Source organism: Mus caroli, unplaced genomic scaffold (assembly GCF_978045245.1).
Source record: "Mus caroli unplaced genomic scaffold, Mus_caroli_1 scaffold_2, whole genome shotgun sequence".
NCBI classification, from domain to species: domain Eukaryota; kingdom Metazoa; phylum Chordata; class Mammalia; order Rodentia; family Muridae; genus Mus; species Mus caroli.
Genome location: NW_028227257.1, coordinates 154,422,579 through 154,664,490, shown reverse-complemented (window position 1 = coordinate 154,664,490; position 241,912 = coordinate 154,422,579). Strand labels below are relative to the sequence as shown.

General features: G+C 51.6%; 9 protein-coding genes and 1 long non-coding RNA gene across 30 annotated transcripts; 3 read left to right on the top strand and 7 right to left on the bottom strand.

The window, feature by feature from the left end:
- Window positions 1–18,197: 18,197 nt before the first annotated feature.
- On the top strand, window positions 18,198–46,413 carry Gpsm1 (G protein signaling modulator 1). Of its 4 annotated transcripts, XM_021149577.2 has the most exons (14): window positions 18,198–18,418; window positions 25,272–25,493; window positions 26,361–26,496; window positions 26,753–26,895; window positions 27,277–27,400; window positions 27,661–27,776; window positions 28,200–28,355; window positions 29,079–29,187; window positions 30,165–30,288; window positions 37,716–37,786; window positions 38,483–38,662; window positions 42,667–42,823; window positions 43,290–43,498; window positions 44,954–46,413. In XM_021149577.2, the coding sequence occupies exons 1-14, from the start codon at window positions 18,351–18,353 to the stop codon at window positions 45,158–45,160; spliced, it is 2,022 nt and encodes a 673-aa protein (XP_021005236.1). In that variant the 5' UTR covers window positions 18,198–18,350; the 3' UTR covers window positions 45,161–46,413. The 4 variants fall into 4 exon arrangements, with proteins under 4 accessions (XP_021005236.1, XP_021005243.1, XP_029329813.1 ...); XM_021149584.3 differs by lacking the exon at window positions 38,483–38,662; XM_029473953.2 differs by lacking the exons at window positions 18,198–18,418; window positions 25,272–25,493; window positions 26,361–26,496; ... (4 more) ...; window positions 29,079–29,187; window positions 30,165–30,288 and adding an exon at window positions 33,638–33,745.
- Window positions 46,414–48,407: 1,994 nt separating this feature from the next.
- Dnlz (DNL-type zinc finger) lies at window positions 48,408–50,280 on the bottom strand. Of its 2 annotated transcripts, none has more exons than XM_021156030.3 (3): window positions 49,914–50,280; window positions 49,452–49,595; window positions 48,408–48,672 (listed from the first exon to the last, which is right to left on the bottom strand). In XM_021156030.3, exons 1-2 carry the CDS (start codon window positions 50,142–50,144, stop codon window positions 49,467–49,469), a joined length of 360 nt encoding a protein of 119 aa, XP_021011689.1. In that variant the 5' UTR covers window positions 50,145–50,280; the 3' UTR covers window positions 48,408–48,672; window positions 49,452–49,466. The 2 variants fall into 2 exon arrangements, with proteins under 2 accessions (XP_021011689.1, XP_021011688.1); XM_021156029.3 differs by having other exon boundaries at window positions 49,452–49,591.
- Window positions 50,281–50,404: 124 nt separating this feature from the next.
- Card9 (caspase recruitment domain family member 9) lies at window positions 50,405–61,171 on the bottom strand. 2 transcript variants are annotated; one of them, XM_021156719.3, is made up of 12 exons: window positions 57,715–61,171; window positions 57,161–57,298; window positions 55,849–56,153; window positions 55,602–55,781; window positions 55,322–55,465; window positions 54,813–54,938; window positions 53,446–53,637; window positions 52,938–52,979; window positions 52,472–52,520; window positions 51,036–51,109; window positions 50,599–50,675; window positions 50,405–50,525 (listed from the first exon to the last, which is right to left on the bottom strand). In XM_021156719.3, exons 1-12 carry the CDS (start codon window positions 57,896–57,898, stop codon window positions 50,426–50,428), a joined length of 1,611 nt encoding a protein of 536 aa, XP_021012378.1. In that variant the 5' UTR covers window positions 57,899–61,171; the 3' UTR covers window positions 50,405–50,425. The 2 variants fall into 2 exon arrangements, with proteins under 2 accessions (XP_021012378.1, XP_085691222.1); XM_085835096.1 differs by having other exon boundaries at window positions 50,496–50,675; window positions 57,715–57,910; window positions 59,141–61,171.
- A 107-nt stretch (window positions 61,172–61,278) lies between these two features.
- Window positions 61,279–78,711, bottom strand: Snapc4 (small nuclear RNA activating complex polypeptide 4). Of its 3 annotated transcripts, none has more exons than XM_029474415.2 (23): window positions 78,609–78,711; window positions 76,723–76,861; window positions 76,259–76,305; window positions 75,100–75,267; window positions 74,855–74,980; window positions 74,427–74,505; window positions 73,884–73,965; window positions 73,058–73,162; window positions 72,897–72,969; window positions 72,425–72,589; window positions 71,759–71,906; window positions 71,415–71,521; window positions 71,172–71,266; window positions 69,204–69,298; window positions 68,427–68,506; window positions 67,651–68,127; window positions 66,652–66,916; window positions 66,242–66,312; window positions 65,704–65,814; window positions 64,921–64,948; window positions 63,132–64,552; window positions 62,150–62,304; window positions 61,279–61,529 (listed from the first exon to the last, which is right to left on the bottom strand). In XM_029474415.2, the coding sequence occupies exons 2-22, from the start codon at window positions 76,850–76,852 to the stop codon at window positions 62,170–62,172; spliced, it is 4,008 nt and encodes a 1,335-aa protein (XP_029330275.1). In that variant the 5' UTR covers window positions 76,853–76,861; window positions 78,609–78,711; the 3' UTR covers window positions 61,279–61,529; window positions 62,150–62,169. The 3 variants fall into 3 exon arrangements, with proteins under 3 accessions (XP_029330275.1, XP_029330274.1, XP_021005060.1); XM_029474414.2 differs by having other exon boundaries at window positions 76,723–76,865; window positions 78,609–78,708; XM_021149401.3 differs by having other exon boundaries at window positions 62,150–62,280; window positions 76,723–76,865; window positions 78,609–78,708.
- A 2,368-nt stretch (window positions 78,712–81,079) lies between these two features.
- On the bottom strand, window positions 81,080–87,626 carry Entr1 (endosome associated trafficking regulator 1). Of its 7 annotated transcripts, XM_021156214.3 has the most exons (10): window positions 87,462–87,626; window positions 87,229–87,378; window positions 86,809–86,877; window positions 85,841–85,956; window positions 85,190–85,597; window positions 84,286–84,359; window positions 83,794–83,905; window positions 83,393–83,455; window positions 82,989–83,128; window positions 81,082–81,977 (listed from the first exon to the last, which is right to left on the bottom strand). In XM_021156214.3, exons 1-10 carry the CDS (start codon window positions 87,529–87,531, stop codon window positions 81,881–81,883), a joined length of 1,299 nt encoding a protein of 432 aa, XP_021011873.1. In that variant the 5' UTR covers window positions 87,532–87,626; the 3' UTR covers window positions 81,082–81,880. The 7 variants fall into 7 exon arrangements, with proteins under 7 accessions (XP_085691221.1, XP_029330369.1, XP_021011873.1 ...); XM_029474509.2 differs by lacking the exon at window positions 83,393–83,455 and having other exon boundaries at window positions 81,081–81,977; XM_021156215.3 differs by lacking the exon at window positions 86,809–86,877.
- Window positions 87,627–87,660: 34 nt separating this feature from the next.
- Window positions 87,661–95,409, top strand: Pmpca (peptidase, mitochondrial processing subunit alpha). Its single transcript, XM_021182332.2, has 13 exons — window positions 87,661–87,745; window positions 88,245–88,447; window positions 88,540–88,619; window positions 88,804–88,886; window positions 89,387–89,481; window positions 90,156–90,256; window positions 90,697–90,960; window positions 91,195–91,287; window positions 91,375–91,493; window positions 91,586–91,676; window positions 91,822–91,884; window positions 93,893–94,037; window positions 95,105–95,409. Exons 1-13 carry the CDS (start codon window positions 87,678–87,680, stop codon window positions 95,272–95,274), a joined length of 1,575 nt encoding a protein of 524 aa, XP_021037991.1. The 5' UTR covers window positions 87,661–87,677; the 3' UTR covers window positions 95,275–95,409.
- Window positions 95,410–96,415: 1,006 nt separating this feature from the next.
- Window positions 96,416–108,898, bottom strand: Inpp5e (inositol polyphosphate-5-phosphatase E). Of its 2 annotated transcripts, none has more exons than XM_029473827.2 (11): window positions 108,709–108,898; window positions 107,473–108,516; window positions 101,754–101,877; window positions 101,257–101,354; window positions 100,541–100,665; window positions 100,024–100,143; window positions 99,685–99,792; window positions 99,068–99,229; window positions 98,888–99,003; window positions 98,238–98,374; window positions 96,416–97,654 (listed from the first exon to the last, which is right to left on the bottom strand). In XM_029473827.2, the coding sequence occupies exons 2-11, from the start codon at window positions 108,294–108,296 to the stop codon at window positions 97,522–97,524; spliced, it is 1,947 nt and encodes a 648-aa protein (XP_029329687.1). In that variant the 5' UTR covers window positions 108,297–108,516; window positions 108,709–108,898; the 3' UTR covers window positions 96,416–97,521. The 2 variants fall into 2 exon arrangements, with proteins under 2 accessions (XP_029329687.1, XP_021037970.1); XM_021182311.3 differs by having other exon boundaries at window positions 108,795–108,898.
- A 234-nt stretch (window positions 108,899–109,132) lies between these two features.
- Sec16a (SEC16 homolog A, endoplasmic reticulum export factor) lies at window positions 109,133–146,802 on the bottom strand. 6 transcript variants are annotated; one of them, XM_029471572.1, is made up of 32 exons: window positions 146,179–146,322; window positions 140,053–142,611; window positions 138,925–139,359; window positions 136,638–136,774; window positions 134,019–134,116; window positions 131,473–131,596; window positions 130,748–130,946; window positions 130,431–130,605; window positions 129,748–129,890; window positions 129,436–129,497; window positions 129,189–129,327; window positions 128,516–128,761; window positions 126,841–126,938; window positions 126,470–126,551; window positions 126,156–126,273; window positions 125,867–125,978; window positions 125,584–125,689; window positions 124,800–124,940; window positions 124,267–124,380; window positions 123,838–124,021; window positions 122,401–122,646; window positions 121,751–121,833; window positions 120,157–120,306; window positions 116,333–116,410; window positions 116,068–116,124; window positions 115,810–115,921; window positions 115,308–115,445; window positions 114,981–115,075; window positions 114,046–114,120; window positions 113,357–113,416; window positions 112,511–112,588; window positions 109,133–110,654 (listed from the first exon to the last, which is right to left on the bottom strand). In XM_029471572.1, the coding sequence occupies exons 2-32, from the start codon at window positions 142,540–142,542 to the stop codon at window positions 110,586–110,588; spliced, it is 6,444 nt and encodes a 2,147-aa protein (XP_029327432.1). In that variant the 5' UTR covers window positions 142,543–142,611; window positions 146,179–146,322; the 3' UTR covers window positions 109,133–110,585. The 6 variants fall into 6 exon arrangements, with proteins under 6 accessions (XP_029327432.1, XP_021036751.1, XP_021036730.1 ...); XM_021181092.2 differs by having other exon boundaries at window positions 138,925–139,356; XM_021181071.3 differs by lacking the exon at window positions 146,179–146,322 and adding an exon at window positions 146,704–146,802 and having other exon boundaries at window positions 138,925–142,611.
- Window positions 146,803–147,019: 217 nt separating this feature from the next.
- On the top strand, window positions 147,020–159,591 carry LOC110308693 (uncharacterized). Of its 2 annotated transcripts, XR_015046559.1 has the most exons (5): window positions 147,020–147,310; window positions 148,286–148,398; window positions 149,017–149,068; window positions 158,717–158,824; window positions 159,459–159,591. It is a non-coding gene; the product is annotated as an uncharacterized LOC110308693 (long non-coding RNA). The 2 variants fall into 2 exon arrangements; XR_015046560.1 differs by lacking the exon at window positions 149,017–149,068.
- Notch1 (notch receptor 1) lies at window positions 158,867–204,937 on the bottom strand. The gene is made up of 34 exons (XM_021181098.2): window positions 204,645–204,937; window positions 203,032–203,110; window positions 186,302–186,564; window positions 185,387–185,725; window positions 182,710–182,832; window positions 181,990–182,223; window positions 181,280–181,435; window positions 180,927–181,112; window positions 180,502–180,615; window positions 179,663–179,776; window positions 179,126–179,359; window positions 178,936–179,046; window positions 177,980–178,172; window positions 177,379–177,524; window positions 177,105–177,218; window positions 175,127–175,246; window positions 174,697–174,849; window positions 173,797–174,025; window positions 173,084–173,285; window positions 172,163–172,316; window positions 171,832–172,016; window positions 171,288–171,420; window positions 170,815–171,072; window positions 170,619–170,731; window positions 169,243–169,814; window positions 168,640–169,041; window positions 167,492–167,640; window positions 166,368–166,584; window positions 166,081–166,168; window positions 165,825–165,990; window positions 164,757–165,052; window positions 163,380–163,527; window positions 163,186–163,283; window positions 158,867–162,021 (listed from the first exon to the last, which is right to left on the bottom strand). Exons 1-34 carry the CDS (start codon window positions 204,703–204,705, stop codon window positions 160,576–160,578), a joined length of 7,596 nt encoding a protein of 2,531 aa, XP_021036757.1. The 5' UTR covers window positions 204,706–204,937; the 3' UTR covers window positions 158,867–160,575.
- Between the last annotated feature and the right edge of the window lie 36,975 nt (window positions 204,938–241,912).

The following is a 241,912-nucleotide window of genomic DNA, read 5'->3' as shown; positions in this document are numbered from 1 at the left end:
TAGCATTCACAGAGACCCCTGAAAGGCTGGGGACTGTGTTAGCCACTGATGGCTCTGACCTTGACAGCTCTATAATGCCCACTGACCAGAGGAACCAAGTCACATGTCTAAGGTCCTGGCGGGTCATATCCAGAATACCAAATCCTCTCTACAATTCACCATACCCCTGCAGCCAGCAGCAGCAGCAGCAGCCACCTGAGGGTCCTTGGGACCATGTAGAATTTCACCTAAGGGACAGCTTGTTATCAGGAAAAGGATAGGAGGAAAATCCAGCAGAATAGTCACACGCCGTCTGTCCAGCAGAAAGAGGTCTCTGGTCAGTGGCCTCAGGCAAGTTCATTTAGAGCCCTGGGCCTTAGTCTGCTCCTTAGTAGAGTGGGCAGAGTCTTAGCAGGGCTCCTGGGAGGTCAGCATTGCATAGATTACAAGGTGCTCACCTGGCTGGACTTAGAATTTTTTGTCTGTCTGTCTGTCTGTCTATGCATGCCAGAACCCAGACCACTGTCCAGTTCCTCTATGGACCACCTAGGTACAGCTATGAGTGACAGTTACCCGGCAGCATAGCCAGTAGGCACCTCCCCTCAGCCCCATGCAGGCTTCAGCCAACAGCATATGCTATATTTAGGCTACAGTCTGGGTGGGCAGTGGCAGCGTGGGGAGGGGCTTCCTTCTGAAGCCTGCAATGACTCTAATTAGCCCCATTGTTTATTTCTCACCGCCTCCTCCCTGGAAAAGCAAATCCCAGAGCACTCTAGGGCAGTCAGCAAACCGTGAGGGGAGCAGGGCACCACGCCCATCACAGTAGCATGGTATCTCAGTGTATTCCACAGCAACAGTGACTCAGGTCTGGCGTCCTCACGTTGACATGGCACCCAACCGCCAACAAGACCGCCCAGACTGCAGCCTGATCAGCATCCCCAGCTGCCACAGTCCTGCCCTGAACACACCATAATACTGACAAGCCAGGAAAAGGAGCAGAGTCTCTGTCTTCTAACAAAAGCATCCTGGTCTCCCCGGACCAAAGCAGGTCACAGCTGGGAATAACCAGCAGATGGCAGGTACACCCTGGTATAAAGCACCAATCTCTTCCATGACACACAATATACACACCATACACATAGCACACAGAAACACACACACACACACCCCTGCTACGCAGGTCCAGCCAGCTCTGTGGCTACAGGTTTTGATTTGGGTGCCCATCTTTTATCCCCACAGCCGATTCCAACTGTCTGCTCTCCAGGGAAGCTAACTGATGCCTCAGGCTGATCTGAGCCCCAGGAAACAATGGCCTCGCGGAGGTGGCAGATGCAAGCATGCCCAACACAATAGAAGCGATTTGGGAATGATGGTACCATGCAGGGAGGCAGATGCAAATGCTGAAAGGATGGAGATGAAGCAGAGAAGTGGACCGGACAAATGCCTGTCTTCTCCTCAGAGGAGGTGGCAGCAAATGCAGGCACAGATGCAAGGAGTGCCCCTCCAACCCACTCCTACAGTTCAGTTCCTGCAAAGTTCCTCCCTCTGCTAAGAACCAAAAACTGTGACACAACAACCCAATAAACCTTGGGAGACACTGTCCTTGCCCCACTAAGGTCCCCAGCAGGACCAGGGACCCATGCTGTCAGAGTGAAGGCAACAAGAAGAAACCCCCATTACTAGTGCAAGCCTCAACAGGAGGCAAAGGCCTGCCAGCCCTTTCTATTGTCCCTCAGCCCCACCTTCCATAGCCAACAACAGCAATCCCTGCTGAATAGGCTCTGGTAGTCCTGTTTCTGTGGACACCAGTTCTTAATAGGCCACCACCTGGGGCATTCAGACCCTTGCCAGCATACCACTAAGCTCTGGCTCCTTGCCGAAAGCCATGAGAGAACCCCTGTCACCATAGCCATAAAAGGAAGAGCAGAGATCCACCTCCGTACAACCTCCTGGCACCTGAAGCCCTCAGAGCTCTGCTCCTAGGGGCTTGCAATATGCCAGCTCCTGGCTAGGGAACATCCATCCGAAAGGAGCCCGTGGGCACCCCTCTCTGAAGGGTTCAGAACGGGGATCTAATAAGCACCAGCTCTGGGTTTCCACAGCTGTCTTAGCCCTTAACACAGAGGCAAGAGGGATTCCAGCAGGACTATCAGCCAAGTGGCAGTGCCTACAGCCCTCCAAAGGACACCACAATCTAGTGCAGGGGACTCCTAACAGTGGGCCCTGAGGCCAGTGGAGGGCAACCTGCAGGACGGAGGCCAAGATGGCTCCAACTCCAACAAAGCTAAGAAGCCTAACTCTTCTCCTGTCCACCTCTCCAGTGCCACCCTCTCCCTTACTGTGCTGCTGGATCTTGCCCCTTCCCCTATAGAATTGCAGGAGACTGGGCAAGGATCTGGTACCACCCTCTCCCAGGTACTCACTCACTGGAAGGGCAGCTGGGAAGGGCAAGAGCCTGGGAGCAGGAGTGTGGGTGGGTATCTGAGAACCCAGGGCTGGAGTCAGTGAGGGAGGCAGACTTGTGCAAGGGTTGCCAGAGAAACCCTGGCTCCTCCCCCCAATCCCTGCTTAGCACCTGGGAGGCTGAGTGCCAGGGGCCTTATCTGTGCAGCTGCCCCATGTGGGCTTATAGGCAGAGTACAGCAGGGTAAACCTGGCCCCTGAAGGTGAGCAAAGACTGAAAGGTTGAACTAAGCAAGGAAGGGTTTGTGCACACCACTGAGGCACCTCCACCCTCTCGGCTCCCCTGGTCCAGACCTCTCCCCAGGTCCTGGCGCTGACTCAGCTCATGGCTGCTTCATGCTGCCTGCTGCAGGCATACTCCTAGCTCTTGACTCCGCAGCAGCAGAGCCACTTGAAAACCTGCAGGATCCCAGAATGCCAACAGGCAGCTTCTGAAACACGGACTCAGGCAGACTGGGCAGAAGAGTCAAGCCCTGGAGAGAAGCCAGGGAACTTTTTATGTGGGTAAACAGTTAGATATGGCACAAGGTCCCTCTGGTAATACCAAATTCAAAGCCTGCAGAGCCGCTATTGTAGCTGGAGCGGGTGACCTTGGGACGGTGACAGGAGGCTGTTGGGATTGCAGGATGCTGGGCTCAGGCCCTGCCCAAACCCTGCCACTTTAAGCCACACATGCTGTGACACTTGACCTTTCCACTGGGGCGCTAATGTGCAAGACAACGCCGTTAGTCTGATTTCCTTTCCCTGTTCCTTGGACACCAGACAGCAGCCTGGTGAAGGTTCTCTCCACCTGCAACTTCCAGTGATGCCAGCAGGTGGTGCCCTCTCCCCAAACTGTTTGTGGAGTTATCCAATTGCAGATGCCGCCAAAGGACACGGCACCCCTCCCACCCAAAAAGCACTTCAGAAAAAAATTTTTTTATCAGGAAATTCCTCAGCCGGGAGCAGGGTGGTGGTGGCCATAATTCCAGCACTTGGGAGAGAGAGGCAGGTGGATCTCTGGGTTCGAGGCCACCCTGATCTACAAAGTGAGTTCCAGGACAGCCAGGGCTACACAGAGAAACCCTGTTTCAAAATAAAGAAAAAGAAAAAGAAAGAAAAGAAAAAAGAAAAGAAAAGGAAAGGAAAGGAAAGGAAAGGAAAGGAAAGGAAAGGAAAGGAAAGGAAAGGAAAGGAAAGGAAAGGAAAGGAAAGGAAAGGAAAGGAAAGGAAGAAAGAAACTAAGAAAAAAGAAAGAAATTCCCTTAGATATTCAAGGAAATATGGTTTGGGGCAAAGGTTGGAAGATAGCCTTGCTCCTGGGATGCACAGGGCACTCCTTGTCCCTTAGTAGAACCACGGCAGTGAGGCAGGTAAGGACTCATCCCTGGGCCCTTGGGTAGAGAACTCAATGCTGTCCTAGGCATAGCCCCTCCATCTGCTGCAAGACCACACTCAAGGTGGCTCCTGCCCTAGGCAGGTAATCCTGGGAGGGTGGCTTCTGTAGTCTGGAGTTCTGGGGACCTGCAAAGGGTCACCCCAGTCATCACCTATATTCTCAGTGGGGGCCAAGACTTGGATGCAACATCTAGCACCAGCTAGCATCTGACCCAAAGGCTAAGCACAGAGGCTGAGCTGGAGGTTTTTATGTCAATTTGACACACGTTAGAGTCCTCTAGCTTGTGGGAGGGTCCAGTGTAACCCCTGGGAAAGTGGTCCTGGGTCTAAAAGAAAGCAAAGTGAGCAAATCATGGGAAGCAGCAAGCCAGCAAGCAGCAAGCCAGCAAGTAGAACTTCCACAGCCTCTGCACCAGCTCCTGCCTCCAGGTTCCTACCCAGTTTGAGTTCCTGCCTTGGCTTCCCTTAAAGGACTGTGATTCAGGATATTCGAGCCAAATAAACCCTTTTCTCCCCAAGTTGCTTTTGGTCATGGTGTTTCATCACAGCAATAGAAACCCCGGCCGGGAGTGGTGGCGCACGCCTTTAATCCCAGCACTCGGGAGGCAGAGGCAGGCGGATTTCTGAGTTCGAGGCCAGCCTGGTCTACAAAGTGAGTGCCAGGACAGCCAGGGCTACACAGAAAAACCCTGTCTCGAAAAACCAAAAAAAAAAAAAAAAAAAAAAAATAGAAACCCCAACTAAGACAAAGGCCAATCTGTGAGGTACCAAAATTCCTGAGAGAGACCCTGGGTCATACCCCACCAGCAGCAACATCCTCACCCTTGGTGAAGTCCCAAGTCAGCAAAACAAGATGGAGGTACTTCTCAAGGGGTTGTCTGGGTTCACTGAGGCTCATCTGCAGTGCGGCCTTGGCCCTGGCCTCACTTCCAGAAAGTGACGGCCTTTATACCATGAGAGTGACAAAACGTTCCCTGGAGTGGAAAGATGAAACACACATGTCCCATGTCAGACCAAAGTGCAGACATCACCAAAGTCCAGCTTAGGGAACAATGGGTTTTATTCATTGTTAATTACATGAGGGGTTATTTATAGGCGCAGAAATGACTCAAAGACAGCTGTATCACCAAGGCCCACCGCACCACTCGTGACTGCTCACAAAGCTGGGAAACCTTAGAGTCTGCAGGCAGCTCAACAGGTTGGAAAGTGACTCAGTTTACACCTCTTCCAAGAAGCTGCACAGGCCTCAAGTTTTTTCAGCTTGGGTCCTCTGAGAGAGCTTGTTGGCTTTTGTTGCTTTCTCTAGCAGGAAGAGGGCCTAGTGAATCTGGTTAGTTTCAGGGACTTCCTGAAGCTATTTTGAGTTGTTTACCTTCATGTTTAAGGTGATTCCTACAGGATGGAATGTTTCAATCTAGGAGGAAACTGTTGTACAATGTGCCAGCTTTGCAACTGGGTTGCTGAATACTTGAGTACAATGCTGGAGTTGTCCGATGGGTGTTTCCATGTCACAGGCATTGGACAGGTGAGGAGTGAGACCATACAGATCTTTGCCAAAGTCAGAGGGCTTCACGTTCAAAAGAAAAACAAGAGGTTTTTTTTTTAAGATTTATTTTTTGTTTAAGCATATGAAATTTTTACATCCATACATGTATGTAAACCACATGTATGCCTGTTGGACTGCTTAAAACTGGAGTTATGAATGAATGGTTGTGAATCATTGGGAATAGAACTCAGGTCCTCTGCTAGAGCAACAGTGCTCCTAACCAACTGAGCTATGTGTCCAGCCCCACAAAAGTTATTTCTTTTCATTGACAGGTAATATATCCAAACTAGTTGGTCTCCTAAGCTTTAAAAGAACTCCCCATCGTATGGCTCTGGAGACTCTAGCCAGACTCTTCCACTCTGCTTCCTGGCAGTTTCTTCTTGGCCTAGCCACCTGTCTCTGCTGTCTTGTCTCTGATTGGCAGCTCCAGGAACATGGCTGTCCCTGTGGGGAATAAGAAGCCAGGCTGGAGCAGACATGAGCCTGACTCTCTACACAACAGTCAATACCTTCTTCTCCTAAACAGAAAGAGTCAAGAGACTCCAGGCATCTTCTCTGATGATGTTTTGATTCCAGGGCAGTTCACGTGCTTATATGACTTTAAGGCTTCAACAGATCAAAGAAAGATCCCAGAAAGTTCAGTTTGGAAACAAATGAATTTACTGAGCTTAATTTTAGACGTGTGAGTGATTTGTGAGCAGGTGTACCTCCAAGGAGGCCCATCTTGAGTTATCCTAACCTACAAGACCATGTGCAGCCTCAGAGGGAGGGAGTGGTAGCCTGAGTCTGAGGTGAAGGCCTTGTGGCCCTCCTCTGTCCTGATCACCATAGACCTACTAACTAACTATACTGTTTAGTTCATTTCTGTGACTGGGTCAAAGTCTCCTATGGGTCACAGCATTACTGCTTTATATGATGATGGTCACTGAGCGTCAAGGAAAGAGCACCTACCCAGTTACCCATTTCCATAATGGTTGTCCTTAACTGTCTTCCCCAAGTCTGCTTTTGCTCTCCCATCCCTACACTCACCTGCTCTAAGGACAGAAGGGACAGGTTCCAAAGTCCCCAGGGTGTTGGGCTCATAGGGCTTCTAATACCACAGAATCGTCTGATTTGCTCCACACTGAATTGCAGTCCTCTACCCCAGACATAGCACCTCCAGATCTTATTGTCCTACTTGTCCTGGAAGTCCCCATATACTTCCCAGAAAGAGCCTGTTACTTCCTTTTTGCCTTCTCTTCTTTCTAGTTGGCCTCTTTAGGATTAGTGGAACATATTCCACTAGTGGCTTCCTTCATGAGAACAGAAACTCTTCTGAGGTCTTTGTCCCATTCTCCATTAGAGCATTAGAGAAGTTATTTTGGCTAGGTATAGAATTCTGAAAAGTGAAGGCATCTCATGTGGTCTTCCAGCACCTAGGATGTTTTTGAGAAGTCTAAAGCATATATAGATCCAAAGTCCAGGAAAGCTGGACTTTGTGCTACACACTTGTAATCCCAGCACTTGGGAAACAAAGCAAGAAGATTGCTGCAAGCTCAAGGCCATGCCTGATCTGCATAGCAGATTCTAGCCCAAAATGTAAGACCCTGTCTCAAAAAAAGGTTTGGGGGAAGCCTGTGTAAAATTTATAGAGGTCACATGGGAGGCAATCATCAGGACCTTAGCATTTCTAACAAGTGTGTACATTCAGTGGTGAAGATGAGAGGACCCTAACATAACAAAGGAGATACTTTTCTGCCAAAAGCCATGTTGTAAATGTCATACTAAGAGCAGGGACCAAAAGATCTAACCATGAAGTCATGGAGATGGCTAATCCCTCCCTGGGCATCCTTGGCACTTGGCTTACTCATAGTGTAAGTACTCTATAGTGTAGTTGCTCTTTGAGGTAGGAATCATGGCATGACTGCGGCGAGGGCTTAGAGGGAGTCTACAGAGGCAAATCCCACTGTGGTGGTTTAAATAAAAATGGCCCTCTTAAGCCCATAGGGAGTGATACTATTAGGAGGTGTGGCCTTGTTGGAGTAGGTGTGGTCTTATTGGAGAAAGTTTGTCGCCCAGTGAGGCATTGAGGCCTCAGATGCTCAAGCTACACCCACTGTGGTATTCTCTTCCTGTTGCCTGCTGGTCTGAATGTAGGGCTCACACATCTTCTAGCACCATGTCTGTCTGTGCTGCCATGCTTCTCATTATAATGGACTAAACCTCTGAACCTGTAAGGCAGCCCCAATTAAATGTTTGCCTTTACAGCATTAGAGACCCTAACTAAGACACCTACCCAGCCAAAATATTGAAACAGCCAACCTGTGTTGTTGGGCTGGGATGGTGAAGACTGTCTTCATCCTTGAGGACCTAAGGATGCGGGACATTATCTCCCCTCACCTCTAATCACCAGTGCTGGAGAGTGACAGTAATGCTGTCCAGCAGTCAGATCAGATCCTCCAGGCTCCCTTCACCTCTAATCACCAATGCTGCCCCGCTAGAGCAGGGCAGGCTGGAGAGTGACACTGATGCGGTCCAGCAGTCACATCAGATCCTCCAGGCTGAGGCCACTGTGGTGCTCAGGTTGACATGGCTCCAAGGCATCCTCCAAGCTATGATATGTGCTCGGTCCATCTAGCACACTGCATTCAAAACATGCCACTGCGTGCAGCTATGGTACACATGGTCCTGCCCAGAACTAAGTTTTGTTCTCGTGCCCTACCCCTATAGGCATTCTTCTAAGTCATAACCATTGGCTTCCACAGTGAGCAATGCTGCTGGACCAGTTGAGCATCAGGTGACAGATCCATGTCTGACACTTGTCCAGCTGTGATTCTGAGGCCCTGTCCTTAACAATTCCAGAACCAATGGTCAGAAGTCTTGCTGGGTGTCCCCTTTCCAGCAAAAGCCACCTGCCATGGTGACAGAGGAGATTGGAATCTGATGACCTCCTCAGGCTACAGAGGCAGCACAGTCCACACTAATGGCATGCTCTGATGATTAGCAGGGTGACTTAAAGCTTTGAGCATAACTTGGCACAGGAAAAGACTCATAGCAGGTCAGACTTTATATGAAGTGGCAGATGCATGTAGCAGGGATGGGTTCATTTCTAGCCCCAGACAGAGAATCATCATCATCATCATCATCATCATCATCATCATCATCATCCAGACTCGGGGCCCACATATGCAATGAGTGCTCATATACTGCAATGGTCTGAATGTATCCCATTGATGTTGCAAGAAAGCAATTAAAGTGTGGTGGCTCACGCCTTTAATCCCAGCACTCAGGAGGCAGAGGCAGGTGGATTTCTGAGTTCGAGGCCAGCCTGGTCTACAAAGTGAGTTCCAGAACAGCCAGGGCTACACAGAGAAACCCTGTCTCGAAAAACCAAAAAACCAAAAAAGCCATTAAAGAAATAGATAGGGGGCTGGCTAGATGGCTCAGTGGTTAAGAGCGCCGACTGCTTTTCCGAAGGTCCAGAGTTCAAATCCCAGCAACCACATGGTGGCTCACAACCATTCATAATGAAATCTGATGCCCTCTTCTGGAGTGTCTGAAGACAGCTACAGTGTACTTATATATAATAAATAAATTAATTTTAAAAAAGAAAGAAATAGATAGGGATGGGGTGAAGAAGTGACTCAGTGAGGCTGAGGGCCCCTTGCCTGCTTATTAATCTTTATTAAAAAGGTTTATTTATTTATTATGTATACAGCATTTTGCCTGCATGTATTCCTACATGCCAGAACAGGGCATGGGATCCCATTACACATGCTTGTGAGCATGGCTCACAAGAGCACTGGCTACTACTTTTCCAGAGAACCTGGGTTCAGTTCCCAGCCCCGACATGACAGCTCATACCTGTCTATAACTCCAAGTTCAGGGGATCTGGAACCTTCGGACAGACAGGAAGGCAAACCACAAAAGCACATAAAATAAAAATTAATAACTCTTTTTTTAAAAATTAGATGAGGTCCTAAGAGTAAGATCCCAGTCTGCCAGGCCAGGGCCCTTATAAGAAGAGGTAGATGCCAGGGGGCTGGGAGATAGCTCAGCCTGTGAGCTATTTGAGCTTCCCTACTTACAGGAGGGGGTCATTTTGTCTTCTGTCCCATTCTCTTTGGTCTTTGGAAGTGTATAATTTTAAAGGCAAACTGGACAACTTATGGGACATAAATTCAAGACTACCTTGTGCTACAGAGACCCTTTTGTGTCAAAAACAAAATCTGTGCTGGCAGGTGGTGCCATGGGAGAAGGGGCTTGCTGCCAAGCCTGATGTCCTGAGTTCAATACCCCGAATCCACATAGCAGAAGGGGAGAAACTATCCCCAAAAGTTGTCTTCTGACGAACACACACACGCATGCACACACACTCACACATACACACACACACACGCATGCACACACACTCACATATACACACACACACACACGCATGCACACACACTCAGGCTTACATGCACCATGCATGCACATGTAACATATAAATGAATGTGTAAATGAATGAAAGAATGAGTTTAATTTTTTCAAAAACCAACGATTTGCTTTTATTTTAACAATGCCTCCAGAGGGTCAAGTTCAATACTTGGGATCCAATCTGGCCTCCCAGAAAGGAAGTAAAGATTGATAAGTAGGGGGACTGGAGTGATGGCTCAGAGGTTAAGAACACTGTCTGCTCTTCCAGTCCTGAGTTCAATTCCCAGCAACCACATGGTGGCTCACAATCATCTGTAATGGGATCCCATGCCCTGTTCTGGCATGCAGGCACACATGCAGGCAAAATGCTGTATACATAATAAATAAATAAATAAATAAATAAATAAAATTTAAAAAGATTAATGAGCAGGTCAGGGGCCCTCAGCCTCATGGATCCCCACTTGGATCCACATTCTAATTGGCTCTAGGCCCTGGGGCATCTTCACCTGTGGTAAGAACAGGCAGCTCTCCTCAGTCACAGAATCCCACTCTTAAGCTTTGGTACCTTGGTCCTGTTGGGGGTTGATTCTAATGCTTTTAATTAATTCAGCTCCCCAAATTGGGAATCTGTGTGTCCAAACGTTGAAGGTCCTTGTCCCCAACTGGTTTTTGATCGATCAATTAAGAGCCAACGACCAATGGCTGGGCAGGAAGCCTGAGGAAGACTGAGGTGGGACCTTTAGATTGTACAGACTAGGAACTAGAGGAGAGGAAGGAAAGATCGCCATGACTGGGAAGAAGAAAGACCAGACTTAAAGACCCACCAACATGTGAGAATCAGGGAAAGTGGCCACATGGGACACTTCCCCAATTATGCCTGGGATTGCAGAGATGAAATATAGATTTTAAAAGATGTTAACTCAGAAGTACCAGAGGGGAGTGTTTGCTAGCAGCAGGAAGGATTAGAACTGCCTAGGCTTTGAGCTAGTCGAGGCATTTAAATTTTACTGGTGTGTGTATATGTGTGTGTGTGTGTGTGTGTGTCTGTCTGTCTTTCATTTGAGAAACCAGATAGCTCCTGGGTGAGTGCATGCCTGAGACCTGTTAGGAGCACAGAGCAGGTTAGCTAAACTCACTACAACTTGGTCCTGCAAGCATTTTTTTTTTTTTTTTTTTTTTTTTTTTTGGTTTTTTGAGACAGGGTTTCTCTGTGTAGCCTTGGCTGTTCTGGAACTCACTCTGTAGACCAGGCTGGCCTCAAACTCAGAAATCCGCCTGCCTCTGCCTCCGGAGTGCTGGGATTAAAAGCATGCGCCACCACGCCCGGCCACCTGCAAGCATATCTTAATTACTTTTTTAACATTGTGATAAAACATCAAGACCAAGGTGGTCTATAAAAGAAAGTGTTTAAACAAATTGGATTAGTTTGTTTGTTTGTTTGTTTGTTTGTTTCAGCAGGTTAGAATCCATGATGGCAGAGGGCTAAAGCAAAGGCAGGGCAGCAGCTACAAGTGAGAGGTCACATCTTTATCTGCAACCAGGATGCAGAAAGGACACTGGGAATGAATGACAGGACTCTTTTGAAATCCCCACCCCTCCCCCACAACACACCTCCTCCAACAAGGCCATACCTCCTAATCTTTCTCAGTTTCACCATCTAGAATCAACCACTCAAACACATGAGCCTGTGGGGTCAGGCCGTTCTCATTCAGACCAGCACAGTGAGGAAAATCTGAAGATCAAGTCAGTTGGCCAGCTTTGGCTTGTCCTTCGAGAGCAGGCTGAAAAAGAGCAGACAGGGGGCCACTGTGAAAGACCAGCCAGAAGCTGGTCACCAGGCCTCGGGGTTGGGAGAAGAGAATAAGAGACCCTCTGAAGGTGACATAGAGAACAAGTCCTTTTTCCTGAGGTTGGCTAGTCAGACAGACATTGCACGGGGACTTCACAAAGCATGTGCCGCCACTGAGGAATGTCCTGTCGCACATGACTAGGGACCAGTGTCCACAGCCAGTAGCACATTGAAGCTTGACTTTTGGAGCTTCAGGGGGATGTAAGGGACATCCCAGCTATGTCCTGAGAACCTTGTCTCTTCATCTCCTGCATCCTGGATCCCTACCTCTCTGCAAACTGACTGTCCTGCTCAGAGTCCTTCAGATGTCCCCACGGGTCTTCACCAACCTGAGCATGTCATCCTGCTCTCACCCATCCGAGATCCCATCCTGTGGCAAAGTGGCCCTTGTTCCCAAACAGCTGGGGCTAGGACCCGAATGAGATTAGATGGGCAGTTGTGGGAGGACCAAGGGTCACATGGCTTCCTTGTGTAGACAGAACTTTTCCAGGATCCTGGCTAAAAGACTCTTGCCTGGTAGCTCCAGAGGTGGCAGGTTCCCTGCGGTTTTTCCATCAAATGGAGCAGCTGATCCAGAGAAGGAAGTAACCCCTTAGCCTACAGATGGGGGTCTACGGATGCGGGGGCGGGGCTTCAGGGTGTGAATAGCTGAAGTGGGCGTGTCCCTTAGTGTGGCCTACTTTCTTCCCAGTACCACCCATTCTGAAGATAACCAGCCTGTTTTCACAGTGGCACAACCTAACGTTTCCAACATTCCGGCCAAAACGTCAGTGGGGCCAGGGGGCCTGGCCATTCTCATGCCCCAGCTGAAACGTGATCCCAGCTGTGGTACTCATGCTGAATTCAGGAATCTCGTTCCGCACAGCTTAGGGACGGCGGAAACAACTTTTTCTACATTCCATACAGGACACTGTCCAAACCGAAAAGAGACTGGCTCTGGACTCAGGCAGTGTTTGTATGTCAGCCCTAGGCTGGAAGCTGCTGTCGTCTGGAATGCACAGTTCTGCCTCCACAGAAGCAAGTGGAGCCAGCTTCAGATCCACCCTCAGCGCCTGGCTGGGCAGCCCCAGCAGGCGCCCACAGGAAGTGCACAAGACTGCCCTACTGTGTTTGTCCAGTCTGATGAGCTTTTTCCATTTCAGCTGCTATAACAAAATGCTTCAGACTGTACAAGCTACAAACAACAGGAATTTGCTTTCTGCTCTAGAGGCTGGGAAGTCCGAGTTTAAGATGCTTGCATATTAGGTGTCTGGCCAGAGCTGCTCTCTGCCCTCAACACGGCACTTTCTTGTGTTCACATGGTGAAGATCAATAAGCAAAGGACAAATGACAGCTGGCTCCTTTGAATACTTGGGTGGGGTGGCTCAATCCTATTGATGGGGAGGGGTCCCTCCTGATTCAAACTTATCCCATAAGCCCACTTTTTCCTTCATTTTATTTTATTTTTACTTTATTTCTTTATCTATTTATTTACTTATTTATTTTTGTTTTTTTGAGGCAGGGTTTCTCTATGTATCCCTGGCTATCCTAGAACTCACTCTGCAGACCAGGCTGAGCTCTAATCCAGGTTGGTCTCCTCTAGAGATCCTTTCTTGCATCTTCAAACACTATTGTCTCAGAGATCTGCCTGCGTCTGCCTCCTGATGGCTGGGATCACCACCACCTGGCATCACTTTCTGTATTTGTATGTGTTTGGGTGTTTTGCCTGTGTGTGTGTGTGTATGTGCATCATATATGAGCACTGATCATGCAGGCCAAAAGGAAACATTGGATACCCTGGGACTGAAGTTATAGGTGGTTGTGAGCATCTATGTGGATGCTAAGAATTGAGCTCAGGTCCTCTGAAAGAGGAACCAGTTAGTTCTCTTAACTGCTGAGCCAACTCTCCAGTTCTAGGTCCCACCTCTTAACACTATAAATCAGGTTGTACTGATTTGGCCCAATGTGGTGAAAATCACAGTATTGTGTAAGTGAAAAGGGGGGGGGGGCGTGATACATGCTAGCAGGCAGTCCATGATGGCCCACATTCTATAACAGTCAGTGTGGGTGAGTGAACTGGACAGAAGGTGCAGTGGCTGAGTAGTTACACCTCAGAGGCACCCCCTGCATATGTGAGTATCATACTATTTAGACAATAGTGTTTGAAGATGCAAGAAAGGATCTTCAGAGGAAACCAACCTGGATTAGGTTGACCCTAAAGGCAAAGACATGTGTCATTGTAAGACACGGGAAGGAGAGAAGGCTCCATGGAGGGCTGTGGTCACAAACCCAAGAATGTCTGCAGAGCCCAAAACTCTTTCTAATAAAGTTGACTGTTGCTCTGAGTCTCTGGAATGAGCACGCTCTGGGCAAGTACACTCTGTGGAGTGGGTTCTGCTGGCATCTAGACCGGGGGCATCTAGCCCTAGCATTGTGGAGTTCTAAGTGTCTGTTTGAAGCCACCCAGTTTGTGATGGTGCCAGCACTGGGGCAACCATATGGAGCATATGGCTCTCCCTGGTCACATTTAATGAGTACTTACCATCCATTTACAACCCTTCCTAGTGTGCTTCATCTCACGATTCTGGGAGGACAAAATAAGAACTGGGTGGTGCATTCGTGACAACACATCTAGGAGAGCTAGCAGGAATACAAAGATCCAGTCCACACTCCACTATCCCACTCCCAGCCTGGGGTATTTGGAGCCTGGAGAAGGAAGAACCTACTGGGCTCTGCGACTGTCCCAGAGTAGTGGCGCATCTTCCTGACTCTGTTGGGTTTAGGCACCTTTCAAGTCTTTCCCACCACACACCCTTATTTGAAGCAACACACATGAACCAGTGGACGATAGGTCCTAGTGAGTACACCCTTCTGTGTTACTCCCTGGCACTCTCTGGTAACTTGCCCGTGACACCACCTATTAGGGCACAGATGGGCGGGAAGTAGGACAAAGACAAGACTCACAAACCAGGAAGAAGTGTGTGGCCACTTCCTGCTTGGTCCACCTGCTCCAACACGCCCCAGGAACAACCTGGGTGACAAAGCCTGCAACAGCCAGTGAGTGTGCCTCAGGAATGCTACGCTGTCAGTGCCTCATGCTGACAGTGCATTCCATCTCACGTGGACTTAGAGCTATTTTCCTGTGTGTGTCTGTGTGCGTATGTCATCTTCGCGAGGCTCTCATGGGTGGGACAGACTGTTTCCATCTTGGCTCCTATGGGGATATGACATAGATCCATCTCTCTACTTGCTACTATATTCACCAATGTTTTGAAGCTCCCAAGGGAACAGCAGTGGATGATTCGGTCACAGGAGGGTGTGTCTGAGGAGGAGCTCACACCTACATTTAAGAAGCAAATTGCTGGGCAGTGGTGGCGCACGCCTTTAATCCCAGCACTTGGGAGGCAGAGGCAGGCGGATTTCTGACTTCGAGGCTAACCTGGTCTACAGAGTGAGTTCCAGGACAGCCAGGGCTGCACAGAGAAACCCTGTCTTGAAAAAACAACAAAAACAAAAAGGACAAAAAAACAAACAAAACAACAAAAGCAAAAAAGAAAAAAAACAAAACAAACAAAAGAAGGAGAAGCAGAAGCAAGTCTTTCTTCAGACCAGAGAACTTATTTAGAGACCAGGGTAAAACTGAGTACAGTTCCTTACAGGTGTATCTGGCTCTATTCCTGTCTGTCTTCCTGTCTCTCTTTCACAACAGTTTGGAATTCTTGGCACAGGCACAGGCTAGCCAGGTGCCCTTGTCCTCAGGTGTGGATTGGTACCATAGCCAATGATCTTTAGGATGTTTATAGCCACCCCCACCCCCAAAGCCGGACGGAATCAGCTCTGCTGGAAGAGGGGCCCTGAGGCATCAGGTAGAAGGCAGGGTCTAGACACCCATCACAGGGGTATTCTAATCCACTCCTGACCCAGGGTTACAGGTCCAGGACAAGGTGAAGTTTAGGCCTGTGAAACTTTTGCCTTGTGTTCCCACACCCAGGGAGATGACCTGGAGTTAGTGAGTCACTACTGCCACCTTGTGCAGGCCACAGACCATCAAGTGACCACAGCAGGCACAAGTCGGTGACTGCAGGAAGTCACCTGGTAATGTGGTGTGAAGATGACTGGAGCTGACATGAGCCCCTTGGCACTCACTCACCTGACATGGGGCGGTGGTGAAGTCACCTGCCTTCCACTCTTCCCCAGCATCAGTAACATAGCGAGTGGCTATTCCCACATGGAAAAGAATCCTCTTCTCTCAAATGTTCCATAGGGAGAAAACGACCACACAGCTGCTGCAGAGACTTTATAGGTAGAGGATAACCAGGTCCTCGCTGTATACACGGGGGGCAGGGGTGGGGGGTGGGAGGAGGCTCCTTCGAAGGATAAAAAGAGTCTCTCGGGCTGGTGAGATGGCTCAGTGGGTAAGAGCATTCGACTGCTCTTCCAGACTGCTCTTCCGAAGGTCCGGAGTTCAAATCCCAGCAACCACATGGTGGCTCACAACCATCCGTAACAAGATCTGACGCCCTCTTCTGGAGTGTCTGAAGACAGCTACAGTGAACTTACATATAAACAAATAAATCTTTAAAAAAAAAAGAGTCTCTCTCTCCCTTTCTCTGCCCCTCCCCCTCCCTTCTCCCTCTCCCTCTGTGTGTGTGTCTGTGTGTTCATATGTATCTGTGTGTTCATATGTGGGTGTGTGCATGTGTGTGTGTGCGTGTTCAGAGCTAGCAGGAGGCCCACAGAGATGTGGGTTGATATCCCAAGGGTCCCTCCTCTTCTAGGCCATCTTGCCCTTTCCCACAAGTGTCCCCGATGTTGGCCCTGCTTCTCCATGCCTACTCTTACTACATTCCACCTAAAGAGGCCTGTGATGGCAGAAGCTACCCTGGCTGTGTGGTAGAGTGTGTGCCAGGAGTGACTGTAGGTTTCCCCAGGATCAACTACAATTGTAATAGTCCTCTGATGCCAGAGGTACTCATTGTATGCCAGGAACCATAAGCACGACACAGGCCTCATCCTCACAGACCCTTTGTGGGTGACAGAACAGAAGCTCGGAGAAAGCAGTAGGGACAGTAGGTCAGTAGGAACAGAGATAGTTTTGAAGTTCATGTCTTTCTAACACAGAAACTGAATCCTCAGACAGCTTGCTTCAGAGCTGACTCACAACCTGTGGCCCTCTTCCTGACTCAAGGAAGAAGCAAATTTGTCCCCAGTAGAATGTTGTGGGCCTAACAACAGAACCCTGTAACATCACATATGGGGCTCATTGGTTTGGTCCTTGGCAAAGCTGGGGGCCTACAGGGGCTTGTATTGCTGCAGTATGTCTCTAAGGGCCTCCTAAAGCCAAGGCCTGGGAATATAAGCCCAGTCTGATACCAAGTGGGTCATAGCAGCCTCCATGTGTATGTTGTGTCCTTTGAAGGCAACCAGGAAGTGCCTGCATTCCAGAGCCAGGGTCTGCTAGGGACCAGGCCCGAGACTTCAGCAAACGTGGGTGGTGCCTGGCCAGCCATAACACACACTCTGCCTTAGCCAAGAGAGAGCAAGCCCTGGCTCCTGTGGTCTTAGGGGGAGGTGTGGGGACAGCAGCAAGCTTGCGCCTCGCCCCAGGCACAGATGGTTCTCATTGCTTGCTCCTGCTCCTTCCTAGGAAAACAAACTAGCTCAGGGCCAACAGCCCAGTTTTATCTTGTGTTTGTTTTTGTTGCCATTTCTCTCGGCCTGAAGCCACTGTACTGTGGGCTGTGTCTGCAGGGTCTGTCTGGGGTGACCTTGGCATGGTGTCCCTCTTCAGACCAGGGTCCAGGGGTGCAGAAAAACTGCCAAGGACACTGCCATAGTCTGCACCCTGACTTGTTCCTGTTCCACTAAGGGTCACAGCTACTTTTACAAGAAGATTTAGACTGGCCTGGAGAGAAGAGCAGAGACCTGGGTGAGTCCCAGTCGAGCTGGCTGTCCAGATGGTGCCCTGTGGCTGGCTGGAGGTTGGCTGAGGTGAAGGCTCCAAGGCTACTCATGGATGAAGAAAGATCACTCCGAGGTTCAGATCCTCAGGGTCCTGGGAGAACTCAGAGGAGGGTAGACAGATGAATGAGCAACGGCCAGCCTCCCACATGGGCTCCTGGTGTTCTTCCAGTATGTTTTCCAAACGCTTGCATTTCACAGGTGAAATTCAACAAGAAATCTGGTGGTGAAAGCCCTAGGAAGGTAGAGACTTGCCCAGGGCTGTACAGCATCCTCCCACCCTGACTCCATCCAGGAAGACCTGTTTTCTCCTTAGCCCCAGGAGCATCTGCATGGCCTGTACCCCACAAGAGGTGACAGGAAAGGAACAGGATGTGTGTGTGACAGCAAAGTCTCGTGTGTGTGTGTGTGTGTGTGTGTGTGTGTGTGTGTAAGAAAAAGCACTAAACTCCAGGCTTAGCGGGCTTTCCCCCCAAAGAAAAGGAAACCCAGCATTGTCCACCCTAGAGCAGGACTCTCCTTGCACTGGACCTCAAAGACAGAGCCCCGCCCACCCCACGGTAGGCGGGACCGCCGCAGTGGTGGCCGGTGGGCGCCTGCCCCTCCCCACCCTCCCTCCGCCTGGCGGCGGTGACATCACAGCTCTGGCGGGAGGGGCGGCGGCACCCCAGCACATCACTTCCTCGGCGTCTCCCGCGGACGCGCGGACAGGCGGACGGACGCGCGGACAGGCGGGCAGATCGGCAGGCGGACGGCCGCAGAGCGGGGCGGTGCTCCTGCTCGGCGCGTCCCCGACTCATGGCGAGCCCGGCCCCGCCCGTGGCCGAGGAGCTCCCGGGCCCGGCCTCCAGGCGCCTCTACTCCAGGTAGTTCAAGGACCGGGATGGGTACGGGGACCTGAGCGGCGGACGCGGGCGGGAGGCTGCCGGCCCAGAACAAAGGCTGCTGCGGCGACGCGCAACGTGGCCGGGGACGCGCCTCCCTGGATCTGCGTAGGGAGCGGTGGGGGCGCGGGGCCCAAAGATCTGTCCAGCGGCAGAAGGTTGGGACTGGGTTCTGCCTGCAACCCTGTCCCGATGCCAAAAGGGCTTACGGGGCGGGCACTCCACCACCCGGCTCTGCGGGACCCTGAGTAGCATGGATGCCAGTCTTCGTTATCTGGAGTTTTCTTCTCAAGCCTGATACTGCCATGACCCGGTGTTGGTGTAGCATGGCCACGACCCAGGCTGTCCTGATGGGGCCCTGCCTTCACTAGCTATCCCCAGCCCTAGGCCAGAAGGAGCTGGGCCTGAGCCAGGCAAGTGGGTGTGTGCCTCCCTACAAAGGCATTTGCCTTCCAGGCAGGTTCACAGGTGATCCAGCGGTCTGTGCTGTGTGCCCACGCCCACTGGGAATGACAGGATAGTCCTGCCCCTGGCTCCATGCCTCCCTGGTGACTCCCTCCTGATGGATGAGGGTGTTCCCCGGTGAGATGCTGATCCCAGAAGTGGACCAGTGCTGTCAGTTCACTCTGGCCTCAGGTTGAGCTGGACCTGAGTGCTGGGCAGGGGCTGTCATCAGCCCTAAAGGAAGGCCCAGCATCCTTCGGTTAGCTTCTGGCCCCCACCTCATCTAGCCCTTCCCCAAATCTGGGGTCTCCTGTTAGGGGTCAACCCTGAAGAAATCCACTCAAGTGGGGTGGTTCATCAGCTAGCCAAGCTCTGCCTAGTACCCCCAAAGAGCAAAATGAGGGCTTGGTGCCTGGCGAACAGATCCTTGCCCTCCCATTCTAATACAGTGTTCTAATACTGCAGCTCAGAGACAGTGTGCCCATTGTGTGGTGTTGAAGATCATGCCTGAGCCCCACACCCTCCTCCAAGTTCTAGTGTAAGGGTAAGAGGTTTGCTAGCAGCTTCTTCTTGGAGTCCCCTGGGAGCAGAGGCTCTGTGGGGTCACATTTAACTCAGGGCCAGCCACCCCTGTGAGAAGGAGGTGTCTACTAGGCAGACTGCAACGTGTGTGTGTGTGTGTGTGTGTGTGTGTGTGTGTGCGCGCGCGTGCTCGAATGTAAGAGAGGGAGGTGGACATTCAGAGCACAGGTCTGGAAGCTGTGTCAGTTGCTCCTAGTTCCCCCTTGAGGTGACGCACTAGGCAGAACTCCGGCTCCTGTGTAGCTCTCACTGGTTAGGAACAGTATTCAGGATACTGGTTGAGGCCCTGTGCTCAGCTTGGCATCCCTCCAAGCTGAAACCCAAGCTGAGCTCAGAGGGTTGAGCTGGGACCAGATTTAAGTTGTATAGCCAAGAGCCTTCCCACAGAGCCTTCCAGGAGGCCCGTGAGCTGTTTGGTCTCCACCTGTTGTGTCACAGCCAGGCTTCTCTGGGCTGATATGGGATGTCTTAGTGGGAGACACTCTCTGAATCGTCCACTGTCCCACGAGCATCCCCATTCTTACTGGTATCTGACTGAGAGGGTTTGATACTTAGAAAATGGGGCTGAAGAGCTGAGAAGAGCCACAGATATGTCCCTGAATGGCCAGCTCCTCATGGAGTGTAGCAAGGGGCTGGCTCAGGGAGGCAGGAACACTGAGAGGGGTGGGGCAGAATGGAGAGGGTCTCTGTTGAGAATCTCTGGTACACTGGAACTGAGGCCAGAACAGGGGGTTGGGATAGAAGGTTCCCAGAGACAAGTAGCCAGGAAGTCCTTATATGTCCTCTTCTGGACTCCCAGCCCCACGAAGAGGCTAAGGCTTGAGTGAAGCTGGGAAGGGAGGGTTAGCAGGGGAGCCCACTTTGGAGTGGCCTTACAAAAGGTACACCTAGGGTAGGGGCTACTGGTGCCCGGGCATGGCAAGGCCTCTGTGGCCACATGACCACACAATGCTGGTCCCCTACTTTAGTATCTCTTTCTGTGTTCTCTCCTCAGCACTGTCCCAGACAGCACAATTCCCCAGGTAGCCCTGCAACCCTGACCTTTTTAGGTCCTTTCCTGAAGCTAAGGTATCGCCTCCCTTCCGCAGCTTCTACTGCCCCTTACTCCCTCTCACCCCTTCCCTGGCTGCTGAGGGAAAGTCAGCGTAACTTCCTTCTGTGAGATGCTGGGCAGTGCGGAGCTGTGAGCAAGGGTCTCTCAAGCTTTTGGCCAGGGATCAGTCCCAGATGACTGCTCTGCAGAGAAGGGGGCAGGCGGAGATTCAGGTAGCTAGACAGCTCATTGTGGGTACTAGAGGACACCAGGAGACTTAAGGAGACACACAGATGAGATCAGGAGGCCACGAGCAGAGTGTGGAGTCAGCTGCTGCTACGGTGACTGAGATGTGGCAGACAGTGCCTGGGTCTTGGTTCTTGTGTTCTTGGCGTCTGTAAGGGGAGTGGCACAGAGCTGTGATCCTTTTAAAGTGGCTCCAGAGGTGACGTGGCTTGGGGTCAGGACCGCAGTGAGGAAACGGGTCAGCTGAGTGGGAAGTGCCCTCCTCTTTGAGGAGGTGAAGGGTCACTGTTTGTCTGTACATCTGTAGGTCTGTCTGGCCAGAAGCCAATGCCAGACAAGAGTTGCTCACTCCCAGAATTGGAGTGGCATGGCTAGTGGGAGACACTAAGCTCTAGACCCCAGGTGACTTTGATTTTGAGCCTCAAGAGTAGAATTTCAGGCAACCCTTGGAGTGAACAGGCCTTTCAGAGGCCTGAGATAACCCAGCATCTCTTTGTTCAAATGGCGGCACCCCTGGGCGTGTGATCACCTTGACAGGTGACAGGTGGACAACACCTTCTAGGCCTGCAGAGGTGGGAACAGAGGTTCCAAGAACTTGTCTGCTCAGCTGCATCAGACTGGCTGCCCCCAGAGGGCAGGAGAAGGTGGAAAGCTGTTGACGGGGAAGGTGGGCAGGCTCCAAAGAGCACCCCTGGGGGTTCCAGGCTGGTGTTCCAGAAGTGGTACCCCTGTGCCTCAGAACAGAAAGTAAGAGCCCCAAGTAGTCTCAGCACCTACCCCTGCTGTCCAGCTCCTGTGGCTGCAGCTGTACTCACCCTGTTCTTATCTCTGGGTTCCATAGCCCAAAGACATGTAGCCTGGCAAGGGAGGTTCCAGGGGGGCCTGGTCATTGGGGGGGTGAGGCCAAAATGGGGCAGTGGTCTAGGGAAAGGCCTCTGAGAAGCCACCAGTGCACTGCCCTCACGCACTGGATCAGGCCCTGACTCTGTGGTCCATCAGTGGACATTAGTAGCTCCTCTCTACTCTTGGGGTCTCTTCCTTTGCCCCAGAAAAGCTACAAAGGTGGTTGTGTCCTTAGAAGTTAGAGAAAGAGCCCAACTGTGTCGGGACCAGCCTCCATAGACCCTGTGTGGCCCCGCACCCTGGTTAGACCTGGAATCTGGAGCTTACCTTGAAGAGCTGGGTGGATGTGGCCGTGGGCAAGAGTCCCGTAAGCTGAAGAGGACTCTGTGTTCCGGCTCAGTTGAGTTGCCTATGCCAGGATGCAGGGCAGACCAAAAGGCACAGGCTGGAGAGAGGAAAGAGGCCAAGTAACAATGTTGTTTGGAATCCTAACTTTCCCCAGCCATAGGGCAGGCTCTCCTGACTGGCATTCCAAAAGGTGGGAGTCTCTGGCTTTCTGTCAGCGCCAGGTGAGGATCAGAACTGAACTGGGAGGTTCTCATGCCCAACTTTTTTCACCACGAATGTTGCCAGTCCTAGCACTCCCGAAGTCCCTGGGTTCTGGGTCTGAGCTGTATAAAAATGTGCTAAGGGATTGGTTCCCTGCTCCCTGCCCGGCCTCCAAGGAGGACAGAAGGGCAGCAGAGGATTACCTTAGGCTCCCCCCACCCCCGCCCCTCGCCATCAGTGTTCATCCATCCATCCTGAGCTGCCCTTGATCCCTTGATCCACATTATATCCTGGGAAGGACAGAGGAGCTGTTGGAGAGGCTCGGGGTCTCCTGTAGCCTAGCCTGAAGACCCTGAGCTTGGCGTGTCCCCTGGGACTTTTGCCAGAGCTCTGTGATGCTGGCTTCTGCCATGGAGGGCCAGCCTCTGGCCCTGAGCTTGGCAGAGAAGGCTGTGTGCAAGGTGGTATATGGTGCCCCTCGCCCCCGCCCATTGCTGCTGCCCGTGGGCCTGGAGCTGTGGCTGTATGTACAGAAGATGCGTAACCTCCAGAGAAAGAGGTGGGGACCAGGCAGGTATCGGGCGTCAAGGCCGGGTGCCTGGATGGGCCCAGGCATGATTTGGGAGTGTCTTGGAGTTGGAAGGAATAGGAACCTGCAGAGAAAGGGGTTGAGCAGGTGACAGGTGTCAGATGGGTGTCTGGCATGATTGAGGGCTGTCTTGTGGGGAAGGGCTCTTTATGTCATGACCTAAATCAGTTCCCCATCTAATACAGAGTAACCATCACATCGATGCCCCTTCTGGAATATTCCCCAGGCTTCTTCCCCACTCCTCTCCCCAACCTTTGCTCTTTGGGTGTCAACTCTCTAGCCTAGGAGGATGACAGGATGGGGAGGCAGTTCCCCCTAATCAGTAGTATCCCCCCCCCCCCGCCATGTAACAGGCACTCCTATGCAGTCATCTAGAAGGATGACGACGCTGAGCCATATCTGGCTGCTCAGCAACCACGGGGCAGGGACACATAGGCCTTAATTAAGAAGCCAGAACTTGGCATTGGTCACAAGAGAGATACCTTGTGGCTGGTTGCCACAGTAACCATGGCCCTTGTGGCCAACATGGCATCTGATGGCCTTTCCCAGAGGGCTTGGTAAGGTGGCCGTCCAAGACTCCAGCAGGTATGGGATGGGAGTTTCTGGCATAACAGCAAAAGTGGATAGTCCAGGGCCTGGCTTCCTTGCCTCAAGCCCTTGAGAGTTCTGCTGGTCTCTAGAGGAAAGAGGGAAATGGAGGGAATCCCTGAGCCCTAGTCCCTGATGCCAAATGTGTCTAATGTCCCGAACACCCTTCTCGATAACTGTGTTCTGTGTTTTCGACATCTGACCAAGGCCCCTTCAGATGCCATGCCTGGGTCTCAGCCCTGGGTAGAAATGTCTGGACTGTGTGTCTAGAAGGGGCAAGCCTTCACAGCCTCCTTATGGCAGACAGACAAGACAGACCCAGAGAGTGACACCCACACTAAAGCAGGGTCCCAACCAGGCACAGCATGGGGGGGGTGAGCTGACCCGGTGATAGCCAGAGATTCCCTAGCAAGGCAAGCGCAGGCTGCAGCATGATTGCAGGTACCAGAAGCCCTCAGAGAGGTGGGAGACAAGCTCCTGCCATCCGTTCTGAGAACTCGTGTTCCATTCCCTGGGCAGATCGAAGGCAGGCATCACTGCTTCTTGGCACCTGATCTTATGGTGTCAGAAGAGAAAGGTGGGGCAACCAGTGGTTGGCTTCTGGAAAATCAGGGACCTTTTGAGTGGCAGAAAAAAAGTTGGAGGTGCTGCAGGCTTGGATCCAAGGGGATTGGACGCCATGGCCTGGGGTGTTGGCTTGTGTGGGCACCTGGGACGTCCCCCAGCACAATGCTCTGAACCCAGGGATGCAGACACTTGAGCCAGCTTCTCAGGGGTCTGTTGACTCCACCATCTATTCACATGGTACTGTTATCTTGGGAAAGTTCAAAATGCTCCATTGATAACACAGAATACAGAGGGTGTGGCTTTGCAGTTTGTGTCAAAGAACCTTCCGTTAAAATGCTTAGCATCTCCATTCTTTTTTTATATATATATATTTTTTTATCTATTTATTATATGTAAGTACACTGTAGCTGTCTTCAGACACACCAGAAGAGGGCGTCAGATCTCATTTCGGGTGGTTGTGAGCCACCATGTGGTTGCTGGGATTTGAACTCTGGACCTTCGGAAGAGCAGCTGGGTGCTCCTACCCACTGAGCCATCTCACCAGCCCCCAGCATCTCCATTCTTGATTTTTACCCCTTCCCTGAATCACTCTGGAGAGTTGCCTGATCCTCAGACCACAGAGGCTGGGCCAGCATCTTGAATAACTAGGCGCTTGATGCTGACTTTAAAAATATTTAGTCAGAGCTGGGCCCAATGCTATGTCTGTTATTCTAGTTTCTGGGAAGGCCAAGGCAAGGGAATTGCTTGGGCCGGCAACCGAGAGACCCTGACTCAAACAGGGAAGAGAAAAAAGACAGGTTGGTCTGAAACTGGAGCAAACACTTGGGCCCTCAGGTCCCCAGGCCACGGGTGCAGGAGCAACCTAGGATGGGGACTTTGGGGATGGGGGTGGCACTGTTCAGGGTCTGAGGGAACTTCTCTGGCACAGCTTCCCACAGGATATTTCTACTTATCAACCCAGCCCAAAGAGCTTGTAATCTTACATATGAAACCTTCAGACCCAGGCTGTTCTGGGCACCTGGTGGTAAGGGCTAGACATTAAGGCAGGGATTGCTGGACAGTGGTGGCGCACGCCTTTAATCCCAGTACTTGGGAAGCAGAGGCATGTGAACCTCTGAGTTTGAGGCCAGCCTGGTCTACAGAGTGAGTTCCAGGGCTGCCAGAGTTACACAGAGAAACCCTGTTCAGAAACAATAAGAACAAAAGATAGGGGCCAAGAAGGCGAGCTACACCACTGGGGCACTGTTGGGTCCAGGATCTGCTCTGAGCATGAACTCCCAGCTGCCATATCTGTGAACAAAGCTGTGACGGGGCACAGCTGCTGAGGGACATCGTCTCTATTGCGACCACAGAGTGTGCCAAGGGGTGGCCCATGGTATTCCTTCTCTGCCCAGGATGGAGGCCTCCTGTCTGGAGCTGGCCCTGGAAGGGGAGCGGCTCTGCAAGGCGGGAGACTTCAAGGCAGGTGTGGCCTTCTTCGAGGCTGCTGTGCAGGTGGGCACTGAGGACCTGAAGACATTGAGTGCCATCTACAGCCAGCTGGGCAATGCCTATTTCTACCTGAAGGAGTATGCCCGGGCCCTGCAGTTCCACAAACATGACTTGCTGCTGGCACGGTAAGTACTGGTGGATTGTGGCCTGATGGCATTGTCCTGGTCCCCTGTGTGTGGAGTCCCCTACCCTTGGGGGAGGTTGGACAGAACAGGTGTATCTGCTCTTGGAGAGCCCAACAGGAGGGCCTGACCTGGGAAGGGGAATCTGTGAATCCCTTAGAGGTCAGCGTTCAAGTTAAAATATATGTATGTGCATGGATATGTGTGTGCTGTCTGCATGTGTATATGTATGCAAGTGTATGTATATGTTTGCCTGCATATATGTGTGTGTGCCTGTGTGTGTGTGTGTATGAACATGTGTCTATCTCTGTGTTATCTCTGGCTTGGTGTGCCCTGAGATTGTATCTCTACCACCCATAGCTATTCCTTTTCTGTGGTCTTGGGCTCCAGTTATTCTTGTCATCTTCTCTGTAATGTATGGTCTTACTCCAGAGGACCCCCCTGTTCTCCCTGTGAACTCTGACCCCTTGGAGGTTTATGGTCTCCCTTCTGCACATTTCCCACCATTTCCTAGTTTCTATCTTGATGCCTCCAGTCCTGTCTGGCTTTTGACTCTTGGTTCCTACTGTTTCCTACAGGGTCTCCCTCTCACTCCACATTTAACCCAGCTTCTACAGAGGCCTCAGAGCCACCCTGACTGCGTAGACAGGGCGCAGAATTCCCCCAGCCCTGGCATGTTGGCGACCCCCCACCAGCGATCCTCCCCACTTCTCTGTCCTCAGCACGCAGTATGGACCCGACTCAGCTGGTGGATCACTGATGCATGTGTAGAGCTAACTTTCCACTGCCTGTCTTTCCCCTCTGAGGCTTCTTGCTCGTCTCAGGGCCCAACTAGACCCAACTGACTCCTCACTCCTTCCTGCCCTCCAGGACCATTGGTGACCGCATGGGGGAGGCCAAGGCTAGTGGGAACCTGGGCAACACACTCAAGGTCCTAGGCCGATTTGATGAGGCAATCGTCTGCTGCCAACGACACTTGGACATTGCCCAGGAGCAGGGGGACAAGGTAAGTGGTCGGACCCCTGGGTCCTCTACTCTTTCCATCCCTGCTGGGGCTCTTACCCTCAAACGTCATTAGGCAAAGCAGTAGGCCCAGCCACCTCTGCCACCTATGTTGCAGAGGAGAGAGGAGGAGAGGGTGGAACTGGATCTGCCCTTCCTCGGGACTCAGCAGGCCATGGGACTAGAACACAGCTCCTGCAAGCGCACCTTGGTGTGAGTTCCCGGGGGCTGTCGAGCCTCTACCTCACTGCTGCCCACAGGTCGGGGAGGCGAGAGCACTCTACAACATTGGAAATGTGTACCACGCCAAGGGCAAACAGCTTTCCTGGAATGCTGCACAGGACCCCGGGCACCTGCCACCTGATGTCCGTGAGACACTGCACAGGGCCTCTGAGTTTTATGAGTGAGTGAGTGTGGTGGGCTGGCACCATAGGGTGAGGGCTGATGGGGCTGGGCTTGTCTGAATGCCCCTGCGTTCCATAAATACTTCTTGAGCCAGCGTGTGCCTGGTAAGGGGCTGGGCAGGATTCCCAGACACAAAACACCCTCACATTTAGATAGCCCTACTGCTCTGTGGGCACTTCCCCTCACACACACCTCTCATGCATGGTAGGCTTTGACCAATCTTCCAGCCCCAAGGCTCCAGTGTCATTTGAGGCAAGGATCCCATTCCCTCCACGTGCTCCTGGGAGAGCCACTCAGTACTGTCCAGCTTCAGGAGGAAGCTATGTAGCCACTTCCTGGTGCTAGGAAGGACATAGCTCTCAAAGACTTGGCCCCCTAGGAGGAACCTGTCTTTGGTGAAGGAACTAGGCGACCGGGCGGCCCAGGGCAGGGCCTATGGCAACCTGGGTAACACCCACTACCTGCTGGGAAACTTCACGGAGGCCACAACCTTCCACAAAGAGGTGAGTGAGCTGGGCCTGGGTACCGGGGCAGGGATGCTGCAGTAGGAAGGCTTCAGGTTCCCCTCACAGTCCTCAACGGCATGGGGCTGGAGCGTCACTGAGCCCCCTGCTCCTGTTGTATTTGGTCCTGTGGTCCCAGTCTACTCCCCTGGACACTTAGACATTAAGCTAGCACCTTGGGTGGAGAGGCATCCCTCCCTGACTGTGTTCCTAGGGTTGCAGGGCTATGTGATGACCTCGGGGTTTGGATCTATCTGCAGCGCCTGGCCATCGCCAAGGAATTTGGAGACAAGGCAGCTGAGCGGAGGGCCTACAGCAACCTGGGCAATGCTCACATCTTCTTGGGGCGCTTTGATGTGGCTGCTGAACATTACAAGTGAGCAGGGAAGACAGTCCTGGGGTATACTGAGCACCATGCTACAGAGATGCCGCTCCCATGGTGCAGTCCCAGGAGCCAAAAAGGCCCCTGCATGAAGCTCCTGGGTGTCCCTGACCTGTGTCACAGCTCTTAGTCAGCTGCTTCCTGGGTAGAGGGGTGGCCACTAGATGGAGCAGGTACTTCATGCTCATCTCAGTTCCGAGATGCGGACACTGAATCCCCGTAAATATCATCTGCTCAGAGCTGTTAGTGATATTAGCCAATGTCACAATTAGCTAACTCCTTAGCCAACGGGAACCCATGCACCCACACGCATCTGGTGCTGTGAATTGAGTGCAGTGGCCATGTCAAGATGAGCATTCCTGATGTAGAAGAGACATTGCTACCCCACTCAGGGACTGACTCTCCCATTCTGCACAGGAAGACGCTGCAGCTGTCTCGGCAGCTCCGGGACCAGGCAGTGGAGGCTCAGGCTTGCTACAGCCTGGGCAACACCTACACACTGCTACAGGACTACGAGCGTGCTGCTGAGTACCACCTGCGGCACCTAGTCATTGCCCAGGAGCTGGCTGATAGGTGTGTGAAAACAAGGCCTTGGCTGGGCCTGGCTTACAGTGACAGCCTGGGTTTGAGTTCACGCTCCCCTGCGGGCCACAGCATGCATGCTGGGAGCGACCTCCCACATAGACCCTCAGCCAATCCCTCAGTGGGAAACAGTTTAAGCAAATAGGTAGGTCCAAAGCTTGTAGGGGCCCGTGACTTCCCAGCTCTGGAATAGCCTTCTGTGCAGATCTGGATGTAGCAGGGTTTCAGAGCCACAGACCTGGGGGCAGCTATAACAGGAGGTATCCTCGAAGTGCTGCCCTGTCCCCAAGGCTTCTGTGGGAGGGACAGATAATGGAAGTGTCCTGGAGCTAAGTAGAGATAGTGGGAATAGCGACAGAAAATAGTGAACTGTCCCCTGAATGCATGGTTCACTTTGGACCTGGGTAAGGGAGCATGGAGCAGGCTACAGGGAGGCACTTGCTGGCCACTAGGGGGCAAACCAGGCCTTGCGCAACAGTACACAAGTGCTGGGCTCTGAGGGCCCAACTGGCCCCAGGGTAAGCTGGTAACATGCTTAGGTTTATCTCCCTCAAGGGGGTGGACCAGTGAGCACCGTGGCCAGGGCCAACCGGCTCCTTTGGCTGAGGAAACCCTGTGCTGTTGGTACATTGTGTACCAGGGTTGTGGGAGGATCAGGGACTTGGGGCAGTAGGCAGACCTGGGAGGCAGGTGTGATTGTCTAACTTTCCACAGGGTGGGAGAGGGCCGAGCGTGCTGGAGCCTGGGGAACGCCTATGTGTCCATGGGGAGCCCCGCACAGGCTTTGACCTTTGCCAAGAAACATCTGCAGATCTCCCAGGAGGTGAGCCAGGCCTACTCCCCTAGGTCTCTACTGGTGCCTCAGCAGCACCTTGTCTCCTTTCGTGTGCTTGTTCTCAACAACCCTTTCTGAACGCTGGATCCCTAAGAGGACAGTCCCCACTTGTGTGTACCAGGGCCCGTGGGTCAATGGGGGGGAGCAAGGATCTGTTTTCCGCTTAGAATGCTGCTGTCCCCTGTGTGGATTCCATTCTCCAATCCCTAGGGAACTGGGCCGTGTTAGGTATCAGGGATGGTGGGAGTAACCTCTTGGAGGTGGACCAGGGAGACAGGTTCTACTGCCCAGGAATACCCTGTGATACCTCTCTAGGAAGCTGAGTGGTCCCTTCTCTATGTTCAGTCCCCTCCTACTGTGGACAGTGCAGGGGCATCCGAGAGAAACCTAACCTTCCTAACTAAGGGTGGATCCCAAGCTCCTACAGCATCAAAAGGAACTTCTCAGGCACAAGAACAGGATGGTCCAGAGCGGAGGAGACTCTGTCTGAAGATTCCTCCGCAGGGGATTAGCCGCACTTCCCCCTGAGTGCAAACAGAGGTCTCCAAAGACTTCTGAGCTTCATGGTTCCCTGTGTTCTTCATGTTGGGTTTGTACTCAAGAGGATCCCCCTGATGGAGCCTCAGTATTGGGAACCTGAGGCTTGTGGGCCCTAGGAGAAGACAGCTCCCTATGGTTGAGACAGGCTTACTCCACGACAAGGCCAAGCTGGACCACTCACAGGAGGTTTCCCAAGACCCTAAGCATTCTGGGATGGACTAGAGGCTGTCTAGAACACCTAGGAATAGACTCAGAGTCAAGTTCTGGTAGAGAAGGACTGGCTTGCTCAGAAATCCAAGGGTCTGAGGTCAGCCCAGGCTGTCCAGCAGGCCAAGGATGGTGTGCAAGAACACTGTCACCAACACTCAGAGAGCACAGTCCCAAGTCTAACCTGCCACCTGTCTCCCCACTCCTGCTTGCTTCAGATTGGAGACCGAAATGGAGAACTGACAGCCCGCATGAATATTGCCCACCTGCAGCTGGCCCTGGGCCGGCTGACTAGCCCAGCAGCAGCGGAGAAGCCAGATCTGGCTGGCTATGAGGCACAAGGTGAGCTGTGGTTCGGGGGCTGGAATGTGCTTCCTCATGTCTCTAGTCTCAGCATGAGGTTCAGTAGTCAGGGCAGCTCTGAACAGGGATGTGGCAAGAGAGAAACTCGGGGGCGGGGGAGACAGTTCAGGACACAGAGTGGGTCTCCCAGAAAGGAAGCCATTAACAGCTACTGAGTAAGAGAAGAGGCTATACCCGACCTGGGCACCTACTCGTCCTTGTTTTGGGTCCAGGAGAGACCACACCACTCACTCACTGCCCAGGAAAGCTCATAGTGGGAGTAGAGAGTCAGGCGGACACAGAACTACATTGCAGTGTGATGTGAGGAGAGCCAGGGTGTCCAGAGTTCTGGGGCACAGATGGACTCTGCTGGGGCATACCAGGGATCAGGGGTGTTTTAGTTATTGTTCTATTGCTGTGAAGAGACACCATGACCAAGGCAACTCTTACGAAAAAAGCATTTAATTGGGAGTTTAGTAAAGTTTCAGTGGTTTGGCCTGTAATCATCACGGTGGGGAGTGTGGTGACAGGCAAGCAGGCATGGTACTGAGAAAGCACCTAAGAGTGCACATCTGATCCAAAAGTTACAGGAAGGAGGGGGGAAGGGCTTCCCATGGGCTTTTGAAACCTCACTCTCAGTGCCACACCTCCTCCAACAAGGCCACACCTCCTCTAACAAGGCCACACCTCCTCTAACAAGGCCACACACCTTCTCCAACAAGGCCACGCCTCTTTTTTTTCTTCCTCATTTGGTGTTCATTTTTAATGATAAAAAGGGGCACAGGAGAAAAAAACCCTGATATTTCACTTCTATTGCATAACGAACTAACCAAACTGGACACGGGGGATGAATTATAAAACATCATTTTACATATTTTTCTATGACTATTCTTTAATTAGACTTCTGTATTTCAAATAAGGTTGAGGTATAGTATACTGGCAAAAATATAAGAGGCAAATAAGAATAGTGCCAAAGAGCTGGGCAGTGGTGGCACACGCCTTTAATCCCAGTACTCAGGAGGCAGAGGCAGGTGGGTCTGAGTTCGAGACCAGCCTGGTCTACAAAGTGAGTTCCAGGACAGCCAGGGCTACACAGAGAAACCCTGTCTCAGAAAACCAAAAAAAAAAAAAAAAGAATAGTGCCAAAGTAACAGGTACCCAAAATCAAAACCCATGTCAGAAAACATCATCTAGTAACCAATTATGAGATCAGAGCAGCAGGAGGAAGGTACTTCTATGTCATCATCATTTGAGTGGCATTTGTCAGCTTCCCCATGGTAACTTTGTAGCATCATTCTCCATTTGTGAAGTAATAAAATTCCTGTCAAAAAAGTAAGGGATGGCAGGGAGCCAGTCAGTTCATTCCAATAAATTACCTCTCCACTTCTTTTTTTGTTTGTTTGTTTGTTTGTTTGTTTGTTTTTTCGAGACAGGGTTTCTCTGTGTAGCCCTGGCTGTCCTGGCACTCTGTAGACCAGGCTGGCCTTGAACTCAGAAATCCGCCTGCCTCTGCCTCCCCAGTGCTGGGATTAAAGGCATGCGCCACCACGCCCGGCTCTCTCCACTTCTTATAAGCATGCCTGTCAGCACAAAATTAGGAACTAATACAAAAGACTGGAAGAGACTTGGTTTAAGTTATGAAGCAAATAAAATGAAAAACAAACAAACAAACAAACAAACAAGAAAATAGAACCAACGGGGTTGAAAAAGCCCCTCACTGAAAATCTGTATTAAAAAATTAATAAAATAAAAATAGAAACAAAAGTCTGCTAGTACAAACTAGCCTGAGTGGTTTGATTGACAGAGTGATTGGGTCAACTGTCATTGTACTTCATAAATGGGTTTTCCTCACTCATGTGGCACATGGATGGAAGCAAGCTTTGTAAAGGACAGGGACTGTATTTTCATACAACCCAAATAGTTAACTGCATATCCTATAAATAAAAAATAGTTTACTTTGATAACTGACTGAAATATGTGAGAACTCCATGTATCCAACCACATGGTTAGGGTTAGGTGCAAATATAAAAAATTTTTTTTGCTATAAGAAAATTCCACTATCTGGGATTCAGCCGTGTCTATGAGGACCGTTCTTGTTCAAACCACCACAAAAGGCAACGGAAAGGCTGCCAGAATGATAGGTAGTAGCCAGGACCACCAATGGCAGAGGGCTGGTGGGTCCCTGAGAGACGAGACTCTTTGGTCTCCTAGAGCCCCTCCCTCCATGATCCTAGTGGTACCACAGGGCAAGAAGACAAGAAATGGCTGCTGGCTGCTTAGGAAGAGTACCCGGCATCCGTCACACTCTGTGGGTGGGGCCGCTGGGAGCCTGGAGGGAGCCAGTCAGGGACTGCCTGGAGTACTAATCAAGCGAAGGCACTTGAGTGACCTCATTCAGACTGCTGACTGTCCCTGTGCGGGTCAGACACGTGGTGAATAAGAGGACGGAATATTCCCCACAGAGCAAATGTCTTAATACGTACAAAGGAGGACTGCGTGGATGCGCTGCGTGGATGCGCTGCGTGGATGCGCTGCGTGGATGCGCTGCGTGGATGCGCTGCGTGGATGCGCTGCGTGGATGCGCTGCGTGGATGCGCTGCGTGGATGCGCTGCGTGGATGCGCTGCGTGGATGCAGGGTGTCCCACAGAGTTGGTTTCTTGGGGCCCATAAGGCCCTAAGAGGGAGGCGAAACCTCATGAGGGAGCCAGCTGCTCCCTGCCTATTGAGTTTGCCAGGAATGGAGCCCCAGCTCCTCATGAATGTTTTTTCCAGCAGCACCCACTGACTCCAGCCTCTCAGGCCATTCAGAAGGGATACTTGCTACCATGAGAACCGCTGGTTCCTCGAGCCTGGCATTTCTCAGTATGACCTGGCCTGGAAAATAAGGGTGGGGACAGAGGAGAGGAGCAAAGGCTTCTAGGACCCTCAGCCACCCCATGTGGCAAGAGCTACAGTGACTAATGGGTGGGATAGGGTTGCGCAGTGTGAGCCCCTGGCTGCCAGGTTCCCATGGTAGATAGCTCTGTACCGAGCTCCTAGAACAGCCCTCAGCCCATGTACCCAGAGCAGGGCTGGCTGGCTTCTGGAAAGATTCCCACAGAGGCGGCCAGCTCCTCATCCTAACTCTTCCTCCAAGCTAAGCGAAAGGCAGAGGCGGAGGGGGGGGGGGGGGAGAGTCACAAGTGAATGGCCAGGGACAAGGCAGCTCTGTCCTCCCCACATTGGCTCCTCTGCTCTGCCTTGCATGCCAGACCCTTCCCAGCTGGGGCCCCCAGAAGCCACCTCCCCACAGGGCTTCTTGCCGCCAACGGCTGGGCCCTGGATACTGGAGAATAGTCTATCCTCCAAGGAGGACATCAGAGAGGGCTCTGGTACCCTGAAGTTCTGGGATGCAGTTGCTGAAGGCAGGCCAGCACTCTGAGAGTCTGAGTGGTTCCGAGGGAGACTCCTACTCAGGTGAGCCAGGAATGCACAGGGTCAGAAAGCCAGGAGAGAACTGGACTGGGCCGAGGCAGGTGAGATGAGATGGGCTGGGCCTGCTTCCTGTAAACTGTCCAGGAGCTAAGTGGGTGCGTACCCAGAGTCAGTCGGAGTGGTTCTGGTGCAGAGGACTAGGTGGGTACCCCAAAGGGCACAGACCCAGAAGGATTGGGGATGGATGGCCTCCTGGGACGAGGGAATTCACTATTCCTGGGCTGGAGGGAAGTCACAGCAGGGGAGTGTTGGCATTCCGTTATTGAACTGAGTCTGGGACGGTATTTACATGTAGCTGTGGCCCGGGGGACTGCAGGACAAGGCACTCATTGATGGCTTGAAAGAGCGGGAGTGGTTTGAGTGGGCAGTGGGGAGAGCCAAGCATGTGGGCGTGGGCAGTGAGTGCTGGTGTGTATTTGGAGCATGTAGGTGTGATGGTGGCCATGGGCTTGAGGCAGGACAAAGGCTCAGTTTTGGTTTTTGTTTTTTTGTTTGCTTGTTTGTTTCCTGATTTGATTGGTATAAACAAGGGGCTCTTGTGCTGGAAGATAGACCCTGGCTCCCTGAGGCCTTACCTCCCCTTGGTGGTACATTCTCACCCAACGAAGCAGAAGCCAACTGTTCTACTAGTCAGTGGGGAACTACCCTGTCCTCTGCTTCCCCTGCCCAGTCTCTCTGGCTGTGTAGCTGTCTGAGATCCTTATATATAGCACACGTGCCTATGCCGACCACAGAGTGTAGCAGTATAGGAAGCAGGCAGGCAGTTTCTGTTTGTCCTTCTGCTGAATATGGCAAGGGAGAAGGGATGCTAGCCCTGGCTAGCCCTGCCAAACTTGATGGGCCTGGGCTAACACCCCCCTCCCTCTCTGCTCTTGATAGTCTGTAGTCCCTCTCTTCCTTTGGGCTCAGTATTTCGATATCAGCCTAGGGCAGCTCACTGGGGTCCTGTGTCTTAGAGGCCTTTCTGGGTCAGAGATATGCTTGCTGTGTTGTCTGAGGGGAAATGTAGGCTGTGGGCTCCAGCCCTGGCCCTGTCTGCCATTGTTCCCATACCTCAGTGTCCCATCCAGGAGGCAGGCCCACTAGTAGTGCTGAGGGTGACAGGCAGGCAAACGGCCTGAGTGCTGAGCCTGCTGTGCAGAAGTGTCTGTAGCAGTTGGGGCCGTGTGGAGGACCTGTGGACCTCCAGACCTCGTAGAGGGGGATTCCGTAGGTCTAACCAGGGGCTCACTGTATTTTCTGGCATGGAGAAGGGACTAAAAGGACAGGTGAGGGACTGACACAGGAAGAACGGGGCCAGGTTCTAGCTCTAGGTAGTTAAAACCACCAGCAAGAACCGCCACGGATTGTGGCTGCGTTGGAAGGAGGACGGGACAAGGATCATCCATGGGTTTGGATAGTCTCCTCTCAGACGTAAAGGACAGGGGCTTCCACAAGACAGTGACTGTCCACCTTAGATGGATAGGCATTCTGGAGAAGTTTCTAGACCTTGTACTGTAGGCGGGATGGGCAGGAAGCTGAAAGGAGGGGTCAGGGTCTGAGGCCTCAGTGGACGTGGCTCAGCCAAGGAGGTATGGCCATTTGCACTGGCCTGACCTGACTTTTTTTGACTCTAGACAGAGGATTGATTCATTTTGCTGGGCTCTGCGGGCCTCCTGCCCTCCCTGTGCACAAGGAGGTGCCCTCCCTGAGCCAGCTTGTAGGCTGTGATTCAGAAAGACTGTTTGGGCCCTCTCTGCTCTCCAGAGGATGCATCCTGGGAGGTCTGTTAGTACATGTCAGAGACCAGGAAGATGGCCCCACGCTCTGTGTGTCTTCATTATTTCTTTCTTAGAGTTGTCTTCTAAGCTGGGCATTAAGTGGCCTATGGCCCATGGCTGCTGCAGCTGCATCTGGGGCTGACTGGCTATGGGGAGCCTGTGTTGAGGGCAGGAGTGACAGCAGGCAGGATGCTTCTGGGTGTGTCCTCCCTGTTGGGTCCCTCTGTAGTCCCTGGATGCAGTCTTTACATCTCTCTGGGAGGCTTTTCCCACTGGGATGTTGTATTTCTGAACCACTCGAGGGCAGGACACAAGTCTGTCTCCCTCAAAAGTCCCAGCTTGGACAGGGGGTGGAGTCAGACATGCCCTTCTGGTGGCTTTTCCTGTCTCACTGGGTATTTTATGCTCTGTATTACTTTCACTCAGGGCTGGTCTAATGCCATCAGGCTAAAGGCCTGTGGGACCCTACTGGAGGCCTGGGCTTGCCTGGCACTAATACATTCCTCTCCGCAGTTTTCATTTTTTGAGAATATAGCTTCAAACTCACTACGTAGCCAAGGCTGACCTTGAATTTGCTACTCATGAGTGCAGTGCTGGCCAGTTTGTCCTGTAAGGCAACAATGGATAAGCCAGGGTATTAGCCAGTTCCTCACTGAGCATGGTGGGCATTGCAGATATGATGGTGACCAGTACCTGTCTGCCACTGGGAGTGTTCACTCACTAGGGGGTGAGCCCTGTAGGGCAGTGCCAGCATCCATCCAGTGTATGCCAGCACTAGGCTGTCTTTCCTCAGTGCACTTCCTTGCCCCACAAGCCTTGCCCTGGGTGTGTATACCCTGTATGGTATAGTCCTGAGCAGTAGGCATCCAGCACTTGCCTGGGGACTGGAGACCAAATGAGGGGTGGGGATGGTAGCAGCTGTTAAAAGAGATTCTGCTCGAGGGCAGGTCAGCAGTTCCTTAGAGAACTGGTGCATCAGGGACAGGGAAGAGGCTGGGTCTTTAATTGCCAAGCACACTCCACTCCCCACTCTTTTTTTTTTTTTTTTTGGTTTTTCGAGACAGGGTTTCTCTGTATAGACCTGGTTGTCCTGGAACTCACTCTGTAGACCAGGCTGGCCTCAAACTCAGAAATCCGCCTGCCTCTGCCTCCCGAGTGCTGGGATTAAAGGCGTGCGCCACCACGCCCGGCTCACTCCCCACTCTTGTCATGCCTCCTCAGAGCTGGGGACAGCATGCCCCTTCCTGAGGGCCCCCCCTTAATATCTCTTCACAGCTTGGTTCCATCCTGAATTGTCCATTTGTGGCTTGGCTGACCTGGCTCTGCTCTGTGTACAGACGGCCTGGCTGACTCTCCCAGGACCTGGGTCCTGCAGGTGGTCAAAGCAGCTGTCCGAGCCAGGCTCACTTCCCCAGTCTCTTTCCCATCCCTGCTGTGCTAGGAAGGGACCTGGGGACCAGGGTAGACTTACTTCCCAGGCCAGCTGAAAATGAAGGTCAGGGACCCTGGGACTGGTAGTGGCACTGAGCACTCGGTGGTCCTGGGATCAGGTAGTAGCTCCTTCCCACCCAACTGTGTTTGTGGACTTGGGGGCTGACAGTATGTCTCCTGTCAGAGCCCAGGGCTTGGTTCAAGCCATCTGCCAGGCTGGGCCCCACCCCAGGTTACTCAGTGTCCAGAATTCCCTGCAGCAGGACTGACCTGAGCCATGACCTGTGGCACTGCTACTTCAGCCCTGGTGGTCCACAGTGAGCCTCAGGGACCCAGAGGTTCCTCCCTACCCCCACCTCGTGTGGGTTCAGGAGGTAGAATGGGGAGATGAGGTGTGCTTCATGGAGAGGATCCTAGGAGTATGCTGGCTGCCTTCCAGGCAGAAGGACCTGTGCCAGCTAAGTTGATAGGAAGCAAGGGGCAGGGCTTGGCAGAGAATCCCATTGGAGGTGGGGGGCAACACCAAAGCTAGCTCTACTGCGCCCTTCTCGAGGTCAGATCTGCCCTCATTCCTTGCCTGGTTCATCTAGTGCTCTCAGTGACTCTGTGGACACTCAGGGGCTGCATTTTTCCCTTCACAAGAAGGGATGTGTGAACTCTGGCCCTGGGGTGTAGTACTGCTGAGTCCTTGGTCTCCCAGGTCCCTTGTTCGGCTAGTGGCCTCAAAGCTCGGGGTCAGCACTGGCTGTGATCTCTTCCAGGAGCAAGACCCAAACGGACACAGAGGCTGAGTGCCGAGACCTGGGACCTGCTGCGGCTCCCCCTGGACCGGGTGAGCTGGGGACCTGGGGACAGATGGCAGCAGAGACATAGTCAACATGTGGACTCGAGGTTAATGAGCCCAGTGTGCAGTATTTGCTGAGCTGTCAGCACACTCTTTGGTTCCTGTCCCCTGGGAGATAAATGTTCTTTCCCCCAGCAGCCTGGGGCCCCACAGGAACCTATTTGTTACCATTCCACCATGAGGTGGTCCGATTCTACTCTCTTGGTGTGAACCTTTCCCTGAGTGAGATGTCCTGGGTTCCTATTTGTTCCCTGCTGCTGGACTCTGTCTGGGGTGGTGGTGGGGTGCGGAGAACAGCTGTTGTTGTTGGAGTAGTTGGTAGGCTTTGGCAAACCCCAAATCGGGGGGAAGGAGGGAGACTAGTGTGGGTACTATGTGTCCCTAGGCAGTGTCTTAGACTCTCTGATCTTCTAGTTGTAAACAGGCTTTGGAGCATGAGTTCAAGGTCAGGGACACCTGTGGTCACCTGTGTAGCCTAGAACTGGAAGGCTGGCATTTAAGGAAGTTGGCACCACTCAAATGTCTGTCTGGCCTTGTTCTGTGTCCTCTGTACTTCGTATTCCTTCTGAGACTGAATGCCTTCTGTGTTGGGGCATGAAGTTGGAGCAGCTGGGCCAACTGCTAAGAGGGGACTTTGGTTTTAAATTGAGCTAGCCCATGTCCAACCTGCCTTTGCCTTTCCAGGAGCAGAATGGAGAGACCCACCACACAGGGGACTGGAGGGGTCCAGGCAGGGACTCGCTTCCCCTCCCCATGAGGAGCAGGAAGTACCAGGAAGGTCCAGATGCCATTGAGAGGAGACCCCGGGAGGGTAGTCACTCTCCACTGGACAGTGCTGATGTAAGGGTACAGGTGCCTCGTACGGTAGGTGCCTCCTGAGTTGAGGGGACATTTTGTGACCATGAACGAAGGCCTTTCTTCCCTCTCTGACTATCCAGCCTGGAAGCAAGGCAGGGTTGAGCTGGAGACCAAGGGAGGCAGAGCTGTAAACTGCTGGGCCTTCTACCTGGCCTTGTGCATCCAGGCACTCTGAGGGCACAGAGCTCATAACTGTTAGGTGCACCTCAGAGAGCCCTCATAGACACTCCCAAGTCAGCCTTGCTGCAGGTAGGTTCTGTCTCTTTGTGGGACTTGATTTCCACCTTTGTCACTAGTCTTCAGGCAACCTCTGTGTCCCAGGCCCCTTTGTTGCCTTACTGGGACCTTTGAGACCTGGCTGCCCAGACTGAGGAGCTGAGCTACACAGCTTACTCCAGGTACACTCTCCGCACCTCAGAGGGTGCTTTCGAGGCTCCAGAGTGGCTGGGTACAGGCCCAAACTCAAAGAACCCAGGCAGAGATGAGTTCCTCGGCCTCAAACCTAAGAAGCGGTACAGCCAGCAACCCCATAATGTACCTCAGAGTCTGAGAGGCCTCCTGGGGAGTCTCCTAAGTTGCAAAGTGGCGGCCCTGAGCTCAGGGATGTGAGGGATGGCTGGAGAAAGATGGGAAGGCCCCAAGTTTGCCCACAGGGCAGGTGGTAAGGGAAAAGAGGGGGCACATGCTCCACCCATGGGGAATGGCATCATGTGGAGGGCATGCTGGGTGGCAGTGCACACTGTTGACCCAGTATGGAAAGGACAGCAGAGAGCTAGCATCTGCCCAGTGTTCTGAAAGGTTTTTGCAGGGAGGTGCCACCTACTCTACCTGGGCATCCTGGTAGAAGCTAGACTGCAGACCTGGTAGGGGGTTGGTGTGGCCCAGCAGGGACCCATGGCATAGCCTGGAAGCTCAGAGTTCCTGGAGGCACTCAGCTTTCCTGAAATAGTAGGCTGAGTAGCTCAGTGGCCAGATAAAAGACTGGTAGCCAGTGGGTGGAGGGTGGGGCCTGCCAGAGATCCAGAGAAAGAGTCTGTATTTAGGCTTAAGAGTCTCTGTGTAGGACACTCAAGTCCTCAGGCTTTAGGAAGTAGCATGTAACACCCTCAAACTGCCACAGTCTCAGGTGGCCTGTGCTGCATAAGCCTTGGTTATTCTTAGTGCCTGGAGCCCACCCTTCCTGCCAGGGCGGCCGCCTCCAATTCCAGTCCAGCCCACTCTACTCCTATCACAAGGAGCTAGGAAGGGAACACATAGTCTCTTATCCCTGAGCTCAGGGGAAGGTTGTGGTAGAGCCAAGAGGCCACCCTGCCAATGTCAAGGGCTACCCAGGCCAGAATGGGAGTCAGTCTGGGGTGGCCTCAGAAGCAAAGCTTAGAGAAGAGACTGGTTCTCTAGGGGCCTAGCTTTAACTTTGGAAGGAAGCCCAGGGGCCCAGGGGTTGGGTGGGAAAGGGCTTTCAAATAAGCTGTCCACCCCCACAGCCTTTAGCATGCCCACCCACAGGCCTCAAGGGGTGTGCTCTGTTGAGCTGGGGGAAGCCAGCTCAGTGTTTACAGAGTGAGGGTGTGTGTGTGTGTGTCTATGTGCATGCGCGCGCATTCAAGTACTTGTGAGCTGCAGCAGCGAGGGCGGGTACTGGGAGAGCCCAGCCTTCTCCCTAGCTCCTATTTAAGCATCAGGCGAAGACCGTGGGTCCCAGGAACGGTGAGGAGGCACTTGGCACTTGGGACAGGTGGTAGCAGCTGTGCCTGACACCTTGGCATCCTGCCTGGGCTACACGTGGCCTAACACCCACACAGTTCCTGATTGCTGCGACTGGAGGGAACCTGTGATCCTGCGTGAGTGTGGGTCCTTGGACATACAGGGACTTAAGTCAGCCGAGGTAGGGGTGGGTCAGCCCAGGACTGTACACTCCTCTAGGAGCTGGGCTTAACTAAAATAGAAGAGATTGCAGTTAGACATCAAGAGGAACTCAAACCCATGGGAAAGAACCAGGACTTGAGGCAAAGGAGAGATTTAGGTGGTGGATGGTAGACAGGGAGACTTTTCACAGCCCTCACAGGAGCCTATGGTCTCAGACCTCGGCTCATGCTCCTGAGGGGGTATGAGAGGGAGGGGCAGGTCACGAAGCATAGGAAGTCCAAGTTCCCAGACTCCAGCCGGATGTGATTGCACTGGGAGCTCGGGAGTGAGGGCAAGAAGGGTCTCAGCAAATCCAGATCCTTCAAGAGCTTCTGTCAAGGCAGGAAGTCTGAAGCAGGGGGCGGGGGGGGGGGGAGGGAAGGGGGGGTCGGAGGGCGTGTGCATGGCTAAACAGACTCTTTCTATGGTGAAGCTTGGACCCTGCAGACACCAGGCAGCTTTCTTTGAGCAGGTGTCCAATCCTCCAGAGACACCTGTGCAGCCCCCACTGGCCTCAGGGAGTGCAGACTAGTCCCTGCTGGGCTTGCAGGTGCCACTCAGCCCAAGTGTTCACAGTCCTCTGGCTGGGGCTAGGGCTGTCAGTGTTCTTTTCTCTTGGCTCTGATGGTGTCGGGCTGCCAGCCTTATTTAAGTCACAGAAGGACAAAGGTCCTGAAAGCAGCAAGGTCAGCCTGGGGACCCGATCCAGAAGGGTCTTTCTCTTCTCTGCCATGTGACTGTCCATAGCTCCCACAGCTGGGTTCCTATTAACATCAGAATCCTGAACTCAGTCTTAAATTGGCATTGTTCACCAGGTCTGCTTGTATCTGGATCCCAGCTCTATTCTTACCTCTGTGTGACCTTGGGTAGGCTGTCAAACCTCTGTGCCTGTGCCTCTGTGCACAGGGACATCCCCGGCATGGGCCGGGCCATATGATGGAAATCTTCCTGTGCTCAGAAGAGCCAGACCCTTCCAGTCATTACTTTGTTGCTCTTTGTGTGGACTTTGGAGGGCTGGAGGCAGATCCCAGTTTCTCACATCAAGCGGTTCTGGAGCCCATCTCATCCCTTGCCAGTCCTGGACTCTAGACCAGGCTTCTGAGGCCCCAGCCTGCAGGGTAAGCCAAAGCCAAGGCCATTCCTCCAGGGATGTGTACAGTGAGTCTGGAGTGGCACAGCTTGCTCTAGGATGCTCGGGGTTCAGAAGTTTGCAAGCCTCCTCTCAGCCCCTGTGACTTGCCTAGACTTAGGACAGTCATCCCTGACCCAGGCTATACCCCCACTCACTTACCATACACTGAAGGACAGATCCTGACATTCAGATCTGCCATCCTAGGGTTCCAGAACCTAGTATACACTCCAGAAAGTCCTTGCTCTTCAGGAAGGAACTCTCAGCAGTAGACATCTGTATGCCCACCCTCCTATGCAGACCCAGCCCCGGCCCTTTCTGGACAAGGCTTCAGCCACCTGACCCCTCCCCTAGACAACAGAGCATTCAGGGGTGTTAGCATCTTCCCTCATACACCGGCCCCCACATAGCTGTGCCTTCTGAGCTTCATGCTGTCTAGGACCCATTGTGCAGCATAAACCCAGAAAGAGGGAAGAAGACCTTTACCCCCGACCTGGGTCTCCATGGGTGATCCTTCCATCATTGCCTCTTGACTGACTTGAGATCACGTACCTGGTGGCCATCCCAGCTCCGTGATTACAGAGGCTTGTTCACTGGGTGTTAAGAGGGAAACAGGATCAGGGCTTGGCACAGAATGGAGCTCTGCATGACTGACAGTGCCCTCCGGGATGGAGTACAGGAGGCTTCCTGAAGGTGGTGGCTTCTGATCAGGCTTGAAGCTGGCTAGAAAGGGCTTGGCCAGGCCAAGGTAGCAGCAAGGCAGGGAAGTAACTGAGTCTGGCTGCGGGCTAGCAGCCACAGAAGTGGAAACAGGAGATAGGACAGATTTGGAGGCATTCTGTTAGGGATGGTAGCACCTGGGAGGGTTCTGAGACCCTAGGTCTTAGAAATGTGTGTGGTCAGGGTGGGCAGTCCTGCCGAAAGTCTAGGAGGCTGAGGCACAGAGGGCTGAATTGATGTTTCCCTCCCCACCTAGGGTATTCCCAGGGCCCCGTCTTCTGACGAGGAGTGTTTCTTTGACTTGCTGAGTAAGTTCCAGAGCAGTCGTATGGATGACCAGCGCTGTCCCCTGGAGGAAGGCCAGGCTGGGGCTGCTGAGGCCACAGCTGCCCCATCCGTGGAGGATAGAGCAGGTGAGTACAGAGTCTGGGTGAGGTCCACCAGCCAGACCCAGCACTGCCTGGAAGCCCCCCCAACAAGCAGGCTAGGCTGGCTGCAAAGGGCCCCTGTCATCCAGAGCTCCCTCCCTGGAAGCCCCCCCAACAAGCAGGCTAGGCTGGCTGCAAAGGGCCCCTGTCATCCAGAGCTCCCTCCACACTTGTCCCTGAAGCTGCATCCTGGGAAGTATGTAATTACCCCACCCTGAAGAACACGAAATGTCTATGCATCCCAGCCTTTGAGTGTGTGGGAGGCCAAAGCTTTCTCCTTGTCAAAGTCCTGGGAGGCAGGGGTGGGAGGCAGGGCAGGGGCAAGATGGTTAGAGGCAAGCATCGAGATTTATTAGTGCCATATTCCTAATAAAGGGGAGGACTGGGCCAGTCCCAGATGCCAACACCACCAGTGGCCCCCTCTCCAGCTCTCACTTTCTGCCCTTTGCAGCTCAGTCCTCCGTGACAGCTTCACCACAGACGGAGGAGTTCTTTGACCTCATTGCCAGCTCCCAGAGCCGCCGGCTGGACGACCAGAGGGCTAGCATTGGCAGCCTGCCTGGGCTACGCATCACCCTCAACAATGTGGGGCACCTCCGAGGCGATGGGGACGCCCAGGAGCCGGGGGATGAGTTTTTCAACATGCTTATCAAATACCAGGTGGGTCTGCCCTCAGAAGGCAATGGGTGGGGCTTCATGCAGGCCCGCCTAGTGGCGGTCCTCTGCCAGCTGCAGAAGACACCTAGCTGGACCAGAGCAAGCCCTGTCTTTGCTGTCTCTGGCCTTATCTGATAAGGGATACCTGAGGAAGAAGCATAGTAACAAGTACAGCCAGAGTGAGGGACCATCCTCAGATGCACAGGCTTGAAGCCCTCCTTCTGCCAAGGGGCCAAGGACCTCCTGAGATAACAGTCTCAGCATACTCTGGGGTCGGAGTTCAGCTTGGGGCTGCCAGGTCCCCAAATCCAGGGATGTCTATTACAGGCTTCCACATCAGGGCAGAGAAAGCTGAGCATCAAGTGGAACCCTGGAGTTGGGAGGGAGGGCGGGAGGGAGGAAGAAAGACAGACAGAGGAAGGGACAGACGGAGGGAGATCTGGGATGTTAGTGCTGGCTGTAGGAATGGGAGCAGAAACGGCCCTGAAGAAGACCACACAGCATGGACTGACAGGTGAGATGGAGAGCCTAGGCCTGGGAAGACAGAACCAGGGCAGAGCTACCCATGGATGGGTTCCACTATATGGGATTGGGTGAGGCTGGGGTGCTGCGAGCTGAGCCACCTACCAAGGCCTGGCAGCAAAGGGGGTGGGTGGTACGTTCATCCTGCTGGCCAGCTGCCCTCCAGCGGGAGCAGGTACATGGTGGGGAATAAGCAGGGTCAGCATTCTGCCTCTGTATCAGGCTAAGTTTCCAGATCAATGTTCATTCTCACAGAGGAGACAGAACCACAGAATCGTCCAGACAGCCTCCTCTAAGCCAGCCCCTCCTGAGAAGCCTTGCCCACTCAAATACCTGGGCCATCAGCTGCACCGGCTCCACTCCCATCTGCTCCAGGCCCTGAAGAGAAGCCAACACCTTTCAGGCCCCCCAACCTCCACATCAGAACAGGCAGAGCCTGTGGTGTCAGCTGTTGATCCAAAGGCGACCCTTGGTGGGGTTGGGGTTGTAAAGTAGTGATGCTAATTTCTAAGCAACAAGCTCTGAGCTGCAGCCCCCAGGCCCTCCAGGGCAGTCCAGGACAGTGCCAGGGTTCAGGGTAGTTCTAGGGGTCTAGTATCTGGATCAACAAGTCCCAGAGTTGGGCCCAGTGGCTGCTGACTTGTTCTATGACCAGAATATATGACCCAGCCTTTTATATATGGTTGGCCAGCCACAGCTCTGGGCAAGTCGTCAGGCGATGCTGCCAAGGCAAGGCTTTTAGCATTACCCCAGAGCCAGGGGCAGGAGGTGGCTGAAATAGGTCCCACTTGGATTACATCATTCTTCCCAAGCCAGTGTTTGCTGTCTTCAGGTTTCCAATAAGCCCATCACCCACCCAGTGCCAGGATAGGTCCATAGGCCCTCTAAAGGCCCAAGAAATACAAGACCACCAACCTCCATTGTGTGTCTGCCCAGTCCTCCAGGATTGATGACCAGCGCTGCCCACCTCCTGATGTGCTGCCCCGTGGCCCTACCATGCCTGATGAGGATTTCTTCAGCCTTATCCAGAGGGTGCAGGCTAAGCGGATGGATGAGCAGCGTGTGGACCTTGCTGGGAGTCCAGAGCAAGAGGCCAGTGGGCTGCCTGATCCCCAGCAGCAGTGTCCACCGGGTGCCAGCTAAGGCCTCGCCCCTACAGCCAGCCATACCCTACTCTGGACTCTGTAGGCTCACGGTTGTCCACAGTGGCCATGATTCCCCAATAAGCCAAATCTTCCCAAGGCCATGATGGACAGCCAGCTCAGCCCCAGCCCCTTCCCACTGAGCCAGATGGTGGGCACACAGCCCTCAAGGCCCCCCATCCCAGGTGGTGGGTGCAGGCTAGAGCTGCTATCTGGAGGAGGGCATGCTTCTGTCCCCATGGATCTCCACAGCTTCCTGCAGGCCTGCCCTGCCCTGCCCTAGGCCGGGCCTTCAGCATGTTGGCCCCAAGCCCCGGTGCTGTCCAGTCTTTTCCCTCAAACCCCGCCCTGCCAAATGTGAAACTCTGCCAACTCTCCCAAGCCCCCCAGAGGGGCTTCAAGGACTTCTTCTGGTGGGGGCTACAGCGGTAAGGCATCTTCTGTCCCCCAGCTGGTCCTGGGATGGCTATGAAGGAGGTACACTCTGATCTGCCTCACCACCCCAGGGCAGGCACTATCCTGGCCTGGTTGTGCCCAACCCTGCTGAGGGAGATTGGCAGCTGCAAAGTCCAGACACCCTGACCTGGTAGTCCCCAGCCTTGCACTTGGCCTTTGAGGAAAGATGGAGCTTGCCTCTGGCAGAGGGGACAGGCAAGCCTCCAAGCATAGGGTCTTGTACTAGGAGTGCTGAGCGCTGGCTGGTCGTGGACGTTCATGAGGGATCCTCTCAACTAGATCCTTCAGTCCTCTTAGTGAGCATCTACCTTCTATTACTAGGGAGATGGTATCTTGGCTTTCTCCCCAAGGAGGGGTCCATATCTTAATTGGACACAGGGCACCGTAGTTGGGGTGGAGACTCAGCCAGAACTGCCGGGGCATCCATGAGACAGACCCTTCGGGACCATGGTCCTAGTTCTTGCCTACAAGTCCTATAGATAGCCCTACTGGAGGGCTCTGTACAACTGTCTAACCCAGGGCCTCTTACCCTGTAGCCTAGGAGAGGGCCAGGGCAAGGGAAACTGAGGACCCAATTTCTGAGAGGGAGAGGCAACATCACCCTGAGGGCAGAAACAGATACTAGAGCACAGGGTCTCGGGCGGGACATGGTGGCCGCCCCGCATACTTGAATGTACATGCGTATTTATTGCTTACATGTGTTTGCCATGTTGTTCATGGGTCCTTTCTGACCCAAGAGGTACATTTGTTTTGTTTTACCCAAAAAAATAAAAGTCTGCCAAGTGAGTGTGGCTTCTGTTGGAATTTGTGTCAGCCTTCCCAGGACATGGTATTGGCTTACCCAGTGCAGTGTACAAGGCCCCTGAGATCATGCGGCACGTCCTCGCAGCATGGGACAGTGAGAGGCGGGGCCAGTGCCGCTACTGCTGCTTTCTCTGCTGTTCTCCATTATGCTGACTTTCCAGAGACAGGAAACAGAAGCCAGGGATGTCACAGTACATTGGTGAACACTCAGGACTAGCCCTTCCAAGCAGCCTCCCCCTGACTGGATTGGACCCAGCCCCAGAGCTTCCTACGTTTTAGCAGTTCCCATTACAAGCGCTGGATTATGCCAGTCTAAGCCGCAGAGGAACTTGTCTTCGATGTTCATGTCGTGGGCAGCACCCCATGTAACTCGGATCCTGATTGGGCCCTTTGGGGAGTGTCCTGATGGGCCAAGGGTAGCAGAACATAGCTAAGACCAGTAAAATAGCCTAGCGAATTCTTTATTGTCTAGAGCACTGTGGTCGCTCTAGAGGCAGCCACGCTTCTGGGCAGGCCGAAATTGCTCAGGTGCTGGGAGGCCAGCTGCCAGAGATGGCTGCCATGGGAAGGGAATGTATTGAGAGCCAAGCCACCCGACAGGAATCAAGCTGGCCTGGTCAAGAGGTGCTATGATGTCGGGGTGGTACTTTACTTAGTCTCCACTGAAAGGGAGGAAGGGATGGAGAACTAAAGTAGTCAGAACAAGTCCAGGCTGTCAGGAACCTGGCTACATGATTGGGAACTGTGGCCCATGGTGAGTCTGCAGAACACGGTGAGGTATGGACTCTGCAAGAATGGACTATGTGGAAAGTGAAGCTTCAAGTGAAACCCTGATACACAGGAGACCCTGGGAAGGAGGCTCTGGAGCAGCAACATGCAGAAGGCACACACAGGAGGTAAGTCCAAATCATGGGCTTCCCATCCAGAGGAGGTACGCTAGATCCAGCTCTGTACCGTCAGGTCTAGCCAGTCCCAGGCCTCTGACAACTCTGGCCCAGACACCTGAGGACGAGGCAGCCCAGCCAGGCTCTACTGACTCCTGACTTGAAGACCCACAAGCAAGGCAATCCGCTCCTCTGACCTCGGTGTCCTCCACAGGGAGCAGACTGGAGTCAGAGGCTGGCTCTGCCTCCAGGATGTGACAGTTTGTACAAATGGCACAGGAGGCTCGGGTGGGGATAATAGCAGGGTGTTTGCTAAGGGAAGGACAGGGGGTAATCGAGGGAAGGCACAGACCGCAAGTGCACCCGGCCTCTCAGGGCCCAGAGTGAACTGCTAATCACTAGCTGGGGTCCTAGGAGCCAGGGAAGCATTGTGTCCGTGTCAACTGCCTTCTCCACCCCCTGTCCCAGGTTCCCCCCTGCCAGATGTTGAAGGTCACAGGGCCCGGAAACTCCCACAAAAAGCCTGTTTGTGCATCTTCTTGACTTCCTAAACACAAGACTATCCCAAAGGCATGTCAAACCAAGTTAGGAGATGAAGCACACACAAGGCAAGCATGATACGGCCCTCAGCACTTTCATGCATCTCCTCTTGGACCTCAAAACAGGAGGACTGAGAGGTGCAGGCAGCTCATGGTGTGTGTGTGTGTGTGGAGTGCCTCTGCCTGGATCACTCCCCTTAGTCTCTGAGCAGCGCTCTGCTCCTCGGTGGCCACCCAGAGCAGCCAGTTCTGCTACAGAAACCAAACCTCAGGGCTGGGCTGGATACTAGCTCAACAACGGAAGCCACCAGGGCTGGGGGTGGTGGTGGGGAGGCAGGTCATATAGGAGGAAGAAGTAAACAGCTCTGAGGAACAAAACACCGCCCAAGGCTTGAGTCTAACTCAAGACCAGATCCAGCCCTACTTAAGAAGGAGACCGACTGCACTGGGACAAAGCCACCCCCGAAGCCACCACTGTGGCCACCATGGGTGGGCATGAGGCTGGGCTCTGACAGTCCCAGAGTTGTTCTGACTTCACAAGAGAAAAACAGGAGCCCAGGCCCGGTCCCTGGAGGTGATGGCTTTTTACTGACAAGGAACAGCAGGCTTGTGAGGCTCCAAGTGAAGGGAGTGACTTTTGGGAAGACTGGAGTCCACAGCTATAGGAATGTACAGGTCAGCTCTGTTCCATCTTGCCAGGGTTGGGGGGATCCTCACCCCCTTCTGGGGTGTCAGGTGGTTCAGCAGCCTCCAGAATCAGTTCCAGGGCACCGTCACCAGACACTCGGCGCACCTCCTCTCCTCTGGCTGCTAGGATCTCTTCAATGTTCCTGCAAGACAGTAAGGGCAGCATCAGCCTTACTCTGGGCTCCCTCAAGGGCATCCCATGGTCATCTTGGGCCTGGAACACTTGTCCTAGCATCCGAGTGACACCAGTACCTTGTAGGCACCTAATGGCACCTTCACCAAATGTGTATGTTAACAAATCCTCAGAAGCCATCTCTCTCGTACAGTGTACCACCAAGGGCCATGGCCCTGCCTCTCACCAGGTAACGCCCATCCCTGCATTTCAGTCTTGTTCCTACATATATCAGAGCTGAGATTTCTCTGCAGCCCAGGACCAAGAGGCGAACCTTAGAGACCCAAGGCCTGCACACTTATCACAGGCTATCTCCTCTGTGGCTCTTCCCTTATTCCTGCCACTGATCCCTCCTCACAGAACATTAAGAAGGCATCAGGCACAGCCTCCAAACTGACTTCTGGCCCTCCCCACTGCTCTCCCAAAAGTGGGAACACCACTGAAGGCTGCCCCAGTCCATAATCTGACACATACCCTTCCATCTGCCCTGAGTTGGCAGAGGACAAAAAGCCTCCACTAGAAAGTGATAAGGCCTCTGGGAGAGATCAGAGGTCAGGCAGTGACAGAGGTAGAGCCACAGAACTAGTTTGCCATATTTGGGGCCATTCATAATTCATCTGAAGTTCAAATTCAACTGCTTCCAGGTCCACGTGGAAGCTGGGCTGTCCAGGTAGAGAGAGCCAGGCAATGGATCCAGGCTCACACAGGGACACAATCTTACTGTCTCCTACCCCTCCCAGCTGGCCTCACCTCTTCCCCTTCAGGTCAGAGAACCAGCTTAGGTTGTCTGCGATGATGTGGTGGTTCTGGCAACCAGGGCAAGTCACGATGACCACGCCCTGGTGATAGGCCAACTTTGAGATGCGCTTGGATGACCGAGTCCCACAGACCTAGCTGGGTTAGAGAGGTGGTCAGGCAAGGCATACATAGGAAAGTCCCTCCTCCCAAGGTCTAACTCCATCCTGAGGGACAGCCTCAACCCCTTCCCTGATGATCCCATTTAGGTGAGAGCGTCATTTCTAGACGCCTGTCTTCTGATAACCCAACCCATCTCCTAGAAGGCCCTGTCCCTCAGACATAACTTCATTCCCACCCAGCGCTTTTGTAAAGACTCCGCCTCCTCCCTGGTCCGAAGGATACTTCCACGTTTCTGCCAGGACCCTACGCCTACAGGAAACCAGCTAGCACCGGGGTGCTGCCGACCGCGCCCACCTTGCAGGTGTAGACGAGTTGATAGTGGTCCGCTTCCACGCGCCCCAGCGCCGCCGCACGCCCTGATGATCCCGGCGCGGAGCTCGAGCTCCGCCAGCCCCAGGCCCAGCCCCGAAGTCTCTCCGCGGTCTTTAGGCGAGTCCCCAAATCCCAAAGCCGCCGCGGTCCGGAATCCCGGGTCCGCACACTACGAAGTAGTGTCGGCATGCGGCTCAGCGCTGTCCGCAACATCCCGTCTGCGAATCCTTAGCCGCCTTTTCTTGCACCGCCCCGTGAAGCTGCGTCGACCATTTTGGCAACGGGCGCAGCGGCCGGAAGCGGCCCTCTTCGGCTTCCACCCGCCACCGGTGCACTGCATTCTGTTGCCCCCTGGTGTCGCCCCGCTTGCATATCCAATCAACAGGCTCAGCTCGGTGATTATTTTATTTAGCTGCATTTTCTAATTCTAATACAGTAAAAAAAACGCAGCATCCTTTCACAATTCCACAGATGCTCAGCCTCGGCGCGGTCCGCTAGGAGCCCTCGGTGTCGGTGTTGTCGCTGCCTGTCGTATTCCCGCGATCCCCTTCTCCCTGCCGCCAGCTATTCTGCATCTTGCGGAGTGCCCGCTTCCTGTGGGGCCCGCAGTGTGAGCAGGTAGGCGCACGTGTCCCACCCGCCAGCCGTCCTGCCCGCCGCCCCACACCTGCGGTAGTTCTCGAAGCTCTCCTTGAGGCGCCGCCGCTCCTTCTCCGGGGGCTCGCTGCTGCTGGGCCCCATGCCCTAGAGAAGGAACGGGGCCGGCAGCTGGACACCGTGGCCTTACCACAGCAGCCCTGGGACTCCAGGAGGTGTGGAGCATAGCTAGCTGGCCGTGGGGTCTGCTGGACTCCGAGATGACTGAGTGTGGGGGTGACTACCCCTTTGTAGCCAGGTGAGTGGAAGACTTCTTTGCAGTGAACAGCAGTATGGGTGTCCTTACATTGTCCCCTCCCCTATCCAACCACCCCACTATCCAAATGTTACATCCTACCCATACACTACCAGAGACCTTGTGATCCCCAGCTGTCCAGTGGCGTCACCCTCCTCCCCAGGATCAGCCATGTAGTAACCAGGGCTCTTGGGAACCCCAATCAGCCTTACATGGTTCAGTGAAAGATGCTCCTTGTTCAGAGCCATAAAGGGCTGCTCTGGGCTCTCCCTGTCTGCCAGTACACCTGAAAGGAAGATCTGTGCTTGTGGGGGCCCCATCTGGCATGGCCACCTCCCTCTGCTAACAGCCCAACTAGCATTAGCCTAGGCCAGCCTTACCGGCTGGGACCTTCACATGAGTCCAGTGGGGACTGCATTTCACAGAAACAGGCTGAACCCTTGACTGCTACATGAACAGGGTTCCTACCATCAGTCACCCATACCGCCCAAGCTGACTGCCACCAAACACAAGGACAGATGGCTAGGCAAGACTCCAGGTCCCCATGATTATTTGCGAATGCATGCCCCAGTCCATGTCCCTTTTAGCTTGGCAACATTTTTGTGCCTAGTTGTTCCCATGGGTGGTGTGGGGGTAGCCTCAGTGGAGAGCTCAGGGCCTTGGGGGCCTGGGTTAGAGCAAGTACACCATATTAATTAGAAGAATAATCATTCCAGGTGGCCAGAGCCAACATGCCCCAGGTTCTGGGCAAACCAAGGCTCAAGCCTCCAGGTAGAAGGTGTGCAGGGAAGGCTATGAACATCAAGAAACAGTTATATTCAAGGAGAGCTCAGGGTATGAGAACAACACCTTCCCAGCAGCCCTGCCCCCTTCCCCTCTCATTTTCATTGTGCCTAACTGCTGACATGCCTTCAAGGGAGCTGGCTGCTCTTGCATCCTTCTCCTTGTGTGCCCACATGGAGCTCAGTGGCTTCAGGTTGGGTCTTGGGGGCTGCAGTGGGTGACCCGTGCTTCTCCATCTACACCTCTTGTTCCCCTTTTGCCTTTGGTTAGAGCCTGGGGTAAGGCTAAGCTGAGGAAGTCTGTCTGACTTGTCACGAAAACTTCCTGGGCTCCTCCCTGCACCAGACCCTCTCGCCACCCACCCTCAGCTGCCCCAGCTGCCACCCCCCAGCTATCAGATCAGAGGAGAGTCCTGCCTGTCACCCTGCTACTGTGGGTAGCACAATCCCCAGCTCCTTGCTTGCGGCCCTGTCCGTAGCTCTATTCCTCCCCTCGTCATTGAGCACACCTGGGTACTGGCTAGTATCTCCCCCTGCAGGAGGAAGGCTAGTGGGGGAAGATGGACCTATGAAGGATGGGGCCTCCACAATCACTGTCCCCTGAGCCACAGACCCTGAGACCTAAGTCCCACGTTCAAATCAGATTCCTTATTCTCCGGGTGTGTTAGTCTAAGAGTTCTGCCCTTCACCATTGACTCTCCTTGCCTTGGGGAGGAGTGGTGTGAATTCTGAGACATCCTTGGCTGGAGTGGTGTGAATTCTGAGACAAAGTAAGTGACACAGCTTTATGTGCTGAGGATGGGCCAGGGTTAGGGAGGCCGGGAGACTGCAGCCTACACGCCTCTGATAGTACACAGTATCCTCACCTTTGTCTGAGAGCTGGGCATCCTCCTCCAGATCCTGAGGCAGTGAGAGCTTCCAAACAGAGACATGCCACCCAGTTAGACCATGCTACAAGCCACCATTGCCCTTCCGGGACTAAGTGTGGCCCAGCCCACTGCCCGCTTGACTCCAGCTCCTCAGTTGACACAGCCATCACTATTACCCCTCTGCACAGAGATTCTCAGGGACTCCGTCCCAGTCAGGCCAACAGGCAAAGGAAACCCTAGCATGAAGCTCTTGTCCTGAGAGGCCAGGATATGGGGCATTAGTCTATGACTCACTTCGCTCACAGTAACAGCTTAGAGTTTGGCCAGCACTCTTCCCTGAATCCAACCCAAAATGAGAGAAAAGGGACAGCCCAGTTTAAAGGGACAGGACCATGTGGGAGATGAGTGTGAGGTCAGGTAGAGGTTGAAGGCCAGGGGAGGACCACTCTATGTCCACACTCACCTCCTGGGAGTTCCTGGGTGAACTGTCTTCCAAGTCAGAGCTCTATGGCCACAGAAAAGGGAGTTGGTCAGTGGGCTGTAGGGGTTCCAAGCACCTGGGTATGGGGTGTGTAGGGCATGGTAAGAGCCCCATCCAGGCTCCATCCTCTAGGGAGGCCCTGCACATGTTTCTAGATATGCCCAGAATATGTCTTTCTTAGCACTACACTCCAAGCCACCTGAAGGTTACTCCTTGGTCAAGGCTGCTGTCATTGGAGTGGTGTGGATAACTGGGCCTTGAGTTACATCTGTGGCTGTCACTTTGCCATGAAGAGCTCTAATGAGGAAAACTGGGATTCAGGAAGGCCAGGCATTTTCCGAGGCCACAAGCAGGGCAGCAGTCATGCCAGGTCAGTGATAGGGCTGCTTCCAGGCTGATGGTTCCTCTTGGAATCCTGCCTTGACTTCACATCCTCCCCAGCTCTCTCACTGCCCAGCCTTCCCTGGCTACAGCAGACACAGAGGCCTACCAGGATGAGCATGTCCAATTGCTGCTGCTTGAGTCTGCCCTCAGCGGCCAGTAATCGGCCCTCAGTCTGGAACAGCTGTAGCTGCAGCTCGTCTGCCTTCTCACCCATTTCTCGAACCAGCTTTCGAAGCTTATCTTTGTCCTGAAAGCTTTGGGTACACTGTGCGTGCAGCTCTTCCCTGGAGGCCATAGCCTGTAGGAATAGCAGAGGGCACACCCTCAGCAAAGGACCTGGTTGATGCTCTTGGCTCTCATTTGGCAGTTCAGGTCCTGGCTGGACATCAGCCACCCTGTTGTACAGCTGGAACTGCTGAACTAGAGGGATTCTCAAAGCAGTCAGGGCTCTCTGTAAATGAACAAGCCCTGGGCGGAGTTGGAAATAACCAGATTCTTAGCACTGGGGAGGCAGAAGCAGGATCAATAGTTTAAGGCCATCTTTGGACAGATATTGAGTTGGAGACAAGATTGGATTACATGAGACACTGTCTCAGACAACAAAACAAAACACTTCAGAGAAGCAGCCAAAAATCTCTGTGATTTATGCTCAGTGGTTCATAGGAAGCCCAACTGAGAAGTCCTACATCCCCAGCAGATAGCCAGTGGGTGTTTCTGTCCCACCTATGTGACATATTTTATAAATTCTGGATGCAGCTTGACATAAAAAAAAAAACAAAAAACAGGATTCATGGCTGTTCTTAAATAAACACAAAGGTTTTTTTTTTCCCTTTTGTTTCTTGGAAGACAGTTTCATTATCCCAAGGTGGCCTCCTATTTACTGTTAGCTGAGGTTGGCCTTGAATCTATGATTGTCCTGTCTTTACCTCTAAATCCAGGGACCAGCATGCTGGGACTGACATGTACTACCAAACATGGCTCAGTTGCTACCACTTTTTGTTATTGTTAGTGGTGGCTTTTTGAGACAGGGTCTCACATTGGACCCCAAACTGGCTTGGAATTCATGGTAAATCAGGCTGCCCTTAAATTCACAGTAATTATTTTGTCTCAACCTCCAACTGCTGGGATTGCAGGGTGAGTTGCTACTACTGCTACTGCCTCTGCCCGGGAGCCACCACAGGTTCCTGTACCAAATGCTCCCTACCCACAGCCTATGCACCTAGCAGCTTCCTCTCCCTACTGAAGTCTCCCACCTCCTTTACACCCCCCCCCCCCCAGCACAGGGACTGCTGTGTTCTCCTCCTGCATAAGCTCCTCCTTTGAGTAAGGTAGACTTTGTACAAGCAGTCCCGGGTTCTATCTTCCAACACTGCCAAGTTACCCTGAGCATAAATAAATAAAAAATGCTTTGACCACTGCTCCAGTGTCTGCCGCACCAATACCCCAACACTCCTGGTTCTCCATTTCACCTACCTGGTCCCTCTCAATGGAGACCTCCTCCATCTGCTGCAGGATAGCCTCGATACGGTCCTTGTACATCTTGGCATCCTTGCGCAAGGCCAGGCACTGCAGCTCGAACATCTCCTTTTCCTCGGTGCACTACAGGAAGCACCACTCAGTCTCCCCCTCCCCTCCTTCCTCCTCCCCCTCCCCTCCTTCCTCCTCCCCCTCCCCTCCCTCCTCCTCCCCCTCCCCTCCCTCCTCCTCCCCCTGGGCTGGACTCAAAGCAACAGCTCCAGGGCACACAAGGTGGGACTAGCTGGGATAATGAGGAAGGCACTGGAGTTCCAGTCCAATCTAGTCCAAGGCTAACCTAGTCTAAGACCATGGCCTCAGTCACCATTGGTCACACTGTAAGCCCAAAGGGTGTCACGGCACTACTGTGTACTATACGAATTGATAAAGGGGAGACAGTGAGCTAGGTCCCAGACCCCACCATCCAGGATCCCAGTGGGCATTGCTTATCTGCCCTGGTCTCTCACCCGGGCCCGGAGGGTCTCAGCCTGGCGGAGGTCCTTGCGTAGGGAGAAGATGGTGCTGACCTGCTTCTGGTGTTCCTGCAGTGCTTGACGCCAGTCCTCCTCCAGCACTTGAATGTATGGACTATTCCTGTCTAGCTTACCCTCCTGGAGGTGTCAGAAGGCAACAAGCCTGGCTGAGGAGGCCCACAATGCCACAGCCACTGCAGTTGTACCATCTGGTGTGCCCAGCTTCAAGCCCCTGCAGGTATGAGGCCTGGTGTGCACTGGTGGGTCTCCCTACCTGCACAGAGACCTGAAGCTCCTGCACCCGGGCCTGCAGCAAGTCCTTTTCCTGCTGCAGTTCCCACAGCAGCTCCTGACTAGGCCGCTGCTCCATGGCGTGCCTGAGCTTCAGGGTGTGTTTGCGCTCCACCTTGCAGTCATCCTCGGCCTTCATGAGGCTGTGCCTGAGCCGGTCCACCTGTGGGTGGCCCAGTCAGCTGCAGCCTCCTCCAGGCCACCCTCCTGCAGTTGGAGAAAGTGATTACCTCAAGCTGCAGGTCCCGGTTCCGCATGAGTGCTGCGCCCTTCTCTTCACTCAGATGTGCCAGGCACATGGCCAGCTCATAGTTCTCGTCCTTGCAGCGCTTCAGCTCCGCACTGCTCAGCTCACACTCCTCCTTGAGCCGCTGCACCCGCTCCTGGTGCTTGCGCAGTAGGCTGTCTTTTACCCTCAGCTCCTTAATGAAGTCGTCCTTGGAGCTCAGAAGGGCCGTCAGGTCCTGAACCTTCTTCTGCAGCTTCATGACCTCTGTCATCAGCAGCTGCGTCAGGCCAGACTCCCCTGATGCATCTGGGGACCGTGCGGTGTCAGATGGAGCCTGAGGTTGTCACCTGCAGACCCCGTGCTGGTCCTTGTCTATAAGTGTGCATTTGAAGACTAGGAGGGGGCTGGTGAGATGGCTCAGCAGGTAAGAGCACCCGACTGCTCTTCCAAAGGTCCTTAGTTCAAATCCCAGCAACCACATGGTGGCTCACAACCATCTGTAACAAGATCTGACTCCCTCTTCTGGTGTGTCTGAAGACAGCTACAGTGTACTTATATGTAATAAATAAATAAATCTTAAAAAAAAAAAAAGACTAGGGGGGACAGAGGGAGCATTCCTGGCCTCCCACAGAGAAAGCTGGTAGGATGGGTCTCTCAAGACTGAGTGTGCTCAGTAGGCCCAGTTGGCTTTGCTGTCCCTCACATGTGAACTGAGATTCTGACTCATCACCCAGGGCCACTCACATGCCCTGGGTGAAGACTCCAGTTGGCCCTCTGTCTCCCCCTACCCCTGTTTTTTGAGACAGCGTCTTGCTATGTAGTCCAGTCTGGCCTCTCACTCAAGAGATCTGTTTGCCTCTGCCTCCAGACCACCAGGGCTAAAGGTATGTGCCATCACCCCTGCCCTGTTTATCTTACAGTGCTCTTTATGAGATGAATGAGAATTGATGGGGTTGTGGCTATTCCATCAGGAGAGGCCACCTCTGTCCCCTCTGGAAACTGTAGGATTCTGCTCTTGGCTGACAACTGGGCCCTGCAGAAATGGCACTTCAGAGGGGTCACTACTTCTCAGTGAAATTGCCAGGCTGTGAGTAGGAAAGGCAGAGAAGGGCTCCTCTTCTAGAGACCAGTAAGAGCTCAGCAATCCAGGAAGGCCCTGCCCCCTAGAGCCTGCGAGTATCATCAGGGACCACTACCCTGATCTACATCCTAAGGCTTGTATCAGACTTAGTCACTCCAACACCATCCTAGAAGCCAGGACTGAGTAGCAACCGAGTCCACCCACAGCAACAACCCACACCCGTGCCTCTCACCAATGATCATGGAGAAGACGCGTGCTGGCTCCTTGCCAGTGACTTTCCTGTATAATTGAGGGTAGTAGAGTTCCAGGCTCTCGAGGAAAGCCACGTAGCCCTTGTGGCCTGTCCGCTGCAGGATGTCCAGGAGCACACCTTCGGGTGGAAGACAGAGTCAAGGCCAAGGGCTGGCAGGTGGAGGCTCTTGGGGATGGGTAGGATGATTACTCTGGGTGGATATCCCAAGCTCTAGCAACCCCCTTCCTTCTGGGCCATTGAATAAGGCACCCTGCAGGTCTCAAGTCTAGGTGGGACAGGGTGCCTGCCGCCTTCCCTCTGGTGGCTGTCTCAGGCAGGGCCTGAACAGTGGTGGGGACTCCCCTTCCTCCACTGGGCAACAGCAGGTAGACATGACAAGAGGGGAGGAGTCTCTCACTCATATATCTTACACAGGGATGGAGCTGGGTGGGGACAAGGCCAGGGCAGCGAAGAGAGCGTGGAGCGGCCTCTGGCTGGGTGTCTTGTGGGGGTCACGCAGGGCTAGAGCCTGCTGGTGTGGGAGCAGCCCTCACCCACTTTCCGCTTGCGGATGACCAGGTTGGGGTCACTGAGCACCTGCTCCTCATCATCGGGGTTCAGGACTTTGCACTGGCGTAGATAGGGTGTGATCCGGGAGGGGTCAATGACAGAGATGAGCTTCACCCGGAAGCTCTCCAGGGTGCTCCAGCACTCGTCGTCATTCTCATAGTCTGACATCTCCTCTGTAGGCTGCGGTTATAATTGGGGAGAGCAGCTGAGGAAGTGCCCACCTTCTGTTCCCTGCTGGGCCTGGAGCAGTCAGCCTAGGATAGGACCCAGGCCTGAATGTCAGGGCAGGGCTTTGGGCAGGGTCAGGAGGGATTCGTTCTAGGGAAATTTGAGGGCTCAGCCTTATCTCCTCAGCCTCATGGACAGTTTCTGAGGGGAAGCAGAGGTCCATAGACAAGCCACCTCAGACCACCTGTCAAACTGACCACCCCCAAGCAGCTGCCCAGCCCCTGTCATCTCAGGCTTTCTCATATGGATATGCAGGGAAGGGACCGGTTGGGGTCTAAGAGAATACTCCTTGTACAACAGCCCTGCTCTAGCTTCTGCCCCTACCCAAAAGTGCTCTGGCATGCCCTGGAGGTAGGAGCTTTTGCCCCTAGTGGCCATCCTACATAGTACCTTCTTGGGTGGCATGGACCCTTGCTGGCCAGTCTCCAGATTGGGACTAAGAGGGTCAGGTTAGCTGGAGGCTTTCTCACTGTGCAGGGGGCCAAGCCTATGTCTGACTTCCTCCTTCCCTGACAGCCCCGTGCCCTTCAGGCCTTCCGTTGTAGCCAGCTGGTGATGCAACAGCCTGTGGCACGGGGGAGGGCTGGGAGGGTTGGCCGCAGGAGCATGTCTGCCTTCCTGCTAGGCTGGAGTATACTGGAAGGGCGGGCAATGTCATCCACAGTCTACAGACATCTGCTGTGGCTTCCCTCGTTTGCTTTTCTGCCACCAGATGAGCCCTGGCCTTTGGCCACATGATGGGAATCAACCAGGCCAGTTGTATGTAGGGGGTTACTCATATGGACAAGTGTAGCCTCAGTGAATGGCTTCAATGATTTTAGGGCTGAGTTAAGGTGGCCATAGAGTGCCCCTGGCTCAGTCCCTACCCCCAGCGGAGCTGCATCTCCAGTTAGAGACACGGCCATGGCAGGCCTCTTCTTCAGAGGCATCTCTCGGCTTCCTGCTGCTTTCTGGTTGACCCAGTGGACGGACATTTCTCTAAACCTTGGGCCTATGGCCTGCATTGCAGCTCCACAGCCACATGATCCAGCACTGGAGGACTATGCTGCAGTGTACAAGGATTAATCAAATGAAGGCGTGAGGATGGAGGAGGCCACCTGCCTGTAGGTACTTACACACTCCAGGATCCCCAGCAGTCACCACAGGCTTCCACCCACCTTCCTGGAAGGGTACTGAACTTACCTCAGGGTCTTGTGGGAGCTACCTGCCAGCTGATGCTGTCTGGGCTATGGGCACACCAGGAGCCTGGGTCTCTGGGAGTGTGGAAGGGCTCCCTAACTGGAGAAGGGTGGAGCCATGAAGGAGGCTGTGCACTTCCTGATTGAAGTGTTCTGGTTGATGCCACAAGCCAGCCGGTCCTCCCGCAGGGGGACAGTCTACCTTCTGATTGGCCCATCCAGGAACAGAACAGAGGGAAGTAGAAGTACTCTGGGAGCAGAGGAGCCCGCCCCGCCTGCTCATCTGGACTGGATGGGCGGTCCAAGGTCCTCCTGGATCCAGACTTCTGAAAGCTGCTTTTCTAACATGGCCCTGCCTCGTATCCTCATCTGCCGTCTAAGGACAGTGGTGCAGGGTAGGTGCAGTGGAACAAAGCTTGGTCAAAATCCACAAGCTGTAGGCAGCTATAGTCCTCTATGGACTGCGTGCCACAGCTTCTCCTTCAGGGTGGCCCTTCAAGAGTCAGACTGAGGTGGGCGTGGGGACCTGCTAGCTCTGCCCAGCCAGTGTAGCTGTTAGGCGCTGCTGCCTACAAGATGAGTCGAGGCAAAAGCTTCCAGCACTGTCTGGGAAGGAAGGGTGGGACTTATGCAGAGCCCCAGCTGGCCCCTTCTTCTGTAGCTTACTGGCCCTCTGCTTGCTCCTGTGGGGACAGTGGCCTTGCGGGGCCACACTGCTAGGGACTGTGCCTTGCTGGGTTTCCAGGACAGCAAGGGAGTCCATGGCTTTGCAGTCACTCCAGGATGGAGGTCACAAGGCCTCCACAGTGGTGGCTTCTTAAAAGTGTTAATAACATGAAACTTTTGCTCATAAAACTGAGGTGGAAGTCAATAGCACAGATAGCTGCAGAAACTCCAAGTTCTCCAGAATGGAGAAACCCAGTGCAGAGGTTAGAGGGAGCCACGACAAACATGCGTCCCTGGATGCGTGACAGCCATCAGCTGGAGTGACAACTGGTACAATCACTAGGACTAGGCTGGTCATACCATTTTACTATGAGCTGCAAGTTTCCCACAGAGGATGAACACATGTAAAAACTAAATCCTGGCCAGCCTGGTCTACAGAGTGAGTTCCAGGACAGCCAGGGCTACACAGAGAAACCCTGTCTCGGAAAAAACAAAAACAAAACAAAAATCAACCAACCAAACAAACAAAAATAACTAAATCCTGGAGAGCCAAGGGCCCAGGATGTATAGAGTCTGGTGTCATGGAAATAGTAACTAAGAAAAAGGAGAGACGGCTGGAGAGATCAATCGGCAGTTAAGAGCACTAACTGCTCTTCCAGAGGTCCTGAGTTCAATTCCCAGCAACCATCTGTAAGGGATCCAATTCCCTCTTCTGGTTTGTCTGAAGGGAGTGACAGTGTACTCACATACATAAAACATTTTTTTTTTTTAAAGATTTATTTATTATATGTAAGCACACTGTAGCTGTCTTCAGACACTCCAGAAGAGGGCGCCAGATCTCATTACGGATGGTTGTGAGCCACCATGTGGTTGCTGGGATTTGAACTCTGGACCTTCGGAAGAGCAGTCGGGTGCTCTTACCCACTGAGCCATCTCACCAGCCCCAAAACATTTTTTTTTTAAAGGGAGAGACAAGACCCAATGGGGTCTCGGCGCCATGCCAAACACAAGCCTCCCATCTAGTGAGAGCTGCTGCTGTGATAGATGCTGGTTCTGGGGACCTCCCTGAGAGGTTCAGGCCAGTTGGAGACCTCGCCTAGGGGTACAGGCTAGATGATATATCCCCCCCCCCCTTTTTCTTTTTTAAAGATTTATTTAGGTATGGGTGCTCTGTCTGCATGTACACTGTGTGCCAGAAGAAGGCATCAGATCCCATTATGATCTACCATGTTGGGGATTGAACTCAGGACCTCTGGAAGAGCAGTCAATGCTCTTAACCACTGAGCCAGCCCAACACATTTTCTTGAAATGGGAAGAAACGCTGATTCTCTATTCTCTCTGCTCTCTGGTAAAGTGCTGGGTCCAGGGGCTGCCTGGGCAGCAAAGGGTGTGAGAGGTTCCCAGAACTGGCAGACAATCACATCCCCAGTTGATGGTGGGCACCCAGCTCTAGACAAAACCACCAAAGGCTATACATTGCTTTTTAAGTGAAAATGAGGCATTTCCTTTATTCCTTCACACGGCCCCAAGTCTGTTAACAGTTAGCCTGTGATCACGTGGCCACTGCTATCACCACAGCCTGTAGGTTGCTACAGACAGCTCGGTCCTCAGCCTGTAGCTTTCTGGCCTCCCATCTTCTTGCTGAGGGTCGTGGCTGCTTCTGGGCAGGCTTGGGCCCTGCCTCTTGCCTGGTGAGAGCGGGACTCTGGACCCCCTGACACCTTGTCCTGAAACACAGGATACTCTTGATAGTGCCTGCCCCTCACCAGGCCCCAGACATCAGGACTGACCACACAGATGGGGCTGCTGAGCAGCAAGGACTGAGCTGGCACTGCACTGGGGACAGACAGCTCAGCTGATGGTGGTGGCTTCACAACTAGAATGCCCTGACCACCTCAGTCCCATCAGTTTCCTTGGTCACCTGCTGACCTGCACCCAGGGACCCAACAGTGAAAGCAACAAGGTAGAGCCTGGGATTTGTGGTCAGAGGAACTGCGGGTAATTATGCTCATGGGCTGCAAGTAGTGAACACCCCAAGACTCGCACTGAGCCAGCAGTGCCACCTCAGGAAAGCAGCCAGAGGGTGCTCTGAGAGCTGACAACCCAGGAAAGAAGGGGGAAAAAACCTCAGGCAAAGGGGAGGAGGGCCAAGGCCAAGAGGCACACTGGGCAACATGTCCTTCAGGTAGGGAAGGACAGAGGACAAGGAGCATCAAGTATCCTTATAGGCCCAGCCTTCAGACTTGGTGCCACATCCCTCAGGTGTTTCCAGAGCAGACTGAGGGAGCCCATATTCTAACCTCTGCCTCTCCCAGGTTGCATGGTGGCAGCCTCCCCAGGGACTCACCTTGCTGCTCAAAGCAACCTCTATCTCCGGGAATGCCGAGCACGTCGAGTCCTGAGCACGTCAAGGTCATCAAGGCCATCAGAAGCATTCAGGGGGGACAGAGCAGAAACCTCACCAGGACTTGGAGCTCTCTGACCAGGGGAGAAAAGGTGGCTCTAGCCAGGGTAGGGAATGGGAAAGGGAGGACTCAGAACAGCCCCCTCTATTGCCCCCACCCTAACATCAGGGACAGGCAGCTGCTAGGGTATGCTCCCCCAGGACAGAGCATGGGAGGAACCAGGTCCTAGCTTTCTGCAGTTTTGCCCTTTAGGTACGGTCTCCAACCATTAGTAATTCCATGATAGCCACCCTCTTACTCTCAAGTGCAGGCCAATGGAGGCTGAGACAAGAAAGTATCCTAGAGATTCCCAGGTCACCCTGGAACTAGGGCAGCACCACCAGGAAAGGAGTGACAGCTGTGGGAAGGCTCCACACACCTAATCTTTGCAAGGGAGGAGGCTTGGTAGGACTCCTTCGAAGTAGCCAGAGAAATGGGCCCACACATCTTGTCCCTAAGCTCCTATGGGAAACAGACTGGCTTGCCAGGCCAGCTCTCTGTGAACAAGAGATGTCTGAGAGGAACTCTGTACCCACAAGAGCAGGAACAAGGGCAACAGACCTACACTGTACCTACAGCCCACCCCAGGGTTATGTGTCAGGCCAGCCTCTCTACGTTGAGTTTAGGTGTGTGGTATGTGAGTAGGGTGGGGGTACGTCGTATTAGAAGGCTGCCTCCCTCTCCTGCTATATCCAGCCCAGGAGAGGCAACTTTTGCTAAGAAGCCCTTTCCCAACCAGGCAGATTGGACAAGCTTCCTCCTCCTTCAGGAACCCACAGCCTTCTCCCTTGTACAACTTCCACCTGCCCATCTCACCACTCCCAGCAGGCACTGCACGGACCTTTGCCTGTCACGGGAAGTGGGGCTGCAGTCCAGCATCCATACCTGTACAGGGTCTGGCGCTGCTGGGCTTGCTTGCACTCTGCAGGCCATGCAGTCCAGCTGTCTAGCCCTATCCTTGAGCTCCAGGTCACCAAGGTCTTCACTGTCACTCTCAGAAACCACAGCCACGTCTGGTGACAAGGTGGTGGGGACGCTGTTGGGGGGCAGTGTGGCCAGGAATGCAGGAAGGGAGAAGATAGCCAGGAAACGCGTCTTTAGCAGGAGGTAGGCTGGATTGTCCCGGAATCGCCTCTGTACCAGCTCCAGGGAAGCTTGTAGGGCTCCAGCCTTGGGATCAGGTTGGGCCCCAGCTGCCTGGCTGGCCACCAGAGAGGAAGCCTTCTGCTCTAAGTCCTGTTTATGGAGGAGGAGGCTGGACAATGCCCGCAAGCTGCACAGGGAAGGGGGATGATAGGGCATCCTGCTCCCCAGCGGGGGTACAAAAGCACCTTGGCACCCCTTCAGCCATGTGGCGATGGCTGCCTCACTTTCCTGGGAAAGGAGACTTAGGTCCAAAGCTGCCTTTTCAGGCCCAGGTGTGGGTGGTACTTCCTGGCCCTGAGGTCCCTTGGGTTCTGTGTCTAGACTGGCTGGAGGCTGTTCCAGAAAAGCAGGAGTCTTGGCAGGGGAAGGTAGCTGTTTTGCTTGTAGTCCTATGGTCTCAGGGGTCGTCACTGACTGGGGGAGGCCCACCACAGCTGGCACTTGGACAGAGAGCAACTTCTGAGTTGTGAGAACCCAGCTAATAGGCAGGCTGGACTTGGTTGCCAGGGGCTGTCCACTTGCTGGTGGCTGCACAGACAGCTGAGTGAGGCTGGGAGCGGCTCGAAGAATGGGCAGGACCTTAGGCAGGCTCTGCTTCTGGGATGTGGTAGAGGTCTGTCCTAGTGTACTCAGATGGCCGCCTGTGGGGACTTGCCCGGGGGCTAAGGCTAGGCTCCTAAAAGCAGCAGGGGCTGCAACCTGGGTCCCTTTGTGAGAAGGATTTAGGGAAATGGTTTGTAGGTTGGGGGGCTGCTTGTCTGTGGCTGAGATCCCACCCACCTGCCAGGAGCCAGAAGGACTTGAACTGACCATCACCGGCGCCACAGGTACAGAGAGTTCTACACTGGACGTTGCAGGGCCTACTACTGGGGAACCATGGGGGACTGGCAGCAGAGGGGGCTGGAGGATCACAGGTGAGGAGACCAGCAGCTGGCTGTTGAGACCAAGAGCCTGAGTGGCCTTCTTGGCATGGGACTCACGGAGCCGCTTCTCCCGAAGCAGCTCAGATACAGTCTTAGGCTTTGGCCGGAGGCCACGTGGGGCTGCTACAGGGACTTGGAAGGGGGTAGCCTCAGTCCTGCATGACCCCAGTCGTGGGCGCCCTTTGTGGCTGGCTCTCTTTGCAGTTTGCTCACCCGGCATGCTTGGAAGAAGGCAGCCTAAAGGAAGAGACAACCAGCTTGATGAGAGCTTCGGGTTCTGTGCCCAGGGACACCAGCACCCCTACATGTGAGGCTCCAGCTCACCTCATGGGCCCCCAACCCAAGGCACTCTGTTCACAGAGAGGGCAGCAATGCCAGAGCCAGCAACCCGACTATGAGAGACTGGCTTCTAAACCTCTAACATGCCTGGACCCTAATGTGACACAGCATAATCCCCTCAAACCCCCAGTGGCAGCCCAAAGGTAGCAGCCCAAGCAGGTTCAGGCCTTTCTAGCCTACTGTCAGGACCACTGGCTGTGTTGCTAAGGCTGTGGCTCAGATGCATGGCATGTCCCACCATGAGAGACAGAAGCGGCATATGGTACCTGTGCTGTTCTTGGCATTAGAGGATGCCTGTAAAGAGAAGAGTCAGACTATAGAACCTCTGCTGGATCTCACACTTCTTCCCACTCACCACCCAACTCTGGGGGCCTCCCCTCAGCTCAGGGGTCCTGGGAGAGGACAGCTGCTGCTCTAGGCTTTCTATACAGCCCCACTAAAGCTACCTGGCCACAGCTTATCAGGTCGTCACCAAACAGTGTGGGGTTGGGGCTATGGGAACCAGAGTTCTATTTTAGTTCACTGTCTCCCCAGGTGACAGGACTCCAAGGTGATGCCTCTCCCAAACTAAGCCCATGAGTTTGTTTTCTAGAACAGACGGTATTAGTGACTTGCAGAGACCAGGGCTTGTGCCAGCCAGCCCACCTGCCCACCCACAGCCTATCTTGCACCTGCCTCAGGTTCTAATCAGGCCTCCTCCCATGGGGCTGCTTACACAGCAGACTCTATGAGAAACTATGGCAGGGCTGTTCTCAGGGAGAGCCACACTTTTCTATGGAAATGTCTAAGAACTGCCTCCCCTGGCCCCCAAGGGAAAAGTTGAGATACTGAACCCGGGCCAGTCTGGGCCAGGGATGGGCAGTACTTATTTTTACTTCTTTTTTGAGGAAGGGGCTCATGTGGCTTTGGCTGGCTTGAAGCTTGCTATGTAGACTAGGTTGATTTTGAACTCATGGAGATCTGCCTGTTTCTGCCATCCAAGTACTGGGATTAAAAGCACATACTACCACACACAATTGTCCTCACTTCTTGTTGTCAGTGTATGTTACCTGCGGGAGATGCGGCTGGGTGTTCTGGGTGCCAGACTGGAGCAGTGCAGGTGGCTGGCTTTTCCTCTCTCGAACCACCTCCATGCAGCCCGCAGTATCAATCTGCAATAGCTGAGAGACCTGAGAATAAGTGCTTCCCTGCTCCAGCCTGCACTGGGCCAGGCCCGTCAAGCAGATGGAAAACAGCCCTGATAATGGAGCAGCTGTTTCAGGAGCAGACTCCTAAAGGGAGGTCATGACAGTTTCAGAGCCCACAGCCTGGACTTGGGTTCCATGTTGCTGTCCCTTCTTCCAATGAGGAAGACCCTGCTCCAAGCCTGCCTCCTCATCTTAGACCTGGGTCTGGGTGCTAACTTCTTTTCTAAGTCACTGTTTAACTCAAAAGATGGCAAATGCTGAAGAGCCAAAGGTCCCTTTCACGTCGTCAGCTGAACTGTAGGCTAGGAAGCCGAAGTGACTCTCATGTGTGAACCCACTGCGAGTCTCCTATTGTCACAGAAGACTAGAGCAAAGCAGGCAGCACTATGCGGGGGCTTACCTGAATGAGCAGTGTGAATACCGGAGTGCTGGCCAGGCGGGCACACTCTAACTGCATCCGGATGCTGTCAGCTAGAGGACAAGGGAAAAGGGGCTCGTTTTGAAGTTCCCCCTGAAAAGGAACCCCAAGAGAGAGGAAGGCAGAGCAGCCTTAGAGCTCCACACTACCTCAAAAAGCAGAAGGTATGACCCCAAATCTCACCATCACCCCAAATCTGGCTGCCCTTTGTTTCACAATGGCAGGTAGAGTGGCCTAACTGCTCATGCTCAAACTCTTCAGGGATAGTCCTGCCTGTCCCTCACAGACCTGCCCTCCCAAGGACCCCTTCAGGATACTCTGCTATGGATCAAGGAGTGGCACTTGCTCCCACCCTGGCTCCAGGAAGTTCTCCAAAGTGCTCTGGGCAGTACCTTTAGTCTGTTCGGTTGCAGGTCTCCGGGGAGCTTGTGTGCAGGCCAGGTTGATGTCACCCACCCAGGGTATCACAGCCAGCAAAAGCCTGTGCCTAAGGAGCCTGCGATGTAGAGCCTGTCTCTTGCGTCTCTGCTTATTCTGGTAAGTTCCATGCCATAGCTGCCGCAGATGGGGTCCAGCCGTATTGTTGCCAGGGTCAGCCCCTGAGCGTGAATTAGGGAGGAGTGGCTGCCTCGGTCTTCCCTTCATCAGTGTGTGGCTCTGGGTGGTTGGACGAGTCCTGATTAGCCTCGGCATGTTCTCTAGGGGCACCTTCAACACATGCTGTATATCAAGAGGATCTGGTACAGGCCTGCCACTGTGCAGCTTTAACGCCTCCTTGTAAGAACACCATTTGCTATTTGGGAAAGTTCTCTGTGGTAAGGCTAATGTGGCCTTAAAATAGGGCCCGTCTTAGCGCCCTCTCTAAAAGACAGATGCTCTGGCCCACATGGCAGGCAGTACCATGGCTGAGATGACTGCATTGTCCCTCCAGCAATACCCAGTGCAGAGCAGCAGAGCAGCCTGTACAGTCCAAAAGGCTGCTCCAGCCACTGCCAGAGCTACATCTGACTGGCCTCAGGCCCAGCTCTGAGGACAGAGGGGGACAGGTCAATGCACAGCCAGCCAAGTTGGATTGACACTACCCAAGGACACCTCCACAACGCATGGCAGTTGAGGGTGGGGAACTGCCCACTATCCAAGTGCCCTGGTGCAGAAGTCCTTACAATCTTTAAAGCAAATGACTTGGGGACAATGGAGGCTGCAGCTCCTATGAAGGCCACTGCTACCGCACAGCTCTGAAACCAGTCCTAAGCAACAATTCTAGTGAATAAAGGGACAAGGCTTTTGCCAGGTCAGAAACCAAACTGCCACACTGTCCAGAGTGACAGCCACAGTGACCACTAAGAGCACAGAGCACACACTATTCCCCTTGCTCACATTCTAGGACCTACCTTGCAGGCTGGATCCTTCAAACTTGCTGAGTGAGTGTCTGAGAAGTGTAGGAACCGGTCTCCTCTTGGAACAGTGCTGTGGGTCTCAGAGGGCACATGCAGCTGGTTTTTCTCAGCAGCAGAGACGGTGGTAGAACCTTCCTTGTGGTGATTTTGAGAGGCATCCTGAGTGCAGCAGGAGACAGCAGGGTGTTGTGGGTAGCACCCTGTCCCTTCTCTCTGTGACTGGCTGGTGATCAGCCTGGTAGGAACCCACAGGTCAATGTCTGGCACTCTGTACTGTTGAGAAGTCAGTGCTCTACTGCTCTCCAGAGACTCCTCCAGCTCCACATCTGAGTCTTCACTGTCGCTGCTGCTGCTGCTACCACTGCCGCTGCCACTGCCATAGTCTTCACTGGCGCTGCTGCTGTCGCTAGAGCTCCACTGGCTACTGTGACGGGGCCTCTGCCCTCTCTTCCTCTGCAGATGCTGTTTCTTCTGAGGGGAGGAATAGGCTGCCTCAGGTCTCAGATACCCAGGCATATAGGTAACAGAGAAACAGGACACCCTATGGAGAGGTCCCTAAGGAAGAACACTTCCAGGAACAGAGCACACTGGGGCTGAGGTATGCTTTCCCTCTGTCCTTGGCCTCCTGTTAAGGGCACGCAAGGGCCAGAATCTTTGCACTCTCTTCCCATCCCACAACACCTCATCTCGCCCAAGCACTCTTACAGGTTATGGGGTTTTTCGCTGAGCTCAAGGAAAGCATACACACAGAAAGCAAACAAATGTCTCACCCTGGCCAAGATCTTCCACTTGCTCAGACACTGGGAGCCTGACCGATGGGGCAATTCAGAAGCTATTCTTGCCCAGTGACCTGCAAAAACAGCCACAGTAGACCAGCCTCTAGGACAGAGGCTACGTCATCAGGAGGGGCTTCCCTCATGTGCTTGGTGAGAGGATCTGTGTTTGTCAGCATGCGAATCTCAAGGCTGACCAGGCCCTGAGGAAGGTCTGGCACATACAGGTCGGAAGAGAAAGTCACTGCAGGCCCTGTGCATCTGATGCACTTAGGCTCTAAAGAGACCTCACCAACTCTTTGTGCCTAGTGCTGCAGAGGGACACATGCACATTGCAGTTCTCGGGCAGTGTGACAACGGGTGAAAAACACTCTTGTGTTCTGCAAGTCAATACAGCAAATGCAAGTCACAAAAGATCTGACTGAAGCTGCACACAGTTATGCGTGCGAATGTGGGCTTGCATCGGCCTCCTGAGTGCCAGGAGTAAAGGCCCTGCACCACTTCATCTGGCTTCCCCATGTTCTGTTGTGAATATCTATTCATTTGTAATGAGAGCATGAGGTTGGGGCTTGGAGGCATGCTTGCCTAGCTGGAGTGAGGTCCTGAATTCCAGCCCCATGCCCACCCCTAAAAGAGAACAGCATTTGCAACTGGGAAGGCTGAGGATGAGGCAGAAACTGATTTGAGGACAGCCTGGAATCCAGAAGATGGGCTGCAAGAATTCCCAGTATGATCAGAGTCAGCAGCAGCAGGTAACACTGTCCGACAACTCACCAACGCCATATTTCTCTATTAGCTGGATCAGCTGTTGCTCTTCTTTTGCGTTCCACCGTCCCTTTTTCAAGCTGAAATGTAATCTTCTGATGTAGCTGGAAATGTGTGGGAACAGAGGGACACTTTAGGTGCTAAGACCCCTTCACTGCTCTCTGGCTTTCTCAGTGATTTCTTAGGACAATACCACAACAAGCAAAAGCAAAAGCAAAAACCAAACCAAAACAAGACAAGATGGAATTCATCAAATTTTAGCCCTGGCTGTCCTGGAACTCACTTTGTAGACCAGGCTGGCCTCGAACTCAGAAATCCGCCTGCCTCTGCCTCCCAAGTGCTGGGATTAAAGGTGTGCGCCACCACTGCCTGGCCAAAAATGATTTTGAGACAGGGTTTCTCTGTGTAGCTCTGTCTGTCCTGAAACTTGCTCTGTAGACCAGGGTGGCTTACAGAGATCCTCCTGCCTCTGCTTCCTAAATGCTGGGATTAGTCATGAGCCACTACTGCCCAGAACATTTTAAGAATTTTATGCTTTAAGGCAGTGGTTCTCAACCTTCCTAATGCCGTGACCCTTTAATACAGTTCTTCATGTTGTGGTGACTCCCAACCATAACGCTATTTTTATTGCTACTTCATAACTAATTTCGCTACTGTTATGAATTGTAATATAATTATCTGTGTTTCTGATGGTCTCAGGCAACCCCTATGAAAGGTTCATTCAACATCCTCCCTACCAAGGGTCTGAGACCCACACGTTGAGAACCCCTGCTTTAAGGCGCCTTGTGAAGAAGGGAGAGAAGAGCCATTGATTAGAGTGTTTGCAAATCCTGCATCTGACTAGGGACTTGCATTTTGAACATGTAAAAGCCAGTTATCCAAAGACAGGTAATTTAAACCTAGGAAGGGACTTGACAGATGATTTTCCAAAGAGATGCACACATGTAAGAAGCCAGCAGGTACAAGCAATTGTACACACAGCCATGAGGGGCTACTGTGAGACAGCTGTGTCAAAGTCCATTCCACAAACACGTGGAAGGCTTCAGCCACAAGCCTCACATGCTGCTTGTGGGAGCACAATATAGAGACATTTTGCACAGAGTCTGACAGTTCCTCCAAAGGCCAAGCACAAGAGTCACCGACCCAAAGACACTCTTGAGAGAAATGAGCATGTCTTGATAAATATTTGACCAAATGTTCAGAATGTTCTCAAGGCGCCAAATGTATCACACAGCACTTATCAGGACCTTCCCTGCAAATGCCAGACTCCGACTTTGTACCCACACTCCAACTTTGTACCCCACTCTCTGACTTTGTACCCCACACTTTCTTCCTGACAATGAAGGATGTTCTATCAACATTCTTGTCTAATATACAAGCTCCTGGGATGTTTGGGACATGTGAGTTTTGCAGGTACAGACTATACTGCCCCAGCACAATGCTGTTGCATGCTCTGGTTTTTCTGGAGGCTGTGATCTGTGCCCCAGGAATACTTGTTAGTGTGTGTGTTTTAAAACAATTCCCCTACATGTGCGAAATATTTCACTGTGGTTTTGATTTGCAGTCCTGAAATAAGTGACTGAGCATCTTCTCATGGGCCTTCTGGTTACTTTGTGCATCTCTGGAGACAAGTTTGTTGAAAACCTTTGCCTGTTTTGAATGGGATTCTGCAGGGCTGCTGAGTGTAGGTAAACTAAAATACATCTGAACAAACCACTGAAAGAAAATGGGGAGAAAAGGAGAGACCCTCTCTGCTGGGGACCTTCCCACCAGCAAGGTGGGAGGACATGTGCATGAGTCATCACTAGTACTTGACTACTTGTGGACAACAGAAATATCAAAGTACTGCTTCCTAACAGTGCCAACCCCAGTTTGAAAAGCCCCTGTGGGCATATAACTTTGGCCCACTGTCACCTAGCCTGCCTACAGAAGTGTGACCCAAGCAAGTCGCTCCTTCAGCCAGTGCGGGCAACTCACCGGTCTCTGCATTGGGCATCGCTCCTACCTGGCACCTCTTCCCGGATTTTAAACCAGTCCTGCGCCCCATACTTGGCAACAGCTTGAAGCAATTTCTGCAGGAAAGAAGCAAACAGAAAGAAGCTCCACGGGATAGCCACACCCTTCCCACCCTGGGGCCTCTCAGCTAAGGAGGGCATATGATTGCACCCAGGGAACCAGTCAAACTTCCTGGGAACAGTTTTCTCTGGGTGCCAAACTTACAGCATCTTCCTCTGGGGCCCAGAATCCCCTTTTCAGGCTGGGATCTAAGCTCTTGGTCCAACGGTAGATCAGCTGCATGGAGTCTCTCCCTTCCATGAAGTAGACGACTGGGGACAGAGAAGACTGGGATTTATCTGTCCTATCGAGGCAATAAGCAGGGACAGGGGTCCTCCCAGAAGCTACAGAGAAGAGTTACTCTGTCACTAGGGTCCCCTCCCACTTCTCCCTAGTATAACTGTAAACTCTTCTGCAAGTCTCTGCTTCCAGGCACCTAGGGCCTCAGGCCACTAGGGCTCGGAGCAGCTCAATGAACGGAAAGATGCTATTGGATGTGGTGGGCTTACTCTTGCGGTATGGGATATGGTTCCCAACTCGCATCTCTTGGACCAGCTGGGTGAGCATGTGGTCTTCCTCCTCTGTCCACTCCTTGCGTTTCAGGGTTTTATTGTACTGCTGGAATTTCTGCAGGCACTGAAAGGCACTGCGGCTTGTCTTCCCAAGGACAGAGAGAAACAAGCGGGCGTTATTGGGCTTCACCCTGCATGTGCAGAAATACCCAGCACAGCCTTGCAGGAGACCCAAGTGCTTCCAGAAGATAGGTGGGCCTGAGCCACAGGCAGCGAGCGCTCTATACAACAGAACTCTCCTGCCTCCTCCAGGCTCTTACCAGGTGATAGTTTGCTAGACCATGGTTGGGACCCAGGACAGGAGCAGCTAAGAGAGGACTCTATGGCTTATAGAAAGAAAACTTGGCCATAGACAGCTCTGGTGTTAATCCCAGCCCAATCCCAAAGCAGGAGAGGTGCCAAGAGTTTGAGGTAAATGGTGATATTTTCACAGACATAATGAAATTTAAAGTTAAAATGATGAAAGAGACAACTTTCTTTAAAAGCACAATTTACCAAACAATTCCTAATGCCTGCTGTGTGTACCACACTACACAGCATGAGACTGACCCAGCAGCCCATGTCCTCCCACCCTTCTAAGGTCTCCCAAGTCCTAGTCTTTACCCCAAGTTCCTCTGCAACCAAATGCCACTCCAGGTGGCCATGTGTGGCAGCGATGGCCTTCAGCCTCTCTACTTCTTCCGTGCTCCATTCCTGCTTACTGATGCTTGGATGCTCAGAACTCTGCCAGAACTTCCGGATCTCCTCTGCACTGCGGGCTCCTTCAAACTACACCCAGGAGAACAAAGCCTTCAGAGGGGCTGCTGATGCCAAGACAGAGCTCCTGGCCTGATTGTCACTGTCTGCCAGTGGCTTCAGTGGCCATGAAGACTGCCTATCTCAGGAGTGGGACCCTGGCAGCTGGGCAAGAGTCCCATGGAGTCCTTTGCCACCTCCAACTCCCAGGCATCTTTGGACTGGAGGCTTCACAGTGGGTTAAGGTACAAGGGACAGTGAGGCTTCCCCACCTAGATCCCATCACACTCGGCTTACAAGCACTACTATAGCAGTGGGCACCCAGGTCTTCCTCACTTACGTTAATATTGGAAATCTTCTCCCAGTCGTGGCTGTCTAGCCGGTTCCCCAACAACGCTTCCTCTGGGAGCTGGCTAAAGCAAAGGACAAGGAGCTGGTATCATGCAAGGCCTGCAGCTCTTCCCAGGCAGGACCAGGCAGGACCAGGCAGCCCCAGCTTACTTGATGTCCTGAATCTCCTTCTCTGCTTCCTTAATCTGCTTCTCCAGGGCCTGCCTTTCCAACTCACTGGAGACTCGGCTCTGTTTTCCGTGTAAGTACTCCAGCCTGCAAGGCGGGTAGAGTGGGGGAGAGTTGTGAGTGGGATGCACTGTGTAAGCGGAGGCTCTGCTCTCTGAGCTGCTCTTGTTCAAGCCTCACAGCTCAGTGTTGGAAAGCCTGCTCAGAAATGTGCTCTCTCTCCTGCTTTGATCCCTTACCACCAAGGAAGATCTGGCACAACCTCTGGGGTGCTCTTACCACCAGAATGGCAGCATCAGGGCAGGAGTTGCCAAGTTGTTTACACTGGCAGGTGGTAGCTGCTTGTATCTCAAAGAGTCTGGACCCACTGCCAATTCTTATCTTCCAGGATACAGTCATCTCAGGCAATCTCGACTTAGTTTTGCAGCTAAACAGAACTGTCTTGGAGGGAAGAACTGGCTCTCTTACACTTCAGGAAAACTGCCATTCCCACCATCAATATTGAGCACCAATGCTGTCAATACCAGAGCTAATGTGCTGGGCCTGAGGGTACTAGCCACCTCTGGTCTTGTGTGTTCAATATTGATGGTGGCAATCTATCAAAACAACAATGCTCCTCCCTGTGTACTCCCACTAGGCACCACATGATATCCTTTGGTCATGTGATATATACCCATCAATGGACACTGACATCACAGTGCTGACAGAGCAGCGAGAGGCAGAGCATGCCAGGATGAACCTCACCAGCCCCACAGCTGCCTGGCTTTTCACCACGGGGAAGGCTATGATGACCTGTTTCCAGACTCACTTCAGCAATTTGGGCTGAAGCAGACGTTGTAGGCGGTCACTCACTACAGACTTCCTGAGCAAGGCTTTCTCCCAGTGCTTCCCTGAGGAGGAAGAGATAGCAATGTGATGTCAGAAAGTTTTGCTTGCTTCACGGACATACATGTCCACTGAATCCTCTCTACAACTCGAGCCTACCTGCTGCCCCCTGCTGCGGAAAGGTAGTGGCTACGTCTCTGAATGCCAGTAGGGTGGCTAGCCAGAATCCCTTCCAGCCCAGGAATCCATCTTCCACCCAAAAGCTAGCTCAGGGTATCCTTTCAGGGTTAGGTGTTCTGAGAATAGCTAGAGCTGGGAAGGCTAGACTCAGCCTGAACCCACTCAACACTGAAGAGGGAAAGTATCAAGTGGACAGCCCCAGTGATAAAGTCCTGAAGGAGTCCATGACGCCATAAGGATAGGCGAGAATTACAGCATCTGCCTAGAAGAGGCCAGGCTATGGGGATGCCCTCTGTGGTTTCCATGGTTGGAGGACACCCATCCAAAGGCCTGCCTAGACTCTTACACTTGGTCACCAAGAGCTGTTCAAAGGCCTTGATTCCCTGGGTAGCCTTCTCCCGTGTTTCTTCGTTGGCAGGAGGCCCCTGTCAGAGTGTACAGTGTTATAACATGACACACCAACCACACTCACCCTCCAGGGTACCTATGGAGACTCAGAATCTTCCCTCCAGCCTCCTCATGTACTGCCCAGATGGAGGGCCAAGCCCAAGACTTCTGTACTACAAGCTTTCTACTGATTGAAAAGCTCTGGACATGACCCACCCAGTACAAGGAAGTGGCCTGAGACTCCAGGAAGATGCAGGCACACAAGGGCATCAGCAGTTTGAGATTTAGAATATTGACTTCCTAAATGCTGTGATTCTTTTAGGGAACACACCAGTACTCATGGAGAAGAGACACTCGACCAACCTGAGAGCCTTCATTACTACTCACCACTCCAGTAACCTTGTCCTTGAAGTATGGCTTCAGGAAGTGGCCTATGTACATGTATGAGGGCAGACTTCTGCCATCCTTCACCTTGGGGCATTTGGTCCCAGACAGATCAAACAGGATCTCCTCCTGGGACAAAAGCAAGGCCATCAGTGGGCCAGGTGGGTGAGCAGATTCACTCTGAACTTGATCCTGTGGGGCACTGAGTGTCATGAGGGGTTATACAGGTGTTGAGTAGGCCATCTTACCTGCTGCTCCTGGTTCTGGGCTAGCAACTGGCTAACCTCTGCTAGCTTTTCCCGGATCACCTCCTGGTAGACCATATTTAGCTGCAGACAGGTCTCGGGGTCTTCAGGGAGAGCTTTGTCCTTGGGGTCCTCCTCATCATTGCTGCCCTCACTCGACCCTTCCTCTTCCTAGTTAGGAGCCAGAAATGGAGCAGGAAGAACAAGACACAGGCAGCCCTCTCCTTGTTGCCACGCTCAAGCCTAAGCCCATGAGAGGGATCTGAGGAAGCCCTAGTATACACCCACTGAGTGTGGAACCACACTGGAAGGAGGGAGAAGTTATACAGAGCCCATCATCCTCAAGCTAGAGAGTGGGCACTTTCCAAACCAACATGAGATCTGCTTGTAAAATGTATGCTGGGGTTGGGAGTTGGTATACCATAGCAGGCAGCTTCCATTTTTTTTATAACAGACATCTCTTTGGAGCCTGAACTTCACAGCAAGTTTGTGTCCCCATCCTGAACACCTCAAGTGTCAGATCTCAGCAAGGAAATTCCCTGAATAGCAATCAGGGACAAACCCCCAAGAATGCCAAATGTCCAACGACCCCAGAGCTGTGTTAGTCTACTGAGCAGACACATGGTCTTTAAACGCTAACGGGACTCCGTACTTGCTTGTTTGGCGAGGAAGTAAGCAAAACGAACAAAGCATGGCTAGCAACACTGGCATGACTAACCTCTGCCAGATGCTTTCCTAAGCCATCCATGATGACTACCATCTAGAAAGGGAAACAGAGGCACAGAGGCTGAGCTGCGAAGCAGGTCCCAGGTAGGCTGCCTCTCACATCTGATGTTTTGACTGTGAGCTCAGGAAAAGCCAGCAGCTATAGTCACCAGTCTGTTAGAGTGGTTACTTCACTTCTATGGATAAACTTTAGTTTTGATAAGTGTTCAGGGGTATAGCTTAGTGGTAGAGTGTGAGCCTAGTGTGAATGAGACCCTGGGTTCCATCTCTAGCACCATAAAAAGAAGTAAACACTTTTGCGATGCCTTATTTTCACAGTAAGTAAGCATTAATTGTAGAAAATCCCACAGGCACGCAAAAAAATGTCCTCTTAGGCCAGTTTGGAAAGTAGTTAACAGGTATGACCCAGCAGCCCGGCCTGGTAAGTAACAATTACCAAGATGGGGGCACCAGCAGTTTCCAAGTCCTCATCAGGCAGGGAATCTGTAAGAAACACAAGCACACTCTATTGGAGTGGGAGCAAGAGTATGCTGTAGACAAAAAGGAACACTTTTAACAGGGTCTCACTGGAGTGCTCAGGGATGAAATTCTGTGTATCTGGGCCATGGAGACTATTCAAGTGGATAGGCTGAGCTCTGGGTCCTCTTCTCCCCACCAGGATTCGCCATTGCTTAGAGGGTCCCAGGCTAGATGGCAGCAGGGGTGGTTATACACAAATAGTCAGCAGCCCTGACAGCTAAGACTAAGAAACTGAAACAAACTTTCTTACTGAGGTGAAAGCAGAAGACAGTTTGGGCAAGAAACAGAGTCTGACCATGGAACAGTCCACAGCCTAATTTAGCTAAAGGGTGCACACAGCTGTTCCAGCCATGCCGTGCTAGGCCAGGTTCATGGGCACACCTGCTTCAGAGTCTGAACTGAGACTGGATTCAGAGACTTCAAAGTGGACGCTGGAGGATCCAGGATACAAAATCCTTTCAAGCTCCTGGATCTCCTGGGTTATTTTCTCTCGTTCGGCGTCTACGTCCATGGCTTCGGCCTGCCTTCAGAATGTTAGAAAACATGAGAAACTGAGTGTGCCTGGGTCTCGTTCTCTTTCACGCACACACTTGCTGGAGGTGGCAAGAGCCTGTTCAAATGCAGACAATAGACTATCCAGATGGCAATCAGCTTGGGGTTAAAGTCCCACAAGTTATGACACTCTTTTCACACCCAGGACTTCTGCTCTTGACTCAACACCTAGAAATGACCCTACTCTCCCTGAGGCCACCAGCACAGGTGCCACCAGCACAGGTAAAAACACTTGTCTCTGTGCCCCAAGGTGCCCAGTTGGTCACCAAGTACAGAAAGTGCAGAGCAACAGACATTCACCCCCTGTGATCCAAACCTATAAACAGAGGTGTAGGTGCCCCGCTCTACACAGTGCTGACTGGCTAGCCGTCAGAGTAAGGCTTAGCTTACTCCATGACCTATCTCTTCAGAACACTACCTGGCATGCGGTGTTGTCTGACACTGAACAAGTGCCTGCTAAAGTACAAAGGAGGCTTTTCTCTGGTACACTGTAAGCAAAGTCTGAGGGCAAAGGAAATTTGGAAGAGAAGTGTGAAAGATGATTCTAGAAAACACAAGCTCAGGTGGGTGAGATGGCGCACCATATAAAGGCACTTGCTACCAGGCCTAAGGACCTGAATTCAGGACCAGTAATCAATGGTGAAGAGACCCTACTCCAGCTTTCTCTCAGACCTCCCCCACTATGGCACACCTACCTACACACAAGGAAATTAACAAGTATAATAACTGTAAAAAGCTGGGTGTAGAAGTTGGGTATAGTGACACACGCCTTTAATCCCAGGAATCAGGAGGCAGAGGCAGGGGGATCTCTGAGTTTGAGGCCAGCTTGGTCTACAGAGTGAGTTCCAGGTCAGCCAGGGCTATACAGAGAAACCCTGTCTCGAACCCCCCCCCAAAAAAAAACCCCAAAAAACCAAAATAAAGAAACAAAGAGCTGAGTGTGGTGGCACATAATTTAAATCCCAGCACTTGGGGGGCATAACTAAGTGGATCTCTGCATTTCAGACCATTAGTGAGATACTGTTTCAAACAAAATTATCAAACACATTTTCACACCCAAAGCCAGAAATGAAGAAAAACATCCTGTTTGACTTCTTCCTACTAAGTTGTCGACAGCAGTCTTAACTGACTACAACACAACAAAACAAAGCAATCCCCTTCAACGATACTCCAATTACTTATACAGGGAACGTTTGTCAACCAACTTGGCTAGAAACAGCAGGATCTGCAGAAGTAGCAATAATCACTGCCACTGGATGCTTGGCTACCAACGAAAGAGTAAAGTGTGTTTTGAGGCAGCAGCAATTCCATCTCCTCCCACAGCATCACCCACATAAAGGAAGAAAAAGTCACGTTTTCAAGTCCTGAGCTGAGAGCCACGGCCCGCCTTTAATGACATCAGAGACACTTTGCTGCCTGTCCCTTCTAAGGCCTAACCGGGCAAGGCAGTTGGGGTCCAATGCACCCTTGGTGGCTGGATTGGATAAGCCAGGGGTGGCCGGTGGTGCTGCAGCGCATGCAACGGGTTAGAGCAGCGGTTCGGAGCACAGCACCGTTGCAAATCCGGTCCTGCATCTCACCAGCTAGGGGACCTCGGCTGGGCTCCGGACGCGGGCTCTCCACTCCAGCAATGTCGTGGCCACGCCACGCCTCGGTTTCCCCGTGCTGGCTGCCCTGCCCCTCCTGGACACAACGCCTGCTACCTGCCGCCTCACCTTCTAGGCCTCCCTTCCAAACTTCACAGCCGGCATCGTCGCCCGGGCGACCACACGCAGATCATGCTTCTAGCAGTCGCGGAAGTCAGTAGGCTTGCACCGGAAGTCCCACCCAGGCTGCGGCGCAGGGCATGCTAGGAGGTGTGCTGGGGGGGGCGGGGCCCTAGCGAGGCGTTCATCTTTCTCCAGGTTCCCTGGGTTATGTACTTAGTTCCTAGTGTTCTGGGTTTGGATGAATGATCAGTGTGTCGTTAAGTACTTTCCCGTGTGTGGCGTCCTCGGAGCCCACAACCTGGGACCGCCAGAAATGGACATTCATTCACTGAGGATTATTCTGCCTGGCCAACACATCACAGAGCTGCTGGCTAAGTAGGGGGTGGGGGTCGGTCTCACTCTTATGAAACAAAATACCAATAATTATCCATTATTAATTTTTTGTTTGCTTGTTTTTTCGAGACAGGGTTTCTCTGTATAGCCCAGGCTGACCTGGAACTCACTTTGTAGACCAGGCTGGCCTTGAACTCAGAAATCCTCCTGCCTCTGCCTCTCCAGTGCTGGGATTAAAGGCGTGTGCCACCATGCCCGGTTCATTATTAATTCTTTTTTTTTTTTTAAAGATTTATTTATTATATGTAAGTACACTGTAGCTGTCTTCAGACACTCCAGAAGAGGGCGCCAGATCTCGTTACGGATGGTTGTGAGCCACCATGTGGTTGCTGGGATTTGAACTCTGGACCTTCGGAAGAGCAGTCGGGTGCTCTTACCCACTGAGCCATCTCACCAGCCCCCCATTATTAATTCTTAACAGCTTCCTTAATTCTACTCTCCCTAGGCAGCTGGGTCCTCCTAGTGCCTAATAATGCTTGTGAGTAGGAGAAGCATGGCAGTGGCTTGAGGCTCAAGGCTGGTGAAAACCAAGCCTAGCGACTGGCCAGTTTGTGGGACCTGGGAAAGGCCTTGGTCTTATGGAGAACTGACTACAAGCTAGAAGTCACCTGCAACACTACTGGAGTGGGTACAGAGTCATGAAATCAAAGAGTGATAGTGCATCCCTTTAATCCAACATTCAGGAAGCAGAGGTAGGCATAACTCTGTGAGTTCAAATCCAGCCTGATAGACAACAAAGCAAGTTTCAGAACTATATAGACACTGTCTCAAAGAAGAAAATAAGAGTCATATCAAGTCTGGCCCAGAGTTGGGTTTGGCCAGAGTGAGTCTGGGGCATTAAAGGAAACCTGTAGGTTCCTGGTGTAGGACCTTTTTGTGTGGGGCAAGCCTGGTACAAACTATCAGGCAAATTTCCCAAGGGTACTGTTGTTTCTTGAGACAGAGTCTATGTAGAACAGACTGATTTAGAACTGTCTTTGTTCCATGGTACTTTGAATAAAGGCATGTACCACCATTCTCTATGGTGCTTGTACAACTTTAATTTAGGAACACTTCATAAGTAAATTAAGAGAGTAGTGTACAAACAGTTGTGCAGCTCTCATCCGGTTCACTTGCAGTGGTGGAGAAAGGCTGACAGTTCCTCTTGATGGCAGCTCTGACTCAAGCCTTGTGAGCAGAGGGAACACTAGCCTGGTCTTCCTATGTGTCCCACCACCTTGCACTGAGATCTGCTCTGGGGGTGGGGACAGCTTCTAAAAAGCTGTGAGTTAAAGGGCCCAGTAGTTTAGTTGCTAGGCATCCATCCACCCAGCCTCAGTGTGAAGCTAGGATGTGGCTCATCCGGCATATTGATGTAGTGACTCTTGTGATATGCCTGACTCCAAGGGTCAAGAACCTGAGGGTCTAATAAACCAGCAATGGCAGGAATATCCTCTTTTGTTGATTTTTTGAGAAAGTTTCTCTGTGTAGCCCTGGCTGTCCTGGAACTCACTTTGTAGACCAGGCTGGCCTCGAACTCAGAAATCCACCTGCCTCTGCCTCCCAAGTGCTGGGATTAAGGGCGTGCACCACCACTACCCTGCAGGAATATCTTTTTTCCCTTTTTTTATTAGGTATTTTCCTCAATTACATTTCCAATGCTATCCCAAAAGTCCCCCATACCCTCCCCCCACTCCCCTACCCACCTACTCCCACTTTTTGGCCCTGGCGTTCCCCTGAACTGGGGCATATAAAGTTTGCAAGTCCAATGGGCCTCTCTTTGCAGTGATGGCCGACTAGGCCATCTTTTGATACATATGCAGCTAGAGTCAAGAGCTCCGGGGTACTGGTTAGTACATCATGTTGTTCCAACAATAGGATTGCGGATCCCTTCAGCTCCTTGGGTACTTTCTCTAGCTCCTCCATTGGGGGCCCTGTGATCCATCCAATAGCTGACTGTGAGCATCCACTCTGTGTTTGCCAGGCCCCGGCCTAGCCTCACTAAGGATTACCTTCAGATGCAGACCTTGAAGTTAAAAGAGCAGGGTAGCTCTCAAGCATGAATCCCTGAGTAAGCCAGAATGACAAGACAGTAGAAATGATCTTCAGGATTTATTTAGATCAGAAAGCTGTTGATCTCAACAGGAGGGGAAAAGGGAAAAATAAATTAAAAAAAAAAAAAAAAAAAAAAACTATAGGAAAGTGTCCCCCAAACCTTGACCCCCCAGCACAGCACAGGGAGCTGCTTATGTCTTGCTTGTCCTTCAAAAACCAGCCAGCCAGCCAGCCAGCCAGCCCAAAGAGCTGGTGCTGACCCCCCAGGTGGGTGTGTGCTTTGATTCCAGTCTGAACTGCACTATACAAAAGGCACACAAACACATTAACGTGCATCAAAATCGACAGCCCCAAATGGCTTTCCAAAGCTGACAGCACACAGTAGAGGGTGTATGAAGCTTTGCACTGTGCACAGTGTGTGACCTTGGTCCTATGGTCCTGGTGGGAGGACGGCAGCACGTACCAAGTGGTGCTGCCTCAGTGAGGCACGCATCTCTGTACAGGCTGCTCACTTACACACTGGCTCACTTAGTGTTCCCCTTGACAAAACTGAGGCTGAGCCCGACCTCGTCCTAGAGAGGATAGTGAAAGCAGCTTGTTACAAAACTGTCGTTTCAGCTTTAGTGGTTTTATAAAAGTGTCTTCCAGTAAATCAGTGAGTCTATCGAACAGTGGGACTTCATGTAAACTGTTAGGTGCAACTGGTGGAAAGGAGCCCTGGACTGCAGATGGCCAGTCACGTGCTTAGGCCGTGAAATGCTTTGATGAGGACTGCATAGACAGAACACATTCGGAAGATGTGTGGTGCCTTCGGTGCAGAGGTGACGGGACCCGGTGGCAGGTAGAGCGTCTCAAGAGTCCACCTCATCTTTAACTTCAGTAATTCTGTCGATAGACTTGAGGATTTCAGCAACAAGGTTCAGTGTCTCTGCCCCAGACACCAGCTGCCTAAAGCAGAGAGAGACCAGGGCCATTATTTCAGCCGTGCAAAGGCAGCCAGAGACAGATCTAAAGGAGAGAGCCCAGAGATATCAACCAGGTTTGCCACACTGGATTCTGTGTGGCTGCCCTCTGGCCCATGTGCCTGTGCACAGGCCAGCCACCCTACAGTGAAGCTTAGGGAAGGCAACTGAAGATGGTAGGTTGCAAGCCAGATAAGTTCATCAGAAACTGATTCTGAATTTTGCTCTTTGCTTAGGCCAAGCTGATGGTGCAGTACTCTCAATGATGTGGGCAGCAGTCCCACTGCAAGTCCCATATCTAGTCATGAGATCTCTACCAGGGGGACTACTTTGCTTTCGTGTTTAATAGGTCAGATGAATTAACTACATCTTGACAAGTTTAACAAGCTGCAGCTTTGGTGAGTGTTTAATCACCATTATCATCACCAACTGACTAGCTCACAGTATGCTCACTGTGGCAGACTTCTCCCCTTCAGTTAGAGCTGCAACGTGCACAGGTAAAGAAGCTGGATTCAGAGGCATGGCATCATCCACACCTATTAGTGGGAAGGTTCTCTGGAACATCAAAAATAAAAACCCTAAAATGGGCATGATAATGCATACCTCAAGTTCCAGAACTTGGGAAACAGAAGCAGGAAATCTCGGAGTCTGAGGCTAACCTGGTCTACACATACTGTCAGAGAAGCCAGGGAGACTTTCTCTTAAAAATCCAAACAAAACAAAAATCCCTCAAAAAAACAAGCCAGGTGAGGGGGTGCATGCTTTTAACTCTAGCACTTGAGTGCAGAGGCAGAAGGACATGTGTGAGGTCAAGGTCAGCCTAGTGTACATAGCTCCAGGCCAGTCAGTGCTACAGAGTGAGACCCTGTCTCAAAACAAGAGACCACTCTTACTTGACTGACTATAGTATGACTGAGCCGGTCAGCACCTTTCCCTTGCTGGTCCAGCCAGACTGTCGAGCTACAGTATCTGGGAGCCAGGCCGTTCGGGGACTCACTTTATGGATGCGTGTGCACTGTTCATGACAAGGTGGAGGTTCTGCAAGGCCACATCGGTGTTCTGCTTCACTACAGAAAGGCTGGCACCCTGGCCTGACTGCAGGGCTTCATTTTCTCGCCTCAAGTTTGAGAGCTGTGCCTAGAGAGAAGGGCAAAGTTAGTGCTCCCGAGGCAATTCAGCCACACCTCTGTATCACAACAGGCACAGATCTGGACATGGGGATGAGCCTGGCCCTGGCCTATTCAAAACAGGTGCTTCTTGCCCTGTAGCCCAGGCTGGCCTTAAATGTACAACTATCCTTTCCTCAGCCTCCTGACTGCTCCGACCGCTGCGCTTGGCTCACACTATTTTCTCCCTCCCTGAACTCACATGTATGACAGCCAAACCTTTCTCTTTACTTACCTGAAGCAAATTTATTTCCTGTTTCAGCTTCAAGACATGATTTTCTGCTTTTACAGCCCGTTTCTGTGGCCCCCCAAAAAATAAATACAATGCATATCACCAAGGCTGTGTTAATACAGGACACCTACCCCAGCAGGCAGCAGTGCGCTATAACCTACCTTCCTGATTCCTCTGCCCATGGGTGCCCACCCCTGGGACCAGCATCAGGGACCACCCACCCCGAGAGAGAACCCTTTCACAGTGTCAGCGTATGCTGGCCTACCACAGTTCACACACTCAGCATGGTGAGAGCTGCCTGCTGAGCTCAGGGTCCAGCTGTGGACTCTGGCAACAGTAACAAGTGCTCTCTTGCAGCAGCAGCCCGGCCCTGCCCACTACCCCAGAGCGGAGCCCCTCCGTACGGTCATCAATTCGAGGTTCTGTTCGACTTGCTGGACTACTGACTCGAGGTCATGGAAGTCACTCTCCTCCTTGATCATCTTCTCCTCCAACTTCCGTTCGAGTGTCCTCACCCTCAGTAGAGGAAAAACTGAGGTAAGTTCTCCAGGCCACTGTCAAGAATGCTTCCAACAGCACTTTAGTCTGATTAGCTGGTGAAACCCACTAGAGCCTATGGATAGAGTAGCTGCTTCAGGCAGCCACAGGGTGCCAATGGCCTCCAGCCCAAGTAGCTTTATGCTCCCAATGGAAGGCCCAGATACCATTTTCTCAAGCTCTGCCAACCAATACAAAATCCAGCTGACTGTCTTAGAAAGACTAAAGCAGAACAAGAAAGTGTGTCTGCGGCTTTAGGTCTAGGGATGACAAGCAGCAAGGCTCCTGAGCCCTTGGAGCCAGGTTCCCTGAATGGTAGAGGAGGGTTTAAGGTGACGCCTAACTACAAGTTTACATACATTTCTGTTTGAGTTTCAGAGAAGCTCTGAACCTCATTTAGCTTTCTTCTGAGCTTAGAGTTTTCATCTTTCAGCTGTAGAAAAAAAAAATCCTCATTAGACACCCAGTATGTCTCCCTCACGAGTGGAACATACTTCTGCTCTGAAATATTCTTTTGTGGGTCTGGAGGTGGAACCTTATGCATTCAGGGCGGGGCAAGAGGTGTGAAGATGCATCCCATTTGTCCAGGAAATGTCTTTTTGAGACAGCATCTCCTGCAACCTAGTTTGCCCTTTACTTGTTCCCATGTAGCCAAGAATGGCCTTGAACTTCTGTTCCTCCCTTCACCTTCCAAGCGCTGGGATGACAGTTTCGTATTTCCATGCCCAGCTCTGGAACATAAACAGCCCAGGTCAGATGGAAACACCCTCAAGCCCTTAGTGGAGAAGATGGCCTGTGGCCACACACTTTACTTTTTCTAGGTGACTTATGGTTTTAAGGCCTTCCATCACGTGGGGCAGTCAGCAAGATGACTCTTAGCCAACACTTCCACTAGACCGTTTTTTCATGCTAGCTCTTGTCTGCCTGCCTGTGAGCTCACCGCAGTACTTCTCAGTCTGCTATACTAATTGCACAGCCAAAACCAACCCAAGGAAGAGCTCTCCATAGAGAAATTCCTTTTTCTCTCTTATTTTTCAGCATTCAGGATCTAACCCAGGACTTCCCAAGTGCTAGGAGAAAACTACCACTGAGCTATCTATATCTTTAGGCCCCTCTTCAGGGCAATTCTACATCAAGCCATTATATGACTAACTGCCTTGTCCGTGGCATTGAGCCCAGGCCACCCAGGAAGTAGATGAATGACTGCAGCTCCTCTCCACAACACAGCTCAGCTGTGTTGGGTGCCACACTGCCCTCACTTACTGCTTCATAACTTATCTGCAGCGTCCGCAGGTGTCTGTCCCCTAGGGAGTCTTCATGAGCTGTAAAGTCTGCATGAGGACTCCCAGCTGGAGACGCTGGGGAGATCCTGGAGTCAGTGTCACTCAGCGTCCATGGGGGCAAAGACTCGGGACCTGCCAGCTCTGATGCGTTGGAGAAAAAGGAAAGGTAGGTGTCACAGGGCGGCGAGTCCTGTGCGTCTCTAGAGGAATGAGTCTGATCCACAGCAGATGGCAAGTAGGTTATATTCCACCCATCATCTTCATCCTCCTCTAGGTTGCTGGCTCTTGTTGGGTCTTCAAAAAATGGCTGCTGAGATTCCAGGCCATATCCCATGAGCTGGGAGGCAGGGGAGCTGTGCTCTAGTCCCAGTGGGTGCCTTGAGGCTTCCTAAAAACAGTGGAGAGAAACACTGCAGACTGGAAGCCAATGCTCAGCCTTCTCTATGCTCCCACAAAGGCGGCCCATCTCGTCTACCAAAAGGGGCCAAGCAGCTGTTCCACCCACACACAGTCTCTCTGTCAGCAGCCATATCTGTCCTGCTTTGCTCCCCACACTCAAGTGTCTGCCTCCAAAGCTGTAAGGTACAAGAGATGTCCTTTAAGGCAACCACTGACAGCTTCCCAGATGTACCTTTGGGTAAATTCGGCTGGTGGTCGTGTCTTCTTTTGACAGGCTGAGGTTCTTGGTTTTCAAAAACTCTTTGAAGGAGAATGGATTGGCTTCTTCAAGGTCTTCAAGTTTGTCACCTGAAAAAAACGAACACCACAGAAGACTGTGAAAGGGCCCAACATCCTGTGTTACCATCACATTTCAAATGTGACTCAAAGAACACTACAGAACATGAGAGCTGCCCAAAGAGGTTAGAGAATAGGCAGGCACTCACCCTTTGGCCTCCCCGAGACAACCCTTGCCACTTTAAAAGAAACAAAAAATGCTGTGCCAAACAAAGATCAAGTCCAGGGGTCCACCCACATTCAGGTAACTGATCTACCTCGGAGTCATATGCCCAGTTCACCGGTAAAGCCTGTTGGTTGCTGAGGCTGACTTCACTCCGCCCCCCCCACCCCCCGTGCGCGCACACACATACACACACACACAAAACACACACAACACAGTGGGCTGAAGGCTACTGTAGGCGATTCAAAGCTGCTGAGATACCACAGTGCATCTCAGGAACTGCTCTATGCCATCCCTTCCTCTGACCTTTTCTCCAACTGCCCTAGTTGACCAGCCTCTACCTCCACAGCTATCAGACTCTGTTGCTCATGTGGGTCTCATAACATAACACCTACATCTTATGTCGATTTTTTCTTTTTTCTTTTTTTTTTGGGGGGGGGGTTCGAGACAGGGTTTCTCTGTATAGCCCTGGCTGTCCTGGAACTCACTCTGTAGACCAGGCTGGCCTCGAACTCAGAAATCCGCCTACCTCTGCCTCCCGAGTGCTGGGATTAAAGGCCTGCGCCACTGCGGGCTCCACTGCTCTTTTGGGCTCCAGGTATATACCCCTTAAACCCTGTCATCCTGAAAGCCCATGGCCAGACCCCTGCCAGGCACTGAGTCTGAGGAAGAGGGAAAGAAGATCCACTGAGCTACTCTACCTCCAAAGCGCGTCTCAGGGGCTCCCGAAGGACCTTGTTTAGTACATTTCCCCTTTCCATAGCCAAAACCTGCAAAAAGACATGGTCAGCTCACCGTGATCACAGCAAGCCTTATGACTGCAGCGTTTGTCCAGGGAGGTGAAGACCGCAGACGCCTGACTCCCACTGAGTCTGGGACTAGAAAGCTGTCTTCTGAGGCTGGATGCGGTAAACTACACATTCCTGCGCACTCTAAGAGCAGCTGCAGGTGGAACGCAGACCCGCTAGGTCCAGCCCCTGGCCTTGCCCAAGCCGGTGGGCTCAAGTGGCCTCCGAGCTCCACCAGGCACTACCTTCCTGCCTTGGGGCGGGCGCGCGGGCTGTGGGGAGGGCTCCCCGCGCTGCCCAGCTCCGCACTGTGGCCGGCGCCCCGACTCTCACCTGTGTCTCCTACCGAAGCCAGCACCGGGCTGGGCACATAGCACATAAACGTCGGCCGAAAGCCGAAGAGATGGGGGTGCAGGTCCCCGCCATGGGGGCGCTCACAGTCTAGCTGGGGGAGACAAGACCGGCGCTCATAGAACGCAGGAGCTGTAAGCGACAACGAGAGCGGCTTCACCGCGGGCCGCCGCCGCCCGCGCCCCCCGGCCCTGCCCCAGCCGCGCGCCGCTCACCGTCGGGAACCACAAGGCTCCGCGTCCGCGATAGTGGGGGCGCGCCCTGCCGCCGCGCGTAGCCCGACATCGCCGCGCCCTAACCCGGCCGCGGCCCCATGGCCCGCAACGCAGTCGCCGGCCCCTGCCTCATCCGGCTCGGCGGGCCGGAAGCCAGCGCCGAACGCCGCGGGGCGGGGTCGGAAGCGGAAGTGACCGCAGAAGCGCGGCGGCGCGATGGCGACGGCAGTGTGGGCGGCTGCGCGGCTGCTTCGGGGATCTGCGGTGCTGTGCGCGCGGCCCAGGTGAGCCGAGGCCTGTCTCGGTGCGAGGAAGGGAGGACTCGGGGGAGTTGGTACCGGGGGGGACTGGAAGAGAAGAATGGGCCCCTGGATCAGAGCACAGGCGCCTTGGGCCTGGAGAAGGAGCTGGGGACTGGAACCTGGTTGGGAGAGGTCGGCAGAGTCACTCGGCTAGAGCCTTTAGACCAAAGCGAAGCTCTGAGGGGCCGGGCTTGCCCAGGCCCATATGCACAGGAACTCGTTTCTCACGCAGCCTGCTGATCAGAGTGGGCAGTGAAGCCCCAAAGACCCGGGTTGAAGAGATGGTTCAGTAGTTAGGCCTACTGACTGCTTCCCCTGGGTTTGGCTACCAGCGCCCATTTGGTGGCTCACAACCATCTATAACTCCACTATCCAGGGGATCCAAAGCCCTCTTCTGACCTCCATGGACAACGGGCATGCCTGTGATGAACATACATCCGTGACATAAAATAAGACTAAATATTTTGCTGCTCTGCTGTAGGTTTGGATCTCCTGCACACAGACGGTTCAGCAGTGGTGCCACCTACCCCAACATCCCCCTCTCTTCTCCCTTGCCTGGTGTACCCAAGCCTATTTTTGCTACAGTTGATGGACAGGAAAAGTTTGAAACCAAAGTTACCACTCTGGACAATGGGCTTCGTGTGGCATCTCAAAATAAGTTTGGACAATTCTGTACCGTAGGAAGTAAGTTCTATTGGCCATTGTTTTGAAAACTTTCTGTTGATTAAATGTTTTGAATATTTGGCTTAACCTGTCCATTTTCTTTTTATTACCAGTTCTTATTAACTCAGGATCACGATATGAAGCGAAATATCTTAGTGGAATAGCTCATTTTTTGGAAAAATTGGCATTTTCGGTCAGTGTCAAATTTGTAATTTTTATAAGTTTTCAGCTTTCCTTTTTAAGAACTTGTATTAGTTAAGGATCTGAATATGAAGTTGGTGCTCACAAAAGACTTCTGACATGATTTTGTGTTTTTGAAAGCAAATGTACACTTAATGGATTTTGGGTTATTTACTTAAGCTTAATTATTTTTATAGTCCACTGCTCGATTTGACAGCAAAGATGAAATTCTGCTTACGCTGGAAAAACATGGTGGTATCTGTGACTGCCAGACCTCAAGGTATTTTATGTCCATCTGTAAATGTCCTCCTCATCCTTGGTCAGAGTCTCTTGGAGTCTCTCTAAAAATCAACGGCATGCCTGATGTTGGGGACAGAAAGCATTCCATACTAGTTTCTTCTCTGACATCCTTTGACCTTTAATTGTCCAGGCCTTTACCTGTGAAGAATGCTGAGCTAAACAGGCAGGCTGCTGCTGGCTCTCTGAAGCTGGGCATGTGTCCATGTGGAACCAGCCTTCATTTAGACCAGCTGGTTATTTGTCCAGGCCTAGGAAGCCCTGAGTGAGAGGCTTCCTCTGTGAAGAGAGGAGAACCATATGCCTCTGGTTCCAAAGTATCTTATGGAGAGCTTCACTGTGGGCAGTTGTGGCTCCTAGAAGGCCTTCACACCCAAGGAAGAGGTGTAGTGGTAGAGTCTTTGCTGGCATGAAGGGCCTCAGTGACTGAGTTGTTATCTGGTGTAAACCTTGCACCTGCTCTTGTGGCTTATCTCCTTTCAGAGACACCACCATGTATGCTGTGTCTGCTGACAGCAAAGGCTTGGACACTGTGGTGGATCTGCTGGCTGATGTGGTTCTGCACCCCCGACTGACAGGTGTGGCTCTGAGGCTGGGTGGTCAGGAGGAGCTTTGGAAGGGCTATAACTTCGTGTTAGAGCCGGGCACTCATGTGCCAATCATTGGAGAGTGCCAGTGCTGAAACACGCCTGCAGTGTTCTACACAATGTTTCATCCTTTCATATGTCTAAACGAGACCTTAAAGGGTTTACTAAAGTTCTGCTCAGAAATGTCCCTCATCCCGTGTGTAAGCATGAATGCCATGCCTACAGAAGTTTCTCTTGCCTGGTCTCCTTTATCCTCCAAGTCTTTGAGTCCTGTTAGGATGGGAGAGGGCGCAGCAGCTAGCCCTGCCAGCTGCTCTTTGCCCAGTTTCACAGCAGCCTGGCCGCATGTCTCCAGCTGAGGAATGGAGCCCTGACTCAGGTGGTGTCTGGTTCCTAAGTGTTACCACATCCACCTTGTGTCCTCACAGGTGTGTTTTGAAACAGACAGCAGGTGAAGCAGCAGAGCTTGGAGCAGGTCCAAAGGTCTGCAGAACAGAAAAAGACAAGAGGCCGGGGACCCTAATTTTCATCTGGCCTCCTCCCTTGCAGGTGCTCCAGAGCTTTTGCTAGCACGATAGCTAGCACCTGGCCAGGCCCGGCTGCTCAGGTCAGTGCTGTCTTCTTCCTTGCTGGTTCAGGCCAAACCCTTGTCTGGACTCTTGCAGATGAAGAAATTGAGATGACGAGGATGGCTGTGCAGTTTGAACTAGAGGACCTGAACATGAGACCTGACCCAGAGCCACTGCTCACCGAGATGATTCATGAAGTAAAACCTCTCCCTGCTGTTGGCCTTGCGGGTGGTTAGGGTTACAGAACAGGCTTAGCTTCCTGGGTTTTTTGTTTTGTTTTTGAGATAGTTGCTTTTGGTTCAGATTTGGTGTTGAATTCATAACCTCTCTGCCTTGGCTTCCTGTGTGCTAAGATTGTGGGCACATGCTCTCATAGCTGTATTCTTCTGAGCCTGCCATGTCTGCAGTGGTAGCTGTTCCCACTTAGGGTACCACAGTCATTACCATTCCGTCTGTGTGGCTCTTCTTGTGTTTTTCAAATCTTCTCTTTGGGGTAAACTTGCTGCTTCCAGGAACACAGACACGGAGCCAAACTGGAGATACTGCCCAGTCTTTTTGTTGCAGATGTGGTCATAGGCCATGGTGGGGACCTGATTGCTTTTCTCCCCTGGGTTTGTTCTCCTTCTGCCGGCTGCAGGCTGCTTTTAGGGAGAACACAGTGGGCCTGCACCGGTTCTGCCCTGTAGAGAACATAGCGAAGATTGATCGGGAAGTGCTGCACTCCTACCTAAAGAACTATTACACCCCTGACCGCATGGTGCTGGCTGGGGTGGGCGTGGAGCATGAGCACCTGGTAGAATGTGCCAGAAAGTTCCTCCTGGGAGCCGAGCCTGCCTGGGGAGCCCCTGGAACCGTGGACGTTGACAGATCAGTGGCACAGTACACTGGGGGGATCATCAAGGTAACTTGGCAGGAAAAGTCTCAGGACTTGTGCCATGTGTTCTCTGGGTATGTGTGTTGACGAATGTGTTTATGCTTCTCCTTAGTGTACAATCCAGCACTGTGACAGTATGAACACATCCCCTATTCAAAGCAAGAGGTGACAGGGCTGAGGTCACCTGGTGTCTGGTTGAGTGTGGCTGTTGTTGTAGTAGACGTTGGCTGGCTTTATTGACATGTGTCTGGTTGTTTGCAGGTGGAGAGAGACATGTCAAATGTCAGTCTTGGCCCAACCCCAATTCCAGAGCTCACACACATCATGGTGGGACTGGAGAGCTGTTCCTTCCTGGTGGGTCCAGGTATAGGTCGGGTGCACCAGTGGGATCAAGCAACTATAGCCAACTGACACTAACTGGTGTGGCTCTGCATTCCATAGGAGGACGACTTCATCCCCTTTGCTGTGCTGAATATGATGATGGGAGGAGGGGGCTCCTTCTCAGCCGGAGGGCCTGGCAAAGGCATGTTCTCCAGGCTCTACCTCAATGTGCTCAATCGGTGGGTACTAGGCTGCTGAGAGCATTGACTATGCTGACACCTTCCAGGTTTCCTGTCACCTTCACTGGACACCATATGTCTCCCCCTCACAGGCACCACTGGATGTACAATGCTACCTCCTACCACCATAGCTATGAAGATACAGGCCTCCTGTGCATTCATGCCAGCGCAGACCCAAGACAAGTGAGGACAGCACCCCTGTCTGTCTTGCCCACTTCAGTGTACACTCCTCAGTAGTACCGGAGTTCTGGGTGGGGAGCAGGGGTGTGCTTAAGGGGTCAGCAGGCCAGGGCTGCAGCTCACACCCTCATCTCATGTTCTTTTGTAGGTTCGAGAAATGGTAGAAATCATCACAAAGGAGTTTATCTTGATGGGCAGGACGGTGGATTTGGTAAGGCCTGGAGCATCCTGTGCACCTGATCTAGCAAGTCACTGGGCTGAAGGAGCCACAGGCTGAGCCTCCCTAGTGGCCTCCCCGAGGGCAGTGTCCCTCTCTGAGTTGTTCCTACAGAATGGCCATGCGCTAAAGCATCATTGTACAAGACAGACAATAATGCAGGGGTTTTTCCTAGGCCTTTCTTGGCTCCATTTTATGTTGGAACCCAAGTTTGTGTTGACTTTTTTTTTGGAAATGAAGTTTCTATGTGTAGGGCTGTCTGTCCTGGAACTTGCTCTGTAGACCAGGCTGGTCTTGAACTCAGAGCCACCTGATTGGCTTCCCAACTACTAGGATTAAAGGTGTACACTACCACTGCCTGGCTGTCTTTTAGTTAATATTTGGAAATGTTGTTACTTCCTGGGCCAGAGCTTATAAAAGCAAGGTGGCGAGCCGGGCGTGGTGGCGCACGCCTTTAATCCCAGCACTCGGGAGGCAGAGGCAGGTGGATTTCTTGAGTTCGAGGCCAGCCTGGTCTACAAAGTGAGTTCCAGGACAGCCAGGGCTATACAGAGAAACCCTGCCTCGAAAAACCTAAAAAAAAAAAAAAAAAAAAAAAAAAAGCAAGGTGGCTTGCTCGGGCATGCATTTTTGTCTTTCGGCATAGTGCAAGTTTTCTTCAGTGGTCAGATACCACATCCTGGCTTTTTAAGGAGGAAAAGGCAACATTATTGAAAAAAGAAAAATCTGCTTAAAAATGAAAATTACTGCAAAGCAAAGCAATTAATGCATGTCTCTGACCTCAGCTCTCAGGATGGAGAGGTAGGAGGTGATGAGTTCAAGGCCAGCCTAAAGTAATGTGTAATAAGACTGTCTAAAACAAACCAGGGTCTGGGTCTGGGAGTATGGCTCCGTGGTAAAAGTGTGCTCAAGACCCTGGGGTCCACCCCCAGCACAGCCAAAATTAATGCTCTATATTTCCACTAATATCTTGATAAAATACTTTCCACTAAAGTCAGATCTGTTGAGATAAATGTACAGTATTAAGTGTCTGCCTGAAATCGCATAAGTCTTAAATAACTTGTGTTGAGACAAAGACTCATGAGATAGCCAAGCTGGCCTCAAGCTTACAGTTCTCTTGCCCTGCCTCCTCCTGAGAGCTTGTGTATAGGCGAGCGCCTGCACAACCAGCTTGCTCTGTCCCTTGTGGTCCTGATTCTTTGGTGCCACATTTGAAGTTCACACCTGGCCAGAGGCTCAACTGTTGATTCTGCTGCCTCCTTGGTAGCACCAGGTGATAGTAGGCTGGGTCCTATGTTTAGGACACTGACCACCAGAATCTTTGCTTCATCAACAACTTCGGGTTTCCCATGCAGCCAGGTGTGGCTTCCTGATGCATGTTGCTCTCCTGTGATTCAGACAAGCAGCAGAGATTGGACATGTGTTCCTGTCCCGGTGTGATGAAGGCTTTTCCAATGTAGTTCCTCCCATGCTCGGAGTGTGCCAGACTGGAAACCAGACTGGGACAGCCCCTCCACTCTACTCATCTTTGGGCACATGGAGCTTTCTTTCTTTTTTTTTTTTTTTTTAAGATTTATTTTATTTATTATATGTAAGTACACTAGCTGTCCTCAGACACCAGTAGAGGGAATCAGGTCTTGTTACAGATGGTTGTGAGCCACCATGTGGTTGCTGGGATTTGAACTCAAGACCTCCAGAAGAGCAGTCAGTGCTCTTAACCACTGAGCCATCTCTCCAGCCCCCACATGGAGGTTTCTTTTTTTTTTTTTTTTGGTTTTTAGAGACAGGGTTTCTCTTTATAGCTCTGGCTGTCCTGGAGCTCACTTTGTAGACCAGGCTGGCCTCGAACTCAGAAATCCGCCTGCCTCTGCCTCCCGAGTGCTGGGATTAAAGGCGTGCGCCACCACGCCCGGCTACACATGGAGGTTTCTTTACTGAGACATATTTGGGTCAGCCCCTCTTGAGCCAGCTGTCGAGGTGACTTGTGGTGTTTGGTCCTCAGGTAGAGCTAGAGCGGGCCAAGACACAGCTGATGTCCATGCTCATGATGAACCTGGAGTCCAGGCCTGTGATTTTTGAGGATGTGGGGAGGCAGGTGTTGGCTACACATTCAAGAAAGCTGCCCCACGAGCTATGTACACTCATTCGTGAGTATGCCCAAAAGCTTGGCTTGGGATCACTTGAGACTGCCCTGATGCAGACAGACAGATGGGTCTCCTGTTGTCTGCCATACCACAAGCCCCGGCTTCCCCAAAGTCCTTTGCAAGCTCCATCCTGTACTAATAATTAGGCTACTCAGCCTTGGGAAGGAGGCATCTGGTCACTGGGGTGGGATAATGTAACTTGTTACAGGTTCTGTCCTGTGGCTCTAGCAGTGTGTCTTGTGGTTTGTGTTTCATCTTTGGGAATTGGGTGTGAGGCTTGGAACAGAACTGTAGGTAGGAGCAGCTTGGGTACTATCACCTGCTCTCTGAAGACAACTCAGTCCACCTGCCTGGGCTTGGGAATCCTGGTGGTCTGGGACAGGTGATTGCCCTGCCCTCATGAGAAGCCTCATCTCTAGAAAATGCCTCATTGGGGTTCTAGAGGATGGATTGCTGGGATCCCTTCTGAAGGCTATGCTTGCTGGGGGTGGGGGGTGCGTCCGTCTGTCTGTCTGCAATACTGAGAGGATTCTAGATTTTTTTCTTCAGACTGGAAAATAAAGTGAACTTATGACAACCCACTCTGTCTAAACATGAGCCTCCCGATGGGTTGCTATGCCCTCCAGTGTTGGGTTGCTTTTAAGTCTCATAGACTGGCCTTAAACTCTAGACCTTTCTGTTTAACTGTGAGTGTACATTACCCTGCTTGGCTGCCCTCGTGTTTGAAAATATTTGCTGCTACTGTTGCTTAGGGGATTTGAGACAGGGTCTACTGTAGTCCAGGCTGGTGTTGATCCTGAGCCTCGAGCCTCCTGCTTCTACTTCCCCAGTGCTTGGAGTACGGGCATACACTACTCATCTTGAAAATAATTTTAAGCCACTGTAGTTCCCCACCTAATGTAAACTTACTTTCCCCTTTGACATACCTTGGTCAGTCCCTCAGCAGCCCTTACCCATGCCCCCCAGTGGTGGGAATGATGCAGATCAGGGCTCCTTGGCCTGAGTGCACAGTTTGAGATGGAGTTGGAAACTCCACTCTTGCCCTCACTGTCTTTTACTCTCTGTTGTAGGCAACGTGAAGCCAGAAGATATCAAGAGGGTTGCTTCCAAGATGCTCCGTGGCAAGCCTGCTGTGGCTGCCCTGGGTGATTTGACTGACCTACCCACCTATGAGCACATCCAGGCAGCGTTGTCCAGCAGAGATGGGCACCTGCCCAGATCATACCGGCTGTTCCGGTAGAGTCCCTTAGAGCTGGCTGTAGAGTGTTTGTGTGCGTGTTACTGTTGGTATAGACACAGCAGGCTAGCTAGCTGTGTGAACAGTGCCAACAGTGAAACTCTGGAAATTTGAATGAAAGTGACTGTTGCCACTGCACCTTTGTGTCTTTCAAACACAAGTGGCTTATTTTTCATCTAACAAGTATTTTTCCTGAGTATCTGCCAAAGCAGGTACCGTCTGGCCACTAGATGTTTCTGGAGCAAGGAAGGCTGGGAAAGATTAGAAAGTCTTGGGGCTCTAGGGAGACAGAGCACCACACTCTGAGAGCACACAGGGCCTACCCATTGGTAGAGCCACTGGCATACATCATACTCACTTTTCCCCCTTCAAATAGGATCTCACAGTAAAACCCTGACTGGCTTGAGACTCGATATAAGATATACTCATCTCAAACTCAGAGACCCTCCTGCCTCTGCTTCCCAGGTGCTAAAATTATAGGCAAGTGCTATCACACCCAGCCTCATTTCTGAAAGCTTAAGTTCTTTAACAAGCCTGCAGGTATTTCACAATCTTCTCCTTCGTTTTTTGAGATAGAATACTAATTAGCCCTGGCTGGCCTCACAGTGAGCTTGTCTTTGCCTCAATTACTGGTCTTTCTAGTAAGAGTCACCATGCCAGTTGTATCTAACAATTATTTACAAGCCCAGTTTTAATTTCCCACTTCATCTGCACTAGTTTAAGTGTTAACTTTTCCAACTGAAAGCCCTCTAAATGTAAAGGCTATATAAATGTAAATCGCTATGGCTGCGCTTTGCCCCCGACCCCCAAGACTTTATGATCTTGATCTTGGGCCAAACTGGGAAGTTCCAGGATTACCTCAGTCTTTTCTAAGGTGCCAGAGAATGTCCACAAAGAAGCACCAAACTGCTGGGCAGTGGTAGCACACGCCTTTAATCCCAGCATTCAGGAGGCAGAAGCAGGTGGTTCTCCGAGTTCGAGGCCAGCCTGGTCTACAGAGAGTTCCAGGACAGCCAGAGCTACAGCGAAACCTGTCTGGAACTCTTACCACATCAAACCTTATTCAAGCCAGGAATAGTTGAGGCAGGATTATGAAGTCCAGGGCAGCCTGTCTGGGAGAGAAAAGGCTGTCTTCCCAGTAGAATTTGCAGTTCACAGTGGTTTATTGAAGCAGGTGACTTTCCATATTGGAGAAGCTGATGCTGTTGAGTTTCATCTCATTTGTTGGCTTATTATGGTTCACTGGAGTCCCAAGTCGTCACTTTTTCCAGCTATTGCTGCTTCTGGCTGTGAGCAGGGACAGCACCTAGCAGAAAGACCTGGGATGGGACTGAGTAGCAGATGACAGCTGAGACCAAATGTTTGGCCTTTGACTTCTATGTCCTTTTAAAACCCTGGGGTGTCCTGAGGCCCCAAGATGCATGCAGACTTCTTCCAAGGTTCACTCTTTGGCCAGAAAGAGTTTACAATTGAATATATCCTTATTTATTTAAAAATATAAATATGGAAAAATAAATGATTTAGAAGACTAGAGTGGATGGCCCTAGGTGTCTGTACATTCAAGGCTATGTCTCTGAAGGGATGGGGTAAGATTGAGAGCAATGATGGTCCTAAGCTTTCTTCAAGGAGTGAAACCCAGCAAGGTGCTGTCTGGTAACAATTTCTCATGCCTTTCTGGGACTAGCAGCACAAAAGCAAATGGTCTGAAGCTCCTAAAAACTGTGAGTTTAATATAGCTGGGCGTGGCCTGTAGAGTGGAGAGGTCCCTACTCAACTGGGGGTTGGAAGCCTGGGACCAGGATGTAGAACCTCAAAGCCTGTCAAAATGTCTGGAGGGAATATTCCAGAATTGTAGTCCTGGAAGGTTCTAGGCATTGAGCATCTAAGATACCAGAGGTTGCCTGATCCTCCCCTGGAGGAAAGGAGCTGCTAGGAAAATACAGATGGAGACCCTGGGCTCTAGCATGAGAACAGGAATAAATAAAAGGAGTTTGAAGAGACAGCAGTGCTCAAGGGCAAGAAGTCCAGACTACTCCTGAGGGCGAAACTGCTGCTTGGTGTCCACATGCCCTGCCATGTGCCTGTGGGAACATGATATAAATGTCCTGAGGGCTGGGTCTGTGGGGAAAGCGGGGAGCCCCTCGCCATGGTTGACTAGAATCCCAGCATTACAGGAGCAGCAGAGAACAAGCCCATCCTTTGCAGTGACCTTGGTCCCCCAGCTGCTGTGGCCAGTCCTGGTCTGGAATCTCAAGACACAGTGCAGACAGCACTGGAGCTCTGACTCTTCAGTGCTTCTTGTCTCTGAATCTCCTTTGAAATCCGTCTTTTAATTCCTATCAAGTACAATTCTCGGTCAAACTTGCCGGCAGCTAATGGGATGCTGTAAAAAAAAAAAAAGACCTTTAATAAGAGCTGGCCTTGCCAGGTGTGGTGGCGCATGCCTTTAATCCCAGCACTCAGGAGACAGAGGCAGGCGATTTTTGAGTTCGAGGCCAGCCTGGTCTACAGAGTGAGTTCCAGGACAGCCAGGGCTACACAGAGAAACCCTGTCTTGAAACACCCCCCCACCCCAAAAAAAAGAGCTGGCCTCAACTTCACTCAGCTGCACACCTGCTGAGCCCCATAGAAAATGGGCCACTGTCCAGAGGTTAGGGTTCTTCATCCCAGCTAGGTTGCTCTAGCCCCTGTAGTTCCCCACTGGGTATGGAAGTGCCAAAAGAAGGTGATGCTGATGCCTCCAGGAGCTTGCTCAACCCTAGAGAACCAGGTCACAGAACAAGCCGTTTCTTCATGCAACCACAAAGGTTAGTAACCTGGGAATTATACCCTAAGAACTGCTAGGACTGAGGCTCAGATGGAAGCAAATTCATAATAGCCTAGGGGCTGCATGAAACATTAGGCCTCACCCAAGCCTGCCATCCATCCCCGAAAAGTTACCCTATCCAAGAACTGGCAGAGCTTACTTGTCTCGTCCTGGCCTCACTTTCACCTGGAACAAGCCATACACAGGGCGGTGGTCTGAAGTCTTGATCCCAGGACAAGAGGAATACTTCATGGGACAGATGTCACCCTTGTGACGGCTTTTGTATAGGACTCGGTCCTTCGGAAGAGATGGTGAAACAGAGACTGTGTCATTCTGCTGTAGGTGTCCTGTGCAGCGTGGTGTAGGCTGCGGCCCTGGCCTAGCTGTTTCAGTTAGGGAGCCCTCCCTACTGAACATGAAAATTGTTAGGCATTTAAAGTCCTATGTGGATGCCATCTGTTCCTTTCCAGCCCTCTGAGAACAAGGAGCTGCTGGGCTCTCATGAGTGTTCAAGGATCCCTCAGGTGCCACTCAATACCAAAGAGTCGGTCTGGTGGAAAAGCCAGGTGAGCCTGCAGGTGCTTCCCACTTGTTCTTACCTAGTGCCAGGCAGATGGACTCCGGAGTGAATCTAACCATGGCTAGTAATGCATTCAGAGCACTATCCTCCACCCCCGGTAGCATGCAGTCACTGGCCTCAGGGCTGAGATGTTCTAGGCTGGCTGCTGTGTGCTGAGTGTCAGTCCTACATGCTTGACATGAGCTGTGGTTGGCAGGAGTCCTGAGGCCAGGCTGTAGTTACATACTCACTGTGTAGGAGGGTGTCCTTTGCTTGGAGGTGCTGTCGTAGGTGTCCTTCCCAATGTCAAACTTGTAGGATGGAAGAAAGTGAATCTCTGCCTCCTCAAAGCCCCTGAAGATGGACCCTGCAACACAGGAGAGTCAGGGAGGGCCGGCCATGCCTGAGGTGCTGCTCCCCAGGCCACTCACCTTTCTTCATCTCCCGGGTGAGCTGGTCGTGCTGCAGGAGTGCCAGCACATCCACCTCGGGTTTCTGCTTCAGGAAGGCCTCCACAGCCACTCGTCCACCACTCAGGCGGAAGTTGAAGTCCCCAAACCAGAAGACCTCATCAAACCGGGTAGTGACATCCCCTGGGCACATGGTAGAAGAATACATTGGTGCTGGCCTCCCCTCATCTGCTGTAATTTGCAGACAAATGGATGGGCTCTAGGACAGGATAGGGCCTCCCTTGTTTGGGTCCCCTTCCAGACAGAATCACAGCTGGGTAGCAGCTCCCCCCAGGAGACAGTGATAGGAGCAGCCAAGGTCAACAACTGCAGAGGATGGGAGGCTCTCTGCAGGTGCAAAGGCCAACTCTGATGCACAGAGCAGGTCTAGCCAACTCTCGGCTTCTCACAGCTCAGTGAGGGCCAGGAAGTGGTTGGCACGGAGGACTTGAGGACAAGCCAAGCCACTGGACCTTGTGAGCTCCCATCTGCCCTGCTGCAAACCCAGTGGCTATTTCAGTCATGAGGACTCCATGAATCTCCTAAGCCCTCCAACAGTCACATTGTTGGAGAGTGTCTTGTGCAGCTGTAGCCCTCACCTGCACTAGAGCGGTAGGGATTTGTGTCTGGCACATTCCGGGGCAGGGCTAGGGCTTGGATGGTTCTGCTGTAGTCCAGCAGCCGCTCTGCTACCTTCCCATCTCCAGCTATGGGACAAAAACAGAATAGACACTTGAGCTGCCCCATACCCTGACTGTCCCCAAATACTCCCCAGTTGTCTGTTGTGGGGCTCTGCCTCAGAGGGCTGTGGTTGACAACAGTGAATGTTCTGCGTATCAGACTCTACCCACCACTACTAGCGCAGAGCAACTGGCACCCCACCTGGACAGAGACTCACAAACCAGTTTCAGGACTATACAAGGCTTGCAAACACTTACAGGTGAAGTGAGATGTGATGAAGAGGAAAGAGGTGCCAAAAAAGGTGAAGCTGACGCCCAGGGCCCCCTTGGTCTTGATCTGAGACACGATGCGTGTAGTTACTGTGGAGTACTCGACCTCTGCAGGGCAAGGAACGGGTTCAGGGCCTGCACAGACACAGCTACACTAGTGTACTTGTGTGTGTCCTCAGACATAGGAACCTCAAAGGTTGGATCCCAAGCACAAAGTGCACATTTGCCAGAGAGGATGCAGGTTGCTGTGAGGGGACCCATATGTGGACAGGGTCCATATGTTATTAAAGCCTGTATATGCAGACACCTAGAGCCCTGGCAAGGGCCAGCAAGATGCTAAGCCTTAAGACAAGACCACAGTTGATCCTAGGACCCATACGGTGGAAGGAGAACTGACTTGCAGGTTGTCCTCTAACCTCCACATGTGCTCTGTGGTACAGGCACATGTCACAGACACAGAGACGGAGAGAGGAGGTGGGGGGAGAAGCCCCATGGTATTGCCTACCTGAGCAGAACCAGATGAGGTCCCTACGGATAAACAGGGACATGTACAGGACGCCATGTGCTGCTGATGACAGCAGTACATACTGTGGGCCCAGTGTCTCCTGCAGGCGTGTCTCCCACTCCCGCCTGTGGGGAAGGAGGCAGGTTAGATGGGGCCTTTCAGCTCCACCCTCTCCTGTGTTGCCCAGAGAACCCCTGGAAGCATTCTGAGGGGACACCACAACTGTGCCTCATCTTGTACTGAGAACGACCAGGTTAATGGCATCTTCATGCACCGTGAGAGCCTTCAGGTTGCTTCAGGCATGTGCAGTTCTCCAGTCCCACCTAGACTCATGTGAGTTATCAGAGAGCTATGGGCTAGCAGGGGTGGGCCCCACCTCTGACAGGCTCCTTTCCCCAGAGGTCTCCTGTGTTCTCCTCACAGGCCAGCAAACCCCATAAACTACAGTGAGGAGCACACAGCTGTGGAACCACTTTCCAGGGAAATCCGTCAGGGTGCCACCGGATATGTAACCAGACAGAGGCAGGCCAGAGCCTCTTAGCTGCCTCTGTGCTCCCTTGGACAACTGCTGACTTTTATGCTCATTTTAGTGAGGCATGGAGGTCCCTCATCTGGCCCACATTGCTTCAGTTTCACAAGGGTCTCAGGTCCCAGTGCACTGTCCATACAGGACTCTGGAGGTTCCAATCAATAGTGGAGGCTGAGTGGAGCCTCACCTGTCAGAGCAGCCCTCCTGAATTCCAATGACATACAGGTCCTGAGTGTAGTCAGCCTCGGTGGGGAGCAGAAACTCATCCAGGCTTGCTGGGAGCTCCTGTGGTGAAGACCACAAAACAGTCAAGACTCCTGGTTCCCTCAGGTTGGGAGCAGAGGTTCAAGAGCAACTGCACAGTCACCTGGAAATGGTCCCAGAAATAGCTTCTTTTCAAAGAGAAGTGTACACAGCTGTAGGTTTGGTCTTCCAGGGACCTTGACATGTCAGATACTTCAGTCTCCCTCTTGGAGCACAACCGCTCAGTTGCCACTTCCCAGCGGGCGCCCCTTCTTACCGGGCGGGCGCTTCAGTCTGTGCTGGCTGCCTGGGGGGTATGCCCATCCTCCCAGTGCAAGCCCAACCCCGATCCCTCACGGAGACTCACAGAGCCACTGTGCTGTGACAGTCAGGACATGGAGTCCAGCTGCCTCTGCCTTACCTCACTGTGACCCCTCTCACCTTCTGGCCCTGCATGTTCCAGGTAGCCACGAAGAGAGCCATGTTTCGGTCTGGGAAGTACCTGGCCAGCTCTTCTGCTCCTAGCAGGGCCCCACTGGCCAGAAGACTTCCCTCCAGATAGCTCCTACAAAAAAAAAAAGGCAAGTGAGCAGCCAGCTTCAATGATGCCAGAGTGACCCAGGAGTTCCTTCACTCAGGACAGGTACCTTTGGGGCCACACTCTCCAATGGTATCAGTTCTATAAGCCACAGGGCCTTTGTAAGCCATTTGGGCCTGAGGACAATCCTGTCCATACCAGCCATCAGTATTGCCCCTAGAGTTGAGATTTCCGTAGCCAGAGTACAGTACCACTTCATGGCAACACAGATGGCCCCCATCTCCCTCTGAATTCAGTCTGTCTCCAGATCTCAATGGAATGAGGCCACATCTGTCAAGGTGAAACACAGTCCTAAGTGTGATGAATCTGACCTACCCAGGACACATGTGTGCACCATGTGCTATAGGGGCTGCCCAACCAGCCTGCACAGAGATACTGAACATATACAGCCCTGTGGGTGACTATGTCTCTACCCTATCACTCAGCTCCATCACCACAGTATAGAAACACCAAAGTTCCAGGGAGAAATGATGGGTATGGTTGTTTGCCCAGAGAGCAATGCATTCTGGGGCAATGGAATCTGAACCTCAGGGCTAGAGAGATGGCTCAGCAATGAAAAGCACAGGCTACTTTTCCAGAGGACCTGGGCTCAACTCCCAGCACCCATATAGCAGCTCATAACTGTCTATGAAATATCAACAAATAAATCATCAAGAATTCCAAATCTCACATACTTTTCCATATACTGAGAAATACTAGATTTGTTTTCATTATTCTCCAGGCCTTTAAGAAATGGAAGTCCTAGAGCTGGAGAGATGGTTTAGACGTTGAAATCACTAGCTGCTCTTCCAGGACACAAGTTTGATTCCTAGTGTCTCAGATGGTGCCTCAAAATATCCCTAACTCCAGTTCCAGGAGATTTTGTTTTTATTTTATGTGTATGAGAGTTTTTGCCTGAATGTATGAGCATCACGTGTGTGCCTGGTACCTGTGGAGTCCAGAAGAGAACGTTAGATCCCATGAAACACTCACATATGCATAAAATGAATCTAAAGAAAGAAATTTAAGGTCCCTGTGAGCTTGTTGCATGTACACTCAGGCCATTGTCCCACTGGCTTCCTCTCAACGCTTCTGTGAAGCCACTCCTCCAAATGCCATTTCGGTGGAAGACTTCAGGCTCCCTGTTCTGGATCCTTGTCACTGTACTGTCCTCTGCACTTTCTCACAGGGCAGCGCTCTGCTTGGTCCACTGCCTTGTTCACCACTTGCTGCTGAAGCCTCTCTTTTCACCACCCACATGCCCTGGCTCTGCCTCAGGGTTAAGGCAGCTGTAACTGACCGAGGGAAGCCTAAGCTCACTATTTGTCACCTTCCTGCCAGCATTTCTGTCCCTGCCTGCAACAGCACTACCTGCCCCGTCCCGAGCTCACAGCTGATTCAGCAGGGCATCCTTTTCATCCCCACCTGCAGCGCCATGGGAGCCACCTATCTTCCAGAACCCCCGGCACCCTCTCCTGTTTCTTCCAAGGTAATTTCCCCCTAGTCCTCATGCCCACCCAACAACCAGTTCTACTTGACCAGAATGTGCCACACTACAAAGCAGGGTCTGAGACACAATGGAGCTGCCCTGTGGTGACAGAGGAGAGCTGGAATATGGGGACAATCCAGTGCAGGACCCTCCTCCCTCCCATCAGCCATCATTCCGTACCCCATCTCCACCTGCCGTTTACCAGGACTCAGGAAGGGACAGAGACACACAGCATCACTCTAACACCAGCTGAAAGGAACCCTGAATGCTTTTCACGTCTCTGACCTAATTAAAAACAAAAACCAGGGCTGGAGAGATGGCTCAGTGGGTAAGAGCACTGACTGCTCTTCTGAAGGTCCTGAGTTCAAATCCCAGCAATCACATGGTGTCTCACAACCATCCGTAATGAGATATGACGCCCTCTTCTGGTGCATCTGAAGATAGCTACAGTGTACTTAGATATAATAATAAAATAAATCTTTTTAAAAAACAAACAAACAAACAAACAAAAAACCGACTTATTTTATTAATGTAAGTGTTTTGCCTGACCCCTAGAACTGGAGTTACGATCGTGAGCCACCATGTGGTTGCTAGGAACCAAAGTCAGGTGCTCTGTAAACAGCCAGGGCTCTCAACTGCTGACCCATACACCCCTCACTCCTATTTTTGGTGATGCTAGATATTTTGGTAGAACCCAGGGCTTCATACATGCTAAGCCAAGCCCTCTACCACTGAACTATATCCTGTCTTTTCTTTTTTCTTCTCTTCTCTTCTCTTCTCTTCTCTTCTCTTCTCTTCTCTTCTCTTCTCTTCTCTTCTCTTCTCTTCTCTTCTCTTTTTTGAGACAAGGCCTTGCTGTGTCCAGGCTGATCTTCAACCTTCAACTGAAGATCTTCTGTTCTGTCTCTTGGTAGCTGGGTGAAGGTATGTGCCACACTGCTTACCCTATCCTTCCTTACTGTTTTTGGCCAAATCTGTTAAGAATGCATGAACAAAACAATGTTCCTCAAGTCTCTAAGAACAACAGCCAATTGGAGCCAGAACGCATGCTCCTGAACTTCATGGGGCAGAATGTCCTGAGGGTGCAGCTCTATAAGCCCTCAGGAGGGCCTGGTCTGCCTTAGGGAGGGACCTTCTTGACCTCACCTCCAAGCCAATGAGTGAAAGTCACTAATATACTAGTTGGGTCCACACACTAACCTGGTAGAGCAAAATCCTGAGTTATATCATTTAGGAAGGAGCCATTGAGCACAGGGGAGACAGACTAGTCCTTCAGACACCAGCCCAAAGCCCCACACCCTTCCTCGTAAGCTGTCCCTGCTTCCTCCAAACTAGGGAGTCACCCAATTTGTCCAGATGGCTACAGGACATGACTGGACAGCAGCGGGGTAAAAGCTCATTCCTGTGCCCAGCCTTAGGGAGCACAGCTTCCCAATCCATTGAGGGGAGGACGCTCCAGACCTTCTGAGTAAAGGGAGCATGGAAGCCTTTAATCCCAGGAAGCAGATATCTGTGAGTTCCAGGCCAGCCTAGTCTACACGGCAAGTTACAGGCTAGCCAAGGCTACATAGTGAGACCTCGTCACAAGAAAGGAAAAAAAAAAATGGAGGGTTTGGCTGATAAGATGATTCAGCCATCCCACATGGTATGAAAGGACCAACTCCCATATACTGTCCTGATTTATATATACATGCTCACTATGCATTCCCATGAGCATGTGCATGCATACACACATAAAAAATGCAATTGAGCCGGGCGTGGTGGCACACGCCTTTAATCCCAGCACTCCGGAGGCAGAGGCAGGCGGATTTCTGAGTTCGAGGCCAGCCTGGTCTACAAAGTGAGTGCCAGGACAGCCAGGGCTATACAGAGAAACCCTGTCTCGAAAAAACAAAAAAAAAAAAAAAAAAAAAAATGCAATTGTTTTTTCTTAAGCAGTAGGTCAGCTACTGCAACCTGGTGGCCTCTGGGGACAAGATGCCCTGGAAAAGAACCCAGGGCCTCTTCTGAAACAGCAGTGGGGACCTAGGCCTGATCCAGCCACTAAGAGTAGTTTTCGGGGGCTGGTGAGATGGCTCAGTGGGTAAGAGCACCCGACTGCTCTTCCAAAGGTCCAGAGTTCAAATCCCAGCAACCACATGGTGGCTCACAACCATCCGTAACGAGATCTGGCGCCCTCTTCTGGAGTGTCTGAAGACAGCTACAGTGTACTTACATAGAATAAATAAATAAATCTTTAAAAAAAAAAAAAAAAAAAAAGAGTAATTTTCACAGAGTTGGAGAGATACTGACTTGCAGTTAAAAGCACTGGCTGCTCTTCCGGAGGTCCTGGGTTCAGTTCCCAGCATCCACATATGGCATTTCATACCTGTCCCTAACTCTAGCCCCAGGGGATCCAATACTCTCAGACACACAATGCTCACCAGATAAGCAAGGGTTTCCATGCTTTTCTAATTGTGGAAAAAGAAAACAATAACACAATTTTATGATGTGTCCACCAGAGGCCTCTCAGTATGTGGCTCTCTTTGGAAGCGGTCTGTGCAGATATAAACACCCCAACATCTCCAGAAGAGGGTCCTGCAGTTAGCAGGGCTGGAGTCACTGACTGGGAAACTTAGAAACGACTACCTGGAGATACGGGCAGAAACTGTACTTCAAGAGACTACCTCACTCTCAGAGGAAAGGAAGGTCCTTTGCCTAGAGCAAGGCACTCTCACATCACTCTAGGTCTCTCGCATGAAACCTTCTAGCCTATAGTCACCTGTTTAGGTGGCTCCTGGAAATACCACGAGAGCCCTCCCCACTCTCACTGTCCCACCCACCGAATGTCCAGCAACATGGATGTAGGAGGCCTTAGGCAGGATATACCTTACAGGCCAAGAGCAAGACCACAGAAGGGGACCAGCTTGGGAAAGGAGGCTCCAGATCTGGATAGGCCATGCTTGGGTTCTGTGTCCCCCATAGTGGATGTGGCCCCAAGAAAGGGGAGCCAGCATAGGAAAGCCAAACAAGAAAGGGTTCACCTTGTGGTGGGCGGCTCCCAGGTTCTTTTCCGTGTAAGTCCATACAAGTTAATTACTGGAGTCAGAGAGGTTTGGTATAGTCTCAGGATGTTCATGGCAGGGGAGAGGACTCAGTGGACATCAGCAAGTACCCATCTCGGACACAGGGATCCTGTGACTCTCGACAGTGTGGAAGCTCTCCCAATGGCATAGGGTAAGCTAGTCAAGCCCGTTCCTTGGCCCTGTAAGTGGCCCCTGGACGTCTTGGTCCAGTGGGTTAACTGGTGTCTAAATGTCCTGGTAAAATGCTGACCTATGGCCCCAGTGTGATGGGACAGCACCCAGCGCTCCCTCAGGTATCAATCACCAGACATCCCTGAGTACTCCTCATGAGCAGTGGTTAAAAACAAGTACAGCGCCGGGCATAGTGGAGCATGCCTTTAATCCCAGCACTCGGGAAGCAGAGGCAGGTGGATTTCTGAGTTCGAGGCCAGCCTGGTCTACAGAGTGAGTTCCAGGACAGCCAAGGCTACACAGAGAAACCCTGTCTCGAAAAACCAAACCAACCAAACAAACAAACAAAAAGCCAAAAAACCAAGTACAGCTGAAGAAACCTGAGATCCTTCACACTGAGAAACCAAGGGGCCAACTCAGACACTCACTGAGATAGCTGCCCGGCAGGACGCATGAAAATACAAACTACCGGTACAGTGAGAGTGTGAGGGTGTGCTCTCATCTGCCTCCATAAAGAATGAGGTAGACAAGCAACTTCTACACGTGCAAAGTGTCTGTGGATGGCACTGAGCCCCAAAGAAAAGGATCTGGAAGGATATAGACAGAAAGAGAAAGGTATGATTTCTGAGAGAGGATGGGAGATCTGCCTTATTTTCCATTTCTAAGTCTTAGGCATTCTCTATTCGGATCCATTCACAAAGCCCCTTGAACCTGTGATGATCCAATCTCAAGTCTTTTAAGATCTGGGATTACTAGCAAGAGCCACCATGCCTGGTTCAGTTTTGCTCTTGTCCTGATGAGGGCCTCTGATGACAGCCCCAAAGCTCCCTCCCCTTCCCCCCCCCCCCAAAGCCCTACCTGCTTCTGATGTCCTTGGTGCGGATGGGGGCCAGAAGGCTGAAAGATCTGGCTGAGTGAATGGAGTGGTCGTCACCAGCCAAGGGGCTCCGGGGTCTGCTAGGGCCCAGGTTGCTGTGGGCCCTGACCAGTCTGGTCTGCATGCGGAGCTTGTAGTCCGTGTGCTCGGGGTCAACCTTGTTTGCTGTTCTCAGGGAGCTGGAGGCTATGTTGAGGTCCATAGCCGGTGGTGTGTGTGAGGCATGCAAACTTGCCAACCTGGAGGGGGGCCCACCTGAGGCAGCATCTCTGTGCAGGAGGTCCAAGGAGGTGCTGATCATTCCAGAAAGACAGTCACTCCACAAGGATGGGCTCCCTCCCTCACTGCCTGTGGCCCTTCGGGGCTTAGGTATCTCCTGCAAGGATGTGCTGAGGCAGGGCAGGGGCCGGCTGTAGGCAGGGGACTGGGCTACCGAGTCCTGCAAGGAGCCCCTGCAGGGACTGGCCCCATTCTGGACAGTCAGATCCTCTTGACTACCCCGGAAACGCCTCGTCCTCCAGCCCTTGTCATCGAGGGACAGGGTTCGCTCCAACTTGGGTCTAATAGGTGGCTGTGGGGTGATGAGATTTGCCTTAGTTTGTGGGTTCTGGTTGCTTGTTTTTGCTGGAATGCTGAAAGGAGGCATGGGGGGGTTTGTCTCTGAACCCTGAGAGTCAGTGGCTGGTAAGAAGCTTGGTGTTGGGATGAGCTTCTTTTCCGTGTTCGGAGGCTGTCCCTGGAGCATTCTGCCTTCCAGCTGCCCAGGTGCCTCCGTGTGACGCAGGCAAGCTGACTTGGATGGCATAGTCCGGACCTGGCCAGCCCTGACCCCCTCAGCCTGGCCCTCCTAAGGAAAGGGATCCTCCCTGGGAGGTTGACAAGCAACTCTTGTTGTCAAGGATGCACGTCAGAGTTCGCCAGCTGGATGCCATGAAAACTCGAGTGGCTCCCTTTGTGGCATGGGGCGGTCCTTTTGGAGGAGGGCCTGTAGCTGCATGGCTGGAGACTTGAGTTCTCCCCGATGCCTGAGGAAACGCAGAAAAATCCCTTAGCTCCCCGAAGTCAGCTCGCTAGTCTTAAAAGCGACCTCGTGAGAACAGGCGCCAGGGGGTCGGGGCTGCACTTCACGGAGCTGCACAAGTCTGTCCAGCACCCGCGGCCAGCCCTCCACCCCGCCGAGGCAGAGTAGGGCAGCGCGCTCAGCCTCCTAGGCTCACCTGCGCCCACCGTTCGGCAGCAAACCCGCCGCCGGACGCCCGAGGTCTGATTCAGCTGGGACCGGCGCTGGCGGAGGCGGACCTACCCCAGTCACGGTGGCAGCTGGAACAACGACTGCGGCCCCGTGCCCCGGCCCCCGCCCAGGGTTCGCCCCAGCTCAGTCTAGTGGTCAACCCTGGCTCAGGTTCCGTTCTGTAGTCTTCCGGAGAACTGCCCGGCCCAAGACCCTATCGCCGCCACAGCGCCCTCTCGCGACCGGAGGACTACAGCCCCGTGCCTGGAAGCCACGCCCCGATACGAGCTACCGCCCTGCCAAGCAGAGGCAGACCAGGCACAGGCAGTCACACCCAATAGCTGCCCAAGGCTCTACCAACACTAAAGATCTTGCTGGTCTGCCCCTCAAAACACAAAGGAAGCCATAAATGAAGTTACTTGAGAGCCCAAAATATTTTATTTAACAATGTGAGTTTTGGAAAAATAGCAGCTCCCTGGGAGGAAGCTTCTTGAATCCAAAGTGGTTGGCAGTCAACACAGAGCCTGGGCAGGGTTGAACCAGAGGCAAGGGTCCTGCCTGGTCCCAGCAAGGACACAAGTTGCTACTGACCCACAGGGACAGGCCTTTCTTAATGACAGGAACAGGAGGGTCCAAGTACACTCATCTATGGAACGTCCTGGAAGCCATTCTGTGAGTCTTTCCTAGATGATGCAGGGAACCAGAAAACTGGGAAGGGCTGTACTAATTCCATGTTCTACAATTTCTAAATTTAATACCAAACAAACCATTTATGTTTTCTACCTGCTGATTTTTATAAATATTTTAAATCTCTTTCCCTTCCTCTTTAGAGTGTAAGGATAGTTTTAGGAACAGTCAGTGAAGCCTTAAAGCTTTGAGTCTATGTGGTGGCAGCTCCTTGAAGTGATATGGGTGAGCCAGTGAGTCGCTGCTGAAGGTCCCTGGTGGGCTTTGGGGTAGAGATGCAAGGTTCCAGAGTGTGTGCTAGGACACCGTAAGCCACTCCAAGATACCACCAAGGCCTTAAGTGCTGTCTGCAGGTGGCACTGAGTCAGCTAGAGTGCTCCATACAGACTCCTGGCTAGGAGGGCAGTACGTTGCAGCACACAGCCAGTTTTTGACCTGGTTAATCAGATCAGCAGCTTCAGAATATCAGCTCCCTGGGGCTCTCCCCAGTGACTGAGCCGTGACGGAAAGCTCGGAGCAAAAAAATGCATCCAGCACTAATCAGGCCACAGAAAATGGAGTGAGGCTGGAAATTCTTGGAGAGACATGCCCTTGTAACCACTTCCTTCCCAGCCTGTGAGCCGCTGCCATCTGGTGACCCTTTGAGGAGTTGGCATGTACTCCCCAGTTCACAGGACAAGGCACAGTTGCCCAGTGCAGTTTGGGGCTCCTCTTAGGCCAGACATCCCAGCAGTCAGTCCTCTCCAGGTAAGCAGACACCCTTCTCAGTAGCCTACGGATCCCTGGTTGGTTTGCACCATTTCTCAGGTGAGAAAGGCCCTGGTTTCCAAGTAACTGCGCTCTCCTGTGGTGACTCCCTGCCTAGCCTCTGCAGGGACATTCTCAAGTGGCTCAAACCTTAATTTGTCTAAAGTGACTAAAAAAGAAACATTGTTCTTTTACATAAAAGACTTTGAATTAGATTCATTCTATCCAGCATTTGAAAGGAACCTTGAAATCAATTTTTCAATCATTCATATACATAGGCTGCAAGGAAGGAGACACACAGTATGACCGGCTCTGAGTTACTGCCATGTCCATCTGGGATCCATGAGACCTGAGGCAGCTAGTTGGTTCTTGGTGAAGAACAGTTTATCTAGTCATCTCAGGGTTCCAAATAAGAATCCAGCAGCAATCCTAGTTCAATGCCGCATATTTTCTTTGGCCAATCCTCCCTGGCCTTGAATTCCCCGAGGTGACAGAAGCCTGGAACAAAAGGAACAGCAATGACCTACATGTGTCCATGCCCAGAGGCTGTCCAGCGATGGAGCTACAGGATAACCCCACAGATCAATGACAAATGGGCAGACTCTGTGTTAGCTTTAAGTGTAAGTAAGACCTTCTGTATGTGCCAAGTTCCTGCTGCTCAGCATTTCCTAGCCCACAGCACTGCAGACATGATTTGTTTTTGTTCTGCCAATTCTGTCAAGGTCAAAAGAGCTGAGTTAGCACTACAGAGCAGGGGGGCCAGCTAAGGGTTCACTGAGTGCAAGGGTGGCCAGTGGCCTATAATTTTCTATTCCTGAAAGCATAGGGACGCTGCATGCCACGAGAGAACACTGCATATATTCTTCCTCCCTCACTAGACCTTACTGGGATCTAATCCAAGAAATCTGTCAGAACTATTCAACCACAAGCTCAAAAGAAAAATGAGATCTTGTAGTTGAAAATATGGACAAAAATGTTGATATCAGCAGCCTCTTAGCACAGGGCCCCAGGCCCCACAAGAGGACTAAACAGAGAGTGGCCAAGGCTGGGTCTAGCACAGCTGCGGGCAGGGTCCCTGTTAGAGTGGGCTGAGAACATCACATTCAGAATGTCAAGATACCCGCCCAGGTAACTCATTTTGAGCTCTTCCTGGTTGCAAAGAATTATTTAATTACTTCTCAATAGACTTTGTATGACATATGAAAAACAAAACAAAAAATTACTCCTCCTCCAGATCACCTGGGTTCACTTCCCAGCACCCACATAATGACTCAACCATCTGCAACTCCAGTTTCAGGGGACTCGATGCCTTCTTCTGGTCTCTGTAGGCACTAGGTATGCAAATAGTAGACAGCCATATATGCAGCAAAATACCCATACACATAAAATAAAAATTTAAATCAACTTTGCTTGCTTGTCCTTTGATTAAAAACAAAACCAAACACAACAACAAAAACCCCACACATGCTGCTTTCCCCAGGGCTGCATCTCATTTTTTAGAGTACTTGTGTAGCATGTTTAAGTACCTGGTTTAAGTCCCTTGTCCCCCAAAATAAAGATGCTTGCCTAGAGCTTGTCCCCTCCACAGAAGCCAGACTACACTTCTCCAAAAGATGGTGGAGGAGAGAAACTATATAGCACATTCCAGACTCTCCTGGGCAGAAGAACACAAGAGCCATGACTGAGGGAAGGGGTGTACAGATCCTCAAGGAAGATGCTATTCCAGCCTTCAGAGACAGAGAATGAAGACCCGGACTCTCTTACAGTGAGCACCAGAAAATGGTACTACCATTTTTGATCTAAAAACTGCACCCAGCAAACTCTCCACCCAGCACCTAGGGCAGACCCAAAGGATCTTCAAGAGTCAAGCAATTGAACAATGTGTCACTCAGACAGAGGAATTGAAGCAATGAAAAATCCCAAACCAGGGGTCTCCTTGGAAGAGCTGCTCTTAAGGAGAAGAGGAGGAGGCAGGAGGGAGAGGACTGGGCTTAGAGCCTGTGATCTATGGCTAACCTGGGAAAACCATGCATCCTGTGCAGGAATGGGAGGTTGGCAATAGTGGGAGCCAACCCTCAACCATGGCAAGTAACAAAAAAAAAAAACCAATCCCTGAACCTGAAGAGCCCAGAGCAGTGAGAGGAGCAGGAGACAAGCAGAGGATGCAGACTAAGTCAAGTAAGAGACCTACAGAGTGAGTTCTAGGACAGCCAGGGCTACACAGAGAAACCCTGTCTTAAAAAAAACAAGTAACAAAACAAAAATCCCCTCAAAGGACAGCCAGCCAGGGAACAAAGGAGACTCACTGAGCAGGCAAGTTGGGGCTGTGAGGGACAAAGGCAAGGGTCACTCACCTGCACCAACTGAGCAGGGTTGTAAAAGGGTACAGACCCACCAGGAGGGGCCCCTGCAGGACAATGGTCTCCAGGAGCCTGTGAAGCACAGAGAAGGACCTCAGCAAGTCAATGTAACACAGCAGTTGCTGTCCCAGCAGCAGACACAAGCCATACCTCAGAAAGAACCATTAATGCTCCAAATAGGCTCCAGAGAGAGACAGTTCTGGTAACACTTGCTTTCATTACGGGACGGGTTATGGAGCAGCCAAAGTCCAAGCACCATGCAGTAAAATAATTTCAACAGCATGCAGACAGTGAGTGCAGGACACTGACATTTCATTCGTGCTGCTCAGACAGTTCGGCGGCCTGGACAGCGTGCCCGCTCTACAGCCATGGGCAGTCAGAAATGCCCCCCTGAGACTTTCCACTGAAAGCTACTGACATGGCCTGGCTCCAAAACCGAGGATGAAAAGCATTCCTTGTCTCCTCTAGTTTGGCCACATGATGGCTATCATGTCCACATTTCTACTGGCTACAAACAGACTTCCTCAAGCCTCATCAGCGAGAAGAAATCTTTCTTTCCAAGTAGTGTCTTAACTCAGGAGATGATGGTAGGGAAGGGGTCAGGCCACTTCACAAGGAGCAGAGTTAGGACGCTCCCCTGAGCGTTCTGAACCCTGTGAGGCAAGTCCACCACCAGCATATCTAGACCCAGGCCATTGAAAGGGAAACTGCATCTTTGCCCACATGATGCTTGGTTAAGACAAGGGGTTAGTGACAAAGTAAAGAGGATGATAGACTCTCTAAGGGACATATGGGAGCTACATAGCCAGCCCCATGGAGGGAGCCACCAGCCACAGGTACCTGATGGAAATGCCGGCTCACTTCCTGTGAGAGCGAGCTCAGAGAGCTACAACGCGAGAGCTATGGAACAGCAAGAACACACAAGATACAGACATGAAGATCAGCATGCTCCATTGCTCCAAGCTGTCAGCTGGCTTTAAAAGCTTTATGATGCCATTAGAATCAATATCACTCAGATGAAGACAGCCAGAGGTAGCATCAAATGTCCCCCACAGTTTTGGTTGAGAAAACCATCATTACGCTGGGAGAAAGGAAAACAATCTGTCTAGCTCTTAGCTCATTCTTTGTGACAACTCAAAGTTCTGAAATTGCTAAGGATACTGTGAGGGAGACCTGGCTAGAAAGTGATGATGTCAGCCCCACCCCTGACTCAGAGCACCTGAGAAAAAGTGATCATACAAGTTAAAGTGTTACTGTTAATCAAACATACTGTGCTGCCATCTTGCACTTCCTTCTCCTACTCACTTGCACACTTCTAAAAAGTCACCACAGGGAAGTGCACTGAGCTGGCTGAACCACCATTCCAGGCCATAGTACCCCACCACACCCACACCCACACAGACATGCAACGTGCACACACCCATGCACATGCATGCCCTCACCTCCTCTCCTGCACACACATAATACACAAATGCACAGGTAACACACAACACACATACACACAGCACTCTTACTGGCAGGGTTCCTACCTCTCCTCCTTGGGAGCCATCTGGTTTGGAGGGTAAGAGCTCAGGTCCAGGGGCTGATACTGTAGAACTTCCCACCTATAAGGAAATATGAAATGTGAAGTGTGGTAACACTCCAATCCAAAGAGTCTAAGCTTTTACACCTGCTCCCGTAGCACAGCCTAAACACTACTCTGATATGCCTGGTACTTCTGATATGAAGGTGTTCTCCCCAGGACCCCACTGTCCTGCCTGGAGTGGCTCTTGATGCAGCAGCTATCAAATCATGCTAGGCACAGCCCACCCACAAGCCTGTGTGCACCACACATTACTGCCCTCCAACTCTGGAGGGCAGTGAGGAGCCATGGGTCCAGACAAGAACAGGCTTTCCTAGAAACACGGTGATTCAGCTGCTTTTGTTACCCTTCTTTACTTTTTGTACTCCTACCTAATTCTTTGTTTTCTAACTTTTTTCTGGTTTTAAAAACTTTGGTAAAATATGTTTAACATAGAATTACCACCCATACCACTTCAAAGCAAGAAACATTAATGGACTATACTGTTTTTTTTGGTTTTTGTTTTCGTTTTTTTCGAGACAGGGTTTCTCTGTGTAGCCCTGGCTGTCCTGGAACTCACTCTGTAGACCAGGCTGGCCTTGAACTCAGAAATCCGCCTGCCTCTGCCTCCCGAGTGCTGGGATAAAAGGCATGTGCCACCATGCCCGGCTGGACAATACTGCTAAAACAGCCATCAACCCCATTCACCTTTAGAGTTTTTCTTCTTTCCAAACTGAACCTTGAGTGCCCTCCTCAGGCCTTGCATTAACCTTCTAATGTCTCTACCAAACAAATATAGACAGTGTGACCAGAGTCATCACCTGACACACCTGACATAGGGGGCAAAGGAATCCTAAAGGATACAGGGAGCCCCTCACCTTCTTTCTACAGCACTGTATATACCTTGGGTTCCAGGGTGGACTCTGCCTTAGACTGAGTCCCAGCTGGTGCCTGTCCCCTACAGCCAGTCCCATCTGCAGGTTGTGGCTCCTCTGCATCTGTGAATGAGGGAGCATGAAGTCATCATCCCAGCCCAATGTCTGGGACAATCTGTCCAAACAGTCCAAATGTAAGGGTTCAACCAGGGAGGAAAGTCCAATTGCCAAAGAAGTATATACAAGCCTTTGGTCCTTTGCATCTTGGCCCAGTTATTCTTCTAAGGAAGACTAGGGCCACAGGCTCATAGATGGAAACTGATCAAGAAGCTGGGTGAATACATGGGCTGCCTACCTGGGTTTGGTACAAATAAGTTAGAAGGGATTGGCAGTGGGGCGAGAGGAGCAAAGAAATCTGCAGGAGCAAGAGCTGGTTCACTCCGCTGTGTTCCACTTGGGTTTAGAACATCCACATATCGAGCTCTGGACCCACCTATCAATGAGAGAGAGGGAGAGTCAAATTCAGTTGAGCGCTATGTGACCTCCAACATCCAACAAATTTGGTTCCCACTGAATCAGAAGAACTAATGAGGACACACAGCAAAATTGACTATTGGGCTTGGTTTCCATTCTACCCAGGCACACGGGCTGCATATATACTAACAGAAAACTCAGCTCTATGGGCCATCTCTTCAGATCCCATCATGTATTGGGTAACTGGGCTTTTCTCTCAAGGGTGGATAGAAATGCATTCTCCCTAGCACAGACAGCGTGAGCATCATGACAGCTGACTGAGCTCTGGATGCCAAAGGACAGTGTTCTACACAGACACCTCTGATTTCTGCTGTAGCTATTACCTGCTTTTCTAGAAAACACATTCACGGAGGCCGTGGGTGGTCCTGCAGGCCCAGTGGGAGCCACCTGGGGAACCCTGGGGAACGATGTTGGAGGTGGGGGTGGAGCCTTCTTCTGCAGAGGGAGAGACAGCTCAGCAATGCCTTTAACACGATTGGAGACCAGTGAGGACTCTCCAAAGGGAGGCCTTGCCTTGCCAGGTGACAAGAAATAAAGCAGGCAGCCTTCCCCTCAAACAGGGACCTAAGGACACTGCTTACCTCCTCCTCTGGTTCATTCAAATTCACCCACTGGTTTTTCTTTTCATCCCAAACAATCTGCCAAGATTTTTAAAAGAAAAAAAAAAATTCAGTACAATGAAACTAAAAAGAATTAGAATGTGATTTAGGCACTTCACAACTTCAGAGAATTTTAACTCTTTCAGGTCTGTTCCTAATCCTAATACATTGCATTATCAAGCAGTGACAGGCCACCATTACCTACCCATCCACCCGACTACGACTGCTACATCTGGACAATACTCACTGATTTGTTCTTGTCATCTGGTAGATAAGCTTCTGTCCTTTTTTTCCCAGGTAGCCAACGAGAGAACCAGGACTCAGTCTAAATAAAATCATCAGGCAAGCATGAGGACACTTCCCAGAGAGAGGAAGCCAGCACAAAAAGAAAAGCATTGCACAGCAGTCCCTGCACCCAGAGATGGAGTGAGTGCAGGACAAGGGCTGAGGAGGCAAGCATCACGGGGCAGAGGTTAGCCTGGACCGGGAGGATGAGCTCACCAGAGACGCTCTGACCATACAAGTCCAAGGGGTTTGGATGTGCAATCATGTGCACACTTTCACAGGGCTGGGCATGAGACCTGGGACCTCCCACATGCTAGGAAAGCACTTTACTATTGAATGACATCCCACAACCCTAAGTATATCCCAGCCCCACTCTCTCTGGCCATATTTACTTCATATATGTGAGTACACTGTCGCTGTCTTCAGACACACCAGGAGAGAGCATCGGATCCCATTACAGATGGCTGTGAGCCACTGTGTGGTTGCTGGGATTTGAACTCAGGGCCTCTGAGCAGCCCATGCTTTTATCCACTGAGCCATCTCTCCAGCCCAGCATATCTTTTTTTGAGACAGTGTCGCACTACATAGATGCGACTATCAGGAAACTCACAGGACGCCTCTCTGCCTCCTGAGTGCTGGATTAAAGGTGTGCACCACCATCATATCTGGCAGATAGTGTTATTTCTAACAAACAAGCTCAGGAGGCTAATATGCCACCTACAGAACATTTCACATCTGACAAACTGAGCATCAGGCTTTTCCCACTCTGGGGAAAAAGGAAGTTGGGCAGGATGGCCTCCACACACAGCCCCTCTTCCTCTACAGAAAGAATCTGTGTGATCAGAATTTATCATTTGACATTTGGGACAACTTTACTAAAAAAGAGAAGAGAGAAGCTGTACTATATAGAACCCACATTCTATTCCTCCTAGAATCATCAGCGGAAATGACCTGTCCTCAAAGTCTGCCATGGCCCAGTGATCCAGTGTTTACCCAGTATACATGGGCCCTGGATCCCAAGTACTGGAAAAATAAATAAATAAAAATAAATGGAACAGGAGTCTAGCTTATAATTTCCTTCCTTCCTTCCTTCCTTCCTTCCTTCCTTCCTTCCTCCCTCCCTCCCTCCCTCCCTCCCTCCCTCCCTTCCTTTCTTCCTTTCTGAGAAAAGATCTTACAATATAGTTCTGTCTGACCTGAAAATATATACACACCAGGCTTGTCTCAAACTCATTGAGATCCGCCTACCTCTGCCTCCCAAGTGCTAGGATTAAAGGCGTGTGCTATCACTACCTGGCTTACAGATATATACTTTTTAAAGATGTGTGTGTGTGTGTGTTGGGTATGTGCACCTGAGTAGGTGCCTGTGTAGGCCAGAGGCATTGGATCCCCTAGAACTAGGGTTATAGGTAGTTGCGAGCTGACTGCCATGTCAAGGGGCCCTAGGAGAGGAAGAGATGTCAGTTTGTCTACTTTATCTCCTACTTCCTGCCCCCTGGATGTCCTGAAAAACACACACACACACACACAATTTTTGGGTTTGTTTTTGTTTTGTTTGTTGGGTTTTTGTTTTTGTTTGTTTTTTTTTGTTTTTTGTTTTTCGAGACAGGGTTTCTCTGTATAGCCCTGGCTGTCCTGGAACTCACTCTGTAGACCAGGCTGGCCTTGAACTCACAGAGATCAGTCTGCATCTGCCTCCTGAGTGCTGGCGTTAAATTATACACCATCAGCTAGCCCCTTCCTAGGTGTTCTGGGTCCTGTATGGAAGAAGCAGGGGTCTTTATGGTAAGATTGGTAGAGGTGCGCCAAGAGCCAGCTTAGACGGGAAGCCTGGAGGTCACTCTTAGCTGGCCCCTGAACAGCACAGGTGATAAACAGTGACTGCGGAGGCAGGCTATGGTACCTATGACACTCATTCATTCAATCACCTTTGGCTCCTTTTTTATTTTTTAGACACGATCTTACTATGTAATCCTGGGAACTTTCTAGCAGAACATACTGGTCTCAAATATAGAGATCAGCTTGTCTCTGCCTCCAGAGTGCTTGGATTAAAGGCACACACCAGGCATGGCCTCCTTTTAAAAATGTCCTTGGTGTCAGAGCAGGAGAGCTCACCTAGCTCCTTGCCAGCTGCAGCTCTTGGGAGAGCAGGCTCCACACCTCAACTGGGCAGCACAGTGGAGCTGGCTGGCTCTGGAGGCGTGGGTGTGGGTGAGCTGGCCCCCAAGGGCATGAGAGTGGGAGAACTGACCGGCCTCCTGCGGATGGTGGTATTGGGTGGCCTAGCAGGAGCAGAGCTGGAGAGCTTGCCCTGGTGGTACGGATAAGGGAGAGCCAGTGGGCTGACTAGCTCATCTACCACTCAGGCCCAGATCCAGGGCTTTGAGTTGGCCCACCTCAAAATCTACAACTGTTGGGTTCAGTGAAAGGGTTAGTCCTGCTTACTGAAAACTGCAGGATCTCCAAGACCCAGGGCAACAACAGGATAACTGGGAGGAGTTCTGATGAGGAGTCAATATTGATGGTGTCACAGAAGCCAGACCAATGACTCATTTGATGAACATTCAAAAGTGAAGATATGTGGACAAAGGGGTTTACTGTGGGACACACTGTGACACAATACTGCTTCCATGACGACGAGATGCTTTCTACACTTTGTTCTGTTTATTTTGTTTGTGTGGTTTTTATGTTGGGGGAGGGGATTTCAAGGGCAGCAAGCAGGTATAAGTGGACTGGTAGACATGATGTGAACCTCACAAAGAATCAATCAAAGGACCGTACAATGTAGGACTGTTCTTACAGCCCTTACTATTAACTCCTGAACCGCCTCTAACCTCTAAAACTATCCTGGGCTTCTTTTTCATTTCCCCCTGTACTGACTAGGGACTGCACCCCAGGCATTGTGCTGTACCACTGAACTGTATCCTCAGCCTTCATACATTTTTAAAAATTAAACTTGTGTTTATTTTTAAAAACTTGTCATGAAGGGTATCTGATAAGCTGAACTTTCTTAGAATGCTAAAGCATGGGAGAGAGGTGGCGCAGGGAGTAGGAGCACACACTGCTGCTCTCCCGAGGGCCTGATTTAGTGCTCAGCACCGACTCTGGGCAGCTTACAACCTCCCATACCTCTGCTGTACTCATATGTACACCCGCCACACATATACATAGAATTTTTAGATTATATAATTTTTAAATTAAAGAACTATATTTTTTGTTAAGACATCCTAAGAACAAAAAGGTGGTCTGCAGATTTGAGAGAAGCTGTGCCCCACATACTCATTCAACAGAGGACCTGAACCTACCATGCAAGTACTCTCACAAGTCACTGAAAAAACACAACAGAGAAACATTACAAATACAAGACAAATGAGCACTAAGGGCTAAGCTTGTGCAAAGGTGCTCAGCTTGGCTGGTATCAGGAAACACATGTGTCCTACTCTGGCTACACTAGGGCTTGTTTGACATGGACTGGCTATGAGTGAATCTCTAGGAAGCCTGGGTATGCCCTCACCAATCTGGGTATACACACACGCACACGCACACACACACACACACACACACACACACACACAGAAAGAGAGAGAGACAAATAGACAGACAGACTTGTCTAGCTGTGACACGCTTAATTTCATGTATGTTACATCTTGGGAAAATAATTTATGAATTTTTGATTTAAAATAAACAGTCTTTTCTTTGCCTCCCTCTAACTCCCAAGGAACGCTTCTTCGGGTGTGGAGCCTCCCTCCAGCATTTGCCCCACCTCTCTGCAGGACTGGGTTATACCTTCTTGGGCTCCTTGGGCTCCTTTTTGACAGCCTGTGCAGGTTTCTTCCCTTCAGAATCAGGTGTTAAAGATGGTGCATGTGTCAAACTGGAGCTGCCAAGATCCCACACCGGGGAGGTTTCCAAGTCCTGTGCTGTTCTGGAAGAGCCCTGTTACAAAGCAAGATGAAAACCAGGTCTCCTGGAGCTCCTTGTGAGGAACTGAAGTGGGTAAGGAAGAACACCTGACTTGTGTCTCCCTAGTACGGCAAAGAACCGACGAGAGCAGAGAAGAGGGATTCATGCTTGCTGGCAGGCCGGACACTTTGAAACTTTCCCAGTCTGCTAAAGAAATGCCAAGCACAGCCAACAAACACCTAGCAAGGACTATCACACCACTCCAAGAGAAGAAGCACATGCATGCCCTGAGGGTGAGCTGTGCATGGTGCTGTTAGGACAATATCCCAATTTAAACTATCCTCTCCATGAGCTAACAGATGGCTTAGTGGTAAGGCACTTGCAATTCAGGCTTGCCAATGTGATTTTCATCTCTAGAACTCACATGAAAGTGAAAGAAGAGAACCAAACTCCACAGTTTCCTCGGACTACCACAGGCAAACTGTGGTACATACACCACCCCCACCACAATAATGTTAAAAAATAAAATAAAGGGGGTGGAGAGATGGGTGGCTTATTAGGAGTGTTACTGCTCTTGCAATCAGCTCTCAGCACTCACATGCAGTGGGTCCCAAATACCTGTGACTCAAGTACCAGGGGATTCAATGCCCTCCTCTGGCCTCTGTGGGAACCCATGCATGCATACACATGTGCATACACACACACACACACACACAAATAAAGTTTTTAAAGAAAAGTGATCCAGCCCTGGGTGAAGGCATGATCAGCACACCATGAAGCCCTCCCTGTTATTTCTCAGGAACAGGCTATCTGAAATGAGGAAGCATCTACTGATGGGACATCCATTTAGTCTAGGGTATCTGTAAAGAACCATCCGTCCGTCTGTCCCTCTTGGTTGAGAGCACACACAAGAGCATCTATACCAAACCTTGTGTGCTGCACTGACTACAATTTCAGGGAAACCAAAATGTCAGGTTTTGCCATACAGTGAGGGTAGAGATCAGGAGGTTCTCATCTTTGAAAATTCTGTCTGGAACTTCACTACAGGTGGGTCTTCCTTCTGCTTAAAGGAACTGCTTTTACAACACTTGATTCCCTTTTGTGCCTTTTTCCATCAACATTTTTACCAACTTTCACATGTGAAGAGTTAAAGTCATTTTTAAAATTAATCATCTGGATGTGTCTTGGGGGCAGGGGTGTTAGAATACGTGTGTACAAGTCAGAGAGTAACTTGTAGGAATTGGTTCTCTCCATCTCCCATGTGAGAATGAGCTTGGTGGCAAGCACCCTTAACAAATGACCCATCTCTCTGTCCTCAGCTACAATGATTTTATAACACTTTCTCTGTAAGAATTCAATTTAAGAATAATTTCCTTACCTTTATTACCTTCCTACTTCAGGCTAAGAACAAGGTGCCAAAGTATCTACTCAACAAACTCAGAGAGAGACGACGACAATTACAAGGTATGGGACGTACCGGGTCAGCGAAGCTCTCGCCAAACTCCTCTTGACTGAGCTCTGGAGGGGAGTGTCTGACAGGTGAGCCCCGGGGCACCATTTCTGTCAAAACAAAAGAGGATGACTAGGTCCTAGACCTGCTGCCATGGGGCAAGAGGGAAGCGGGCACTGTCAGGGCATAGACTGAGAACAAAGTGATTACCAGGCTCAGTCACCAATGTTTCTTTCCAATAGTGAAAAGGAAGATTTTTCCCAAGTGTGTGGCAGCTAACTACTTTGCTCTTTAAAAGCAACTGTATGTTTTTGTTTCGCTCAGATAGTCAGACAGGCACAGACAGGCACAGGATCCATCAAATTTGGCTTTCAGAGAAACATCTGCCACCCTCACCTGTGCAGCCCCCAAGGACTTTAGAACAGTACCAAGACAGACCCTGCAAATACCCCAGGACCATTCTTTTACACTCAAATGGACAGTTAGGCTTCAAATGATAGCACAAGGCCAAGTCACAATAGAAACTAGCATTACTGTTTCAAACTGTACTGAGACTCTTAGCAGTTTGCAATGCTAGAACTTTTAGTCCAGGCAATATCTTCTACCAGCCTCTTCCTTTAACAGCATGACCAATTAGCTCTGCTCTCAGGACAACATCTATCCCTCAGCAGACACACCTGGGTCTGGACTTTTGGCCTCCTGGAGTGGAGGCCCACTTTCCTGGAGACTTAGTGTAGTGGGTGGCAGGGCCTGCCCAGGATGCAGCACTGCAGGATCAGATCTGGAGGATTCTGGGAAGCCAAGTGCAGATCCTGGGGATCCATAGGCAGGACTCAGCTCCAGGGGCCCACGAGACATTGGCACTGGGAACATCGGCACCCTGGAAAGGTGAGCAGGCTGGCCATCAGGCAATGTCTGAGGAGCTGTAGGGCACAGTGGAGAAGAGGAACTAAGGTCACTGTGGGTGACTGCACCAGGCAAGCACTGATCAGCACATCACAAGCACAATGATTTTATAACACTTTCTGCTGCTTCACTTTAAGCTGCTCTGTACAGGCACGCTTCTTTTATAGTGAGGTAGTTGAAAAGCAGCACCCTTCAGTGGTCTAGGAAAAAGCAGAATGTTCATGTCCTAGGAGCTCAGAGTCAGAATGGGTGTGCCAATGAGCATCAAGTGACCCCTAGCTCAGTGCTGCTTTGGTAGTATACTCTGCTCATCGCTAGGTCAAACAGACCATTTATGCACACAGCCATCTACACAGCTCAACTGTCTAAGTGAGTCCTCTCTCCAGCTCAACACTGGACACAAAGGCACTACTGCTCAGGAGGCTTAGCTAATTTGTGAACCACAAGTCCAAGGCCAGCCTGAGCAACAGTGTGAGATCCCCATCTCCCAATACAAAACAAGAATCCTGATGCAGGGAATGAACCAGGAAGAAGGGGAACAGGCACAGAGGGACTTTATCCCAGGGTGATGCCAGGAAACATGTGAGGAATGGGTATTCAGTAGGGATGAGAGGCCACAGGTGGGCACCAGAAGCAGTCCGAGTCAAGAGTCTGGAATACCAGGTGGGCGGGGAGCTTTGGAACAGAGAGCAGGAGGCTGTCAGGGGATTGGGATGACCTCCTGTGTCAGGTCGGTTGAGGACACCTGCAGAGCAGGGGCAGAATGAGAGTGAGGACAACAGAAAAGATGCTTGCCTGGCCAGGAAAGAGGCTCAAGAAATGAGTGAGAGGTCTGGACCTTATCTCCTGGAGGGGTGGGTAACCCTTCCCAAGATGAGGAAGATAAGGAGAAGCAGCTGCAGGTGAGAAGTGGCAGTACTCGTTCTGACAGAGCTATGAGGCACCACAGGAAGCAAGCAGCTAAAGGGCAGCTGGAGTTTGTCAAGGGCCAGGGCCAGGGGCAAAGGCATTCATGGCATCACCAGGAGAGCATCTGAGGCTCTGCCACTTTATATGCTCACCACATGAGGAAGCCTAAGAGAAAGGAGGGGGGAGTCCAAAGATCACCAGTCACCATGGTGACACACAAGGCCTCAATTCTGGCAGCAACATACTCTCTTTTCAAAGAAGACATCAGTAAGCAAGTACATGGGTGCTGTGGGCCCCACCTGTGGGCAGCAGTTGCACGCCATGCATCAAAGGCTCAGTGCTTGGCATCAGTAGAGGGTTGTCGGCCCGTGGCCCTGCCTGCTGGTTGAATCCAGGGCCATCTGACTGCTCCACCTCAGAGCCCGATGTAATGCGACACTGCTGGGGTTCAGTTCCATCCTGGCTCCACAGCACAGTGCCCTCCTATAGGAAACAGGGTCAAGTTGCAGTCCACGCTCAACAGTCCATGTGAGCACGCGTGTACTCTCCACATCAAGAGATCCACACTGGTGCTCTCTTGGCGAGGAGGGAACTCTCAGTGTGTGCACTTCTGAAGTCACAGTGCCACCAACAGATGCTCCAGCATGGAAACAATACGGGCACAAACCCTCTCATCAAATGCTTCCAGGCCATGTTCTAGGACAAGGCTGTGCTGTCAAAAGGCGCACCTGGATCTGCCTCTCCACGTGCTGCAGCTGCACCAACCAGGCAGGCTCCACAAAGGACTCCTCTTCTGGCTTCTCCTTCAGTTGAGGATCGAAGAGGCGTAACTGGGAAGCCATCTAGACCCCAGAGAACAGAGGTCCTTGTTATTGCCAAATGGCACCAACAAAATTGTTCCCAAGTGTTCCCTGGGCCTGAAGGAGGTCATGTGTGGGTTGTATAAATCGGAGTGTGCCAGGGCACAGTTCACACTTATATGGATATTAGCAGGCCTGTCCAAGTACTCAACTAACCAGGGAAGAAGTTGTTCTTGGATAAGGCCTTTAAAGGATTTGAATGGATCAAGATGAATTTGTTAAGTAGTGAATATTAGTGATGCAAAGTCCAAAACAGCCACCCAAGAGCACTGAGGTATCTAAAGTACATTCTGGATAGCTCCTTGTTAAATACCACTCACCACCCCCAAGCCCAGCAAGATGAAGCCTGTGCTTTCCCAGAGTTGGCAAGATGCTAACAGGAAGGCACCAGAAGATCCTACCTGAGTCAACTGGCTAATCAGTACCGGAGAGTATGCCGCAGGCTGTGTCAGGACACTCTTGGCTATTACTTCGCAGTAGTGGAAGGCCTGTGTGGCAAGTCCCATTTCAGCCAGGCGGCACAAGTAGATGAATTTAAACACCTGAAACAACAAGTGCATCACTATAGTCTTGGGGTTCCACACAAGGGCACCACCATGACTCTGAGCTTCCCATCACCCCTGAGATCTTAGATGCTGTACACCACAGCAGCCTCTGTGATAGCGTAGGGTCAAAGTAGACACCTGCACTCCCCATAACACCTCTGATACTGCCAGCAGTTCAAGATTTGATGTCCGGCTGCTGCCACATATCTAGACAACTGGCTTTTCTATGGGCAAACTATAAACCTTTCCTACTAATATATACAAACCTATATACACATACAAACCTACACACCCACCTACCTCCACACAGACATGCATGCACACAACTGGGTCAGATCATACCACAATTCTCATTAAAAGTACTATATATATATATACATATATATATATATATATATGTATAAAACCTCTTGAAATTTAGTCTGAAATATTAAGAACAAAAATATAAAAAATCCTCTATTTAATATAGCATTTTGATCAACTGTATATTCAAGGTGTCAAAAACCAAACCAAACTAGCCGAACAAACAATGAAAAAACCCCCACAAAACAAAACACCTCATCATTACTTCTGTGAGAATTCAAAACCATAACAAGCAAGCACTGGTGAGCACTGGCCACCCGTCAGAGCCCCTGCTCACCTGGAAGTTAGGTAAGGAGCAGGTATGTGCCCCAAGGGACTGAGCATACTCATAAGCCTCCGTCCTTTGAATGGCTTCATTGGTGGCAAACTTTAAAAAGGGCAAACTGTGGAAGAAGTGAAAAGTGGCCAATTACTGGCACCATAAACCCAAACAGGGAACCCCAAGTACGTCCCATCACGTAGCTAAGGTGTGAGGCTGGCCATGTCCAAATTAACTGAAGAACAGGACCATTTGCTTCTTAGAGGAAAACGGACACTGCTATATTAACTTGATTCCTTACCTGTGATTTGATCCTATCAAGACAAGTTTTGTAGTTTTCTTTGTATAAACCCCAAATCCAACCTGGGCCATCAGGTAGCAGAAGTGTGCAGCATCCAACAGGCCTTTTGATGCTGAAGAGAAACAGAACAACCACATCTCATCAGTCCTTGGAAACTCTTCAGGGAAGGTGCCAAAGAGACACTGGACTTAGGAAAGCCACATCTCTTATGGTTCTGGCAGTTGTTCACACAGTCAGACTCTGGGATCTATCACATGACAGCCAAAGGCCTACCTCACACCTAACATACCTAGAGTATCACCCATCGTAGCCATGGTCCTAGATTCAACATCCATGTTGTTGTTCAGGTTGGACAAAACCATTGCAAGATGTGGCCTCCAATCTCCCCACTTCTCATCTCCACAACACTATAATGAGAAGAACAAATTCTTATCCTTCAGAGACTGTCTTCTTTTATTTCCTGATAATCAAGCCCAAGCCCAATGAGAAAGCAAGACCAACAAACATAGGTTTCAGACAGACTCCATAGTCAAAGTCTTCAGTATGAACAAATCACACTGGACTGTGGGCCTCCATCAGTGTCCCGGGGGCCTGCATACTCACCGTGGATGCAGCAGGCATCCGTCCAGACATGAGCTGGTAGACAGTCTGCAGGGGGTCATTGATTGGAAGACTGTTGGCAAACCTACATGTACAGAGAATGGGGAGATCGACCTCTGGTTCAACAAGAAGAAACCACAGCCCATTCTCAGTCCTTTATCCAGCCATCAGAATGAAAAGTTCACTGAGGTTTTACAGAAATATTAAAGAACACCAGGCAATAAGAAATTTAAAACTTCCTCAACAGTATAACCTGAGAAAGAGCCAAGGAAGCCCATGAGTCCACAGCCGGAAGTCCCATAGCAGAGGCAAGATACCTGAGTACCAAAGTCAGGCTGTGCCAAAGAATGGGGGTACGGTACAAGCTGACTCACCTGGTCATGACACGGGCATGTGTCCGGCTGTCCATCTTACTTGCAAGCAGCAGAGCATGACCCCATAAGCCATTTTTCATGGCAGACTCCAGAGCATCCTGCAATGCAGTTCAGAGCTCGTGTGAATAAACCAGTGCTTACCGCTGGACCAGATAGAACCACATGTAGTCATGCACACACAGAAGATGACTGTGGAGGTAAAAGGACAAATGAGCATGTGTTCATAGTTCACAGACAACAGCACGGTCTTGTCCTTCTGTCCTTTCCCTCTAGTGGGTACCTGTAGACCCATGCTGCTTTCATTCTCCACCCCAGCTAGAAACAAGTGGCAGTACTCCTGTGGTGTGCAACGGCAGCATGGGCTCCCTCAGGTGACACGCAGCCTCCTCAGGTACTCTCCATCCTCAACCTAGTCTCCCAGCACCCTAAATAGTCTGCTGTACAACTTGGCACTTTCGGTTAGGAGGCAAAACTTGAAAATAGAAGAAATTATTCACAAAAGCCAATAGGGTCATATGATTTCACCCAGCTGTGAAACTCCATGTTAAAACTCCAAGGACCACATATGAGCTTTCCCTGGACATGGGGACACCACTATAGTCTCACCTACTCAACAAACAGAGAGAAGGAGACCACTTGAGCACAGAAGTTCAAGACCTGTCTGGGTAACACAGAAAGACTTTCAAAAAAAGTTTTCTAGTGCCGGGCATGGTGGCGCACACCTTTAATCCCAGCACTCGGGAGGCAGAGGCAGGCGGATTTCTGAGTTCGAGGCCAGCCTGGTCTACAAAGTGAGTTCCAGGACAGCCAGGGCTATACAGAGAAACCCTGTCTCGAAAAAACAAAAAACAAAACAAAAAAAAAGTTTTCTAGTTAGGTATGGTGGCACACACTTGAAATCACAGAACTTTAAAAGCTGGGCAGGAGGATGATAAATTTGAGGCTACACTGGGATACAAAGACCCTATTTTTTTTTTTTTTTTTCGAGACAGGGTTTCTCTGTATAGCCCTGGCTGTCCTGGAACTCACTCTGTAGACCAGGCTGGCCTCGAACTCAGAAATCCACCTGCCTCTGCCTCCTAAGTGCTGGGATTAAAGGCGTGCGCCACACCACCCGGCAAGTTAAAATTTTCTATGTTGGGGTATAAGTGAGAGTATTTCCTTATCATGCACATGGCCCCGGTTTAATAAACCAGAATAAAACCATGAACTTCTACATAGATCATAATATAAAGGACAGAGAACTCTGGGCCCATCAGCTGTCCCTGCCATAGAGAACTCTATGAGCCAGTAAGATGTATCTCCCACTATCAGAACATCTTCTGCCCTAATATGCATACTTTCATACTCCTGTGTGCACTGTCAGCCTCAGGTCTTTAGAACCCCGTTTTAACAAAAATACACAAGAGTGGTCTGATGCTTCAGTCTGTAACAAGACTTCACCCTGATTCTATACACAGACGAGCAACCACACTCTCTAAATGACTGTAAACTGAGCTGGCCAGATTTCTTTATGGGCTCTTCTCAGAAGAAACACTACAGATACCTTCAGAAATGTCCAGCAAAAGGCCATATATCACCCCTGAACAGCACTCACTACAGTTGTTCCCTAGAGGTTGGTCTCTTCCCTGCGCCAATCGACGGACACTAAAAATACATCTGCAGGGCTACCTACCTTCTTCCGGCCATACAGCAAGAGCTCACGGAACCGCTCAGTCTCCTTCTCCAGCACGCTGGTGGTCACTGTCTGACTGTCTGTGAGAAAGGAGAGCTGGGCCTCCCCTGACTCCTCCTCTTCCACTTGTTCCACAGCCTCATTGGTAAAATCTATCAGGTTTGCCTCATTGGGTGACTTCCCAGGAAGCCATACAGTTCTGTGGTCCCGTAACAAAAGCTCTGCAATGTCTGTTCCCACAACAGTCTACAGGATCAATGGAGACAGGATGGAGAGCAACATAAGACTTTATTAGAAACAAGGTTTCCAGCCAGATAAATAAGACAACTCCCAGGCTGTCAGAGCATGGGCAGGTCTACATTGGTAATACATGTTAGATCTCAAAAAAGAAGCCTGACTCTTCATGTGGGCAGGGACATACTGATCCTCAGCTCCTAGCATATAAGGGCTGTGGTGGCAGCTCACCCCAAACCTCACACCTCCCTTGGTCCTACTTTCCCAGGTTACTGCCATGACACTCTTCCTGAGGAGGCACGGCAAGGGGTAGGATGCTCTTCCTGAGAGAGCATGGCATGGCGGGCTTGGCACTGACTATAGCTTGGGATAGGAACAGGGAACAGATTCGGAGACTAAAGGCAAACAGGCGAAACTCAAAAAGTCAAAGGGAACATACCCCATTCTGTCTGCATAACAGAATAATGAATTTCCAAAGAAGACTTGCAGACTCTTTATCAATTAAACTTTCATTCTGCAAACATTTTGTTGCTTTGTTCTGTGCAAAGTTAATAACATCTACTTTGTGGGTATCATCTCTGGGGAGAGAATGAACACCCAGTGAATGGTGGTTCCAAAACTGTGAGCCAAACTCAGCAGCTGCCATTATGGCAGGCATCAAGAGACACCACAATAGGGAACCTTACTTGCCGAGAGGTCCTGGGAAGGAGCGCATCTCTTCCTGCTCAGGTGTGTGCTGCAGCAAGGTCTGCAACGAGAGGGGCAAAGTGGCTCATGTGTGCAGTCAGAACCTCTGGCAGACTGAGTCACAAAAACCATTTCTGGAACCACACCCACTCCTCTACCCAGAGTGTGAAGGTACTTGGTACAATTACATGAGCATGGACTACAATGGAGATTTTCAAACTTTAAACCAAAGCCCCATAAACCTGAGCTTTTCATGGAAGCATGTTTTTCAAGGCCATGGGGTACAGAGAACACCACAGATCCATGGTTACCTCTAAGCTGTGGATCTCCACCAGTGCAGGCTGTCCTTCTGAAGGCAAATTGGGAATCACTTTAAGGAGCTGACCACCAGGACCAAACCTGGCACAGACATGAGGCACCGTAAACTTCTCAGGAGAGGTCGGTCTTGATGGAACTGGATTTAAATAAATAAATAGGAAGAGAAACAATGAGCTGGCTGGTTGTGCTTCTAGACCCAGCTCAGGCTTCCTACCTAAGCTCAGAAGGACTATCACAGAACACCCAAGAGCAGAACTGAGCAGCTCACACACAAAAATGGTTTCTCATGCTGACTAGTGCTTTACTTACGAGAGCTCTCAGTTACACTTTAGGAGGCAAAGACACAGGGACACTGGCACAAATCAGAACAAGAGTCTCTCAGGGAACTGGGAGTTCTAAGAGCGCTCACCCACATAGCCAGTGTCGGAATATAGAGAAGAGATACCCAAGGCTTGACTAGAAAGGAGACTGGACTCAAAATTACACATTAACAATACACACTGGGCAAGCAGACAGCTCTTAGACCCAGAGACAAATGTCAATCCAAGGGCCAATATCGGCCTGTACCAACAAGCCATAACATCCAGGACAGAGAGCACAGAGTGCAAACAGGAGCTGACTGGACTCTCGTGCTCGATCCAACCTGGAGGCTGAATGCTGAACTGCTGAAATGTACCTTGCTCCACAGCAGGCCAGGAGGTGTCTGCAGGGTAGCTGTACTCTGGAAAACCATGGGCACCGCTGAAGTTGCTGGCATATGTGCCATAGGCATAATCACCATGAAATGAGCCTGGGGCATGAGGGGCCTCAAATGAACCGCCAGTCACATGGTGGCTTCTGTAAATCTGACTCTTGGGAAAGAGATCAAGCAGAGAAAGTGAGTCCCCATGAACACCAGAAAGACTGTGGGTACACTGTTAGTCCTAGGCAGAGACACAGTGCAGGTCAAGACATAAACACCTGCCCTTCCCCTGCCAGGCCTGCCCAGCACACCTGCTGTGAATGGGAGCTGAGGCTGCTGCGGCGGCTGGGCAGACTGTGAGTGCTGCGCAGGCTCCGTGCAGAGTGCTCGCTGTGGATGCTGCGTCTGTCTGCTTCTTCTCCATAGGGGTCCCTGTGGAGCTCAGCGTCGTCGTCGAAGCTCCCAGTGAAGCGAGGGTCATACCTCCAGTGATCATCACATTTCTCAGGCCTAGAGTAAGCAGGGGATCAAGGCAGGAGACTGGAAGGCCAGCTCCCTGGGACACCACGCGACTACCAAGAATTTTCGGAGGCTGCAGCTCACTCTCACTGCTCACTGCCTCCCTCCATCCTGAGACAGTCTTCATCTTGAAGAATGTTAGGTACAGCTAACCTTGCAGGCCTGGCCCAAAAAACCAAATCCTACATTCAGATGCAGGTAATCTCAGAGAATACAGTGCAGGTGCAACTTGAGGGCAGTCCCTTTCCTGGGATACGAGTAGGATGGAGAAGGGACACCGAAGAAAACAGGAGGCAGCTCTCAGGTCCTCCCAGAGCTACTGGGAAGAAACACGTTTGAGCCAGTCTTCCTCCTGTAAGCTGGAGGTGGGCACAGGGAGGGGTGGCCAGTGCTTCCTCTTTCAAACACTAGATCACTTCTCAGAAGCCCCAGAACTATGGCAGATTACTCCTAAAGACAGGAGGAGGACAAGAAAGAGCACACCTCAGTTTCCTCCAACGTCCTTCATTTCACCAACCTGTCACTGTAAGCATAGTGGTCCTTCCTGTATGGGTCATGTTCAGAGTCATACCAGTACCTCCGGTCCCAGGTGCGAGGATCCCTAAGGCGAGACCCATAGTAACGTTCCCAGCGGCTGGGGTCTGTAAAGAATAAAGGGATGAGTACAGTAGCCACACGGAGAACCCACCCAGCTCCCTGTAGGTAGGAGGACAGCGTAGGAGTAAAGGACAGGCCTGGACTAGAGAACAAGACCTGACCTAAATAGGCCAGCTGCCTCCTGCCCATGATGGAGCAGTCACTGCTAGTCTTTCAATGCAAGTATTAAGAGTGCTATAGCCGGGCGTGGTGGCGCACGCCTTTAATCCCAGCACTCGGGAGGCAGAGGCAGGTGGATTTCTGAGTTCGAGGCCAGCCTGGTCTACAAAGTGAGTTCCAGGACAGCCGGGGCTACACAGAGAAACCCTGTCTCGAAAAACAAAAAACAAAAAACAAACAAACAAAAAAAGAGTGCTATATACAGTCTTTTTCACTTCTTTTGGTTTGTTTTACAATATGAGGAATCAAACCTAAGGCTTCAAAAATAGGCAGGTTATAGCTAGATGCCACAATTATAGCCCCAGCCTCAATAATACTTTTTAATAGTTAATCTCAACTAAGATTATACTAATTACCTTCCTAATGTGATTGAGGATATATGAAAGTATATATGTATGTATGTATTATGTACATATACACACATGTATATGTGTATTTATTGAAAGATTTATCTATTTTTATATATCCTGGTGCTTTGCCTGCATATATGTCTGAGTGAGGGTGCCACACCCACTGGAACTAGCTATAGACAGTTGTGACCCGCCATGTGGGTGCTGAGAATTGAACCCACATCCTCTGGAAGAACAGACAATGCTCTTAACCATTGAGCTATCTCTCCAGCTCACGTTTCAGGATATTTTAAGAAAATAATTTCATTAAAAGCAAATTCTAGCCGGGCGGTGGTGGCGCATGCCTTTAATCCCGGCACTTGGGAGGCAGAGGCAGGCGGATTTCTGAGTTTGAGGCCAGCCTGGTCTACAAAGTGAATTCCAGGACAGCCAGGGCTATACAGAGAAACCTTGTCTCGAAAAAAAAAAAAAAAAAACCAAAAAAAAAAAAAAAAAAAAAAACCAAATTCTAAGCCGGGTGTAGTGGCACATGCTTTTGATCCCAGCACTCAGAAGCCAGAGGCAGGCAGAACTCTGAGATAAAGGCCAGCTTAGTCTGCAGAGTGAGTTCCAGGACAACCAGGACTGTTACACACAGAGAAACCCTGTCTCAAAAACAAAACAAAAAAAAAAACAAACAAAAAAAGCCAAAAGCCAACTCTAAAAAGAAATATTAATGTTATAACAAACAAGAAGTACTGGTTTAGGGGAGTTGTACAATACTCCTGTTTAAAATTCATGCAAATGTTTACAGGGCAAAGAGCCCCCTGGGAGGCAGAAGGAAACAACATGTGGACCTGTCAAGGGACTACAGAGCCTTGTGGGAAAACAGCACACAACAGGGTTTCTAAGGGAACTTACAGCTTTTCCTAGGAATCATTTTGTGAAAGGGATGTATGAAAGTAATCATAACTGCCACAATAAGCAGGCTATCGCCGTCACCAAGGAGCAAGTGTCAGCCTCATGTGGCTTCTGAGGATTTAAGTATGGCAGTGTGACTGGGAGCCAGCCTTGTATCCCACCCCAGTCTCATAGCTCATACTCAAGAAGTCACATGTGGACCAGGAAGTCTCAGAAGTAGTCACTGCACTTCATGATGGTACAACAGAGACACTATGCTGTGGGTACAGTGTGACTTTTCAATGAAGTTGTCAAAATGATCATTTCCAGATGTGCAGAATTCTTCCCCCACCCCCTCCCCAGACAGGGTTTCTCTGTGTAGCCCTGGCTGTCCTCGAACTCAGAAATCCACCTGTCTCTGCCTCCCAAGTACAAGGATTAAAGGTGTGCACCTCCACTGCCCAGTTTTTTGTTTTTTGTTTTTTTTAAAGATTTATTTGGGCTGGAGAGATGGCTCAGTGGGTAAGAGTACTGACTGCTCTTGCAAAGGTCCTGAGTTCAAATCCCAGCAACCACATGGTGGCTCACAACCACCTGTAATTAGATCTGACGCCCTCTTCTGGTGCATCTGAAGCCAACTACAGTGTACTTAAATATAATAATAAATAAATCTTAAAAAAAAAGATTTATTTATTTTATGTATATGAGTACACTGTTGTTGTTGTTGTCTTCAGACACACCAGAAGAGGACACTGGATCCCATTACAGATGGCTGTGAGCCACCATGTGGTTGCTGGGAACTGAATTCAGGTCCTCTGGAAGAGCAGCCAGGGCTCTTAACTGCTGAGCCATCTCTCCAGCCCACAGAATTCTTAATTACTTTGGCTCTTGTGATAAAAACATAGTGAAAAGAAAAGTGACCTTGATTCACCAGCCAGACCATGACTTATACTTGGCTGCATGGTCACAGGCAGTGATTGGACAATCCCCTGCTAATGGTTACAACTTCTAAACATACCTCCATAATCATACTGGCCAGAGTAATAATTTGCATAGTAATCACTGTGACTGCTCCATCCACTCTTGGAATTATAGTATCCTTCAGGATATCCTTGCCTGGGGAGGGGAAAGAGCTGTTAAACACAGTATCTGCTTCTTATAAGTGTACCGAGAAGTTAGCCAACCCAAAGCACATATAGACATTCATGAAGACATCTCAGCTATGCAAAACTCTAACCAGGTCACAATCAAAACAAAGATGAGACTATGGAATTACTTATTATGTAGCTACCTAAAATTGAACTCGTCAGAACGATTGTTGGATTGTGCTCAGCAAGAGTAAACTCATCTTGTGTTTCAGGACTGCACCCTAACAAGTTTCTATGTCATGCTGAGCAGCAGCAAAGCACTAAGCCCACACCAACTCCTACTGCCTTCTCCTTTTTTCTTTTTCCTTTCTTTCTTTCTTTTCTTTTTCTTTTTTTTTTTTTTTTGAGACAGGTCTCACTGTGTAGCTTAGACATGCCTTAAACTCATGACAACCTTCCTGCCTGCGCCTCCATAGTGATGGGATTACAGAGGTAAACCACAAGAAAATGACTTCACTAACTATGAGTGCTTAGTGTGGCCTTGGAGGAGTGGATCTGTGAGGTGGGCCAGGGCCAGGGCCAACAGATCAATAAGGTGTTAGCCTCTTCTATGCCCAATAAACTGAACCAGGGCCCTGACTCATTACAGAGAAGGTGAGATTTACTCAAAAAAGAAGGTGTAAGTGCACTTAAGAGGGTTTGGCACTCTCAGGATTGTCAAAAGCACTAATAAACATTGTTAAATTTTCTGATACCCTTTTAGGAAACTGCTCAGCTGAGCTTGGCTATTTGGCTAGCATAGTATCTGTTCAGCCAGATGCCCAGCCCAGGACCACCACCAACCTGGCGTTAAGGTTTCATTTAGGCTGGCCACCCCAGACCTTCATCTGACATTGATTCCAGAAAAACACCGTGACAGAGTAAGATCAAGAGCCTGCCACTACTTCAACTGTTCTCACCAACCTACTTACATTCAGTTCAGGGAGGACACAGACAAACATGGGGAATGTGCCCCACCTCAAGCAGGTCCTCCAGTGGTGCTACCACCCTAATATTGAGTATCATCAACACTGAGTGTTCACACACATAGACACACAGACAAGAGGCCAGGCTCCTGTAGGCTGTGACAAATGAGAGCTGAAGACACTCAAAGGACCTGAAGAGATGAAGGAACGCTGCCGTCCCAGTGACAGGTCACACAGTAGTAGCCTCACCGAGCCTCAGCCTAGACACAGTCACTCTTGAAAGTGAATTCTCAAATGAAGCTGCAGGCAGACATGTGGAAGGCACCGATACACCCTGGCTCTGGCCCCACGCTTTCTCCCTTCTGCACTCCAGCAAACAGATCCACATGCCTCTTGCCTTCTCATAGATTCTGAATCGGAAAATTGAGCTACTTCCTCTCTAAGATCCCCATATTTTCTCACAATTAAGTATATGACCGTCTCTGTTGCTCAAACACATGTGTGTGCAAGTGCTTGAAGTGTATGTATTAGGGATCAAATCCAGAGCCTCATATCTACCAGGCAGGTACTCCAGAACTCACCCAAGCCCAGTACTGCTGTTTCCTAAAGACCCGGAATGGACCTGTCCATGGTTCAGTGTGTACCTCTGGAGCAAAGTACATTATGGCTAGCTGAATGGACCAAGGTTCGCACACAGAGCAGTGTGTCTTTAGACAAGTTACCAAATAACTCCTTAGAGAACCTAGAGAAAACGCTGAAAGCAAGTGCACATATCACCTCAGCAGCTGGGCGTTTCTAAGCAAAAGAATGACACATCCTTAGAGCAAAGTCAGCTACCATAAGCTTTCCTTGACTACTGGGCTTGACTAAGCAGGACACTGCAGGAACTGAGGTAGCAGAGTACAGTGACCAAGGCTGACAGACACCCCACTATTTTTCACAATGTAGTCAATGGCCTAGAGTGGACACAAGATGAAAAGCAGGCTCTGGGCAACTGAGAATGAGATGGGACTTTGACTTACAGACTTTGGCTTACAGACTTACTCAGAGGTCACAATGCCAGGGTTGTGGCTAGCCAGGATAGGAGATAGGCAGGCTGCGGGGGAGGGGAGCCTTCCCAAAGTCGGCATAGCCAGGCACAGACAACAGCTATTAGTCCCTGTTAGAGATCATTTGATGGATCTATGGATTATGTTATCTCTGTGATCAGGATTCTCAAGACTTTAAAAACATCTGCAGCAGTCTAAGAGTCACATACAACCCAAACCACCACACAACCAAACTGCCAGCAGCAGAATGGGTGTGTCTAGGACAGAACAACCATCCATCTATTAGCACAGAGGCCACTTCTTTATGGCCTCACATAGAGCCTGACCTGGCTAAGGATTGGGGACAAATGCTAAGTGATAGCTCTGCTAGGACTACATGTGGCAGTGTACTTAGTTCTGGTTTGCTCATGCTGACGTCATGGGTTGTAGGATTCTCTACAGATGAAGAATTATTATCATCACTAAGTTACCATCATAGCCAACAATACACAAACTGAGAGTGAGGGTAAAGCAGCTGCACGGACGCCGCTCCCACCTGGGAGCGAGCTGGTCGGAATAGTGACTTGCACGGGAGCTGGGCCGCTCAGGCTCAGAATAGCGGTGGTTCTCGGCATAAGCAGATGCTGAGCTGTCATAGGGTCTGTAACGAGGCTCATACAGGCCATACATATCCTGTGGAAAGAAGTTTGGGGTATTGTTAGACTCCATGAAGAGCAGACATTGAGTGACAGGACTAGGTGCTGCAGATGCCCACTGTCCAAGAGCAGTGTCGTGGCAGGATTCTCTCATTGAAACAAAGCCTAAAGTGTAGTCTGCATCAATGGGCAGCCAGCAGAATCTCCCTAAGGCCCTCCAGGGCAATCTTCCTCCTGCAGTCTTAAGCATGGAGATGATATGGTCTAAACAACATAAATATGCATCAGTCACCACCTCAGTAGAGCAACAAGACCAGGGCTCCATGTAAGTCAATCCTATAACTACTGGTTTTAAAAGTCTCACAAAGAAAGATTGCACTTCTCCTTGTTTGCGAATTCAGGGGGATGTTTTGTTTTGTCTTGTTTTTTGTTGTTTTGCATCAGTTTCATACTTAGCCTAAGCTGGCCTAAAACTCACTACGAAGCTCACACTGGCTTCAGACTTGTAGAATCTACCTTAACCAGCCTCCCCAGTCTTAAAATTACAGGCACGAACCACCATACCTGGCTTAAAAAAAAAAAAAATATTCTGATGAGGATTTTAGCCCCATTGCAACAAAACCATGGCCTCTGCCCTGTCTCTGGAAAAAAAGGCTCTGTAGGACATGCGGAGATCTCAAAAGAAATGAAGTGATACAGGCAAAAGCCTCAGTTCTGCCATCAGCTGACAGGCCACTGAGGACCACGGCAGTAAAGAAGCATGGATGCACACTCACAGAAGAGCTGTGAGCCTTGGGATTTCGAAGGAGCCTGCAGGCCGTCCTCTGTGGCTCCACCCACTGTGTAGCCCAAGATCAGGCCACACAGCCACAATGCCCCATACAGAAATAATAGCTATAGCTCCTCCTTCTAAAATCTAGAATTTCTTTACTAGTCTTTAGATCTGGCCTAGCTGCTACCACCCTGTTTCTAAGGCTCCTTCTGACACCTCTTCCTGTATAGCGTCAGTGCCAACTGTTCTCAGGCCACATGAGAACTCAACAGCACCTGGCCTCAAACACTGGAGGGAGGACCTGGGTCTTTCACCTTTCAGTAACACAATCCACCTAACTTGAGCAATGATGAGTCTGAGCCAGAGGTAAGGAAAAGCTAACAGACATCAAGCATGTCCACTTCAAACTACTGCAGGATTAAGCAGAACCTAAACAGCCGTTACGAGCCTGCACCACACCACAGCGAGGCAGGAAAGAACTCAGAAAGCCTCCCACTCTGCAGCAGGCCTCCCACTCTGCAGGATCACTGCTATGTACCCGAGAGTTTATCTTCCTTCACCTCTTTTCATGACTGTACACAGACAATCTAATCTTTTTCCTCAAAGACTTTATTTTCAAGGAAGGACATAGAAGACTCCTAGAGTTATCCCTGTCATTAGTTTCATAAGTTGTTATTGTTATAAAAACAAAAATGGCCGACTGGAGTTTGATCCCTGGCAGCCACATGATTGAAAGGAGAAAACTAACTCCTAAAAGTTACCTTCTGACCTCTTCGTGAGTAATGTGGCATGTGTGTATCCACATGCAAATATATAAACACATACACATGTATAATAAATAAATGTTTTAAAATATATAAAAGAGCTGGATATGGTGGCATATACTGGTAATCCCACCACTCAGGATGTGGAGGCAGGAATGTAAGGACTTCAAGACTTCAAGGTTATCCTTAGCTACATATGGGGCTAGCCAGTGCTAAATGAAGCCTGTCAAAACCAAAACCACCACATACACAAAAGTGAGGCATGGTTAAAGGTTGAGACAGAAGGATTTTAAGTTCACAGCTAACTTGGCCCACACAGTGAGACCTGTCTCAAAGCACACACAAACAAACAGCAGCACACACAATCTACCTACTAAGCTCCTCCCTACAGGGGTCAGCCCAGCACTGTAGCTGCAGCAAGCTAACAAACGCTCTGGGAAACACTCTGTTAGTCAGATGTCGGATTACACAAAAGCCCGCACTGGTAGAACAAGCAATTCAACATGACAGGACCCTCTCAAAAAAGAGCTTTGTTAATGGACAGGGGGGCCCCACGGGTCTAAAGAAAGGTCATTCATCCCTGAGAGAAACAGCGTGAAGAGGAGAAAAGGGACGAAGTGAGGAAAGATGGTTAAATGCCAGTGCTCTTACCTGGTAGTACAGCGAGGCTGTCCCAGGATCTGACGGGTACGGCGAAGGGTACTGAGACTGGTAGGCATCATACAGGGGTCTATAATAGTAGTAGGATGCCAAGTCTTGAGGTGCTGGGCCAAAAGTATTAGGTGGTGGTGGGTGTAGCCACGGCTGCTCTGACCGCACAGCTGCCTGGCTGGAGTTGGTAGATGTAACCGATGCACTGGAAGTCTGCGGTGGCTGAGGCAGCAGCTGGCCTGTGTTGACTGAAGCTGGACTTGCTGGTGGCTGGGCCAAGCTTTCAGACTGTCCTTGTGTGGGTGGGCTTTCAGGATTTGAAGGCTCTGGACACACTGCTTGGGGCACTTGGGGAGAATTCTGTGGCCGAGGAGGCACCAGCTCTGGCTGGGCTCTTTCTAGTCTATGCTGGTCCTGAGCATCTTTTGTTACCTGCTGGTAGAAATGATCCTGGTTATGCAGCCCAGGCCCAGACTGTCTGGGATGACTGGGAAGAGGCTGCTGAGAAGCTGGGCCATCTGAAGGAGATGGGCTGTACATTCTCCCAGGATTTTCCAAAGTTCTAGTTAATGTGAAGTCTAGGGCGCCAACAGCTTCTTCCTGGTTACTAGAGTGACTCGCCTCATTACTGTTAGGAACCGAAGTACTGCTTGCAGGTGGAACTAGCATCACACTTGTATTGCCAGCAGGGCTACTAACAAACTCGGAAGGACCCTTTTCTGCATTAGGATGCGGACTTTGAGGGATTTGAGGGGATAGCTGTTGAACCAACCAACTGGCAGACTGGCTAGCAATCATTTCAGAAGACCCCGAACCTTGAGGGGCACAATTCTGGGGGACACTGCTAGGCAAAGACGCACCAGTGACAGCACTGGCTGGAACTCCAGACAGAGCAGCACGCTCTTCAGGATCACCACCGAGAGCCCAGTTGTTGCTCACTATAGATCTCTCCCCCACCACAGCATCTCCCCAGGACTGATTCTTCTCATTAGGATTCAGTAAGGACACAGAAAAATTAATGGGCTGAGCCAAATTATAGCTTTGATCAGGCTGAGCAATCAGGACAGGTTGATTGTGCAAAGATTCAGTGGGTGGCGAAGAAAGCAAACTCGCGTAAGCAGAACTTGCCTGCACTGGAAGGGCCTCCTCTTCTCCTGCCTTGGGAGGGTTCTCAAGGTTCTCAGAAGCACCAGGAGGCTCTTGCTTCTGCAAAGGTGGCACAGGCCCTTGTTTCCAGGCCTTCTGTACAGACACTCCCTTTTCTGGATGATGAACAACCTCTGAAGGTTTTGGTTTTACAGGAACATAAAGTGCAGGGGCAGCAGGGGCTAGAAGGACATTGCCACCAAAATCTGGCAGCTCATTTTGTGCCCACAGAGTTGTTGCTGGGCTCTCACACTTCACAGGTCCCTGGGCCCTGGCTGAGGGCCTCTTATCAGGCACTGGGCGCACAGTATCCAGGGGTGTCCCTGCTGTGTGTGAAACCAGTTGCCCAGCCTCTCCAGTGGTGCTAAGAGGCAAAGGGCAGGCCTGAGGTGCACACGGGGTCTCCATGTTGTCTGGTGGCTGTTCCAGGTTTCCTGAGGTGGCATCAGGTGGTGCAACAGCTGCCCTGCGTTTCTTCGGACAGTATCGGGTCCCTCTCACTTCAACAACCATGTTGGCACGATCTGCTTCAACTGGTTTTACTCCAACCAAGTGGGATTTTACTGGCTCAAAAGAACTGTTTGCACTTGTTTGGAATACTCCTGTAGGTTTTGGAGGACTTGGGGTTGAAGGCTGGGACAGACTGCTGCAGCAATTTTGGCTCCCAGTCACCTCATCTGTTTCACCTCCAACAGGAGAAGAATCAATCTGCTTAAAAAAACTCCCTGAAGTATCATCTTCAAGTTTTCCAACTTCTTGCTGAATGAATGTGCCCACCAATTCTTGGGGTCTGGCTGACCCAGGAGGACTTCTGTGGCTATGGCTGCTGTAGCTGGATGACACACTGTCAGGTCGTGTAGGGTGCAGTGGTGTGTCTGGGGCCTCAAGATTTAGCCCCCCACCTCTGGTGAGGCCCACAGTAACGGGCCTGGAGACAGCTGGCCCAGGAAGGGGCCCATATCGGATCTGATCACTCAGGGGAAAGGGATCCACATTCAGGGTCTCACGGGGCAAAACTTCTTGATTCTGAACAAATTCTAAGTTCTCAACATCCTCACACTGTGGCCCACCAGCACAGCGGGTCCCAGCACCCGCAATATCACCCCAGCTATCACTAGCACGGGTCACAGTGGTCTGTTTGTCAAGACGAACGCCCACAGACTGAGAAAAATAAGGTTGCATATCTCCTTCCGGAGCAGCCTCGCTGCTAGGGCCTCTAGGAAAGGCCTGGTAGACACCACTAGCTCCAGGTGGTGGTGGATGGCCCAGTCTGGAGGTAGAAGAAAAGCTATCCAAGTCCAATCTGTTATCAAGGCCTGCTTTTTCAGACGAGAGATTTTCCTCGTTCTCTGTCTCTTCCCCTTGAAAAAACATTGAGAGCGCTCCAGAGGCTGCTTCTTGCAGGGCATGGTTAGTTGCTGCCCCTGGGGGATGATGCGCCTGGTTTTCAGGACTATTTCCCTGAGCGAAGGGATTGACATGGGCAGGGTCTAGCAGATGCTCTTTATTCACTCCTGGATTCTGCTTCAACTCTGGGCTTGCCCACATAGTCCCAATTCTGGAATTCTGCTCAAAAGTGTGTCTAGGGGGGAAGCTACTCAATGGGTGATTTTTACTTTGCTGGTGGACTATCTCATTCCCTTCACCACTGGCCAAGGATGCTGGAGTAAATGTTTGTGGGACATGAGACTCATGGCCAGGTCCCTGGTGTAGACTAGATGGAGGGGGAAAATGGGGCAAGCTGGCAGCCTGGGGCCCCATGTTCTGAACAGGTCCCTCCAGGTAGGGTGAGTGATGCTGATAGGAGGGCTGGGGGCCTCCTTGTGCAGGCCCCCACTGACCTGGCATCTGTGGCTGAGGGAGGAAAGGAGATGCTGTGTGGGTCACAGCACCATCATGTGGGGCATGCCTATTCGTGGGTTGGTCAGGCCCGGACCCACTGTCATTCATTTGGCCCCCGAGAGGCTGCTCAGGACCCATTCCTGGAATGTAGTGAGGTGACTGTGGCAGCATCTGGACTTCATGTCCTGAGCTGGGATCAACCTCAGCATTCCTGCTCACCTCCAGCCCAGGTAGTGAAGAAGGGGTAGATGCAGGAGGAAATAGACTGGTATCTGCTCTAGGCTGTGACAGAGTTCCTGACAGAGGCTCATGCAGTCCTGTGGAGCTATCCCCAGCATTTGTGGGAGTCACAGGCAAACCAGGCCACTGAGAAAAACCAGAGAGGGCTGGGCCAGGCAAATTGGGCAGGCTGCTTTTGGATGAACTTCCTACTGGTGTGTTTTGAAGAGTCTGTCTATTAAAAGCAAACGGATCCGTTACTGGCTGCAATGGGCGTGTTATGGGAGCCACTGGTGCATTATTATTGGCTGGCTTCCTGTAAGGGCTGTTGGCCCAGAACATGCTCCGAGGATTCCCAGCTGGGGGTGGTCCAGCCACCCCAGACGGTACTGCCTGAGGTGGTGGCTGCATGTTGGGGTCTTTTCTGCAAGGAGATGCTGCTTATCAAGGAGGCAGAGTAGAGCTTTTCTTTAATTTGTGCTAAAAAAAGAAAAGAGAAGAAGAACGTAAGACCTATAGACTCACAGTTCTGGCTATAATCAATACAACTATGAAAAGAACAAGACTAAATGTGATTTCAAATCATTTAAATACCCAAGACTCCATCTCTCTACATCCCCACCCCACATCATCAGGGACAAGGAACAACCTGGTGCCAGTCTGACAGACTACCAGATGTTCCTTAGTCCTTGACACTTCTTTAAGCCACCACTACCATATCCAGAAAGAGCCAACTCCACTATTAAGAAAAAGCACACATAACATGCTTTTTGTAATGTTAATTTTAAGTCTATTAGAGTTTACACTTCCTAAAACACAGTTATAAAGTTACTAAACGCTGCCATATCCAGGGATCCATCCCATAATCAGCTTCCAAACGCTGACACCATTGCATACACTAGCAAGATTTTGCTGAAAGGACCCAGATATAGCTGTCTCTTGTGAGACAATGCTGGGGCCTAGCAAACACAGAAGTGGATGCTCACAGTCAGCTATTGGATGGATCACAGGGCCCCCAATGGAGGAGCTAGAGAAAGTACCCAAGGAGCTAAAGGGATCCGCAATCCAACCCCCCCACCCCCACCCCACACCCGCCCCCCAAGCTCATGTCTCTAGCTGCATATGAATCAGAAGATCAGAAGTCAGCCATCAGTGGAAAGAGAGGCCCATTGGTCGTGCAAATTTTATATGCCTCAGTACAGGGGAACGACAGGGACAAGAAGTGGGAGTGGGTGGGTGGGGGAGTGGGTGGGGGAGCGTGTGGGGGACTTTTGGGATAGCATTGGAAATGTAAATGAAATAAATACTCAAAAAAAAAAAAAGTTACTAAACGCATTTACCCCACCGAGTGAAATGTTTAGGGTAGTCTTCTAAGAACAGTGAAACAAAGTTGCCTCTGACCACTTAAGTTGTAACAAGGCTGCAACTAAAAATCCCAAGGACATTTACAGCAGTTTTACTGGTCTCACATTTCCAACAGGGAGATCCCAACAAACCCTCAGGGGGTGGTGTGAGATAGGACAAGATTCTCACCAGTGTTCTTTATTTTTGAACAAGACACAATTCAAGCGTAACACCTTAAAAGCCCTTTTCTTTGTGTCAGTCCTTCTTTCTGGCACCACCCTCAAGAAGAAATTTGTTTGGCTAATCCACAAAGAAATAAAGCAAAGGCAGTTTAATTCACAGATGTATACTTTGTTCTTGGATATCTTTTTGATACTCAGATTTAAAACCAAACCATTGATATATGTATTTTAAGAAAAGCAATTTACAAAAGGTCTCTAATCCCTACCTAAATGTTAGTTCTATTAATCTATTAGCTCAGTTCCATTATTGCCCACATATACTCCTTCCTCTGTCAACAGAGGACCCTATCAACTGACTAGCACCTGACTAAAAACTACAATGGAACTTCAATTAGAAGCAATGCCAGGAATTCATTAGGCTCTAACTTGCCATTTTACATAATAAAGAACATTGCTGCTTCACTTCACCTGAACCAAAAGTGGAAGGAGAGTTGCCACCCCTATTGATCTGATCAGCTGCAGGGCAGCCATAGACACAATAACATGGATCTGGACCTGGCCTGAAAACACAAGACTTTTAAGTTCCTCCTGAAACCTGGCTGGCATAAAAAGCAGCCAAGGCTGTCCTTCATCTTAACCATTTCAAACACATCACACAAATAAAACCAAACAAACAATCAAGCAAAAGTAAACTAAAATATAATAAACAACACAGGGCTGATGCATCAAGTGTCAATAGGCTGGGTATCCATTGAGCAGATAAGGGCAATTACCTCTCTCTGCAGCTAGTTCACAAGATGAGAGAACAAGATCTTTTCACGCTCAAGTGTCTTCTGAATTCACTATTAACATTTTGGCCATATGTTCTTTCAAGGGCCCGATCCCTAATGCTGCCTACCAGAATCCAAATTGCCTAAATTTATACTTAACAATTTTGTTTGTAGAAATGTGGAATTATTTTCTCAACTTTAATGGGTGTTTTATGAGCTAACACTATCCCCTACAAAGACCTACAGCTCCTATACAGAGACCTTTTCCACAATATGCCTGTTTCAGGTGAAATAATCTTGCAACTTGAACATTATTCTTTTAATCGTCTTTACTTACCAACAGAAAGATAATGAACTGCCTACTACTTATCTCAGGATTATAGACACTTTTATTCTGTTCAGCCAGTTATCTACTTTTCAAAAAAGCACCTGTTTCAGAGAGACCTACTGATCTCAGATGCATTATTCATGAACCCAGCTCTGTAGCTCAACTACCTCACATCTCTATACATACTTACACAAGACATTTTAAGTATGACTCTATGTGACTGAGGTATTTAAAACATCCCCTGATCCTTTCACTGCCAGCCTTAACAGCTGTAAACTGTAGAACACAGGGGCACCCAAGAACATCTCCCCCATGGTGACTATCTGTGATACTCTTATCAGACAGACAAGATAAACACCTCCCTTCTAAGTCAAAATTTGAGCCAGAACCCTTTAAATGTTGAAGAAGGCATTTGAAGAAGAGAAAAAGCTATACATTATGTGAGGAAGACACACAGGAAACAAGGACATTCATATTTGCTTATAAAAGCAAGACGGGATACCAAAATCTGCACAGTGTCTCAGAAAATTCCAAGGTCAATTTGGAGATTCATTCAGGAATAATGAATCACAAGAAGAAACAGTTTGCCTCTTATCTGCACGACATGAGAACTTGAAACCCTAGGAAGGGAACATGGACAACGTGTAAGGAAGCTGCACTGTGCTGCACCTTGCAAAAGGACCTGAAGGAACAGTAATCGGTGAGTCTGCTGTTTCTTACTGCCAAACTTAGAATGGAAAACGCCTCTAGTCAACACTTTTGAAAGGAAATCTCTCCTTCAGTGCGCGACCATCCTACATGCCACTTAAAAACCTGTGTAAGCACAACAGCCAGTTATCTACAGGACGCTCCACAGCCAAGCCGACATTTTTCTACACCTTGGTAAAAAACAAATCACGAACTCCCTTGCGACATCCTGCTCCGCCGGCCAAGAGATTACAAATAAACTGCTACTCCCTGTTTCAAATGAAAATGTGTCCCATGATCATCAACTTCTGAGGAAGTCTTCGAGCCAACGAGAATCAAATATCTTCAGAACCCAGCAAAAGTCAAGCTTGGCAATTTCCTGCACTTCTCGTTTTAAATGAGTTGCGGGCTTCCTCGGAGGTGTCACAGTCTGGCCATGCTAACACACCTTTCCCAGCGGCCAACCAGTTCTCGAAGCCCTGACCAGGTATCTGTCTCCCGTCAGGTCTGGGAAACCACGAGCCCCTTAGACAACCCACCAAGGCGACACGGCCCGTAACCTGTCCGGTGTCTCAGCACCAGGCGACCCGGTACTGTCGTTCTCCCCAGGCCTGACTGTGTCTCTTTAAATGCGCTCGCCACTCCGGGCTAGGCCCGATGCTCACTGAACCTGCTTGGCCTCCACAGCCTCGCCCACCCTCGGGCCTCCACCGTGCTCCATACACTCAGCCCTCACCCTGTGAGCTGTGGTTGGCTTCTCAGGCGCCGCGAACTGAAACCCAGCCGGCGACAGCGGCGGCAGTAGGGGGAACTAGCGCGTTCCCAGCAGCAGCCGCAGCCATCTTGGCACATCCGGCTCCAGGTGCCGCCGCCGACGTGTCCGAAGGAGACGTCAGCGCGCCCCGCCCCTTAATCGCCCCTCCTCTTGCTTCGTCCAGTCTTTCGCTGCTTCACCCATTGCCCCGCCCCCACTGCCCGGCCCTCTTGGCCGCGCTCCGTACACGTCTTCGGCGCGTCAATCATACCACGCCCCCTTGGGCTCCGCCCCCTCTCCCGTCCAGTTTTGCACGGCTTCATCCTTTTGTCCCGCCCCCCAGGAGCTGTCCCGCCCATTCCCTTTAAGAGCCTTTCGTAGTGTCGCTTTTGACTCCGCCCTTCGTTCTTCTCCAGTCTTTTGCCGCCTCATCTCTTCGTCCCACCCATAGGCCCGCCCGTCTTACGTCAGTCACTTACAGCTCCACCCCCGTGGCCCCGCCCTCACCCGCTTGCGGAGCCAGGAGCGCGGGCCCCGCCTCTTCACGTCGCCCTGGTTACGCCGGTTCTGTCCTACAGTCTTCCTGCTCTAGGATTTGACCGAACAGGATTCTTGAATCCAGATCCCCAGGGAGAATCAGTCTTGAAAAACCAAAGCCAGAAGTTCCGCTGAGTCCAGAGCCCCAGCGGGCCCTCCCGCCTGCCCCCTCCCCATTTTTCCGTTGGGTTCTCTTGGATGCCGGCGGGGCGACTACGCGTGCGCCACCCTGCTCGAGTAGCTAGGCGGTCGACTTCTGCGGGCTGGACAAGCGCGTGCGCGGAGCTGTACCCGTTGCTTGGTTACGGCTCTTTGCTGCAGCCTGCCGGGCGCAGTTCGCGTGATTAAGCAGATGCCTTTCCTGGTGCTAGTAGGAACTCTCACCACCACCACCCCCATTCCCCTCCAACCTTTGCTAGAGGAGAGAAGCCAGAGCCTGGAGGCCAAGTCCTTCAAACTCCATTGCGACTCCTCCCGTCAGGGCGCGGCCTAAAGCCCACGGCGGAACGCTGGACTTAGACCAGGGATGTCAGCAGGTCAGGCTTCTGTCAGTCGGAGCAGAGGCTCTCCGGTAAAGGTGGGTGCTGTCATCGGGGAAGTGACCAGGCCTGGCTCACCTGTACTCCAGAGAGCGTGAGAAGGCGGTGCCCCTGCGAAGCCGCCTGGTCAGTGGCGAACCCAGAGGCAGGGTAGGAGGGAGTGTGGTGGAGCTGGCCAGCGCTCAGACACGCAAGCAGAGCCGGGAGAACTGAGGGCCAGCTTCATGTCCTCTGACGTGGCACTGTGGGTCACTCTGTAAAGCTAACATTTGTCTTTAGAGAGCCAGGTTTCCAAACTCTTTCTACACAGAACACATGGTAGCCTCAACTTTAAGTCCCTAAAAAGAAGCAGCAACCCCAACCCTAGGATGGCTAGAGCTAAATAATAGCAAGGCCTTGTCTAGATAAATAAATAAATAATAAAATGCAAGGTCTCCACTCTCAGGCCCCCAAGGGTAGAGATGTTAAAGGGACAGCTGTGCTGGCTCCCATCTCTGACTCCATCCTAAGGTAGGGACAGAACTCGATGCCTGCTACAGACTGGCTGGCATCATGCAGCCAAGCTAACCTGGCCTCTGAGTGACAGACTCCGGTTTTAGGCCCAGTCTGTGCCCATATCCTCTGCTCTGTTGACTGAAACCTCTCTGGGCATCAGGAGAGCCACTGGGCAGTTTGAGGACTTGAATGGCATACTTTAATGCATATGCAAAGGCAATGGGCACAAACTGGGACTGCCTGAGGCAGGCAGGGCACATGGTGACTCCTGAGTTTATGGGTGCCCCCACCATTACATGGGTACCTCCTCTTTGCCTGGGGACTCTTCATTTATTTGGAAGTTGGGCACATCATCTCCAGTTCCCTGGAGTCCTATGTAGTCAGCATCTGGTACAAAGCTGTTATAGCCTAGGCTGTACTTCAGAGCACACAGGATTCCCATGCATGAAGGCTATGTCAGGACTCCCTGTGGCTTCTGACACTGTGACCAGCACTTGGTAACCATGTATTCTTTGTAGTGCTACCCAGTCAGCCTCTCCCAGGCTGCACTGTCTGGTGTGGTGGCTCCTGGGCAGTTACATAGAGCTGCTTCACGCTGAGCTGAACTGTGAACATAAAGCACATCAGACAGGTGAGAATTCATTGGTGAGTGTTTATTGAATGTTGAGTATTCTGAGAGAATTGGGTTGAATAAAACTTCTTATTAAATGTGATATGTCTTTTCTTTAACTAGGAAGTATAAAACTCCAAATGTAGCTGTCAGTACATTTCTCCCAGACAGTCCTAGCCTAGATGCTGTGTACTTGACATTCCTTACTCTAGGGCTTATGGCCTCCTTGAGTCAGGAAGCCACATGGTACTGTTTCCTTTCTGGCACTGAGAAGCCAGGGGCAGACCTCTGAAGACTGCTACAGGAAGAGGTAGCAGTCTTGGTAAAGAGAGGGTGTCTCTTGGCCTCGAGTCTCTGTCCCTCATGCCTGCTAGCAGGTGTGGTTCCAGCCTCAGTGTTCCTGAGAGTCTGTGCCTGCTCTGTTTTTGGCACCATGCTCAGCCCCCGACAAACCCTCAGCATGGACACAGAACCTGAAGAGAAGAAAGTGTCAGCTCCCAGGAGCCAGGGCTCCCTGAGTGGTCCCAGCCAAAAGTGTGGTAGGGCCACCGGGATAGAAAGAACTGATCGGGGGAGGGAGGGTTCCTAAAGGATAAGGAGGTGATGGGCTGAGGAGAGTTGTATGCCATTTGTTTCCAGGCTCTATAGTGTATACCAGTGTGCCATCCGGGCTGGCTCCCACGTGGCCAAGGTGAGTGGAGATCCTTTCTTGAAGCTTCAGGCCAAACCCCTGAGAGCAGTGGTAGGCAGCATGAAAGGAGCCTCAAGCCAGTTTCACTTTTTCATGTGCCCATAGTACAAGGCTAGTTTACAGATGGGGCTCCATACTAGGCAGATGCACCTTGGCAGCCCTGCCTTCCACCTAAAGTATCTTAGGCCCCTGGGTGCTCACTGTGGGTATGAGTGAGGGCTGACCTGTGGACCGAAGGTACCAACCAAAGAAGCCCTGGCACTTTATCCCTCTCCTGGGCTGCTGAGAATGGGGCTTGCAGCCCTTCCTCCCCACAGGAATGGACACACCTTTGGGCACCCCTCCCCCAGCTGCTAAAACATAGATAAATGGCTTGAGGATTTTGTTGGGTGGTCCAACTGTACTGTAAGATTCTAGAAGCCAGAGATTCAAGGGTACTAGACACCTGCATTTTTTCACCCATAAAAAGAGATGGTAATCAGAACCTGTCCAAGACTTTCCTGAAGGCTTCTGGAATTGTCATGGATAACAGGGGCTCAGAATCCACAGTAGGCCACTCCCTTCCAGGTACAGTACCTGTTAACTACACTACTATCAGCTTCCTGGCTTATGGCTTCTCTTTCATGTTTCCAGAGTCCTGCATAAGGCTTGGCTTATTCTGTGTCTCAGAGGACATTTTTAGATCACAGAGCCACCCTATAGGGTGATAAGCAGGGAGTAGGGATGAAATAGAAAACCCAAGGTGAATGTTGATATCACACTAACCCAGGGGCGCAGACAGTGCAGGAAGGTCTCCCAGCGCACATACAAAGGTGATGCACAGCTGTACTCCAGGCACAGCTGGCTGGAATTGGGACAGAGGGCCAGTTGGGAATTAGGCCACTCCTCTGTCCTGGAGCAGGTGTCATAGGAAGCTCCAGATGTGCCTCCTGAGAGGCACCTGTCAAAGCGACAGTCTGGGTAGAGCCTCTGTACCAAAAGGGAAGGGATCTTTGGTTGTGGATCTGTAGGTCTGCCAAGGGATATTTGCTAGATAGTTGGAAGTAAGGGAGGTTCTAGGGGCTTTTCAGATCAGTTTGGCCTGCTTGAGTTAGCCTTGGGCATCCCAGGCAAGTGGTATTTCTGGAGCAAATGTAGAGCCTACCTTAATGAAGCCCTTGGGCAGAGATTGAGTTTTCTGGCAGCAACTGCTTCTGACAGCACCAGCATAGCAGCAACGCATGAATCTGAAACAAGGGTAGTAATTCGTATTGTATGGGTGGACTCCCTAGGAGTCCAGGCAGGGAAAGAACAAGGACCTTGATAGATCCAGGAGGAACCCCAGTGTGCAAAAGGTGTCATGTGCCAAACTGTCTATGTCCAGGGATCCTGGAAAAGTGCCCTGCCAAACCCCTCTTTCTCCCTGAGCACCCATTTCTGATTTTGAAGTGCTTGTGGACAGCATAGCTAGAGAGATCCCTTCCGTTCTTTCTGGGGGAAGATGACCTCTCTCGTAGATCTGGGAGTCATGTGGCTCTGGATCTAGTGAACCAACTTGAATGAACTGTTTCATTCAGTTTCCTTGTATGCAGCATGAATAATATCTTGGGATGGACACAAATGCCATCTGGAGAATCTCTTGCTCGCCAGAGGCACACTAGTGGAACGCTGCCAGCAGAGGGAGGCAGAGAGCCACCTACAAATCTGCCTACAAATTATCCATCCATTGAGGGCTCCTTCCAGATCCTGTCTCACTTGAGTTAGGTGCAGGTGTTGCATGCCCTGCAGACCCCCCTAACCACACACACACACACACACACACACACACACACACACACACACACACACACACACACACACATACACATACACACAGCAGCCCTCGCAGAGGGAAGTCTTTACTTCTGGACTCCCTGGAGGGGGTGAGCTTACTAAAGATAGCAGGTGCTGCATAAATGCTCTCTGAGTTGAGCACACTGGAGTCAGAGAAGACAATGGATTTCCAAGCTCTGAGGTCAGAGACAGAATCCTCAACCTTGTGGGAGCCTGTGGCATTGCTTTCAAGATAGAGGAAAGGCCTTGTTCTGTGTCACCCCTTCCACCTGGCCTGCTGAGGCTAAGGGCAGAGGCCTTTCTCTCCCCTTCCCTTTTCCAGCTTAAGAAGATTGTATTGATGGGGAGTAAGTAAGTAGCTTAGGTCAGACTTGTTTCTGAGTGCCAGAGTGTGCACAGCTCCAGTAGACAGCATGCTCACCCCATGCAGAACAATCTCTTGAGAAACAGAACACAGTCGTCTTTTTTTGGGGGGTGGAGGGGTTGGTTTTTCAAGACAGGGTTTCTCTGTGTAGCCCTGGCTGTCCTGGAACTCACTTTGTAGACCAGGCTGGCCTCAAACTCAGAAATCCGCCTGCCTCTGCCTCCCGAGTGCTGGGATTAAAGGTGTGCGCCACCACGCCTGGCATAACACAGTCTTGTATATAGAAATAGTCATAGAAATAGCATGGTGTTGTAGAGAATGGATCTCACAAGCACTAGAATCTAAAAATAAGCCTTGAGGTCAAAGTTGTGTGAAAGCTCTGAACCCTGAACTTTGTGGAACACGCTAGGTGGTATGTGCACATAAAAGCATTGAAGCAACCATTCTTGGCCATCTGTGATGGTTTGTATATGCTCAGCCCAGGGAGTGGCATTATTGGAAGGTGTGACCTTTTTGGAGTGGGTGTGTCACTGTGGTTGTGGGCCTTAATACCCTTGTCCTAGCTGCCTGGAAGTCAGTGGCCTTCTAGTGGTCTTCAGATGAAGATGTAGAACTCTCAGCTCCTTCTGTACCATGTCTGCCTGGATGCTGCCATGTTCCTGCCTTGATGATAAGGGACTGAACCTCAGAACCTGTAAGCCAGCCCCAACTAAATGTTGTTTTTATAAGAGTTGCCTTGATCAGGGCTAGTGAGATGGCTCAGCGGTTAAGAGCACTGACTGCTCTTCCAAAGGTCCTGAGTTCAAATCTCAGCAACAACATGGTAGCTCACAACCATCCATAATGAGATGTGACGCCCTATTATGGAATGTCTGAAGACAGCTACAGTGTGTTTACATATAAATAAATAAATCTTTAAAAAAAAAAAAAGAGTTGCCTTGATCATAATATCTGTTCACAGCAGTAAAACCCTAACTAAGACACCATCTCTCAATGAGTTTGTGGTGACCAGTGACTATGTATGCTGGGCTTGGCTGCTAAGGAATGTTCTTAAAATCCATTGTGATAACAATAGCCATGCTATTTCTAGGTCCTTACCAGAAGTGAGTTCTACACAGATGGCCAAAGCATCCACACATAGACCTTGGAGGTCACCCCTCACACAGGAGGACATTCTAGGAACCACAGCTGCCAGGTAGTCCATGAGAACACCAACCATGAGGGTGGTCAGGAATTAGGACAGGACCACATCATCTTTAAAGTGCGGGTGTAGAGAGCAGCATCCATGTCCTTGATCTTCAAAACAGAGGGATTCTCTGGAGGAGCTCCACACAAATCTCTTTCGAAATCCACAGTACACATAGCTCAGTCGGGCTTGAGGATACTGTAGTAAAAGAACCCTGTTTCCCTAACTCCTAATCCCAGGTTTCTCAAGGCTACTGGCCTTTTTTTTTTTTTTTTTTTTTTTAACCCTGCTAAGAGGCACTGTACATTGTATTATGCCAAGGACCTCTGCTGGGACATTTTACCAGAACCACTATCCCCTCCACCAGAGACCCTCGTATGCAGCTGAGGATTGGCCTGGGTCCCCACAGCTCCACAGGGTGGTGTCTGGAATCACATAGTAAAAATCTCCCCATGGAGTGCTCCTGATAGCAAACTTTGCAAGACTCATGGCTGGCTGGTTCCCAGAGTCTCAGAAGGACAGCAGCACTCCATCGCTTTTGATTGCAGGCATAACCCTGATGCTTTGGCTGGGTTTATGGCACTGATACCCTTGGGTCCCTCTTTGTGCTGGACAAAGCAATGCAGAGCCACATTTGGTGCCTCCTCTGACAAGAAACAACACCAGCATAGCAGTCTCCCCCCTCACCTTCTTCATTCCTTTGCTTACATCTTTATAGACAGGGTCTGACTTTGAACTCCTGAACCTCCTGCCTTTACCGCCCCCACCTCACCCCCCAGTGCTCCCAGTACTACATCTGGCTCCATGGGTTGTTTATCTGTGCTGGTGGCGATTAGCCTGTCTGGGATGACATTTTGACCATGTGTGGCCTCTGAGCACCTTTAGCATGGGCAGTGCAGATGGTGATAATGCAGGTGAGCCAGCTCAGTGGGTAAGGGTGCCTACTGCCAAGGAAGACAACCCAGGTTCAGTCCCTAGGACCCACATGGTAGAGGGAGAGACTGGCTCTCATCAGTTGTCCTCTGACCTCTCCATGTATGGCATGTGTTAGCACACATATACATAAGCAAATAAATACAAAGAATGTCAACTCTGTCCTTTTCATACTTTGCTTATGTTGACTAGTTAACATGGTAGTTAAGTGGTAACTGTGGCTTCATTGGACGAACCAAGATGTAGTATTGAAATAAATTCACCTGCTCCTTTGTACTTTTTAAAGGGTTATGAAGTATTTTGAATGACCTATGTGTCTTCCATCTTATTTCTATTGGAATAGGCTTCTCTGAATGACCCCAGGAGGCTAAGGAAGTCCTTCTCTCTCAAAAGGTACCCCCACATACCGAAAATATACACAGACAGCGGAGCGAAGGACACTTGGGACAGGAAGAGAACTAGTTCTTGGGTTTGTTTATGTTGCTATTTGGTTTGGTTTCAGTTTTTTGAGACAGGTTTCTCCTTGTATCCCTGGCTGTCCTGAAACTCACTCTGTAGACCAGGCTGGCCTGGAACTCAACAGATTTACCTCTGTCTGCCTCTTGGGTGCTGGGATTAAGGGTGTGCAACACCACCACCAGGCTGTCCTCGGGTTATTTATAGCTGCTTGTTTGTTATTTTTGAAACAGAGGTTAGCTATATAACTCAGGCTGGCCTTGAACTTATGGCAGTCCTCCTACCTCAGCCTCTAGAGTGTTAGATTTACCATACTTATCTGGAACTACTTACATACTTGAATGTTGAAAAGTAGGACTTAAAGTCAAGCCTGGTGGGGCATACCTGCAATCCTAGAACTCAGGAGGCTGAGGCAAAAGGATCACAAGGTTCAGCCAGCCAGAGGACATAGTGTGCCCCTGCTTACTCACTACTGCCTAACTCACTGCCCTCTAGTAGTATATACATAATAACTATTCTTCTAAATTGAAAACAAACAAAAACATTACAAGATGACAGATCCCTGGGGAGGGGTGGTGTCTTAGTTAAGGTTTTTATTGCTGTGATGAAACAATGACCAAAAAACAAGTTGGAGGGGAAAGGAGTTCTTAGGCTTACACTTTGACAGCACTGTTCATCACTGAAGGAAGTCAGGACAGGAACCCAGGGCAGGATCCTAGAGGCAGAAACTGATACAGACAGAGGTCATGGAGGGATGCTGCTTATTGGCTTGTTTCCCATGGCTTGCTCAGCCTACTTTCTTATAGAACCCAGGACCATAAGCTGGCCCTCCTCCATCAATCACTAATTAAGAAAATGTCTTACAGCCAGATCTTACAGTGGCATTTTCTCAATTATGGTTTCCTCCTCTCAGATAACTCTGTAGTTTGTGTATCAAGTTGATGTACAGCTAGCCAGCACAGGTGGCATTTCATAGTTTGGGGGGAAGGAACTGAACTGGCCTGTGTCCCTGAGAGATTTTGGCATCCAAGACATCACCTCAGCCGGAGACTGGATCAATCTATCCAGGTTGCTGTGTAAACAGCCCCACACCAGTTGGGTTTCACAGGAATTTCCTTGTCCTGGAGGTATGTGACCGGGTACCACAGGGCAAGTTGCTCCAAGACCACTCAGTTGCCTCTGCTCCCATGTCTGTATATGACCATCTTCAGTGTGTGTATGACACACTCCATATCTCCATATCTTTATCTGCTTGGGATTTGGTCCTGGAGTATTTCTGTTGAGAGACAGCAGGGCCCACTGTCCTGTAATCCCCCCTAAACAAAGGAAGGCTGAGGCTGCAAGATTCTCTTTTCTCTCTGGGCTGTCTAGCTGCTGGGTGCCCAATTTAGTCCTTACAATGTGTATATGTGTGTGCCTGTGAGCATGTATATGTATATATGTGCATGTGGAAGCCAGAAGGTATCATTGTTATTCTCAGCTTGGTTTTTTAGTTTGTTTTTGAGACAGAGACTATTTTAGCCCTGGGCCTCTGTCTCCTGAATGTTGGGGTTAAACATGTGTCACAATGCCTGACTCCATCCTGTTTTTTGGGGCAGGGTCTCTCTCACTGGACCTAGTGCTTGATTGATCATTGGCTAGGCAAGTGCTGCTCCAGGATCTTGTTGTCTCCCTCTCTACCCCAGCACAGGATTACAGATGTATGGTCATGCCAGGACAGCATGTGGATGCTGGAGATTCCAAACTCAGGTCTTTGTGCTAGTGCAGGGAATTTTTACTATCTGAGTCATCTCCCCAGCCCTCGAGCTTTTTGTTTTTAGTTTTTGAGACAGGGTCTCTTCACTGGGACCAGCGACTGACTGATTAGACAAAGGCTAAGTAGGACTCTACCGATCTCTACCTCCCCATCCCACTGATGCTGGGATTACAGCACATGATCACACCCGACTTTTTTACATGACTCAAAATGAGGAGCTCAGGTTCATAGAACAAGGAATTTATTGAAGGTTGTCTCAAGCCAATTTATTGATTACTTTATTTGGTCCTGGAGATGAAATCCAGAGCCTTGCACAGAGTAAACAAACCCTCTACTAGTAGGCTACATCTTTAGCCCTTTCAAAATATTGTTTTACAAATTTTATTTATTTCCAGTGGCTTTTAGAGGCAGATAGATGCTCCTTAAGAGTACTAGGTTTAACTGGGTGGGGTGGTACACACCTGGAATCCCAACACTTGGGAGATTGAGGCAGGAGGATGGTGAGTTTGAGGCCAACCTGGGATACCCAGCAAGATCCTGTCACAAAATAAAAGAGAACTTGTTGTGTCCATGGGACAAATTTCTGAAAGTTCCCATTTTGCTTGGATTTTTTTTTTTTTTTTGCTAGTTTTAGTAGACTCACAGATTGTGGAATTCTAGCATTGACGGGTCTGGGGCCTTCACAGTGCCATGCAGTCTTCTGCCTTAGACGTACACAGTGCTGGACTATCCATGCAAAGTCAAATGTATAGGCATTGTCAGTCATACCCATTTCCCCGGACCCAGGAATGGCCACTCTGTTCTCTGTCTTTGTGGCTTTACTTACTGAGGACATTTCATAAAGATGAAATCATGTGGTCATTTGTGAGACGTCTTTCACTGAGCCCTGTGTCCCCCCGCAGGTCACCCACATGTTAGTAGGTCTCAGAGCTTTGTTCCTTCTAATGGCTGAAAAATACTCCACTGAATATTTACTAGGGTAGATACAAAGAGAGGTTGTGGGGTTGGCAAGTGCCCAGAGCTGTACCTGGCAAGCTGGGACCCAAGAACAGGCAATCTTTCCGTGGGAGTCTGGAGAGGAGAGGATTCATGTTCTGCCGCAGTAGGCGGGATCCATCCCCTCTTCCCTGACCTTTTGTTGTTTGGTCTCTCACTGGAGAAGATTTGCCCACACAGGTAGGCCCTTGCTTTGATCTGCAAACATCAATGTTTTTCACCCCAAACCCAGTCCAGATGTGTTCTCAGTGGTCCATCCATCAGTTGTGAACCCTGGGCTGCACATGCCATCGTGGATGATGCTCTAGAGAACACCCAGGCATATGAGCCTGCTAAGCCCTTTCCGAGCTAACATTTCCATTCCGGATGGAATTTTGGAGATGCTAGTTCTCCGGGCAGAATTCAGGCTCAGACCTTCCCCTTGAGGGCAAGAATGAGACAAGTTATCACAGTTCTGTGTGTGAGCACCCCTTCTGGACCCCTGGGCCCCCTCCGCTTTCACAGTGTGCAACACTGGGCCGGGGCAAGACATCTGAACTCGATGGATTCACACTTGTCCTCAGATGCCAGGCTCAGAGGGCATCACATTCCCCATTGTCACTTTGGTTAGAGACTCCTGCTGTGCTCCAAGGTGTGGGCCAAGTGGAGAGGCCTAGGCAGGTGTCTTAGTCAGGGTTTCTATTGCTGCACAAACATCATGACCAAGAAACAAGTTGGGGAGGAAAGGGTTTATTCGACTTACACTTCCATACTGCTGTTCATCACCAAGGAAGTCAGGACTGGAACTCAAGCAGGTCAGGAAGCAGGAGCTGATGCAGAGGCCATGGAGGGATGTTCTTTACTGGCTTGCTTCCCTGGCTTGCTCAGCCTGCTCTCTTATAGAACCCAAGACTATCAGCCCAGAGATGGTACCACCTACAAAGGGCCCTTCCCCCCTTGATCACTAATTGAGAAAAATGCCTTAGAGCTGGATCTCGTGGAGGCATTTCCCCAACTGAAGCTCCTTTCTCTGTGATAACTCCAGCTGTGTCAAGTTGACACAAAACTAGCCAGTACATCAGGCCAAGGGAGATCCACACCTTCTTAGGGCTAAGATGCCTTTGTACCTACCTGCTGGGCTGTCTGGCTAGATGAGTGTTGCTAAAATTCCTTCCCAGGAAGAGACAACACTTAATCCTCCTCCTAAGGTCCTAGGCACCAAAGCTGACTGGGGCACCAATGGATTTGCTGTGCTGACAAGAGCAGAACATAGGTGAAGGGTTACTTACTGAGTCAAAAAAAGTCTACATTGGAACTCTTTACTTGTAGCTGTTTGTATTACAAATGTTAATGTTCCCCTGAACTGCACAGGAAGGTCTACACATAGCTTTTGGGAACCTGTCCCCAGTGGGTTCTGATTGGTAAATAAAGATGCCAATAGCCAGTAGCTGGGGAGGACAGACAAAGGTGGACTGTTTAGGACTCCTGGGCTTGGGACTTGGGGCAGTGGGAGAAGGGAGAGTTGGGGAGAGGAGAGATGCCATGCCTGGGAAGAGTGCAGGACAGAGAGGCATGGCCACCACCTGAAGGAGCTGGGAGAGCATGGCCTAGAAGGCTGCCCAGCTGGGTCTAGATCAGCCACGATAGAACATAGAATTAGTAAGCGGTAATTCAGAATGATCGGCGGGAGACAGAGTCTTAGCAATATGGAGGCTAGGCAGCTACCCAGCTATTGTGCTGAATAAGACATAATAAAATATAAAGGCTGTGTGTCTTTCATAAACCATTGATTTGGATAGTGACCTGCTGCCAGGATTAAATGAATATTAATACAACATTTACCCAGCAGGGATAAGGCTTTCCTCACAGCCACATAGATGGAGTCTCTCCACTAGACTTCCCAGACTATATACTCTTGTACCTCCCTGAGGTCATGCACTATTAGGGCAGACTGCATACAACAGAGTGACTGGATCATCAGGCAAGGGTCCCTTGAGTCCCATGACCTTCCCAACTCTTTGAGGGGGTCTATAAGCAGTCAACAAGCACAGCTGGGATGACCTTTTTGCAAGGCCTGGCTGAATTGGAAGAGGTTGGGTGTTACTGGGCTCAGAGGATAGTCATCTATGACAACATAAGGTGCCTTCACTTCTCTGCTGCTCACAGGAATACAGCTGGCATCAATCAGATCCACATCCCTGAGAGGACTGCATCAACTCTTTTGGAAACTGTCTTCCCACCTTGATGCCCTGCGCTGGGCAGCTTCTGAAAATGGTGTGTCCTCATGGCAACCTCTGTATTTCTGTGTAAGAGAGGGTTTGGATTTGGTTATTTCAGTGTTGGGTGGCCCTTTCTCTGTCACACTCCCCCAAAAGTGAATCAAACCACACTCCAAGTTTAGCAAAATGTGGACAACCATCAGTATCATTTTTATTGCAAATTAGTTAACAAAAAAAGATGAAAAAAATACATCATTTTCATTACCTACAGTTTGCATGTAGATTTTTTTTTTTACTTTTTTTTTTTTTGTAAACTACACTTTATTTTATAAAACACAGTAAGAATCAACACCTTAGGATGTGTCTGGTCATATCTATTAGGCATGGCACAGACACTGCCCCCCAAAAAGCCAGGAAGAGCTGCCCTGAGGAGGTGGGCAACTGCCCCTGAAAACCCCAAGCACACAGTGGCTGGAAAGGGGCTTGGTGGGCAGCAGATGGGCCATCCTGGGTTGTGCTCTTAGGAGCTACTGGTTCGGCAGCTCTAGGTCACAAGGTCTGGGTCACACTGAGCTAAGCCACAGTCTGACAGTCCTCATCAGCTTGACACACGACACACTTGTTCCTTTAGATTTTTTAAACAAAATCCATCTTTAAACATGTATTTACAGATATTTATTCTGCCACAGGCGTATACTAGATACTGCAAGAATCTGCTGTGAGCACAGCCCTGAACCAGGAGGGGTGGCCCAGAAGCAGGCTCCACCCACATTCCAGCACACTCAAGGCATGTCCCCACCCAGGCCAGTTTGGGGATCAGAGGCCACATAGCTTCTGTTTTCTTGGAGTCTCAATGCAGGCTACTCTGGCGAGTCCACAATGCACCTTGGAGCGCTTTGACAGTCAGGTGTTAGGAGCCCAGGTCCAGGCCAGACAGTCCGTCCATCCTCAGTTGGATTTGGATGATGCTGTTTGGAGGGATGCACAGAACAGTCCAGGCAGTGTTTTCTCTAGGAGGCACCACACCCTGCATGGTTTACTGGCTCAAGTTGTCAAGAAGGGGACAGTGGGGCAGGGCAGGGGAGAAGTGCTCCCAAGGCCCATAAACACTACTACAGAACACTGGAGCCTGCAGACTCACGACTGGTACTGGGTAGTAGACTCTGCACATGCCGAGGACACTTCTTCAAGTCCACACTGGTGGTTACAGAAAATGTACAAACCACATCATCTGACTTGTTTCCTGTTTTAGATACAAAACTAATCCATGAACCCAAGGTTCAAGGTCTGGGCGTGTTTCTAAACACATCTGCAAATCCCAGGTGACGCAGGGGGGAGGGGCAGTGAGTGCGGGGGAGGGGCAATTCTGGCCAAGGCAGTTTCCAGCTTCCCTTCTCCTGTCATGTTCTTTTTTCTTTCTTTTCGATTTTGGAAAGAAGCAATCAATAAATAAACAGCATTTACAAATCATGAATCCTTGTTCATATTTTACAGACACACAGGGAACTTCACCCTGACCAGGAAAATCAAGGCTCTGAGAACTAGTTTATTTTCTTGGAACAGATATGTTTTTCCCTAGTGCCATAGAAAACAATACATATAAATAAAAAGGCAGTGTTTCTGTGGAAAATAAAAGTACATAAATAAATACTAAAAAAAAAAAAAATGGAAATTCTTGTCCTCTTATTTTGTATAAAAACATTTTTTTAAAGGCTCCTTTGGTCGCCCCAGCATCCTGAAGCACTGGAAAGGACTCCCAACAGGGCTTGGGAACGGAAGCTGGGGTCCTGCATCCCACATCTCTGTTTATTTAAATGCCTCTGGAATGTGGGTGATCTGGGACGGCATGGTGGTGGGCGGGCTGGAGATGCCCTCGGACCAATCAGAGATGTTGGAATGCGGGGAGGAGCTGGACCACTGGTCAGGGGACTCAGGGGATGGGGTGAGGAAGGGGTGCTCTGGCACCTGCAGCTGGTGGCTGGGGGTGTTGTCCACAGGGGAGGAGGAGTAGCTGTGCTGGGAAGGAGGGGTCAGGAACTGGGTAGTGGTCATGGGTGGGGCCATGGAGGATGGCAGTGATGTGGGCAGGGCCTGGCTTTCCTGGGGCAGAATGGTGTGCACAGGCAGACTGCTGGGGCCCAGCGGTTGTACATCTGCCTGGCTGGGCTCCCCACTCAAGAAGCTCCGGCCCAGGTGCCCATTGGCTGCCGAGCTCACACTGAGGTGTGGCTGCGATGGTGGCTGCAGGTTCTGAGGCTGGATCTGTAAGTTCTGTGGCTGCACCTGCTGGGTCTGCACCAGGTGGGGCTGTGTGGCCAGCCGTGTGTTGGGCAGGCCCTGGTAAATAATCGGGGACAAGGTATTGGTGGAGAGGCTGCTGTGTAGTGGCCCCATCATGCTATGCTGGAGGCCAGCTGCCTGTGTGCTCAGTGTGCCCGGCGTCACACCCGGCCGTAGTGGGTTGTACTGGCTGGGCACCATGCCATTCTGGAGCCGGGGAAGCCACTCACACTGGCCATTCAAGCTTGCCGGTGCACCCACAGTGAAATTCATAGCCCCCGTGCCATTGGTACTCAGCACTGTGCTGGCACTGGAGGCTACAGGCAGGTGGGAGAGGCGTGGCGGGGGTGGCTCAAAGGCCAACCGGCTACCTCCAGCCAGTGCTGCCATCTCAGGCTTGGCTGCCACATTCAAGTGGCTGATGCCCAGGTGGGTGTCAGGCATACCAGGCAGGTGGCTGAGAGGCATGGATGGAGACTGCTGGAATGGGGAGGGGAGGAGGGGTGGCGAGGCCACATCTGACAAGTAGCCATGGGGTGACTCGAGGGAGTCCACAGGCGACAGCATGCTCGAGCTGTCCAACAGGCAGCCCTTGCCATCCTGGGACTTCTTCCTCCGTGCCTTGAGGTCCTTAGCTTCCTTGCTACCACAAGCCAGCCCTTTGGTGCTGGGCTTGCGGGCCTTCTTGCCCTGTGTGGCAGACTTGAGATTGCCCAGGTAGCCATTGGGCGAGCAGAGTGTGGGAGACAGAGTGGGTGTGCCACCCAGGGCAGTGCCATGCAGCTGTGGGCTGCGCACCAGGTTGTACTCATCCAAAAGCCGCACGATATCATGGTGCATACGCTCCTGTGCGATGTCCCGCGGCAATCGGTCCATGTGATCCGTGATGTCCCGGTTGGCAAAGTGGTCCAGCAACACTTTGGCAGTCTCATAGCTGCCCTCACGGGCGGCCAGGAACAGGGGGGTCTCCTCCTGTAGGACACGGACAGGAGGCACATGAGGGGGCGGGCAGGTGTGGAATTTGCTGAGTCATCTATGATGGATGGCCTGGGGGGGAGGGGCTAGGGAAGCAGGTGCTTCCTCTTTCTTTTATCTGGAGAGATCTATCTAGACCCAAGCATCCTAGACCACCAGGCTCAGAGAGTATTTATAGTGGGGCCTTCCTATGTTGCTAGGAATCTCACTCATGGCCCACAGCTGTACTTGGAACTCAGTATCGTCCTGCCTCAGCTTCCCGGTGCTAGCAAGCACACATGGCTGGTTCCGAGTTCCTTTTTGGAGAACCTAGATTTAACACCTCACACCCCCAGAGATCTGTGGGATAAATCCATAGGGTTTCTTCCCCTGTGTGGAGTCAGACTGCCGAAAACAGAGTGTAACTGTGTGCCCTTTGCTTTGCTCCCCAAAATGCAGGCACAAGTACTGCAATCCTGGGACTCAGGGACCTTCAAGGCAAGTGAATGGACACGGGGAAGGTACTTCCATGCCAAAGGGTCACCAGTGGCTAGGGCATCTCAGCTCCTTCCAGGTCTGCTCTGCCTAGTAGACATAATCATACACCTCTACAGAACTGTCTATCAGGCTTGGATTCTCTAGAACCACTGGCCCACCCTGGACTGTGGAGAACCTGTGCCCAACAGCAACTCCAGGTGCCTGACTCCTGCTCCATTTCCCAGCCTGCAGTGGAGCTGGCAAGGGAGGCACAAACTCTGCCCTGTGAGCAACTAAGCAGAGGCCTGATGAACCAACTAGCCCTGCACAGAGACCCTGGGAGGCAAGGTGGAGACACGCAGCCCAGCTCAGCAGTTTTCTTATCCCAAAGGAGGGAGCATGGTAGTGGTGGGCCAAGCCAGAAGCCTTGCAGGCCTTAAGAGACAGGGCCACCCCATCCCCGCCCCTTGGCCAATCCTGTACCCTTAGGGTCACCACAGCCACCAGGGACAGAAGGGGACAAAAGGCAAGGCTCACATAACCGTGACATGGGACAGCTGCTTACGCCTCAGCTCCTCTTCAGCAAGAGCACCGGTTATTTTAGGCTGCTGTTGTCCCAGATACTCTTAACCCTCTAAGTGGTCAACGTATGGGTGCCCTGGAGTCCCCATCATGCACCTGCAGTTAAGCAGCCCGTCTGCTTACCTTGTTGTTCTGCATGTCTTTGTTGGCTCCGTTCTTCAGGAGCACAACAGCAGCATCCACATTGTTCACAGCGGCTGCCCAATGCAAAGCCGACTTGCCTGGAAAGGAAGCAAAGAGAGGAGAGAGTGGGTTGGGGCTGAGCAGACCAGGTACTGGCTGATGTCCTCGGTAGCTGGGCTGTAGCTCGGGCCTACCTAGGTCATCCACGGCATTGACATCAGCATGTGAGTTGATGAGGTCCTCTAGCATGCCCTCCACGGCCAGGCGCGCAGCCAGGATCAGTGGAGTTGTCCCATCATGCATTCGGGCATCCAGATCTGTGGCTCTGTTCCGGAGCAGGATCTGGAAGGCAGGGATGGATTCAGGCAGGGTGATCTAAATGCAAGCCCATATCTCCAGAAACCAATGCCTGGACTCGGCTCAGCTGAGCCCCTGAGGAAGGCAGGAGCTACATTCCATGTGCAAGAGCTGGGGCTCTTACTCAGTCCCTAGTGACAGTGGGGATCTACTGGGACCACAGGTGGCCTCATCTTTTGGTCATGGCTGCCAGAACTACCTCCAGGTTGAGAAAATCAAACTGCATAGCGTGGGGGAGAGAGGGGAGGGTAACCAGGCTAGGAATCTCGCTCATGGCCCATAGCCGTACTTGGAACTGCTAAGGGTGGGAGGAGTGGGGTGGTGACCTGGGTAAGGATTCACAGCACTGCCTGGATTCCTACAAAATGTACACACATCTGTCTATGCAAGCAAGGCAGGCCATGTGGAAAAGCTGTACACCAGGTAGTCAGTGTAACCCGTGGCTGGTCTCAGCCTCTCTTTGCTATTTTGAAATAGGGTCTTTCTATGAAGACCAGGCTAGCCTCATGCTCACAATCCTCTCAGATTCTAGAGTGCTGGGATAAAAGGTGTACACTGCCCTGTCTTGTTTAATTTCTTCTACAGACCGACAACGTGTGGTTCAAGTTGAGAAATGATTAAATGACAAGCTTTTTGATGCCTGGTCTATTCCCCATTGGAGTTTGCTCCAGGGCCGCCTAGAGGACAGGTCTGGTGGCAGGGGTCACTGGCTGGCAACATGCAGGAGCAACTACTAGGGATGGTCCCTGCAGACCCAGGCAGCTAAATCCTTAAATCCACCCAGGCTGGCTCCAGGCTTCTAGGCAAAGCCAGGAGATAGGTTTGCAGGCCAGGACCAAGCAGCCTCTAAAGCTCTCTTTCTGCAGCCATGGGCTATGCCTGCAGCCACAGCTGAATGGGGTGGGGTTAGCCTGCAAAGGTTTTAGCACTGAGGTGGAGACCTCAAGTCAAGGCCATAGCCTTGAGATCTGGAGGGTTTTACTGAGAGTAAGGAGGCCCTGCCTCACCCTGTAGGTTCCGCAAGACCACCTTCAGCCAGCCTGCTCAGAGAACACAGGTGGGACTTGATGCCCTTTGTAACCTGGACTTCCTTCAAAATGCAGTGTGGAGGTGCCAAGTTTCCCTGCCCAGTCACACTTGGAATTAGAGATTGCAGGGTCCATGCCAGTCAGACCTGATGAGGTCACTGGCTTCAAGGATGCAGTGCTGCGTACCTGGAAGACACCCTGAGCATCTGCAGAAACTGCTGCATGTAACGGAGTACGGCCCATGTTGTCCTGGATGTTGGCATCTGCACTGGCCTCCAGCAAGCGCTTTGCAGCATCTGAACGAGAGTATCGGGCAGCCAAGTGCAAGGCGGTCTCCCCGGTGCGGTCTGTCTGGTTGTGCAAGCTGGCGCCCTGGTAGATGAAGTCAGAGATGACAGCAGGTGCATCTTCTTCTTCTTCACTGTTGCCTGTCTCAAGGCCCCCTCCACTGCAGGAGGCAATCATGAGGGGTGTGAAGCCATCTGCAGAGAGGACAGAAACAGGGGTAGGTGTGGGAAGGATGGTGTCAGCCTCAGGGAGGGTCAACATTCAGCCATAGCCCTGGCAGGCAGTCCTGCAGTTTAAGGGACCCTGGATGAAGTCCCCAGGGATGCAGTGCTGCCTCCCTGGAAGGCACCCTGGGACCAACATGGTAGAAGGAGAGAACCCACTCATACAAGTCGTCCTCTGACCTCTACGCGTGCACTATGGCACATGTGTGCCCCTTACACTCAAATGAAGAAATGCTTTAAAACATAAAATAAGGGCTGGAGAGATGGCTCCGTGGTTAAGAGCACTGGCTACTCTTCCAGAGGACCTGAGTTCAATCCCTAGTACCCATATAGCTGCTCTGTAACTGTAGCTTCAGGGGATCCAATGGCCTCTTCAGGCTCCCCACAGGCACTGGGTATGCACACGCTACACAGACATATATGTAGGCAGAACCATGCACATAAAATAAAAGATATTTTTATATACACCTATGTGCATGGTTCTGCCTACATATATTTTAAAAGTCAACACTTTAGCTGGGCATGGGGACACACCTATAATCCCAGCATACTAAAAACTGAGACCAAAAAAAAATAAAAATAAAAAAAATAACACTTTGACTATTGCAAAGCAGCATTTCATGAAAAAGTATACTGTAGGGGCAGCAGGAGCCAGACGATCAGTGACCCAGCCCTCCTCAAGTCCTACTGGCCTCTTAAGTCTATGCTAGGGAATGTGTGCATGTGTCTCCAGTGGCCTTACCTGGTCCTCGAACATTGACATCCATGCAGTCAGCATCCACCTCCCCCTGAGGCGGTGTTGGGGCCATGGCAGACATGCGCAGGTCAGCAGCGTCCAGGTGCTGCTGGGTCCACTGCCTGTGGTCAGTCTGGTCACTCAGGTCAGGGAGAACTACTGGCTCCTCAAACTGAGTGTGGACAGAGTAAGCAGAGCCTCATCACTTGGGGCCAAGGCGGGAGGCGCCACCCAGGGGGGCTGGGGGGCCTGCGGGACTCACCCGGAACTTCTTGGTCTCCAGGTCTTCGTCTCCCCACTCGTTCTGATTGTCGTCCATCAGAGCACCATCTGAGGCATTCTTCAGGGGCCTGGGTATGGGGGTAGGGAGACTGAGCAGGTACTCCAGGAAATGCCCTGAAGCCACAGCTCATATGGGCATCCTCTACATGCAGGAGGGCTTAGGGTAACGGACAGGGATGGATGGGTCCATGGGCCTGCGGGAGCTAAGCACCCCCACCAACCCTGCCACTCACTCACCCACACACAGTGGGAGCAGTGTCCACTCACTTGAGGCCGACTGAGTCCTCGCCGAGGGGCTCTCTCCGCTTCTTCTTGCTGGCCTCTGACACTTTGAAACCCTCAGGGAACCAGAGCTGGCCATGCTGCCGCCGGCGCTTGCGGGACAGCAGCACCCCACAGCCCACAAAGAACAGGAGCACGAAGGCGGCCGCTGCCACGTACATGAGGTGCAGCTGCGAGGGCAGCGGAGGCTCCACCGGCTCACCTGCGGGCAGGGGCGGCAGGCAAGCACCCCTCGTCAGGCGTGGTGATGCTGTGGGCTGGCGGGGGGCGGAGGACTGGCTCCACGGCCGGTGCCTCCTCACCCACTCTCCTCCATCCCACCCCCCAAAATAAGGTCATTTTCTACGTGATTAATCAGAATTGCAAACTATCGCTAAATTCTCTCCTGCACCAGCTGATCTGTCTGGAGACAGTGCTCACTTCTCCCCTTTCGAGAAGGAGGATTAGCGAACTTCAAATCACTGCGCTCGCATTGAGCTGTTAAGACAAAGGATTTAGGGGGATTTTCAAGATACAAACTTCAACACTTCACATGACACCGATCAATTCTTCTCTCTCTCTCTTAAAAAAAATAACACACACACAAAAAAAAAACTCTAGTAATGATTTTGAAATAATATCCAACAAAGAAAAATCAGGGGTAGAGAATGAGGAGAGAAGAAAGACTCCTCCTCACTTTCTGGTATCTGTATACATCTTAGGGGACAGCTTTGACTTCCGGCTCCCACTAGCCACAGGGAGGGGAGGCCTTGGAAAAAAATTCCAGAAAAGCACTTCCTGAGCTGGGAATGGCAGCTGGCACAAGGAGTGAGAGACAGCCTGCCTGTGACCCTCCACCCAAGGAACCCATCCCTGAAGAGGCAGGGCTGGCCGGGGTAGGGCACTCATTTAAAAATATGTAATGTGTATGGGTGTTTTGCCTGCATGTACGTCAGGACCCTGTGCATGCCTGGTGCCTGCAGAAGTCAGAAAGTGTTGGATGCCCTGGAATTAGAGTTACACATAGTTATAAGATGTTGTGTGCGTGCTGGGATTTGAACCCTTGTCCTCTGCAAGAGCAGCCAGTGCTCTTAACCACTGAGCCATCCCTCCAGGCCCTGATCACTCACTTTTTACGGCCTCAATCTTGTAAGGAATATTGAGGCTGCCAAGTGATGCAAGAGCACCTAGGAAGGCAGCCACATCGGTGGCACTCTGGAAGCACTGCGAGGATGACTGCACACATTGCCGGTTGTCGATCTCCAGGTAGACAATGGAGCTGAGAACACACAGGGCACAGTGAGATTAGATACACCCCAGTACGCTGCCTACACACCAGCTCTGACTCCCTAGCCCATCACCCTGACCCACAGGGCATATCAGACAACAGCCCCGCAATGGGACAGTCTCCCTGCTGCCCCAGTGTTTAGCACTCAGCAGGGGTCATTCTACTGTTTAGCCTTGCCCCTTAGGTGCACAGCGCCCCCTTTTCCTTACTTCAAAGAATAGTCTTTAGGCATCCAATGCCCTTTTGAGAGCAGTGCCTGGGGCCCCACAAAACTGCAGGGATGCAGTTGTGACTCCCTAGGGTGTAGCTTGAGGTGACAGCAGGCTCAGATGCCAGAGAGTCAGCTCTCTCATGCCAGCCAAGTCACCAACTCTCAGTCACTGGCCTCTCAGAAAAAGGATTCTAACACAGCCTCCAGGAAACAATTCATTTCTGACCTTCACCACAGTCCCATGACAAGAAAACCAGGACCAGAAACCGCTGGGGTCAGGAGACACTAAGGTGCCACCAGGCAGATGCCCAACAGCGCAGGCTCCTGGGACCTCCAAATGCCTGGCTGGTGTTTCCCTGCCCATCCCCAGATGGCTCTGTGCAGCATCCAGGAGATGCTCTTATTTGTGCCTCCCTTGGCTCCTCAGCCTTCAAGGCTCAGCAACAGTGCCCTTCTGTACCCCTTGCTGCCTCCTCTGTAGTAGGGATAAGGGCTGTAGTGACTGAGGTTCAGGATTGGTCTAGGATGACTTAGCCCCAGGGGACACCCTGGAGGCTTTAATCAGCTTGGTCTCCAACACCTGGTACACAGTGGGGCCTGAAAATCACATCTGGGCAAACCCTGAGGTCTGCCAAGTCCTCATCATCCCAGGTGCTTTCTGACTATAAGGTAAGGTGAATACTACCTCCCCTGAGGTTACACCCCCACGGTTAAGCTGGTTAGAGAACCCAGGGACACACTGGGAAACAGCCCACAACAGCAGGAGCTGGAGCACTCACCCACGGATGTCCATGGGGTCCAGCTCCCTGCGCTGGCGCCCACCACTGGTACCAGGAAGCAGTGAAGAGGTGGCCCAACCCACTGTAGAGCGCTTGATTGGGTGCTTGCGCAGCTCTTCCTCGTGGCCATAGTACGGGAAGATCATCTGCTGGCCTTGCGCATCACGCTTGAAGACCACGTTGGTGTGCAGCACGTGGCTGAGCTCCCGCAGGAAGTGGAAGGAGTTGTTCCGTAGCTGGTCGGGTGGAAGCAGCACCACCAGCACCAGGGTGCCGGCTGCCAGCCGCTCGGGTACGTGCTCAGCACAGTCTAGGCCATCCCACTCACATTCGGCACTGTTACAGCCCTGGTCGCAGTGGCCATCACTGAAGTGGTCCTTGCAGTACTGGTCATACAGGGGGCTGAGGAGGTATAGGATGCACTCAGTCCCATCCCAGCCTGTGGACCTCAAACCCGTACCTTGAATGGGCCAGATCTGGGAAATGTGCTTGGTGACTGGCAATGGGCAGGGATAGACACTGGCTTCAGGAGCCTGGTGTTTGGTTAGGGCCTCCCGTAGCATCTTGAGCCCTGGGACTCTAAAGAAACTCAGCCTTACTTACTTGCACTGTCCCTCGGTGAGCTGGCAGTCGAAGCCATCAAAGAGGCAGCCGGCCGAGTTGCACTGGCTGTCACAGTGGCCGTCACTAAAATACTTCCAGCACTGTAGGGACTGCGTGCAGTTCTTCCAAGGGTCATTGAAGTTGAGGGAGCAGTCACCGCCATCCCAGCCACATGCGTGATTATTACACTGCATGTTGCAGACCTTATTGCCTGCATCCACCTGGCACTCAGGCAGCTCACAGGCCTCCTCAATCTGTGGTGGGGGAATGTCGCGCCCAGCGCCACCTGTGAAGCTGTAGTCCAGGATGTGGCACAGTAGCCCGTTGAATTTGGCAGGGCATAGACAGCGGTAGAAAGGGTTCTCAGATGTGGGCTCACAGGTGCCCTGATTGTAGCAGGGGTTGCTACCCACACAGGGGCTGCTGGCTGGGAACTGGCACTCAGGGCCGGTGAAGGATCCCAGGCAGAGGCAGGTGGGACTACGTGGGCCCGAGATGCATGTACCACCGTTGAGGCAGCGCAAGCTGCCACAAGTGCGGGCATCATTCTCACATGTGGCACCCTCGAAGCCCTGTGGTGGAGAGAGGATGGTGCATTCGATCAGGGACACCATGCACACCCCAGCAAAGACCTGGCCCCAGTCTGTGACCTGTGAAAGGTGTCCATGGCCCTGCCCTAATAACAAGATCCTTGAAACGTCTCACCATAGGGAGGTCAGGGTTGCCAAGGGCTTCAAACTGGAGGGAGAGGTGAATGGGGAGAACCCTAGTAGGAGTTTTTAGAGCCATGAAACCCAAGGCTGATGCTGGTACATTGTATGTATACAGATCCCTGGATGTCAACACCCAGAGCAAATATTGCATATTAGTGCCAGCTCCTCACCTTCCACGCAAGGCAGCAAACATAGGGAATGGCCTGCAGGGTGGGGACCTGGCCCTCCTGCTAAGTTCTCATGCGAACCTAAAACCGCTCTAAAATAAACATCTATTTAAATTTTTGGGCTAAGACACAGTGGCAAAACACTTGCCCAGCATGTGTGAGGTTCCCAACATAGCACAGCAGGAAATAAACTTTTTAAACAGGGTCTTGTTGTGAAGCCTAAGGTACCTCAAATACAAGGCAATCTTTCAGCCTGAGGCTGCAGAGCCCTGGGAGCACAGGCATGTATGGATCGTGCCCGCTCGGGTTTTATAAACGAGCTGGGGAATGGACACGAGGAAGCATGTGACTTGAACCCTAGCCTCTGCTAGAGGTCTTCAGGCTGACTATTCACAGTGAGGGTGGGTGGGGGACAGATCTACCATAAGAGTCAGTCGGGGTTCAGGCACCCTCAGACCTGGCACCCTTGCAGCCGCACAGGGCCAGGGACACCTACCGCAGGGCACCTACAGATGAATCCACGGGCGGTGTTAGAGGCCACGGCACAGACACCCCCATTCTTGCACGGTTTGCCCCTGCAGCCATTGATGACTGACTCACAGCGGCGTCCTGTGTGAAGAAGGGACAGTAAGGAACCGGCCCTGTTGACCCTGCCCACCCACCCGTTCGACCCACCTGCCCAAGGCACGCACCAGTGTGGCCAGCCCGGCACTCGCAGTGGAAGTCATTAACACGCTGCACACAGTTCTGGGTGCCACGTGGGTCACAGGGGTTGGAGAGACACTCATTGACATCACCCTCACACCGCTCCCCGACGAAGCCTGGTGGGCAGGTGCAGGTATAGCCACCCACCTGGTCCACACAGGTGCCATTGTTGAAGCACTTGGGGCTTCGGGAGGCAGGGTCAAGGGGGGGATGGCAGTCATCAACATTGATCTCACAGTGTACACCTGCAGAGTGACCAGAGACACCATCAGATGATGCTGACTGTGCTCTGTCCTGTGCAGCCCAGACCAGCAATCAGTTAGGACCTGGGGCCCAGGGGAGGCAGCACAGTGCCACTGGAGCCCATCTCCCTTCTGAGAGTCCTATTCCGTGGTCAGCTCTCAATCACCTGAGTGATCTCTGGCTGGATCCTGCCCATCATCCAGGTCCCTACCCTTACCCTGTGTCCCCCGGGGGCAGGAACACTTGTAGGAGTTGGTCAGATCAATGCAGGTACCCCCATTCTGGCAGGGCTGGGACAGGCACTCGTTGATCTCCTCGGAGCAGTTAGACCCATGGTAGCCAGCCACACACTGTAGAAATGGCACAGGTCACACAGCTTAGCTGGGGTTGTGGTATCATGTCCTCCACTTGCCATGCAGGCCATATACCCATTTAGTCTACACTGTCTCACCCTGCAGCAAGGGCTCCACCCAGTAGACCCCAGTAAGTTAAAGTAAGTGTCCAAGGTGGGTGGGTGGGTGGGTGGGGCAGCACCTGGTCCCCCAGGGATGAGGTCTTGGAGCAGGTATTAGGTACCATGAAACCATATAGGAAAGCCACTGCTTGGCATAGTTCTCCTCCTTCAGCACATCTGTAATGTGACCAGATTCTGCACAGGTATGTGCTCAGTCTGCCATGATGCACTAGCTCCCAGTCAAAAGCCCTCCCCTGCAGCAACACTCACGCTGATACCCTCCCCGCCACCCCAGGACGGCCCACACCTTGCAGGAAAAGCCACCGAGATAGTCAGTGCAGGTAGCCCCGTTCTGGCAGGGGTTAGGTGAGCACTCGTCCACCTCGTCCTCACAGTAGCTGCCCGTGTAGCCTGCCTGGCAGTGGCAGTAATGTTTATCTCCCTCATCCACACAGAGCCCTCCATGCTGGCACAGGAGAGTGACGTCAATGCCTGTGGGGACAAGACGGGAAGGAGTTAAGGCTTGGGCTCTGATTCTCAGGACTACTGCCCATTGTCCCCTGACCTGGCAGGCACCGGGGCACTCCTGGCCTAAGCTGAGCCTGAGCAAGGACAGATGGGCCGGGCCGGTTGGTTACCTCGCTTCTGTGCAGCCACCTCACAGGACACACTGAGCACGTCGCAGTTGACGCCAGTCCAGCCGCTGCGGCACTCACAGTGGTACTGCGTGTTGGTCTGCCAGCACCTGCCACCATTCTTGCAGGGAGCCGAGTCGCACCAGTGCACAAGGTTCTGAGGAGACAGGCGCTGGTCAGCTTCTCCCTGACCAACTCTGACTGCCAGGGCACCCTCCTGCCCTGGTCCTGACTGGCTCTGAGAAGCACAGCGGTTCTCAGTCTTCCTAATGCTGCGATCTTTTAATACAGTTCCTCATGTTGTGGTGACCTCCAACCATAAAATTATTTCATTGCTTCTTCATAACTGTAATTTTGCTACTGTCATGTAAATATCTGATATGCAGGATATCTGATATACAATCCCTATTGGGGTCATGACCCACAGGCTGAGCGCCACTGGAATAAGGCATTTTATGCCCTGACTTCCCCACTCCTGCCCCCACCATCTCAGAAAGAATGTCACCTAAGAAATCTCAGGCACAGGACTCACAAACACCTCCTGCCCTCCGAACAACATAGGCCTGGGCCCCATGTCTTCCTTGCTCTCTTTCAAGGCTCTCCACAACCCACTGGCTACCTCCCCCTTGGACATCCTCCACCAGAAGTGACCACTGCCCCAGGATACTTCAGACAGATGGCCACATAATGCACTCCACAGAAGAGCCTGGCTGGCACCCATGCCCACCTGTCTCCCTCAGAAGCACCCAACTTGGCATTTGCCCAGAGGATGTGGGTTCATTCTGGCTCATCAACCAATGATGACACCAGGGAGCCTCTCTGCTTCTGTGTCCCTGGCCCTCTGAAGTAGTGTGGCCCAGGGCTGGGCAATGGGCACTGGAGAGTCCTAGGCCTTCTGGGTCATACCCTGCAACCTCAGCTCACCTGGCAGTTGAGACCAGTGTAGCCCTGTGAGCAGGTACACTTATAGGTACCATAGCTGTCTTGGCAGGTGCCACCGTGCAGACAGGGCCGTGAATCACACTCATTGACATCATACTGGCAGTAGCTGCCCGTGAAGCCAGGTGGACACAGACAGGTGAAGGAGTTGATACCATCCACACAGGTACCACCATTGAAGCAGGAGCTAGAGGCAGACGAGAAGCAGGGAAGAGTGAGGAGTTCCCTAAGTTCCTTGCCAGGAGAGACAACTCCATGCCTACCTGGCCAAAATACCCAAATCACGAGCAGAGATTTTAGAGCATATAGACACGTGGTGGTTGAGAAAAACAAAATCAAGGGCAAAATAGGAACACTATAGGAAGCGCATCACAAACCAGGCTTGAGATTGATTTAACTCTAAGCTTCCTGGCAACCAGGGCAAAAGGGGAACTAAGACAGATTACAAAGCTCTTGTTTGATAGGAGGCTAGTTCCCAAATTCCTCTGCATAAACTTCCTTGTTCTAAGTCACTGGAGGTCACAAAGGCCCCTTTAGGAGGGACACTGCAACATAATGAACAACGCTGGATTCAGTTCAATTAGTGCTGTATGCCCACTGGGTCTGGGCAAGACACCAGCTTGAGATGCCATGCTGTCAAGACTTTGTGTCTTCCACAGTCCATTTCTTTCCCTGTCTCAGCTGAGGCTGGGACCCACCTCTCAGTACAGTCAGGTGTGTTGTTCTCGCAGTGGATGCCGTTGAAGCCCACGGGGCAGGTACACGTGTAACTGTCCACACAGTCAGTGCAATTGGCACCATTTTGGCAGGGATTGCTGGCACATTCGTTGATGTCCTCCTCACAGAAGGCACCCTGGAAGCCGGGCAGGCAGTCGCAGAAGGCTGTGTTGATGCCATCGGTGCAGGAACCCCCATTGTGACACGGGTCTGGAGGGACAGAAAGATGAGCCTTAGGTGGCCACTGGCCATGCTTCGGGGACCTGATGCTGAGAAGGTAGCATGGGGTGGCAAGCGCTCACAGCAAGCCTTGATGACAGTAGTCGACAGGGGCCCATCCCAGCACTGAGCCTGGAATCTGCTCCATATACGCTCCTTCCCTCAGGCCCAAGGCAGTCATAGGGAAGCCCATTCCCCTACACACACACTGATGATGCCAAGCAGAGCCTCCCTCAATCTCTCTCTGCCTTTAGCTTTGACTCAGGATGCGGTGCATCCCTAAAGCCCTACACAACTCAGTGGGTCCTGACAAGGGCTGAGTGTCAAGGTTGAATACAACTAGGCCCCATGCCATCATTTTGAAGTGCCTGGTGCCTCTGCTCATATCACTCAACTGGGCTGGGAAATCTAGCAGCAAAGCCAGTGAGAAGCACACACTGATGCTCAACAGCCTCAGCCTCCTCCTGGCCTGTCTAGCCTCTGGCCTGTCTCTTTCAGGCACAGGCAAGTGGACTAAGCTGAGGGCACAGCTATCCACAGTCCTTCATGACTGCCGGGCACCAGGACTATTTTCCACCTCAGACTCTCAGCAGCTCCCTGTCATGTGTGCTTAGGAACAGAGGCACCCAAACATAGGATGGACAGAGCTAGGTACCACTTACTGGGGCGGCAATCATCGATGTCACTCTCACAGTTGCGACCTGTATAGCCGGCCTGGCAGAGGCAGCGGTAGCTGCCATTGGTGTTCTGGCAGGAGGCTCCATGGCGACATGGGCTTTTCACACACTCGTTGATGTCAACCTCGCAGGTTTGACCTGTGAAGACAAAAACTCATTTGGTTACCTGCCTCCACCCTCTGAGCCTCTGTCCTAGCTGATCTGTTTATCTCCAGTGCTTCTCCCCTGACCTCTGGGGAACAGAAGGGTATGGAGTTGGAATGGGAAGGGCCATCTCCTGCTCCCAGAGCTTCCCAGAGCAGGTAGCTCAGCATTGATGGGTTCCTCTCTGGAGACTGCCCCACAGGCTGGCCAAGGCCCCTGACTTCCCATCCACCATCCTTGTCCCAGTCTGGTAGGACCAGGCAAGCCTCACCTTGCCAGCCTGTGGGACAGACACAGGAAAAACTCTCGTAGTCTTCAGACTCCTTGCATACCCCGCTGTTTTTGCAGGGGCTGGTAGCACATGGGGCCAACACCACCTCACACGTGGCTCCTAGAAAGAAAGATATGTAGAAGATAGAACCCAGTGAGCCTGGCCCATAGGGTCTTCCATAAAGGGGGGCGGGTGGGGGGAGGTATAGGAGATGCTGTATGATTGGCCAGCCAGACATGATTGATTGGCCAGCCAGACTCTGATCCCAGGAGGAATGACGATCACCGACAGGAGGTTAGAGATAAAGCAGAATCAAGTTTCTCTCTTAAGCCACTTTTTTCCTTCCTTTTTTTTTTTTTTTTTTTTTTTTTAACGAGCATAGTATATTGCATGCAGGTGTGTAAGAGTGTATGCAGAAGGAGAAACGGATATCAAGTGTCCTCTACGAACCCTGCATCTTATTCCTTTGAGACAGAGTCTCACTGAATCAGAAGCTTTGCCATCTTAGCTAGGCTGGCCAGCCAGAGAGCTCTCAAGATGTCTCTGCTCCCAAATGTTGGGGTTTTGGGCATTTAGAGGTATCCTGTTTTCATGAAACAGGCTTCATGTTTCCACAAGCACTCTTTCTCCATGAGCCATCTATGTAGTCCTGGAAGTCATCTCTCATCTCCCAAATGCTACACGATGAAGCCTGGGCCTTGCCCAACTAGAAAACCTCAAAACAAGACCCTACAATAACAGGTGGTTGAGCCTGGAGGACCCTGGCCTGCTCCCCGTTCCAGGAAAAACCTTGAGCTGATCCTGAAGCTTTAGGTCACAGCAGGCTCACTCCTGAGACAGAGCTACTGTGGCTACCCCAAGCATATCCTACTTGGGGAACATGGGGTGCAGCCTCACACTAGGGCAGTGAAATCTGATAACCGCTTGGGGGAGCCAGGAGGAACCCAGGTGACTCTCCTTGTAATCCCAGCTAGCTTTCCTGTTTATGGCCACGGTTGGCTCCAGGAGCTAAGCAAGGAAGCCTTATCTTCCTTGTCTCCCACCATGTCCCCAGCCCACTGGTGAGACTCTCCAGGACCTCTCTCTCTATCGGTTTCCACGGTGACCTGGGCAGACAGGAACTTTGACAGAGTTTCCGACAATTGTGCAAAGGGAAGCAGGAAGCTGGTCAGCACGGCTTGACTCCTCCCGCTAGCCCCGATAGCAGCAAGACCAAAAGGGACATGGGGTGTGCCTGGCTGCTGACAGTTTCCTCACTGACCAACACAGGAGACAAAATCCAGGCCCTTTAACTTGGTCAAAGAAAACAGCATCCTGCCAGGCATCATAGGAACACTGGAAGGGCCTCCACCTTCACAGACCCACTTGCTATGTCCAGAACCTAGCAGCAGCAGCAGCAGCAGCAGCAGCAGCAGCAGCAGCAGCAGCAGCATGAAGCCACCAGTACTCTGTGGCAGTATTGGGATCTGCAGGGTTGGGGGCCATGTGGTCACGGCTTTCATGTTCAATGCACATCTCTCCTGCAGGGGGTCTATTTCTCGCCATTCCTCAGGCAGTGCCCATGGCAGGAGCTGCCTCTGTTCATCTGAACAGAGGGCTCCTTGTCTCCTCACACAAAGAAGCTGCCATCAAAGGAATCCCAGGCCCAGCCAGCAGAGGAGGGCAGCCAGGGCCCCCAGAGGCACAGGCAAAGTGGACCCTGATCCATGCAGTACCTACCAGTCAGCCTCCTAGACTTTCTCTGGAGGAATCCAGCGCTCACCTCACTCCAGACATACCAGATAAACACCCGGACACACGCCCTGGAGCTTCTGGGCTGTAGCCTGGGCTCAGAGCCTTCCTGCTTAACTACAGTTCCAGTCTGAGGACCTAAGCCCCTCAGCGAGGAACAGAACCTTCTTCAGTGCCTGGTAAGCCCATATACTCTTAGCTCCACTAGCTACCACCCGAGCCAATTACAGTCCCTGGCTGTTCGTACCTGTATACGGCAGAGGACAGTTGCACTTGTATCCAGCGACATCATCAATGCAGGTCCCCTGGTTCAGGCAGGGGTTGGAGGCACATTCGTTGATGTTGGTCTGGCAATTAGGGCCTGTAAGGAAGTTGAGCAAGAGGAGGTGGGCCAGAGCCTCTGCCCTATGCCTTTCCTCAAGAGAACCAGGATCCCAGCCTGAGAAATGCTAGCTCATCAGGTGGACCGAGAAAGAGACCAAAGGGAGGACCCATTCTGCTGTGTCACCCACCACACTTACCACTGAAGCCTTCTCGGCAGGTGCATACGTAGCCACTGGTCATGTCCTTGCAGGTGCCACCGTTGACACAAGGGTTGGACTCACACTCGTTGTTGTTGATGTCACAGTTTGTTCCACTCCACCCAGGGGCACAGTCACACTTGTACCTACGGAGAGGCCTGAGCTGTAGCCTGGGCTCAGAGCCCTCCTGCTAAACTACAGTTCCAGTCTGAGGACAAGGCCACATCATCCACTGGGCTGGAGGTAACCACCTGGCCCAAGACCGTGCAAGGGTTCCAGACTGGAACAATGCCACCTTGACAATGCTGACCCTCTGTATAAAACTTTAATAGTTTTAACGGAGACTTTAGTAATCTCCTCACCCCCCACACACTGACAAAGGGCTGCTGTCACCAAGTATCAGACAACTGTTTCAGCAGCCACAGTGTGTGCTAAGAGTCTATATCCTGAGCTGATGCTAGCCAATGAGGATACAGCCCAGGGATGCTGGGAAGACACTAGGGGCTGACCTCAGATCACTGGTCTCACAGGAGCACCCATTCACCCAGCCTGTGTCTGCCCCAGGCTTCTAGCTGGTACCTCCCAGGTCAGTCTGCCATACCCATTGAGGCCATCCCGGCAAGCTCCGTGGATGCAGGGGTTACTGTTGCACTCGTTGACCTCGGACAGGCACGTGGGGTCATGGTAGCCCTCGGGGCAGCGGCAAGTGAAGCCCGCGATGCCATCCTCACAAGTGCCCCCGTTGTGGCAGGGGCTGCCCGCACATTCGTCAATGTTGACGTTACACATGCTTCCTGTGGGTGGGAAGGGGCTCAGATTCCAGGCCTGCCACCCAGAGCCCACCCCTCCTACAGCTAGACCTAGCTGGGTCTAAGTTTCCCCTTGTACTAATCTATGAAACTTTGAGCTATGGTAAAGTGCCTTTTGTAGCAATGAGTTACATGACCGTAGTGCCAGTAGCTTCAGAGCCTCCTGTGATCCAGTCTGGCCACAAACTCACATGTAGCTGAGAATGACCTAAACTTCTGATCCTCTTGCTTCCAATGTCAGAGTGCTAGGGTTACAACGTATGCCACTGCATCTGGTTAACATGGCAGGAGAACTGAACCCAGGGCTTGCACATGCTAGGCCAACACTTTACCAACTGAGTCACTCTGCAGCCCAGCTTTACCTCAGCCTGAGACCACTCATCCTCTTCTACCCTCCTAGAGCACTTCTGGAACAGAGGTGCTACTGTCCCTCTGGTGGACAAGGCCCCCGGGGCTAAGGATCTTATCAGATCTAAACACATGTCCAAAAGCCTGGCCTCGGAGCTCTGGCCACCCCACTTCAGGCTACTGGGGCTTTAAGTCTGGCATGGCTAGGGCCGACACTGACAGGGGACAGGAGGCATGTGGAGGCCACCCAGTCTTTATGATAGAGACCTCTACTGGTTGGCAGATCAAGATCTGGGTAGTTGACACCCAGCTTGTGTCATCCAGCCCTTGGACCCCGGCTAACCCCACAGTCCCTCCCAGACTCTAGGGTTGACCCTGACCTCTGACTTCAGCCACTCACCTGTGTAGCCTGGTTCGCAGGCACATTCGTAGCCATCAATCTTGTCCAGACAGGTGCCAGAGTCACAGGGGTTGCTGGCGCAGTCATCTAGGTTGATCTCACAGTTGGGCCCTAGGGGCAGCGTGACATGTGGTCAGCTTCCAAGCCTGGCCTCACCCTTTTCCACCCACTGCCAGCTCCGGCCAGTCACCTGTGGTTCCCTTGAGGCATAAGCAGAGGTAGGAGTTGTCACGGTCCTGGCAGGTGCCCCCATGGCGGCACGGTTGGCTGTGGCACTCATTGATGTTGGTCTCACAGTGATGGCCTGTGTAGCCTGGCTGGCACAGGCAGGTAAAGGTGGCCACACCATCCTTACAGATACCATAGTGACAGGGGTCAGGGTCACACTCGTCAATGTCCACTTCGCAGTGGGTCCCCGTGTAACCTAGATGGCAGGAAAGGTGGGCATTAGTAAGCTTCAGGGCCAGTTACTCCCTCAACACTTAGTTGGCCACACCTTGGCAAACCACCGAACAGGCCCAGGATCACTGCCTGGTCACTGATGGATGTGGGGTATCACATACCCCGGGATGTTCTCATCACTCCTGCCTGGAGTCCAAGCGGAGCTAAGTTCCTGACTCTCAGATTATATGGCCCCAAACTAAGGCCTCCCCAGTTTCCTGTCCCCTTCTTAGCATTATCTAGCCTCAAGAGTTCCCTCCCCCAGATCCTGCCCTGCCTCTTGTACCTTCTGTACACACGCAGGTATAGGTGTTGGGCCCATCCAGGCACTTGGCGCCATTCTTGCATGGTGTGCTGGCACACTCATCCACATCATACTGGCACAGGTGCCCGTTGAAGCCTGTGGCCAGGGAAGATGAGATGATTATATCTGACAGTATCCTAACCCCTTGGTTTCTACCCACAAACCCTAGGTTGAATGTCTGCTCACATGGACTCCCTAGAGGGTACTTTGATAACAGGGGCCACTAACCTCCAGGTTTCAACCTGCCCTTATATCCTGCCCCTTGCACCCTGCCCCTCTAATCAGCTCCTTGTTTAGCACTGCTCAGTGGCTGCCTCCCTGGCCCAACAGAGGGGCCTTTTTCCTAAATAGACTCTGGTTGCTATGGTTACAGCTGCACTAGGCTGTGAATGGGACTCCCCTAGCTCAACGAAGTCTAGGATGGCTTATTTACATCTCAGAAGGCCCAAGGCCTGGTCCAGCCATGGAGTAGGCAAGAGACACCTTCCCAGGACTTTGGTCCCCTCTTCAGTTCCTCCAAGTCCTTCCCAGGCATATAGGTCAGATCCCCACATTATGTCCTTACTCTCATGACCATCAAGAAGAGGACAGAGCCAAGCAGGTGGACTCTCCTATCTCAGGAGCGCTGCAGTTCCTGTCCATCCTTCCCTCCTTTAGTAAAGGGTTTCCGGTGCCAGGTCCCCTATAGCGCCCACTGCTCACGTGGGCCTTTACCTTTTGAGGAAAGCCTGAAAACACCCTAGTCAACTCAAGTCCTCCCTCAAAGGAGTCTGGGAAGAGATCATGAGGATACGGGTCCTGTGGTAAGTAGGTGGCCTCACCTTTGGGGCACTGACATAGGAACTCATTGATCTTGTCCATGCAGTGGCCATTGTGCAGACAGGGGCTGCTGGCGCACTCATCCGTGTTGATTTCACAGTATACACCTTCATAACCTGTGGATGGGAGATGGCGAGATTGAGGACAGTGTTGGTAAGTCCTTCTAGAGCCCCAGCTGAAGACTTGGAAGAGAAATAGCCCTCCTCATACGGGCCTAGTGTGCCCACTGTGGTTCATGTCTATATCTGCTCTGAGTCTATGCACCCAACTCTGGGTACATTCTCCACTTTGTCCTGTTATCCTGGCCTCGGTTTCCCAGATGCTACCAACCATGACAGAAATGGTACTTGAAGCTATGCAGCCTTGACTCATTCCCCTGCTGCCTGCTCTTAGCGGCCCCCATGGTGGGAAATGGCATAAGACATACCTGGCATACATATGCATTGGAACTCCCCAATCTGGTCCAGGCAAGTGGCATCATTCTGACACGGGTTGGAGATGCACTCATTAACATCAATCTCACAGCGGGGTCCTGTGTAGCCCTGTAGACACTGGCACTCAAAAGAACCCAGTGTGTTGAGGCACTTGCCTGCGTGCTCACAAGGGTTGGCACCTGGTGAGAGAGGCACAGATGAGGGCTCATCTGGCCTTCCAGCCTCCCGACCACCCGCAATGCCCCAGCCCAGGCCATCAAAATGGTGGTTTTCCAGGACAGATCACATCCCGTATATGTGACAGACAGCCCGTTCCTGCTGCCTGTGCCACTGCATCTGCACCTACCCAGAGCACACTCATCCACGTCCTGGCTGCAGGCTGGCCCTGTGTACCCCGAGGGGCAGGTGCAGATGGCTTTGCCGTTGACAGGGTTGGTGTCACAGTTGGAGCCCTCGTTGCAGGGGTTGCTGATGCACGCATCGTTGAGGTGGCACAGCAGACCTAGACAAGGCAGCTGCGGTGAGTGGGCACTGCTCTTCCCTACCCTGGGATTAACAGGTTGTTGCAGCAGGGCCATCCTCACCCAACACCCTGGAATGAATCTCTCTGACTCACTCAAGCATCCCACAAAGTTCAGATCACCAGGATGCCTCTGTCCAGCAAGGGCATTACTGGGTCATTGCTGGAGGTGCCAAAGAGACACAGCTTTCTCTCTCCCCATCCCTTTCCTAAAACAGGGTCTCACATATTCCAGGCTGAACTCAAGTTTTCTATATAGCTAAAGATGGCCTTAACCTTTGGATCCACTCTTCCCTGGGTCTTGGCTTGACAGGCATGTGCCACTACCCACAGTTTATGTGGTCCTAGGGATTGAGTCCAATATCCTGTGCATGCTAGGCAGTCACTCTACCAACTGAGCTGCATTTCCAGCCCTGTATCTATATCTGAGCGAAGCTGGTTCCTCTGACCTCATACATGGCTCCCCAGGTGTTTCCACCAGGGGTGGTGAGCCAACCAAGTTTCCCTTCTCCAAGGACATTCCTGCACCGACTTACCTGTGCGCCCATGTGGACATTCGCAGTAGAAGGAAGCCACACGGTCATGGCAAGTGGCACCCTGGAAACAGGCGGCACTGGCACAGTCATCAATGTTCTCGCTGCAGTCCTCGCCAGTCCACCCATTGACACACACACAGTTGTAGCCACCGTGTGTGTTGTGGCAGGTTCCGCCATTCTGGCAGGCATTGGGCATGAGCTGACATTCGTCCACATCCTCTGTACAGTACTGACCTAGGAGGGGTCACAGGACCATCAACCTCAGCTACAAGATGAGCTCCCTGCTCTGGGCTGTGGGGCTGAAAGCCACTCTCTGCAGGAAGTCTTCCGAGATGACTTGTGCAGCCAGCACGTTACCCCATTCTCTAGCCCAAAGGGTTGGCATCTCATGGCTGACCTGGCTATCATTAACTAATAAGCCCCCTGAGGACAACCTTGTATTCATCCCTGGTAGCTTGCCCAGAATGCTAGCTCCTGTATGGCTCAGTGCTGGGGGCCTGACTCTGGATGCTAACTGCTAATAGCTCACAAGAACCATTTGATGCTGAGCTGTGCTGACTCCAGCTGGAAGCACAGAAGCTGCTGCCCCATGCTACCAGCCACCCTGGGTCTTGCAGTGTGGGCTTCCGTAGCGTGGAACAGAGTTCAGACCTTCCTACCACTCCGTTGTGTGCAGTTTTGTTAGTGGAAGGCTGCTGCCTACAAGTCCCATATACATACCTGTCCACTCCGGTGGGCAGCGGCAATTGTAGGTATTCACGCCGTCCACACAGGCACCTCCATTCTTGCAGTTGTTTCCTGGACAGTCATCCACATTTTCTTCACAGTTCTGTCCAGCAAAACCTGTGGGACAGGGGCCAGCAGGTTAGCCTGACCTTAGAAGTCTGCTGAGGAGCCTCGGGTGGGCTCTGCTATCTTCAGATTCTGGATGGACCTGCAATGTTCTGCTCTGAACAAGGCATCTATCTATCCTTCCATGGCATCCCTACTCCCGTGTCCAGAGGTGACAGCTCTTCTCTAGAAAGTCGCTATGTAAAGAGCTGACTTAACAGACAGGGATCCAGGAACATAGTGTCCTTGAAGGTTCTGCCACAAAACCACTAACAGAGTTTCAGAGGATTGCACACTATGGTTGTCTACACTGAATCAGTGGGGCAGCCACGAATACCTAAAACTACTGGAGCTACAAGTGGGGCTTGGGAGCACTAAGTTAGAAACCAGAGTGGTGGGATCCAGGCAGGCCTGCTCAGTCAGAACCTGTGATTTCCTCAGGGCACAGCCAGGGCAACCATCTCTCTTCTACAAGCCCATCTAGCCTGGGGCTGGGCCCCAAGGTGTGGCCTGCAGTGTGGCTTCCTGAGGGCCTGCTCAGCAGCTAGTTAGCTATTAATCTCCTCAACTCCTGCCGGTTCAATGATCAACCCAGAAAGGCGAGTCTGGCAACAGCCAAACTTGCAGCTGGTTACTAATTAACACCATCTCTGGGGATGCCTTTGAACCCCTCCTGCCCTTGGAGACCCCACCTGTCTGCCTCCTCCTCAAAGATGCCCCTCCATCCCACCATCTTGCACCACAGCAAGACGCTGGAGGCTTGGAAAAGGCTTATCTGGGTGTGGGAGGAACCAACTTAGAGTGCCCGCCCAGGGGTCAGCAAGACCAAATAGCTTGTCTCCCTGCCTGTGCGGAGATTTATTCTAGCACAGGGCACGCTTCCAAGAAGAAGCGAGCCTGGAGGGGCCCTGAGCAGGTGTAGAAGGATTTCACTGGGGGAGAGGAGAAGGGATCATAGGTCCTATGTGGAGCCTGGCCAAAGCCTTCTCTGCCTATACAGCATCCTCCAGGGAAACTGGGCTTGTGAGAGTGAGAGGATGGATATACAGGAGCCAGAGTCGTTTTAATTCCCAGTCAGCTCTCAGGCTTAAGTTCTGTCCCGATCTTAGTTCCTTATGTCCACCTTAGTTCATACATTCTTCAGGAAACCTGGTAAATAGCTACCTGGGAGCCCAAATGGTGGGTATAACTGTGCCCAGACTGGACTCCTTCAACAGCAATCTGGGTGGACAATTTTCACTTCTCCCTGCTCTGAAACTGCATGTCTCCACACAGCACAGGGTAGCGTGTGTTCCGTCTTCAGGGGTGACCCACCGGCTATGGTAAAGGGACCCCACCCAGCCCTTGCTTCCCTCCTGCCCACCTTCCAGCACTCTGAGTTGACCCACCCCATCCTGCCTAAGGTGGATTGGTGGCAGCTCCATTCACAAGCTCCTTGAACAAGGCTTTCTCCCAGTCTGCACGACAGACCCAGTCTAGCCTCTCAACACAGGTTCTAACAGCTGAGGTCTTAGGTGGCCACCAAGACAGAGCTGAACTCACAGCTCTGGGGCCCTCCTGAGCGTGAGGATCCTGTCCCAGCCCCCCCAGAGAGGCTGGGAAGCGTGTAGGCAGCTGTCGGCTAGCTCCGAGCTTGCCCAATGACTTTCAGGAAATGTATAAGCGAGTGTCTGCACGCAGTCTTGAGGCTGGCTCTGCAAGCTTGGGGCAGAAGGGAACTTCCCTTTTTCAGGGTGTAGGGTGGCCCCGGGGTTGCAAGGGGAGTGGTCCGAGGTCACCCCCCAGCAACCAAATCTATTCCTATTTCCTGAGCCCACTCCTCCTTCCTCTCAACGGCCTGGTATGTTGACCCACCCCACCCTTGCCAAAAGTGGATTGGCGGCAGCTCCAAGCTGCCTTAGATCACTGAGTTACCATCGTCAGAGCAGCAACAGAAAGGACTAGGGCTGTGCCTGCAGGCCCCACCCCTGCAGAGACATTAAGCACAGTGGGAAGAACACTGCAGAGGAAGTAATGAAAAAACGTGAGGCCCCTAAGGCCCTCAAGACCCTGTTATTCAATTACCATCCCCAGAGAAAGGGGAAACCCCAGGGACTGCCCATGACAGGGTGCTCCTGTAACATACAGAGAGTCACATGTGGATTCCAAACAGTTCATGAGCATCTGTAAAGGCAGGCTGGCTCCCTGCCCTAAAAGGCTCAGGGTTTTGACATGGTGGGTATTAGTTGGCTATGGGTCAGGGGAGGCCCAGCATGAAGAAAATACCAAGGGAAGGCAGAAAGAAGGCTTGGAGGTTATGCACCAAACTACCTGGGTCTCAGCAGATGGCCCAGACAGAAACAGACCTGTGTGGTGCCACTGAGAGTGTCCCCTCGCTTCTGGTATCCCTATCCTGACCTGCTCTTATACCACACCTAAGGCTCCATGGCTGCTGCCCTTCTCTAAGCTTCTTTTTGGGCTCCCTTCAAAGGGCATTGACTCTTTCTGCATCCCTCGGGCTTGACAGAAGAACACGCATGGGCATGGACAACCAGGCTAGATGCCAGCATACTGAGATGGAACCTACCTGGCAAGCAGGCACACTCGTGGGTGGTGTCCCCTGTAGGGCGGCAGGTGCCTCCATTCTGGCAGGGTGAGGGGCTGCAGGGCACGTAGGGCAGTTCACAGTGGGGACCAGTATGGGTGGCACGGCAGGCACAGCGATAGGAGCCGATCTCATTGTGGCAGGTGCCTCCATGGCGGCACAGCCCAGGGTTCTGGCTGCACTCATTAACATCTTGCCTGCAGGTGGGGCCATGGAAGCCAGGCGGGCAGCGACAGATGTATGAAGACTCAAAGGGCAGGCACTGGCCACCATTGGCACAGGGGTTGGAGGCACAGGGGTCGGCCTGCTGACATGATTTTCCTGGGAGGCAGAGAAGAGGGTCAGCTGTTGCCAGGGCCTCCCTGTGAACCCATGACAGATTTGGACATCATGGAGGTACCAACCAGGGATAGATCTAAAGTGTTATCTTCATGATGCTCAGTACCTGTTGCAGAATGTGGCCATCTTTCTGCATACAGAGGACTGGAAGTCATAAGAGACTAAGTGACTGCTCAAGGACAGAAAGTAGGAATGGCAGTCTAAAATTTGTGCCTAGCTGTCTCCTGGACCCCACATAGAGAAGCAATGGCAACTTGAGGCACCCTGACAAGGAGATGGTAAGACCAGGGCTACATGAGGACTCATTCTTTACGCACAGAAACAGTGAGGGGTTGGGGTCCTGGAACAGGGCAGCCAAAAATCAGATAGTTTGGGGTTGAAAAGGAACAGAGTTCCCGAGGAATCCCCAAGATTTTTCTGGATAGTAGATCACAGCTTAACTCTGATCCAGGAGAGGATCAAGTTTAGTGAACCAGAGTATGTCAAGTCAACAAGGATAGGGTAGGCCCAGGGCTAAGGGCCCCAGCCATGAAGTTCACAACCTCCTATAGCCCTTACCTGACCACCCTGGTGGGCAGCGGCACTTGTACTCTGTGAGAGTGAGCAGGTCACAGGTGCCCCCATTGCGGCAGGGGTTGGCCAGGCAGGCGTTGTCCAGAGGTGTCAGGCAGAGGGGCCCAGAGAAACCCAGGGGACAGCTGCAGGCATAATCCACAGTGCCACCATGGTCCACAACGTGGCACGTTCCAGCATTCTTACACGGTGTGCTGAGGCAAGGATTGGAGTCCTGGCATCGTTGGCCCACAAAGGCTCCGCTGCAGCTGTTGACAGACATGTAGGGCAGTCAGCTCCCCGCCCTCGTCTCTCATGGCCACAGGCTACCCGACCTTGGCCAGTGGGTGCAACTGGAATCAGGCTCTAGAATGGAGGTACAGTGGCTGCTTGCTGGGCAGAGGTTTCTGGGATGACGTAAACTCTAGAGCATGCCATGGAGGCGCTCACTTTAAAGGGGTTACTTTCACATACTAAGTGAACCTCACCTCAATAAAAAAGAAATAATAATGACTGTTAATTGGGGCCAGGCTAGAGACAAGACCAGCCTGAATTTCAAACCAGGCAGATTTCAAACCCGGGTCTACACTCCGCAGTGAGCCATGGAGAAGGGGCCCTACAGGAGCAGCAGAGCCCCCTCCCCCCAGCCCTGTGGGGGGATGTCGACATGGACTCTGTGAAACTCTCATTTAGGAGGCTGGTCTGCTTGTCTCTCCCAGCTTCTGTCATGAATATGCATCATCTGGGTAATAAAAGAGTTCACGGTTCCTTCCACTTTCAAACATCAATAGCACAGTGGACGCGGGAAGCAGAGCAGACTGGAGGCTGTGTGTGCTTTCTCTCTCTTCAGTTCCTGCCCTGTAGCAAGGGGACTATGCCAGGATGCAGGCTGCTGCCCACTCTCTACAACTCCAACTCTCAGACACAGGTTCTTCATATCATACCCCCAACCAAAATGGCACCCCCTCAGGGACAACTAAAACCTCCAGACACAAGTTCTCTGTACCACACATTCTGTATCAGTGGCATCAGCACCGTCCTCTGAGGACATGATTCACTGAAGGACAGAGGCTGAAAGCCTGACCCACCTCCAGACAGGTGAGGGGTTTCCCATCTCCAGGCTTAGATTTGCTGGTTCCCTACCGGGACAAGCTCAAGGTGTGCCACTGCCCCAGCCTCAAGTAGCCTCCTCAGCCACCTGTCTGCCTAGCTCCCAGAGCTTGGGCCATAAACCCCTGACCCCACTCTTGCCCCACCTCTTGGCCCCACACTCCCACAGAAGGCTCTGGGAGCCGCCAAGCCAAGCTCTTCCCAGAGGCAAAGGCTCTGAGGCAGAACGTGCTAGCTGACAGGGCAGCCCCCATGGCAGGGTCACAGCCAGGTGCTGGCTACACACAGCCCATCCTGATTTCCAGAGCCTGCTCACTGGCATGCAGACTGCCCCTTGACTACCCCCCACCCCCACCCTCCGCCAAGCACCCCAAGCTTTGGCTGTAACTTGCCTCAATCCCTACCTCCAGCCAACCAGTTAGTCCCCACTTGCTCCTGAACAGCTATTTATAATCAACCCCACCCCCCACCCCGTGTGAGAGTGGCCCCAGGAGAGGCCTCCCCACTAAGAGGCAGCATGGGGTCTGGGGTCAGGTATCTCAGCAGAAGTACTGGGGGACATCTGTCCTCTCTGAAGCCTTTCATCTGTGTCTACCGCTTGGGTATGGAAGACACAAAATGGCCACTCTGGTGACCATCTGTTGTCAGAAGCCAAAAGTCTCAAACCAACTGGCTCAGAGAAAACAAATCACAACCCCACTCCCCGGGGAGTTAACGCAAGCCTTTGCAATGGTTCCTGTCCAGCATGGGAAGTGTGTGTTTGGGGTGGGGGGTGGGGTGGGGATGGGGGACATCTGGCTCCTCCTGCATGGGGGGGTAGCCTTGGAGGGCTCCTCCCCACTAGTATGGCCAGCCACTGAGATCCACACCTGCTTCTCTGGGGGCACCTAGGCTCTGGTAGAATCTACCTTGGGGAGGCTGGGAGGCAGTCTTTGCCTTTCTACTCATGGATCCAGTTACTAGCCTGCTGGAGAGGCTGCTGGGAGCCTGGGATCTGCCCGCTGAGGCTGGCCCCTAGAAGCAGCCCTCCTCTCCGGATCAATGCCTCTTTGTCAAGCAGGGTTGGCCTCAGCCCACTTGGAGAAAAGGTTTTTTTTTTTCTTTCCCAGCCATTGGTGAAGTCACGGGGGAGGGAGTGTTAAGGGACAGAGGGAGCCTCATCTTCAAAGCCAAATGGAACTGCTGCCGTCCACCCATTCCTGCAGGCTAAGGGGGTGGGGGGAGCTCTAGGCCAGTGAGACTGAGGCTCCAAGAGGCGGGAAGATTTCCCTGGGAGGGAAAAATGGGGCAAGCCTGATGCTAGGTCTCCAGTCCTTAAGCAACCCCCTGCTAGGTCTCTTAGGGTAAAGACACTGAATGTAACCAAAGTCTCCAAGCTTGCTCACATTCCTCTTCCCCTCCGGCCATGGGCTGTGTTCCCTATAGCACCCTGAATAAGAACCACAGTGAGAGACTGGGGAACCCGCCTAGATGGGATGCACACTTGCCAACACTGCTGTGTTCTACTGGACCAGCAAGGGGGAAAATATGGCCAATAAATCAGGCGCCGGCAGCGTGGACAAAGGGCAGCAGGGAGCAGGTGCATCTGTGGAGGGGACAGCTGCCCCTGCTGGGCGAGGCCAGACGCCAACACCAGCGGGTGGGGCAGGAGCTGGGAAGCTGGTGGCCAGGGACACTCCTCCGTGGGGGAATGTGGTGGCTGAGAAGGCCCATTGTCCACCCCACTGCCACCCTGGGCTTGGGGACACCATAGCGCAGGCATGTTGCTTAGTTGGGCCCACCACCATGGCTGAGGCCACCATCCACCACCAGCATTCCATAGCTGGAGGGCCAGCAGGGCCACTTGGATGGGATCATCCCTCAGATGCCTGGAGCCAAGTGGCAGGGTCTAGGTCTAGGGCAGGGGGCTGGCAGACAGACAACAACAGCTCAAAAGCCCTTCTCCTCTGTCTATAGCCTACCTGTCTGACCTCTGAACACCTGGCCATGTGCTCTCTCACAGCATTCAAATGTCCCTAAGAAGGGACATTTAGGCCACAGCTGGGCTACAGCCATGGCCACAAACCCCCAGTATCAGTGGATGTGAGCAACATAGAGGCATGGAAGCCCTACATGGGAAGCCCCACTCACTGGGCAGTCCCCGAACACCAACCAGAGCCACCCCGAGTGACCCAGGATGTCCTCTGCTTCCTGAGTCACCTCTTGTCTAGGTAGGGAAAGACCCTCCTAGAACTGGAAGGTGGGACTTGTTTAGGATGAGAGCCCGAGCCATCAACAAGACGAGAACCACTTGGGTTCTGCAACGCTCTCCTCCGGCGGCCTCCACAGTGGGAACCCAGCCATGGCAGGTGTGCCCTCCCCTTACTTCCTTCTTAGGGCTCCTTTAGGGCACCTACTTCTCCACTTTGCCTCTTCTGCACCACATACTCCATTGCCTGGGGTGTGACCTGTCCCACTGTGGCTGGCTGCAGGTGAGTATCAGGCAGGCTGGGGCCCTGGGAAGGGGTGGCTTCTGCAGACGTAGAGGAGTACAAATGGCCCCTGTGCCTGTCATCCCACAACTGCTGCCTGGGCTTTGTTGGCGGCTTCAGCATTTCCACTGTGCTGACTCCCACCTCCCTGGCAGCGCCACTCCATGGAAATGTGACTCCCCAAAGCATCCAGAGGCAGATGTTGCTGTGGCCTCTCACCCGGGACTAATTCTAAAGTGCTGTTTTCCTTTCTAAACTACATGGCCATCTGCCACCCCCAGGGGACAGATGACAGCTCTCTCCACCCCAAAATGAGGAGGGGGCAGAGGGACTATAGTGGGAGTTCCTTAGCTCCTGCCCTTGGTGGGTTTATGGCCGAGTAGGGCTGGGGAAAGGAATAGGTTTACTAAACTTGAGATAGCTGGGGTGGGGAGGGGGTAGGGTGGGTTGTCAACACTGGAGCCCCTTCATTGGCTTCCCAGAACCCAGTGGCCAGAAGAAGACCTTGTGAGAGAAGGCACTTTCAGAAGGGACACGTCTTGTAGGACCCTCCCAGCTCCACTGCTTTAACTGCTACATGGTGAAATGGAACTCTCAGTTTTGCAAGAAAGCTCTCTCTCTCTCTCTCTCTCTCTCTCTCTCTCTCTCTCTGTGTGTGTGTGTGTGTGTGTGTGTGTGTGTGTGTGTGTCTATCCTGAGGGGGGAGGTTGAAGAGAGGCCCTTGCAGCAGGCACCAGCAGATCCAAGGTGCTAAGGGACTCTCACTCTGAGCATGGCTGGGTTTGAGTCACAAAAGTACAGTCCCATCCCTCAAGAGATGGACTCATTGCACAGGTAAAAGCCCCCATCTGAGGACTGGAGGCACCACAGGCCCCCATCTGAGCATCAAGGCTCTTGCTTATTCTTCTCTGTGACCAGGGGCCTGCACTGAGGCATCTGAGCTCCTAGGGCCCAGAGGCAGATGGTGGCTCAGTGCATGACTGCATACCTCAGGTCCCCAGCACCACTGAGAGTGATGGCACCAGGTGATGGTGGTGGAGGGAGCCCCTGCCTTCTTTAGTCTGCTCGACCTGTGTCTGCAGCCACCCAAGTATAGCCGAAGCCCTTGCTCTGCAAGCTCCCACTCAACAAGTGGTGACCATTCTCTTGTACCCAAGGGATGGTTCGATGCAGATCGCTACCCCAGCCTGATTTTGTTCTGTTCAGTAAAAATACAGTAAAGCTTGCTGCCTGCCACCAACCTTCGCACAATGGGTCCAAAACCAGGGCTACCTCTCACTCAAAGCCCACCTTGTGGGATTTTCACAGGGTCAACAAACCCAGCCCCATCCAGGGCAAAGGCTTCTGGGGGAGGGGGGAGGCAGGAGAGAGGTTCTGGGACCTCGGCCCTGGGACCTGAGCAGAGACTAGCCCAAGCCCCCTAAATTCTGGTGCCTCGATGAAGGAAGGTGCTTACAGCAGGCTGAGTGACTCCCTGGTGTCCTCCCTGGTTCAGAACCGTTAATTCAAGTCCAAGAGACAGGGGACCCCTACAGACCACAGTTCCATTCCTGCTCTTCCTCACACAACTCAAGGCAAAGAGCGTCAAGTGCCTAGCTCTCCTGCTAAACCTGCCTGGATCCAAACACTTGCCTGAAGGTCATTTAGAACATTGGGTGAACATAGCCCTCTTCAACCTCTCGGTCTCCTGTCTTCATACCCCAACCCAGTTTCCTGCCTCACTGTGGATAGATGTGCACAAGCACGTGGGTAGCTGCCAGCATCGTTCCCAGAGGGCACAGCAACACTGCTGCTTACAGCCAGCATCAGTGCCTCACCTGCGCCAGCAGGGAAGGCAGGCAGGAATAACAGAACTGTGTTCTCCTCCCAGCCTTAGGGACCCTGGCTCCCAGAGTGGCAGGAAGCTGAGAAGACAGCCAGCACTGTGGAAGGTGGACCAAACATCAACTGCTGGTCAGAATGGGACAGCAGTGGCCAGAGCAGGAACGTGGGTCACACTAGGGCAGGTGTAGCATGTTGACAGGTGGCTGCAGGGCTGGCCAGGATTGAAGCCAGGGTCCAGCTTTCCAGCTCAAAGAACCACTCCCAGCACACTCAGCTCTTTTGTCTTCAAATCTTTCCCCACAGTTGCATCCTTGGGTGGTTTAAAATACGCTGAAAAAGGAAGCTCAGGAAAAGCGCAGGCTTCCTGGCCTGGCTCAGGGAAGCCCTTTGTGTGGGAGACAGTTGAAGTTGGAGCCTGCCCTCCAGGGAAGCCACCTTTTCCCACTACAGGGAAAACAATACCCCCCTCCAGGCTGCTGCCGGTGAAGGCCCCTCTGAGGGGGCAAAAAGGCTCTTGGGGGTGGGGGTGGCATTAAACAATTTCCTGAAGTTGGTCTGTGGGAAGTGGTGACCCACGGGAGCAGGGGTGGGAGACTCCACCCAGTGTGCCCCTTCCACCATTGGTGAAAGCACCATCCAGCAAACTAGGGTCACCAGGAAGCAGGGGTCACTGCTAGGGTGTGAAAAACACCTGCTTAAGCTCCTGCCTCCACTAGGGACAGTTTCCTGCTTGATCATCCCAAAACACAGACAGTCCCAAGCTGCAAACAAGGCTGGGAATGTGTCTTCCCACATTCCACTCCACAATGCCTGCCAGCCACTCTGAGTGGTCCCTGGGACTCATGCGGACAAACCTCTGTGTGTGCAGCAGTACCAAGGAAGGCTAGAAACAGTGGACAACGACAGGCCACTCTGGAACTTAGCCCTGGCCCTGAAGCTGCTCCCACTAAGCAGAGGGAAAAGCTTTGTCCAGAGAGAGATGAAGCCAGAGGCCCCAAACTGAGATCTGCAACAAAGCACCTGTCCATCCATCGCTGCTTCCCCAAGTAACTGTGAAGATGGTGAGAGGGAGCTATCCAGAGACGACTCTGCCCCCCCCCCCCACCCCCCACCCCCTGCCCATCAAAGTTCAAAAGAGAAGACATGCTCCTACCTGGCTAAACTGGCCCTTGGATGCCAGACCTCACTAGACTCTTACTACAGTCCTGGAGGTGGACTAGGCCCATTTTACAGATGGGAAGACAGAGGCTTAGCAGGCTTTGCATACACATTCCAGATTCTGTAGTGCTTAATTCCTGCCACCCACAGAGGAACAGCCTTGGTTCAGAGAACAGTCACAGGCAAGACAGAGTAGCAGAGGCTCCCTGGGAAATGTGAGAAGTCCCATGTATCCCAAACTGCCTCATCTCTTTGGTTATCTGATCTGGGGGTAGGGGGGTGGGGGGGTGTAAAGGCACACACAATGGGGGAGTTTGGCTGAAACAAAACTCCTAGGAAGGGGGCAGGGTTCTTAGTGAGGGACCCAGAACTGGGAAGCCCCTGCCACTGACTGCAAGGGAAACCTCAAAACTCTCAGCTTCACCAAACCCCTCAAGACCCTCCTAGCGGCTGGTCACCTGCCACCGCCCCAGTGGCTATCCTTTCCAGTTGGTGGCACTGAAGATGTGCTGATGAAGCCTATGTCCAGCTACCCACTGGGGCAGAGCCACACTGGCTGCTGGGCAGACAAAGTGACACAGATCTTGGCTGCATTCTTCCAGGGCCCTCTAGGAAACCCGCTTTCAGAGAATTCTTTGAATGACTTGCTGAAGTGAAGACTGCAACTTTGGTGGGGGGACCCCAGAGGTCGCTCCACTCCTCAAAACTCAGCAGTCCCTACTCCAACCAAATGTCTTCCAACAAGGAAGACGTCCCCTGCTTGGGAGGTCTCCATACCGCAGCAGATAGGTAGGTCCCATCCCAATAATGGTCACAAATTGTCTCACAGTGTACTGGCCATCCATGAGACTCTTCTGTTCTGCCTTAGGACACAGGAAAGATGAGAAGAGGAGAGCCAGTTGAATGTACCCTGCTCTAGAAGGGGTCCAGGGAGGTGCTCTGGGGAGGGAGCTGTATAGGACCCAGGGTGTCCCAGGCCAGTGAGTCTAGGACAAGCTCAAAACTTGCAGGTCCTGGCCCCTCTGCCCCGTGGACACTGATGTCCCATGCTTGGCCTCTTTTCAAGTATCACTTCACTGGCATCCTGGTGCCCTCTCCAGTCCTTAGCTGAGACTGAGCACAATGAAAAGGACACACCCCATCAGGTCTGAGCTGCCCAAGGTCAGTCGGGCACCTTCTGCAGCCTCATGGTAACACACATGGCTCTCAAAGTGAGACCCCCCCAAAACAAATGAAGCCCATATACCAGCAGTAAGGCCAGCCAGCACCTTTAGCTACAGTGGCCCATGGGATCCTCTATTCACCCCAAGGATATGGGTCCTGTCATATGAAGAGGAAGTGTGAGACTAGTTGCAGCCCCAGCTCTGGAGGAAGGAAGTATCCTTTATCTGAGCTTTGACTACTGGAACAGGGGGTTAGACGGGAAACAAGCCTGGCTCAATGGCCAAGCATGAGTATACTGTGAGGAAGGGGGATCCTGCCTTCACTGTGGCCTCTTAGAAACCTGGGGCTACCCACCTGCCCCCACGTCTGTCCCAGTCCATCTCACCAGACCAGCTTAGCCCAGAGTAGGCCAGACTCTGAGCCATGAAGTTAGGATGCAGTCACAGCCTGACCTGTCACATCACTGTTCCACAAATCAGTGCCCCACCTGGTTTCCACTATCAGGCCCTGAGACAGAGCTGAGGTCATCCTCGTCTGACCCTCAGAAGAGGAAGGAAGGAAGGAAAGCCCCACCTCGCAGGATCAACCTCTAGAAGCCATGAGCAAGCAGAGCCGAGAAGAACCAGAAGGCCAGGCACAAAGGCAGCATCTGCCCCTACCCCAGCCACCAGGCACATACACTGGAAGCCCCATTCCCCACAACCCCCCAACCTCTCATTTCCAGTAACTGTGCTGTTTCCGCTCACTCAGAACTGAAACAGAGAGGAAATGGTGGGAGGCGGAGCTGCTGCCACTCAGACCTGAGCGATCTTTCCAGCCTTTACCACCCACATTCCTCCCCATGCAGAGCAATGGCCCTGGGAGCCTGGAGAGAGCAAGTCAGATCCCAGTGTAAGCAGCCTCCTCCCCAGGTGCCTCCTCCCCAGGTCCCTCCGGGATCTGGTCTACAGTAGGGGATGCTGTGCACCAAGAACTCCACTTGCAAATCTACTTTTAAAGTAAGGACACTGGCACACTGGCTCCGCTGGTAAAATGTCTGCTGAGCAAGCTGGAGGACCTAGAGTCAGTCCTCAGCACCCACGTGAGCCAGGAATAGCAGCACATATTTGTCATCGTAGTGCCGGAGGTGGACATAGGAGGACCCTTGGAACTCACTAGCCAGCCACTCTAGCTGAAGCAGTGAGTGCCAGGTTCTGTGAGCCACCCTGTTATAAAAAATAAGATGGGGTGCAAAAGAAGACATCCAGTGTTGACCTTTGGCCTCTACACACACACCAATATACAAGTATACAGACATGAACACACCTACACAAACACACACAAAATATTGACTCAATAGGCAAAGTACCTGCTGTGTAAGTACAAGGACCTGAGTTCAAACCTCTGGAAGGAACCCAGGTAAAACTCTGGCATGTTGGCATGTACCCCAGCCTTCCAGAAGAGAAGACAGGAAAAGGATCCCTGAAGCCCAGTGGCTGGCTGGCTAGCTGAATTGGCAGCTTGAGGGTCAGTGAGATACTCTACCACAAAAGATGAAGGTGGAGCATGTGGAGGGAAGAAAGCCACTGTCAACCTTGCTTCCTCCCCTTCCCACGCACCTTCCATGCATGTACGTACACACACACACACACACACACACACACACACACACACACACACGCTTCTAGGCCGTGGGAAAACCTGCTTCAGGGAGCAGGCTGCCGCCCAGCTTTCTTCCTGAACTTGATTAAACACAGATGTTTCTCTAGGAAAGTCAGTGGCTTCCATGCAGCCTGCGGCTCCCCGGCCTCCCTGTGGCTGGGCTGTGATTCATACAGGGTGACCCACATGTGGTGTTAAGGCAGCAGGGTGACCCAGAGCCAAGCTATGGCCTCAGTGCCTGGGTATCATCTTAAAAGAAGGACAGTCCTTTGTCCTCCAGCTCAGGTCTAAGAACTCTCAAGAAGTGGGTAGGCATAGCCACTTCTCAAAATCCTCAGCTGACTGCACAGAGAAAATTGCTCACACAAGACTGACAGTCCATGTGGCAGGACCTGCCTCCCCAGGCCTGTGCTGGAGCTTGGGTCAGGCTGGCCTCTGGCACTACCTGTGGGAGAATTTGTTCAGCAAATTAGCAGCATCAACAGATGACAGGGGGCTCATTTACCTAGTTCAGAAGGGTAGCTCTCCAAGCACGTCAGTTGCATAGGGACACCAAGCCAGGTGACAGGATGAACCAACACAAGCCCAATGACCACTCCTCTTATCTGCCTGTTAGAGCAAGGCTGGAAACAGCATTTGGCCGTATTCTATAACTGGAGACAGTTATTCCTCCCCGTGCCTCAGCACTGGATATAACTCACCAGGTGAGGACCAATCAAAGGAACTAAAGGGGGAGGGGCAGGCAGGAGGAGGAGACTTAGCCTGGCTAATTCACTCTGGAGTGTAAATGACAGGAGCACAGGGTAAAGTTGGGAGGCCTTCTACCCAGAGCACTTCAGTCCAGGGTAGTGCACTGCAACAAAAAGGCACAGTCTAGGGGCTGGAAAGATGACTCAGTGGTTAAGAGCTCTTCCAGAGGACCCAGGTTCGATTCCCAGCACCCACATGGCGGTTCACCACTGTCTGTAACTCCAGCTCCAGAAAACCCAACACCCTCACACAGACACACACATGCAGACAACATCAATCCTCACAAAACGAAAAAGAGAGCAATAATCAAGGGAATAAAAGGCCTGGGCTAGAGGTGAGGTCCCTGGGAAAGGGGCTAGTCCTAGAATCCTGAAGATCTCAGGAACACTGAGAAAGCAGCCCCTACAGACCAAGTCCATCCAGCCATCCCTACCCCTTCCGCTAGGGACAGCTGTGTTGTTGGCTAGGGAGACAGTTCTGCAAGAGATAGTACATCCCTCTGAGCATCAGAGGCAACTGAAGGATACTCTCTGCCTCTAAGGTAAGGGCTGGGTTCTCTCATCTCCCAGAGCTTGGTGCCCCTCCCAAGGAACAGCCTGTGGCTACTCATAGACTGGCATACCTGTTCAAATTTCCTAGTCTGTGGAAGGAAAATCACAGCACAAGCCTATGAAAGACAGGGCCAAAGCTTCCCTCCCCACTGACCCTATACATTACTCCTGCTGGCTAAGGCTCCCTGTCTGTCCTCATCCAGGCTGCTGTAGATGTCACCCTGTAGTGGGCCTCATGCCCCAGGACACTCAGACACACGGTTCCTCAAGCTTCACTCTGTGGAGACTAAGGCTGACTCCAGCAGCCCATCTTCCCTAGTTTTCCATCTCCTCATAGCTGGGTGTCTAGGTGGGTTGGCTGCCTTGCCGGCCCTAGATCGTGGGCTCCAAAGCATACAAAGCCCTCAGCAAAAATCCTCTGCTTCCATTGTCCTGTACCGGGCACAAAGACTCCACTAGCTCTTCCTTCAGGTTGTAAAAGGCCAAGAGGCAAGATGGCCGTTGGAAGGCAAGACAAGGACAGCTGGCTATGAGTCTGCCATGGGCACTGGGCACTGTAAAGGCCTTGGGCACATTATCAGTGACCAACATGAGAGCACATCAGGTCCCAATTAAGGGGCATTCTCAGCGGGCAGCACGAGCCCAGAGATGAACATTCTGGCCACTTGGTGCTGCTGTCAGGACTCAGAACAGGGCTCATCCTGATGGCGCCACGAGTTGGAAATGATCCTAACAGGAGTGCAGAGCTGGCACCCACAGTGGCACTGTGAGACCCTGACATCATCCGTGCTCAGAAAGCAGCACTCAATGGCCACAGACTGGGTAACTCCATTCACAGGAAATGGAACAGCAAAGGCTCAGGGACAGAGGGCAGCTCAGTGGCTGCCAGGGAGGGGAGGGGGTGATAAGCAGCTGCCTTTGGGCTGATTAAGGAGTCTGGAACTGGATAGGTGGGCAGGTTGTGCAATCCATGCCTCTATTAAGTACACTGCATTGTGCACTTTCCATGGCTCAAATGGCATAGTTTACAAAGTGTGTAATCTACCACCCAAAAGCCCCATCTCCCAAATCAGTCCTCAGAATCCTGGTCTCTGGTACAGCTAGAGAGGATGGGGTAAGGCCACAGAAAAGACATCCACTGCTCTCCCACCTTGCCAATCACTCCCCTCTCCAGTAGGTGAGGTGTCCCCATCCTGAGGCCAAAATATGCCCCAGCTCGAAGAACTGGCCCTACCACATAGATAGTCCTAGGAGCTGCTACCTCCAAAAGCAGCCACTCTTAACACCTGTAGGTTATCCCTCAGCCCAGTCTAGATATAGTAGAAAGGAGGTTCCGGTGCCCTCTCATGCTCAAAGGGTAAACTGAGACTGGAGTACTGCTCATCACAACCAGCTGGTCCATGTCTTCCAGTCAGCAGGTGCCAGGGTGTGCCCTGCCTGGGAAACAAGGGGGATCAGACACGTCCTGACCTAGTCACAACGATGCCCTGAAGCTAGCCGCTCGTTAAAGCTGGTGATTCCCTCTCAGCCTCTGGGAAAGGTCTGGAAAGTTCTGGATACGCCTGCACATGAAGGTGAAAGCTGATGCAAGCGGCCCTTGGGTCCCCCACCCTCCAGCCTCTTCACCCTTAGCCTCAGTTTTTCCCACCTATAAACTGGAGATGAAACAAGCAGGGTGGGCCAAGCCCTCTGGGAAAACCCAGCCCTCTGCCACCAAGTTTGCAGAGCTGATCACAGTCCTGCGAGAGCTGCTGCCTTCATGTTTTTCAGGAAAGCAAATGTGGATGCCACTTGACAACAAAGCCACATCCTCTCACTATTTAGAGATGACACATGAAATACCCTCCCCACACAAGAGAGCCCAACCCCTCAGCCCAGCCTGCTGCCCTCTGGGCCCTGTCTGACCATGATATCTAGTACCCCACCACAGGGGCCAGGAGTAAGTGCCAAAACCATCTTCCCCAGTGGAGCTTCCATCTTTGACCCTGGGCATGAAACCTTGTGGTGACCCCTCTTCTACCACCCAGCTTCTGGGGATCCCAGTAGCCACTCTGGTTATCTGCATCCTTCGTTGCTCCTTGAAACAGGGTTCTCCTGTCTGCTCTACCCCACCCTCTTCCTGCTGAGGTCACAGCTTGTGCTTGGTCTCTCTCCTTTAGCATTATTATTATTCCTTCAATGGAAAAACTGTTGGCTGCTGGCCAGAGGCAGGGCTGCCCACAGAGAGACACTCTCCTTCACGGAACACTCCGCCTCTGCTCAGGTGTTCTGGTGCCTGGACATCTCCCCACAGGTTCCGTGACACGTCAAGTTGTGAGGCTGGTTTTTTTTTTTTTTTTTAACCTGTTTTTCTAACCTCATGTCCTTGAAGGCCAGACATGGCACTGCACAGACAGGCAAGCCTGGGACAGCCTTGGCTCTCCTACTGGGTTGGATGGGACCAACCCACGATGGCGTGTGACTCAATGGAACAGTAGTAGGGCCAGGAGATGGAAGACACAGAACGTTCTGTTGGGTCCCTCCTCAGTCCACCAATCACTTCCGGCCTCACCACGAGGGCAGGAAGTGATAGGTCAGGGATGTGGCTATAACACATACTCTGGAGGGAGGGAGGAAAGGGCATCAGCTGAAACATTCCGTGGCCAAGCATGGCTGAGTTCTCTCCCTGTGCCTGATCCTGGCTGATCTGCTGAGAGCCCTGTCAGGCCATGGTGGGGCAGGTCTACCATGTATGTAGATGTCACATACATGCTGGATGACGCTCACTCCTGAGTACAGTCCAGTTCTAGGCTATATCTGGAGTGGAACGCAGAGCACAGCCATTGCTTTAAAGTGTCCGAGGGGCCAGTGAGATGGCTCAGAGAGGAAAGACAAGAACTACACAAGCCTGACGACCTGATTTGGATCCCCAGACCTCTCACTAGGAGAGAACTGACTCACAGAAGTTGTCCTCGGACTTCCATACATACGCCTGTTCTGAGTGCACAGACACAGAAATTCCAAAAAAGGAAACTGAAAGAGTTGACAACGACAGCCACGTCCCAGGCTAAAATCCTCAGCTCCAGCCAGCTCGTCCCTAACAGTAACCCAAACAGACCCGCCAGAGAGCACTGTTGGGATGGCGAATTAATTCCTCACCCAACTTAATATGGGAGAATGAAGCCCTTGAAACCAGCCCCACGAGCTCACCAGCAGAGTGTGGAAAAGACACGGGTGTTCTTCAGTGTGTACCCTTCCAGCTCTTACTCAATCCTGTGTACCACCAAGATACCAATCCTGATTCTGCCCTGACTTAATAAAGATGGTGAAGCTAAGGTGAGACCTCTCAAACACAGGGTATCCCAAGATTATCACCCGCTGCCCTGAATTTCTCTGGGCATAGTTCACCTATGCCCTAAATGCATCTAAGACGCGTGTCCTCCTCACATCTGGCTTGGCTCCCAGTGAAGGTGGCCTTAGTCTCCCGGAGCTCCCTCAGTTCAGGGCCTGCAGCTCCTTATAAGCCCTTTTGATCAGTGAATTCATGTTTACCCAAGTGTAGAGGTCCTTCTGGCTTTTCAAATGACAGCCTTTTGTCGTCCTTCCCTCTCAGCACAAATTGGGCCCACAAGGAAGGAAGGCAGGCATGGTGGGTCCCAAATCTTCCTCCAAAGGGCCTCTGATATCCCACAAAGCATAGCGCCTGCAAAGACTCTTCTCTGTCTACAGGAAAAGTCAGGCCTTTCCTATACGATCCCTGGCTAGCTAAACCTCAGTGGTACCAGTACTTAAGAGAAGGCACTTGGTACCAAGAGGATTACTTTGCAATCCTGAGCCCTGAAACTCCCTGCCCGGCAGCTTTCGGGGTAGGTTCTCTGTTTGGGTAGAAGAGATGATTTACAAAGCACTAATTCACTGTCCTATGACTCCATGGTTCTCAGGTCCTTCTCAGAGTAGGCAGCACAAGAAGCTGAAAACAATCAGGATCGTGGCTAGGTGTGACAGAGGTCTACAGGCTCCAAGCTTGTAGACTACCCTCAATTTCTCCTTTAGGTTCCTTTGAGGAAAAAGCGAACTGCCTTTCCCCAGTCAGGAGTGGTGGATCCCTCTGTGTATGCTCTGGCAAACTCTTGGATAGGCCTCCTGAGGCCATGTGAAGAAGTAGACAACACCATGGAATGGATGGGACCCTCAATCACCCAAGCCTACACAGTGACACTGGACCCCTCTATGGATTGGCTATAAAGCCCCCCAAACTGCACAGTGCGCCCAGACCTGTGTCTATCACCAGCCAGGCCTGGCTGTAGCCTTGGCCTCCAGCTCTGCTGACCAGAAGTGAGCATATCTCTTTCATCTCATTGGACTTACGGAGTGAGCACAATGGGGCCTCTGTGGATAGAACTCAGTGGAACTCTGAGCCAAACTGAAGCAAGTTTTCTGCCAAGGAGGAAGGGCCTTAGGATCTAGTGCAAGACAGAAGGCCTGGCACCAAGAGCCTTTCAGTGGCCTGGCTTGTACTGCAAGGGATTTGCAAGCAGCTTCCCCAAGTTTGGGAGGTGGGAAAGAAAGCACAGCACCACTGTGCCTTTGGCTTGAAAGGTGTCCATACAGATACTAAGATACAAGCTATTAGTGGGACTACAGCAAACAGATTGTACCCCATGCACAACTCTACCAAGTGACTGGCGGGCAGCAGACCAGGCTGTGCCCCTTTCCTGGAGGGGCTAAAAAGAAACTACCCTCAATTTCCCCAGTCTGGCAGGACCCCTCCAAGTGCTGAGCAGAAGTAAGAAACCTTTCAGCCCCGCCCTGCCAGTGAGGCAGGCAGACCAAGGAGCACAGAGGCGGGGAAGGGGGTTGTACATTCTGGGAAGCCACGCATAATTAATCACACAGCATTAATCGCCTCCCAACAATAGCTGCTGCCCTTCTACTGAATCCCAGCTGTCGGCCTCTGAATGGAAGGAAATAAGATTTAGGGCATCAAGCGTCCGTGAGGCTTCTGCAAGGGGAGAAAGGGCCCCCCCAAAAAAAGCAAAAAAAAAAAAAAGTAGTGTGCATTCATTAGTGTCTGACAGAGGCACAATCGGCTTTGTCCAATAAACTGCTCACAGACCTGCTTAATTGGCTTCAGTACAGGGCGGGCCAGCCAGGGAGGTGGGGCTGCAGCCCACAGGCTGGGTACTGGAGGCAGCAGCACCCGTTGTCAAGGGGATGAGCCATTCAGCAGTTGGAATGAGGGCGTGCCATGTAGGCTGGAGCCTACTCAGTCTCCAGCCTCCAGGGGAGGCCTCAGCCCCCAGCACCTTGCTAGTCTCATCAGGGAGGAACTCAAGTTGAAGGGCGCTAGTGCCAAGCAGAGACTTCCCCTGGCTGCCTAGTCCTTGCGGGCAACCTGGCCGGGATCCTTCCCAAAAGGATTTCCCAACATGGAACAGACCTTCCCATCCCCAAGTCATACCCATTTCACAGTTGGTGACCTGAGGACAAGGGCCCGTGGCACAGAGTCCAGAGGTGGGTCTTGTCTTAAAATAGGCACTTTTCACTGGGCAGAGGCAGGCAGATCTCTGAGTTCAAGGTCTATATAGTGAGTTTGAGGACAGCCAGAGCTACATAGTGAGATCCTGCTACAAACAAACAAAAACAAAAAACACCACCAACAAAACCAAAACACAAACAAACAACACGGGTCAATTTCCTGCCAAGTGCACTCCTGCTCAGGAAGAGAGATCCCAGGTGACAGGGGGTGGGGGTCTCAGACTCTCTCGGCAAGTGTCCCAGAATGAATGCTCTTCATCCAAAACAACTGTTTCTCAAGCATTTTAAATAAGAACTAGGGCACCAAGAATTCCCAGGAGCCTGAGGGCCCACGAAGGAGTGTGCCAACCTCCAGGGGCCAGAGTAGCTCCACACGCGGCATAATTGCTGGTGATTAAGTAATTGCCAGACTTTGTCCAATAAAAGTCAGCACGTGACTGCACTCAGCCTCGGGGCTGTCTTCCGAAGACAATAGCCCAGTGTTCTGTCCCCAGAAGGCAGGGGCTCTGCTCTGACAAAAGCAACAGGTCCCCTCAGGGGCGGTACTCACACACAGGCTTCAGTGCCGTTGGCCACTTCGCACCTCCCTCCATTCAGGCAGGTCCCACTTGGCTGGGAGCATCTCAAGCCTGGGGAAAGGTCAGAAGAGAGAGGTCAGTCTTGGTTCTGGGCACCTAACTCCTTATAGTCCTGATGGTGGATGGAGATTAAAGCCATGGTGCCTATGCACTAGAGTTACTGGCAGTCCGGAGGGGGAGTTGGGGGGGGGGTGCGGCTTACGAATCAATGTTCTGCTCACAGTATTGTAGTCAAAAACTAGTGGAGAAAGGATAGGCTGGCTAGGTGGCAGGTGTACCGCCCCACTCATAGTGAGGCGAAGTGGACGGCAACTGAAAGACTTAGTAAATTCTCCCAAACTTCTAACCACACAGCCAAAGTGGGAGGGGATTAAGGTGCCCAGCAAAGCCCCCGACCAGCCTCCACCCTTGCCTCAGTTCAAACACAAGATACGAGGGGACCGCAGGAGGGAGGGGGGTGGCCACACTCAGCTCCCCGGATCGTGGGAAAAAGCGACAGCTGCGGAGCCCGCCACCCCGCCCTCCAACAAAGCGCCGGCCCGGGAATCAGAGCGGCCCATTGTCGCGCCAGGGCCGCCTCCTGGGGCAGCGAGGCCGCACCCGGAGACCTGCCCCGCCTCCTCCGACACCCAATACCTGTTCGCAGGCATCTCCAGGGGCAGCCCCCCGCCGCACCCAGGGAGGGGGTCTTAGAAACCCCACTTAGAAGGAATTCCACCCCGTTCTCGGGAAGGGGCTATTATTAATCAAGCCCCTCCCACGCCATCTTAAAGAGCTCCAAAAATTAAGCCCCGATGTAGGGCTGAGCTCGAGCGTCACATAAAACCCCACTTTTAAGGAAAGGGCAGGCAGTTCTCTCCTTCGATTACTGGGAGAAGAGTGCAGTTGGTTATTACAACAGGAGTCCCCCGTTCTGTGAAGCCGGAAGGGAAATAAGGGCTCCCCTCTCCGGCTCCCGTTCCAATCAGCACAGGATTTTCAAACTTCCGAAATGAGTCAGTCCCACGCCCACCCTAGGCAGCAAGCCGCCTGCACATCGCCCCTCTTCGAAAGTTTGATTCCGGCTAGGAGACATTGATCCCAAAACCCCATACTAAGAGTCCAGGGCACATCGTCTCCGCCCCGCTCTAAGTAAGCAACGAGAGCATAGCGCCCCTGACCTCACACTGCACCCCAACATCCGCCCTAGCACGGGCCGGAGGCAAAGAAGAATGAAAATAAATGGTCCCAAGAAGCAACAGGAAACCAAAACCGATTCGATTCAAATCGAAAAGTAGAGGCGCAAGCAGCATGTCCGCCCCCGCGGCGAGCCCCAGGAGCGTCTACCCAAGTGCGAGCCAGGGTTGGGCCTCCGGGGCCCCATATCAAACTTCCAGCGTCTTTGGGCGCTATGAGAAAAGTGGGTACCCCTGGAAGGAGAAGGGTCCTCCTCACACGCCAGGACACCAGGTCCCAAGGTCCCGTCCACCCGCTCTGGCTCCCAACTCTGGCAGCTGGTCCCTTACTCCTATCTACCCAAAGCGTGCGCAGGGCGCAGCAGAAGTTTCTAAAAGGCGCCCGAAGTTGCGGGCTCGCGGGAGCCTACCTCTTGCGGCGAGCGCGGGCAGCAGCGTTAGGCAGAGCAAGGGCGTCAGGAGCCGTGGCATGCCTGCTCGCCAGCTGCCCGCAGCCCGGGCGGCGGCCTCTTGGGGTGGCCGGCGGGGATCGGACGTTGACGCACACCACCGGCGGTCCCGCAGGCGTCCACCCTCTGATGCCCTCTTTCCTGGCGGGTGGGCGGCGCTGAGCCCTACAAGGCACCGGGGCTCGTTCCTTCACTGCGCTCGCACCCGCGCCCAGCGCCCGCGCCCTGCGCCCCACGCCCCTGCGCTCCCTCCCGCGGCAGAGGCACTAGTGAGGCTCTGAGCGGGCGGGTGCTCCGCCCCTATGGGGGCCCGCCCCTGCCCCGCCCCATCCCAGCGGGCTCCGCCCCTGGTTCCTGCGAACCCTTACCCCCTTGTGGACCCTGTCCCTCCCAGCGCTTTGGTGGGTTCTGCGCCTGTCCGGGCTAGGGAGGGCGTCCCGAGCCAGGATCTTATGGTTCGCAAGACAAGGAGGAATGGAGGGGTGTAGGGAATGGGCATCTAGGAACTACTTGTTGTTCGAAAGTTTACAGAGACCAAAAGTTTGAGCTGGGGCTGCGGAAGGATCAGGCTTTGTGTGTAGCCGCCCTCAGCGACATTTGGCCAGAATTTGCATTTCAATAGTAGAGGAGGTACGGGTCTTGTGGGAAAGGAAAGCTGCACCGGGAACGAGCTCCATCCTAGAGTTAGGTCTAGGGCCGTGGGCAGGAGCAGCTGAAGTCAAGTTTGGGGGGGAATCCTGGGGCAGGAGTTTAAATGTGGCGCCCTGGCAGCGTTGCGCGTGTCCTGTCCCTAGGGCTCCACTCCTGGGAGCTGTTTGGTCACGGCTATAGGCATCAGGAGGATTGAGGCCAGGCACTCTTAGCCATGACTTCCGGAACGCTTGACCTTAAACGATGATGGCGTCGCGCCCGCAGCCTCTGTAGAAGGGAGCTCGGGGCTCCCCAAGGGAACTCCCCAAGGACTAGTGTCTTGCTGGACAGATTGCGCTCTCGATTCCCAGCAGGAACCCGAGTCTAGACGTTCCACGGTCACCCTTCTCACTGGTCCCTGGCTGTGTCCGACTTAGGTGGCCCGGGAAAGTGCAGAGTTCCAGTACAATGACTGCTAGCGTCAACACAGCCTCTCATGCTTTATCTCCACCTTGATGTTTGGACATCTTGTGCTAAGCTGCTTAGCACTGGGCGTCCAAGATGCCTTCCTTATCCCTTTGCAGTTAAAGTTCAATGGAATCTGGACCGAACAACACCTCCCCATCCTAAAACACGGTAGTGAGTTCAACACGGAATAAGGGCCCCAGATTATATTGTCCTAGGACCCTCCCATCTCCCTTGACACACCTGTTCCTGAAAGGCACTAAAGGGCCAGTGCCAACAGCTGTCCAGCCCCCATCTCCTGCTCCTCTCAGAAACTGGCCTCAAGCCTGGGGGTTAGCAGCATGAGGTCAGTACCCGAGAGAAAAAGCGCCCAATGCTACAGAAATATTTATATAAGAGATCTGCAGCTCCAGAGAGCAGTTCCATAGAAGGAACGTCTGGCTGCGAGTGCCTCTTCTGAGATGGATCCTGAAGGCCTCTAGCTGCTTATGTGGCGACTATATTCCAGCTTTGTCAGCAGGCAGCCTGACTTGGATACAAAGAAGGCCTTATCCTTCTGGAGTCTGGAGGCCTGCGCTGACCTGGCAACATCTGCCTACCTGCCATCCTGTCTGTCCATGGGTGTCTGTATCTCTTCCACTGTCTTTTGTCCAGCAATGAGTATGGCTGCACAGCAGACCAGCTGAACACAAACACTTGTTGGCTCTTTTTATAAGTAGAGGCCAAGCACACAGGCAGGAGAACTTAGCTGTGGAACCCTGGGACAGCTGAGCCAGAAAAATGGCCTGGGTGGGGGGCAGGGCTCAAGTTCTTGGCAAGTGGGTGTGAAGCTGTTTCACACAGTAGACAGGAGATGTTGGTCCTTCTAGTCCTGTGTCTACCAGGAAAAGGGCTTGGAGGGTAAAAACAACCAGCCAACCAACAAAAACAACAGCAACAACAACACACACACACACACCAAAACCAAAGCCGTTAAGAGAGGCCTTCCAGAGACCCAGTGGAAGTGAGGAAGAGGGTGCCTAGCAAGGCCACCTCAGTGTGAAGTCACTCTTCCTGCTGAATACTCTCACTCAGCCTCAGATGTTCTGTTGCTGACAGACCTGGAACATTTTAACCACCTGCATCGCATCATGAATGCAGACCAGCATGGCCTGGTTGTCCTGGAGGGAGCAGGTCTGTATGCAGGTATGATGGGCAGCATAGAGTTCTAGGAATACCAGGGGGGTTAGGCCTCCGGAGTCTGGGCTACAGGTGCCTCTCCCTCCTGCAGGATCTCACCTTGGCACTTGTGCCTTGTGGGACCCAGAAGTTAGGGTGCAGGTAGAGTGAGACTACCCAGTTCTCAGGAGAGGCTCAGAGATGTCCCTAGGAGAGTAACTCTCAGTCAAGCCAGTTCAGGGCACATGGTATGCTTGGGTGGAGTGACACAGAAGACAACACAGGGAAAGGGTATGAGCATGAAGTGGTCCAGGGTGTGAGCGTTCTATCCTGAGTGGGGTGCTGTCAGAACAGGCAGCTACAGGAACATTCCAGATCACCACCCTCGGAATCCCACTGCTTACAACACTTGGACTTAGCGATCCAAAGAAGTGTCCAACCTAGAGGGTGCTTCCTTCTGACCACTGTGTCCACCACAGTGTGTCTGTCTTCTGGTGGACCCCTGAGCTGGATCCCTGGACTCTGAATCATAGCTACTAACTGACTAACTTACTTTGGGCCCTTCAAGGCTCTAGGCCTCAGTTTTCCCCCTACTAAGTCAGTAGCTTCCAGTCTACCGTTTCTACTTTAAGTACTGCTTTGAACATTTTTCAGAGGTTTGACTATATCTCCATATGTGCTTTCAATGGCCTGAACTGTTGTTCCAGACAGGCAGGCCAGGGCTGGCTCCCTTGTGACTGGTGTTGGTTACCCCAGCTGTGCCAGTGTGAAAGTGAAAGACCCACAACGTGAGGACTCCCTCACGTTCTGACTCAGGAGAGGCGACACCCCAAAATCACCCACAAGAAACGATCTTGCTGCAACTGCAAGAGGATTTTTATTCGAGAGCGTTCTCGGGCCCATGGTCATACACCACGCAGGGTTAGAGGACCATGGCGCCCCGAGTAGCTGAGTAAGGGGGTATTTAAAGGAAGAAACCACAATTCATGGAGGTGGGGAGGGCGTTGTTGGAAAATACCAAAAATACCAGTTAAGAGTCACAAGGAAGTATAAAGTCACAAGTGTCAGGTTATCTCTCAAGACAGTTTCTAAGAGCCCCTAACAATCTAAGAGCCCCTAAAGATAGCACATTTGCATTGCAGGTTCCAGTAATGGTCAGGGTGCCATTCTTTGAATTGAACCCAGGAAGAGGGTAGGTGGAGGAATGTCGCTATCTGTTTTATGACCAGTACCTGGAGCACTAAGCCACAAAGGCTACACTCCCAAGCCTGAGCCCAAAAGCCTTGAATTTTGTTTTTACTTTGCTATACTTTTTTAATACTTCTTCAAAAGCACATTCCAGGACCCCTGCCTTGCAAGATGCCCTCTCAGTTCTGGGCTTTCTTCCCAAAAACTCTTGTCAGCTAAGCCTTGGTGATACCTTGTCTGCTTGGGTCTCTGTGGAAGGGCCTGGCCCTGCTGGGTCTCAGTACCAAATACCCAGAAAGGCTTGCTGATTGACACATAACTCAGGGAGGATGAAGGCAATATACCTGGGCCAGCAGGCAAGGTTCACGGGGGTATTGACTAGCCCTTCAGCAAGGGGCAGAATCTCCCTGAGCCATCTACAAGGTCAAGGGCCCTGTGTATGGCTGGGAGCTTGCCTAGGGCTTCCCAATGCCCAGGAAGCCTAAGAAGGAGCAAAACCTCCCAGAAGCAGGCCCTGCTGTTCTCCTACTGTGGGGAGGCCCAAGCGTGTGCTGCCTGGGCAAGTCCCCCAGACAGGCACCGAGCTCCCAAGCAGGTGAGCTGCCAAGGCCCACATGATGTGCACTTAGGTTGTAGGCCTGGCCTACTGGGCAGGTTTGTTATTGTCATCCCATAGATGGCCTTAGGCCCAATGACCTGTACCCTACCCTCTGATGGAGGCCATCTATTTGCCTGTCCCCAGGAGTCCCCAAACTGCTCAAAGAACAGACTGTGGGCTCTGGAAAGCTAGCAGGAGGCCCGGGAGGATGTTCTGAGCAGTGCCTTACTGAAGTTTATCCAGGCCCTAGGGTCCCCTCAACTGCTCACACAGCCTAGGGTGGGTCTCTTGAGGAGTCAGTCACTAGTCACTTCTGTTGCTTCCCAAGAGACCCAGGGAAAAAAGGAAGGAAGGCCATGAGTGCCTGACTGGGCATCTTGTGAACTAGCACACACTGAGAAGTTGAACAGCCCTGTTCAAATCAGGGGGGTTTAATAGAGGAGGAACCCCAGTAGAACTGTGAGGCTGAACCCAGAAACTGTACCTCCAGGCAGGGGTTGGACCCACAGGAAGTTGTCACTATGCTATCCTGCTTATCCTGTGTCAGGGTTGTGGAGCCTGGCCAGGGTCTGCCCACACACCCTCAGGGTCCCAGGATCCTGGAGCCCAAGGACCCCCACAGAGCTAGGAGGAGGGGAGCCTCCACCCTGCCTGGCCCCCTGCCTGCTCCAGCTCAGAACTTTCTCCAAAAAGAAAAGGCCTCAGGGGACGAAACTGTGAAGCTCCGCCCCTCCGGCTCAGTACCAGCTCAGCCTTCACCAGCCTGAAGGCTGAGTCACTGGAAAAGCCAACGCTCCCGCCTCATTCGCTCGCTCCCCTTTATTTCTTCCCTTTCTCTTCCTCTCCTTCCTTTCCTCTTCGTTCCTCTTTTCTTTTTTGATGATAAAAATAGCTAGGAAATAGCCTTTTAAAAAAAATTTAAAAAAAAAAGATTAAAAAAAAAAGTTCACTTTAGTTCTCCCGGGATTGGATGGGCTTCCCAGTCTGCCGAAATCTGTGAGGCCCTGCATCCTTTCTTTCTCCTGCCTTCTGCCCTGGCCACAGTCCTAGAGACCCTCCCACCCTTCCCACCCCGCCACAGGTTGGCTTCTCACTGGCCTGTGTTTCCTGGAATTTGCTGCAGACACATTTAGACATGTTTAGAGCTTCCGTCCTCTGGCTTACTTCCCCCACAGCCCCCTCTTTAAAAGAAAATGGACCTGGAAATCAGGGCTTGGGTTACAGGGAGAACCTGGAGTTCTGGTGGTAAAGCAACAAAAGCTTGAACAATAGCAGGTACCGCACATCTGTGAGCTATTTTTGGGTCTCTAGAGAGAAGGGAAAAAAAACCCCAACAATCCTTAAGTAATACCAGAATTCTATATTTTTGCCTTGACAGCTAAAGGAAAAAAATTGCCCAAACCAGAGACACTGCCGAGGGTTGGCGTGGGAATGTTAGTTTAGTCAGTCTTGCTCAGGGCCATTTAAATAAAAACAGGCACCTCTGTGGCAATGCCAGTCGAATGTGCAAGCATGCTTCATACTTCTGGGACAAGACCCAGGAAGGGGGTTCAAGATCTTAAGCTGCTTATCACAAGGAACATCTCACGGTGAACGTCTGTTGGAATACTGAAAATCAGAGACAGACCAGTCAGTCCTTCGTGTGGCCTCGAAGACGCTGTCTGAGCTAGACAGGGAGAATTCTCAGCCTTTCTTGGTGCTGAGCTCTGAGGCACTTGGCTGTCATAGGGATGCAGGGGGTAGAGCCAACAGACTGTAGTAGGACTCATCTTCCTAGTGACAGGCAAAGCAGAGCTTCTAAAACTAGCCAGGAAACATAAAAACCAGGTAACCAGGAAGCCAGGGCTATGCATATGGGACTAGGACTCGATCTGGTGAGCACGTGCCAGGTACCCGTTATACCAGGCTAGGTGCTGACAGCACTTCTGAGCTCCTTGTGGGAGGGCAGTTCTTATAATTTACTGGCTTTCCACTCTTCTGTCCTCAACAATGAAAAGACTGGGGCTTCCCATAAGCTGAGTGTGGGGGCAGGGGTAGGGTGAGAGCCCAGGACCTCTTTGGTGAAGGCCAGTGTGTGTGTGTGTGTGTGTGTGTGTGTGTGTGTGTGTGTGTGTGCTGGAGGAATTCTTTTTGTCATTCCTTGATGACATTGAGCTGGCTAGGAAGTCCTTCTGAGCTAGGGTGACACTTGGGGACAATGGGAAAGGTGGACTACTACAGAGAATCTGACCTGATCATATCCTCTTGTCCTCAGAGCCCACACTCCTGGGAGTACCTGATCTTTTTTCCCCAAAGCTGGGGGTCCTGAGTTCAATCAGGACAACGTCTGCTGAAAACTTAGAACAGCAAGTCAGAGAGCCCTTTCAGAGAACAGTGAAGCAAAGCAGATGTTGTCTGTGCCGAGACCTCCTATGCTCCTCCCCAGCCTGGGAGCTTGGGAAGCTTCAAGACCATGGTCACTGGGGATGGGGGGTGGGGGGCGACTGGAGAGAGAGCTTGTTGGGTTTTGTGGTGTTGTAGGGGATCACAGAGGCCAGGGAACCTGAACAAATTATTCAGGAACCACAGGCAGCTATGGGCAGGCCATAGTAGCTTGTCTCTTAAATTGCTCCATCCTCCATTTGTTGGTCAGTGTATTTGAGTTCTTCAGTCTAAAGCTGTCTTCCCAGATCCAGTGGTTGGAGACCTGATGCCTGGGTCCAGGGGTCTCTTACTGAATCTCAGGAAAAGATCCAGCAGACAAGTGTCAAAGGGCTTGAGACCAGAGAGAGAAAGAGAGAGAGAGAGAGAGAGAGAGAGAGAGAGAGAGAGAGAGAGAGACCGCCCTTAGTAGCTTGGCAAGGAAGGGTGTGGACACAGTACTGTTGTGACAGACTTTGGGCCAAGGCCTTTTCCATATACTCAGATAAAGCTGTGGCTGTGGAAAACATCCTGGTCCTTGTGCTGGCCAGCCTGGCTCATCCCAGACAGTCCTCAGCCTGCTGCAATGGCTGCCTCAGGACCATGAGCCCCCTGCCACCTGGCCAAGTTCCCTGACACTCTCTCTCCAGTTGAGGACATTTACCCACCCACCCCTTGCCCACTTCCTCAATCCAACCAGCTGTAGTTGTGACTGTGGTTGGTGGCTCCTTAGGGAAACGGCCACCCAGCACTCTCCCACATGTTGAACTGTATCTGCTGCAGGCATCCTAGGGCCAACAGGTGTTTCCGCACACCCAGGAGCTTAGGAGGACTCAGGGCCTCACCATGGGGGTCAGAGGTGCTGGGGGCCCCACAGCCAAACTGCAAGTTTTGTTTGCTCTTGGAAGAAGAAAGCTTCCTCTAGGGGTGTGGGTGAACCTGCCCTGGGGTGACTCTCTACCACCTGTCCCTGCTTGCCTGAGACCCTGAACTTTTAGAGAGCACCAGCTCAGAGCTTAAAGCAGAGAGAAGGTTCCAGGTTGCTGTGACAGTCAAGACAGGGAGGTACACAGAGAATGGGTACAGAGAGATCCAATGGATTGCTTGGATGAAGGGAGTGACCATCTGTGAAAGAGTGTGACCAGGGGTTCCACCATGTTGGGTATAAAGCTCAGAATCTGTAGTGTCATCTTATCCTGAGGACAGTGAGTCCCAGAATGTCCTGCTTGTACAGCTGCAGTCACACTTGCCTAGGGTACATAGTCAGCTCTAGGGGGAGTCCCTTGGGTCCCTAACCTCCAGCCATCCTTCTTTGTTCATCCTAGGAAGGTGATCACTGTTTTCAAGAGCATCTTGTTTCCTTTGTACTGTAGGAAGGAAGACTTTTCCCAGGATGCCAGGTTCAGTCAGGAAGGGCAAACCTGAGTAGAAAAGGGAGTGTTGGAGACTGTCCCCCACCTCACTAACAGAAGCCTGGGTTCTAGGCCTGTCTGTTCCTCCAGGAGGCAGATTTTTTTTTTTTTTTTTTTTTTTTTTTTTTTGGTTTTTCGAGACAGGGTTTCTCTTTATAGCTCTGGCTGTCCTGGAGTTCACTTTGTAGACCAGGCTGGCCTCGAACTCAGAAATCTGCCTGCCTCTGCCTCCCAAGTGCTGGAATTAAAGGCGTGTACCACCACGCTTGCCAGGAGGCAGATTTTGTGGGCACTCCCTAGGTGTTCATGTAAACAAGGTCCACATTCTCTTTCTCCTATACTTTCCCATGCATGGACCAAGAATATAAACTACAATGTATGTGTGTGTTTGCCAGTCCCAGTGGAGCACACATTTAGTCTCAGCATTTGGAGGCAGAGGCTGGCAGATCTCTGAGTTCCAAGATAGCTTGGTCTACAGAGTTAGTTCTAGGACAGCCAAGGCTACACAGAGAAACCGTGTCCCCCCAAAACAAAACAAGACAATGTGATTAAAAGTGTAGGCTGGAACTGGGATTCAGTGGGTAGAGGGTAGGGTGATTGCCTAGGAAGCACAGCGGCCTCTCGGTCCCCAGTGCTGCATAAACTATAAACTGGCCATTGTAGCACCTGTCTGTCCTCCCAGCTCTCACAGGGTGGAGGCGAAAAGAGCCAAAAATCGAGGTCACCCTTAGCTACATGGTGAGTTCACAATCAGCTTAAGACATGAGACTCTGTCTAAAAAATAAAAATAAAATATAAAGGAAAGTTTAGATTATTCCAGCCATGTTATCTGGCCACACCTGCTTGGAAAACATGGGCTGAATCTGAGCTGAACTTGTGGTAATTCACAGAGTAAGGCAGGTACTTCACGGTTTGTACTTCCTAGTTCACCAAGCCCTGACCTCTGGGTGGCCTCTCTCCTCAGTCCCTACTTCAGTCCCTACTTGCCTACCTGCAGTTTGCTATTAGGTGATCCTGGGATAAGGAATAGGCAGCCCTCCCTGCTTCTAGGTATAGGAAAAGTAGACTCTTCCTATACCCTACTTCCCTAAAATCGCCAAACAGGATGATAGTCTAAGGGTGTCAGTTTGGGGATCTCACAGTCCCCTAACTAGGCTCTGCTCAAGGTCCTGGTTCTGATCACCAGTCCAAGAGTCACCCTGCTCAGGGGCCTGGCTAGGAATGTAGTAGATTTGGGTGGGGAACACCCATGATAGACTGTTCCTTTGCTTCCTCAAGCTTGGGAGCAGCTTCCTATAGGAGGAGCAGCCAAGATGGGCTGGGTTGCTGAAGAGGCCTGGGCCATTAAGCCAGGGTCCAGAGTAGAGTCAGAACCAGCTGTGAGATGTCAGAGGTAGATGTCAGAGCCTACCTCTGCCAGCCCTATTGCCCAATAGTGCTGTGACCTATTGTGAATGGGATGACAATGAATTCTAACAACCAGCCCCAACCATTCAGATCCAGGCTAGCCTCTGAGACACAGTAAACAGGAAAGCCCACAGAGGCTGGCAGTCCCAAGAGAAAGGAAAGAGTAGGTCAGAGGCCTGGGAATCAGCAGGAGATCGGGACTTCCCTGTGCTGCCGGCTGCCTGGCTGTTACCAGCTCTCCGGCCATCACAACAACTCTGCCCAAGTGGATTTGGGGCCCAGGGCCTGGGATGCAGGACAGGACAGGACTGGCTCAACATCCCAGACAAAGGCCAGCTCCCCCAGGCTTTGGGGCCTGGCGTCTCAGTACAGCCTTCCTTCCATGTGGCCCCAGCGTGACTCCTTCAGCATGTGCTGGAACTTTAGCCCATGCTGCCCCAGCCCCAGCTAGAGATGTATAGGGAAACTGAGGCCCAGTAGGAAAGGTAGGCCAAGGTCCCCCTGAGATTGTCTCTGATTAGAGCCTGCTATGGATGAAACAGCTCCAGGAGGGGTGGGACTGGGGCTCAGTGGTAGAGCACATGTCTATTATGAACAAGGCCCTGAGTTACGTCTCTAGCAGCAACACCAAACAAACAAAAGGCCCTGGGACATTTTAAAGCAGACCCTGAAGACCCAAATTGTCCATCAAAACCTGTGAGCTTGTCATGTGGGTCTCATAGCTCGAGAACTCCTTAGAATTGTGCAAGCTGAACAGTGCGAATCCTGAGGAGACAGTCGATCCTGAGCAACTGAGGGTCTCACTGCAGCAAGGGCTTGGCAGGTTTCTCTTTTCTCTCAGCTGGTTCCCAGATTTGCTCCAGTGACCATGGGTAACGAGAGCATTAGAACTTCCACCTCTGGGAGTTCCTCCTGAGGAAGCATCGTGGGAGCCAGAAAGCTGGCCACCGCGGGGACCCCTGGATGTGTTATTTATAACCCCAGACCTGGAAAGGGACCAAATGTGTGGAGTGGGGCGGCGCCATCTGAGTAAGCAGCGGACTGCTGACAGTAACCAGTGCCGCCTGCAAAACCACGGAAAGTCCGAAAGCGTGGGAAATACTCACAGTGATGGAGCTGGAAGGGAAGAGGCCAGGACTGAGGCAGGCAGAAAGCAGAGCTCCGTTGTTGCTCCAGCCCAGGAGAGCAACGGAGTCTGCATTCCAGCTTGTGCCTGAACACACAGGAGGAAGATCACCACCCACCAGCCATGTGGGTGGGAAGCTGCAACCTTTTGCTCTGACTGGATTCTGGGTCTGTCTCTGGGTCACTGAGTGGGCTGGGGTGAGTAGGCAGCAGGGCAGAGGGCAGGGTCATATCACCTGGACCAACCAATCCGCAGCCCTTGGGCAGAGACATCCCTAGGTCTTGCCCCAGTTCCTGAAGGATGCAGAGCCAGATGTGCTTCAGGGGGGTGGGCAGAAAGTCAGGAGGTGGCATTCTGAACTGCTCCCACCATGTCCCTCCAGCCCTCCTTGTCTGTCTCTCCTCTTCCTTGTATATTAGCTGAAAACCTGTGGCATTCTATCATCTCGGGACAAGACAATTCCTGAGAATAGAGGTGAGTTAAAGATCCCAAAGGCGGGGTGGGAGCTGCCAGGAGTATGATGGTATCCCCATAACCATGGAAACCAAACTGGGAATGAGGAGGGTGGAGACAAGACCCTCAACACCTGGAGACCAGATGGATGAAGGGACTAATGATCCAGGCTGGAGACTGACTCTACAAGGAAGCAGTGCCTTGACCAGATGCAGCAGGGCCCGGCAAGCCTGGAAGGCTGGCAAGAGCAGCTCCACGATAGCTCAGCTATCCCTACTTGCTTTCTCCTAGCCACGCTGGGCAGAGCATATATACTCCAAACTGCAGGGTCAGCTGCAGAGGTAGGTTCAGTGCCTGCTCTGGCCCCACACTGTGGTCCTGAGCTGGACTGGTGCTCTCCTGGTCAGGGTATTTTCATGCATAGGAAATGTGAGTCCTAGCTCACATTCACTGGTGGTCCTCAGGCCCTAGACTAAGGAAATCAGCCACTTACTTTTATTTTTATTTTATTTTATTTTATTTTATTTTATTTTATTTTATTGGTTTTTCGAGACAGGGTTTCTCTGTGTAGCCCTGGCTGTCCTGGAACTCACTTTGTAGACCAGGCTGGTCTCGAACTCAGAAATCTGCCTGCCTCTGCCTCCCAAGTGCTGGGATTAAAGGTGTGCGCCACCACGCCCGGCTCACTAACTTTTCCTGATGCATTATCATCACCCTGTGAGGCTTGCTTTAAGAATGGGGAAACTGGGCCGGGCAGTCTGGCCTGCAGCATGGCTGGTGGGTACCTGTCCATTGCTGAATATTGGCAGACCTGTTATGGATCTTGACCTTGGTGCCTTGCCCGATTATGGGCTATTTGCATAGAACCCACTCAGCCTCCAGCAGAGCAGAGCCTCTCTGGAAGACAGTGTGAGTCTGCCAAGTACTTTATATGTCCTCCATCCATCTAGAGGGGTCCCCCTATTCAATCTGGGAACACCTGCTCCCTACACCTCCATGAGCTATTGGGGCAGGCGAGCTGTGGCCTGAGACTCATTTCCTGACCCTTATTCGTTCTTTCTTTCTTTTTTTTTTTTTTATCATTTATTCATTGCATGTGCTTGGATCAGAAGACAACCTTTAGGAGCAGTTCTCCCCTTCTGCCATATGGGCTCTAGACATAAAACTCAGGTCATCAGGCTTGGTGGCAAGGGTCCTCACCTGAAAAGCCATATCAAAGTCTTTTTGTTTTTTTTCTTTCTGAGACAGGGTCTCGTGTAGCCCAAGCTAGATTTGAACTCCAACATAGCCAAAGATGAGCTTGAACTTTTGACCTTGCTGTCTCCACCTCATAAGTGATAAGATCACTACACCTTGTTTCTAAGTGCTGAGATTCCAGGTGTGCAGTGGTACACCTTATTTCTGCAGCCCCCCGGTTTAGAACCTGGAGCTTTGTGTATGTTAGGTGAGTGCTTTATTCCTGCCCTTACTTGGTCATTTGTTCCTGCACTCATTTGGCATAAGGCTCCTGATTCATTTGGCAGGGGTTGCAGAAAGAGGAAGGCAAGAGGGAGACGCTTGCTCAGAGCCCTACAGGCTGACCATGGCAGGAGATGGTCCAACATGGCATCCTAAAGGGGCCCTAGCCTAGCAGTACAGCGTCTAACCCTTATGGTGCCCAGAGCTATCAGCTTTGTTTTTAGGATGACACCAGCATGGACACAGGATGAACAGCACCAAGTTCATTGGGGGCTATGAACAGGAGACAGGCCATCCATGAGGGACAAGGATGTGACATGTTAGGACCTCTCTGGTGGAGAGAGGGAGGGAATTAATTTCTGCTCTTTCAAGACCCCCAGTCTGTGATGCTCAGACATAGAGCACGTGCATCGTGGCAGTGGATTTTCCAAGGAAAGAAAGGGTTTGGCTAGTATGCTGGCCCAGAGAGGGAAACCTGCCTGTTTGCCCATCCTGTGACCATCTGTGTCTGCTGTGTGTAAATGTTTCCTGAGTTCAGGTGGCACTTGCCTATCCCTCCCCCAACCCTTCACAGGCTTTCTATGCTTCTCTGGGCTTAGGGGGGGATGCCTCTCCAGGCTGGCCAGCCAGCCTCTGCCCGGATCTATGGTGTCCCATCTCACTAGAGCCTGCGATAAGGGCCCAGCTCAAAGCTGCTTTGTTCAGCCAACAAAAGAACATTTCTGCAGCGTCCTGGGAGCCAGCCACAGGCTGGACATGCCAGGGAGGCCCCAGCCTGGTGGTGGCACCAGTTTGGGAAACCCTAGCCCAACCCTGGCTGGGACCTGGGGGTTGGGGACCATGCCTGCCACAGGCTTCCCAGGCTCTTGGACCCACAGGAGGTGTCTTCTTTCTATGCCCATGCTGGGTTCAGCCCACAGCTACTACTTACTACCTACAGCTCTGTTCTTGGCTTTGAGGACCAGAGAGCCTTCAAGGTTCATGGCAAAGAGGCAGGCCACCCATGAGGGACAAGGATGTGACATGTTAGGACCTCTCTGGTGTAGACAGAGAGGGAATTAATTTCTGCTGTTTCAAGACCTCCAGTCTGTGGTGTTCTGACACACAGCACATGCATCATGGCAGTGGATTTTCCAAAGAGATATGACAAAATTGGGTTATGGACACTGGTAAGATGTCCTGGTGCCTTATGCCCTATGGCATGGTCAGCAAGTGCCTGGAGCGGTCTCCTAAGTACCTAGGACTCCATCCAGACTAGTCAGGACCCATAGCTGGGAGCTCCTTACAGTAAGGCAGTGAACTCCTCAAACGGACGGCAAACAATAAGTCCTCAACTTTGCTGTCCTGACAGCCATTTCCAAATCAGCTGTCCTGTCACCTGCTGTAGGCCACAAGGAGCCAGTCTCCAGAGACAACTTTTCCCACCTACCTGCCTACCATTCCATTCCCCTCCTACAGCCTGAGATCTGCAGGCCCCACCCCTACCCTACTTCCTCCCTCTCCCAAGCTGTCAGCTCACAATACGCAGCTCCCAAGGGCTGTCCCTGCAGTCACCCTTGTCCTGGGATGTCTGGAGCCAGCCTTCCTTCCACCTCAAAACTGCTTCCCACAGCCAACCAACTGCTCACCACCCACCCCTGTGCCTCGGGTACTCTGGGTCCTTGTCGGGAACCAAGATACCCCATATTCACAAACGTATGCATAGGATGGAAAACTTGAGGCAGGCCCAGAAAGGGTAATCCAACTGCTAAAGTCACAACACTGGAAGGGTAGGCTGGACCTACCTAGAATCTTGTTTGGATTCCCATTCCTTTTCCCCCATCTCTGTTTCTTCCCTTACTTGAACCTGTAAAGGGTAGCCCCAACATCTGGTAGAGGCCACTTTTATTGCCACAAGCTAAAGCTTTTTGTAGAATCCCTGGTATGATTTTGAGCAAATACTCCAGTTTGCTGTCCTTGGTTCCCCTCTGGGGAACCACAGTGTGGACCTCTACAACCTTGCTCTCTGCATTGAGTGGATAGGGAAATAGGGATCAGGATTCCTGGGCAAGGGGCAGGGAATATTGCTAGAGATAGCTTTGGGTGGTACCAGAAGTCTCCATGGGCCCTGAGTCCCTTTCCCCATTTCTCCCTACTCTTCCTGGTCAAAAGCACATCTGTCCATCCATTCATCCATCTAAGTAGTATGCAGCTATAATCCTTACTAAATTGGGTCTTGTGTGAGGCACAAGAGTGTCCTTGGGAACTCAACATGCTGATAGCCCCCGACACTTAAACCCTTATTGTGTAAGTTTCCTCCCAGATTGAAACATTCCATCCCAAAGGGAAAATCCTTAAGCAGGAAGGTAAACAACTCAAAATATCTCCAGGAAGTCTCTGAAACCGACAAGATTCACTAGCCCCACCCCTTCCTGCCAGAATAAACTATAAAAGCTGAGGGTCCCGCTTGGCCCAAAGAAGCTGAGCTGTGAAGGAGACTCCTCAGTGGACAAAAACTGTGAAGAAAGCCCTGAGACCAGACCAGCTGCCAGGCAGAATCAGAAACTGTTAATCCCATAGATATGTGAAGAAAGACCACCGAGCCAAATCATGACCAAGTTAATTAAAGCAAGCTTTATTTGTGTACGTAGACACTTTTTGATTTCTTTTGATGTAATTGTTTGTTCTGGCAATCTGCTGGGCTGAAGGTGTGCACCTGGGTTTGGAAATATCCTCAAGGAACATACTCCCTAGGGAGCAGCCTCTCTTTAGTCCTTGAGGGCTTCAGGGAAGGGTTTGGCTTCTGAATTTGGGTTGGGTCTTGATCTTACTGGGTCCTCCAAGTGTTAATCCCACAGATGTGAGGAGAAAGACCAGTAACTCTAATTATAGCCAAATTAATAAAAGCAAACCTTTTTAAAAAAAAATTAGTGTACATGGGCTGTCTCTGCCTAAAGTGGGGTTCAAGAGATCAGCATTGGACATGGAGAAGATAAGGGTTTTTTACTCAGGAGTAAAGAGGTTTGCAAACGGAGGATCTGACAGGCGAACAGGAGGGGTTACAAAAGCAGAATATAAGCACAACAAGATGATCATAACAACCTGCTGAACCAAAGGCATGATTACACGGCGGTCATGGCATTGTAACATGAAACAAAGGCATGGCTGCTGTTCCCTGGAACAGACACTAAAGAACCATTTGTAGTTAAGGCTACAGGTGGGACATAGCCCAATTCTTGAGAAACAGAGGTTTAATCATAAAAAGGAATTAGCTTAGTTTGTCTTTACTAAAAGATGGCTTTCAAGCCCAAGAATGAGGTAGGCTGGTTTACCATTCCCCCTGGTCTTGTGTGACCCTATCAAATCCTTGATAGGGTCCCTTTGTTTCTTGTTTGTTTTATTTTATTTGTTTGTTTAAGAGGTACTTTTCCTGGTTGGTATGTCAAGGGACATTATAGGTCCCCATTTTGTCCCCTTTTGTCAGGGTGTCCACGTTGAACATTTCAGCCTTTTACTGAAGATAAGGGGCAACACACTCCCTTCTGTAACTGCTTTCCTAGGTGAAATTAGAACATCATTGTCAGGGCCCAGGAAGGCTGGGATGTTGGTCAGAGGCCAGGATGGGACAGGCAACGGCTGTTGCATCAGAAGCACTTGGTAACTCACCTGAAGAGAGAGACGAAGAGGCAGGGGACAATCAAGTTGGCTGGACTGGTTCACACCAGCTCTCAGCAAGTCCAGGGCTCTCCTTTGGTTTTGTTTTGTTTTGTTTTGTTTTGTTTTGTTTTGTTTTGTTTTGTTTTGTTTTGTTTTGTTTTGTTTTGTTTTGTTTCGAGACAGAGTTTCTCTGTGTAGCCCTGGCTGTCCTGGAACTCACTTTGTCGTCCAGGCTGGCCTGGAACTCAGAAATCCGCCTGCCTCTGCCTCCCTAGTGCTAGGATTAAAGGTGTGCGCCACCACTGCTTTCCTGTTTTGTAGGGCTACCTGTGGCTAGCATGGTGAAGACCGCTTTTGGAGTAGTTTATAGTCTACAGCCGATTTCTGTATAGTATCTACTAGCTGAGTGGAAATCTGTTGGGACAGATATAGACTAGGGACAGAAATCAGAGTTAAGAAACTTAAAGGAAAAGGAAAATCTGACATTTGGAAAGTTCAGGTCAATAGTCCTGGTAGTTGGGGAGGGGAGGAGTCCTACCCTCAGGAATAGGAGGTGGGGAATCTTGGGGTGTTGATTGACAGGGGTACTTGTCTGGAGTTCACTTGAACTGTAAGAGTTGGATTCAAGTTTTATGACTCCTTTGACTCCCTGAAGCTACATTAAAGAGCTAAATGTTTTAAATATATTAGCATTCCCAACCAATCTGCACTGTTTGTAATCTGTACTGAAATCCACACTGTCGTTTCAAGCCGGCCAACAGGCCCCTGTAAACAGCTGGAGTGGACCCACTGTTGCTGTGATGTCTTTAGATTAACTAGAGAAAACCGCTTTTCTCTGGAGGGCTGGGACTACATCGGACAGAGATATCTTAGCATGAGAAGCATCTTTAACTCTTGCTCGTCTGACTGATCATAGCAGGCAGTGCTTTCCAGAGTTTATTTCCAGCTTCTGGACTTCATTGACCAATGATTAAATTGGGAACTTTTGAAATCCTAATATAATAATATCATAGAGGGGAAAGAATTCTGAACCATCTCTCATTTTAAATTATTTCTATCTTTCTACCTTGTATTTACATACTTTAAATTATTTCCTTAGACCCTCATACTTTATTTAGCCTTTCATACCCTCGGATGCTAATAACTTGCATTTATTTTTATTTATTTATTTATATTTATTTATTTATTTATTGGTTTTTTTTGAGACAGGGTTTCTCTGTGTAGCCCTGGCTGTCCTGGAACTCACTTTGTAGACCAGGCTGGCCTCAAACTCAGAAATCTGCCTGCCTCTGCCTCCCAAGTGCTGGGATTAAAGACGTGCGCTACCAGGCCCGGCTATAACTTGCATTTATATACTTTAAATTATTTTTGGATCATTATGATTCCTATATATCTTATAAATTCTAAATCTAATTATTTACCATTAGAAAAACAAACCAAGAGGGTCTGGAGAGATGCTCAGTGGTTGGGAGCATTGACTGCTCTTCCAGAGGACCTGGGTTCAATTCCCAGCACTCCTAAGGCAGCTGACAACTATCTGTAACTCAAGTTCCAGTGGATCTGACTCCCTTACATGGAGCCCAAACACCAAATATTCATGAAAATAAAAAAAAAAAATTAAAGTAAGAAAGAAAACCAAGCAAGCATTGCCACCAAAGCCCATGTGGATGTCCATGGTCCATGTTGTCACTAGAAACTATCTGTAAGTCCATGCTCCATGTTCCTGCTGACTGTGAAGGGCAAGGAAGCTACTTTTGCAGTGGTACCAATGACTGCGGACTCACAGTTGAGAAAGAGGGACACAGAAGGCTTCAATGACAACCCCTTCCTCAACCCCCACTCAACCCCTTCCCCCACAGTAACAACCTGGAGAGGGAGCCATCAAAGAGAACTCTTAAAAACTCTCCTAAAGGGGCTGGAGAGATGGCTCAGCGGTTAAGAGCACTGACTGCTCTTCCGAAGGTCCTAAGTTCAAATCCCAGCAACTACATGGTGGCTCACAATCATCTGTAATGAGATTGGATGCCCTCGTCTGGAGTGTCTGAAGACAGCTACAGTGTACTTACATATAATAAATAAAATAAATCTTTTAAAAAAAAACTCTCCTAAAACCGGGCGGTAGTGGCGCACACCTTTAGTCCCAGACTTGGGAGGCAGAGGCAGGTGGATTTCTGAGTTCGAGGCCAGCCTGGTCTACAGAGTGAGTTCCAGGACACAGAGAAAAACCCTGTCTCGAAAAAACCAAACCAAACCAAACCAAACCAAACCAAACCAAACCAAACCAAACCAAAACAAAACAAAACAAACCAAAACAAACCAAAACAAAAACTCTCCTAAGGATACAGAAGTGTAGCTCTCCACAACTCATGGCTTTTGGTGAGGATGCAGGTGGGGAAGGACTCAGTTTTCCTTAAGGGATTTTACCATGCTCCAGTCTCCAGTGAGCAACACAAATTGGACTTTTCTTTTTTCTTCTTCTTTTTTGCAGGGGAGGTGTGTGTGTGTGTGTGTGTGTGTGTGTGTGTGTGTGTGAATTCCAAGTGGCAGGAGCCAACCTGAAGAAGCAGCTCACTCATTTGGTCATGTGGAAGGGACCTATCCAGCTCTACTCCCTATCTACTCCCTGGGTTTGGTAGCTGGAGGCAATCTTGGCTATACTGTGCCAAGGCTAACTTCTTATAGCTTGGCAGGTGCCTGCCTGTCTTCTGAGCACATAGCTCTCCTCTGTCCAGGTCTGCTGCAATGCTGCTACCCCTGCAGGCTTCAGGAAGAGAGGCCTGTCCTGTGAAGCTTTGTGGTGGCTTTTGGAGCCCCCTGGGTCAGGTCATCTTGACTCTGTTCTGAGCCTTCACTGGCACAGAGCCTGGCTGAGCTGCACTGGAAAAGGCTTGGGGTGAATGGCTATGTGAAACGGTCATTTACCCCACAGAGTGTGATCCAGAAACAGCTCTGTGATGTGCAAATATGCGTGTGTGTCTTCCTGTGTGTGGGTGTCTATATGTGAGTTTTGCTCAAGTGCTTGCTGTCATGTTTGAAAGTATAGATGTACTTGTGAGCATGTGTGTGTGCTAACACACGTGTGTAAGTTTCTGTTTTCATACTCTTACTGGTATGTGACCTGTAGTGTGTGCATGTATAAGCATATACAAAGAAATAATAACATCTGTACTTGGTTGTGTGTTTTTATGGGGAGAGGGATGACGGGGAGGGAGGTCACCTGGGTCTGTCTTAGAGGACATGGGTCTCTAGCAAGGGATGGCCTGCAGAGACTGAGTTCCAGGGGTCTTGACCCATGGGCTTCTCCACAGTGATACAGAGCTGAGCTGAGCTGTCTGGGCTCATCCTCCTCTGTGTAAATTTGCTTTAGTGACCCTGCACAGCCTCTTACATCTCCAACTCCATGGGGGACAGAGGCCAGTCAGGCTCAGGGAGGCACAGTGTAGCCTGAGGTCTCTGTGCTGGTCAGACTTGGGAGGCTCCGGTTCCTACTTTCAGGCAGGTCAACCTGGTGGCCTCCCCATTCTTGGTCTCCCTATGTGTCAGAGGGCTTGCATTGCTCTGTTCTGATGTTCTTAGCTGCGTCCTCAGTATAGATGTGCACCCCTCCAGGTCTTACTTATTCCAGGCTGGGCTCCCCAGAGAAAACATTTCCTCATACCACCCCCATGGGCGACAGTCCCAACATCTGGTTGGTGTTTGTAGCAAGCTGGGGGCGGAGGAGCATCTGCTGAGGGAATCGGCCATGTGGGAATCTGGGTCCTGCTTCTAGGGCTGTGAGAACTGGTGTGTGGAGGGCGGAGCTGGCCTGCCGGTCACACTGGCAGATCACATTTCCTGGTCTGTCCCAGGCTAGTGTGTGTAAGTTGGGGGGAGGGGGTAGCCTAGGACATGACTCAGAGAGTTGCTGAGCAGGCCAAAGCGGCACTGAGATGTTCAGATCAGGTGTTGATGCTGGTGTAGGGGTGGAGATGGGGTGGGGAGAGGGGGGCCTCCTCCATGGACCAGTCTCCAGGTCTGGAAGGTTTAGTAATGTTGTCAGTGGCTAACTCTATATCCTAGGCTAGCTTTGAACTCACAGCAACCCCCATACTTCAGCTTCCCAAGTGCTGCGATTACAGGTATAAACCTCTAATTTTTAAGTAGGGGGTTTATAGTGCTGAGGAATCAAACCCATGGTGTCATGTATGCAAAGGGAAGTACTCTGCCAAGAGTTCATCCATTTTTATGCAGAGAAGAATTCCAGAAGAATGCAAAGTCCTGAGTGGTAGAGAGGACTGCAGATAGGGGCAAGGGAGGCCCTTAGTACACTGGGGCTGCATGCGGGGTCTCAGTGGACTCCTAAACTGGACCCAGCTGGAAGGGGACCCCTAGGTTTGGACTTGGGGTACACATCTGCAGAGACGGCTCAGACCAGATCCATAACCCACTGAGAGCCTCCACTCAGCCCTTCCGGTGAGGTAATGGGAAAAGCTTGCCTTGGCTGCCTGGCCCCCCTGCCAGAACTGAACATCCCAGAAGCCCAGAGCCGCCTGTGGGTTTATTCTGCTCTGTAGAGTGGGTGGATGGGGTGGGAGGTCTGAGCTATGCAGCAAGGGCAGGAGTTGATGTTCCCACCTCCCCCAGCCTCACCAGGCCTGGCTCCTGGTCAGGTGTGTGCTGTTCCACCACCCCTCTGTGTCCTAGCTCCAGCCGGGGACTGGGGAAGCGTTTCCTGGTTCCCAGACTCTACACGCCAGGGACTTATTTATTGCTAAACGTTGTTTTTTGTTGTGTTTTTTTTTTTTTCACATAACCCTCCCCCCCATCCCAAGACTCAGGAAAGCCAGGCGCCAGGAGCTTGGAGGAGCCTGGCCGGAAAGGGGACAATTAAATCCAGGGGAGAAAGAGTTAAAGCCAGCCCCCCTGCCACTTTCCCACCCTCTACAATTCACCAGGAAATAAACAAGAAGGGTTGCTTCCATTCACCCTCGGAAAATTCAAGGATTTCCTCTGGTCGGGTGGGACTGTCCCCCAGATCCCTGGAGCCATGGAGTGGCAGGGCAGGAAGGGAACCCTGGGTGGGCAAGGGCTCCCCTGACCAGCCCCCTGTTGATTAGGAGAAGGTCTCTTGTTCTGTCTCCAGAAATTCCAGCTAGGTGGTCAGGGGTCTCTTGGGGGACTCTGGGAGACAGCTGGGCCTGTGGGAATTGAGCTCTTTTGGAATCACAGAGTTCATCCAGAGCCGCTCAGCATAGAATGTTCCTCCATTCTTCTTCCATCTGTTTCAGGGACTCTGCTATGGCCTTAGCAAGACCGCTCCTGACTCCAGGTGGGAGACCCACTCGGAAGCCCACAGTCGCACCTGCATTAAAGTGATGGGAACAAGCTGGTTGTGGTTGCACACCCCTTTAATCCCAGTACTTGAGAGGCAGAAGCAGGTTAATGTCTGAGTTCGAGGCCACCCTGGTCTAAGATGTAGTTCTAGGACATCCAGGGCTACACAGAGAAACCCTGTCTTGAAAAAAAAAAAAGAAAGATGAAGCAGTCTAAAGAGGGTGAGCCATACCCCTATGACCCTAAAGGAAGCAGCCTTGGCAGGAGAACAGAAAAGGATGAATAAGGCTGCCAGGCAACGGGCAGGTAAAGTGACCAACTGTCACACGCTACTTCCTAGGCTCTGGGACACCTTCTGAGTTTTGTTGTTATTGTTGAGACAACCTGTCTTTGTATAGGCTACACTGACCTTGAATCACAATCTTCCTGCCTCAGTCTCCTGAGTGCTGGGATAGCAGGTACACCCCACAGTTCCTGTAGGGACACTGTATCTTCATCTGGTCCTCAGGGGAAGGACTTTGGAAGCAGATGCCATGATCCATGATTCTCCATCAGAAGCTGGCTGGAGGTCAGACACAGGGCTGGAGAAGGACAGGAAGCCGCTGCAACCGTGCTAGGACGGGTAGGCTGGAGGATGGACTCGCTACTGGAAATGTTCAGAAGCTGGCCTGCAGGACAAAAGGTCACTTCTAGGATTAAAAACCCACCAACTCCTGAGCTCAGAATCCCACCAATCCCTGGGATCAATCCAAGCTCAGTACTTGATCCTACCGATCTCCACCCTGGACAACTCTGCCCCCAAGGAGCCCTATCTAAAGCCTGTCTCCTGCTCAGTTCAATGCTGTTTCTCATCCGAGCAGAGGCAACCGCCCTCTTTTGCCTCTACCGGATAAATCTCTTGTGTGAGGTTGGTTGTATGGTGTGACTCTGTGGTATTCCCTGGTTCCTGACTGCCAGGATCCCTTTCTTCCCCCGGCCACCAGGGAAGCCTTTCCCCTCAGAGCTGCAACACTTAAACTGCCTTCTCCCACCAGGAATGTGGCGGTGGGGCCTAACCACAGGCCTCGGGCACACACCGTGGGCAGTTTCTGAGCACCAAGGGGCTCCCAAGGCGACTGGGAAACTGGGGCCTTTAAAGTAAAGGCAGGCATAAGGCTGAGCACAGGGCTGGCTCCTCAGGTGCTCAGTTGCTGTACCCCTGGCCCAGGCAGAAGACATGTTCTCAGGCCAGTGAGAAGGCTTAGAAAGTCAAGGGCCTGCAGCCAAGCTCAACAACCTGAGGTTGATGTCCAGGACCCACATGGGGGAAGGAGAGAACCAATTTCTCAAGTTTAGTCACTGACCTCTAGGGGTGTACACATAGCACATACCACATACATACACACATTGCACACACACACAACCACATACACCACACATACACACCACACACACATACCACACACACACACACACACATTGCACACACACTTGCACACACACCACACACACATTACACACACACCACACACACACAGAAACACACACACACCACACACACCACACGGACACCACACATACACACCACACACCACACATACCACTCACCACACACACACACACACACACGCACACCACACACATACACACACACATAACTCATACACACACACCACACATAACACACACACACACAGTACACATACACACACACCACCACCACCACCCACACTCCACACACACCACAATAAATTTTAAAAGCATTTAGAATATCCACTCTCCCTCCTTGTCTCAGTGTCACAGCAGTCACAAGGAGCAATGTGTGAATGAGGTATCACCAGGGAGCCCAAGACCTAGGTTGAGGAAGGCTTCCTGGGCTTCCTTCCAGAGGGCTGAGGTCTTCCTCCCTACTGTGCCCCTCCCTCCCTCTGGGGGGCCCTTGTCTTAGAGTTTCCTCCACTGTGGTAAAACACCATGGCTAAAAGCAAATTGGGAGGAAAAGGGTTTATTTTATCTTACAGATTGTTACATCTTCCATCATCGAGGGAAGTCAAGGCAGGAACTGGTGTAGAAGCCATAGAAGAGCTGCCCTGCCGCCTGGCTTGCTACCCACACGGCTTAGTCAGAAATTTCTTTCCCATGTGCCCTAGTACCCCTTGCCAAGGGGTGGCACTATCCACAGTGAACTAGGCCCTCCCACACTAGTTATTAATAAAGATAATACCTCCACAGACTTGCCTATAGGCCAATATTAAGGCTTTTTTTTTCTATTACAGGGCTTGCTTCATTCAGGCTGAGCCTTTAATCCTAGCACTCAGGAAACAGAGGCACCTGTGAGTTTGAGGCCAGCCTGGTCTACAGAGTGAGTTCCAAGACAGTCAGGACCACACAGAGAAACCCTGCCTTGAAAACAACAACAACAAAGCTTCTCTCTTTCCATGTGTGTCTAGGTTTGTTTCAAGTTGACAAAAATCAACAAGCAGAAATGTCTGTTCCAAAACCTGTCACTTGGTCAGCAGCCTCTTGGTCCTCACTACTGTTAGCAAGCAGGCCCCAGCTAACACTACTGGGAAGTGTGTAGGGGATGGATGCGGGCCCATGCAATGCCCCTGGGAGTGCTATCAAGTCACTGACTATGAAGATGGTTGCAGCTGGCCAGGGATGACTCTCGTCAACTGTCTTCTACCTAAGGGTGAAGACAGAGGTTCCTTGGGGGCCTTCTGGCTTTTCCCTGCAGCTAGATTTGGAAGCTGGCAAGCCTTGGCCTGCTGTTGGATTCCTGGGGACCTCTTTCTGTGTGACTGGTGCTTTAGAGGAGGCCCCAGGGCAGTCAGGGTTCAGCTCTGGGCCATGAAGTAGGAGATCGGAGATCGCCACAAGCCTGTGCTGCTAACCCCACACCTGCTCAGTGGAACCCATTCGGGAAGCAGGCTTCATAAGGGAAGCTGCTTCCTCACCACCCTATCAGGGATGGACCTAGAGAGACTGGGGTGCCTTTACATCTAATCTCTGGGGTCCAACAACGAGGGTAGAACCTCCCAAATCCATATTGACAGTATCTTAGTTGGAACTAAGGTTTGGGTTGAAGTAATTTAATGAAGAATCTTGAGTTGATGCTATCCTAAGTTCAGGGTCACTCTCAATCCAATACCAGGTGTCTTTCCAAGAGGAGGGTACACAGGAGAAGAGGAGCAGCAGTTGGAGCGATGCTGGCACAGGCCTGGAGGACTGATAGGCACCAGAATCAGGAAGAGAAACACACACAAGCAGGGCTCCCACATCCCCCTAGCCCTAGGACAGAGCCTGCAGAGTCTGGAGGTCCTACCACATCTCACCCCAGATCTCGGAGAAAAACTCCTTCTACAGCCCTAAACCTCCTGCTTTGTGACATTTTGTTATGGCAGCTGGGGACAAAAACAGAGTGCTGATTACTAACACAGGACATAGGGACTGAACCCCATAACCCTCTTGCCAGGTCACATGACTGGGCATCAACATACCTGGGTATTCATAAGGGAAGCTGTGGTGCTGCCCAGTACTGTGGATGCTTCCTGCACTGAACTGTCCTCATGAAACAGGTAGGGAGGTAGGTTTTGTGTCATGTACATTTTAACACTATTCTAAAAAGAAAGTCAGAACCTGTAAGAGGTGCCTTAAGGACTGGGAGAAGGCAGAATGATTTTGCCTGAGAACTGTTCTCTAGGGGTGCAGCTGTAGATGGGGTCAGAACGTCCTAGGGTTAGGAAGATGTGGGAGCCCTGCTTGAGACAGGCACAGAGATGCTCACAGATCTGGGGTTCAGCCTCTGGCATCATCCTGCATTCCTTCCCGAGTATGGGAGGGTCCTGGTGGACGTTAATATGTGGAAGGCCCACCCAGACCCATAGCTAGATACTCAATCCCTAGTGAGTCCTGGAAAAGGCAGTGTTCCCGATGGTATGTCTTCAGGGATGGTTCCATGAAGCCACATTTCTGCAAAGAGTGGCATAAAAACATCACACTATGTGTGAGATGGCTCTGAGGTTAAGAGCCCTGGCTGCTCTTCCAGAGGACCTGCGTTCAATTCCCAGCACCCACTCGGCAGCTCACAGTTGTTTATAACTCCAGTTACAGTGGCTCGGACACTCTCATGTAGACATACATGCAGGCCAAACAACCAATGCACATAAAATAAGTGAATCTCTTAAAAAACATCACACTATGCCAACATATTGAATAATGGAACTTGTCATGTCTCCTGCAGGATCCACAGTGACGGGACAGGGCACATTGCAGACGCTGTTTAACATTTAGAAGTAAGAAGAGGCTGGGCAGTGGTGGCATGCACTTGGGAGGCAGAGGCAGGCAGATTTCTGAGTTCGAGGCCAGCCTGGTCTACAAAGTGAGTTCCAGGACAGCCAGGGCTACACAGAGAAACCCTGTCTTGAAAAATTGAAAAAAAAAAGTAAGAAGAGAATTGGGTAGTGACTGAGTGCTGGTCCCATATGTAGATTTCATGTGGTCTGCCGCATGGCCTTGATAGACCACATAGGGCAAAGAGGGCTGAGCTCAGCTGTCTCAGCAGTGATGAGTAAGGCTGAGGACAATTAATTACTCATGGAGGGAATGAGTGGCTGAACAAACAAATGAATGAAGGCATTATTCTAATTCTGTGAAGCAGGATGCAAATTATAAAAACAGAAAAAAGAATGAGACAAGCAGGTGTCGGGCTGCCTTATATCTTTGCATGCACCGGTGTTCATGCACAAGTATGTGGTAGAGCCATTTGTGTGCATATGTAATGTGATATGTGTATATTTGCACACATGATTGTGTGTAATTTTGTATGTGTACCACTTGTATGTGTGACTGTGAATATGTAACTATATGTCCATTCATGTCTATGTGCCTGTGCATGACTATGTGTGTAACTGTGTGTGTATCTGTGTATGTAACTATGTGTGTATCTGTGCGTGTGACTATGTGTGTGACTGTGTGTGTAACTGTGTGTGTGACTGTGTGTGTATCTGTGCCTGTGCATGATTGGGTGTGTGACTGTGTATATTACTGTGTGTGTATCTGTGTGTGTAACTGTGTGTATCTATGTGTGTAACTATGTGTGTAACTGTGTGTGTAACTATGTGTGTGACTGTGTGTGACTGTGTATGTGACTGTGTGTGTGATTGTGTGTGTGACTGTGTATGTAACTGTGTGTGTGACTGTGTGTGTAACTGTGTGTGTGACTGTGAATATGTAACTATATGTCGGTTCATGTTTATGTGCCTGTGCATGACTGTGTGTGACTGTGTGTGTGACTGTGTGTGTATCTCTGTGTGTATCTGTGTGTGTGTGACTGTGTTTGTAACTGTGTGTATCTGTGCCTGTGCATGATTGTGTGTGTGACTGTGTATATAACTGTGTGTATATCTGTGTTATGAGTATGCATACTTCTTTTGTTACTTCAGTGACTGAGAAACTCTTGAAATCACAGAAAGGATCCCTGATGATGAATATTCTATAGCGGTGTGTGGGATCTTCAGATTCACCCTCATGTTCTATGAGGGTAGGTTGGATGGGGTCATTTTTAACCTGAGTATGGCTGCCCTCCTCGACTTCCCAGCCCCCCACGTGGCCCCCTCCCGTGTGTAGAAGAAAGCCTCTGTGACTGCCATGAACCTGCTGTCTGTAACAGGATGACTCGATGCTGGGAAAGGAGAGGCTCTGAGAAAGGATCCCTGGTCCCTCATCCTGCACTGTGCTTGTCACTCAGAGGCTGCACAAAGCCTCTTTGTTTCCTCCCAGCAATGATGGAGAGATAGAATTTATCTTCTCAGCAAAGGACAGGGCAAGGGTCCAAGCCTAGGCTGGCCCATTTTTTATGTGACCAGAAGGGTACTCCTCTCTGGGCCCCTCACACCAGGACATTGCTCTTATCCCAGCTCTTCAGAGGAGATGTTGTCAGTTAGCCAGTGGTTCACTAGGGTCGGACCAGGCAGGTGCTGTATTGAGTGTGTGCCAGGGACTTGGCACAGCCACCAACCGTCTAGTGACAATGGGCAAAACTGAAGTAGGAAGGCAGTAGCCTCCCCGCTCTGGAGCTAGCTCTCAGTGTCTCTGGATGGGGAGAGGATCATGTCAGAGGGCAAAGTCTGGCCACTCACTTGGGATCAGGGGGTGCTTGTCAGACACTTACTGAGGCCCTGGGAAGGGAACCCTGAAACCAGTATGCCTGTCATTGCCCCTGGCTCCTCTCCGCTTGGCCTCTAATCCTGGTTTTAGCCTCTATGATGGGCTGGGGAAGGTACATCCTCACGGGAGGGGGATTCTGGGCTGGCTTCAGCACAGGAAAGAGGCTATGCTGCCAGGTTCAGAGATAAGTCTGAGCAGACCTGGGCCACCTTCTTCACCAAACTAGCTTCAGACTGGCCCCAGAAAATGGGTTGGGGGCAAGGGTTTACAGCCTACGTGGGAAAAGGAACAGGAATTATCCACTTAGCAAAAGCAGGGAAACTGAGGCTCCTCAAGTCTGTGGGCAGGGCAGTGAGGTGTTCTGAGGGCACTGTCCCTTTCTCACCCTCTCTGCTAGGTTCCAGTCTCAGAGAGAGTGTGCTGGGCCCAGGCTGCAGGAAATTGGGTCTTTAAATGTCCTGACTGGTTGGGATGGATAATAAAACAAAGAAGATAGAGCAGAGTGTAAGTCCACTGGTGCCTGGCCTGGGGCTGCCCCTCTTTGTCCTTTACGCCTGGACATCCTTGGGTTACCAACCACATCCTTTTGCTCTACACCTCACTAGTTTACCCTCCAGGCCTGGAAGCATCTGCAGTGGTCTGAGGCCTCATAGTATAAGTGGAGCAGAGAGCTGCAGTAGGGCAGGGGCTTCCCATGACCCCTCCTCAGTCTCAGCTTCCCACCCACTGTGCCATCAGCTCTCAGTGTGTGGCTCACGTAGAGGGCTATCTAGACTAGCATCCTTGGACCACATAATAGGGCTGAGGCGCTCCCTGGACTCACACCCAAGGCACAAGTTCCTTGGTCACCAGTGCCTGAGTGTGAGGCTGGAGACTAGTGAGTTTGAAGGCTAGTAGGCAATTGACAATGTCGGGAGTGTGGGGGCAGTCAGAGCTGTCAGGGCCTTTGGGGGATGGCTGACTTGAACTAGCTAAGAGACTTCCTCTGGCCTGTCTAAAGTAGCTGGGCCTTTGTGGGCAGGCCTGAGGGACAGGATGTGTTGAAATGCCTCTGGGCCCTCGTGTCACTTGGCAGCTGTCATATGGCAGCCTGCCACCCCTCATTTATCCCAGCCACAGATTCTCAGTCCTCCCAACAAGACCATCAGGACCATTCCTTGTCTGTAGGACATGTGTCCCTGGAGTGCACTGTCATGCAGGTAGGTTTCTCAGGACTTGAGAGTCCTGCTGGGTATAAGAAATCTCATACAGCACAGACATAAGAGCTAGCCCTGTTCGAGACCCCATGCTATAAGCTGGAAGAACCCATAGGTCATGTGCTGCCTTCGCTGACCTCAGGCTCTCCAGCCACCCCTGCTCAGACTCACCTATGGGGTTGATACCATCCCCCTGACCACATCTACAGTGTAGTCCACAATAGATTGTATACATAGCAAGTCATGGAGAACTGGCCCATCTCAGCTGAGTCTTGGGCTGTCCTCAGTGCCAAGGAACAAAAACCTATTGGCTGCTGCTTAGGAGACTAGAGTATCCCAACACATACACTGTGGCCTCCATTCTTCAGGGCTAGGCTCCCTGTATTTCTTCCAGTGCTGGGTGGGGTACATTGAGCTTAAGGGCACCCCATCCTATCTTCCCATGGCAGAGTCCAGTGAGGCTCAAAGGGAAGGGCAAGCTGGCTTGGGTCTGAGTCCTGATCCCTATGACCTTCCCCCTAAGCCTCTTTTTGCACTTGATCCTGTGACTTGTGGTCTCAGGCAGGGACCCAGCTGACAGTGAGTAGTGGTGCCCAGTGGAGTGCTGGTGGGCCAAGGGCCTTGGGGTCTTGGGCTCCTATGTCCAAGAAAGGCCTCTGAGGTTGAAGGTCAAGTCCCTTATCCTATGGCCAACTTGGCTGGGGTGCCTGGGAGGAACCTATGCTAATGGCCATTGTCTGTCCCTGTGGCTTTGGCATGCAGAGGGAGGACTGCATCCAAGGGGCTCATTCAGCCGCCTTAACCCAAGGCAGAGGGGCCTTGGCTGCAATACAAAGGCCTCTTTGTCTCTGGCTGCTGGGCCCTGCAGCCCCACTGTCTATGTCTAGAGCCATTTTTCAGTGCTAGTGACATTGAGGTAGCTGAGAGTCAAAGCTTCCTCTCTATGTCCACGACCAGTTACCCCAGGGTCTGAAAGAGTAGTCATCCCCACCCTACCAAGCCTCAATCTCTTGAAAACCAGTGGAGCTCACTGAACACCAACCTAGACCCAGGGTCAGAGGCGCAGAAGCACAGTACACAGGGCATCTGGGCTCAGGGTGGCTTTATCCTACCATTGGCTCCCCCATCCAAGCCTGTAAAGGGTTTGCACATGTGTGCATACCTCTGCATCTATTGAACAAGTCAGCCTCTGAAAGCCATCAACACTTCCTTTCCAGCTTCCTGGGGGTACTGTCAAACTTGAGCTTGGTTGGCGCATAGCCTCGGGCACCAGCATCCTTCCCATGGACTCAGGGAGCCTGATCATCCCAGCCAAAGGTGGGGAGGTAGCAGCAGAGGCAAGCTTCCACTTAGCTGTAGTGGTCTCTCTGCAAGGTTGTGGGCATTAGGGTGCCATGTCTGCCTAGGCCAACCCTGGGAGTCACTGAGAGAGCCTGGACAGACCCTATTTTGCCCTTGAGCTGCTAGGCTGGTAGGGCAACACAGAAGGAAAAACTGTGGCTAGGCAGGCTAGCATGGAAAGCCTTGAAGGGAGGAACATGTGTGGACTTCAGAGCCCCTGGGTTTAGACATCCAGTCAGGAGGGCACATGAAGGGCCTTCCTATGCGCTGGCTCAGCACTGGCAGGTGGCAGCAGGTGGCAGCTGTGGCTCCTGTGGCTCTAGCTGTGATTTTTTTTAAAAAAGTATTGTATGTAAAAGGAGCCCCTGCCATGGCCTGGTATCATGGGAACCAGTTCTGGGTCTGCACACCTCTACTCCCAAGAGGCCTTGGAAGGTAAGAGAAAGGAGGGACTGAACATCTGGGATGGGTGGTCCCTTGTTAAGTCCTGACTCAGCCTCTCCATGGTTTTCCCCAATCCCCTTATCAAGGTTCGATGCTTAGGTTGAGTGTAACCACACTCAGTGTCTAAGTATGGTCAGTTAGCAGCCACTTACACTTAGTGAGAATGGTGTGGTTGCCTCTATATCCTGCTGGGCCCTAATACAGCCACTCTGACCTCTTCCAAATGGCTGGCACTGCTTAGTTGCCCAGAACCACTTGTCCATGTCTTCTCCCCCTGGGTGATCTCCTCAAGACAAGCCCTTGACTCTTGAGTCTGAGGACCACACGCCCTGGAGAATAATACGGGACAGAGCTTTATGCACAGTGCCTTAGCCTCATGCTAGGAACTTACTGGTCCTTCAGCACTTAGCAGGCCCTCTTCCCGGTGTCCCATAATCATAGGTGGCATTCACATCCCAGCTGGTGACACTATGGTTGTGCTCATAGACTGCTGATATCTACAGGGAGAAGCAGATGGGTTTCTTCACAGTGTACCTGGCTGCAGAATCCACAAAGCAGCCAGGACTTTTGCAAAAGTACCCTGGACTTTGGGCTCTTTTAGATACTGGAGGTTGTTCCTCTATGAGTTGGAGAAACTGAGGCAAGGGGGATTGAACTACACACAATCACAGAATGCATAGCCAACTGGGGCTATAGCTGAGATTGGAGACTAGCCATTAGATTCTTCCTATGCTGGGATCCTGGGACCTGGAACTGGGCAGAGTGGGTGACTTGTAAAAGGCTGGCCAGCTGGGAACTGACTCCCTCCCCCAGAGCAGCTCAGGCTGCTCAACTGTCAACATACTCTCACACCTAGGATGCTCCATGGTGTCTGTCAGAGAAGGGCACACTCCACACACAGGCCTCATGCTCCCCCTGCTCAGAAAAGAGAATCGCCGCTCTTTTTAAATGTTGGTTTGTTTTATTATGGTTTGTTTTTGGGTCTTGCTTGGTAGTTCAGGCTGTCCTTGAATTCATGAGCCTCCTACATTGAGTGGTGGGATTGTAGATGTTCAGTGTTCCACATCTGCCCTAAAGCTATTTTCTTTCCTTCCTTTCCTAGCTTCCTCCTTCCTTACTTCCTCCCAGACATCACCCCACTTGTTCTTTTTCCCCAGACACTAGGGATTGAATTGAATCTAGGGCTTGCACATGCCTGGCAGGTGCACGGCCACCGTGTTTTATCTCCAGTGCCTTTTCTTTTATTTAATGTGTGTGTGTGTGTGTGTGTGTGTGTGTGTGTGTGTGTGTGTGTGTGTGAGAGAGAGAGAGAGAGAGAGAGAGAGAGCACGCATGCGCACACATGTGTACATGTGTACATGGTAATGCATATAGACCAGGCTGGCTCCAAACTAACAGAGAACTGCCTGTTCCACTCCTGAGACACTCTGCCCTCTGAGTGTCAGGTTAAAGGCATGCGCCACAGTGCCTGGCCCTTTCTTATTTTTGAAACAGGGCCTCGCTAGATGGCTCAAGTAGCACTCTGTACCTCAGCATTCCAAATCACTGAGATTACAGGGCACCTGTCCTGGCTTTAAACTTTGTTTTGAGGCAAGGTCTTAATATGTTGTGCAGAATGACCTTGAATTTTTGATCCACTTGCCTTATCTTCCTGAGGGCTGGACTATAGGTGGGAACACCACATCTGGCTGAGACAAGGGCCCAACCTATGAGCCTTCTTGGGGCAGGTTGTGGAGGCTCCTTGGGCCCTGAGGTTCTAGAACTCTAAAGCTGTGAACCTCCACATTTTTCTAAGGAGAATGGCTACTGTGTCTGAGGCTGATGCACCTGCAGCCTTAAGAGGCTAGGGGTCAGAGGTGAGGGTGGGCAGCTTAGGAGTAGAGCTAAAAGGTCTGTGCTTGTAGACACGGTGGAAGGTCTGAAGGTTGTCTCAGATGCTTGACAAATCCTTGTTAAGCCCTGAGACCCCCCCATAACCCCAGGACCAGGGTTTCCTGAATGGCTATACTGTAAAGCTGTCTTCCCATCACAGGAGCTCTCTGCTCAAATCAGTGCAGAGGGGTGGAGGGAAGAAAAAAGAACAGCTATCTGGGCTTGCCCCTCCTCTCAGCGGAGCTTCCAGGCTTTCTCCTTCCACAGGATGCAAACTCCCCTGCCTGAAAGCTGGTCTCCAAATCTGAATCTCATCCCCAAGCATGTCCAGTAAGAGCCCTGAAAACCCCTGCCCCTCACACCAAAATATACCCAGAAATTCTGCATAACACTCCTAGAATTGCCTCCACTCCTCTTTGCTAGGGCCAAGGAAACCTCTTCCTCTGGGAAGCCAAGTGACCCTACCCCACCATGGGCTGTACTGGTCCGTCTGAGATGCTAGGCCAGATCCTATCTGTGATGGGGCCTTTCTGAGGTATTCCTTCAAGGCAAAGCAGCCAGCTTTGATCTACCAGCTTTTGGTCTGACCCTGTACCTCTCTGTCTGGTACACCTTGCTAAGGTCTACCAGACACAAAGGGTAGGTTTTTTTGTTTTGTTTTGTTTTGTTTTGAGGAAGGGAGATGGAAGGAGGGAAGGATGGAAGAAAGGAGGGAGGAATGGAAAGATAAAGAGATGGAGAGAGAAATGGAAAGACAGACAGAAGGGATAGAGAGACAGAAGCAGACATGAAGGAAGGAAGACAAAGAGAAGGAGTCTCAGCCCTAACCACGCTGCCCCATCAACATGGAGCTAGGCTTCAGAGCAATCCAGGGGGAGCTGGCATGTTCCTGGCATGTTACTTGGGGACAGTGACTGTGCTCCCCAGGAAAAGGAACCACTTGTGTCTGCTCCAAAATCCTGGGTCAAAGGAGACCTTAACAGAAAAGTGGACATTAGACAATCCACCCTCACACTCCCTAAAAACAGAATATGAGATACTAGGCAGCAGGGAGCAGACTCAGCAGCAAAGAATATTGCAGGGAGCTGACCCTTGTACTTGCCCTTCCTAGTACATCTGGGGCTACAGCCACTCACCCTCCTGGGGCGACAAGCCACAGAACTAGCTGAAGACCTGCTCAGGTCAGGGAGTGAGGCCAGCTCTGTCCTGGGAGTCAGGACTGGTTTGACTCCCTGTGAGAGAGTGAAACTTGCAGTAATTGCAGCTTGAACCATCTCACCTCCCAGGCTACCCCACTTCAAAGGCGGCTGGCCTCAGGCAGCCAGAGAAAGTTTCTGGGTGTCTGTGAGCCCTCCCTCCCCACCTACCCCTTCAGGAGCATCTGCCTCAGGCAGAGGTGCAGCCCAGAGACTCTGGAGTCTCATTCTACTCCAGCCCTTTGCTCCAGCGTGGGCGTGGGTGGGAAGGGTCCTGAGAGTTTGCAGGTTACCCTGACTGAACAGGTGGCAGGTGCCTAGGCTCTCATTACAGCCTGCTAAACAGCCCCGATTCTGGAATTACTGCCTTTCCCTGGGCAGACCCTACTTTCTCTCAGCTCTCTGAGTTCACATCCATTTTGATCAACTGTTCTGGCTATCCTGCATGCTAACTTTTATCCAGGCTCTGCCCACAATGAGCACGTGCTCACAAACATAATCAGAAAGCTGGATGGGAAGGAATGAATGGGAAGAAGTTTCCCTAGAAGCTCGCGGAGCAATGACCTGGGCGTGGATGTGAGGTGTGAGGACCTCAGAGGGTGGGACCGGGGCTAATTAGAAAGGGGAGCCTCTGTAGGGAAGGCTCTGACAGAGTAGGGTGAGGTGGCCAAGCAGTTCCCCATAGCTCAAGCTATTGGATGATTCGCATAGAAGCGGAAGGTACTAGATACCAGAAGGAGCCTGAGCCTGGAACTGAGATGCCAAAAGGAGCCAGCTGTGTCTGGAAAGCACCAGCCTCAGAGGTTTACCGTGTGGCATCGATAAGCCACAGTGTCCAAAATGAGGGAGGTGGCTACTGCCTGGTCTATATCTATAGCCTAATTCCACTGTACCCCAGGCTGCTCCACTGGCCTAGGCAGCCTTCCTGGTTCACATCTGCACCTTCTGAGCTGTAGCCCCCAATCCGTCCTTCCAGCTCTGCCTTCCTCATCGCCACCTGCTGAGCTTGCCGACAGGCTTGCCAACAGGCTTGCTAACAAGCTTGCCAACAGGCTTGCTAACAAGCTTGCCAACAGGCTTGCCGTAGACGGTCACCTCTGCCTCTCTGGCCCAACCTGAGACTGTCCTGGGTCAGCACTGGCTGGTTGAACAAGTCTTTCTGGCCTCCTACCCTCTTCAGGGATCCCCGTGGCCTTTGAAGCAGCTCCTGCTAGCGTGCTTCAGCAGAGCTCAACTAAAACAAGCATCTGAGGTTGATTTCAAAGGGGTCTTTGTTCCAGCCTGTGCCCTGCTGGCATGCGGGCCTGACAGAGCTCCTGGTTTACCTGTGCTTCCACAAGTTAAAAGGCCTGGCAACATCTCCCCATCACACCACACAGGCTCTTGTCTGTCCTTGGTCAACATTGAGAGTCCAAGATATTTCTGTGCGCTCTCTCTTCTCTCTCTCTCTCTCTCTCTCTCTCTCTCTCTCTGTGTGTGTGTGTGTGAGACAGAGAGAGAGAGAGAGAGATTGTGTGTGTGTGTGTGTGTGTGTGTGTGTGTGTGTGTGTGTGTGACCCACTACAGTCCATACTTCCTAGGAAAATAGACACTGCAGGACTCTTTGAATGGGAACAAACGGCAAATGGGCTGGATCTGTCTCCTGGGTGGGGTAAAGCCTAGCTGACAGCTGGCCCACAGCCTCACCAAATGGTGTATGCGGTATGGGCACCTGGCTCCCACAAGGTCCCTCCCTTCTAGAGGTCCTGTATTTCCCTTAAGCCATGGACAGGATACACAGTGGCCAGAGAAGGGAGAGTCCAGTGATACCATGATTTGAGCTGGAATCTGCCAAGGGCGGACACAGTCCACTTCTACAGTCCACTTCTATTCTGTGAGAAATCCAAGGCCCCTAGGCAGGGCTGGGCCGGCTGCTGGGGCCTCCACTTCAGCCAAGTGGAGGCCCCAGCAGCCAGCTTTGCACCCGTCCTTCCCTTCAGCTGCCCCTGAGGGTGGTCATGGAAACCACTGGAGCTCCAGGCCCTAGTCAGCTGCTGGTACTCACGTTTCTCTCTGGGTGCCCCTCCCACGCAACAGTGGCATGCCCCAGGGCATTTTTATCCTGGGCTTGCTCTTCCAGTGGCCCCTATGGCTCAGTTTCTTTGAGACTTATTGCTTAGCAAGTACCTAGGTGGCCTCACTCCCACCTGCCGGAGTTCCTTAGCTAGGGTAGGACTGATTCCTCAGCTTGAGGGTAACAGGCCAGGCTTCTGGGGAGATGCCTCACTAGGGACAATCAGTGTGGTAGATTCTGCCTTCCCAGAGGACTGGAGGTGACTCTGACACCCTCTTCCTCAAATCTTTGCTGAACGCATGTTGTGCAAAAGGCCATTGGTACTCTGTTCCACAGAGCCCTAGTAGAGTGGTAGGACTGAGATCTACACTTCTAGGTCTGTGGCCACAGGCCTTGGGGTTCTAGGTACCTCTAGGCAGCCTTGGAAGCCACTGGCAGAGCTCAGGCTTCAATCTTCATCCTTACCCTGGCTCTTGTCTTTCCACCTTCCGGTTTGTGGCAAAAACTTCTTCCCAGGCCCTGAGAAATGACAGACCTGACTCCATGTAGGGCAGCCTACAAGGCATAATGGCATCGTGGGTAGGGAGGGCTGCAGCATCCCTAGTCCTTGTGAAAAGGAAAGAACCTGGCATGTTGAGTCAGGGCAGGACCAGTGGTTGCTAAGGAACAAATAAACAGGTGTTCACACCTAAAAGGTCTGAGGACCTATTGCATCTATCAGAGCATAGCACCACAACAAAAGGCCAAGTGACCACAGTATCAGGAGCCAGTAGTCTGGAAACAGGAGAACCAGAGTGCTGTTCAGATTCCCCAGTACCTGCCAGGTGCCATCTTGGAGGGAAAGAGTGACCCAAACCTTAGTTTCTGCACAAATGTAAATGGCACACTTACTTCTCAGGTTATTGGAAGAAAAATGACAGGCATTCAGTATGGGAATAGGGTGGTCCCTGGCGGCTGCTGTGCCAATGAATGTAATGGCTGGGCAGGATACAGAATCCTTTATGTGTGCATGTGTGTGTGCATGAGTGTGTGGTGTGTGTGTGTGTGTGTGTGTGTGTGTGTGCACGTGCACACACATACGAGTGGGAGCCAGAGATCAACCTTGGATATCATTGCACACACTGCCTTGTTATTTTGAGACAGGTCTCTCACTGGAACTCAAAGATTAAGCTAGGTTGGCTCCAGGGAGCCCCAGGGATCTGCCTGTCTCTGCTTCCTTACTGCTAGGATTATAAGTATGTGCCATTAAGCCTGGCTTTTTAAAATGGGGGTTCTGAGAAAGAAACTCAGGTCTTCATGTTTGTATGGCTTTGCCATCTAAACCATCTCGCAGCTCTCCAGGGTGCCTTTTATAGGAGTGTCAAATCAACTTACCTTCTAGGCTGACCTCAAGCCTGCTATCTCCAAATCCACCTCTCTGGCAATAGTATACGCATTGTGAGATTGGCTTTGCCACAAGATGTTATTGGGCATGTTAGAGGCAACAAGGGTGCTCACACTGCACATCCAGGCCAGCTGGCTGAGTAGCTGACCAGTAGGATGCTGTGCATTTGACCCTGCCCCAGGCTTCCTGGGCTGCAGCCAAGCATTTAGAAACAAAAGGCCTGTGGTATGAGGGAGACCACAGAGCTGGAGCCTGTGACGTCTGTGACGTCTGGATCCGGAGTTGGGGAGTTCTAGAGGCTTGCAGAAATTTCCAGAATTTCTGATAACCTTCTAGAACCTTCCACTTGAGT

Bases quoted from the DNA above. Each gene is read 5' to 3' on its own strand.
- Gpsm1 (XM_021149577.2), top strand. From the start codon at position 18,351: ATGGCGAGCCCGGCCCCGCCCGTGGCCGAGGAGCTCCCGGGCCCGGCC. The intron at 27,401-27,660 runs GTGAGTGAGCTG...ATCTATCTGCAG, and splicing joins CCACAACCTTCCACAAAGAG to CGCCTGGCCATCGCCAAGGA. The intron at 37,787-38,482 runs GTGAGCTGGGGA...TTGCCTTTCCAG, and splicing joins TGCGGCTCCCCCTGGACCGG to GAGCAGAATGGAGAGACCCA.
- Dnlz (XM_021156029.3), bottom strand. From the start codon at position 50,144: ATGTTGCGGACAGCGCTGAGCCGCATGCCGACACTACTTCGTAGTGTG. The intron at 49,592-49,913 runs GTGGGCGCGGTC...TAACCCAGCTAG, and splicing joins AACTCGTCTACACCTGCAAG to GTCTGTGGGACTCGGTCATC. The intron at 48,673-49,451 runs GTGAGGCCAGCT...ACTGTCTTGCAG, and splicing joins TCTGACCTGAAGGGGAAGAG to GAACATTGAAGAGATCCTAG.
- Card9 (XM_085835096.1), bottom strand. From the start codon at position 57,898: ATGTCAGACTATGAGAATGACGACGAGTGCTGGAGCACCCTGGAGAGC. The intron at 56,154-57,160 runs GTGAGAGGCACG...CACGGTCCCCAG, and splicing joins CGTCTTCTCCATGATCATTG to ATGCATCAGGGGAGTCTGGC. The intron at 52,521-52,937 runs GTGAGTGTGGAC...TCTGTTTGGAAG, and splicing joins CACCCAGGAACTCCCAGGAG to CTCTCACTGCCTCAGGATCT.
- Snapc4 (XM_029474415.2), bottom strand. From the start codon at position 76,852: ATGGACGTAGACGCCGAACGAGAGAAAATAACCCAGGAGATCCAGGAG. The intron at 75,268-76,258 runs GTAATTGTTACT...GCTCCTAACTAG, and splicing joins CTGCTGGTGCCCCCATCTTG to GAAGAGGAAGGGTCGAGTGA. The intron at 72,970-73,057 runs GTAAGCTGGGGC...CCTTTGCTTTAG, and splicing joins AAGGAGATTCAGGACATCAA to CCAGCTCCCAGAGGAAGCGT.
- Entr1 (XM_021156214.3), bottom strand. From the start codon at position 87,531: ATGTCGGGCTACGCGCGGCGGCAGGGCGCGCCCCCACTATCGCGGACG. The intron at 85,957-86,808 runs GTAGAGTAGCTC...CGTTTTTTTCAG, and splicing joins CCCTGAGACGCGCTTTGGAG to GTGACAAACTTGAAGACCTT. The intron at 84,360-85,189 runs GTAAGTGAGGGC...TTTTTTCTACAG, and splicing joins TGCAGATAAGTTATGAAGCA to CTGAAAGATGAAAACTCTAA.
- Pmpca (XM_021182332.2), top strand. From the start codon at position 87,678: ATGGCGACGGCAGTGTGGGCGGCTGCGCGGCTGCTTCGGGGATCTGCG. The intron at 91,288-91,374 runs GTGGGTCCAGGT...TGCATTCCATAG, and splicing joins TGGAGAGCTGTTCCTTCCTG to GAGGACGACTTCATCCCCTT. The intron at 94,038-95,104 runs GTGAGTATGCCC...TCTCTGTTGTAG, and splicing joins CGAGCTATGTACACTCATTC to GCAACGTGAAGCCAGAAGAT.
- Inpp5e (XM_029473827.2), bottom strand. From the start codon at position 108,296: ATGCCATCCAAGTCAGCTTGCCTGCGTCACACGGAGGCACCTGGGCAG. The intron at 101,355-101,753 runs GTGAGAGGGGTC...TCTTCACCACAG, and splicing joins GGAACATGCAGGGCCAGAAG to GAGCTCCCAGCAAGCCTGGA. The intron at 99,793-100,023 runs GTAAGTGTTTGC...TTTGTCCCATAG, and splicing joins CATCACATCTCACTTCACCT to CTGGAGATGGGAAGGTAGCA.
- Sec16a (XM_021181071.3), bottom strand. From the start codon at position 142,542: ATGCAGCCACCACCTCAGGCAGTACCGTCTGGGGTGGCTGGACCACCC. The intron at 130,947-131,472 runs GTTGGTGAAATG...TGCTTACTCTAG, and splicing joins CACTATGCTTACAGTGACAG to GCCTGAGAAATGTGATGATC. The intron at 115,922-116,067 runs GTAAGCAGTGTC...CTCCCTCTGCAG, and splicing joins TGAATGAACCAGAGGAGGAG to AAGAAGGCTCCACCCCCACC.
- Notch1 (XM_021181098.2), bottom strand. From the start codon at position 204,705: ATGCCACGGCTCCTGACGCCCTTGCTCTGCCTAACGCTGCTGCCCGCG. The intron at 171,073-171,287 runs GTAAGGGTAGGG...GTCACTCTGCAG, and splicing joins CTGCCCCCGGGGGACACAGG to GTGTACACTGTGAGATCAAT. The intron at 169,042-169,242 runs GTAAGTAAGGCT...ATACCTCCTCAG, and splicing joins CTCACCGAGGGACAGTGCAA to CCCCCTGTATGACCAGTACT.